Source organism: Diadema setosum, chromosome 19 (genome assembly GCF_964275005.1).
Source record: "Diadema setosum chromosome 19, eeDiaSeto1, whole genome shotgun sequence".
NCBI classification, from domain to species: Eukaryota; Metazoa; Echinodermata; class Echinoidea; order Diadematoida; family Diadematidae; genus Diadema; species Diadema setosum.
The window spans coordinates 30,889,789-31,178,146 of record NC_092703.1 but is presented as its reverse complement, the minus strand read 5'-3'; the positions used below and the strand labels follow the sequence as shown (position 1 = coordinate 31,178,146).

The following is a 288,358-nucleotide window of genomic DNA, read 5'->3' as shown; positions in this document are numbered from 1 at the left end:
ATAATTTCAAGCGATGCTTGCATCTCAGTATGGAGAGTAGTTAATTCTGAACAATGACAATTCCTTTGCTCAGAGAGTCTGGAGTGCCAAACAAAATTCCCCGCATAGCAATGTGTGTGAACCTCTTGCAATTCAGAACGGTCTTGAAGCCCTGTGTGGCTCGTGTACAAAAAATGTGCTTATTCATAATTCGGTCAGACATTTCTACAGCTAGTAGCATACCTGACCCGAACGAATTCACGGCCAACATTGGAATTGGTGTCTAGCAATTGGATATCAGCTTCACATTCAACAGATGTAGATAATTCTGAAGTTTTCTGCTTGTCTCGCAGAGACATGAACAACTAATTACTATTTTACAGGTTTTTCACCACACAATCCACAAACTCTACATATGGATTAGCAACACTCCTCATGTCAAATGGAAGCCAAGTTTTATTGCCCTGAATTTTGATGCCCTTTTCCTTACCCTAGAACGTTTTCAGTCCTCCACAAGCTTCAACTGAACAAGGTGACCTGAACAATCCTCACTGCCCCAATGGTGGCGGCAGCCATGGGTCTCATTATCGCTCAAAATGCGAATAGCCCCACCTCTATATTACTCCAAGAGAAAATTCTTGCCCCACACCCTCACCCACCGACGAGCCTCCAGCTCACACTAGCCGCCTGCATGGGTGCTCTCTGCTAGCGATGACAAGTGGCAGACACATCGCAGCACATTGCAAAGCTCCTTTCATCATCATGGCGAGACAATACCAATAAACAAAACAAATGAGGGTGCTTGAAGACAGTAGCAATGTCTGTATTCTGAACAATCTTGTGATCCCTTTTAACCCGTCTACAGAACACGTTGTCAACATCTAAGCCTATAGCATAGCTTTTCAACAAAGCCCACTCCACGATTTTCTTTACTCATAGACCTGCTCGGTCTTCCATATTACCTGAAACCGAGAGCTATGACATAGGCAAACAGCCCCTATAGTCAGACTTATGAAGGGCGTATCTAAATTGAACGATGTTTCAATTGTTTTGAATCACTTTTTATCGTTTCAAGATAGCTATGAACTATAGATTCCTTCAGTGCCTTGAGCCAAAAACAATTTTCCTAGCTCGTTTCGGCAAAACATACACAAATGCTGAGACATCTACTTCTTATGACATTACCGGAAGATGATGCCACGTTATACTTTGCACATTAGAGATATGGAAGGTATATCTCTAACCAGGTAATTAAAGTGCCTTCTTTTACCTCCAACCCTAAACTCTGTGTTCCGATCAACTCTTCATGAGTATATTAAATGCACAGAACATCTCCAACGAGCAAGTTCAGAAAGCAAACTCATAATTTCTCCGAAACATCCCAACAAATCGGTGACGATAAGCATCTTGGAGCGGAGGCTGCAGCCAGTCCCTCGCAGCTGCTTGTATAAACACTTAAAATATAACTAATATACTGTCAATACCTGGATGTATACATCCCTGTACACTGTACTGACTGCTGCATACAATTAGGTATGAATGTATTGTTGCTATGGGAACATGTACCGAGTTTGTTCTGTCTTCGAGATCAGTATGAAAGGGTACCACAGGACGTACCTCGTGTTCATATACATAAGGATTTGGGAGCACAGTCATCCCGCGTTCATCCCAGACTCTGGTCTGGTAAGACATCCACGGATGCTAATATGAAAGTTGTATCACATTCTCAGCTCATAGCTACAGAAGGGCCGCAACTTCTAAACTTTCGTGCATGAAGTATAAAGGTCATAATGAAATCTTGTCCACAACTGACTGGACGAACGCTGGTACATTTTGAACCTTCTACCTTCTAACAATTGATTCCACATTATAGTTCAACAATCCTCAGTTCTGCTGAGTTAGAAAGATACATGTAAATTGTGATATTATGTGTATACCTGTATATTAGTATCTCAGTTAAGAACAATGTCATAATACGAGTCAGATAAGACACTTAAAGACCATAAATCACGTTACGTTGTGCATTGGAAAATGGCGACACATTATTCGGCCACTCGTTTAGGAGATTCGGTCCACCAAACTGATGAATTTAAACTCTAATATCAACCCAAAATGCAATGGACTTGCCTCTAATTATTGCTGCAATATTACTATGCCGAGTATGAACTGGATAATGTCTAATTCTTCCTTCAAATGTACATGAATATTAAGGAACATGATTAGGATTATGTCTTGATTGGAAAATCGGTACAAGAGGTCCATTGTATGTGATTACTTTGTCTGTGCGCTATCATGCTTAATCCTGCTCCAGTTAAAGCACGCAAGGTATCAAAATGATATCATACTCAAAACCTATGCCTTGCACCTAGGACCCCGTTTACAGTGCGAGGCTCGGCCGCGGCCGAGCCGCGGCCGAGCCCAGCCCCGCTTCAGTGTAAACGCGCAAAAGGCCAAATGCGAGGCCAAAATTGGCCTCGCATTTGGCCTCGCTCTGGAGGTGGTCTCGGCCGCGGCCGAGCCGCGGCCGAGCCCGGCCTCTTCTTGGTGTAAACGCAAACTGGGCCAAATGCGCGGCCAATTGCGCGGCCAATTTTAGTCTGGCTTCCAAACCCTCTGCCTGTATCTTTCGCTATTCAGGATATTAACCCCCTCAACGTCGAAAACTAGTATAGTTTAAGGTGGTTTTGTCCTGCAAAGGATTTTTTCCTTCGGCAAAGGCCTTTGCCCGAACGGCGACTTCGTCGCCGCGGAATTCATTTGGCAAAGGGTCTGAAAACCAGACAATACCAAATTGCGTTTGTTTACAAGCAGAGCGCCACTACGACAAAATATTGAAAGGTTTGAATCAAAAGCGCGGCCGAGCCCAGCAGTGTAAACGGACAAAATTGCGAGGCTCGGCCGCGCAATTGAGGCCGGACTCGGCCGCGCAATTGAGGCCGGACTCGGCCGCGGCCGAGCCGCGGCCGAGCCCGGCCCCGCACTGTAAACGGGGTCTTATACTAGTAGGTTCTCAAGCAAACTTTGCTCGAGTTCTTCTCTTGTTTGCGACAATGTGTGTCACCATCGATAGACATTCTCTATGCATGAGGAGTCATGACCAAAGTTTCAACCTTGTTGTGAAAACTGCCCATCATCCTTCTTGTCCTCTTGCCCTCAATCATGCCACTAGACTGACTTCTGTACGAAACTTTGAACATGCTAACCTCTGAAGACTTATACGAGTATTACGTAATAGAATTCCTAAATTATACAAGTAATAAGAAGTATAATTTGAATTCTATTAGTAATAATGAAGTATAAGTCGAAGAGGTTCCCACCCAGCATCTCATTGATCGATACCCTTCAGATCTGAACCCTCCCCTTACAACACTGTACAGAAGTCAAAACTGGTGGGCCCTTATACTGTATGCTGATGTTCTGCTTAATTGCTTGACTTGAGATGTCCATACGTATAAGAATGCTCCGTGCCTTTGGAACAGCAATGATTGTGCTTTATTTATTGCTTGTCTGTATGATGAGAAGGACCAGTGGGCTAATTGTCTGCATTGCACCCAATACTGCATGGTGTTGCTGGGCTGTCTATTTAAAGCCGTATTCTCTTTGAAAAGATGCTTACTGCTCACTGACACGGGTATTTATAGCCAACTGGGACTGCCTGGAATTTTTACCTACTTTGAATTTCATTATGTGACTTCACTGCCTTAAACACCTGGGAAATGCTAACCTCTTCGACTTATACTTCATTATTACTAATAGAATTCTAATTATACTTCTTATTACTTGTATAATTTAGGAATTATACTCTCGAGTGCATTTCCACTATCCAACACACTCGCACCAGTGCATCATTTGTATACAGAGGCGGAGGGGGGGGGGGCGTAAGAGGTGCACGCCCCCCCCCCCCTTTATATATATATATAGCAAAATATATAACAAAAGAAATAAAAAGAAAAAATTAAATGAAACCCGGAAGTGGCACCAGAAATATTAATTGCGCCCCCTCCCCCCCTTTACAGAATTCCTGGATCCGCCCCTGGTATATCAGTATATTAGACGGCACTGCACATTCTGGGATGGCTAGTAACTGATCAGTGGGAATCAGAGGGAATGCTGGAGGATGATTGTTCCAATCCTTGTGGGATTCATTTAAGAGTACATTATATATCTATTGTTTTGTGAAAATTATTTGATTCAGTATGGTCTCATATTCAAGTAATAGTGTAGTTTAATGTTTCCAGGTTAGCGTGCCTGGTCAGTGACGGGGCATTAATTACATTATTCATTATAGTATCGCCTACTGACTACATCAGACTTTATTACTTTAAAAAAAGTAACATTTTTTATACGAAAGAGAAATAAATGTGCCTTAAATCTGTAAGTGTAACCTATTACACAACATCCATAATAAACATATTTTTGACAGACATCAATGTATGTTGATGTTTTTCAAAACAGAGCTGACTACTAGCGTCCTCGAGATGTCATAAACTAGTCAAGTCTGTGGCACATTAAAGGGGATGGCTATAGTAACAGATCAGTGGGAATCAGTGGGAATGCTGCATGATTGTTCCAATCCTTAAAATTGAATACATCTCAATGTGATTTGCGATGAAAAACCTTTAAGTGCCTTGGTGTTTTGATTACAGTTCTAAAAACTATCATACAGTTGTAAAAATTAAAAAATAATTTCCACACGACAGTAGATATAAGTACTCTTAAATGAATCCCACAAGGATTGGAACAATCAAAGACTTGACTAGTTTATGACATCTTTAAAAATTCATAACTTTTGCATCGATTGCCCGATTTTCCTCAAACTTTCACTGATGTGTTCTACCAATGTTGCTGCTTTCACTCAATCCACATTGCTCTTTGGGTTTACGTTCCCTTTAATGGTAAGGTTAGAGTAAAGATTAGGGTTAGGGTTAGGAGTTTGGGTTAGGATTAGGATTAGGTTCAGGATTAGGAATAGGATTAAGGCCAGGGGGGAGGGTCCGGGGTAATTGCCCCATGGGGAAAGTCTTCATCATTTTCATCATGTTTTGGAAATAGTGATATACTGTTATGTATTAGCGCTGGGCGCCATGTGGGATCGTTGAAGTTTTTATTTCATTTCATTTCAATTTTATTTTCATATTTCTCACATATATCACAATAAAGCATATAAATACGAAAATTATACAAAACATAATTTAGATGAGACTTCATCAGAATGTACAGAAGTTTGATTTGGTATAAACACGAGGTCTGTATGCATGCCAATTTAAACTGTGGTCATAATGCGAAAAAAATATGATGGGGCCTGCGTAAAAGCATTAGCTTGTACAGCCGCAGGTCCCGTGAGTAATCAGATTAGGGAAGTTTAAAGTACGGATGTTTTTTAAGACCAACTATATCTGGGGAAACCGATTAAAACAAACAAAACAAAAAATCCAATTAAATATATGTCACTAAATAAAAATACAGTAAACAGAAAGGTCACATGTTGCAGCAGTGAACAACAACTGCAGAGATTCAAGGGGTGTGTTGCAGAGTATAGAAAATGGCGTAACTGTATGTCATAAATACATAAGTAGAAGGTGGGATAATGAGATTTGTCGTGAATGTAAACAATACCGAAAGCTCAGGAGTAACATTCCAGCATGGGTCCTAAAACCAAGCATTCCGTGTGACCATAGTAACCGACAGCTGTCACGCGCGAGAATTTCGATAACCGAGTGGAACAATAGGTGCATGAACAGCGCAACAGACAGACTGTTCAAAAATAGTGTTCATGGTTAGGATCCCGCCGGACTAAGGTGGGATAGCCAAGGGGTAACATGTAAAGAGCAACAAGAACTATACACTATGCATGCCGTACAATGTAGCTGCTAAGAAGATATTGCTTCAGTTTTCGTTTGAATGAGGTTACAGTGGTGCAACTTACAAGTTCCATAGGGAGTTCGTTCCAATATTTGGGTCCAGCGAACATAATGGGTTTTTTTTTTCGCGAAAATTGTTCGGGTACGTGGAAGGTGATATGCGTAACGTTGACGAGTTGGATAATCATGAACTGTATAATTTCTTGTAAACATTTGGGAAAATACGTCTGGTAATTGGCCAGTTGAAAATTGAAACATAAACAGGCCGACGTTGTAATAAAATAACTCAGGAATTTTCAAAATTTTATTACTAACGAAAACTTCGTTCGTGTGGGATAAATATCCAGTGTGGTTAACAATTCTAACAGCTCGTTTTTGTACACGAAATAACGAATCGATAAGGTTTTTAGAAGCATTTCCCCACGCCAGAATCCCATAGTTGAGATAGGGAGATATCAAAGTTGAATATATGCTCTGTAGAATATTACTTGGAAAATAATAGCTAAGTTTGTTAAGAACCCCGGTATTTCTAGCAATAATTCTGCTTACATAATTAACATGGGTTCTCCAAGATAAATCACTATCGATATGAAGACCCAAAAATTTTGTATTGTTGACCTGTGACAGATCAATGTTGTTTATCTTGACAGAGAGAGGTAACACAGGTAGCGAATTACTGAATAACATATACTGAGTTTTATCAATGTTTAAGGATAATTTGTTCGCAAAAATCCAAGATTGGACAGAAACAAGTTCTTTATTTATTATGTTTATAAGCGCATCAGGATTTTGATGAGAGAAGAACAAATTTGTATCATCTGCAAAGCAAACGAAGGAGAGAATCTTAGAGGAGTTCTGGATATCATTAATATATAGAATAAAGAGAAGTGGGCCTAACAAGGAACCCTGTGGAACACCACAAGAAATCAGTTTTGGTTGGGAATCGTGACCGTGAATACTTACAAATTGTTTTCTATTCGTTAAATAATCAGTGAACCATTCTAGCGCCCTTCCCCGAATTCCGTAATGATTTAACTTATAAAGTAATATGTCATGGTCTATGTATCAAACGCCTTGGAGAAGTCAAGGAAAACACCGACAGTGTGAGAAACATCATCTATAACATGAGCTATCTTATCGATAAACTTGAGTAATGCGTGAGTTGTACTATGTTTTTTCCGAAATCCAAATTGAGATTCAGTAAATATTTTAGACTGAAGAAAAGAATTAAGGGTGCGTTTGTACACAAGTCTTTCGAGTATCTTTGAAAAAGAAGTTAAAAGAGAAATGGGGCGATAATTATTGACAAGGTCTTTTCGCCCTTTTTTAAAAATGGGAACAACTCTGGCTACTTTCATTTTTTGAGGAACTTTACCAGTAGATAAAGATTGATTGAAAATATAAGTAAGAGGCGAAATTATTTCATGAATCACATTTTTTACCAAGAAGTTTGTGATTCCATCATATCCCGAACTTTTTTTATTATTTAACTTGTCAACAATCCTTATTATTTCATCTTCGACAATTGGGACAAAAAATAAAGATTCCATATTCCTACTACCCAGGAAAGAGTGAAATTCTCGCTGCGCTTCAGGAATTTTATCAGCCAGATTTGGCCCAATGTTTACAAAAAAAAATCATTAAAAACTTCAGCTATATCTATGGGGTCATCAATACGAACATCATCCTCTTGAATATAACTAGGCACGTTATTATCAGTATTACGTTTCAATGCTCGGTTTATCACCCTCCACGTACCCTTCACATCAAATTTACATTTGTCGAATTGATTCATAAAATACATCCTTTTGGCTGACCGTAATGCAGAAGTGAGGATATTACGATACTGAGTATTTGTTGATATCTGGACTTGTTTGAATCTGTGGGTACTTTGCGATGTTTATGATAAAGTTTATTTTTCTTATTAATTGATTTTAAAAGTGATTTTGTAACCCATGGCTGCCGGGGTACTTTTTTATGATTTGAGTTAGAGAATTTACAAGGGATAGCAATATTAAGCTGAGTTACCAAAATATCTATGAAAATATCAAAAGATAGATTTACGTCATTTTGATTATATACAATCGACCAATCAACGAGTTTCAACCTTTCTCTAAAACTATTCAGGTTCGAGTCTGACATAACACGAAAACCGGAATTTTTTGCACACTGTCAGCAAGAGGGTGGATACTACCAATAAGTGCATACACAGGAAAATGATCAGAGATATCCGTAACAACAATACCAGATGAAATATCAGAAAATGACTTGTTAACAAATATATTATCTATTAAAGTAGAAGAGAGGTCGGTGATTCTTGTAGGTCTTCTTATGAGAGGAATAAAAGACTTAGACAACAGTTGATTAAGAAACTCTTGGCAATTATGATTATCATAATTTAAAAGATTTAAATTAAAATCATCCATAAGAAAACATAATTTATTCTTGAAATAGTTATTCGACAAAATACCGTGGATTAATTCACCGGATTCAGTAAAATTAGAGTTTGGTGGCCTATAAACTTCTCCAACAATTACATTTCCTTTATTTGGTACTTTTATCTCAATGAAAATACTTTCAAAAAATTCTGTCATAAAACTGAACTCTTCTAATAACCGATGGTTTAAATTTTCTGTTACATAAAAACCAACTCCACCTCCTTTCTTGCACGGTCTATTGTTTGTAATCAGTTTGAATCTATCAATATGAAACAATGAAGAAGGAGACACCTCCTGTAACCATGTTTCGCTGAGGCCGATGACACCAAATGTGAATCGTAATTCATCAATGAATAAGCGAAGTTGATCAAAATGTTGGTTTAAACTCCTGATATTAAAATGAGAAACAAAGATTTGATTTGGGTCCGAAATGGATAATGTAATGACATCTTTTTCTAAGTAGTAACTTTTAGAAAACATGTGAGGTGGAATATCATTAGGATCAAAATCAAGTTTTAATTCATCGGTTTCTGTGGTTGAAAAAAAATTTAAGTCAGAATTATCACCGTTCTCATTATTTGTAATGGTTGCAGAACTTTCACCTTCCAATGACCGAACATCTACAGAAGCATTACTCATATTCATTGCGATAAAACTCAAAGCAATTCATCCTATTTTCGTTGGGAAATGTAACAGAATGTACAGCAATGTTGGACAAGCCATATTGCCGTTTACCTGGACACAAAATGGTAGAAGACACGTAAACATGTTTGTCTTTGAGACATACATGCACCTGGACAGTTGATGCCGACATTGGAAAAACATGTTTATGCAAGAAGGAGGAAAAATACACCAGCGTGAATGCATGGAATTCGGAAATGCGAATAACAAGTGAACAATTAAGAAGTACCGGGGCACTGCAAATGCGAATGGAATGTGACACTAGGTGGGATAATGTATGAAACAATTTTCGATAGGTAAATATGAGAACATAGGGATGCATAGGTTCAACCTGTGTTGGTGACACTTCGGTACGTTCAATTAAAAATTGTAAACATGTGACCTTCCTTAAGAGCAAATGTGCACATTTGGCGTTGCCAATGAATACAAGGATGAAACATTTAAACATCAATGCAGAGACAAACGAAAAAATAAGCATGTACATCACTAGCTCTACCTTAGAGCACATCACTAATGATAGTAGAGTGACAAAAAATATCAAACTACACATTTCTTTCGAAGATATCGACAGCCAACCCACCCTCCTCTCCCTCGTGCGATTTACAATCGCAGAATTAGGTTTTAATCCATTATATAAAATAAATTATTAAAATCTAATGATCACAGTTTATGGTAAGATTCATTATGTAGTACATAGTGGTATCAAAAAGAAATATCACAACCCCCTCCAAAAGAGGGACTAATGTGAATACATTATACCTTGTGCATGTCACATGAGTTTAAAACATGGAGGGAATATATATAAAGTTGACATGTGTTGTGACATTGTGTATAGCGGTGAGAGGCACAGATTCAAACATAAGTTACGCTGGAGTCATCAACGAAATAAAGAAGTTGTGGAGTCCAAATACTGTCGAAGTCTGTTTATTACTGAGTTCCGAAACTCAGACAGCAAAATAGTAAAAGTGTAACATAGGAGTTACAAGAGTTACAAATATCTCCAATGCCGGTAACACAGATAAAATCACAACATGTTCAAAGAGCAGATGAAATGCTACATTCTCATCTGGCTGAAGCGTGGAGTAGAAGTGTCTCGATTTTACTTTCAGAAACCATCTTTAAAACTTGTAAAAAATCTCATCCTGAAAAGCACATGGTCCATACACAATATGATTGGTCAATTCAACGTGGGCATGGAAACGTATAGGGTGTGGTCTTACTCATTTGGGGGCCTGAAACAAAGGAATAGTGTTGTGGATAATGGGAGATGAATTTGTGGCAGGAAGGGAACTGGATAAGGGGTGATAAGTTTCTGACCACAATGGGAGTGGATACTTTGATGTGGGGTTGTTGGGAGGAAACTAACCTGGGGAAAGCCTTGGTAGTCTACATAAAGACTCCTATTGACATGAGGGGTAATGGACAGGTGTTGGGGTTACTGTGCTATGGGTTATTGAACTATCAAGGAAGGGACTATAAAACAGAAATGGAAACAGTATTACAATACATATATAGTTAGGGAATGGAGAATTGCCTAACTCTATGTAACAATACGTCCCGCTACAACAAAAGCATCCGAAAGTCGAGGGAGGTCGATTTTCTGAAATTGACATGACATTATTCCCTTATTTCTCCGCTTTAATTTCAAACTTATATAACACGACTCGCAAAAGTACTCTTGTGGGTATATCAATTCATTCGCACTGTCATCCCTGACGAAGGGGGAGGACCATTGGTGATTTTATGAGACCATAATGAGTGGTCTAGGAAATCAGTGTTTCGAGAAAACGGCCTTCAAAGTTTCCTTTCCAACGCAGTCGTGATCACCTCTTGACAATTAGAAGGTCTGTTTAGCAACCGTCATGATGTTAATTCATGCTTAGCGCCAGCGGTCTCAGCATGACCAATCAGTAACCACGGAATGCGACGCACTGACCAATAAGGTTCATCACTCGTTAATGCTATAGGGGCAGAGTCTATATCTGCGGCGCTAAATCCGAATCTTCGGACACCAATTTTCCATTTGTAAAGATTATATCTATAAGGTAAAATACAATGTAATGTCTTGAAGTAGCATTGCTCAACTTTGTTGTTCCTTAGCTTTCGAAATTTTTGTTTCAAAACAGTATTCAAATCAAATCTATCTTTCCAATATAACAGTATATAGTTAGATCACTTTTCTTACTCTCACATAACAAATTATGAAATTGTTTCAATGTTGTTTTAAATAATCTGATATAATCATTGTCCTTTATTACATGTAAATCAATATCACAATCTTTTTGAGCGTTTTCACATTTATCTACTTCTGACATACGTTCCACCCATATCTTTGGAATTGCCTTTTTGAGTTTTGAATACTTAAAGTCCACTAATAAATCATCAGAATTAAGAGCACAACAAATTGACACACGAGATTTAAAACCTCCATTTTCCACTACATCATTAAGTGTCAAGATACCTTTCTTTTGCCATTCTTCAAAAAACAAAGTTTTCCATTAAAACATATATTACTGTGAATTATACCACAATACTTCATCTATGTTATTCACATGAAGAAAATCAGTTTATCTCAGTTTATCACACCACGAAAGTAAACAATGAGTGTAGAAACGAGTTAGTCTATGCTTCTTGCACATATAGTGCTAACATATCTTAACATGAACAGTTCGTTTTCATTATCAGTGGACTTGGACCGATTTTCTCTACCCAAGATATGAACATAAACTTCCATGGCGAGTCTGGATGACAATTTTGATAATTTGCGAACCACGACAAATACAACGATTGAAATCGAGCATGTAAATCAAACATATTCAAACCGCCTTTTTCAGTAGGATTTAGTAAAATAGATCGCTTCATTTTTTCTCTCCTAGAATTTCAAAGAAAATTATACATCAATTTATTCAATTTCATAATGAACTTCTCTGGAAATGGTAATACTAAAGCTACATACACAAATTGTGAAATTATCAATGATTTAATAATAACCACTTTACCATACAATGTTATATTTCTCATTCTCCAGAACTTTAAAATAGCTTTGACTTTTCTAATTTTGAAAACCAATTTAATTGTTCAGATTCGTTTCTGTTCTTTGTTAAAAATACACCCAAATATTTCACAGGCTCACTGGTCAAATTCAGATCATTTACACTATTTTCTTGAAATTTCATTGTTACTGCTTTTGTTTTTATGACATTCAAAACTGGTCCAGCAATTTGCCCAAAACGTTTAACTTCCCCGAGGGCTATATTAACAGACTCTATCGAAGTAACAAAAATAACAGTATCATCAGCCAGTAGTGACATTTTGAATTCTTTTTGTTGGGCCGCGTTGCCGGAAATAATAGTACCCTTTTGACTGTTCTGCTTAATTCTCAAGGCCATTACTTCAACTACACGTATGAATAATAAAGCGGAAAGTGGGCAGCTCTGCCTTATTCCCCGTTTTATTCCAAACATCTCTGATACCCATCCACTATTTACAACACTCCCTTTAACATCAAAATATAATGCTTTAATCCAACCAATAAAACATTCTTTGAAATTCATTTTACGCAATAAATGAAAAACAAATTCATGACGAACACAATCAAAGGCCTTTCGAAAATCAATGAATAATAAGATACCTGACAAATCACAGTAATCACAGTATTCAATAACGTCTTGAACTAAACGTAAATTCTGCAAAGCCGAACGACGTTTGATGTAACCTGTCTGATCAAAGGAAACCAACTTTTCTACTACTTTCTTCAGTCTTTTGCACAATACCTTTGCTATAATCTTATAATTTATGTTTAATAAGGATATTGGTCTCCAATTGATTATCCAAACATTGTTTGTCCTCCTTCTTTTACAATAATGTAAAAATAGCAAGCTTCTGAGATTCAGATAATTCTTGTATCCGAAAACCTTCATTCACACTTTCGATTAATAAGGACTTGACATCATCCCCAAAACTCATAAAACTCAGCCGACAGTCCATCACTACCTGGCGACTTATTATTTTTCATAGTTAAAAGGGCTTCGAGACATTCTTTTTCAGTAATCAGCCCTTCACATAACATTGCCTCTTCATCATTAAGAATGGGGATTTCGACTGAGGGATACTCATCACATTCATCAACATCAAATTCTGACTTCTGAGAGTACAGCTCTTTATAATAAGGAGATATTTCCTTGAGTATACGTTCTTGATTCGTTACATACTTTCCATCTCTTTTTATACCGTCTATTTGTTTGTTTGTTTTCTGAGCATTCCTTTTTTTCAACTTGGAGGAAATATTTAGTGGATTTTTCACCATTTCCGTCCATTGCTGTCTTGACCTTATAAACGCGCCTTTACATTTTTGTGTTAAAACATCATCATATCTCTTCTGAATTTCTGTTCATTTCCTTACATTTTCCTCAGACGGATTTTCATCAGTCTTCACAAAAAATCCTCATATTTATTTTGTAATTTTCTCCACATTTCATCTACTTCTCTATATTTTTGTTTCGCATACTTAATCGTGTATTCTTTAATTCGTATTTTACACATATCCCATTTAACCTGTGCATTCATTTGAATATTTTCTAATCTAAATTTGGCAATTACACGCTTTACATTTTCTTTATAGTCATCATCTTTCAACAAAGAGTTGTTCATCTTCCATACTCCACATCCTCTCTGATTATGCGAAGTTGTTATTCGTAAGGTCATGTTTTTATTTTTGTTGCCTGAACAAAAGGTAAAAGAAAGTTTGATGTTAGTCAATAATCTAATCGCGAAGAAACATTCAGCGTTAATTGGCATCCAACGTTTGATTCCTTGAGGACTATAATGAAACAATATTAGAGTAGAAGCCTTCCGGGAATTTATGAGAAAACACTAAAAAGATCAAATTTCAAAATGGCCGACACTAAACTGTCAAAATCCTCACTTTTCATGTCATAAATATGGGCCATATGATGACAATATACATGTATTACATATTTTTTTATGTTTGATTTGGTTTAGAGCCTTGATATGAACATTGGGCCGAATGCATAAAACAAGCAATTGCTTGTAAGCAATTGCTTCAAGCAAAAGCACAAGCTCGTCTGGTAAAAGGTGTAGCTCAAGCAATTGCTTAAATACATATGCATAATCTTTTGCTTGTGCACATACCTTTTGCTTGCATTCAGCAAGCAATTGCTTAGGGTTCGAACAATAGCGTCACGCCTGTGCGAACACAAGAACAAAGGCGAGTGTGGCAGCATGCATTTGAAAGGGCATGTGACGTGTGCGGAAACATTTCCTGACATAGCAGAAGAGCTATGAAATGACACTCATAAATGCACACACAGACGCACACACACACAACTATAAACACACTCGTATTACTGGCTGATTCCCACCACTGCTTACAATAGCCCGCATCTGCCAGATCGCACGTGGAGAGACGTCTCCTTGCTCTCCACCAAAGTGAGACATCCTACCTGTTTTTCATCAAATTTTGCGTGCTAACCACTGGACATTCCCGTTGTTGAAATGAAAAATTTCTTACTCTACTTAAGAGTAATTTCTTGTAGATTTATACCACTCCTTCACAATTGTTGTCTTTCTTCCATGAATATGAAAATGATACTTAAAAGGGAACGTCCCAGATAAGAAAAAGCTCAAGCTCATTTTACAGAGCTTGGAAAATCGTAAGCAATTGCTAGCAAGAACTAGCAAAAGGTATGTTTTATGCATACGTTTTTAAGCAAATGCTTGGTCTCTAAGCAATTGCTTGCGGACAGCAAGCAATTGCTTGTACTTGCTAGCAAGAGCTTCTGCTCGCAAGCAATTGCTTGTTTTTATGCATACGGATTCGAGTAAAAGGCTAGCACAAGCAATTGCTAGCGTTTATGCATCCGGCCCAATCAGTAGGAGCAATGTTTAATACTTGCGTAAGTATTTAAACTGCTGGGGGAGGGGTAGGGCGGAGCGCACCCCCTCCCCTCCTAAAAAGATAGTTGTTCACTTGTTCTTTTGCGTGTTTTTTCTTTTCGTTTTGCTCTATACACCGCGGATAAAAGCATCAGATTTGGCGCACGGATTACTTGAGGACCATCAAACAATATCAGAGTGGGAGCCCCCCCCCCCCCCCCCTGGAATTCTTAAGGAAAACACACAAACACACACACAATCAAATTTCAAAATGGTCGACACGTCATACCCCTCACTTTTCATGTCATTTATGGGTGATACGATGTTATTCTAATTTTGGTTTGGTTTACAACTGAAGTTGGATATTGCGGTCGGAGCATCATTTCTATCATATTCTTGCGCAATGTAAAGTCTCAGAAATGCTGGGGGTAGGGCAAAAGAGGCGGGACCCCCTTAAAAAATGGTTGGCTTGTTCTTTTGCGCGCTTTTTTTTTCGTTTTGCTTGTATACACGGCAGATAAAAGCATCAAATTTGGCGCAGGGATTCATTTGAGGACTATTAAACAATACATTAGAGTAGGAGCCCTCCTGGAATTTTTGACAAAAACACACTTACACGTGTATACACACACAAATCAAATTTCAAAATGGCCGACACTTATGGCAAATTCCCCGCTTTTATGCCATATGGGTGATTCGATGACAGTATTTGTATTTCTTTATTTTCGGCTTGGCTATACGTTAAAGAACCTTCATTTAGACATTGTGGTAGAAGCATTGTTTACATTTTTTTGCGAAATACTATAAATAAGTGTCTGAACTCGGGGGGAGGGGGGAGGGCAAAAGGGTAGGATTCCCCCCCCCCCCCCCCATGGTTGCTTGCTGATTTTTGGCGTGCTTTTTTTTTTTCGTTGTGCTTGTATACAAAGGCGGATAAAAGCATCAAATTTGGGGCACGCATTCCTTGAGGGATATTAAGCAATATTATACAGTAGGAGCTCTCCTAATATTTCTAAGGAAAACACAAACACACAAATAAAATTTCAAAATGGCCGACACTTTTTGGCAAACTCCCCACTTCTTTTTATATTTGATTTGATGACAAGATAATTTGCATATTTTTATTTTTTTGTTTGGTTAAGAACCCTAATTTGGACATTGTGGCCGATGCATTGTTTACATGTTTGCGTATCAAAGCTAGGGGCGGTAGGCATAGGGCAAAGGGACGGGGACCCCTTAAAAAGTGTTGCTTGCTTGTTCTTTTGAGTGCTTTCTTTTTCGTTTTTGCTGTTACACTGCCGATAAAAGGTTTAAATTTGGCACGCTGATTCCTTAAGGACCATGAAACAATGTTAGAGTCGGAACCCTTTCATCTATACAGTGAAACCCCGTTATAACGAGGAACCGCTTTCAACGAGATGATCACGTCGGTCCCATTTTTCTTTGAGTGTAAACCTATTGTGATAAAACGGATCGGTTACGAGTTCGGTTATAATGAGATTTCGGTCGTAACTAGGACATCTTCGGTGAGTCATGATAAAGAAACACATAAGCAATTTGATCGGATACAACGAGGTTCCATTTCTTGACCTGCCTCTTTGAAACACACGCGACAGACGAAACACTGAAAACCAAATTCATGCTTCAAATTCATGAAATTCTTCCGTCGAGATGTTTTCATTGCAACTGATTGACAAATTGCCCTACTTCGACGTAAATAAGCACTGAATTGATCAGTGTTTTAGTAGTAGCCATGATAAAAATCATGGGCGTACATACTCGAGCAGGATTCGAACATCAGGAGGTCGTAGGTTCGAATCCTGCTCGAGTATGTACGCCCATGATTTTTATCATGGCTACTACTAAAACACTGATCAATTCAGTGCTTATTTACGTCGAAGTAGGGCAATTTGTCAATCAGTTGCAATCAAATTCATGCTATCCTTCTGTTCTCTTTCCCGTTCTGCAGAGTCATTCGGAACACACTAGCGTGCGCGTGTATGTATGTGCATAACACGTGAGCCGTATTGTAGCGATCCCCATGCCGTCTCTCCATATTAAAGGAGACCGCCGGACGATTTTTTTGATTTTTACATTTGAACAACTATAAATTAGTTATATCGAGGACAAAGTTTCAGATATATGGTAATTGCGATGAAGAATAAGAATATTTTCAACATTTAGAACAAATTGCAATAAACAAGGATCCGATGATGACATGGCAGAGTCACCATAAGAATGCATGAGTTGGGGCTCAAGGAGGCAGAACAAAAGAAGAAGGCATGCATAGATTATACACAGGTGAACTCGCATGCAAGTGGTATTGTAATGGAATTACACTGCTACTTTCTGAAATATATGAACCTTCTATGTCATCATCCTTGTCCACTGTACTTTCTTTAATGTTTTTCAAAGTATCGTTTCTCTGTTCAAGAACCAAAATAAATTCCAGAAATCAACACATGGAGTTGTTGATTTATTCACTATTCATGATGTGAAATTATGAAAATCGTCTTGAATGTCCTTTTAATGAATGATCTGAGGCGGGAAGAGGAAACTAATGTGCTGGGCTCGGTCGTCCCGCCGTTATCCCTCTTGATATCCTCCATTATCAGTGACAAATGCCGAGTACCGTTCTTTGCACGTTTTCTTATAAACCACGCGATAAGACACACGGATACCGTCTGATGTTCTTCAGTCTTTGAACATAATAATTTGATTTTTTTTTTCGAGATACGCGTAATCAGCCTACTTGATATTAGCTCAAACCAGTCCGTGATGTGAAAAAAAAACTCATTCAAAAATGTTTCATCCAGTAAAACAAACTGGTGACAGAACATTAAGAAATATATTTTTGGAATGCATGTGCAGCTTATCATAATCCTTTCAATATTAGTTCCGACTTCCAGTTGTTTTGCTGGTTGGGAAACATTGATGTGTACACTATACGTAAACGATTACAGCCGAAACAATTAATGAAATCATCGTGATGTTCATTATTATTTTACACTGTATCTTACAAATGAATAATTTCATTCTTTCTGAATGGTCCGTTTAAATGAGGAAGAGATAGGCGTACGAGGATCATGAATTCAACCATGTCGTGTACCTTTCAAGAACGCATGTATAAAATGCGAAGAGATTTGGGGGAGAAAAATACAAAATGCATTTTCAACCCCTGGTGGTGCAGACATGGAATACAGCCTAAATAATTAATGTAATCATCACGATCCCGCTGGGTGCACACAGCGTGAAATAATTTTGAATAATGCATGTTACTCTGCTTGCACCCATGTTCAGAAAAAAAAGTAACAAACGTTTTTAATACAATATGACTTTGTCTATTGAAATTTTATACTGTGTTTCACAAACGATATTTTATTCTTTCAGAATGGTTAAAAACACGAGGAAGAGATAGGTGTTGAAAGGATTACGAATTCAACCCTGCCGTGCAATTTTCAAGAATGCATGCACAACACACGCGAAGAGATTTTTCGGAAGAAAAAAAAAAGAACGCGTTTTCAATCCATTCTTTTTTTTTTAAATTCTTTTGCTATCAACGCGCAAATGATTCCTCTTTATTCTTTCTCAATAATAATGATACATTTACTTGTGTAATGTAATAACGCAAAGTGCAGACATGGAATACAGCCTAAATAATTAATGTAATCATCACGATCCCGCTGGGCGCACACAGCGTGAAATAATTTTGAATAATGCATGTTACTCTGCTTGCACCCATGTTCAGAAAAAAAAGTAACAAACGTTTTTAATACAATATGATTTTTTCTATTGAAATTTTATACTGTGTTTCACAAACGATATTTTATTCTTTCAGAATGGTTAAAAACACGAGGAAGAGATAGGTGTTGAAAGGATTACGAATTCAACCCTGCCGTGCAATTTTCAAGAACGCATGCACAACACACGCGAAGAGATTTTTCGGAAGAAAAAAGAAAAGAACGCGTTTTCAACCCATTCTTTTTTTTTTTTTATTCTTTTGGTATCAACGCGCAAATGATTCCTCTTTATTCTTTCTCAATAATAATGATACATCTACTTGTGTAATGTAATAACGCAAAGTGCAGACATGGAATACAGCCTAAATAATTAATGTAATCATCGCGGTCCCGCTGGGCGCACACAGCGTAAAATAAGTTTGAATAATGCATGTTACTCTGCTTGCGCCCATGTTCAGAAAAAAAAGTAACAAATATTTTTAATACAATATGATTTTGTTTATTAAAATTTTATACTGTGTTTCACAAACGATATTTTTATTCTTTCAGAATGGTTCAAAACACGAGGAAGAGATAGGTGTAGAAAGGATTACGAATTCAACCCTGCCGTGCACTTTTCAAGAAGGCATGCACAACACACGCGAAGAGATTTTTCGGAAGAAAAACAAAGAACGCGTTTTCAACCCCTTCTTTTTTTAATTCTTTTGACTACGGTATCAACTCACAAATGATTCCTTTTTATTCTTTCTCAATAATAATGACACATTAACTTTTGTAATGTAATAACGCAAAGACTGCTCATAAGTTTGATCTTCCTTGGTATGCGACTCCGCGCTTATGTTTTTCTTTGTTTTTAGTACGTACGTTAATAACGAGGAACCAGTTATAATTCGGCGGTCCCGCGGACCTCGTTATAACGGGGTTTCACTGTATATGTTTCTGGCGACTGGCCTGTCTTGCGAGTGTGACTGTGATATTGATTTCTAAGCTTGAGGAGACAGGTCAAATGATGATTTGCTTCCATTGTAATGACATCTTCTCCGACTATTCTGGCCATTAGTAAGGGTGGGATTTCACGGAGCACGCGAATGTTTTGCGAAGGAAGCGAATGACAAAATCCAGCATTCGTATTTTATTCTGCAAACGATCGCAAAAGCAACGTGAGGGTTCGGAAGCGTCGTCATTTGTTCGCGGATGTCGTTTTTACTTCGGCGAGAATTTCAAAAAAGTTTGAAATTTTCTGCGAACCTTTTCCGCACACTTGGTCGTGATTTGCTCGTGAATTGTTCTCGAAAGTGTCTTTAAAGCCTCGTCATATGCGCAAGACCTTCGCAAGACACGCGCGATGTTCGCAAAATGTTCGTGAAACCCCAAACAGACTCCGAAACTTTGGAGAATGTCTCGCGTATGTTACGCGAAATCTGCGAAGTTTTTCCGATCATTTTACGACGTAATCGCAAACTGTTCGCGTACCTTTTGAGACATTCTCGCGAACGTTTAGCGCACGTTTGGGGGATGTATGACCTATACGTTTTCTACAAATAAAAATCGTAGCATACACCTAAACATCAAACAATTATTAACAACCATAGTAACAAAAGAAATTAAAGACTAGCAAAGAGAAAGAAATGTTTGATATACAAAAAAAAATCTCAGAATACAGTTAAAATTAATCTAAAGTATGTAAAATTTCATTTGAAGTATAGAGATTAAGTGTTGGAGGAACTGCAAAAAAAAAAGATCATATGCTTTACTAGTGGAGATACGTCCTAGGAAAAAAAAAATGTAGGCAAGCACACAATAGAAAAATGAGAGAAAAAGAAAGGAGAAAAAGAGGAAAGAAAAAAATTCAACTCAAGACAGCTTCCACCTCTCCTTGGGTACATTTTCTCCCATGATTATTGAAAATTTTTCGTTGTTCGCATTTCCGTCGCGTGTTCTTCGTGTATGTAACATGCTGTACTTTAGCAATGATACACACGACATTCGCACATACGTCGCGGAAACTTCGCACAAATTGCGCAAGAATAGTTTTCGGCTTCATTGTCGGAAAACATCCGGAGAAAAACTTTTCCGAATGCTGGATTTTGTCATTCGCGTCCTTCGCAAATTGTTCGCGTGCTCCGTGAAATCCCACCCTAAGGTGTCATTGAGCTCTGTGATCATGTCAATGATATTTTTATCAGCGACACTTCATGGAGGACATCCTCCACCCTCTGCTCCTTTCTCACAGAAGAAACATTTTTGAATATCTCTGCGCTTAGTGAGCCTTTTTTGGTCTTTATTTGGGGTGTGAACTCTCTTTTTTATGGCTTCTCCACTTTAGATTTATTGAATTGCAAATGGTAGGATCTGTGCCATTGAGCAGAGTTTGCAACAAAGCTTTCAACACTTTCTTCGTTCCAAAACAGAGTTAAACTGGAACAGCATTAATGACTCGGAACTGTTCGACATTCGACAGGAAAGACTTGTAGGGATCTGTCCTGTCACCACTTGCCTTTGAACTCTTCAAGGGACACTTCAAGGGTTCATCGGTGTCTTGCTGGCAAATCACGCAACGATCCCACTTAATTACCATGATGGATTACATTCTGAAAAGCAAAAGTATTGAAATTTAATCCAATTATCGTATAAACCTTTGAATTCCATTCAATCCTTTCACTTAAGGTGGATTGGAGTAACATTGTCATGTATTTGGCAGCAAATACATTTTCTGGTGAAAAATGATTTCTAGGTATGTACATTTATGATGCCTTGGGCTGTTACAGCAGAAAACACGTGTACATGATAAAGGTAATCCTGGGGGGGGGGGGGGAACAAAGCGACTATGCCAGTCAGCAAGTTTCTTTCGTCTGATGAAACATTCTGCAAAACAAACCTCCCTCATCCCACAAAACTTCAAACATCTGAAAACACAAATATAGATTATGGCAAGCACAACTATGACAAGACATCGTGTATATTTTTCTGTCCTCATTTTGGTATGATTATCTGATTCAGTGAAATTCCTGGTAAAAGATAAAGTTCACCCATAATCTGAGAAGGGAAATTTTCGGTTGCTGAGACACGTTTCGGTGGCACAAGAAGACTAATGCAGTAGCTGAATGTAGTCAAACATCCTCACCAGTGGTTTCTAAGATATTTATCTTTGGCTGTTTTTAGATGAACAAAACTTATCTTAGCATGACCTTCCATACCACAACAGGAGGTTGTTCGTGGTTTAAGTAATTAATTAATCGATGACCATTCAATTTCATGCAATTTAGACCTTGCTAGATTTACGATGGGAGTCAAAATAATGTTTTCCAAAAGACTGCATTACAATGCACCCCCATTATAACAAACGTCGTCGGGACCGACAGTGTTTTTTTTTTCCCGTAATATCGAAATTTCGTTATAACCGAACAGTATAGTATAGAAAGATATGATGATAGCTTTGGGACCTGTTTTTTAACTTTAAACGAAAACGTTTAAACGCAAATTATTACCGCGTTCGTTATTACAAGGGTGCACTGTGTATACCTACAAACAGTTCAAAATCTTGCTGCAAAATAATTTATTAATTAATAATGGGAGAAGCAGGGACAGATGCAGGAATTCCATAATGGGGAGGGGCGCCTTTGCAAAATCAAAGGGGGGGGGGTACGTGCTCCCCCGCTATATTTTTTTCTTTTTATTTCTTTATTTCAGCAAAGAAGGGGGGCCGGTGTGCCCCCACCTGGATCCACTATTGAGCATAGGAAAACCGCTTATGTCGGAAACTATTTTCTTTTTAAACTGTATACATATATTTGATTGGTATGTAATATAATTATGTATATCATATTTGATCGGTAATTAATTCCACCAACTCCATGTTTCATATGGTTTGATGTTGATCATGGTCTCAAGTTTACGTTTAATATTTTCAATCCATGAAAACATAAATCAATTCACAACAGATCTGAACCTATATGTCACCATTCCCCTATATATTACGCAAATACGGTACAATATCTATCATAAATAGAGAAACATTGAAATTCAGCATTTTCACCCTAAAAATCAACAAATTCCAGAGGGCTCCTACTCTAATATCAATAAGTAGGTCCTAGGGGATCACCTCTCCAAATTTGGTGCTTTTATCCGCCCTGTAACGGTAAGCCCAAATTTTGACATTAAGCGACCTGACTATATATGTAGGGCCCGTCTGAACTTGTGAGTTTCTTTTGTTTCCACATTCCTGGTTGTTTGTTTGTCTGGAAGAGGAGTCGCGAGCTGTCATCAGGGCATCGTTAATGACATCATTCCATTGTTGCGAAGCATGTGTGTCATTCGCGTCGGTTGCTGCCGCAGTTTGGTCATGTGACTTCGATGGATTCCTCACACTGTCACGTGAGCTACGGTCAGCTGGGAAGTTACGCGACGATGTACTGGGCGTGGCAGTGTTTGTATTTTCCACACAGCTTGTCCTTTTGTGGCCAGTTTTGTCGCAGATTTTGCATTTGATACTGTTCGAGCACGGTGCCCCCTCTCTAGACATCTTGAACATGTTATCACACGCTCAGGTTAACCATTATGAAACACACGAGCTCGAAACAAATTTGCCACCATAAGGCTGCGTTCACATAGAAGTATACTATTCGGGTATTCGGGCTCGTTTTTCGAGGGCACGCGAATAGCTTGAATCGAACGATAGGATTTCCTCACACCGGTTCACATAAGAGGGCACTATTCGAAAGTACGAATAGCTGCGAAAAGTATAGCAAAGTGGGAATCGAGCTTGTTCGATTTTCTTGCAGCGTATACCGTCTCTCGTTTATGAAATAATGACACTTTTGGTCTGGATTTGCCCTTTAGCAAAAATAAGCATGCAGACTGACATTCTGATGCAGTTTAGAAATTGTTAATAAGATTCGCTGGGATGTAGGAGGAAGAAATCCTCACTGCATGGGATGGTGAGTTGACGGTGCGGGTGATGGTGTATTCGGTGCTCGAATAGCGAATAGCGAATAGCGAATACCGAATACATGTACTTCTATGTGAACGCAGCCTTATGGACCGAGGGAGGGGCCGAGATGGTGGATCTATGTAGCACACTCTGTCCCCATTCAAGCAATCAATCAGTATACCATTCACTCGAAGTTTTTGCCGAATGATTTCACCTCTCACTTGACATTTCATTTTTTCCAGAGTAGATTTGATCAGTTCATCACCCACAGACAGAGGGACATCTTTGATCAGCACACGTTTTAAGTGTTCATTTTCTGCTTTCGTGTACGGATTTGTGTCATAGACGGGAATTGTGGTACTTCTCAGTAGTAGGCCATTGGTAACGAGGCCTGCTCTAGCTTCATGACTGTTTACATAGACTCTCCATAGAGAACCGATGCGTTGTACACCGGTGACATACCGGCGGTCTACCGAACGGATCAACGCAAGGTACAATTTCTCACCTGTAAGGGTATTGGTGGCGTCTCGCCGTGGGACATCTCTTGCCTGTATGAAGACTGGCTTCGGTCCCTTGGGTACATACGCTTCGGACGAAGGAGTAGCCATGTCAGAGTACATCTCAAAATATGACAAAATATACACTGGTATTCATTCAAACAGATGTGTAAATGTCCACATGCATCACACACGTTGAAACACTTCAATATTTAGAGTTCCGCTAAAAAAACGAGTACAACTTTGCTTGAATTATCTGGAGCTGTCCGGGTAAACGTCGTAACGCTTTCACAGACATGCGCATATAAAAAGGATATAAAACTTCATTCATAAACTGTCGACAAATTGTTGGTTTTTTTTTTTTGCCTCAAATGCAAGCTGTAAAAACGACGCCATAGTTGTAACATCACAATTAAACGTTATTAATTCCTTTTGATAAGAAAAGAAAATAGACGCCATTTTGACGTCTCCAACTGACGTCAAAATCTCGCATTTTTTGCTCAAATGGAATTAAGACATCCAAAAAGATGTCAAATTTGTGACGTTCCTCTGACGTCTTGGTGGTCATACAAAGACGTCATAAAGACTTGTATATAGATGATTGACTTAAAGGCAAGATCTGACGTCAAAATAATGTCTCAACTGGCGTCAAAATGTGGTAGTTATTCTCAAATGGAAATTTTCCAAACGACATGGTATTTGGTGGTCATATAGAGACATGATAATGACTTGTAAATTACTATTTTCAAGACAAGCTGTTTCGCCAGAATGTCGTCATAAGCACGTCATTTCAAAATTCATGAATCGTTCGAGCGCTTTAGATAAAGCGAACCAAAGCGAACTGAACCAAAGCGTACCGTAACGAACTGTGCCAGTTTTGGAGCGTTCGAGCGCTCTGTGGAGAAAGCGTACCTCACGAGTTACTAGTATTTTTAGAAAAGGTCACGCTTGTTTGTAGCAAGAATGTCATTCACCTGGCGCTTGAACTACTTACAGCTGTTCCGAACAAAGAAAATGATGTATTTGCATTGTGACGTATGCGTATGATACGCGCATACTTTTCAACGAACTTTTGGTACGCTTTTGGTACGCTTTTGGAGCACATCGGGAAGTGGTCCACTTTTGGCTCTGTACAGTACGGTACGGTACACTTTAGGAGCGTTCGAACGCTCCTCTGGCGCGGGTACGGTACGGTACAGTTCGCTTTAGGAGAGCGCTCGAACGCACCCAAACGTATGTTGGTACAGAAAACAAGAAATACGTCTTAAAGACGCCCTTTCAACGAAAACAAACAAAAGAAATGGACGCTATTTTGACGTCATTTTTTAGTCGTAACAGCTAGGTTAAGTAGTATTTCATTACTTTCAGAATAAATCTGGATTTATTTTTTTTTAACGTAGCATGCACAAGACTTTTGCAAGTAACGATATGTAACTGCACAACCACCACACCCACATAAACACACAAACACATAAACACACAACACACACACAAACAAGTACGAAGTGCATGGAACGTACAATCATTGCGCTGTCAGACACCAGCCGTCGAGTTTCCGGTACAAAGAAAATACAAAGAAAATACAACAAACAAACTGCAACATTGCTCATGATAGATTCCGTGTTTTTGTCTAGGCTTAGTATGGAGCTAGAACACCATATTATGGCTATAATATCATTAAATCGTGAAGTGATGTGTCAGTTTCCTATGAATGCATATCATAAGAACTCGTCAGTAGCGCTTGCGACTCTGATGTGATGCCCAAAGATCTTAAATTTGGCTAATATCAATTTTTTTTCAACTATATAATTATATTAAAAAAATGAAATTATCTTGCGCCAAATGACAACAAATAATAAAACGATCATTTCAAGTCGCTTCCACAATTGTGTATTACTAGAGAATTTAGAGATGTGGGTTGCATATTTTTTCTCTCTCGTAGTAGGCTGGGGGTGATGGGAAGGGGGCGTTGATTCGAATCCCTTCACCTACATTCATTTGCATTTTACCACATCTTTGTCCAAAAATTCTATTTGAGGGAAGGGAAAGGGGCAAGTGCCCCCTCCGCCTCCGCGCCCCTGATACGCAGTTTACTCTCGAGAGTTTTATTGAAGGGGAGAGAACACACACACACACACACACACACATGCACAAACACAGACACAGAAAAAGAATGAAGCCGTACTTTTCTAATCTAATGACGTTCGAATATTCATTGACCTGATGCATTCTCCCTCCATCTTTTATTCATGTGCTCTCTATATGAAATATCATTCTCCAATCAACGTCAAGAGAATCTAAAAGCAATTTTATTCCATCTGTAAACCTTTCTCACTTTTATCAAAAATTACTATTAGAATCTTATTTATTTTTGTTTGATGTTGAAAGGAATGGTGATCGAGACTCTAGCCGAGATTAATTGTGAAGGCATAATTATTGTTAATCAATTTATACCATTTTGTGTTATTTTATGCTACCCTGGAAGGACTCATTGCGGACGAATTGACTGAATGAAGTACAGCGTTTGCTTCGACTGACTGGACTGGACTTCCTCTCCGTGCACGCCAGGCTGATGACAGTATAACCTCGATTCAAGGATTTTTTAGGCATTAAAACCTGATTTTTTTCCCTTCCCTGATCTGTGTTCCCCCTGAAACATTCCATCATTATTATATGCATATCACGTGAGATATGAAATTTATGTTTGTAAAATAAGAAAAATAATACCTCGTTTTGATTTAAGTAAATATAGTATAAGGGAATATCATTGCAAGAAATAATCATAAGTTGCAAGTGTTTCAGAAAAAAATGGTGTCTCTTTAGACATCTTTTTTCTTGATGTATATTGTATTGAATTCGAAAAAAGTATGATGTTATTTGAAATAATGTTGAAATACGTGTACAGATGAAAGAGAATAATAAATATCCCAGTGAGGGAGAAAAAAATAAAAAAAAATTATTATTATTTTTTTTAATGTGTGATTTCGTGTAATTCTTTGTCTTCTTCTTTGAAAGTTCTTGCTGTTTGTTCAGTTCAGTGGCCTTTCCCTCTTTTCGTTGATGTTGTTGTTTAGTGTCTCTGTAGTTCTCAATGGCCAATGAGAACAATAAAAAGAGAAAGGGCAAATAACACAGAAAACCCGACAATAGCTCCGTTGAAACACATGTTTCATTTTCTCCTCTCAAGCCTCCTCTCCCTCTCACTCTCTCTTCTTCAAGGTATACGATTGAAACATTGTGCATCGATGTGCCTCTTTCACAGAAGTTTCAGCATCTATACAAGGATAGATCACAATTATGATTATTTTATTGTGATAAAGAGAACTAAAAGTTCAAAGGTTAATAACTCATAATCTACTGATGCTTTAGCTAGTAAGACGAAATAAGAATAAACTTTTAAGTGTCTTTGATTGACTCCATTGCAATCCTACAATATGATCATAAAGGTCATGTGGGCGGGGGGGGGGGATCAGTCTGCAATTAGCTGGTTTCGTTTGTGTATTTTATACTATGACAGTTATCTTAAATTTTGTATAATTTTTGATGTTTGTTTTGTACATATTTGTAGGTTTTAAGTTTTGTACTTTTGTTACCTCATGTTACCTCATGTTATTTGTTAACTTTTGCTATGCTGATTTGTTTTGTTTTGTTTTGTTTTGTTTTCTTACTCATTTTCAGTTATGTAACTTTTGTACTGTACAATTCATTGTGTAACGTGTATTTTTAATTCACGGACTGGCTGAAAAACAGCCTCCGGCTGAGTCCGGTACCGTGACAAAATAAAATGAATGAATGAATGAATGAATGAATAGTCTATCATTTCTCAATTTCACTTAACCGTATTCATGAGAATGAGAACATTTCTATAATCGAATCAGAAGTGGATGTATTCATTTTAACAGAACACAAAACGCGCTAAAAAAAACGTACACTGCATTTCCTACTAGAGAAAGCTTTATATAAAAGAGTTTAAGAATGACTGTCCATGGTGATATTGGCACTCTACGGGATGGTGACATTCTAAGAGGTGTATTGTTTTGATGACAAAACGCTGTCTACACAGAAAAATATGATAATGTTGCTTTTTCTAACAAAATCAATGTTACAACCACTGGAAGGCGCAATGCAAGACAATGTTTGGCAGTATAAGTGAACCATTCCAACATATGGAATTTTAATAATTGTACTTGACCTTTGACCTTTGACTTCACGGTATGAAACTCTACAGAATTTTCATTAGGCGTTTTCACATCAGCCCGATATTTCGAAATAGCGCGCTATCATTTTCTGACTTGGGAAGTTAAAAAATATCTCGAGCTTGGATTTTTATCGGGCTGATGTGAAAACGCCTATTGTGTAGTACACGTATAGATATTACGTTTCAGGAAAATACCTTCAGGCATTGCTTAGATATTGGCGAAATAGTTAACATTAGAGTATTTAATCTCGACATCTGACCTTTGACTTTGAGCATGTGTGCGTAAAAGTTGATAGGCACATCTTCGCCAACTCATACGTGCCAAGTTTCATTTTTGTTACGCTGTCTACAAAATTGACTACTGAATTTGAGAATCTGTGGCTTTATTGACGACAAGTGTGATGAACACGAAGATATACGCACCCACACAGGCACAAAAGAACGTGCAAATCGTGTAGCTTTCTGCATGGCTTGTCATAGGCTACGGTCACAGCCTCCAAAATGACGGTCGCCGATTTTTAGCTAATATCGGCCGGTCACTCGGTCGCTCGCTCGTACTGTACCGCAGAGTTTAAATTTCGGCGACGACCGCCTGCTTTTCACACTCCGCCCAAAATACGTACGCTTGGTGTCCAATGCCGAACGGCATGGGCATCGACGTGTACGAGCGATAGCCGTCGAGCGATTTAGGGGGAAAAGAACTGTAAAAGATAAAATGACTAAAGAATGGCAGGAAAGCCAAGGGACTACCTGAGGGTCTTGAGGAACCAGGGCTATCTAGAAGAGGCAGGCAAGGGACGGAGGAAACTCCACCACCTTGCCCTGCTAAAAACACACACACAAAAAAAAAACAAGCAAGCAAGCAAACAAACAAACAAACAAACAACAAAGAACAAAAACAGATACAAAAAATAAAAAAGACAAAACAAAACAAAACACTAAAAACAAACACACATACACACACACACATACACACACACACACTCAAACAAACAAACAAACAAACAAACAAACAACAGGTAGCTGCAGTTCCTCCGTAGAAGACTTGGCTACCAACATTGCGGACAGACAGGGACACCTACTTTGTGGCGGATGAGATAAAAACTAAAACTTTGAGTTTTTATGCTGACATGATATTATATAACAGGTTTCGTTACTAGTATTTGCTTTGGATTAATTTAGGCCTACTTAATTGAGACATAAGAATGAGTGAAAAGAAATATGGATAATAAATGAATAAAATTAGAGAGGAAATGTACAGTAGAAATATATTATTCTGTTGAGAGTGAGGTCGAAAACTGTTGATGGCTGAAGTGTCAAGACACATTACTGTTGCTATGATATTATAGGCAAGGAATGGAGGAAACTCCACCACCTTGCCCAGCTAAAAACACAATCAAACAAACAAACAAACAAACAAAAGAAAAAAACATAAACAAAAAGAAACACCCCCAAAAAAACAACAAAACAAAACAAAAACAGATACTAGTACACTTTTGTATATGTAGTTCTTACGCAGAAGACTAGGCTACCAACACTGCGGTCAGACCTACTGGTGGCGGATGAGATGAAACCTAAAACTTTGACGATGATAATGAAGAAGATGATGATAAATTGTCTTTGTAGTGAGTGGCGGTAGAGTTGGTGATTATAATCCTGGGTATGGGGTTAAAGTGCAGTCCTAAGAAACGTATAGTAACTCATCTGTGCCTGGAAAGTAAGACTAATTACGCCCTCATCGTTCAGAAACAGGATAACTGCAAGCGCGCGGGGATAATCGGGGATTTCCCTCTAGTACTGCACTAGTATGTCGTCGTCGGCACTCAGCATACGCTTGCCAACGCGCGTGGATGCCCAGATATCTATAATGCATGGCCTGGATTACTAAAACTAAAATAGCCCGCGTCGTTTGAACCCATTTTTTGTATTAAACCTTCTCAAAGATTGCGGTTGCAGAGAAAAGTTGACGTTCAAAGACGGCTGTTTTGGTAAGTGCATGCTATATAAAAATTAAACACACCACGGGCACAGGTTCTAGCTTAGAAACACAAACAGTGCCTCAGGCTCAAGCAATTATATTATAATAATAATATGAATCAAGTTGGTATACATGCATGTACATGACAATTAGGACTCTACTGTATGGAACCAACATGCTCCAAATTCTTCGAAAATGTACAAGGCATTCGTGGCATAATATCGATATTGCTCGAGACCCTAGTGTGCAAATGAGGGCCATCATCTACATACCAGTATACATGCCATTTACTCCTAGTGGTACATAAAGTCGAAGTATTTACTCCTAGTACATAAAGTCGAAGTATTAAATACACATTGTAAATGAACATTGTCAGTACCCATCAGCGGATATATTTTATTAAAGTAACTTTTGTGAAGATAGAATCACAACTGGAATGGAACTTCGTTTGTTATACAACTTACAAGTGTACAATGATTATTCTATCGCTCTGCAAAGACAAGAAGTGGAATAGAAAGTGTGATAATTCATGTAGGTTAGGCGTACTCGTCAGTGTCAATATTCATTTGTGAATATGTTACAGCTTATGAAGAAATCCTAACAAAAAAATTATTTGCGTAAGTAGGCCTGTCATTTCAGCATATCAGTGCATGTGTGCATGCTTGTGTGTGTAAGGGGGAGGGATGCTGTTTTCTTTATGAAATCGTTCAATGTACGAAATATTTGTATTTATTTATTTATAATTATTCATTATTATCATTTAATATTTATGATATATAGATCAGTGCCTAGAAATCTTCCTCCTTTTTATGTGATGCTTCATTAGATTGGCTTTAGGTTTCTAAGACTATATACCTGTCTTGTGTTTGGTTTAAGGTAGTTCAGCAACATGGGGCCCATCGTTCTTCTTGGTGTGGTGCTAGTAGCAGTGGTTGGAGTGATAATATACCAGATATCACCTGCAGTACAGGACACTGTGATGTCGGCGATCACTTGGCTTGGTGCGGTTCCTTTCCTCGGCTATATCGGCGAGTGCCTGGGTAGCGTTTGGACCTATTTTGCTGCCATCGTCAGTGGAGATTCATCGAGTGTCATGGCTTTACTCACAGAGAGTGACATTTATTTCTCCATCACCATTCTGCTTCTGGGCGGGGCCCTTGCTTTGATTGTCATGCGCTTCGTGTCCAGCGCATTCAAGTGCCTCACATCACTCATCATGACTATCATGCTCGTCGTATTGATGGCCTGGCTGCTATTTCTACGTATTCAGAAAGATTCCTCTTGATCTGCCAACCAGTATCTCAGATAACTGTGAGACACTGTCACATTTCTCTAAGATATATCGTGAATATTGTGCAGATTACTCATATTCATATCTAATAAGGGCACTCATTAATACACTAAAACTTCCTGACTGTGCCATATAATTTATGACCATATCTTGCAAATCAAGACTTGTGAGGCAATTTCAAGTGAATGAACTTGTGAGCAAGAACCACAGAGACAATTTGAGAAAAGAGTACACTGTATTTTGCACTTGTCAAGAGAAAAGTTAGAGTGACTTTCCACTTTTGAGACGATCTATTCATCACATTTTACTCATGGGAGGCTATCTTTCAGCATCTCATTAATTTCTCGGAGATGGAAACACTGCTGAACCAAATAAAGCAGATTGCTTTGATTAGCAGAGATCTTGCATGCTGTACAGAGTATCTGTGTAGCTGAGAGTACCTGGATCAAAGGCTAGACAGCTGCTATCATACCATCTTCCATCAAAGTCTTTGGATTCAGATTGTTATTCCATTGAATTGTAATCTTTTCTTAAAAAGTATGATAAATTGAAATGACAGGGCACTCATTAATACACTAAAACTTCCTGACTGTGCCATATAATTTATGACCATATCTTGCAAATCAAGACTTGTGAGGCAATTTCAAGTGAATGAACTTGTGAGCAAGAACCACAGAGACAATTTGAGAAAAGAGTACACTGTATTTTGCACTTGTCAAGAGAAAAGTTAGAGTGACTTTCCACTTTTGAGACGATCTATTCATCACATTTTACTCATGGGAGGCTATCTTTCAGCATGTCATTAATTTCTTAGAAATAGAAACACTGCTGAACCAAATAAAGCAGATTGCTTTGATTAGCAGAGATCTTGCATGCTCTACAGAGTATCTGTGTAGCTGAGAGTGCCTGGATCAAAGGCTAGACAGCTGCTATCATACCATCTTCCATCAAAGTCTTTGGATTCAGATTGTTATTCCATTGAATTGTAATCTTTTCTTAAAAAGTATGATAAATTGAAATGACAGTGAGCAGATGAGATGCTCCAATCAATGATCACAGGTTTTATTTTTTTCTTCCCGAAAGATTTTATCATGTTTTTATTCTTAATGTTGAGGCAGATTTGTACAGTACAGTTATCAAATGGAAAACTCAAGAGTCAGTGAATTGTTCTGGAAATGTCCTAAAAATTTCACTGTTTTCTATCAAGTATGAAATATATATGAGGCAATATCTTGCTAACATTCTAGGTGGGCGTCACATAACTTTTTCCCATATTCTGTGAAATAACTTTCAGTGTGCAATGCTTAGTTTCCCCACATGCCAAAATTTATGATATGGAACTTCTTGTTGTGGAAGTAAAAGGGATCTTCACTGGATGTAGATTTTTGCAGCGTACATGACTAATAGTGTTTCTTTTGTCTTGAAGGCCCCACAGAGGATACTGTACAACCAGAATTTTTTTCATTTATTTTTATTGTATGAAACTTTCACAAATTTCGTAAGAGGCCACATTTCACAGTTAGTAAAATGCATGCAAAAGTTGTTGCATGTATACACAATCCAGTACATATCATACTCATAATGTTTTCATCGTCAGCAATTCATGAAAGTTTACTGCTAAAAGGCCGTCGACTCCAATTCGCCAAAGTTTCATGCCATGAATGTTTCTGGTTTAATTACAGTATTAAGTCTGTACTGAATTGATTTTAGTGTATTCATTATCTCATGCCTTACAGAGGATATGATGTTTGTACACCTGTATTAAATTGATTTTAGTGTTATATTCATAACCTCAGGCCTAACAGAGGCAATGTGATCTTATTGAACTGCATTTGAGTACATTCATAATCTAAGGCCTGACAGAGGCTCTGCATTTGTCTTGGACTAATTTGAGTACATTGAAAACTGCAGGCTGCACAAAGGCTATATGATCACATTGAACTGACTCGAGTGCATTTATAATCTCGGACCTCACAGAATCTATAATGTCTGTATTCAACTGATAATTATGTATTGATAATGTGAGGACCCAAAGCGGCAATTGTATTGAATGAATGTGAGTACATGTAAATCATTCATAATCTCAGGATTTGAGAAGTAAAGTGTAGATCTAAATATGTGTAGCACTGTATCATAAAGTTCTTATTGATTGAGCTGTACAGGCAGAGACCCATGAAAATTCTGGGTTTTGTTGGTTTATCAGGTTTTTATGTGTATAGTTGTGTGTGTGTGTGTGTGTGTTCAGATATGATTGTTTTTGTTTCTTTTCGGTACCTATACAGTGGTGCATTAGATCACATCACTTATGAACCTCATGGCATAACTTCTTTTCCTATTTCCATCAGAATATATAATTATACATGTACATATATTGAATGTGTGTGTAGAGAGAGAATAGAGAAATAAAGCAATTTGATATGTATGTATGAGAAATTGTCAGTCATTACATTATTTGAACTACAGTGTACAGTATAATTTTTCTGTATAAAGCCTCAGTAACAATCACCTCCATTGTAGTGAAATATTGATCTATAGGCCAACTACAAGGCTGCCAATGTTTTCCACATCAACATCCAAGAGATTCCAAACAGCAATCAGAAAGATACTGTTCAAAGCATTACATGCAAGATTGCAACTCAATAGGCCAAAATAAGACCCAATCAGGAAGGCTTTTGTATTCTACTGTCAAGAAAAGAAGAGAAATTGGAATTTTAACCCTAACTAGGCCAGGGAAGGGGGGTGGGGGCCTCCGAGGCCCCCCCCCCCCTTTGACGTTCCACGCGATGTATCGCTATCGTGAAAAGCTATCGCTGCGACGTTTCATGACTTTTTTTCTTTCGAGTCTCCTGCATCTTTTGACACCAAATTAACGATGCCCAGGCACGCGGTTCCGAAGTTGCGCATGAATATGTACGTGCATGTCAGACCAAAAATTTCTCAAAATCGTGAATTTGTGTACAATTTCAATGCAAACTGTGCTGACAGAGAAATCTTATAAAAGCATGATTATTTGGGGGTTTTATTGATTAAAATCAATTAATAAAATATATTCTTGCTCGGAACAATGTCGCGGACAAATTTCATCGAAAAAACAATGGAAAACATAAAGTCGAAAAAACAAAGAAATACATAAATAAAAAAACAATAAAAAACTTTAAAAATTTTTCTGAAAAAAACTGTTTTCTCTTACATTTGCTAAGGACACTAAAAATAATATTCACACAAAAAATGTGCCTGTTTTGAGCTTTATTTAGTGATTTATATCAAATTGTCTGATTTCATGCATCGTTATGCATAAATTAGCGTAATTTAGCATAAATGATATTTTTTTTTTAAAAATTAACTTCATGGTACTTTAGGTTACATCATAGGCAATGTGTGTGCCAATTTTCGTCACAATCGCGCAGTTGAAGGTCGAGATCAGGCCCCCCCGGCTCTATCATCTACTTAAATAGCCCGGCATAGTTAGGGTTAAGAGAGCACATCATCTCAGATACTTGGCAGCTAGTTGAACCAAGGTAACAGTTTCAACAGGCCTTTCTATTAATTACATATGTATTCATGATTTTTTTTTTTCCTATCGTCGCTGGGGTGACAAGACCTTGTATCTGCAATATTGGTGAAAATGACTTTTTGGGATTAATGGTCAGGTAATCAGTTACATGATGTCCTGTCCAAATCCTAGATGTCAAACCGCAAAAATAGAGCCACCACGGCATGTCAAAGGAATGTCTATCCCATTGGATAAAGTGCTTTGCCCGCCATGTTTTTTTGTTCTCCTGAACATTTGGCATTTTGTAGATACGAGGTCTCGTCGCCCCAGCGACGCTATATGTGTGCATATGTTCAGTAAATGTACTATAAGTTACCAGATTCATTGAGGATTATTTTTACTGTGTAGATATCAATAGAGTTGTTGATATTATTATTGAAGACCACTGTGTGGCTGGAGCAACAGTTGTTGGAATAAAGTGTTGTCCAACAGGCAAAAAAAAAAAAAGAGAACAAAATGGAATAAAACATGATTACAAGAATGAAAAATAGACTCAAGCTGTTGTATTTATATGTAAGAGTAAATTTACTACAAAATGGTTCATCTTTGGCACAAGATGTACAAACTTACAGTAATTCATATCTGATTCTCATCTAACTTTATTCAGAGAATATGGCATTCATACATATAACACTATCATCTGATACATACATCAATTTGCTACACTTCTTTAAAAACACCTGCTAACAAATTTGATAGTGATCTACAGTTGAAAGACATTGTTACTGACCTGTCAGTACAAGGATGAATTGTGGCATGGTGAAGTAAACTCTACCTGTGAGTAATTAGAACTACAATTACATGCAAGTCAGACAGATGATGAATTCACTAATATCCAATGAGAATTCAAGTAAAGTTGTAGAATTTCAGACTTTGCAGGTTCTACTGAAAGTGATCACAAAGCTAAAAGCAAATGTTATGTAGCAGGGCTCCTACTCTCTTGCACACGACTTAGATTGAAAAGAACAATTTAACCTTGTTATAAAAGAGGTCGGATGTACTAGTATATAACAAATCCCTCTTACAAGGCGACTTAACGTGTCCCAACTCTTTATATTTCTTTGCTTGTGTACTCTGACATAGAGAGAAACCTAATATAACAAGAGACCCGCGGGTCTAGCGCTCACCTGAGTATTGCAAGTTCACCTTTCATGCAGTCACTAATCTAAATTATTCACAGCTCTACTAAAATTTGACCAGGCATTCTCAAGTAGAAGATGAAAATGTACAATAAGGGCCCAAATTTTTTAAGATTCCTTAATTTGGGAGGATTGGGGCCCCCTGGGACCCTCTGGGTGGGGCATGGTGCCCATTTTGATAAATTGAGATCCTGACCCCCAAGGGATGCTACCTGCCAAGTTTGACGAAAATCCATCATGGGGTTTTCAGAAGAAGATGAAAATGTACAATTCAGGCCCCCATTTGGACCTTCCCAACCCCTCCCCCCCCCCACCCCCAAGAGGGGCACCCCTGGATCTGCTATGAACGAACTTGAAACTACAGTCATTAATGTACTCACTCATAGTATTATCTTAGCTCTATAACTTCTGATTCTAGAGGAGATTTTTAAAGATTCCTTCATTTTTTTTTTTTTTTTTTTTGGGGGGGGGGGTTTGGGCCCCCCTGGGTGCCCCCTGGGTGGGGCATAGTGCCCATTTTAACAAATTGAGATCCTAACCCCCTAGGGATGCTACCTGCCATGTTTGGTGAAAATGGGTCATGGGGTTCTCAAGAAGAAGATGAAAATGTACAATTTAGGCCCCATTAGGAGTCGGCTGAGAAGGACCCCTCCCCACCCCCCTCCCCTGGGTCCCAAGGGGGGCACCCCTGATTCTGTCATGAACAAACTTGAAACTACAGTCATCAATGTACTGTCTCACAGTATTAACTTAGCTCTATCACTTCTGGTTCGAGAGAAGAAGATTTTTACAGATTCCTTAATTTTGGGGGGTTTGGGGCCCCCTGGGGGGCCCCTGGGTGGGGCATGGTGCCCATTTTAACAAATTGAGTTCCTAACCCCCTAGGGATGCTATCTGCCAAGTTTGATGAAAATTGGTCTTGGGGTTTTCAAGAAGAAGATGAAAATGTAAAAAGTTTACGCACGACGGACGCCGGACAAAGGGCGATCGCAATAGCTCACTTGAGCCTTTGGCTCAGGTGAGCTAACAGTCAGTCCGCAGCACGTATGCTAATGAGCCGATCCGGCAAGATTTATTCAGCACTCTCGTTGACGATCTTTGCGTTCGAAAGGTGTCTCGTCGTGCGAGATTTTGCGAGACTTTGATAGGGCTATGGTTTTCACAGTGTAGCGACTTGTACATACATTTGTCATGGCTACAAGTCACGGTAAATTGTTCTTCAGACTTTGATCTTTATTTTGATACTAAATTTGCGTATAACATCGGATCTTATCATGACTATATAATCAGTTGAATTTGCGTAAATTTTACCTGCTTTTCACGGAAGATTTTGTCGTCTAAAGTTCTTTTTTGGTTCCTGACCGGATTAAGAAAATGTTGTTTCTGATTTTGGCTTTTTAGTAGAGAGGAAACTTAGATGCTCATCATATATTGGAGTCAAGGAGACGCAAGCATGATTTATACTAGTTTTTCCGTTTTGAAATGTCTGTAAAATTCACTCCTAAGCCGGAAGTATGCTCCACACAAAGTGTACAGTGGCGCGAAAGAGCTCTCTCATTGGACAGTGCTTGCATTCAGCGCTTGAACTACACGCGTGCCAAGAAACCGCAAGTGGCATGAAACCGTTATGTAGCAGCGTAATGACGTAATGCAAGCGCTGAATGCAAGCGCTGTCCAATGAGAGAGCTTACTCTTGAGATTACACGGTTTCAAGCTGATCAGCACTGACATCGATGTATATCTTACTGGTTCCTGACCGGATTAAGCAACAAATTGTCAAGATATTTACATGGATACAAAGATTAGGAGATGGACTACCAAATAAAGCATTTTCATTGAGAGGCAAGGTGAATTTGATATTTTTTTGACGTCTTGAACGTGTACTGAACGAATCACTTTTTTCATCACTTTTCAAGCTCAAATTACGCTATGATATTTTTCATTTACAATAATTTGAGTAACATGTGACGATAGTTTACATATTTTCCTTGAATTTGATACCAAATTTGTGAACATTAGCCGAAAGCCCAAGGACAAAATCCCCTTACGCAGCTCATTACGTATGCAAGCCTAGAGCGGGCTTGCATACGAGTTGAATAAATACGAGCGAATTATCGGGTGCTGCGGACTGACTGCTAACAAGGTAATTTTCATGGTTTTTAGGTCCTTTCTATACTGTGGTTCCCTTTTATATCACTTGAGTCAACAACTGCAACTATTTAGCAAATGATGACTTGTAAAGCAAAGGGTAATAGTGTGGTGTTGATAGCACCTAGTCTTATTACATATAACTACCCAGGTATGACCCAAAGCAGCACTCCTTTGACAAAAGATGTAACTACAAACTTTTGTAACTTCATCTTTTGTCCAACCTGGAAATAACTTTCATTGATGTTTGTTCATTGTAGTCTAATCATTAAAGTCAGCCAGTACAAAGATTGGAGTTACCTCTATCATACCACTAAATTCAGTTTGTCGAGAGCAGAAACTGTACCTATCTATTCAATTACACTGCAAGAGACCTTAATGCTACTTTGCTACACTGATCTGAATATCATGGAATATTTTGATGTTGAACAGTGATGTAACAAGCTAATTCATATCAGTACTCTTTTTCTCACCCCATAGTTTGAAATTTCTTTCTAGTCAATATTTTCAAGCCCTAGTATAACAACATTTCAATATAACAAAGTGATGTAACTAGTCTCAAGAAGTTTGTTATAATGAGAGTCCATTGTACAGTCCACTCCAGTTATAACAAACATGGTAATAATTAAAATCTTTCAAATTCATGAAATTCTTCAGTCGAGATGTTTTTCATTGCAACTGATTGACAAATTGCCCTACATCGACGTAAATAAGCACTGAATTGATCAGCGTTTAGTAGCAGCCATGATAAAAAATCATAGGTGTACATAAACGCTGATCAATTCAGTGCTTATTTATGTCAATGTAGGGCAATTTGTCAATCAGTTGCAATGAAAATCTTGTTACAACCAAGTAAAAATTCCTGACCCAATATCATCATCTGTATATCTTTTCATACTTTGCCATTTGGCTATGTGTAATGAAATTTTGATATACTGTAAAACGAAAGAAAACTGCCAGTCCCAAGGACTTGGCTATAACAGGAGTCACTTTTACGGTCATTATGCTAGGAAAACAAGAGTGTGAACAAAAAACACATAATTTGACTGGAATATTTCGCATTACAACTGTAGTGCGTGAAATAAAGAGTGATTATTTGCTTGCTTGTTTGGTTTGTCTGACTTTTGCTTCGTCCATGAAAAGTGGCACCTTTGTCATGTACTTGAACATAACAACAAACCAGATTTTTCTCTCAGAAAGGTACACTTGTACTCTGTTTCATATGCAACGCCAATCATGTACACCTGTAGCAGATATTATTTGCTTTTAACATTATGCATGATTCAAGTATACCCTTGAAGAATATTCTTTGCCCTTAAACATTATTCATGATTCATGTACACATGAGATTATCAAACTCAAACTAACTGTGACAAAGCTTCAAAATGCACATCACATATAAATGCCTGACACATGGGTGTTAGGTAGAGAAGACTTCATTGTACTACCCATAAAAGACAACACACGTAACGTGAATCAAACATGGCAAATTCATCCAGCATACGCATACTGTCAGAGAAATGATAAATGTATGTAGAGCACAAAAATGCTGGCCAATTACATGTACAGGCAAGCTTATGCACTCAGATGCAATGTTACAAATACCCATCTGAAAGTAAAGGGTAATAAGTGTACGTGAGAAGATACTTAAGATGACAGGTATCACATGTACAAAATAAATTTCAGTTCTTCAAGAGTCAAGAGTATGCTGGCACACTTGAGGAAGACATAGCTTAAATCCTGAATAAATTGCAATTAGCCATTCAGTAAAATCACCTCAATTGACATAAACAAGAAGACACCATTATCAGTGTGTTTCCAGAGAGAATCCGATAGACCCAGAATTTGTAAACCCGCAATTAAATACAGCGCTAATGCAGACCCGGATTGTTTCCACAGAAAGCGTATAATCAGTTAGAATCTGATTCTACGCCTGTACGCAGTTGTGACCGGATGTCTGGACAGTTGGCTTAGTGCATTGTGGGTAAATAAGCATCCATCATGATGGCTGGTACGATTTGCCAATCGATGCATTCAATTGCGTTTTGGATGGTGTTTTTGCAGTCTAGTTTGGCACTGTCTGATGAAATATGGTCTAGTCACTGGTGATTGATTTTCAAAGATAATACTTCCGGGTCATACCGCCACCTCATATCAGCTGTATCGGGTTATTGAACCCAGCATGTTTCCACAGCACTGAAACGGGGAACTAACCCGGAAAGAACTACCTCAGGGGACAGTTACGATAATCAGAATTTTTGTGGCTATTGGAATCTGAAAAATCCAATACTGGTGCGTTTCCACAGGCTGTTCTATCGGATAGAATAGACCCGGAACTTGGGATTCTGTAGAAACATGCCGCAAGGTGCAACAGCATGAGAGCAACACACACATTGACATCTTTGGGTTGATCATAGGTCCTGCAGCGTACAGAGTACCACATATTATAGCATAGATCGTAAAGTTTGATTTGGCACTGTTGGGACACTTTCCAGTGTCCTTTGATTCAAGGCCTCACTTAAGAGTATGTAAACTACACTTCAGATATGAAATATATATGACCAGAGCTTTGTTGTTCAAGGAAAGAGCAAATTGTTAAGTATCAATGGATTTCACTTTTGTGTCCAAAATCTTTGACCTTTTATCTCAGAGTGCAAATTATATTAAGTTCTTGGTTTCATAAAAAATACCCCAGTGTACACAGTTTGAACACAATACACATATGTAGTTCATGTTTTTGTTCAGTTAATGACATGAAATAACACAAGTAGCAATACAGAAAACAAAAATTATCTGTAATACATGCATAACTCCAGGGCCCAGTTTTATCAAAAGTTATAATCGATTACAAATTTCCTCATCACACAGGCTGCCATAGACTTACCATGGAAATCAACTATATAATCAATTGTAACTCTTCATAAAACAGGGCCCTGCCCAAATAGGAGACAGAAAAAGAAATTGTGTATTATCCACCATACAGATTGTATATCTGCCACATTTATTGCGCAGAAGTCTGATAATGCTCCAAACCTGACAGGAATAGAAATTGCTTCCATCCTTTTGTAGAAAACCCGTGTGGTAGCCATAAAAACATGGCAAGTAATGTCTTTGCATAGAAACCATTTTCTATGCGCAGCATAGGGTGTAATTCGTTCATGCAATTTCATTGGCTTTGTGCACTGATGTTATTACATACTGTACCGCCTTCTGGATCTGCATTAAACAGATACTGCAAAGCTAGAAATTAGACAAATAGAATGTTTTCTCTTTCTGCTGTGTCTCTTTCACTACATTTGAGAAGAATGAAATATTGAACTAGCAAAAGCAAACTCATATATTAACCTCTGATGTGTGTTATTACAGCCATTGCTTGTTCATAAGTGTATAAATACTATAAATATATAGAGTATGTTATACACATCAATATAGGAAACATAAAGCAAGAGATATTTTGCAATTCCACACAGATATTTCTTTCATATATAATCTCTGATCATCACAAAAATAAATTCATGGCTGGTGGCAAAGAAAGAGTAAGTGATTGACAGATTCAAAATTGTGGTCACATCATACACAAAAACATCACTTTTTCCCTGCATGTATAATGGCTAACCCTCTTACGATAATTGCAGAGGGTATCCTGAGGCATGATGGCACTACATGAATATTTAAATTGGTTTCCTGTCCACCAGGTACACTTCTTTGACAACACCTTATACCAGTTTACCCACGACAGGTGAATTCCAGACGATCAAGGTCATGATGTTATCCATAAGACTGTTCTGAAAGTAGTACAGTGCACTCGCATAATAAAGCCTGACAAACACGGTATATCACAATTGTCCATACAATGAAGTGAAAATTTAAGTCTGAAAATTATCATCTACATGTCTTTATGTACTTTGTTGTGTGGCTACAATGAAAGTTTAATATGGGGAAAGAAACCCACTTGTCCCGGGGACTTTGTTAAAATGGTAGTTGCCTGTACCCCTTCTTCCCTATGTACAATCTACAGCCAACCTGAGCTAATATTGTTAAACAAACAATAATTGGGATTATGCATACCTTTTTACCTATTTTCAGTTGTATGTCATTAAAGGGATCAATTTTGAATAAATCAGAAAATGTATAACCATTAATATCTGTAAAGAACTGGAATGCAATATTGGTACAGTATTCATCGCATAATCGGGCATCTGATAATCGGGAACCTCGCTTAAATGACATACGCTTCCCAGAAACATTTCCAACGCACGTTATTTTCACTGGATAATCGGGCGGGGACCTCTGATAAACGAGACAATTTTTCTTCAAGCACTCTTCGATTTTGTTGATATTTTACACAAAAAATCTACCAAAATACCACAACAATATTTCAAAGATTCCCTATCAGTTTTTGTTTACATCGAACTTACAAAGCAAGCTTCGGACTGGTGTGTTTTGACCTCCGTCCATCCAGTACACGTACATTTCAGCTTGCTGCCCGCCTTCGCTTTTCTGTACATGTGTATATATGGCGAGCTAGATCGCTACATAATTGACAACACATGTACAGTGCAGTGATCGCGGTAAGTAAACAATCAAGCCGTGATGATTGAATGATTGAAGGACTTTTCATTGACGTTCCCACATTAGTTCTGGGTAATCATTTCCCATGGTTGTGGATATGTATTTATACGGAACGCCCTACGTGTCCAAGAATTCTACAAATGTTTGAGAAAGTGCTAGCTTCTAATCCACATATTTTGTGTTCAAAGAGAGGTGACAGAAGAAGAACCCGGTTGCGATTACTCTACATCATTGCCAGAACGCAGGGAGAGCTAGAGGGTCGCACTGAGGGGTAGCGTGGTTGTGTATTCATGTACATGTACAGTACGTCAGTATGAATGTGTGTGTGTGTGTGTGTGTGTGTGTGTGTGTGTGTGTGTGTGTGTGTGTGTGTGTGTGTGCACTACATGTACATGTCGTATGCCGTTAGTGCATGGTGAGTGCTCATCGCGAAATCGGGCACCCCGCTTAAAGGGGACGTGTTTGCTACTCCCAACCTGTCCCAATTATGCGATGAATACTGTATCACTTTCAGCTCATTGCACTAATAACAAATCTCTTCCTCCATAATCATAGCTTGACAAAGTATGATGTCATAGCGATTCACCACCATGGAAACTGGCCAGAATATCTGTGAACACCATGGCTGCTCACCATGCTTGCACCTAGTTCCGACCTAAGCTTTAACAAAAGATTGTGACGACATCATTTCGATAGTCTATATGAGAAATCCTGCCACAATGTTTATATTGCCACAGGCATATCAAAGTGTTAATCATTATTGAGTTGTAAATACCATATCCCAAAGCTGGCAAGGTGTTTGGAATTATGAGTTAAAAACCAACAACAACAAACATCACACTTTTATAATAAACTTTCAAATGGAGTTAGCATTACTGTTTTGCATGACTGTTGAGAGAAAAATGGCTCCATGGGCTCACTCATTATTAAGCACATGACAAGGTTTCGTGTTGCTGCAGCTCTTCAAAATGAATTCAAATCCTTCATGTATAATAAACTGTTTGTTATAAAAGTTCTATTTTCTATTTTCAGTGTAAAGCAACTTGCATTTCTGTATCACAGAAAAACAACAAAGGCATACTTCAAACAAATAAATATGTTGTGCTATTTAACTTTGAGCAGTGAATATGCTTATATGAAAGGAACATAGGAAAGCTACAACTCTGGTATGTTAACAATAATATGCCCAAAATAACAAACCCTGTCTCGTCAATAATATCTCCAACTGCACAGATCTGACAGATATTCTTACTCATGATATATGCGTATGCGTATGTATGTCTGTATGTGTTTCCAGATATCTTACTATGTCTCCAATGTACTGTGTTAATGCTGCAACAAAATAGCTGCATATGTAACTAATGCTTCAAAGAGTTTAAAACTTACATCAAAAACAGCAATCCCTTTGGCAGATAAATTTAGAAAAATAGATGACTAAAAGGGCAGTCAGCAGTCATCAGATGGGTCCTTCTATCTCCCTGAACAGTCCTCCTCTGATGGCCACAGAAACAGGGGTATCATTCCCTTCAAAGAATGAGGTGCTATGATGAAACACTCCCAATTTAACGAAAGGAGGCATTCATTTTTAAATCTACTGATAAAGTTATAGTGAATCCTGTTCATCCTACATTTCTTGGTTTCTGCTATAAACACAAATATTTATAGGCAAAGAGTGTATTATCAAATATCAAGGCAAAGGATAAGTAGTGATCTACAACTTTGTGTTGTCTCAATGGAAGACAAACATACATGGAAGACAATCACAATAAGATATGCTAGAAGTCTGTTTTCATATATCACATAATTTAATATCTACTGAAAGACAGAGATTAAGGTGACTTCCAATCGATGTATCAAGGCAACATCCCAATTTTAGCTTCATCTTGAAGCATTCTCTTACAAGCTTGTTGATAAGTAGACTTTTGCATTTTGCAGAGATGCATGTCATCGGCACAAACATGACGTGTTGGTTTTGAGATCCTGTTGAAGTCGAGACTCATTGTATAATGGTACGGACTTTGATGGTCCAAGCGCCAGATAGAGATGATATGAGCTGTAGAAAAAGGACATTTCATGCCCAAATTTGAAAAGTAATGTCCATCAGGACAGGGAGCGTCACCTGTGTCAAGGGATCCGGTGTGATGATAGCAGTTTGCTCCTCTGTAGACAAAGAGAATGAATTTGTAAATGAGACAAAATGAACATCTCTGTCAGATTTTAAAATGATAGAGCTGCGACAGTTTTACACTTGTACATTATTGTACATTACATATGTAATGAATCATCAGCTGTACGTTTTGTTGAAGACTTGGCTTTATGATATTCAAGGCTCATCTGAAAGAGAGTATAATATGTTGCTGTAAGACTACATTTTATGATACCCATTCTTTTCTGGGGCAACAAGACCTCGTATCTACAAAATGTCAAATGTTCAGGAGAGCAATAAAACATGGCAGCCAAAGCACTATATCAAATGGGACAGACTTTCCTTCGACGTGCCATGGTTGTTTCATTTTTTAGGTATTACAGAAAAAGACGGCTACATGTGGGATTTGGACAGGGCATCATTTAACTGATTATCTGATCATTACCAAAAAAGTAATTTTCACCAAATTTGAGATACAAGCTCTTGTCAACCCAGCAACAATATATTTTGGACATATCTCTGACATATCAATAATGTACAAGTGTTTTAAACTCCTTAATGCATTGGCAGCATTTAATCAGCATGGTTTTGGGAAATTTGGTACTTTGCATTAAATGATCTCTTTCCACATGTCAAACAACAGATGAGAACTCTGCAATCAATCCATCACAACAAATTCATCCACCATTCATCCTAATATTGATAATGATGAAAATAACAATGATAATCATTATCATCATAAATATGGCATAATAGTACAACACATCAATAGTTGTTGCCTAAAACAACAACATACTCTGTCTTTCTAAATACCCTGTTTTTATAAACATTGTACAGAGTATTCACTTGGTCTTGTGCCGCTGTCAGTTGAACTGCTGTGTACTATGAATACACATTGGTAATTTATTCTTGAAGACAGTTTATATGCATGGCAAAATCTTTGCTTTTCAACAACCAATCTCCACAGATAACACAAAATTACATAAATTGTAACTACTTTCTCAGTTTGTATAACATGTCTAAATAACACTGAAGTTTGAAATTTAATCCAAAATAAAAAAAAAAAACCAAAAAACAAAACAGAGACCAAGTTTGCCAGTGAGGGCTTCTGGCCTACATGCAAACAGTAACATCATTGGCTATATAGAGGACAACAATGAGGTGGTCTGGGACTACGGCCCATGACGGGAGTCCAGCATACCTCATACTCTTGATCCTTGGTCATCAGCCCTTCAATGCTGACCACTTGGTACTGTTTGGCCTTCATTTGACCGAGGGTCTTCCTCACTGGCTTCAGGGTGTGACCAGTTATCTCACCCCGTCTGCATTTGAACACAACATGCCAGGACGTGCATCAGTATAGTGATTTTTAATACTACCAACTTGAAATTTTATCTTTTGGAGCAAAGCTTGTTCCTGAAGGTAAGAAACCTTATGTCAGGCTTGCTGGACAGAGCAAAGACTTACATATGCACACTGGATCTCATATAAGAAGTGTATTCAATAGGATCAGATGAATGTAACACCTTGCAAATACATTATGACAAATTTCTTTTACTATGTGCCTATATATTTGGAACAGTTATTTAAAATACATTGCCAATAATCTTTCTCCATTAGTTGCTATATGAACAGTGGTGATGCTATTGTTGTCCACAAATTTTCCTGAAGTATATTATATATATCACAGTCACTACTTGATGTCAATGTCAAACCCTGAAGGGTGGCAGCATTGAGACTATTGGTCACAATTAAATAATATTTTCTGCTCCCAAAATAGCTGCAGCCATAAATACCAATGCCAACTTAGCCATGTATGAGTGTGTTAGGAAAAATAGTTTTCTTGCAGCTTTAATACTTATCAACAGGGAAAGACAGTGGTGGCATGGAGGACACATTAAAGGACAAGTCCACCTTCATAGACATGTGGGTTGAGTGAATGCAGCAATATTAGTAGAACACATCAGTGAGAGTTTGAGGAAAATCGGACAATCCGTTCAAAAGTTATGAATTTTTTAAGTTTCTGCTCAGTCACGGCTGGATGAGAAGACTACTATAGCTTGTGATGTCACATGAGTACAACGATATAAAGACAGCATAAAGAAAATTCAACATATTTTCACTTTCCTCGCATAACAAAAGAACAGCCGACTTCTCTCTTTCAGAAGGCAAGGGGAATAAGTCAAAGTCAAAGAAATGTGCACTTTATTCAAAAAACAAAGTTTTGTGAAATTCTCTTTTTATTTTCCATATACCATTGTATGCATGGGACATCATACACTGTAGTAGTCTCCTCATTCAGCAGTGATTGCGCAGATGCTTTAAAAATTCATAACTTCTGAACGGATTGTTGGATTTTATCCCAAACTTTCAATAATGTGTTCTACTAATATTGTTGCGTTCACTCAATCCATATGTATATGAAGGTGGACTTGTCCTTTAAAATGATCTCTGCACAAACTCTTCTGAACGATTTGCTACAAACTAGCTAATGCTGCTGTGTCAAACATGAGGTCTTCATTAAGTTTTGGCTAACTGTTGCTGTTTGAGTAGTGTGATACTGTGTGGGTGTGTTTAGTTGTTGTTTATTTACTCCTCTATCGTATTACACATATGCGACTTCCTCACCTGAGAGCTTTGGCATTGGATAGCTCCATGCTGGGATCGAAGATGAGCAGTCTGGTGGACTTATCCTTCATGATGTCACAACCCACCACCGTTCTGCTGTGACCTGCAGAAGGGAAGGAAAATCAGAATACCACATCAATAGAACCTGTCATCCAGTAGATCTCATTCATTGGTATATGACTCTCACGTCTTTGACAGAACAGTGGTCAAGTCTTCAGTGTATTTATGTGGTACTTAAAGGACAAGTTCACCTTCATAGACATGTGGGTTGAGTGAATGCAGCAATATTAGTAGAAAACATCAGTGAGAGTTTGAGGAATATCGGACAATCCGTTCAAAAGTTATGAATTTTTTAAGTTTCTGCTCAGTCACGGCTGGATGAAAAGACTAAGTAAGTTTGTGATGTCACATGAGTACAGAGATATAAAGAAAGAATAAAGAAAATTCAACATAGTTCCATTTTTCTCGCAAAACAAAATAACACGCGACTTCTCTCTTTCAGAGGGTAGAGGGAAAAATATTACCCTTAACATATACGTCAGTAGCAAGTCAAAGAAATGTGCACTTTATTCAAAAAGTAAAGTTTTGTGAAATTCTCTTTTTATTTTCCCTAACTGTTGTACGCATGTGACATCATACACTGTAGTAGTCTTCTCATCCAGCAGTGACTGCGCAGATACTTAAAATATTCATAACTTTTGAACGGATTGTCCGATTTACCTCAAACTTACACTGATGTGTTCAACTAATATTGCTGCATTCTCTCAATCCTAATGTATATGAAGGTGGACTTGTCCTTTAATTAGAAGTAGTTCAAGAGCTATCTCTAGGGTGAGCTTGTATCACGATTCTTTCAAATGAATGTGAGAGTTGTTCCCACTTTACAAAGCAAAATATTACTTATATATTCAATATCTTACATAAACTGGACTTTACAGATAGTACACAATATATCAAAGGGATATTCAATAATCTTGTAAACTTCCTCACTTGCAAAGTAAAAGTCTTGTTCATACAAGAATTTCATTAGTCGTACTTTGATATCAAATCACTCATTCTGATGAAATTTGGTACAGAAAAGGAGGCTCAACAGAAGAGGACTGCTGTCGGTGCAGAAAACTTTCATCAGTTGGAGAGGTTGTACAATAGGAGTGGACGAAAGCTAGCCAGCAAGTCACTAAAAGTTGGTAGAAGCCCAAATCTCCTATTGTAGAACTACTGCCTTTTCAACTCTTGGGAACCTGATGCTGTGCAGGACCTACATGTACCTTCATGCTGGAGGTAGAGTGGTAACTTATTGGATCTCCCAGAGCCATCCATGCTGAGCAGTGGTGGCCTGCCAAAGTAGTCCCTGATCCATGCAAAGAGACGTGGATGGGTACCATTCGGGCCACTGGGGGCGTGGAAGTCGTACAGCTTGCACCTGTTGGACAAAGCACTTGCTGGTGAATTATTTGAACAATGAATTAAACACACACACACACACACAATAATACTAATACTAATAATAATAATAATAATAATAATAATAATAATAATAATAATAATAATAATAATAATAATAATAATAATAATAATAATAATAATAATAATAATAATAATAATAATAATAATAATAATAATAATAATAATAATAATAATAATAATAATAATAATAATAATAATAATAATAATAATAATAATAATAATAAAAATAATAATAACAATAATAATAATAATAATTATAATAATCACATGGGCAAACAGGAGTTTACAATAATAGCCATCTTTTACATTGCATGATACAATGGCAGGGTTACATTGTTCATGATGTTGGAGTGACACAGGATGTACAACATACATTTGTTACATGAATAGCGCACAATGAACAGGTTCCATATAAATTTCAAGCGAGTATAAGAAAAGTGCTGTATAGCATATATACAGGTCTGCACAAACATGAGACTACTAAATCTTGGTATGGCAGGTCAAATTCAGAGACACTTTGCAGGGCTGTCTACTCTTGGCAATGTGTAATAAGAGTGTCGGCTGAATGCAAGATCGATGATAGTCATATCTGAATACCCTGAACCTTGCTTTTAAACATCTAAAATCAGTTGCTGCTTTTATGAAATATAGGGGCGAGGCTCGCAGGGTAGGATAGCATATAGACATGTGATTGTGGCAGTCATGATCCACTCACCTGATTCGAAGTGCTGAGAGCATCGCCACAACCTCCGTCGCTCCTATCCACTTCCTGGTGTTATGAACTTTGCCCTGCAGCTGACCCCGTCCCTGGACATCAAACCCCTTGCTCCACGCATCCTCGATCAGGAGTTGAATCCGCGGTATGGATGGAATATCCTTTCTCCCTGTAAAAGCCAGCATGGGGGAATGTCACAGCTAACAATTGATAAAGATATCAAATGGAATGTGAATTTTCTTTAATCTATGATTATCATCAGCATCCTGTTTGCATACAATATCAATGGCACTTTAAAGGACAAGTTCACCTTCATAAACATAAGGACTGAGAGAATGCAGCAATATTAGTAGAACACATCAGTGAAAGTTTGAGGAAAATTGGACAATCGATGTAAAAGTTATGAATTTTTAACATTTTTGTGTTGGAACCGCTGGATGAGGAGGCTACTAAGGCTCGTGATGTCATATGAGTACAACAGTATAAAGAAAATGTAAAGAAAATTCAACATATTTTCACTTTTTTCACATAATAAAAGAGCACTTGACTTGCCTCTTTCTAAAGGCAATCGATGGGAATAATATTACCCATAACATATGTCAGTAACGAGTCAAGGGAATGTGTACTTTTTTTTAAAAGATGAAATTTTGTGAAATTCTCTTTATATTTTCCTTATATTGTTGTACGCATGTGACATCATACACTGCAGTAGTCTTCTCATCCAGCGGTGACTGCACAAAAACTTCAAAAATTCATAACTTTTGAACGGATTGTCTTATTTTCCTCAAACTTTCAATGATGTGTTCTACTAATATTGCTACATTCTCTCAATCCTTATGTTAATGAAGGTGAACTTGTCCTTTGAGGTGGTGGTCTCGAGAGGATTACATAACCCAAACCCAAGGACTGTTATAGATTATTTCCTACAATCATAATTCAGTTTTAATTCTTGTGTTATAAATAATCATCAATAGGAAGCTTCTAAACATGTAACATAACATAAAAGCAAGTAAAATGAAGTGAGTATTAATTATTTTCATGCTTGCAAACAACAAGAGCCTTAAAAAAAAAACCCACAGAAAATGTGAAGCAATTTGACTTGCAATATGGTTATTAAAATATTTGATCAAGCAATGCACATCTGTCAGTTCTAGCAACCCATTCATGCTAAAAGTTAAATTCCTGCTATGCTCTGCAAGTTGAGAAACACAGCTTCAATCTCGGGTTGTCAACATTTGCGGATCAAAATCAGGATGGTTTCACAGAGCAATCAGGTCAATACTTTCACTGCAACAGGCAATTACAGTTCCCAAATCAGGGAGAACTTAACATTCTCTTATCGGGACCTGAAGAGATATGCTTTTTAAATGCCTCATGTAGAACTATGGAGAGGTGTTAGACTTGGAAATCTGAATTCAAAAGCAAAATATCAAAACAAAAACCAACAAACTACCGAAAACACAAATAAATAGAAAACACGGTAAAACAAGGAATTATGTTTCCATACCATTAAATACAACTTGTCTGAACTGTGGGTCCTCTACCATGGCAGATAGCAGCATCTGGATGTTGCGGTATCCACATCCCCAACCAACATCACCTGCTGCTGAGGAGAAGTGGTCCAGGTTGAGAGACAAGCGCGCAAATGAGACTCCGTGTACCTTGCTGTTATAATACTCCATCAATTTAGGAACGATACCTGCATAAGGTGTGTCACAGCATCAAAGGGCAAAGAGAAGGAAAAAAAGTATGGTTGTATAATTATGTACAGTGGACTCCCGTTATAACGAAGTCCTCGGGACCGGCAGTTTTCTTTCGTTATAACGAAATTTCGTTATAACCGAATGAATAAACAATAAAAATACATAGAGTTGATAATGTTGCGGCCCTAAATTTTATTTCGTTGTAACCGGAATTTCGTTATAACCGTGTTCGTTATAACGGGAGTGCACTGTACAGAATTCTGCTTTCAGCAGGGACAATATAATTCTAATGCAGAAACCATTTGTGTAGACCTGCATGGGTCATTGAAAAAATGATGTACATGTATTCTCACAGAGTGTTTCTTGCATTTGGACATTGTCATACACGTAAACACGAACACATACACACACATGCACTTTGCAAAATTATTTGAACATGATGAAAATCTGAATAAATAAAAGAAAAAATATTAAAAAATTGTTTTTAGCCTCAGCTCAAGAAGTGGTAACCTGGAACTTAACTGGCACTCAACCATCATCAAAATCTTATACGGTAATTGACAATTCTGATTATTAGAGATGTACAGAATAACTGATGATAAAGAGCAAGGGCTTTGCCTGTTAATACAAGCACAGAACTTGACAGAACTCTTTGACTGTGAAGACAGATTTAAGAGAATATATTTCTGCAATTACGTGAGATTTACCCGTCGTCCGAGTTTGTCCACTGTCAATCCCGGTTGCCATGGACTCTGCCAGCTCAGCCCTCTGGGCGTGGTACTCAAACGGTGTCAGCTGACCCTGCCACACTTGGCGTGATGTATTTCTTTCTGACTGACCTCTGAAACTACCCCTTCCATCAGTTCCATACTTCTCCTTTAAAAGACGAGTAAGAAAGTTTGGCAATTTAATTCTATACCTCAGATAACCCAGAAAATTTCTGTGTTCAGAATTAAGAGATGATATATTATAAACAATTTCAAATAATATCCTTCCTGAATAACTGTTTCAACAATTTGTAAAACCATAATGAATTCCAAATAGTCTGTTCATCCTGAGTACTAAGTAGAGACAGTTACTACTGAGTAATAGTGGTGGAAATAGTTCAAAGTCTGGACTAACATTTACACATGGGTACTACAATCATGTCATCACGACATTGCTGAGCATGAATAAAAATGTACTGTGATCTTTTAAGAAACCTGTCACTGACCTGCAGCTTTCTGAATTCCTCTTCCTCTCTCGCCCTCTGTTCTTTCCTCTCCTCTTGTAGTAACTGCTGAGCCAGCTGCCGGTCAGCCTTCTCCATCTCACTGATCCTGTCACGACTATGTCCTTGTCGGCTTCCTACTTCCTTTCCCCCGTCTGTCAGCTGGTCGGTGAAATGCCTCTCCACGTGGGCATTCATTTCTTGAGGACCCAGCCCGGAGAGTCCACACACAGGGCAGCTAATCTCCTCCCCTCTATCGGCTCCACCACTTCCAGGTCCCTTCACAGACTCAGTAGCCCCACCCACTGCCCCCTCTGGATGCTCATTGTTGATGTGCGTACTCAGAAAATTGGGATCGTAGCTCCCAAGACCACACAGCGGACAGAGAATTGGGCTGTCCACATTCTTTGCACTCATGCTCAGGCTGAGTAACGTTGGCTTCTTAGGGCTGCCTTTTGTCTTTTGTGGCAGTGGATGTGACTTGGAAGGGGTGGACGTGGCAGAGGGATTTATGCCACTGGTGCTGGGAATGTCATCAAATTCAACCTCATCAGCTGCTAGGGCATCTTCAATCATCACGTCCGCATCATCCCCAATAATGTCAGGTTCTGAGTCATTCGTGAGACGCTCAACCCATATCCCGCTCTCTTCTCGCTTGGTTTCTTTCTCCTCCTCCTCGGGAGCACTTCCTGTTAATGTTCTCAGCAGCTTCTTGAATGGGCTGCTGGTTTCACTCCTGACACTCCCACTCTCGCTCCTCAACGAGTTGTTCGTATCCACCGACTGTTGGCTGCTCCGCCGCTCAGGAGGAGGTCTTTGGGTGTCCTTGGGGCGGACATCCGGCTCCTTCCTTCCCCGCTTCCTGTCAGTCTGCTTCCCCTCCTGGGAGGCGCTCCTCTCCTTTGAACTCTGGCACTCCTTGAAGCCATCACCCTGTTGAGGAGCTGCCCTTCCCGCCTCCAGCCTTATCACCTTCCTCTCCTGCAGGTCCTCCCTGGCTTCATCCACCAGACGACATTTGGGTTCCTGTGCACTCTCCTTACAGGAGTCCTCCTGTGATCTTGTCTCATCAAAGAGATCACCTGAAGCCTCGCTCACTCCCGCAGATTCGTGAACATCAACACTGCCCTCTTCAGAAGATGCGACTTTGCCCACTTCACTCGCACTACCATTTTCAGCAGCCACGTCAGCATCTTCAACACTATCAATACAGTCCATACTAGTCCTGTTGGCTGTTCCCAACTCCGACAGATTTCCGTTCTGATGCTTCACCGACTCTGACTCCCCAAAGTAGTCCTCGATATAGATCAGAGAGTCTCCCTCACACACCTCTTCCCCCACTACTACCACTGTATCACTAGAGGCAAAGGGAGCATCACTTATGCAACGCTGACTAGTCTGCATGGCACCGCGATTTTGTGACTCCTTTGAAACATAAGGACTGAGGATACTCCTGTGGGCAGTATTTATATGAAGAGCCAACTCCTCCACTGTCACCTGGCCGAGGTCGCAGAGAGGGCAGGAGCCGCCATTCTCCTCATGGTCCAGCAGCATGTGAGTTCTTACCTCAGCCTCGCCTACAAAACCTTCCTGGCCGCATATCTCACATGTCTCTGGTCCATGGCTTGAGCTCATTGTCATTCAGACACATGAACACAGTGCAGTTGAGCTTATGTTGAAAGAATGAACATTAAAAAAAAAATGAAATGAGTTGAGGAGAGACTTTTAAACATACATTACCAATACATATTAGAAAAATAACTGCAAATAAAATTGTTCTTTTAAAGTTAAAGGAAAAATATTCAAAATAGATACAGTTAACAACAATATTATTCATACCCCTGGGACATTTTTAGTTTTGAGCAGATTTCTTACAAATGAAGGATGGAGTGATGGTGATTGGATGTTAACTTTTTACTCTTATTTGTCCTCTATAAATTGACACTAATTCCAGTTTCACCTCATTTGCATAACAATAGAAATGTTGATATATTTGGATTTGAGCCTTTACAAAATTATTCATACCCTAATGAAACACTCTTAATATCATTGAATATCATTGAATTTTCAGAGGACAGTCATGAAAGTGTTCTTGTGTTTGGTCACTAAGTTTGTATAGGTCTCTACCAATGCATTTGTTGTTCTTTCTGCCAAGAGGACCTCCATTAGCTATAGATTTTTAGAGTGTCCATGGCAACATGTGATATCTATTATATTCCCAACTCAGATTAATGATTGCTTCAAGAATGTAGAAATTACTTATACATTGGAGCACATTTACTGTATAAAATGCCCCAAAACATTAGTTGCAACATCAAACCCACATATTCTGCACCTGGGTTGGGCCAAGTAACTCTGAACTGACTGTTCTTCTTGAAGACATTGCTGTAATAACAGTCTTTTGGAAGTCTTCTGCCGATAGTCTGACTCTATTATTCTTGAGATTGTTCTGGATAGCTTTGATGGTGATCTTTGGGATGGCATTGTTCCAATGCTCTGGGTCTTGTTGCCATAAAGCTTTACCCTTGAGCTCTAGACACAGCCAAAGAGATTCGTCACAATGTGAAACTGTCCATTCTTGAAACTGTACATAGTTGATACTGAAACTACAGACACTTATGACAAAGAGCATTCACATTCCTTTCTCAGTGAACAGGCTAATTGGTTAGCAGTAGTACACTGAAAGACCTTTAAAGACATGTCTGTAGTGATCTGAGGTGGTCAAGAGTCAAGAACGCCTTTAACAGCATACATCCCAGGTGTGCATTTTGTTTAGTACAGAGCAGAATCCTTTGAGGTGTGTCCAGACGTCAAATTTGTCACCTTATTTGCCATGGAGAGATTGCTAAAGAGTGACAATGACCTGAATGTCTCATCAGAGACATTCCAAGAGCATCTTGAGCAGGAATAGATCCAGCTTATGTTGAGACAAACTCTTTAAAGCAATATATTCAGTGTCCAGGATTCCATGAACAACTACCAGAAAAGAGTCTCTCCTCTGGCAGAGACACAATTATGTAGTCTGGTATGGTATTTACAAGTAAAGGTCTCAGGACATTACTGTTGATGTTTTTGGGTAGACAAACTATTTCCAAGGTATTGAATTATATGCATTGTAGCTATAGGGATCACATGTACACAACATGGACACTCTGAAACCCAAAGTTACTTCAAAATACTGGAGGTCCCCTTTGACAGAGCGTAGACCAATGTCTTCTGAAGACCTGCACAAACCCAGCTGCCAAGCAAAAGGACTCTTCCATGTTGCTCTAATAAATAAATCAATGAAAAAATGACAGTGTTTTCATAAGGGTATGAATAATTCTGTAAAGGCCCAAGTTCAAATATCTCAACATTTCTTTTGTTATGCAAATGAGGTGAAACTGGAATTAACATCAATTTATAGAGGACAACTATGAATATAAAGTTAACACCCAATCACCATCACTCCATCCTTCTATTGTAAGAAATCTGCTCAAAACTAATAATTTCTTAGGGGTATGAATAATTCTGTTGTTAACTGTATGTGTACTACTGTACATGAAATTGCCAATATGTTTCATTTGGCTTTATTTGTACACTGCATCAGGTATCTTATTGAACAATGTGTTACAGAATCATCTCCTAGTTTAGCCAAACTCCAATTTTTCAACAAAACAGGACAAAAATATTCATATGTGACCCGCTACAACAAAAGGATCCTAAAGTCGCTGACGGGTGAGCCGAGAAAATCGAGTTTGAAGTCAGATCATCAATATCCGTCAAAACGTTCGGATTTCTGTTTTTCATATAATTTTGTAGTCTAATGTATCTTCTATCATCTGCCGAAATTTTGAAGCTAAATGATCGACGGAAAGGCAAGAAAATAGCATTTTTCTGAGCCATGATTTTCCGACTTTCACCGGAACAATGACGTGTCCAAAGATTTGGATTTAGCGCCGCAGCTAGACTCCGCCCCTAGCAACGAGGGAGTGATCTCATTGATCAGTGCGTGGCATCCTGGTTACTGATTGGTCGTGCGTAGACCGCTGGCGCTAAGCTTGAATGAACATCGTGGAGGTTGCTAGGAGTGTACATTCTTTTGTCAAACGGTGAAAACTGTCTTGCTTCCCTTGATCATGATAGCGTCGGAAGGAAAACTTTGAAGGCGGTTTTCTTGAAACGCTGATTTTTTAAACCACTCGGCATGTACTAATAAAATCATCATTATCTCCACAACCAAGTACTTTTATGAGTCGTGTTATATGACATTAAAGTGGAAGAGTAAGAGAATAGCGTCATATCATTTTCAGAAAATTGTCCTCCCCCGACTTTCGGATCCTTTTGTTGCAGCGGGTCACATATGATTTACCCTGACATGGAGTGGACTTTCATTTGTGAAGTTACAGTAACTTACTAATACTACATCCATACACATACGTAACACAATTCAAATGGCACATTTGTATAAATATTTTTTTTTTAATGTATGATAGGCCCAAGAAAGTAATGTACTCATAGTTATCATTTAATATACAATGTACTTTAGTTTTACATCCACAACAGGTTCATTACATGTATGATGTTGTAGAGTACAACCCCCCCCCCCCCCATCTTAACATTGATTTGCCATTGTGGATGGATGGAGATGAGATGAGGTTACATAATTCAGAAAATTAACTCTTAACTGCTTATTTTTTTTCCCTTCTTCTGCATAGACTCTATATTGTGCAGACAGCCCTCTTTGACTTTACCGAGTATTAATGGCAAATAATGCTATTGTCAGCCATAGACCTACATCATATATTTTTCAAGAACAAGGCCACCACACTTTCTGATCAAATTGCTGTATTACAATTGACACTTTATCATCCGGTGCCAGACAATGCTGTGCTGCGAGTTGTGGTCCCGAGCTGAGCATGCATGTGTTGATAAGTGGCCTGTCCTTAACTGCGACCAGCAGCCCCAACGTACAACGTACAGTGTTGGGGCTGCGCCGTTTTGGCCTCGATATCTTAATGTTGTACCAAACGGGTGCCGTTCCGGCGCTGTATTTCCTTAATTTTTCAACAAAAACTACTGGGAATACTTACATGGGTGGACTAAACCTAAATGATTGACATCGGCGACTGTTTGATGCATTTCATTGCTTATGATGCAGAAAATGCTGTCTTATAAGGCAAATATCTTCAGCTCACCGATGCTCACTAAAACTCACAATCACTTGCACATGCGCACACAATGCATTCAGTGCAGTGCATTGACAGCTGTAGTACTCGCTGCATGATGCATATTCACCGTGCGATGATACATTATTCATATCCTTTTTGCGTCCGTAACGTTGACGTCATTATTTACGCATGCGTAGATGCGTACTGATGGATATACACGTTCAAAATAGCAGCAAAGCTCTCCACTAGGGCAGACCGCCTACTCCTAAAAAATGTGGAAAATTATGCAGTTTCCAGATAAATTGGTGAGAAGGACCAAGGCAATGGGGTAGTGTATATTTCATTTTATATTGTCACTGTGTTTATGATGGACATTTAGGCATGGTTTATTTGTGAAGTTGCCGTATATGTGGCAATAGGGAGTTGTTCATGATTCTCACTTGAACGAAACTGCGGGGTAGCCGCCAGGACCCCGCCGCAGGCGGCGGGTCTCCGGGGCTAGCCTGTCCTGTGCTGTACTGTACAGTAAAAGTTAACCTTTTTAGATAAATTAGAACCAAGTCCAAGTACTGGAACCCTATTCATAGAAAGTACTATTAACTAGAGCTAGAGATCTACATGTACTAAGTTGAACAATGCCTACCTAGCCTAGAAATCGTAGACGATTGATAATTTAATGATAGAACGAAAGATAAATTATAACTAGGTCTATAGACTCTACTCTAGTCTAAGTCTGTAAATTTATTAATAGTCGGGATCCCCGCGGCCCCGCCCGGTTCCGGATTAATTTACCGCGGATATGATGTTCTGCACTCTGCAGAGACTAACTTTTACGTAGTTTTAGTTAGGACCTATTTAACGTTAGTTTTACTTTTTTTAATTTACACTAACGTTACTGTACTAGACTAGTAAATACTAGTACTACGTCACCGAGCACTTTTTAACTGTCTCTGGCTTCATGGAGTCCCTCCAACGAAAACCATAACCGATTTTTCTGTCTAGATTTCTAGGCCTAGACTGGGTCTATATTTCTAACAATTAGAACAGTTGGATAGCAGCAGACGTGGAGAGCCAACAAATTCACCACCATAAAATCAAGCACGTGGGACTACAGTAACGACCCGAATCCTAACCAACAGCTACAGCTCACAGACGGATCGATGCACCACAGCACTGCACTGCCCACTGGCATACATTGACCATGGAGCTAGCTCCATGCATTGACTTTGCACTACTGCACTGGGTGGTTAGGACAGGGGGGTTGGAGGGACAGAGCATTTCTAGACCTAAATGTAATGTACATGTATTTGCCACAGTCCGAGTTTCAGAAAACGTGTGTATGGTTGAAGCATGGACCTGCAGCTCCATGGTTGAAGATATCACTACTTACCACATTAGTAGATATGAAAGTAGGAGTATTCATTCAACCACATTCAACCCAATGGCAAGGTGCAAACGAAAGCATAAGAGCAGCATCAGCGCTAAGCAGCAGCAGGTGCGTATAAAAGAGCTAGAGAACGTCGCGTACTAGTACTACGTACACACCGTTGTGTTCACACGGCATCCATAATATCGGCATGCAGAATCTTTTCTATCGAGGCATATTAGGGTAAACGCCCTCTACTGAGTAAAGCTATGTCATTATTTTGGCCTCAATCACATACATGTACTAGAGTACTCGGTATTCATCGTTCGTCACAGATTAGTTGTAATAATGAATTTTAGTAGTACATAATAATTACTGTACATGTATCCTCTATTTCACGTTATTAACTATACTGTATTTGAGATTGAATGCGAGGTTTTAAGGTTTTTCGCAATCTTTTTTCATCAGTTAGTATTAATAGCTCCATGGAATTCTTGATTTTGATTGGCTGTTGAGTATTTTTGCCATGGAAGTTACCATTGGATGGCAAAGTTACCATAATAGTAACTTTTATGCAACGGACTCCAGGGCTTAAAATGATATGTTACACCAAAAGAGCATAATGAGTAGCATAGTGAGAAAATTTTCTTTGGTTAGGCCTACATCTAAGATCGTATCTACTGTAATTCATTTTACAATCCTCATGTGATTATTATGTTTTACCGATATTTCATGTAATTATCGCAACGTTGTACAACATTATACTTCCAGACCTTTTTTTTTAATCTGACTTTATTCCCGATCTTTTTTCCCCTTTTTGCATCAATTCATTTTCTATTGACATTCTGTACCTGAGGGGCCCACATTCTACAAGCATTACCTTTTTAGTGGGTCCCTCCATTTTTCGATATTTTGTGTAATGTTATATCGTCTAAATCACTTCAGTCAATTTTCATTACAACATTATTTGTTACCCCAAGGTTCCACAATTATGTTCTCTTTTCAATTTTACTTTGTTTTAATTATGTAACCTTATTCTCTGTTACCAATGAAAGTGAAATGTTTATGTTCTTTTCGAAAAATGAAATAAAGATTGAATTGAATTGAACTGAATTGAATACTAACAATTTTGTTAATTCATAAAATGCACTCTACTTCTGGAAGGTGTATATGACTATCTTGATCATACGTCATTGGTTTCATGTTACTCATCTGGGCTACCAATCATTACTGTGCAATGACATCTACCTCACGCCAGTTTGATGTGCGGATTATAAGTAACTTTCAAACCGTTCCTAAAGCACATTAGTTCACTCCTTTTTTCAATCAAAATTTCCACTGAAAACCCAAGCTTTTGGTGCGTATTTTGGATTCAACTTAAAAATGCAACAACAGAAGTCGAATGGCTGTCGGAAATCGATAAAGAATTTAAAGTTACAATTCTGAGCTCTCACTTTTTTCTTTTTTACAAAATGGTAGGCTATTGACCACCACCATTATAATACGCGTAAAGCAACCCCACTACCTTGTTCTTCTTCTTCCAATCCATTGCTGGATACACTGCCTGCATAGCACAGCCACCAAATCTTGAATCATGTGGGGAGACGAAGTCACATGCATCCTGTCACTTCACAACTCTCTCATTGCTGGTTACACACACGCATGCAAGCACACACATACACACATACATACACACACAAACACACACAAACACACACAGACACACGCGCGCGCGCACGCACACACACACGCACACACACACACACACACACACATACGCACAATTATTAGAATCGTGGTTTTTGGTGACTTACTGAGCAAATACAATCTCATTCCCGACATGTTTGCCCGAGAGAAATAATGGTTTGTACGTTGTAGTCATTAAAACACAACAACTTTATAGTTTGATATGAAGAAAATAGCTTTTTATTTAATCGAAAACAAAACAAACAAACAAACAAGAATGCCGAAAGGATTAACTATGTGCAGGTCAACAAAAGCTTTTAGGGGTGGCATCATCACATTTATACTTTGAATATCACATGTGGTGGTCAAAACATATAGATATTACATAACATCTCTGTTTCGAGAAACATGCACGCGTGAACTCCCAGATCCCAATAACGTTAACGTTTTATGTCTGATCTTACCTTTGATGATACCGTCTACATCAATATAATTATTTGATAAAAGGGATGGTACAGTAGTGGTTGGAGTGAGGATTCACCCTTTAACTTAAAAAAAAAAAACACTTTATGAAATGTTAAAGAGCGTACAATTGTAGAGAAATTCAAACTTATTTGATGAAAATCGGTTTTGAAATGACTGAGATAACTTTTTTTTTAACCCCAAAAAGTGATGTCTATAATATGTTCTTGTCGAAAAATGAAATAAAACATTGAACATTGAATTGAATATCCAAAAACAAAGTAAAAGAAAGCGATCCTAATAAAAGGTACTATGTTTCACTTTTGATTAGAATCGCTCTGTTTGGGATATCTCATCCATTTCGAAACCAATTTTCATCAAATGAACTTTGAAGCCTTTAGAATTATATGCTCTTTCATATTTCATAACAGGTTTCTCATTATCTCAAAAGAGAAAAAAAAAAAATCATCATAAAAAACGTTGAAAAACCTGAAGCCCCATCTCAACCGAAACTGTACCATCCCTTTAAAATTGACCTATAGTTATACGTACAGTATCATAATTTAAAGTGCACACTGTATGAAGTCAAACCTACTGTAAACCATCTTCCATGTGGAATCATGAATTGCCATTATCTTAACAAAATAAGTTTACACGTATTATATTATGCTTTTATAGGTATAGGAATTATTGATATGTGACAAAGTTCAGTGATTTATTGCCGACATCGTATTTTATTGCAGTTTATAAAAGACTTCCCGGCAAACTGGAAAGCAAAGTCGGGGAAATAAACGCTCAAAACGATAAAGAGTAAAATAAAGTGAATACAAGAGCCTGTCCCTGCACTCATAACACACACACACACACACACACACACACACACACACACACACATACACACAATACATCAAGGTATTCCTGCAAGGAGAAAATACGTCGTATTATAATCTATACGGTTTCTCCTTTCTGTATCTTATGGGATGTCATATTTGTGTGTTGCATTCTGGAGCATGTAAATATTTTGTCACCAAACCCTATAACACAGTGAATCTTATGAAATATGCAATCATCATGTATGTGTTGGTTAGGTCTACATATTTTGACTCCAGGGTAACATGCGCACAATACATTTCGTTGCAATGATGATCTCATAATAGGATTTTATTTATATAGTCTTATGTACTTATTATATACAAATGTACTTATTTTCTGTTATTAGTGGAGAAATAAGGTGACTTACTAAAACTGAAAACTGAAACTGAAATATAATATCAGTATTGTGTAACATAATATAATATGATATAATATAATATAATATAATATAATATAATATAATATAATATAATATAATATAATCTAACATATATATATATTATGTCATATAATAACTCAGTAACAGAACCGGGCACAAAATGCAAGGTATATACACATTCCCTTCTCCATCTAGGCCTATAATGGTCCAATCCCCTCTCCTCTGTGTTATGTGCATCACTCTCTGCGTTGATGTCTGCCTATATACCTCGCCTGTGTATATTGGGTCAGTTTAGCTGATTAGGAGCTGGTGATGGGTGTGTTCAATCAAGGAGGTATACACACCGTCCCATGCACTTTTTTCCCTTCCCTTCTGGCCGTCCTACATCCCTTCCCTGAATACAATGTGAAACATTATCCCTCAGCACCATGGACCAGTACTATGCACACTGTGCTGGGAGCTGTACCAGTATACATTATAGCTCAGATTTGTCGCGCTGGTATACCGAAACATTATTGATCGTGTAGTTTTCCCCGTTGGAATGCGATGTTGCATCACAAAGCAAAGATAAATCACTACCAACACACTTTGTAGGGCAGCCGTAATTTCGCCCGCTGACGTTCTAATTTCCATAATCGACCGGTTCTAATTTGAACTCCTGATGAAACAATGCATATCATCAGCTGAGTTTGAATTGAACACGTTTACTCAATACTGCTGATTTTACTGTCATTTTATTGATATCTCCACCGGGTTATGTTTAGCTGGTCTATGAACAGTAGTTGAATAGGCTGCATACTTTGGGCTGGGTTAAACAGAACGTTATTATATCGCTCTGGCGCTGCTTGATGTATAAAACGGCGACATGAATTGGCGGAGTGAGGAATTTGCATGGGACAGCCCTGCAGTTGGAGGCTGTACGTAAATAGTCAACTACTTTTCAAGACTCCAATTTTGCGGTGGAAATTAGCAATGGCATGATCTTGCACCAACCTCGCGAGTCGATAATGCAGCGAAATACTGTCTGTGATGTGAAGTCAGTATACACCAGGACTCCGCACAGCACCGATAGGTTAATATCTTCACCAGATGACAACGGTGGGTCATTGCTAACTTGAAGTGGGCCTCCTAAAGCACATGCCAACTTTGCTATACTTCGTCGGGGAAGACTAAGAGGGATGCACAGAGTTACCTTTGCGCCTATTACACGATTTGGATTGGAGTGTTTCAGCATTCTTCATTGAGAGCGGTTGGCCTAACTCATGGAATACATGGAAACTACGTAACATTGGATCATGTTTATAATTTGACGATTTTAGAGAATTAAAACTGCAAAGATTACTAAGTCAGTTTCATTGACTGATTGAGAAACTACCAAAGAAGAATGATTTACCTCCACATCAGTATACTCACCTTTTAATGCGGTGGAGCTTTATAGCTATCTATGATTGACTATCCAACCATAGTCCATTCCCTGTCATGTTTGATATAATATTGTTGGAACACGGATTGTTTCAGGGAGAATTTCCTTTATAATCATTGCCCTGTATGATTCTTCATTGTGGACAGATTTTTTTTTCAGAATCTTTGGGTTCTAAAACCAGTGGGATTGTACCTATTGACTTCTTTTACTTAATAGAACCTGCTCTGATCAAGAATCCGAGCTCCCCATTTTTTTCATCTGATGGGGCATCTGCTTATAAAGAAGTTTTCTAGGAAGTCTCAATTTCTATTTCCGTTCACATTGGCTATACTCTTCTGTTGGTGCTGATCTGCAAAAGGTGATTTTTACGAAGAGGATCTATTCCTAATTGCAACGTACGGCTTCCCTATAAGCCTCCGAAGTTCTTCACCGGTCACAGTATACAAAGGGGAAGGATATTAACGCTGACAATGGATAAATCGAAACAAGCCGTGCAATACACAGTCGAGGCGATGCAGTACCTAGTTGGAGGAAGAACTCGTTACCCGCTGAGGTAATGTGATGAATCATGTTAAGTGTTACTTCTGTTAGATCTATACCGCCTGCATCTTATTAACACTGCTTAAGGTTTTTGGTTCATGTCGACTTTTCAATGTATAAGTAGACCTATTGCATTGTTATACGGGCCGACATAACTATGTTATCACAGACCCATGTGTAGAGACGAAGAGTAGTATATCATAGAATATATTGCACACGGTCAAAACAAAAGTTTGGGGGAACTTGACTGGTATATACTTGTCTTTTATGAAGTGATGACATCGTTCCTAAAAATGATTGGCCGAGACCAAGAGCTATAGTTCGTGACCAGTCTAATTTTACCAACCCCTCCCCCTTCCCATTTACACTTTTCAGCAGGCGTTACGCCCGGTGCGTGACTGCTCGCCTGCATTAATTGCCTTTGTATTACCACGGAGGTATCAAGAACTATAGGCGAGCTAATACCTCCTTGGTATACGGCATTGCAATAAACAGCGTATGTGTGCGTTTCAGTTATCTCAGAGCTAGTAAGGGCCTGGGAATTTTACATATAAATTGCTGCCGCGTAATTGAAAACGTGTCACCATTTTGATAAAACAAATAATGCACATTACCTGGTCGGACGTTTGTAAAGTGCACACTAGTTTCGTAAATATTTGGTAAGATTATTTCCACTCCGTAATATTTAGATACACAGGATTCCACCTCGTCTATTGCGAATCGTTAAAAAGTTGCTAACAGACAAATAATTCTTACCAATGCCCTGTGATGTATAATGTGCATAATTTGAATTGAATAGAATATATATATATATATATATATATATATATATATATATATACAATAATTAGGAGGAACAATGCATATACATTGTATACTTCGTGGGCGTGCGGAAAGTAAATTCGATTATGGAAAATAGTGATCCACTAAAAAGCAAAGCTTGTGGGACGTGGATCACTACATAAATAATGAGTAAACAATATATTATTCAAATCTTTTTTTAGCTATTGTATTTTACATAGATTATTTAAGTCATTTGTAAAGATATATACATGTAGTTATTTTGAGATCCGCAGGTCGGGAAAAAATAAAATAATTTGTATTCTAATGACTCACTGAATTGTTTGAATTGCTCTTCACGTATACTCTGAAAAATATTATAAAGTAAAGAGTAGCGTATATGACATATATGATAATCATAATAACATCACGTGCTGGAATTATGGACTGGAAGAGTTTTTGATGTTTTGATCAGGCAAAAAAAAAAAGACATTGTCTGAATATAATATAGAATAATAAATTCCACTGCAATGTTAGGAAAAGTTTTGTTTGTGTGTGTTTTTTTCTAATTGTATTTTGTTAATCATTGCATACAGCATACATTAAGATTGGTCCTCTTCGGTCGTTGAGAGAAACTCACAATATATTGTTGTGTAATTGTTACTGTATTCTCGATTACACGAATACTGGTCATTGAATATCAATATAATAGGGCTATACGTGTAAGCTACTCAGTAAATCTTGTAGGCCCCTTATGACGGCCAGATGTCTACTTTATCTAAGCTTTCCTATAAAAATGATGAATGCTGAATAACAGCATGACCGAAGTGAAAACAGTGTCGGATATAGGCCCTACATGTTGTATTGGTGTCATCGAGGGCTATTGTATCATTGTTGGGAGAAAAGTGAACGATGTTTGCAATATTTCCTCGAATGAGGTACAACTGAACTCAAGCTAATAAAGTAATGTAATGTTAACGATTCGGAGCAATGCTAAGAATCGCGTATTCTATCTACATTGATTGACAAACTTTGTAACTGTGGACTCAGTGTGGAGCATGTCCGCTGTTCGTGGCGCACCGACGGAAACAGGTGCATGCACTCAGTCAATGTGAAAAGTGGGCGGTCCCATACATCATGGTGCGAAACCACATCCGAGGTATTATGACGTCCGCTTGACCTCTCGATTAACTGCAGTTCTACAGTCTGTATGATTATCAGCATGGAGGTACAAAGTTTTTTTTTACCTCCATGCATATTATTAAAGAGCTTTAGATCTGCGACGCAAACGCTACGACGCGCAATGATGTTACGGAGACGTATAGCACTTAAACGCACACACACACACACACACACACACAAACAAACACACACACGTACAGGCACACACACACACACTCGGTGTATTGGTTCATGCTTACAAGTGAATAACTAATAGTAATTTAGCAGTTAGCACTCTCTCACTAATCAAAATGAAAAAAAAAATGATAATGAGGGGATATATGAAAATGATGTCTATAATGAAAGCAGTATCAATATCGATCGATAATCATGCAATAATAATTTCGATTATATAGTGTCAGTCAGTGACTATAATGAAAAAGGAAGGTTGATGATGACCAATCAATATGTCTACCATATTAAATCAATCTATCTGTTATTCATTCCGATCAAAACATGCTTAACTGCAATGGGATGTGGGTTTATATGACTGAGGAAGGTGTAAAAGGATCAATCATACTATAGTTGGCCTGCGTTATTACATTTTGCATTAAAAAAATATCCTCTATAGTGATTGGTTGATAGAGCTTAAGTCAGATTAAATTACCATTACACGGAGGATAAAAGCACCAAATTTGGAGAGATGATCCCTCAGGACGGCTCATTGATAGTTGAGTAGGAGCTCTCTAGATTGTTTAACAATTATTTTCATGGTATAAAATGTTGAATTTCATTTTGCAGAAAATTTCGCGTGCATGAAACTTTCGCAAATTTCACGAGGAGGCAAGATTCGCGAAAGCAAAATGCGCGCGATTCTGAATGCCAGTGGCAATTCTAAGTTTCATGCAACGAAAAAGACCGTCGGCTCCAATTCGCGTAAGTTGCATGTCGCGAAAATAACACTGTATCTGAAGGAGTGTAGTAACATGCAAAAACGAGGTTTATTCTTTTTTTTTCAATTTTCGTTGAGCTGGAAAACATAAACCCAGTCTTTTTGAATTCCATGATCAGCAAAGCATTTGAAACATAGAGGTGGCTGAATTAATTACCAGAAGAAAGGTAGGGTCCTACATGCGGAGGCCTATATAGGGGCCTACTCGGTATGAGGTTTTTCCAAACTTTTTTTTTTCTTTACTTTAAGATGGATTCCGGATCTTGATCGAATTGAATTACATTTAAAGAGTCCTCAGGAGAAATGCACACGTTGCCCGTATCATGCTGCATCTTGCCAATAGACTAATGAAAACGTCGAATTACTTTAGAAAATAAAATCCTTATTCAATCAGGAATGTTTTCAATTTAGTGCGTCTGATTGTTCAAGCCATTCACTACATTGTCTTACGGGCTCATTTCAAGTGTTCTATCAAAGACAATAATATTGATATCAGGGTTCCATTTTATAAAAGTTGATACATGTATAACAACGTCCTCTTACTGGAATGGCAACTTCCCATAACAACAGCCAATCAGGAAGCCGGATTCTTATCATTACCATGACAATTGCCATTCCAGCAAGAGTTGTTATCATATCAACTTTTTATGAAAGAGGGCCAAGATTTGATTTACTCGATTTCATCGGGTGTTTTTGAAATGACACCAGAACAGCTATTGCAAAAATTTCTGGATTAAGGGTACCGCGGTGGGTGATAAAATTCATTCAATTTCGCACTCTGTAAATCTGTAGTGTAAGTGGGGGCGTTTCGTGTGCATTGTACACTGCACATAGGTCTACTACTGTAATAATGATAATGTAAGAGTGCTGGTTTTTATGTGTCGGTAGCGTGGTGTGCACTCTTAACTGTAGTATATGATGTCAAGCCACAATCGAACATTAGTCCATGCAGGAGACAAGGTGATGGTTTCAAGATATACAGTTTAATTTATTAGATATAATAATCAGGAATTCCAGAATGGTGCATAATATTGACAAGGGAATATTGTCGGTAGTATATATAAAGAATACTGTTCCACTCCTTGGCACATGACCGAACAGAGTCGGGGCCGGAGTAAGATTGATTCCTCAACTCCAGAAGCGTAAGATATATAGGGACATGAATAGAAGTTAAGAGATTAATAGGAGAGGGTCTATGATGTGGGGATTATAGGTTCGTTGAACAGTACTGTGTAAGGGACTGGTGGTGGGAATTGTAAACACAGTTGGTCTGAATTTACTTTTAACTATTAACTATTGAGTAGAGATTAACCAAAGTAATAACAAAGATGGTTGGGTTCTGAATGGAAGTTTCATTGGAGGTTTGATGGTCTTGTTAATAAAAGGATATGAGACTATAAAGCTGGGAAGTGTTCATAGGGTTTGGATTGGACTGGTCGTATATCTAGACAGTATAATTGGGGCAGGAAATGGGGATAAATTCTTAACTTGGTCAATCAAGAGACACTTATTAATTACATGAGGTTTGTTCTGTTTTAAGGTATAAACTCCCTATTTCTCCATCTTACAATAATAATAATAATTGCATTTATATGGCGCTTCATACTGACGTTTCTAAGCGCACTTTTGCTACCGAGTCATACAAATAGACTAGAAAGCACAATAGCATTAACAATATCAGCGTTAACAGTAACAAAAGAAGAAGAAAGAAAAGAAAAATACATGTGATGCAATGGTACAATAATTGATAACAGTGTGCGCCTCCAGAAAAAAAAAATACTGTACCTGTTCATTTGTTGACCTGTTGAGATCAAACATACAAGTCAGAAAATGATACATGTCATGTACTACTAGTAGTCAAACATAAGTCAGGTGTAAGCCAATCAGAATTGAGTATTCAGAGACTTTATCATTATGCTTGATATTCTGACGTATGTTTGATCTCAACTTTCATGCAACAGGGCCCATGAGCTGGACAGGTTGTTGTGGAATCCTTGCAGTTTTGCAGGTAAATAATATTCTGAGTAGTAGACACACACAAAAAAAAAATAATGAAAGGGGATAACCCCCCCCCCCCCCCCAATAAAAAAACAACAACAACAAAAAACAGTATCTAGTAAAGTACCGATACACGACATACTGGTTGAACGTGTCGCCGTGGCCTGCGCCGTGCACGGGATGCAGCGCAGTGTGGTGCGAAATCCTTACGTCCCGTGTGTACTGCAACTATAGGTTCGTACGTACGAAAACACACAACTATACACACACACACATACACACACACACACACACACACACATACACGAGTGCACTCACTCACATTGGAAGCGCAGCCAGACAGACAAGGCACGGCGCTGCAAGGACGGACGCACGTACGTACACGTACACTCGTCATCAACCATCGTACCTTGCCTAGCCTTTACGTAGTAGCTAGCTGACGTTTTTCGTATAACTACTATGTGTGTTTTGTACGGTTCGGCCCCCTTTACATGCTGGTGAGAGAAGCCATTGGGAAAGAGACTTCACCTGTGGACTTCTTCGGATACTGGATTGTTTTGGATATATTTGCGAATACCGCCCCAGTCTAAAACTCAAGGAGTGTTCACCTAATCATCTTCTCTCGTTTTGACTGATTTTCTTCCAGCATGTCTGGACGACAGAGTGTTGTTGATCGAATGCAGGCGGCCCGCCACACCATCGCGGGAGCCGATCTGGCTAAATCGGTATGCAAAGCCACAACGGAGGAGATGATGGGACCGAAGAAAAAGCACTTGGATTGTAAGTAAACTAAAATGTAACGATACAACTATTGCTGTTGTATGAGCCTTACAGCTTTTCAAGAAAATTATGCATGCCTCATCTTGATTATGCAGTGTGTTGTTTTGCTAGATTCTCTATCTGCCGATGTCATGTAAGGGCGTGTACATTCCCTCGTGTGCTTCGGCTTGGTTTATCGTGCAGCTCTATACTATCCAATAGTTGATTTCACGAAAGTATGGCCGCAGCATCACTGCAGCTGCACGTCGCGGCTCGACCCTTGACTTTGCAGTGTGTGTATACATGTAATTGGTATGATATAAATCTACTTCATGTATACTTCTACATAGGTTTTACAATTACAGCGTGATTAACAGATGAAAAAAACAGGTGATAGTGAAAACAGGTGATAGTGCTCAACCATGTCAACATTTATGTTGTACAGTTGGCATGCAATTCACTTTTTTTCAAGGTGTAACGTTAGGTTCTGTACTTCAGTTTTTAATATCAGTATTGCAGTAACTGTCAGTCATGGGCAGGGAGGGAACAGGTCTAAACAATACAAGTTTTTACGATGCAATATTTCCTAACCTGAGCTGCAGTATGACAGTGACATACAGAGTGACACAGCAGACCATGACTGTAGACCATAAATTCAGATTAGAATCCATAGTCAGAGGTCAAACGTGACACTAGCCTGACCAGACACTGTGCTGCGCACAGGGTCTGACTAACTATACACAGCCCAGTCGCCGCTGTACATACGTAGCGCGACAGGGCTGTACCAACGAAGCTCCAAACACGAAGAGGGTCCAACGATCGCATGCGATCGGATTGAATTTTGATACTTTAGATCATTTTTTTGTCACTTCAAACTCATCTGAAGAACAAAATGATAATGAGATTTCATATCTATGCTATGAATATTGAAATTTAGATTTAATAACTTACCTAAAATGATGGTTATATGCAGCATGTGTGAACGGTTCACGAACGGTACATCGTCTTTCACGCCAGGCCATTTCCAATATCCGGGAGGTCACATGATCTGAATGCCCTTTCAAAAAGGTCGCACTGTCGACCGTGCTGCTACTCCAACACTCAAGCAGCGCATCGCACACACGCAAAAGATTTCCGCAGAGATCAAGGCGCCATTTTGAATTCTGCAACGATGAACCCTGACGGTGTTAGGGAATCCGCCAGAAAGTATCATTTTTTGGTTCCACGGACTTATCACACTGCAGTCTTATCACGAGGGCTCTCAATGGACTTACGAACCTTCTGTAATACAAGCATGCACTTAAGGTGAGTAACGTTTGGTAACGTGTACATTGTTTATAAAGTTACAGCTGTATAAAGTTTTGTAGTTGTGTTGTGGTTCCCCACTTTGTAGGTGCCCGCTCGTTGGTCAGACGCTGTATTCGCGTAGCGTATTAACAGCGTCTGGTCGGGCTAAGGGTCTGACATGTGTTAGTGTTTCAACGTTGTAAACGACCGTCACTATTGACGGCAAAATCACATAAAATACCTTTTATTTTGTATGATTTTAAGAGTAATATAATTGCAACACTTACCTACAGCATATTTTCCTGATTGTTGAGTTGAATTCGGCGTTTTGTTGGTATCCAGACCTTATTGTTGAATTTTTCGGAGTATAGATCGTGCGGTGGCATCTTTTCCTTCGAGAGCTTCAAAAAATCAACAAACTACCACGCATGCGCATTCAGAAGTGGTTGCTTTTTACCTACGCCCGTGCGCCCGTGCGTTTCATGTGTTACGTAAAACTTGTAGTAGATCCGCGCGTGCTGCACCGGCAATGATTTGACCTTTTTTAGTCGGGGTCACCCGACTATCTCCGACTACCTACGTTGTAGTATACGAGAGTGAATGCCATTCATATAACACGCAGATGAGGAGTGAAGCAGTAAGGACGTTTACAGACCTGATTTCAGCCATAGATTTCGGTAAGTTTTAGACGTAATTAAACAAAAAATCGCATACCGGTTATTGAATGATGGTCATAGATTACGATAGTTCCTTATATTTTAGTTTTCCACGATAAATAAAGATATTCATGAAGGAAACAGTGAACGATAACAACGTCCGCGAAGGAAAAGAGGTGCAGCGCTGTCGCGATTCGCGACAGCGCTGCGTGTAGTTAACGTGACACTAGACTATAGTGGATGAGGCAGTGGCAATGATGTGGTAATGATATGTGTATGTTGTTATATCTCAGTATGTAATGGCAATTGTATTTTTATGTTTTGCAATCAAATTTTGAAGGTGGTAGAAAGCTTCATTTGCAGCTGCGTACAAGTAAAACATTTGCAGGTTGCTGACGATAATTTTCAAACACTTATAACTAATGTTCAACGATGTGCACTGTGGTAGGTAAATAGATATATTACAAGGAAGATATTGCAGAAGTCATAGCATCTTCGACAGCAGAGCAGGCCCATTGGTTGAGAAGCCCCATGTATAGCACCCAAGACAGAAAACTCGGTCTGTGCAGAGGAGTTTTATGATTAAAAAAAAAAAAAACTTTTACAGTCCTCCGACGTCAATAAATACAGACTGATCTTTCAGTCAATCAGTATCCATACTTGCTACAATGTACTAGATGCTAGCTACATTGTACATTTCATGGACATGTCTCATTAAATTTACCTTTCAGCAGTGCTTGTATGATGCCCTGGCTTCATGTGTGTTACGTATGTACAGGTGTATGTGTACACTTGTAGTCCCTAAATTCAATGTTGTGTTGGTAGCTACACATCCATTTATGCACCATTTACATACTATGAATATTTAGCTTCAACCATTGTTTCCTCATCTGCATGTTTTGTTATGATGATTTGGTGTATGAATATTTATAAATGTTATAATTTGAATTTGCATATAAACCTACAATGTGTATGCCAAATAATCTGACCATTAAACTGGCTACAAGGCAGTTAGCCAGTAGACTTCATCAAAGCAACATGTGTGCTGCCCTGTCTGTTTCTGTTTGAGTCGTTAGAGAGCTGAAAGAACCTGAGCCCTATACATGCATTCTCCCCTCATTGAGCATTCTTTGAGCCCATACAGTGCTCTTGTAAAACTGAACCTATCTTTATCTCTGTCTACCAAATAAAGAACATTGTCTGCAGAGTGGTAGCTCTTCCTCCTACATCTTTGGTGTGCCTTGTGATTATTCAGTCAACTCCTAGAATGTTTGCAGTAACAATGCTTGACATTTTTCATTACAGCACAGATATCCAAGAGCTTTACATTATTTCTTCCAAAGAAGTCATATACAAGGTGTAAATGAAGAACATCTAGATGATCAAGTAAATTTAAGATGTAGGACTTTAACCACCATCAGTGGTGTTAGGGTACGTTTAGTCAAAACTATTCTGAGTAATTTTAAGATTAGGAGTACAACATGATCTTTTAGATATATTAGCCATGGAGCTTCAAGCTCCTTGCTATAGCCAAATAATGTATTATACATTGGCTCGGCTTAGGTGCATTTCACTGTCTTTGAAGTTACAGTCAAGTGCCACTTTGATCAACTGCCATGATTAGGATCAGTGTTGAAGTGATACTGATTGATCTATTATATAAACCAAGATTCATATTAACTTATAGATGCGACTAATGTGAGAGTACAATTTAACCCAATGAGGAGGAGTCCCAGGTATACTCGGGCAGGTGTCTATGGGAAATGCATGTTGTAGCAAAATCAGCCCGTCCCTTCATCGGGTGATAAAGGAAAGCAATGATTTGAGAAAACTATAGGTACTTAGGTCACATCCAGGTCGTGTGATATTCACAGCTGGAAATGTCATTTTCAGAAGAGGAAGTGCACCTGATTGGAATTGGTGGGGGGGGGGGGGGAGGGATTGGGTGGAAGAATGGGGTGGAAAAAGGGATAACCTTGCATGGAATGTAGCCCTATCAATGTCAATGCTACATGTATTTAACTTTACATGTATAAATACAGTTGTAGCTCACCACAGCCCGGGAGTTCAGTGTTGAGGCTTGGATTAAGTTTTGATGAACTACGGTAGGTTCTTTGTGAAATTTTGTGAGACTGAATGAAGGACATGTACTTACACTGTATATTTTCGTTAAGAGGGCTTTCTGCCAGTGATATTTTTCTTCCACTTGCCCAAGTACCTATTTGGAAAGTGCCCTAAAGATACATTCGAAATATGTGGTTTACTTATGTCCAAGTGCAAGTTTAATAGTTACCAGGGGCAAGCTGGAATTTGGTCTACATGTATAATCTATTGTAGCACCCTGGGCAGGATGTAGTGATTTTTTTTCCTTTAGGGTTTTACTAGTGGATGTGTAAGTTGTTGCTATTATCATTATTATTATTGCCATGACATAGTCATCATCACTATACTTTAATAGTCATTATTAGCATTGAAATTGTTCTATCAATATGCCAAATTGTCTTTTGTTATTTTCATTCTAATTTTCCATAAAAGTAACAGGTCGGTTTCAATACAGGTCTGTTATGTCATGACAATGTTGCATTGATTGTAATATGAATTACAGTTTAAGGACTTGTAAATACTTTCATTGGTAAATTCAATGTGTACTCTATCTATGATCTAGATAACATACTTATAACGATATACAAACGTAACTATACACTGTAAATGCTGTGTTATTAACCCTAATAGCGGTTCTGTATAATTTACTTTCCCATTAAATACAAACTTGGATTTAACACATTTTTACATCTATGTGATAGTGTTCCATTACTTGATAATATACTTACTGTACCATCACCTTTCATTAAAAAAAAAAAAATCATATTCATGTTTTGTACAAGAAGGGATTTATTCTTCATTTTTATCATTCAGTTTGTGATAGATGATATGTGAATCCACAAGCACTAAAGCTGGCGGATGAAATGTCACGTGTCGACCCAAGAATAGGATGGCGTCATATCCCCTGATTTTGCTTGTATTTAGAATGTGTTGATGGAGGGTATTATGCCTCTTGCTGTATATCCAAATCGCACACATCCCAGCGAAGTTCTATGAATCCCCAGAGAAGCTGTGACGTAGACTTGCTGACATGAATGCTGAAAAGGGGTCCAGCCATGAATATTGGAAATGGAATATGGCTGTTTGAAACAATTTGGATTCAGAATTGGGCATTAGGTACATTTGTAGCAGTGTGCCTGTATTTTGCAAAGTTGTGTGCCCCATACGTACATTGTATGTAACTTGTTTCTAAAATGGTCATATTCTCAAAACTCTCTACATACAGTACAAACTTGTACATACACGTGTACCTTGATATTTTCTCAATATATGGTGATATGCACAGATGTTGTAAACTCACAATTTGACACAGTCTCCAAGTATTGCAAGTAAAATGCAGAATCAAGTGAAACCAACGCTCTGAGCAGCATTGTCAGGGTACAGTGCTATACCTCGAGTTCACGCACTATGAAAGATCTCCGCCTTTCAAAATCAAGGTTTTTATATCATCTTACCCTGCAGAAAGATATACAGTATGAGCTTTAATATACAATGTATGAGAGTTTGAGCAAGAACTCCCTTTTCCACTAGAAATAAGATTTAAGCGTTACAGTCTGTAAATGGATCACATTACAGTTCATGTAATTTGCCATTATCACAGTTTGTGCATAATTTTGTGTTTACTATACATTAACGATGTATAAAGCTCTATTACATTTATGAGAATAGCACAATATAACAGCAAATTTTACAAAAGGTTTTGCCCTCAATAATTTTGTTCAATTTGCCATGATGTAGTTTTTATAATATCCAATTTTGATGTTGTTGTTGTGGTATATCTCGATGGTTTGAGAAATATAGTGTGGCTTTACTAAAGGATACAGGGGTTCCGTTCTATAATTTGTGTACCCCACGGGTGACGATGGTGTCTGACGCTAGCACACGTGACTCACTCCATTCAAGACAGACGCCGACCTGACCCGCGTGCCCGACGTCACTGGAGGATGTGTAGAGAGGAACTTGATCTTTAAGTGATTAATTAGGATGACACGGTAGCACAGGACTACTCTACGCCATCTTCCCTACCATCCAGTGTGCTATTTATATGGTGTGTTTACAGTTTGGTACTACCATGTTCAGTGTCGCAATGTGTGCTGCGGCAGGCGCTGAGCCTGAATCAGTGTACACTGTATAGAGGGTACAAGTGGGTACTGTGTTTGTTGAAAAATAAAAATGCTTAGGATTTGATTTATTCTGATATGCCAGAAGGGAATATGTTACTGCTTCTGACTTGCATAATGACTTATACAAATATTCCCAGCAGCTACAGTACATGCCAGTATCAGAATTTATGTAGAATGGTACCATATGCGGATAGGGTACTTGCTTACCAGGATGCTCTAAATGTTCACATCCATGGCGGTTTCTTTATTTCTAGATGTGTGTGGTAATGAAACATTGATAGCAGAAGTGAGACAAATGTGCAATGTAGGACTACATGTACATGTAGTTTTAATAATAAAGGACTTACAAGTGTACACGTATGTACATTATGTACCAGGGAGGTCCCACATTAGGCCAAAAAAAAAAAATTGTTGCATTGGCGTAACATGAGATTTTCAAATAGGGTCGGTCGGGCAGATTTTTTTTTTTTTTTTTTTTTTTTTTTTTTTTTTTTTTTTTTGCTACCTACCTGCATTTTACGTGTAAAACTCGTGCTCAGCTCAGTAAACAGTTACAACTGCTGCACCAAATGTGCTGTGTTCATCTATTCTACAAATCATTTATGAGGCCGATATTACTGGAATTATACCCCTTCACAGAATTTAAAGATGTTGAAATCCCTATCCTGAATGTTTTCACTTCATATTTTACTATTTTGACTTAGATAAGATAGATGCAAATTGACCCATATGTACGATCTTTTCATCGCACACAGCGATCTCTATTACAGTCCCACATATACAGATTCGTGTAAGTTCTCCACACAAGAAACCTATGGCAAAACTGTGCACAATACATCGCAGTCTGACTGCTACGTATACACTGAATAAATCACTCTTGTTAGAGTATGTGTCCGTGTTGGAAACAGATGACGTACTGATCAAGGAAGGCTTATGCGAGGCGCTAGATCTCTCCCTCGTACATCCGATATCCCCAGAGCCGTTTCCACTTCCGGGTTTGTGCGATCGCGATCGCAATCAACAAGATATTTGATATCGATAGCAAAAAAAAAAATGATAAAAAAACATGGGGTCGGCAGAATTTTTAGGGTCGGGCGGGTTACGCCAATGCAACAATTTTTTTTTTTGGCCTTAGATGTGTGGAAACAAGTGGATGTAGTGATTAATACGAAAGTGTCATTCACCATAGCCCTCTGCTGTAGTTTCCTGCGTGCACCGTACAATATGTATTCAATTTTTTTCTTCAACTCTTTAGCGAAGCGCAATGTGACTATGAAATGCAACTGAATCTAGTTTTACAAGGTCATGCTGGTAAGCAGTTTCAGAGTAAATGAGATGCATAAATTGTAAGCTTTTCTATACTATATTTAAGCTCATCTTTGAACTTATACACATTGTATTGCTGAAAATTCACAAACATTCTGTGAGTAGAACACCCAATAGTTTGTCAATCGTTGTACAATAATGTACATTGTGTGTAAAGCTGTAAAATGCATTTTGTGGTTGATATTGAGCATACATTTACCTAGGCTTCCATTGTTCAATTGGCTTTGATTTGTGTGCAGTTGTTAATGGGTCTACATTCTGCTAGGGTAGAGGATAATAGGCCCAATCTCTAGGGTGTCTGGCTAGCTTTGCTTGTGAATGGATGGCCTGTGAAATAACTTGCGTAGGGGAGCGATGCAGGGTAGTATGCAGACGTCAATTTCACGCCACATAAATAGCAGCAAGCAGGCAGCATTGATGTGCCAGAGAAACGTTGGTTGAGGTGAGATCATCAGCCCAAAGGGGGAGAGACGTGGGGGGGGGGGGGGGGGTCTAGGGGAGGGGGAAGAGGAGGAAGGGCTGAGGCCACCGATTACATGTTCACAAGAATCAAGCATACACTGCACAGCCATTGCACTGTGCATACAGAGGGGTTACAGAAAACACTGCATTGCTCACCAAATCTACAATCTTGCCTCTGGTCATAGTTGAATGCCGTGAAGCTCATGTGCCAATTGTGGTAATCAGGAGTACTTAACTGTGTCATTGCCAATGATAGTTTGTCAATGTACAATGTTATCGGCGTCTGTACATTTCAGATCCCAGAGGGTGAATATTACAATGTGTATGACGCCAATGAGGATGACGGCCCATGCTCATTGATACAGACGCAAAGGTCAAAATATTGAGTCAACTCCAGATGAGGTCATTGAATGAACAATTGTGATTTTCTTTGCCCCCCCCCCCCCCCTTATTCATGATAATTGATATTTTGAATAGGTACATGTACCGTAGAATGTTCCACTTTGGTCGCATTGGAAGATGTACAATGTACTGAAGAATTATTCACTGGTTACTCTTTTGCCCATATCACAGTCCTGAATACTGTAAGTGTCTGTTGTTCTTAGCTTCCAAGAAAGCCGGGAAAACAGAGAAAGCACTTACTTCGTTATGTTATTTAACTGTCTGTAAAACCAGAAATTTTTGCAGGCATGAAACTTTTGCGAATTTTGTGATGAGCCAAGATTCTGGAAAGTTATATGCAAAAGTGTTTGTCTACAACAAAGCACTGAATGGTAATGGCAATTTGCGAAAATTTCATATCGCGAAAGAGGCCGTCGGATCCAATTCGCGAAAATCTTCATGCTGTAAATTTTTCTGGTGTTATAGTACTTGTGATTGCTCTCCTTTTTGTTCAAAATATACTCAAAAAGGTTTGTAGATCTTTTTTTTCTGTGGATTTTGTAAATGACTATTTGGAAAAATAGACAGACATCGGGAATTCTGTGTGTTTTAATACTGCCCCAAAAGAAGTAACATCCTCGGTGGCAATATGTGAACCATTTTGCCCAAGCCCCAACACACCATGTCACTGTCTGTACAGCGAATCGTTGTTCCATGGGAAGTCATTCAATTAAAATCCACCGGAGGAGCTGAGGGGGTTCCTTGTTCAAATAGGCTTGTCCATCAGCGGTGACTCACAGCTTCTTTCTGGCTTTCTGCCCACCATGATCAATATGTTATTCAATCCTGGTAATATTCAGATGGATGAGGGCAAAAAAGAAAGAAACAAAGATATTCTTAAAGACTGTACCTACCTAGTAATTTGTAGAGGTTGTGTAGTCTGCCAGAACATTATACCATGAGACCCATACTCCTGTATGAAAAAGGATTGGTAGTAAATGAATACAGTACATCTTACATACATTGTATACCTACAGTACATGTACTTACATTTGTATGTACTGTGTACCTGTACTAATGGATAATATTGGAGAGGATGAATTTCAATGTGATCGGTACACTTCATGTGTCTACACATTGTAGTTCTGGGTTGGCCAGTGCGCTGGTTGGCATGCTAAAGCCACCATGATGACCTGGGCAAAGCATTTCAAATATATTATCATTTATTCCACTTCACCATGTGGACATTTGAACAAAGCATTACAAATGATATTACAGTATTTCTTCCACTTCACCAAGTGGACATTTGGTCAAGGGCCCTCATACATTGTACAACACTTCAAACAGGCAAGTGCCCATTCATTTTCCTTTTTCTACCCAAATGTGAGTTGTAGTTGTCCAGGCTGGCAAGCAAGCAAGTTGGTTTTAATAGCACCTTTCCTCAGAGGTACAGTATATTGATAATAAAATCAGGGCTTGTCACTACATTTTATTCTCTGGTGGCCTGTTCAGGACACTTAAATCTTTAAAGGACAAGTTCACCTTCATTAATATAAGGATTGAGAGAAAGTAGCAATATTAGTAGAACGCATCATTGAAAAATTGAGGAAAATCGTTCAAAAGTTATGAATTTTTGAAGTTTTTGTGCAGCCACCGCTGGATGAGAAGACTACTGCAGTATGATGTCACATGCGTACAACAATATAAGGGACATATAAAGAGAATTTCACAAAATTTCATCTTTTGAAAAAAGTACACATTCCCATGACTCGTTACTGACATATGTTATGGCTAATATTATTCCCATTGCCTTTAGAAAGAGGCAAGTCAAGTGCTCTTTTATTATGTGAAAAAAGTGAAAATATGTTGAATTTTCTTTACATTTTCTTTATACATTGTACTCATATGACATCACGAGCCCTAGTGTTCTCCTCATCCAGCGGTCCCAACACAAAAATTTTAAAAATTCATAACTTTTGCATCGATTGTCCAATTTTCCTCAAACTTTCACTGATGCGTTCTACTAATATTGCTACATTTTCTCAATCCTTATGTTTATGAAGGTGAACTTGTCCTTTAAATCTAAAATTGTAGTGACCCCAAAAAAGAAATGTAGTGGCCCATGGTAAACTGCAAAATAACAAACCATTTTGAATCTTAGGTGCCATTTGGACCAAGAAATGATAGCCGTTTTTTAGATTTGGTGGCTGGGCATAAAGTTTTAGTGGCCCTGGGCCACTTGGCTGCCGCTAATGTGGAGTCCTGTTGAAATTTAGCAGAAAAAGGCTACATGTGCATGTGGATGCGTGGTAGGCATTACCGGCAGACCAGTGCTGTCAAACTTTTACCATTGTTCCTGAGACACAAATTTTTGTGAATATTGTGCATTTTTGGCCTGTATTATGTGTAGTTCAAATGTCAATGGAGCTTTTATGTCCGACGGATAGATAGGCCCAATAATATACCCCCCCCCCTTAAAAAAAAAAAAAAATGATTAGGCCTAATAGTTTTCATTGATTACTAAATAAAATGCATTTCTCTTTTATGGAGAGTGGTTGGACCCTGATAGAACATAGGAAGGAGAGGCTAAAGAATAGGTTTGGTATGGACTTTTTTTTTTTTTTTATCCAAGAGATTAGTTTTAATGCCCCCCCCCCCCACACACACACACACTCCTGCTGTGTGGTACATGTATTGCAAGGGTACACATGCACGTGTCTGCTATTCATCTTCTCTCCATCCTCAGCATGCCTTCTCTGCATGTGTGGTGGGGTAAGCTTGTGCTTTGTGTGTGTGTGTGTGTGTGTGTGTGTGTGTGTGTGTGTGATGTGTGTGTCTAGAGGCACTAAGGAATGCATACCAACCTTGTTTACTTGATGCATATGTGCACCTGTCTGATGATGTCACTATTGTTCAGTACACCTATTGCAGAAATGTACCACATGCAAACTTCTCTTTTACATATTTTGTGTCTGTAACAGGCATTTCAGGACAGATGTTTTCGTTCACATTTAGCTGGCATCTATGGAAAGTGTGGAAAATACAGTGGATGAACATTTTTGCCATCCGGAAGTTACATAAAAGTAGAGTCATTGCTATAATAGCCGGGTTCACACGTACACCAATTAGCGGGATACAAATCTCGAGATTTGCATCGCGATCGTCATCCCGAGTTTTTTGCACGTGTGGACAGAAAAAACCCGAAAATTAGCGGGATAAGCATCGCGATGCTAATCCCAAGAAATCTTGCGCGGGTTCCTCAATTAGCGGGATAATTGGCGCCGCGCTGGTACGTGTGAACGGTCGGGATTAGAATCTCGAGTTTTTACATCCCATCATGCAATACGCACATCACAACAGCGAGGCCTCTGCGAAGAGGTCCTTCACCTCTTTGGAGTACAACAACAACAGCGCGCGAACCACACCACTGACGCGTAAAAGACAATGGACAAAGGTAAGTGCGCGCAGGCAGTGATAGAGAAGGGCGCTATGTGACCCAGTTTGCAGGCTTTGCTGTTATCTCTATCGGCAATTAGCGGGATAATTCGGTACGTGTGGACGCTCGCCAAATTAGCGGGATACCGATCGCGATCGCTATCCCGCTAATTTGGTACGTGTGGACGCTCGCAAGAAAACTCTGGATGAGCATCGCGATCGTCATCCCGCTAATTTGTACGTGTGAACCCGGCTAATGTCATTTCCTCTGTGTGAGAGTAAATAAAAACTATATTGAGCATCAATACTGAAATATGCTTACAGTGCTTAAAAGAAGATTTACCAAGGTATGTCATGTCCAGATTACTCAATGCATTTAAGACACCAAAGTTGTAGGCCTACAGTTAGAAGAATAAAGATTGTTGAATGACTAATATGACACAAACTGGCTGATTGTGATGTCATAATCAATGGGGATATGCAGCAGCAGGAAAAAAAATGTGGCTTTGCAGTACAACCTCTGAGTCATATTGCGTACCTCCCAAGGTATGGCAGCTTTGAAAACAGTCCCTTGTACCCTCTTCCTTCTACTCCATCTCCACCCCCATGCAATACATGCATCAGGTGCCACGAGGTTGATGAGGAAAACGCTAACTGCAGAGCTTCAAGTATACAAAACCCTGTAGTGACAAGGCTGTGTATATTTGTCAGAAGTCACCCCCCCCCCAAAAAAAAAAAAATAAATAAATAAAACAGAGGAATTGTAAGACTGTGCCTTATGTTGCAGAGCAGCTTTCAAGTAGTTAATTTAGGGCCTATGCGATGTTATTTACAAACTTTTATATTATTGCTATCTAGGACCTCGGGAAGAAGTATTTAAGAATTTCAAGCAGACTTCATGGTATGAATTTCAAGAAAATCTAAGGTCATGTCGAAAATGTATTTTGGACTTGATTGAGCAGATAACACAACAAGAGCAAAATGTATTAGAATTGTGAGTATGATGGGTATCCAGGCTGTCAAGTAGACTATTTTGACACTGTCACATACAAGTTGTAATCGTAGTCAAGTCTTAACTAGTCTTGATTCACCACAGACTTTAAAGTGGGGAATGTAAACTTGATCTTGTATTCATGGAGAAAATAAGTGAATAGTTTGAAAGCCAGACTACAAGGAGGTCATGGTAAGGCTATTTGCGGCATAGCTGACCTCACTGAGAGTTCATGGGAAGGCGCAGTGCACCACCATGAGGGGCACGTCTAGGCCATGTGGCTAATTTGAGTTTGGTAGAGACATGGGGCGTGAAAACGGGTCAGATTGTGGAGGAGGGTGGTGAAGGTGTATCTCTGCCAAGCATTTTGGTGGCAATAGGTGAACGTAAGTTTGAATTGTTCAACATCTGTCCTGACAGAGGGGTTTTCTTTTCTTTCTTTCTCGAGCCTAACCCTGGAATCAGAGAGAGAAATGTGATATTACTGTACAGGAAAGAGATTGAAAGTATCACTTTCAGTCATGCAAACAACTCAGTTATTCCAACTGCATACGAGTACTTGCACAATGTATTTCTTGTTCAAATAATGACAAGTAATCATAAACATTTCCTACTCCTATTTCTTTGCAAGTAGGCCGTATGTAATGCAGATGGTATGTTAATGTAAACAATGAAAGGGTAGAATTTGTAGAGAATAGTTTCAATATACCATAACAAGAATTGTCTCCCTGTTTCATTTCAGTTGTTTCGTATGGAATGAATACATAACATTCTGTACAGGAGCACATGAACTGTGGGTAACAAGTTATTCTTGAACTGGTGTTTTTCACAGATATCTTTTCTCCTATGAATACTGTGTACAAGTTATTTAACATCGCCAGTTTGCAAACTTCAAGAATTAGTTTGATGCAAGTTTTTAAAATTTGGACACTTATTAGTTTCTATAGGTTGTCTACTTGTGAGCTTCTGGTGGTTGTCATTGCACAGAGCAAGCTTGGGATGTAGAGGGAGAGTGAGTCATTTGCCAAAGTGCAGTGAGTGCCCAATATACAGCTGAGATTATAGGGCAGGAGTAAGCACAGCAGGATTTTGATCTTAAGTGTGAACGGAAAAGTGAAATCTTGCGAGTTTGATTCTCGCAGTGTTTGTAAAAGAGAGAATGGCCTCATATCGGTTGCTTTTATCAACCTCACCTTTGCTAGCCGAGAAGAATAACATCACGTCGTGAGTCAGATCCCAACAAATCTGACTTGGTTGGTCGCCTGTGTGACAAGTGTGAGTGGCAGACGTGATTGATGACATTTGAACCATGGACATTCTTGCCTTGATCTCTGTCTAGACAACATGTGTGTGTTTGGTCCTGAGAGTGTCAAAACATTATGGGCCACAGCTATTTTCTGCCCAAGGAGTTCTTTACCTGTTTATTGTGAATAGAGGTGTAAAGGAATCCAAAATACTATCTGGGAAGCATTCATGACATGTTTGTCACTATCGAGATTCACTTTCTGCTGTGTATGAGATGTACATGTACATCTGAAAAAAAAAAGCTCTTGTGCTTTGCTTACTGTTTCTGATTAGCGGTTGGTCATTATTTAATGACTGTGCGAAAACTAGAGTTCTTTCTCATTGAAAGCCTAATTGGATTTGCCTTTTCATTTAATAATAATTAATTCTTTTTTACCACCCGATACTTTGGGCTGGGACACTTGATTCTCTTTGTTACAAATTAAAAATAAGAAGTCGTGCACTCTCGTCTTTAAACAATATGACCTGAACAGGTTAAAAAAATTTTTTATTGTATCTTTAGGATACCGTTTTGATGAACAAGCAGTGAGATTGCCATTATCTCTCTCTCTATGTGTGCCTGATTTTGCTCATCTTCTATGCGATAATCCTTCGGTATGATTTCACCAGTTACAATGTACTTTCTAAACATTCCTTTCAATGTTGTCAGTGCTGTAGACTAGAAACAGACTCTTGCCTGTACAATTGTATTTCTAGATGAGGTCTACACTGCAGACCAAGTGATACTTATGTGGCCACGGTAGGCTGGCTCTGTGGAGTGTTTGTGTACTTGAGCAAGGTTGCCCTTGTGAAGTTGGAGACAAGAGGCTGCCTCGCTTAGATAGTGGTGCTTTGGTATGCCATGTGAGCTTATACATCATTGCTACATTGTACATTGTACAATTGTATATTGGCAACTCTGTCAAACTCCATGGAAAAAGTGTAATTCTTGTAGGATGACATGTTTGCTCTTTTTACCATAAGTTTTCTGGTTGTATGACTCCTGGATGTAGCAATGATACCCCAGGACATAAATAAAAGAACAACAACATTTATGATGGCATTTATAATGCCACAATATCCTAATCAGGTCTAGCAACCTGTGAAGGAGCACCTACATGCATGTTTTCTATGTTGACCAGGGGTCGCACTTAACTTTTTTTTTAACTAGCCAGGCGGACTACTTAGAATCAATTTTAACACTGAAGCAATATTTTGGCTAGCCAGATGGACTAGTAACTTCAGAATGTTATGATTTTTAGCTAGTCCGACGTGATTTTGGGTGGCCAATGGCCGGCGGACCATCGCCAATTTCGAACCCTGTTGACATGAAACAACAATTGTGATGATTTGCACTTTGTTTTCCACAAAAATTTGATTTTGGCAATTTGCGATGAAAAAGTGGATGTATTGTAAAAAGTATAAATTCATGGAATAGCATTTATTAGACTTTAAAGTCATGATTATCCATCTTCTAAAGCTCTCCCCATTCATGATGATGGTGTTTATCTAACTTGAGAGAGGGAATCACATTTCAAAACATGTTTGGAATGGCATTTATGAACTGTATGGTTTGAAACATGACTCTCGGAATGCCGCATTGATCTAAACATATACAGCTGTAATGGCGATTCGAGTGTAGTCACTCCAGAGAGCTCTGCTTTCTGCTGTTTGACCAGGGAAGTAGAGGTCAACTGAGGCGCGTGCTTTTTTTGTAAACGACGGCGTGTATCAGTGTACTGGAAGTTGACCCTGGCAGCTCAGAGATTATGTGTTTGAAAATGGCATTGCGTTTATATCTACTCGCAGAAAGGCAGTCGTGGTCTCAATCGCGTTTCAAAACACCTTTGACTGACATTTCAAATTGGTGTTTCTAAAATGCATGTGGAAATATGGTTGCATGTACAGCTGTATCTATCACCTAAAAATGCCTCAAATGCATTTATAGGTTCTTGATTCTGCCTCAGAACACTTTCAGATACATGTTGTACATGCACCCGACGTCCAATTCTGACGTACACATAGCAGGCTCAGCAAATGGACTGGTAGTAAAGTGATGAGACTTTGCAGGTGATAACTTCCTCCACCCCAGGTTTGCCCTAGTGGAAGAAGTGTTGGGAGGAAGCCACATGACCAGGGCCATAAATCCAGGAAGCCACACCGGACTTCCGCAGGCTAAGGTCCCTTGCTTTCTCTCTCCTTGCGTGAATTATTCATCTCTCTCCCTATCTCTCCCTCCCCCTCTATTCTCTCCATAGAATTTTTCAGTATTTTCCTGTTCTCTCTCTCACTCTCTCCCTTTTGAGTTTCTTTCAGTAATGGCAGTGATGGTGGTAGAGGCAGACCCCCTGTTCAGACGCAAGCCAGTTTATACCAAAACTTGATACAGGAACGACATATAAAAGAATCATCATAAAGCCGACAGACCGTTCAGACGCTAATATCGACCGTTCTGGAAAACGTCGTATAAATGTGCAGTTTCCCATTGCGCATGCTGTTATGGTCATGGGTGACAGCTATGGGGTCACCTTTCATGTGCGCTCCCATTAAGCCCTGCCCAGTTATACCGTTCTGTGGTCGCCATACGTTTGAGACGCACAATGGACAATATGGAATGCTGATTTGTTATTGAGTTTTTGTAGTTCGAAACGATGCTCTGACCGTCGTTTTGCTAGACGTCATTTCATTAGCGTTCAGACGTATAAATTCATTGTATAGCTATACTGTTTTAGTATAGCTTATAGCCATACCGTTCTAGTGTAAATTTTTTTGCGTCTGAACACCTGAGAGTATAGCATTTGTCACATGGTGCAGTATGGACTTGGGGACATTGATCAAATCAGGGAGGTGGAAAGAGAATGAATGAAGAGCAGGTGGGCATGATGGAGGGGGGGGGGGGGAGGGTGGTGGGGAAGTGGAGTACTTCCATACCGCAGAGTCCATGTCTCGCCTGCGGTCATGTACAATGTATCAAAGCCTCTCACAGTGTGAATGCATAGCAGATTGATCACTGCTTGAAATGATACGCCGTGTTCGATAGCAAGAGGCAATTTCTATGTTTCTATATACAATATGCTGTGGAAAGCATTCAGGTTATTTCTTCTGTCTCTTGTCAAATTCTCCTTCCTTCCCTCGCTCTCTCTCTCTCTCTCTTTCTCTCTTTCTCGTTCTGTCTCAGGTCAAGGTCACTTTTTGATCTAAACCAATTTGAATAAAGAGAAGGTAGTGTGTTTCTCAGAATATTTAGACCAAACTTTTGCACAGCTAAAAAATTGTCAGCATGTAGGCCTACAGTATAATAAATTAATGGAACTTGTGCAACTTATTTCAGTCAGATATTTTTATTTACAGAGATATTCTGCAATTTTTCATAAATATGTGATATATGATTTCTTCCAAATATATGAAGGTAAATTGAAGTTTTTATTGTTTTGGTTAACTGGTATTTTCTCCAAAGTGTTTCCAAATCAGCCCTACAAAATTGTGTACTGCCTACTCGCATGTCTGTGGTATGTTATCAGCCAAGCAGTTGGCACTTGTACTTGTATTTCACTTCTACTTGTAGGACTTTGAGAATTTTAAGAACTTCATGGCCCATTCCCAGCTGTCATTTTATATGCAAATCCAGGGATCTGATTTGTTAATTACTTGGATTAGAAGTTGATTACTTTTGTTATGCAGTGAGCAGACCAATTTCATGTTAGTGCTGAAATATATGTTTGTAAAAAAGTATTTCTATGGTACGTACCTGCTTCGTACAACTTGATCAATTCAAATATTCTTAAACTAGTGGGGTATATTGTTTTGACTGAACATTTGACATTTCAAGGGTAATAATAACAGTACCTTAATACAAGTCCAGGTTCAAATTATTTTTCCCCCCTCACTTTCTGAAACCCTCTGGGAATTGCTCACAAGTGGGCGGTGTGATAAATCAACGTCAGAGGCCGGGGTCTATACCATAATTCATCTTGAAAGGAAACGTGGTCACCAGATGTTATTGCTATGGGGGAACTGTAGTCAGGAGTGTGAGGGCGGTTAAAGGTTAAGTATGGCTATTTCCCTCATTAGATGATGACTATCAGCATCCTCTGCAGTAGAATTCGGACTAATCATATGTGTACGTAAAGTCATGTCACATGACATCTTTATAACACTGTATCCATGGCCACAGCCTGATATCTACAGTATTATTTTTTATCAAAAACTCTGAGATATTCTTCAAAACTGCAAAGTAGATTTGGTAAAAACAAGTCCCTTTATATCCATAAATGTCAATATGTAATTGAACAGTGTCAAATTGTAGTCCAGATTGTTTTCATTTTTTTTTTTTCAGGGGGGGGGGGGGGACGGGGCGGGCGGGGGTGGCCTTTGCTGTGTTTCTGTTTTCTCTACATTCTTATACCCCTTTCATAAACTCAATAATGCGGATAATATCCGCAACATTTGGTCGTAAAATCGGAGCGGGGATAGAATAATGCGCATTATTTTGACCCTTCTATTATCCGCATAATAGCAGCGTCGGGACCAGATTTTGAGTTTATGAACGCAAACCCAAATAATGCGGATAATTGCCGGGGTGCGGTCAAACGTCACCTGTCTTTCCCGCAGGAGGGACGTGTGCAGTCACCATGACGATTATCCGCCTTTTTCAGGACGGGTGCTCGTAAAAATAATGCGGATTATTTTCAGAGTTTGTGAATGCATTTTTTATTGAATTGTCCGCATTATTCTTATGCGGATAATAGGAGGATGAGTTTATGAAAGGGGTATTAGAGATTTTATCATTCATGATGGGTGTAGTGCAAACCTGGAGTACCAAAGGGAATGAATGGGAGATATACCCAAGAGAGAGAAAGTCATGCAAAGCGGAAGTCATGAAACCAAAGTGCTGGAGCAGTGACAAGTTAAACAAAATTGGACATAAATTATGAAAGTAATGGCCATGTGAATGTGAAGTCATCCAACATGGCCTCCAATGGGAGCCATTAACGACCCTGTCTCCCAAAAAGGTTTCCTGTTTGTGCCAATAAAGAAATTCACTGATGTTATTTTGTTGTTGTTGTTGTTGTTGTTGTTGTTGTTGTTGTTGTTGTTGTTGTTGTTGTTGTTGTTGGAAAAAAAAATTAACGCTGTCTTCATGATTCTGGTGAATAAATACATCCAGAGCATATAGCGTGTATGTTCTTAAGCATAATCCAATAAAAATAAGGGGAAAATATTAATGAAATTTTATTTAATGTCAGTTCAATGATTTTTATGGACAGCTCTATGCTAAGTGACTGATTATCATACCGGTATTTGATTTTGAGAGTTTTAAAAGTACTGTATAATGTCATTCAATAGACATATTACAAGATGTCAAACCACCACAACATTGTAATCACTTGACTTCACTTAAAACTTTCTGTGATAACTTGTATTGAAACCACTTTTTCTGCAGAATGAAGAGTAGTGCAGTATCAATTTCAAAAGTGGGTTTTGTTTATCATGGCAAGAACTTGCTGGTATTATTACCAACAGTGTGAATGACATTTATGCTGATTTAATGTACAGAATTTTTAGTCTAATATCTAGGTATGTCTGAAACCTCATGGAATTTGAGAAAACTTAGTGGAGAGGGGTGTTAAATTGTCAATTTTATGCTTATGTTCTAACTACTGTAACCTCAGAGTGACTGTTGTTATGCCTACTGGAGGGTTATTGCTCATTTTCAGATACGTGTACTGGTTTGTATACTGTACATGTCTGGTGTGGAGCTACATGATGTACTCCCTTTTACTGCAGTGAGGCACTGGAGAATACCACCGGTACTTGTAAATCAAACCTAGAACATTTCATGTGTCTGCAGCATTTCCAGACCTCCAGAAGTTAAGAGAAGGGGTCTGCAGTTCCTCCCTCGGATAGCAACATTAATCTGTGAAAGGGATTCAACACAGTAAATCAGAATGAACACATGTGATGTAAACATGTTGGTTGTGCAGTTTTAAAGGCGCTGATCATCCTACAAAATGTATGCAAGTCTTTTCCATTGCTGCCAGTAGCTTCCAGTAGTACATTGTATGTAGATGGTGTTTGGTTTCCATATCTGCTGTATGACTTAAATGCTTTAGCTAAAGTATTGTCAACAAATTCAGCATTAAGACAAACTATTCCTTTAGTTCAGTAATATCATTTATAATTGAAATTATTACATTGGTTTTTGAAATAGTTTATACCGGTATGTACAGTATGAAGTATTTTCTGGTGTAATCCAGCTTGAAGATAGAGTATGTTGTAGGGCACACACATTACATCATTGCAATAAATGGATGTACTAATAACTACCAGGGAAGCCAAAGTTTTGGGATGTAAAAACAATCACCATTGTATTAACACCTCTCCAATAATATGCAAATGAGACTTACAATTGTACCTGTTCATACCCATGGGAGCATGGATATGCATAATTACACAGTGCAAACATTCACAAATAGTGGACGTGTCACACATCGCCTTTGTGCATTTTTCGGTGATGTGAATACATCCTCATGCAACTGTTGAATTTCCCTCATTGGAGGAAGTGGCTTTACTTCTGGAGGGTGTACAACTTTTCAGCTGTACAAGATTATCCCCTATACAAACTTGTGTGTGGGTGTTGCACAAATGGTTGGACCTTGTGTCTGCTCCTCATCTTCATATTCTTTCCCTCAAGGTTTTGTTGAAAGAGGAAAGCACTCCCCATGAGATGGCAGGGTTCTCTTCCTACCATGGCTGTCAAATGCATTTATTATAATGATGATAATGGCCTCATTTTAGTACCCAGGCTGGCTTTACCAGTATGAGTAGTGATCCTCTAGAAAACCATGCCATTATTGTTGCCCCAGCTTTGCCCTGTACTGTTTCCTCCTTTTTTTTGGTTTTTTTGTTTACCTGGGCCAAGAGGGACATATTAGGGAGTTTTCGATTGGGTGAACGAGAAGGACGTGCCGCCGAGCGCAACCGTAGGTCAAGGCGTCACGTCTGTACGTTGACCCGCTGCTAAAACATGTTTCGATTTCAGGCGCCGGCGTCACGTCTCGTGGCGTGTGCTGGCCCTGTGCCTTGCATGCATATAAGCGGAATTTGTGACTCGTTTCTGTACTTGTCATATTTATTTTGTCTTTGACTAGATGCGTATCCTGGGAGGAATTATGTGGATTTTAAAACATGATGCATGGTAAGACTACTAGGCAAATGCACTGCTGCACTAGCTAGGCCAAGCACCAAAATCTGTTTGCGTACAGCATTACGTGTAAATGCATGTGTTGGACTACGGTAGGCAGTTGCACAGTGCGAAACAGTGAAAACGGGCAAATAAAGTAGGTACCAGAGGCTGTAGTTTGTATGTCAGCGCTGCTGCTGTGACGTATCAAGATCATAAGCTTTCATGCAATTAGAATACAGTCAACTCCGGATACCTCGAATTCGTCGGGACTGAAGAAAATGGTTCGAGGTACGTGAAATTCGAGGTACGCGAAATTCGAGGTACGCGTACGTACGTCGAATTTTCTTCGACTTATCCGACGTTTATCGATTTTCAACATGGTATCTGGTGACTATCTGTTATAGTGCCTACCGATTGTTTGCATGCTTATCAATTGGAATTGAATCGATATGTTATATGAATGAATTGAATGAAAATCGGGATTGAAATCAGAATATCAGAAATTAAGATTTTGGTGGCCCTATCGCGCCACCAAAAAAGTCGGATGTTTGCCTTTACTTTTGAAAATGAATAGCGGTAACAATCGGCTCCGTAAGATACTAAAATAAATGTCGGATGTTTGCTCATACTTTTGGAAATGAAAAACGATAAGACTCAGCACCGTATGGTGCTAAAACTAATGTCAGATATTTGATTTTGCGTTCGGAAATGATTATGGACAACATTCGGCTCCGGAAGACGCTGAAATAAATGTCGAATATTTGCTTTGACGTTCGGAAATGAAAAACAATATTCAACTCCGTACGATGGTTAGATATTAGTGTCGGATGTTTCCTTATACTTTCGAAAGGAAATAGCAATAACATTCGGCTCCGGAAGATGCTGAAATAAATGTCAGATGATCGCTTTTATGTTCGGAAGTTCCAATAACATTCTGCTCCATACGATGCTAAAATAACTGTCTGATGTTTGCTTTTAAATTTCGAAATGAATAACAGTAACATTCAGCTGCGTTCAATGGTAAATTAATGTTTGATGTTTGCTTTGACGTTCGGAAATGAGTAACAATAACATTCAACTCCTTACGATGATAAAATAAATGCTGGATGTTTGCTTTTACGATCGAAAGTAAATGGCAATAACATTCAGCTCCGGAAGATGCTAAAATACATCTCGAATGATTGCTTTTACGTTTGGCACGTTTGAAAGTGAATAGCAGTAATATTCTGCCCCATATGATGCTAAAAAAAAGTATTGGGATATTTGCTATTACATTTCGAAATGAATAACAGTAATATTCAGCTACGTTTGATGGTAAAATAAACGTCTGATGTCAGCTTCGACGTTCAAAAATGAAAAACAGTAACATTCGGCTCCGTACGATGATAAAATAATATTGTCAGATGATTCATTTCACTTTCGGAAGTGGACAGCAGTAAAATTCGGCTCCGTACGATGATAAAACAAATGTCGTATATGTTTGAAATGAATCACGGTAATATTCTGCTTCGTACGATGCAAAAATAAATGACAGATTGTTGCTTTTACATTTGGAAATGATTAACGGTATTAATCCGCTCAGTTAGATGCTGAAACAAATAGCGGATGTTTGCTTTCACGTTTGGAAATGGATAAGGATAGCATTCAGCTCCGTAAGATGCTAAAATGAATGTCTGTTGTTTGCTTTTACATTTAAAAATGATTAACGGTAATATTCGGCTCCGTAAGGTGCTAACAGACTAATAAATGTTGGATGATTGCTTTTACAATAAGAAATGAATAACGGTAACTTTCGGTTCTTTACAATGCTAAAACAAATGTCGGATGCTAACAGATGTCGGCAAATGCTCCCACTTTTTCATTTCAAATGTAAGTTTTGACCTCCTAAATTTTTAGGCATCAACTTTTATAATAATCTATACGCCTATTTGCTAAATCTTAAAACACAAAATAAGATGATTGGATTTTCTAATTTTAATTTCGAGTAAATTCGATCACCAAAAAATAAAGATCAGTGATACTGGTGGCCCGATAAAAGTTAGTGTGGAGCCCTGTCTATTCTATTCTTTATCATGCTCGGCCTATACTTCCACATCATGTTCCACAATATTTTCATAATCGCATTGCTGAAAAAAAAAAAAAAAAAAAATCAGTGCTTGCGTTCTCGGGGAAGAATAAATGAAACATACTTCGTGAAAGGCAAAAAAAAAAAAAATTAAAAAATGGCACTACGCAGGAGATTGATGTTTGGACAGTGGACCGTGATCAATGCCAAAGATATAACTGTCAACACCCAACACCTACGCAGGTGCGCCACGACGGTTTAGAAATCTACGCGCGCGGTATGACTATCATGATCAAGAATTAAAACACAGTGGTTAAAGAAAAGAAGATGATGGGCAGAGCGTAGTGCTATCGTAAGCACTCCATTGGCAAGGGTGCTATGTGCATACCGTGTACGTGTGTAGGTAGGTGTTTGGGATTTTTCTTGTCAGCTGTGTATCGGGTATTTCTTTGGGCGCGCGATTGTTCTGGTCGGGAATATTTACATTCGAGTGTGAAAAGATTTGTGACATGTCTTCTTCGCTGTCCACGCGCGCTTAATCGGAGATGCTGAGTGATGTTGCAATTCGATTCGAGCTACATGCTGGGAAAAACAATAAGTTAATTAAGATCGGGACAGTAGATTTCACTTCGAGGTAACCGAACTTCGAGTTATTTCTTCGAGCTACGCGAATTTTAATACACGGAAACTCCATAGGAACAATCGGGACTTTCATTTTGCCCCCGAGGTAAGTGATATTCGGCTTATCCGACGTCGAGGTATCCGAAGTTGACTGTATAAATATTCTCTCGAAAGAAAAAGGAAAACAGGTGAACTGAGCACGGATTTCCCGAGAGTCATCGTGCTCTTTCGCACGATGCACGATACCCGAGAGGAGTGTGACGTCATAGCAAGGGTGGGTTGAGCGCGGCGCAACCGATTTGGGTGGACGGTGATAACCGGGGTTAACGCGTTCGAAATTTGTGCGATGAGCCGAGGGTCGACACTCGCGCATGCGCAGTACGTAAAAACTACGTCATAACAGGGTGACGCCTGGCTCAACGTGCAAATCGAAAAGTCCCTATTGAAGTGGGTTCAACATCTTACCCCTGTTCAGACGTATGCCAGTTTATACCAAAACTTGATAAAGAAATGGCATATTAAGAACCATCGTAGGGCAGACAGACTGTTCAGATGCTAATCTCGACCATTTTGGAAAACGTCTTTAGATGCGCAGTTTCCCACTGTGCGTGTTTTTATGGTCATGACGTGGCAGCTAGTGAGAGAAATAGGGTCACCTTTCGTGTGTGCCCACATTAAGCCCCGCCCAATTATACCGTTCTCTGGTCGTCATACGTTCGGACACATATATACATGTACGGACATGGTGGAATGCTGATTTGTTATCAAGTTCTAGCTCAAAATGATGCTCTGACCGTCGTTTTGATATGTTGTTTCATTAGTCAGCGTTCAGACATATGAATTCATTGTAAAGCTGTACCAATATAGTATAAATTTCTTTTTTGTGTGTGTGTGTCTGAACAACATCTTCCTTGGGCTAAAGACAGTTTGTCATAAGTCTAGATTTGATTCTGGAGATAATGCAATGGGCTCTTGCAATGTGATTTGGAAGAGCTGAAAAACCAGAAATCTTTGCATTGAAACTTTTACAATTTTTTTTTTCTTTATGAGGAGCCAAGATTCAGGAACACAGAATGCATCTACCGGTATATGAAAATGTTTATTCTACACAATGCAGTAAGTGCTAGTGGCGATTTGCAGAAGTTTCATGCTGCAAAAAAGGTTGTCAGTTCTGATTCGTAAATGTTTCTGGTTTTACAGTATGTAACAAACACCCAACAGCCATACACTGTCCAATGCACCTGCTACACTGTAAAGGTTACATTATGTGAGCTTGCTAGTACACTGTAGGTTAAAGGGATCGTATAGTTTTGGTTGAGACCTAATTTCAGGTTTCTAACATTTTTTTGGTGAGATAATGAGAAACCTCTTAAGAAATATGAAAGAGCATGTAATTCTATGAGGAATTCAACTTTTATTTGATGAAAATTGGTTTTGAAATGGCTGAGATATCCCAAAAGAGCGATTCTCATGAAGTGTGGGACCCAAACTTTGTTACGATTGCTTTGTTTTACTTTGTTTTTGGATATTTCAGTCATTCCAAACCCGATTTTCATCAAATAAATTTTGAATTCCTCTTAAAATGGTATGCTCTGTACTATATCATAATTTTTTTCTTGGTATCTCGCAAAAAGTTCAAAGCCCAATTCTCATCTCCACCAATACTGTACCATCCCTTCAATACTCAAGTCCATTGCCCTGACCACTCTCAATTGTAGACTGGTCAGTCCTTCATTTTTCATTGATTAGGGAGTTTTCTATCAGGTCAGCTGCACCTGTAGCAAGTGTCATCTCTCCCTTGACCGTAATCACTTCTGTCCTCTGATGCCCTTTGTTTAACCTTTTTTTATCAGTCGATGCTGGGATTATGGACGATAGCAGTGCTCTTTTTGGATCATGATGAAGCTTACTCTTCTTCATTTTTGTTTTGTTTTGTTTTGTTTTGCTTTTGTTTCGATTTTTTTAGGGGGGTGGTTTTTAGGGGGATTCAGTTTACATGTAAATGCATTGAATTACGGTACGTACATATCAAAGCTGTGTCTTTATGTGGAAACCATTTTGATACATCTGCCACAGTTTCATCAGAACAGCTTGGTAAGTACTGTAGTATGACGTCTGCTCCCAGTTAAAGCAACTGCCAGATCAAAACAAGACTTAGATTGAGTCATTGTTCAATGTAGAGATCTGCACATCACTTTGTTTCAACTGGCACTCCCTTGAATGATCAGTGATAAGCTCAAACTGTGTGTGTACCAGTGTGCATTCAGACAAGATTTTATACAAAATTTGATGCCAATTTTGTTTGATTTTACTTTTTATAGCAGAGATTGTATCAATCTTTATGCTAACTTTGTTTAACTTTACTTTTTACATACAACTGTTTGTTGTTGCACAGAACTGTAAGTAGCAGCCCCCACCCAAAGCTGCAAATAAAGCGTCTTGGTTCATCATTCATTCTGTCAGTTTCAAACGTGTCAATACACATGACATGCTAAATCTCAGTAATGCATCATAATTTGGCCAGTTTTTTTCCCCTCAATATAGCCACTGTACTAGTGCTCTTTGGAGTAGTACAAACCGTGAAATGGCTGATCAGAGTAGGAATGTGGTCATGGACTAAGCTAAGTGATGCGTTGCTTGGCAATAAATCCTCACTGAGCCGCTGTTGAATATTCCTTCTGTCCATATTAATTTCACAGCATCTGGTGAACGGTCTGTGCACACCTGTAGCCAAAAAAATGTTACGGTACGCAACCTTCATGCAGCAAAGTGAATTCTATGCAAAGTTCAATTTTGTGTGAAAGTTGAATGTCAAATATGTCACCTGTAAACTGTGCCTTGTCTAGTGTATGTATTGAATATTTAACAGGCCTGTGTGTTTTGGATATTGTCCTTGTTTGAAGGTTTTTCTCTTCATTCGAGTCCTGATTAAACAGTGACGACTATAAGATTGTAGAATTGAGGTGTCACAGCACTATCTGCTCCTAAATTACGGCTACAGGTACTTATGTGTGATACATGTATGTGTATATACATTGTATGATTTGAAGCTGAGATGCACATGTATGTAATAATACAAGTTGCTATTGGTACAGTGGTGGACACAACTGGGTGGACAGACATTTTCCACAAAAGGGCTTTTTACACCTGTGTTTCTTAACCCCGGACTTTCTCTGACCCAGGACTATCGTTAGTCCCGTACCAATTTTTTCAGCTTTTTACACTCGCCAATTAGTCCCGTACTATCTCTTGTCCGGGGCTAAGGAGAAAACTGACCTTTTTACACTCGTATTTCTTAGCCCCGGACTTTCCAAACCACATGAATATTCATAATTACGCTGTGTACTGTACACGTACACGCACGCACCGGCAGCACTTGATTACCTCGTTTCTGATTGGTCAGTGAGGGTCGGACTTCGTCTCCGTCGCTTAGCCCAGGATTATTTTTTCGTTCTGTTTACACTCACTTGCTTGGCACCGCAATTGCGGTGCTAGCACCGCAATTGCGGTGCTAACTCCTGCTATTTTGCAGGGCCAGATAGTACCGTACTATCGGTGGGGCTAGCCCACTTTGGCAAAAACGAGTGTAAACAGAAAGTGGGCTAAGGATAGTCCCGTACCAACGGTGGGGCTAAGGCCCCCCCTTAGCCCCACCGTTGGTCCGGGGCTAAGCAAAAATTTACAAGTGTAAAAAGCCCTAAAGTTGATGTCAATGTATGTGGACCGTAGGGGAGTTTAACAGTGACATTTTGAGACAGGTGGAGAAAAAGAGGGGAGAAGGAAGTTTCAGCTGCAAATTTAGGTCTGGTATTAAACACAACAAAATCATCAACAGCAGCGACAAAGACTGAGTGATATGCATGATACACAGTATCTACAATATGTAGAATACTAACAGCAGACTGCTGGGGGAATGTCACTTTATATGTCACCAGCTTTTCTCCAGTTCAATGTCACTGCACAGTCTGAATGTCTGGACAAGCCAGGAAGTTGAGTATTAATCTCGTAGATGGCATGTGCAGTAAAAGACGTGCAGAGCGAGTGTGTGGGCTTGTTGTGTTTAGTGAGTGCCAGGTATCGCGTACGTTTAGTCAATGTTCAAGACTGCTTTTTTGGTAGTTTTCAAGATTGAATTTTAGTGCCAGGTGAGCGATTCTTGAAAGGGAAGTCACTGTGTCCTCAAAGTTCAACGCTAGAGTATCTTTTTCTATTTAACCACTTGTTCCATTTGCAGGAGAGTTCATAAAGTGATAGTGGAGAGCTCTCAAGGCTTAAATCAATGTCACAGTTGAGCCTGAAACATAGGCTAGCTGATCCTCATGTAAAGCACTTGTCTCAAGGACACAAAATATCAATGTGCTGGATTGCCACTTGCATAGTACAGTGGAAAGGAAGATCGGTCTGTGCTACTATGTATGTCTCTTACGGTGTATGGATACAATGAGTAGACTGTGAATATTGGCGTGTATTTGAAAGTGCCCCATTCACACATTATTAAGATTTAGTCAGTTGTATTCCACCTACTGAAGTCTTTGTACAGTGATAGATTTTTTTATTCATTCATGCTGCCTGAAAGAGGCCTCACAGGGGTACTATTTCTGTTAAAGTAAAAGTATACACTTGTGTGATATGCTCTAATGATATTATTTTTTGCTTGAAAATGATCTAAACATTCTTGAAGAAGATAATCTAAAGATATCTTTTTAAGGATATAGATTTTTACGGAATATTTCTATTCAGTACCAACAGGAGATTTTTTTTTTCTCTCTCTGTTTTGGAGAATAGATTAAATTTACCAAATCTGATCTGGGCCCCGTTTCATAAAACTTGTTATCAGTGACAAGTTGTCATACAATTGTAGTTGTTAAAAGCTACTGAAATCCTTGATTCTGATTGGCTAAGAGCAAATTTGTCTCAGAAATGAGGCAGTTGTCACTGATAAAGTTTTATGAAACGGGACCCTGATGTACAGTAGAAATAGAGGTACACATGACAGGTTACTACAGGTCATCCACAAGTGAATAGTAGCATTTGAATATGTAGGACTTGTGATTTCATGGATTTCATTTGGTTCGGTAATATTGATTGAAATCATCTTCTTGATACTGGCTGCATCTTGGACTGTGTGGAACTGCCAAAGTTAACTTCTACGTGGAAATTTGAAGGAACTGTACGATGTTATTCTTGTATGAATACAACTGCTTAATTCAGTTCTTGTACAAGTAACATTCTTTGAAAAAAAATTTGCTGAGACACAGTAGTCACGTTTTTTTTTTTCCCCCTTTAAAGGCCAAGTACCACCACCTGATCTAGGATAATATAAATATGAAAGAAGCAGAACAAAAGAAATCTGCAAACCATGATAAGTAGAGTAGGCATGAGAGCACTGTGATAGATATCTCATGCAATTCTTATTCATTACATGCTCTATCTCTCATGTTTGGTTCATCTGTTATCAGATTCACATGACAGCTACGTTATTATACAAATAATGACTGCTGTGAGGAGCACAGTTAAAATTATGGGCCCAAGGTGATGTCAAAACCATAACTATGCCCGAAGCGAAGCTGAGGGCATAGTTCTGGTTTTCACATCACCGAGGGCCTACATAATTTTAACTCTGCCCCGAATATCAAGCTGTCATTATTTGTTTTATATACCGAAAATATAGATTCCGAAATATAGATACCGAAAATATAGATTCTAGTCTCTTTTACAGCACTCGTAATCAGCGCTGATCGACAGCGCGGTGGTCGTATCATTGGTGCGTACATATGAGTGATCTATTTGTACGGGGTTGCGACTGTCTCCAAACCTATTTACAGGGCACAGTTGATTCTATGCCCCGAGTACAGTAAATCATGACGTCATTTTGATAAAAAATGGGGCACAGCTATTTTCATGACTCCACTTTTAACCAATCAGATGAGAGGAATCTATATATGAGGTACAATGTACGTATGTATAATACTATCTATTGCACACTGATGTGTGGCACTGTGTGGCTGAGCCAAAATCAGTCAGCTCAGATCCATTATGCATGTGAGTTTTGTTCTCTGCGTCAGCCATGATAAAGTGTGAAGAACTGGATCAGTCTTGACACATTTCTAGTGTTTAAATCTTTGCAGTGCATTAAAAGTATGAAGAGGTGAAATTGCTTCTCAATAATTCATACTGTTCAGGAAGTTGAATTTGATATGTCTTGGAGTAATATTCACAGACATGATTTGCAGCATTTATAACAATATAACAAACTTGTAGGTTCCTATACATGTACATTGAAGATGTATCCAAGTATAAAATTGCTGATAGAGCTTCAGAGGGCTATGGAAACAGGGTGGACGTGATATAAAGTTTTCAACTATTAAGGCTGTCTGCTTTCCTGAGCCATGGACAATTTCATGAGTATACACTGTACATGACTGCTACTACAATGTAGTCTCTTTACAAGACTTTGTATCAATATTTTGTTCTTATCACTCCACCATTTTTGTATGTGTTTTTTGTTTCATTTTTATTTTTTAAGTTTGGGTGGGGGTGAGGGGATAGGGATGGAGATAAAAAGGCTTAGAAGTTTGTTTGTTGGTGTTGTTTTTTAATATCCATCCCTCATATTCTTCCACTTTTCTTTTCTTAGGCAGAAAATTACGCCCTCTTTCTACTGTAATGTGCAGACTCAAATAACGGCATTTGAATGAGCATTTTTATCACTTGTAAAATCCTTCAACTCATAAAATCTTTATCCCACAGTGCATCACCAATGGAAGCAAAACATTCATCTCTCATCATTAAAGTAGTGTTCAGTTCTACACACAAATTTGTTTATTTTTGTATATTTTGCTGGCAAAAGAACAAAGGTCCTTTGTTCTTATAAAGCACTGTTGACCATGAATACAGTCTCTTCATATTGTACAGTCTGTGTTCTTCTTATTTGCCTGGCTAACTATTGGTATCCCATTCATGTAAACAACCAACCAGTTGCCACCTTGAATGAACTAAGAACAGTGGGGGTGTGTGGTGTGCAGGGGTTGGCCCTCTTTGGTATGTGGTGGGCGGTGGGCAAGTTTGAGGGGTTTCAGACTTGATAATTTCTCATTTGTAGTCATGTTTCTGAAACAGTGTCCAATCATGTTCAGATGAAAGAGATGTTCAGACACTGAAATGACTTTCACACTGCTAATGACATTCTGAATAAAGGCTGTTTCTCTAGTAGTTAGATTTCCCATACCCAGTCAATCAAACATGTAGGGTAATTCTCCAACAAATTTCATCCATGACTATGTTTGTATTTTATTTATGTGCATGCACCATGGTGGAAGAAAGAACACACAAGGTGAAGGTATTCAAAGCTACAAGCACTAAAAGCTAAGCTCAAAGTACAGAGGTCAGGCCATTCAGATGACAAATGTGTATCCAGAATCATGCAAAATTGATAAGTTTGTTAACACTTTAGCAGGAAGACATGATGAACATATACATTGGGGGTTTGGGATGTAGTAAAATGAACTGGATAGCTTGAAATGTGTCTAAAACTTCATGACTTGGTAACTTTTTGTAAATCTGAAACGTCTCTTTGGTCGCTCAGCATAGTGGTGACTCACTGCCTCTCAGAGGGAGGTGTAGGTCAAGTTTTGAATGATATTCACAGCCTTCCAGCCTGCCATAGAGTTGATAATTAACATTTGTTGGCGTTTTAAATATGTTTCACATATTGTAGATGGAGCCACTGTTTGTACCTGCCTCACTATTGTAGTTTATTAAGCATTACATTTGCGAGCAGTACTGTAAAACACTATATTTTTGCCGTATGAAATATTCGCGAGTTGCCTCTAACATTCAATGCATGGTAATGTGTAGATAGTGTAGACAAGAACTTTCATGTGCATTATATAATTTTGCGAATCTTGGCTCTCGCGAAATTAAAATGCGTGCGAACATTCCTCGTTTTACAGTTTATTCTACAAATTCGGCCTTCTACATGTAGTCTGCAGTTTCATGAGTGGCTGAATTCAACACTCAAGAGCCACAGTGATGAAGTGGAAAACAAGTATCTCATTCCCGGAATTACAATTACCAAATTCCTATTAAAGTGTGTCGGTAATATTTAGATATAGGCCTACATGTAAACGTTTGATCATCATTATATTTATAATCGTTTTTTATTTTACCAATGGGGACACACCTGTTTTATAGTAATTTCCCCTTCTGTGTGATATTAAAGAGTAGGTATTGCATTAAGTTTTTATGTAAATATGAAATACCTTTCACCCTGCATTTTATGTGGGAGATTGTGGAACATCATCACCAATCATAACGTAAGTTGTATGAGTGGAATGAAATGGCAATGATCCCAGACATAGAGCAGTAAAATTAAAACATCAAATGGTCATAAATGGATGGAGATGTGGCAAAACAGACAATAAAAAGCAATTGTTCATCATGAAATTGTGTAAAAACGACTTTGTTGGCCCCACAAGACAACTGTTCTCAAGTATCAGCAATGCTTCTTGGTCTTTAGTTTGTTATTCACAGAAATACATACAAACGGAAAGCAGTTAAACATCCTTTGTTGCCTTTGTCATTCTCATCGAATGGGAAGACTTTACCTTTATCATGTGTCTTAAGTTGATTTTGCTGCCAATTTTATCTATCGCAGCGACATGGAAAATAATGAAGTGCTTTGCTGTATCCCTTACATGCCCCTAAAATGATTGATTGATTTTTCACAGTGTGGATGAATTTTCACTGCTAGCTTGTACGTGTACCTTCAGTTTTGCCAAGAGGCTTCCTATCAAATATGCAGTGTAATGATATGATAATTATCTTGTTGTTCTTTCTCCATTTCCATGAAATGTGTGATACCACTGTACCTGAGAAGTGTGCCATACAGGATTGTATTTCTCCAAATGTGTGCTAATGTAGCATTTGACAGATTGTCCGCAGTGTACCATTTTCTGAGAAGCTGGCTCACTACCCTCTGCAGTCTCCGGTTTGGCTCTCTTTCCGTTGAAATACGATCATATTGCTGTGGAGGGGTAACGGTGCCAGCTGAGGAAAAATAACATCGGCGGCTCGCGAGTCAACATGTGTGCAAACATGTGCCGCGTGGAAATGTAAAATGCGCACGCTTGTTATCACTCTGCTGTCATCGGCAGTGTTTGCTATGTATCCGACCCGCTCCCCAAATTGTGAATTCATACAAGAGGTCTATCAACCAAGCTCCAGTACAGCAGATATGTGGAAGCTGCCCAAAAGCTTTTTTGTCCACTAGAGTTGTGAAGAAAAGACAATAAGATATATTTTAAAAGAAATTGACTATTTTTCATAGGGAAATAATCAATTATGCTACAAAAGTATAGATTCTATAGAATATGTGACATGTGAGTAGGCAAAATTTAGCATTATTAGGAAACTTTTGGTGTCTTAAAGACTAGCTATGAATGTTCCTATTGGTTTTCTGCATCTTGCCTTTAAGCACTCAGATCGTACATGTATTTGACTATTATTGGTACGGTATATGCTCATGTATTTGATGTTATGATAATAATGTAACTTATATTGCACCAGATCCACTCTGCTGAGTGTTCAAGGCACATGCATACCCCGTCACTGGATATGTTATTTCCAACCAGCACTGACAATGCTCACTCTCCACTCCCTGGAGAGCATTCCAGCCAGTCACCATTTTACAGGCGCATACATGCTGATCAGCAAGAATCCTCATCCCACTGGGTACCCATTTACTCCTGTGTGGAGAGTGAGCCCCCCCCCCCCCCCTTGCGGTTATAATCCTATCAACTCAATTGAGTTCAATGTTGTCACTTTCATAGAAGCCCTAAAGCTTCTTGTATGTGTGTAATTGTAAATGATAATTTGAAATCACACAAAAACAAAGCACTTGGGTATTTATAAGGATCATGAAACCTTTTCAACAGATTGTTCTTATCCTGACTGTGCTATTCACTCTCTGCAGCTCAGGCCATGAATGTACACTATGGACTTGGGGTTTTTGTGTGAGCATGCAGTGATGAATGTTAGGTACTTGTAGGCATGTATCACATTTTAAACATGATGTAGGATGTACACAATTTGACACACTTGTGCACATGGGGATGTTTCTGGCATGTAATATTGAGCTTCCTCTGTATAGGCTACAGCTGAGTGAGAAGTGTGGTTTTCCTTAATAGTTTGAGGACTGAAATGTTCGGTGAAATTTGTCATCCATGTCACGTTCACCCTCTTGTAGCCCTGGGTGGACAACAGCTAATTTTGCGGCTTGGCTTGCAGTGTGATGTGTTGGTATTGTGTACAATTGTATATGATTGTGTGTGTGTGTGTTTGTGTTTACGGATATGTTTGTAAGTGAAGTGCATTGTCAAAGATACAATATGCGTGTAGGCAGCATTGGCCGCTGAAGTTTCACAGATTGTATGATATCATATTTCAGATAGGGTTTCCTTGATCTCGATCATTATTGTTGCTTGTCATGGATACATTTATGTAAGTGGGAATGAGAAATTAATTCCTGCCACACCTAATTTTTTCCTTTGTATTCTCTTTTTATATTTTCATTTCACACAGATCTACTTCAGTGCACAAATGCGGAACACATTAACATTCCAGATCTGGCAGATCAGCTCGGTCATAGGTCAACAAACTCAAATTGGGTCGTCGTCTTCAAAACATTAATAACCACTCATCATTTAATGGTTTACGGTCATGAGGTGAGACCTTTGCTCATCAAATATAGAATAATGATAATAATTCACATTTTGTAGGGCATATTAATAATCTAGAACATTCTCTGTTTGCTTTACATAATTACCTCCACCAAGAGAGGAGGTTATGTTTTCATTACCGTTGGTTTGTTTGTCAGTGTGCAAAATAACTCAAAAAGTTGCAAACGGATTTGGATGAAACTTTCAGAAAAGACTGAGAATGACACAAGGAACAGATGATTAAATTTTGGAAGTGATCTGGAAATTTTTATGGATTTTATGAAGGATTTTCGATATTTGGGCCGGTAGGGTCAATGAACTTGGGAGTTCAAGCTGCGTATTTTTTAGGTTTTCATACGCGCACTAGAGTGCGTGCTATAGTTTCTGGTCCAGGGCGAGGCGCGCTGCGCAGCTGGCATTGATGACGTAACAAAAGGTTTCTACTTTGGGAAATCAGGCGATTCTCAGCATGCATACATGTATATACTTTTATATGTATGGGTAGAAATCACTGATCTCTATGGAAGGACAAGATCAGTGGTTGAAATGAGCTGCTTGGCGGAGGTCTGCGCTCTCAGAGTGCTTCTCTAGTTTCCGCCTTTAGATACCAGAATAAAGATGAGTTTGAAGGATTTTTAATTTACTTTAGCAGTGTCTGTCTCAGCCTCAAATCTGTCTGGCAACTTATTCTACAAAGTAGGTGCTGTAGTAGGGTTAGAATTAACACAGAATTTTTCATCTTTTTGGTGGTGGTCTTATTGTTTTAATTATTATTTGGCCAAGCCTTGCTTGCAAAAAATAATGATTTCTCTCTTGCAAAAGTGAGGTGGAAGTAAAAGCCTCGTCATCTGCTCTCTGGTGTAATACGTCAAATCTATCATGGAGTGCTTAAAGGGACATTCCAGACGATTTTCATAATTTCACATCATGTAATACATAAATCAACAACTCCACGTATAGATTTGTTGAATTTATTGTGGTTCTTGAGCAGAGAAACAATACTTTGAAAAACCTTGAACAAATTACACTGAACAAGGATGATGACATAGGAGGCTCACATATTTCAGAAATGTAGCAGTGTAATTCCCATTACAATACCGCTTGCTTGCAAGTTCACCTGTGTATAATCTATGCATGCCTTCTTCTTTTGTTCTACTTCCTTGAGCCCCAACTCATGCATTCTTATGGTGACTCTGCCATGTCATCATCCTTGTTCATTGCAATTTGTTCTAAATTTTGAAAATAGTCTTATTTTTCATCTGGATTATCTTAAATTCTGAAACTCTGTCCTCAGTATAACTAATTTATAGTTGTTTAAATGTAAAAATCTGAAAATCATCCGGAGGTTTCCTTTAATCACAGAGCTATGACACAAATGTAAAATCGAAAGTAGGAAACATTGTCCCTGAAGGAGATGGTCTGGAGACCTGCTTGACAGTGGTGGAGACCACTCCTTTCAACCTGTGTGCGGTAAAAGATGCCCAAGGATTCAGTTCTGAAACCAATCTCAAACTGGAGAGTCGACTGACAGTTTTTATTGCCTTGAATTATCGGATGGCCTGGTGACTAGGGAAGTACGTGTAGGTGTGTGGGGGTGTAGAAACTGGCGTGATTGTCTTTTTGAAAATCCCTCAAAATGATCCCCGTATTCTGCCAAATGCAAATAGGTTCTTTGGCCGATAGATAGCATCAAAAACAAAAGAAGAAAAGTGAAAAGTAGGATAAAACGCACAGCTTAAGTGTTTGATTTACAGTGAAGCTTACTTCTCTACGACTGCCATCCCCGTTGATTCCAAATCTAAAGCCCTTCTGCTTATGGAATGAATAAGAAATCATATCATGTGCATATTCTTTTCTTAACAGTTTGGACAAGAGATTGGACAAGAGAGATGTCAACACTGTTGTTGATAATGCAATGTTTTCATCTCTTTGCAATCTTTCCTCTTTGTGTTGCTGATGGGATTTAAGGGTACATTGCTTGTAATAATTGAATAGCAGTGTGTGCCTGATATGAAGAATATGGTTAAAAATTTACCCATATGGGAAACCTAACATATTCTTTGTCCGGTAACAGTGCTGTGACCTATTTCTGTATGGGAATTTGGATTAAAAAAAGAGGAATATATGTATGTTTTATGATACTTATAAATGTTCAGAGCAAAGAAAAGTAAGAAAATTGTTGTAGTTGCTGCTTATTTTGTTCAAAGTTTTAAGGCAAACTTGAGACTACTGTATGTAGTGTATGTTGACATATTAACTGAGACTTGCTAGAATAGATGCAACGGGCAAAAACTCACTTCATAAAATTGCACCACCATTTTTGGCTGAAAACATGAAAGCATCCTTCATAATCTCATATGATTTTTTTTTTTTTTTCTGTCTTTCTCATCCTTACATTCACAGCGCTTCATGTGGTGTCTGGCAACCAGACCAAATGTGTTTTCCCTAGATGACTTTACCGACAAGGCAAATGTGCAAGGTGAGTACCGAATGGCCCTACACTAATGTACATTCATTACAAGCCACTGTGTACACAGTACCATCCTGCGAGATGAATAAGAATCGTAATGCACGTGGGACTGAAGGCTCAGCGTACTGAATGCATTGTAAATTATGGCGATGCGTGTGTGAATGGTGATTTGAATTGCATCCCTAACCCAACAGTGGGGAGCGTCTATCTAGGCAATGGTGGTTGGTCAAATACATACCAGTGATTGGATGAACTTGATCATGTGACAGTGGATAATTCGTTATGAGCTCCCGTGGGCAGAACATTGTTGAAAAGATGCCAGCCAATCATAAGAAGGTTGTACAGTCTCGATAGATATATTGGAATTTTTTTTTTTTTATTAGGCATCTGAAGCAAATTTAGAATGCAATATCTTCCCCACTGATTGATAAGAGTCTGTATGGTAAACACGTGTATGGCGGTGAGCAGCATGAGATCTGCAGAGGTAATTGGAAATGGCAACTCCTTTGCCCGAATGAAAGGTTTGAAGATTTTTTTTTTTCCTCTCTGATGGAAGCATATGATTGTGAAAAGAGAAAAAAGAAGAAGAATTAATATTTTGAAGAATAGATTCACTGCTAAATGTGTATTTTGTAGACACATAATGTACAAACATTAATTTATCCATGTCATGAATTTAAAGCAATGATCACATACCATGCATTGAGGGTTGGATGGTAACAGACTGAAAATAGCAATGCAGTTGTTTTTCTGAAGTTTTAACTTCGTAGCAGTCTGAACTAAAGTGGAGAAAAAAAAATTACCCCCAAAATCCTTCAGATATAATAAGATTAAATTGCAACAGTAGGCCAAAGTTTTTGATGTTTTTCTATTATTGCAGAAACAGTTTAGTACTTGTCTGTGATGAGCACGGGGCAAGTGCGTGAAAGTCATGCAAAGAGTAAAGGTCCACTCCAGTCAGTCTTATGCTGTGGATTCAATTCGGCCAGTGGGCAGTTAAAAGGGGGTGAATTATGAGATTGTGATCTATTTGCAGGTGTTGGCCGTAGCCTCCACGCATAATCAAGCAATCAATTAGAAGCCTTTTTTTGTGTCCCGCGGCCTCACCCCCGGCTCGTTTAGAATGAAGGCAGGTACTGGGAAGCAAATTAAAGATTCTGGCATAAATTCTCCCTGGTCAGGGAGCTATGCTTCACATCCTGGCATGCAGTACTGGTATAGGAAACCTTTTGCATGATTTTTGCATGATTGAATTCACTTTAGCTCTTTTAAGTGAAGGAGCAATGTTATTTTCAGTGGTCAAAGTGTGTATTGTAAAACCAGAAATTTTTGTGTGCGTAAAACTTTCATGAATTGTGCAAGGAGCCTAGATATGCATATTAAGTGAAATGCACTTGAAAGTGTTTGTGTACACAATGCATTGAATGCTAGTAGGTTGGCAATTTGTGAAAAGCTGCAAATGTTTGTTTTTTTTTAATGTTATTTTGTTGTTGTTGTTGTTGTTTTGTTTTTTTTACAGTATTGCATGATACCTCCTCCCCCTCCAAGAAACAGCAACTATTGCTATTGATAATCATTGATATGTATGCTTATAGTGCATTCATTTGCCAAAAATGACAACCGTCAATCACACTGAAGATGCATTTTATAATCTTCGTATGGAAAATTACCTAATAATAGACAGTAGAAAATCTGGAAAATATACTAAACATGGATGAATAATTTACTGATACCCATCAAAGTGTGCTCTATCTGTCCGGCACACTTCAGTGCTCGACTGGAATTTGACCGTAGTTGAATGTCCTTTCATTTCAGCTAGAGAGGTCTTTTTTATCGTCCTAGTGCGATCTTATTGTGCTGTCGTCGTAAAAAAGAGTTGAGTATTTTGTTTCCTATGGGTATCCCAGAATTTTGGGCTATGGAGAGCCGTGCACTGTACATGAAATGCCTGGTCGTGTTAAAAGCGTGTTGGGACAAGCTCTTCTCAATCTGGAGTCCCCTGAATCATATGGGTTAGTCAAATGCCAATGGGAGGTCTGATAACCATGATGATGTGATGCCCGACCATCAAGTTGTATTCTCTATGGGAAGAATAGTATTATTCAAAGATATTCTACCATATCAGGATAGTTTTATATTAACATACTGGCATATGATTCCAGATGGTGATATTTTAAATGCAATTATTAAAATGAATTTATTGTATTCTGTGCAATGCTAAAACCTGAGTAAATTATTTTCGATGCATTCGGAAATGTGATTTTGGGAAGCAGTTCATTAGGAAATCAGTTTTACATTTCATGTGTGAGATGCAAAGTCTTTTGCTGTTGCTGTGGGCTTGGTTATGATGCTGGGGAAATGGCTACCATGGAAAGTTTAAGTGGAACGTAAATGTATGTGCATGACTCTCAGAATACTTTGACCAACAAATATGATATGCATAGAAGCATGTTCTTCTTTCACAATCACGAAAATTATTTTGTACCTTAGTGAGTACTTTCGCCTCCTACTGGTGGCTTCTTCTATTAAAGGTTATACATCCCTTTTGCATGGTTGAAGAATAATGCCTCCCAACATTGTGTATGGAATTTTGTGGTAATACATTTCAAAGGTTTTTTTTTTTTTTTTTTTTTTAAATTTAAGAAATGAAAGAAGACTAACTTGAGAATACACTCCCCTTTTGTACCAAGAATAATGTTTGGAAATTTACGGAGGTCTGATTTGAATCACTGGAAATCTATGATACGTTTTTATGCCTCCGCCACGAAGTGGTGCCGGAGGCATTATGTTTTCGGGTTGTTCTTCTCTATTATAAGGAAGTTTTTAGTTTTATTATTTTGAGGTTTGAATTATCTACCTCTACGATATATGTACCAGCTTCTGAAAGGAATCTAATTTTCTGAGTTGCAAAAGGGACACACAAACTTTAGATCTCTCAGTAGCACATTTCAGGCCCATCAAATGAAACATTTTTCATGTTCCCTCTCATACCAGTTGATAGCACACGGCCAATTGAAGCCTTTGCCTTGCCTCCCCTTTGCGATGAATAGGGATTCTGATGTACAGATCTCTCCGGCATGCATTCTGTTTCATTACAATAAGCCGCGCAGGGTAGGTCACTAACTGAGCCTTACGCGTGCAGTGCCATGGATCACTGTGCCACTTATTCTCATAGAGGAGTCCCCTCCCCCCCCCCCCCCACCCAGAGGATACTTGTACATTTGTACTTGGGGGGGGGGGGTAGGGTGTTTGGTATAGGTAGCTTTGTGTGGGTTCATATTCTTGTGCTATGCCTGAGTGAAGAAGTTTTCCCCCTTTGTACATTTGTACATCTGCTTGACATTTGCAAAGATATCAAACAGAATTGGACTAGATGATGGGCCAGTTTGTTGGCGGTGCATGCAGTGTAAAGCCTCAAACATCCAGAGATATTTCAAGCAAGGGATGGCTGCAAGACATTGTTCCGAGTTTGTTGCATTCATTCTCATTCTCAAGGCTGTGACAGTTATCTAAAGAGAGGCATTTGTAACTCTTCTTTGAAAAAGAAAAGCTTCTCAGTGAATTTTCAGTATTTGCTCTTGCTACATGGCAAGACAGGTGGTTGGACTGAAGAGGTTTTATGATTTCAGTGGATCTTGGGTACACATTACCCGTTGAAAACCACAAGGGTATGAATGCTGAACAAAGTACAGTGGGGTGAATGCCCTTTTCTTTCTCAGGTGATGGGACAACCTTTTTCTGCCTCAGTAGGATCTTTTAGTTACTGCAGAGGATATGGGGGAAGGGGGGAGGAGGAGGAGGAGGGAGGGAGGTTGAAAAGATATAGCTAAGGGGGGGGGGTAGGATAGAGCTAAGTTGGAGTATAATAGAGCTAAAGAGGGTTAGGGTAGGTGTGAGGCTGATTAGAGGAAAGGTGAGATGGGGGAGGGGAGGGGAGGGATAGGGATAGGAAAAAAAATGAGATGGGATATGTGAGGGTGAGGTGGATTGAGTCTTGAGAAGGAACCCTACATTTGGCAGCCATTGCAGTGGGTAGGACACACAACCTGAGTAAGACATCTAGCTCCAACTTCTAAGCCATCGCCAGACAGTCCCTAAAAAGACCACAATTTATCGCCATTCGTATCACTGCGTTAGGGTAGGTGAACACACACAGTAATGCAAGCGGCAAACATGAAGAGCAACTTTGTGAGATTAAGAACGCTCAAAGGACTTGGCCTATTGAGTCGCTGCTTCTTGCCCAGCATGAAAAGGTTATTTGGGAGCCTGTTTGACTTCAGATCAGCTTACCACTCTTGAAGGAAAGGGGGGAGGGGGGTGGGATAGCATTACATCATGTATTGTCTATCTTGGCTGATGATAAAGGACAGATCTCCAGCTGTCCAGGTTATTCTGATTTTCTCAGAAAAGCCACCATGGTTGAAAGGTCAGACTGAAAAGATACAGTTTTTTCAATGTTGTTGTTGTTGTTGTTTGTTGTTTTTTTTTTGCATACATACTAAGAATGGCATGTTAGTTAGTATTTGATACAAATCATTTACATGATGATAGGAATTACCATTGTGGATGCCAGTCTTATTATGAATGATAATAATGACAGTGAGAACTTCAGGTGAAATGACTTCTTTGAGTTGGATGTTTTAGGGTACAGAATGATACACTCATATGTATGCCAGCACAGTGTCATGTGCTGCAAACCTGCATACCTGCTGTACCAGGGCAAGTGAAATGAAGGACACTTGACTACCAAGTTTATTGCACTTTCTTAGAAAAAATGCCCTTTTAGCATGTTGGTATTTTTGTTTGTTTATAAATGCTTTCATGCAGAAATGTAATGTGCTGCTTCATTTCATATATTGCATTGTACAATGTACCTACAAGTACAATATCTTGTTCCTAATCTCTAACTTTGCCCCTAGTACCATAAACAGTCCAAACGAACAATGGGTATCGATCACAATAACGATGATAGTTGAAGTGATATACACACTGATTATGATGATATCGAATGGCTTCAATAGTTTGAAAAAAAAAAGAAGAAACCAAACAAATATTTCATTGCTATAGACCTGTTCTGGAGATAGGATCACCAGTAGTGTTTGGTATTATGTGCAGCATGAGTGAGTGCTTGTTTTTGATGAAAAATTCCAGCATGCATTGTTAGTATACAGGGATTATGTGTCCAAAAGACTACAGCAAAGCCTTTGTTATTGAGTTAATAATAACCTAGCCAAGTCTACCCTACTATTCTGCTTGAGGAGGTAGATGTGGACTTTGCCTTGTGGGTGGTGGTTGTACCATTTTTTTTTTTTTTTTTTTTTTTTGCCTTCTGTTTCTAATTAATTCCCATTTTTGTTCGGTGAGCCTTATCTGCCCTGTTTCCCACTCAGAAAACATTTTCATGTTCATATCGATCACTCATAATTATAACTCTTTGATCAACCTTTGAATGCTTTGAGTGCCAATTGGTGCAGAAAACCTCATAGCATTATATACACTGTCCAAAGTCCCCGGCACAGAAAGGGTTAGCGGTATGTACAGTTGAACCTCTCGTATCCGGACAAGTCGGGACCGGGGCTCATCCGGATAAAGGGATTTGGCCGGATACGGGAGACTCAATGCTTTATACATGTACATATACATACACATGTACTGATGTAGCCCATTGTAGTACCACATGTAGTAATGTATATACTGCAACCTTTTCATTGTTACACTCAGTAACAGACCCCAAAATAGAGGTGTATGTTAATGTTGGAAATAATATGTAATTCATGTGTGTTTGTGTAGGAGTTCTCAAGGAGTTGGGAATCCCCCGTTCCTCCCGTAATTATAAAAAAAAAAAAAAATCACGGCGAGATTGTGTCCGTATAATAGAGAGATCCGGATAAAGGGAGGCCGGATAAGAGAGGTTCAACTGTAATAGGAATCCAGTGAGCTATACAGACTGCTTCCCTTGTATCTGCTGTCTGTTGCTGCGGTTTGCTGTGGAGACATTTTGGGCAATATTTTAGTGTGCTTTCTGCATCTATATTTTGTTCATTTATTTTTAATGTGAATGCAAAGTTGTTGTTTTTTCTCTCTAAAAGATAAAAAAACAGAGAGGGAACTAGAAAGGGATTATTTGATTGATGAAAAATGGAAACATTAGTGTATAGTAAAATATTGAGCAAAACCAACTTCAAATGCAATGGTATCAGCCTTTTAAATGCCATTGGAGTTGGTAGTGAAGAGTGCATAAAGGGTTTTTAAGAAATGAGAAGGGACCTTCAAGACAAAGCTGGATTTAATCACACCATTCGAGCAAAAGGTGTTCTCGAAAAACTGCGAAAGAAAAAAGAAGACAATTCCCCATTCATTTCATGGTCCCAAACTGCGGTAGTATTGCTCTTTCAGAAACTGTGAAAAATAGAAATGGACTATTTTGACCCACTTTAGGTATTGTGAGTCATGCAAGTGTTTATTGGTTTTGTGACACATGTTCGTTCAATGTGTGGATTGAGTGAATGCAGCAATGAGGAAAATTGTGCAATCCATTTAAAAGCTATGAATTTATAAACTTTTGATGCAGCCATTGCTTTTGTAAGAAAACTGCAGTGATCAGTTATTGTCACAGTGTCACAATGTCACAGTGGGACAATGGTAGTAAAGAAATATGATCTTTAAAAATCCCATAAACTTTCATTTTTTTAAATGAAAGTGCACATTCCATTTATTTGTTAGCAATTATGTTAAAAGTTATATCGTTCCCCCTACATTCTGATACAGGTAATAGTCAAGTGCTCTTTCATTATGCTTGAAAAAATAAAAACATTTTGAATTCTCTTTATATTTTCTTTAACAAATTTTTGTAGTGTTCTTGAAATACCTAGCTATGATGGCACGTGGATTTACGCAAAACTTCAAAAATTCTGAACATTTGAACAAATTATTCAATTTTCCTCAAACTTCACCGACATGTGGTAGTAATATTTTGGCATTAGTTGAATCCATTATACATTGAGGTAAATTTCCCTTTAATGTTTGATGTGTTTATTCAAGGTTTATCTACCTAATGTGTATGTTGCAGTGTTAATGATTAGTAATTTCACTCTCAATTGTTAATGAGTGTCATTATTCATGTGTTCTGTGCCACAAGCATAAAAAGCTATATTATGTCATTTGTATAGATTATCACTGTGAAAGTGAAATTCTATTCACTAATTGAGAATTGTTATTTCCTTTGTCAAAACAAAGATAACACTAGGCAAATGTTTTGTATGAAAATTCAGAGCCATTCACTTCTTGGAAAGCTCCGTGTAGATTGCATCAGCACCCCTCCCCGTAACCTCTCTGACTGAAATGGTGCAAGGAAACATCTACCCCTTAATATACATCTTCCTTTTAAAAAATATGAATGTAGGTGATGTACAAAAAACGTATCATTCAAAATTTGAACACAATTAAACTGGTATCAGAATGTTGATGTCTGTTTTAATGCTAATAGTGAATCTAATCTGCTTTTGTTCTGCATGTTGCTACTTTAAAATAAAGTCTTTGTCATGCAATTGCTTGCTTCTACAGTAGTTGCCCGATGGACAGAATGTTTTGGATTTCATAAATTGTTTTGAAGACTTGCTGTGTTTGTGACTCAGTGCAAAATACATTGTAAATTGCAGAAATTTAGATGTATCCTCAAAGACAAATGAAGTCACTCCTGTGCAGATTTGAGAATAATCATACTTTTAGTATATTACGATAAAAATGCACCAATTAGATCCCATGACAGTCATTAAAATATATACGACTTGATAAAAACCTAAAATGACATTAGACTTTTATTAAGTCATATGTTTCTAGATGTCAAGAAAAACCAGACAGTTAGATGGTCGCAACTTTTTATATCCGGTGTCACATGTCACTTTACCAAGTGTGATTCTACTGCCATTATGCTACCGCTCACATGTATGAAAGCAGCCCCCACTTTTGGTGAGATTCCATTTCAAGTCGTTGTGGATGTGACAGCCGAGAAGGCAAGGTGATAACCATGTTGATTCTGCCAACACTGTAGTACAATTGTAGGTTGCATAAATTTGCATTCGAGAGGACATTGTGCAAATGCTGCATTTCTAATGTGTAGTCTTCTCCAAGGTGTTCTTTTTTTCTTAAACATTGTATTCCGTCCAAATATCCACCTTTGCTCATAGTAAACTGCAAAGGAAAATGTAGTGTATATGGTCATTGTAGTATCAGGAAATTCACCTACAGGGATAAAGTAAGGGCACTCTAAGGTCTTCCATGGTCTGTGTCACAGCAGCTGATCTGATGTTTGTTGTTGTTGTTGTTGTTAATTTGATTTTAAGGCATGTGTCACTCATTTGTGAATATTTACGCCTAAATACCTACTGTGATTTGTACTAATATCTTGTTTTCCTTTTAAGGAAACGAATTCAAATCAATAAAGGAGAAAAATATATGCTGCATTATTGCCGCAATTTTGGAGATTCTAAAACCGACTGTCATCACTCATCATGGGCCATTTTTTGCTTATTTTTTGGAAATGTTTATGCAGTAGTCTTTCTCAAGACTTTACAGAATTATCTGAAATTATGCTTGCACTTTTAATACTGGAAAAGGACAGAAACGGAATGTAGTGTGCAGAATGCTGATGTTTGAACATACTTGCTTTTAGATATTTCTCTGATTTTCCTTCCCTTTAAAATGTAAAATGTTCATCTTGCTAATGAGCACAAAATGTGAGAAAACAGCATGGGAGGTCACTATGGCATGGCGAAGATTTCTCTAGACTCAAATCAAACGGGCTTGAGTGTATTTATTCTGGCTTTTTCTGTACATCCTTGGATATGACAGTATTCTCATAGTGCCTTTATACTGTATCTGTGCGTTCTAGTAACAGTCTTACACTGTTTGGATACAGGCAATGCCAGGGCTCAATGGGCGAGCAGTACTTTCATGTCGAAGCTACCCAGGGCGAAAGATAAAAAAGTACATCGTATGTTCTTACAGTCATTTTTTTTTTGTCCATACTACATTTGAACTTCCCTGTTCTGCAACTTCTCCATGCTTGCAGAATCTGGTCTCCAGACGTTTTTCTCATTTAGATATGTTATATTCCCTCTTTGATATCCAGAATATTTCCTTCCTGATTTTTATTAATCTAATATCAGGGCCTACATAGATGGTAGTGTACCGTACACAACATTGTAGGTCATGTAGTCTTATTCCAAGACTAGATTTTTTAAATGCACTCTGCTCTCTTGCATGGGTAGAAATGCAGGTTGTTGGTAAGTGTGGATAGACATAATTTTGCTTGCCTGCCCCACACTTTTTTACCCTTCAGCTGAATCCTTCAGAGGAATTTAGTTTCTCCTTGATAGAGTTGAGCAGCTCATTCTAAGAGGATAGGCAGATATTACGTGGGCATTCCATCATCATGATCTGTGAAAAGGAGCAGGTGTGTTGGAACGATGTGTGACACTTTCCACTCCTCCTTCCTCCGTTGCCATGGCAACGAAGTCCAGTTTCCTGGATGAGGACCAAGTGAATGAGAATTTTGTATTCAATTATTGAAAGCGTATGCCAGAACTGTAAATTGATGTACCATGGAGCAATTAACATATCCAACCTGTGTCAGAAGGACTGAATAGTATGACAGTATACACACTATGCTGCATTGATTTTTTTTTTTTCTTCTCTCCCTTCGCTCCATACGGATGGCTATCTTTCTAGACAGTCAACATTACAAGGGTGACAGACAATCAATGTTTGAATAATAATTAACCCTACAGTTTGGCTCATTAGTAGTCTATGCGTGGCAGACCCATTTTCTGCTCTCCTATTACACACACACAACTTGCTCTGTGTTACCTGATCCAGTAGAATGTTCTCAGCAGTTTACAGTCATTCCAAAACCACCAGATATGTACAGTTATATCCATGCATGATACAGTTCAAGGAGAGTTGAAGGGGAAAAAAAAAATGTTGACTGCTTTCTACTTTGGAGAGACAAGTGTATCTGGCATTAAACCCTATGTGTGCCTAGAGTGCCTGTTGGCACAGAAAACCACATAGCGTTGTACACAGTGTACAAAGTCCCTGGCTCAGAAAGGGTTAATAAAGCATTGCAGTGTGTAGTAACAAGTTCATTCCTGTTGTGTTTAGGCAGGAGATGAAATAACAGTAATCCTTAAAGGCATAATTTACCATTTGCAGATGAAACAAAAACCCAACACTAGTGCTTTAAAATAGTTCTAAAATGTGAGTTAGGGATAGAAACAACCACTGTAAAAATTTGAATCCATATAATCGATGTTAAGTACTGTTAAATACACAAAATGTGGACAATAGTTATAATAAGAATGCTTCCAGACTAAACCATATACAGTTATGGTTTATTGAGAAAAATGCTGATATCTCCTCATATTTTAGGCTTTATTGCAAAAATTTTATATGGTAGGATGTTTTGTGATACAACAGACCTACACATATGCATCAAATGTGATATCTTGAACACTTTTGAAATCACTGCTCCCAAAGGTAAACTGGACCTTTAACAAGCACTCAGAGAAATATTCAAAGCAATTACATCAAGTCCCACTACATGGTCATATGGTTTTAGAGATGTTATGATTTACGGCAAATCAAAGTCTGTTGAGATTGCTTGAGAGAAATTGAAAGTGTAACTGATCATAGAACTGGTACTAGAATCAGTGGTTCTGGATGATTTGGTCATTTGTTATTATTGGGAACTGCTAGCGTTTATCTTTGAAGCAAAAAGTGATGATCTATACCGTCTTTGCGTCTATTACACTTTATCGCTCTTGTCATCATAAACTTCATTTTGTCTGTCGGTCTGTGGTTCGGTTATAAACTATGTTATCTCAGTGGCAACTAGAAAGCAACTGGTCGTAACTTGATAAAAGTGTCATGTATGTGACTATATACTGGTAGATATGGCCATACACTGTATGTGATTAAAGAAAAAGAAGCTGATGGGATTTTAGTCCTAAGGTCAAAGAATAAATGTTACTGAAGTCCCAAGACCATAGTTCTCTCAACGTAAAAAGTAAGAGGCAGTCCCACCCTAGGTACATTGACAGGTTGAGCAGAGATCACTCATTTGTATGATTTTGGACAATTTTTAGCCGTCAGTTTTTGTAGACTTTGTTATTAAAGGACAAAGATCGGGCTGAATTCCTAGATTCTTCTCAAAAGTAGAATGCAGTGTGTTCTTTGATGAAATAATTTTGCTTTAAACTGATGAAAATTTTGCCATGAATTTTAAATCTTGGTTTTCTCAGTTATGTAAACCAGAAATGTGGCATGAGATGTGAATTTGGTTGCCCGGGACAACAGAGCAGAATGCTTTATCCTCAACCTTACTCCTAATGTCATTCTTTCCCACTTGCTGGATTTTCTAAAGTGTTGTTTGGTCGTCTTTACGCAGTGAAAAAAAAAAGTGAATCGTCCTTTAACATGTTATTCCTTCTTTTCGTATGTGTCTGTGTTTTTTCATTGCTTAGGATACGACATGTCCACATACATCAGGCGGTACGCCAAATATATCAACTGCAAAGCCGTGGCATTCAGACAGATGGCGTTTGACTTCTGTCGGGCCAAGAGAGGGTAAGTCATCTCCCCGGAGAAGGGGGGGGGGGGCGAATGACGTCCTTGTCGTCATAATGATCCAATTCGAGCAGAGCAAAGTGACGCTTTTAGCAGAAGACTCCTCGGAATGTGGCTGCGAAGCAAACGTAGCAGCAAGCTCAAAAGTGCATTGCAAATGAAGCAAACAACACTTTGGATATTAATGTTGAGAAATGCACAGGAACAGTGTAATGAATATGTTACTTGAATCGTAGACTCTCAGTTATCAGACATGATTCTGAATGTTAATTAAGTGTCTGGAAGTCTTTCAAGTGTTGATAAAGCAAGTGTGTAAGACATCTAAGTCAAAATGCACTGTTTGTATCTATAGGAGATTTGTAACTACTGAAAAAAAAAGAAAAAATTTGAATTCCATTTTAGCATTGGAACTTCCTTCAAAGGCTGTTAAAGTATGTGATGAGGACTCGGTGAGTTTCGATGTCTGTGTGGGCGATTTTTGGTAAAGATGAAACCAGACGCCAGAAATAAAGAGAAATGACTGTATGTACGACAGAGTGATAAAGTTTCTCTACTCTCAATTCTTTGTCAAACGAGTTGTGAAGAAAACATGGTTATTGAGTGCATTATATCTTGCTACAGGGACAGCTAGCTATGACTGATGTTATGGTATTTTTTTTTTTTTTAATGAAAGAAGGGAATTTTCAACCTTGAAATGTGAAGAGAAAGTTATTGAATGTAAAGACAATTATGATTTTAAAAAAAAATATTTCAACAAAACAAATGAGGAGGAGTTGTTGTGGTTCCGTGGATAAGGCCACAGACTCTCAATTGTAAGGTCCCTAGGTTCAAGCCCCTCAGCAGTAGCAGTTGTTCCTTAAGTAAAGACACTTCATCCTCATTGCCTAGTCCTTACGAGGGGACTTAAAAGATGTCGGTCCCGCGGTAACTCGCTCGCTCGCTTTTAAGTGATTCCTTAAATAGTGGCCACATAGAATGAATCCAAACACGAAAGCCAATGAATGATAGTACAAGCAATGGATTCACCTACTCATTCTTTACAGTGTAGGGTGACTTGATGAGACAATACCAATGTTCTAGTGATATGTTTAGTTACAGTGCTTCAAGGCAACACCATTCTCTGTCTCACATTCCATGAAATGTTTTCCTTCTTTGTTTGACCCATGCAGGAAAGAAGAAGGCGTCTTAAGAACAATGTGTGCTGAGAAGGTGAGTGGACCAAAGGGAGGGATGGCGTGTCAATTTTTCTGAGAGAGAAACAAACATTACACCTTAGAGAGCAGCACTCTTTCCTTAAATTAAGCGCCACTATGTAAACCCTCTGTGTGCCACATTCTGAGACTACATCATTGGCATGCTTTGGGAAAACATTCTGTTTTTCTGATCCATAAACTTTTTAAAGGTTGTTGTTATGCTGCACATGCAGTGAGCAAAGTTGTAGAGAAAATGCCAAGCTTTTCTGTGATGTTAAAGGCATAATTTACCATTTGCAGATGAAACAAAAACCCAGCATTAGTGCTTTAAAATGATTCTAAAATGTGAGTTAGGGTTAGAAACAACCACTGTAAAAATTTGAATCCGTATAATCGATGTTAAGTATTGTTAAATACACAAAATGTGAACAATAGTTATAATAAAAATGTTCCCAGGCTAAACCGTCTACAGTTACGGTTTATTAAGCAAAACAACTATATCTTCTTATATTTTAGGCTTCATTGCGAAAATGTTATATAGTAGGATGTTTTGTGATACAACAGACCTACACATAAGCATCAAATGTGATATTTTGAACATTTTTAAATCACTGCTCCCAAAGGTAAACTGGACCTTTAATGGTATGACAAATCTATGATTATTTTTCTTTCAAATTACCAATAACTACTGTATTGTAAAGGCATGCCTTTTGCACGGCAAAACAGTGATAGAAACTTAGAACTTACTCAAAAGTCCAATAGAGAACACCACTTGATATTCAGTCACCACACAATGCAAGCTACATGTGACAGGAATGGAATCCCAAGTTTTGTTTTTTCTCCTAGAAAGGATCTCAGTGTGTGTATACAAGCTACGTACCGAATATAAATAAATATTGTATCAAGTTCTGCAACTGAATTCCCAGTAGAGTCATTTGTCCTCCATTATGAAGGCTTGTATTGCAGGTGATACACCTGTAACCTCTGAAAGACAATTAGCAGGAAATGGGATCCGGTCATTCCATTACACAAACAAGCATACACACACTCACGTGCAGGATCTCACAAGCGCACACTTGTTTATTCAGAGCATGTCAGAATCTAGTAATATTTTCATCGCAAATTCTAGGTGCTATTTGTATTTTTTTTTGTTCCTGAGTGTTGCAATGGGAATAAGAGAATGTATGATTTGATATGATGAACTTTTGGAATTTTACTAATTTTTTTCCCCTACAATCTTGAAGAAATTCCTTGATAATTTAGATAGTAATCGTGATAAGAGAATGTATGATTCAATATGATGAAGAACTGTTTGAATTTTACTTATTTTTTTCTACAATCTTGAAGAAATTCCTTGATAATTTAAATAGTAATTTTTCTCATAAACATAATTTTTATGTCAACAAAACAACAACAGAAGTCTGATATAATTTGCAATTGGAAATGGCTATAGTTGTCTCAAATATAAGTTTCAGATTAGATAAAACTGCAAGTAGTCTGGCAATATTTACTCCCCTTTTTTTCAAACTAAGAATTATGATGGATTCATTAATGTAGCAGAAATGAAAGTGAAGTATGTGTAATAATAATAATAATAATATAATAATAATAATAATAATAATAATAATAATAATAATAATAATAATAATAATAATAATGATAATGATAATGATAATGATAATGATAATGATGATAATGCTGCTGATGATGATGATAATAATGATAATGCTGATGATGGTGATGATAATGATAATGATAATAATAATAATAATAATAATAAAAATAGTAATTGCATTTATAGAGCACTTTGTACAGGTGTTTCAAAGCATACTGATGCTTTTTATACAAGATAACTAGAAGACACAATAACATAAGGACAATGCAAGACCAAAATAACAGTGACGAAAAGAATAAACCTAATGTTTATCCCCTGACTGATCTCTCCATTTTTGCTCATATTTCCACAGCTCCTCAAGGCCATTCCCTGTCTGCAGGATCAGATGGATGCACTCTTAGACTTTGAGGTAAGATGATCACTCAGGGTGCATTCAAGCGCTCTAAAGCAAACCAAAGTGAACTGAACTAAAGCGTATCATACTGAACTGTGCCGGATTTGGAACATTTGAGTGCTCTGTTGAGAAAGCGTACCTCCTGAGTTATTTTCAGAGGAGGTCACACATTTTGTAGCAAAAGGGTTATTCACCTGGCATGCTTACTTTACCTTGATGTCCAGAACAAAGAAAATTAACACTTTGCATTATGACGAATGTGCATGATACGCACATTCTTCACATGGGAACTTTTGGTATGCTTTTGGTACCCTTTTGGAGCACATCGGGAAGTGGTGCACTTTTGGCTCGCTTCAGTACAGTGCGGTACACTTTAGGAGCATTTAAGCGCTCCTCAGGCATGGGTATGGTATGGTACAGTTCGCCTTTAATAGGAGAGCTCCTGGACGCACCTTCAGCTTTGAATTGGATGCCACTTTCAGAAGTTCTTCAACCCTTCAGCAACTGAAGATTCTGTATAGAATGGCCTATGGTTCCGTAGAAGGTACAGCAATTGCTCTCATTTGGACAACTTTCTAAATGATGTAAAATAGCTCACTGCAAGTTTATTTTTGTCTACTATAAGTTATGTTTATTTGAAAGCATATGAAGAGAATCACCATCCTTTGCATTCTTTTTTGTTATGTTGTCTGTCCATTTATCTTTCTTTCTGCTATCTATCTGTTCATGTATCATCTGTTCATCCATCATCTATCATCCATCCATCCAAGTATATACCCATCACTCCATACATCTTTGAAGTGTTGATTTGTCTGTCCAGATATATGTGTGCTCTACCGGCTGACATAATGTTCGACCGATACAATCTGTACATCATTGCTCGAGCTTGACATTCTCAGCTTTCCGTGCTCTGAATTGTTGTTTTGGGAAATGAGGATGTCAGCAGCTTTATGGCATCTTCATTCCATTGCCTAAAAGTGACATTTATTCCTAGAAGAAGCTTTAAGCATATGCAGTAACAAAGCAGCAACAGGTCTGTGGGTATTAATATGATGTGATTGATGACATTGTGACTGCTTGAGTATCAGTCAGAATTCCAAATAGCCATAGTAGTCATGGGACTGTCATATCTCTTACATCATAATCCTGATTTGACTTGTGAGTAGAGGTATTTAAATCTGAGTTTAGAAGAATTGCTGTTTAAAAAAAGAAAGAAAAAGGTGCGAGTTTTTATGTGATGGGAGCTATATATCTAGCAAGCAGAATCATGGACAATCTATCCATAGGGAATTAGTGAAGTCAGCAACATTTCCATGCACTGGGCTTTAATAGCTGTCTATGTGCTTTAAGTGCCGATTGACACAGAATACCCTGTAGCGTTGAACATACTACCAGAAGTTCATTGCACAGAAAGGGTTCGGAAGCGGCTCCTGCGAGTGATGTCACACTCACGAATCCGAGACAGCTCTTTTATCATTCTCGATGGGAACCATGGTATCACCAGCATTCAAGAAGCTTGAGCTTTTTCCTGCAGTTGTCTTGAGTCTGCTCGCATTTATTCGAGGGTATTTGCATTTCTTTGATTTTTTCCACGATCATTTGCCATGTGAGGTTGCTTCTTCCTTCATGGAGTCTGTGCTCTTTTTGAAAGGCAAATCACATGCTATCATGATGAGCTTATCAATGATGATTGTGTGATGATGATGGCTGGCATGTACTGAAGTAATGACATCAATTCATTCAATGAAAGCTCTCATCTCCTCCTTGCCTCTCCCCCTCTTCTACTGTATATGCCATGTATTTAGCAGGTCTAATTTTTCGTGATTCGGGACTTCACAACAATTTCATGAGTGGTTAAATTCACAATTGTGGAGTACAATACTGAACAGAGAAATGTCTGCATGCACATCACATTCATGTCGGGATCAGAATTACCATTTTTGCGTGTTTTGAAATTGGCAAGAATAAAAACCTCATGAAGTATTCGGCGTATACAGTATTTTCCTTCTCGTTAGATGCATTCTAGATAGTCAAACTGATCAACGTGACTGAAGTAATGTTTGCATTGAAATTGAACACTGTATTGATTTTAAGTTCAAGTACAGCTGAGATGAATAAAATCTTGGCTCTACCTCTCTCTCTCTCTCTCTCTCTCTCTCTCTCTCTCTCTCTCGTACTGCGATATATGCAACTATTTGGCATTTTTATGCTCTACTTTTTGCACAGTTGCATTTTGCAGCAGCATACATTTGCTGTGTTGCCCTGACTTCCTGATGTAACGAGTCACAAATTGTAGCTAAATTTATATCCTCAAATCAAGTGATGGATAACCTCCAGAGGGCTCACCCTTTCGCAAATTATGATCATAAGGATTCTTGGGATACGTCATTGCATTTGACCTTACAATTGTATATGAATTTGACTGTGGAGAAGACATTACTGAGAGGTTAATTTATCAATTTTATTTTGCTCTTATCACTGCCCTAGTGGGAGGTCTGTATCCTTCAGTGCAGTTGATCTAGATTTGACGGTGCATTAATGGTCTACTTCTCTATTACCCTGCACCCATTTCGCCGGGTATGTGACTCAGGGACACGTTTTGCATCGGCGACGAAGCAAAGAGCCGGGAGTAGGCACGTAAAATGTTTGCTCACTTGCTAGATTAATGGGGGCTTCGTTTGTCCCCACAAACTCTTCCTGTCAGTGATGGTAGGTAGGTAAGCGGGGGTTGTCCCGCAGCTTTCTCTGTGGCGTCTCCATCACCTCCCCGTGTCTATTTCTATCCCTCCTTAAAGGGAATATCTACTCTCTGTTCCAGTTGACTTTAATATGACACAGGCAGACCAGTAAAAGGTTTACTAGAAGTGGGAAAATGAATCGGAGTTTGAAGTTATAGATATTTGCTGGAAAGAAATAGATTTTGATATTCAGTCATGTTTGTTGTGAAGTTATGGCAGCATCGCTTCATCTAATTTGCATAATGTTGTTACTGTTTAATCACCAGTCTGGGAAAACATGGGAAACTTTGAGACTCCATGTTTAGGGGGGCATTTTTTAAATTGAATCATTTTATCTTAAGTTGAACATGGAAATAGGTTTTCACTTTAACTCGTAGGCTTCCTGCACCGAGGGTAACGAATGAGGGCTGGGCTCGGAAAGCCCTATGGCTGCCTTTTGGAAAAGGTCATATGAAACCAGCTGCGATGATAAACTGGATACGCATCTCCCGCAAATTGACAGCTTTCCTATCATCCATGTTTTCAATCCTTTGCTGTTTAAATGCAGACACTTGGGCGGTAGCATGTGTAGGTGGAGAAGGGGCCTGGTCTGATAAACCCCTCATGTGCACTTCAAGTGCAGATTGGCACAGAAGAGCCCCATACCAATGTATACACTGTTCCAAAGTCCCTGGCAGAGAAAGGGCTAAGTCAAAGATTTTATATTCTCTCTCCCTCTCTCCCTCTCTCACATGAGTTTGGTGTTATCTCTCCCTCTCTCTTTCCTGTGTGTTCCTCTTTCTCTCTTTAATTTTTCTCTTCCTTTCTTTCCTTTTTCTTTCTCCTCTCTCTCTTCTTTCCCCATCACTCTTCCTCTTGTGGCAATGAAAATGATGAAGTCGAAATTGAGAATTATGTGTAAATATTTGCCAGTGCTGCCAGGCCGAATAATGGCTTAATGTACTCACTCATCACACCCGTTGTAGATTGTGCCAAAATAAATTGTTATGAATGGTACCGGCAGCTTTTGTGATTAGAAGAAATAAGAAAGAAAAAAAAAATAAATGGAGAACTACATGTATTTGAGTGGTTTTATCCACAGCCCTGTAGATTTCTTCCCTGAAAAGCTGTGCAGAGCCTTCAATCAAGTTAGCAATGGACAACCAAGCAGTTGAAAATGTCAGAATGCAGAACATTATTACTTTACTCAAGGCATGCAATAGGAGTTTGAATGAAACTAAAAGGGGGGACACTTGTCACTTTTATCTTTATTGTGATGTGTGGGGGTTTTAGAAGGGGGGGGGGGCACTTGTTGCTTTTATCTTTATTGTGATGCTTGGGGTTTATAGAAGTGGAATGAAACCAAAGTGTGAATCATGAAGACCAAACAGGATGGGGCCCATTTGAAGACGAGGTGGTCAGAGTCTGGGCACTTTGAGGGTCTTGCAGCCAGAACAGACAGACCAGAGTCTTCCACGGTGGCGAGAGAAGAACGCAAGCAAGATCTCGCCTGCTGACTCGCTCCCAATGTGAGATGTGTCTGTGCCCAGTATGCATGGCTCCTGAAGCCTCAAAGTGCCAGACAGCTAGACAGCCTTGATAGGGGGGCACATTAGCAACAGGGGGAGATGGTTGGGTGTTTTCTTTTTTGGGGGGTGGGGGAGGGGCTGTGACAGGATGATCTGATTTTAGAGGTCACTTTAGATATTGATGATAACAGAAAATGATAATGATTATTTGATAGTAATGATAGTGACTATTGATGACAGTAGTGGTAGTAATGTTGATATCAATGCTTATAAAGGAACAGAAATGGCTTGCTCTACTCCTTGCACAAGTACTTGAATGTTAGAGCCCTGGCTACATGAGAGTTTGCAAATTATGACATTGGGCATGTAATCTAAGGGAATGAGGAAAAGTGGGTAATATTGTGAGCAATATTTCCCCATCCTTGCATTATATGCTAATGTAGCCCAGATAAGGTTCGCTAGTGCTTCATGCAAAGAGTGTAATGTCAACTAAACTCCTCCCGTGGCTCTCATCATGTCCTCCCGTATCCATGGAGATGAAAAGCTTTAAGGGGCAGAAGCAAATATGAAAGCCAGCATTACCCTTTGAAATATGCGATATAAAATGGCAGAATGGGAGGGGGTGGGAATTTATTGCACAGTGCAATTTATTTGCAACATATACAGCAAGGCTGTGTAATTGACATCATTTATATGCCCTGTATGGCTAAGAGTAAGAAAGGATGTTGGAATTGGCTGATGCATGCTCATCTGTCCAGCTGTTGTTATGACTATAAATAACATACGGAGAAAGAAATTAAACATGAAAACTATATACTAAAAATAGATAATTGCCTTTACAATTGTGTTCGTATCACATTTCGTGGCAAAAATTTGCAGCAAAGGGATGTAAAGGCGCAAGATCATGTTTCCCTTGTTTAGATACAAAGTACTAGGAATCATTTTAATACCACATTTATTGTTGAGAATAAAAATATGGAAGAACTGTTTGCCAATTGGTAGTCGAAACAATTTTAGAATAACACCCAGGAGCAACAGTGGTGACAATGTCATGCTAAACTGAAAAACAGTCTCATAGAGCAGGGAGTATGGGAAGAAAAACAGGAAGCCAGGATTTGAGGTGTATATAAACAGAGCAAAGACGGGAAGAGCGGGGTTACTGTTTCATCTTCTTCCTTCTTCCCCCCCCCCCCCCCCCTTCTCCTTTTTGTAGTGAGACAGACATAAGGAGTACAGCACGGTTTTGATGATGAGGCTTGAATAAAGTCCAGCAGGTCTGGGAGCCAGGCCCCAGGCTTTCTACCCTCTCTCTATCCTTCTTTCACTCTCTCTTCTAACACCCCCCCCCCCCCCCCCACTTGCGTAATGACGTCAAGACAATCACTGACCAGATTTACGTTGATTGTTAGCTGATGATATGCCCGCTTAAGGATATTGCTTCCCTCCATGAGCTCCCCCTCTTTCTCAAGTTTCCAGGAAATTTCATCTCCGAATAGCCGGTGTGTATCTGTAAGATTCTCATTTTTTGGTTTGTTTTTTGGGGGGATCAAGTTCCTCTCTCACTTTTAGTGTGAGGATCAAAGCAATGCTTTGGGATGTATTCCTCATTTTCTCCGAGGGCTTAAGCTGTGCCCCTCTCAGCATCGTTGAGTTGAAACTATGATTGATTTTCCCATCCTCGATGTTTCATGTTGCACGATGACCCATAAGAGTTGAATGTACTGATGTGTATGCAATGCAAGTCAGTGTGATTGGTGGGGGGGGGGGGGGGCAGACAAATTGACACATCCATTGATATGATGTCCTCTGGGTCCCATGGTAGTGTGAGTGTGACTGCTACTGTGCTTTAAACCCCTAAAGACTACCACTGTGCAGTGCTGTTGACATTAAACATTTTGCCAGTGGCATTGATGGCACTTTCTTCAGACACACCGAGTTATTGTATATTCATACGACGTATGGATATACAACATTTCGATATGAGAGCATTCAGACATAGCACCCCCTTATGTGATAATAGTATCAGTGCATTCAGACCTAGCACACAAGCGATATTTCTTGAGTAGACGTGATTCTCTTCCATGCGCAGTACGTAATTTATGCAGGCTTTGCGCATATTGTTTATACTTTGCCTTGGATTCATCTAGTAGTTCGCTAGTTCACGCCAGATCATTATTACGTCACAATCAATCTGTCAACCACCCATTATAAGTCTGCACCGTGGATATGTGAGCTCGGCGCACGCTGCGAATACGCCCCACCTACTCATACGACATATGGATATGAGAGCGTTCAGACACAAATATACGTCGTATGGATATAGGATAATGACTTGAAACAACGCTCAAATCATTGTTTCGATATACGACGGATGTTAATACGACGTTTCAATATTAGAGCATTCAGACACATAAAAACGTCCTATATCCATACGTTGTATATCCATACGTCATATATCCATATGAGAACTTTCTAGTCTGAATGGGGGGTGAGAGAGTTAAATAAGGGAAACTTACATATGTAGTTTGAGGTGACACCTGTCAAAGCAAACAGGTGTTTGTCACACTCTAGTGCTCTTCCCCTTTCCATTGCTGTGTGATACACTCATCTAGTTGTTTCTTTTTTGTTCTTTGTGTACATTTTACTTCTCGTTACTTCCTCGCCCCATCTCTAACCCACAATTTTTGGTTGCCATAGTCTCTGTCATCGTGGGTCTCATCTTCACCTAGCTGTCATGCCTTCTTTTCCTCATTTTTCTTTTCCTTTTTTTCACATCATCAATACAGTCTATCCCTTTAAAAAAGGAAAGCAGAGAAGGATGGTTCTTGATTGCCATCCTAATCTAATAGATGGTGCAATTTGATCCATTCCCAGGTAACTGCAGGCCTGGGATTCATCCATCTTATGAGCTGGAATAAGAAGTTTTGAGCTGAAATTGGAAGTTTGAAGAAAGGAATGATGGATTTTTTTTTTTCTTTTATGTTGCAGCTTAATTACCTTGAAAGTTATGCAGATATTTTTATCCTTACTTAAATCCCTTTGACTGTCATACTGTATAATTGATAAAACAGTCAGTATTTAAAGGTATGGTCTAAATGTAAAGATGCATTGCCTTACATTAATAAAGATTTCTCAAGATTAACAGAGACTTCAAGAATGAAATTGGTCCAACTCTTGTGCTTGTCTTATTTTTAATACCTTATACATTATGGAAATCTGCATTTTGTGTCTGAAACCTTTATAAGGCACATGGCAAAAAAAAAAAAAAGAAAAAGAAGAAGAAAAAAAAAAGAAGAACAGATATTGCCCTATGGCAATGTAACTACCCCACAAAAACAAAATGTTCCAGGCAACAATAGTCAGAAGCTTAATATGCTTTTGTTTGATATTGATATTTCTTTTCGTATCTGCTCTGTCTTTATCATATTTGCTAACAATATCAACATATTTATTGTTTTGGTTGTTTTTGTTTTATGATAATTTGTGTGGGCATGGTGCATTATTGAATAAGTAATGACTACACAATGTGATGATATCTCTCTACTTCCTTTCACAGCAGTATAATATGTGACTGTTCATTTGTTAACATCTTGTGCCCTGTCTTATCTCCGTGCCATCAATGCCCTTTTACAGGTGTCATCCACCAATCTGTCCAACGGTGTAATAAACAGTGCATTCATGCTCCTCTTCAAGGACAGCATACGACTCTTTGCCTGCTACAACGATGGAATCATCAATCTCTTAGGTAAGACCTTGAGTAGCATCCCCAAGGTCTCTCGATTGTTGCAGAATCAGTTTTAGTTTAAAGGGATCATACAGTTTGGGTTGAAACCTAATTTCGAGTTTCTAACATTTTTTGGTGAAATAATGAGAAACCTCTTATGAAATATGAAAGAGCATGTAATTCTATGAGGAATTCAATGTTTATTTGATGAAAATTGGTTTTGAAATGGCTGAGATATCCGAAACCGAGCTATTCTAATAAAGTGTGGGACCCACACTTTATTACCATCGTTTTGTTTTACTTTGTTTTTGGATGTTTCAGGCATTCCAAACCCGATTTTCATCAAACAAACTTTGAATTCTTCTTCAAATGGTATGCTCTGTACTATATCATAAGTGTTTTCTTGGTATCTCGCAAAAGGTTAAAAGCCCAATTCTCGTCTATACCAATACTGTACCATCCCTTTAACTGAGTTACCTCTGTAGCCCATCCACCTTCAAAATATTGAGACTCTTTGGGCCTGTTGCAAAAAAGAAAAAAAAATAATAAAGAATAAGATGCAATCAAATATGAGTCAGGTATCAGCCAATCAGGATTGAGTATTCAAAGACTTATGCATGATTTTCTGACTTACGTCTGATCTTAAAGGGAAGACAAACCCAAAGAGCAATGTGGATTGAGTAAAAGCAGTAACATTAGTAGAACACATCAGTGAAAGTTTGAGGAAAATTGGACAATCGATGCAAGAGTTATGAATTTTTAAAGTTTTGGTGTTGGAACCGCTGGATGAGGAGACTACTAGAGGTTATGACGTATGAGAGGACCACAATATAAAGGAAATATAAAAGGAATTCCACAAAAATTCACTTTTCTAGCAAAATGAAAGAGTTCTTGACTAACCGCTTTCAGAAAGCAGGGGAAATAAGTGCTACCCCTAACATATGTCAGTATCAAGTTGATGGAATATGTACTTTTCATGAAAAATGAATTTTCATTGAATTCCCTTTTTATTTTCTTTATATTGTAGTCCACTCATACGTCATAACCTCTAGTAGTCTCCTTACCCCGCAGTTGCAACACCAAAACTTTAAACATTCATAACTTTTGCATCGATTGCCCGATTTTCCTCAAATTTTCACTGATGTGCTCTATTAATATTACTGCTTTCACTCAATCCACATTGCTCTTTGGGTTTACTTTCCCTTTAAAGGGTGTGTAGAGTTCTGGTCGAGGTGAGGATTTAGCTTTTAACGTTTGGGAGATATTCAGAAACCACTCTATGAGATGTCAAAGAGCATGCAGTTCTAAGGGGTATCAAAAGTTTATTCGTTGAAAATCAGTTTTGAAATGGCTGAGATATCCAAAAACAAGGTGAAACAAAGAGATCCTAATAAAGTTGTGGCTTGTCGCCTTTTATTATTAGCACGTTTTTTGATATCTCAGCCATTTGAAAACCAATTTTCATCAAATAAACATTGAATCCTTCTTAAAATTACATGCTCTTTCATATTTCATAGGAGGCTTTTCACTATCTCTCTTAGGAATGTTCAAAACATGAATCCCCACCTCAACCAGTACTGTACAGTCCCTTTAACTTGTATAAAACAGGGCCCATTGAAAAGATATAAGTTGTCTTGGTTGATCCAAGGAAGCAGGGAGCTATTTAAATACAAAACATTGAGAAGCATGCTCGCAGTTGTCAGTGAAATGACAATGGTCAAAAATTTATCTTTCATAGCAGCAGCTTAAATGCTCACTGCTGATTGGTTATAACTGCAGTATCCATAGCAACAACTTCAATTCTCACCGCTGATTGGTTATAATGGCAGTATCCCTAGCAACAACGTCAGTGTTCAATGCTCATTGTTGTTTTCCAGCTGATACCTCAGCAATGAAAAATGTTTTGATTGCAGCTTATAGTGATACAGACCTCTGCATGAGATAGGCCTTTAACGAAAGATATTTGTTGAAATTTAGAAAATATGATTATTTTTCAGATAATTGTATTTCTTTCGTCTCGCATTATGAACAAATATTGAGTATATTTACTGGCCCACATTCATCAGGAAATTGTAGCAGTTGTCCAGCCTATGAAGGGATGAATATGGATGGATATTGTTACAGTGTATATCACAGTCTGGAATGTAGAGTCATTGATGCTATATTTCAATTTCATTGAAGTAATAAATGCTGTATAATGCTTTACCAGAACTAACAAGGAAAAAAGAGAGTTGCATTTTCTTATTTTCATTATGTCCATGTTGCCTGACTACCAGCTAATCAAAGCATAAATTTTCTTGAGATGTGTAATACAGATAGATATTTAACTGAATGAACCACCATTAAACAAATACCAGAGGTTGTTGTAGTAACCGGAGACTGATTGATGAATATTTTATCAAGCAATTCACTGCCATTTAGCAGGCTGACATCGGAATGTCAGGTGAATTACGGGTGTGTCCTTAGGACGGGATCTCCACCAAGATGGAGGACAGCATCCCAGAGATGCAAATCTGGTTATCCCGGGGAGAAGAAATGGGGTCAATAGATGGCTCAGTATTGCCAGGAAATGTGTATCATGTCAAAAGGTTGTTTCTTGAGTAGTATTTGTTAGACTTGGTATGTGCATCATCAAAAAAAAAAAAAAAATGAATAATAGAAGAAGAAGAAGAAAAAAAAAGGACAACATTCTGGAGCCATTGGAGATAGAATTTGATGAAAATGATTTTAGATTTTTTTATTCCTTTTAATATGCAGCTTACAGTAATGTGTGTCTCCTTTATGCCATTTTGTCCTAAATTTGAGACTTGTCGTGTGCTTACGATGTCAGATAAGCGTCAAATGAGATCTCCTGTGAAATGCCATGTTGTCATCTAATGTGATGTGGTGTGGAGATTGCATACTTCGATGCCCCCCTCCTCTATCTAGTATGATTGTTTTCTGGCAAAATGTCACGAACTGTGTTCAGAGTGCTGCGGCGGCCCAGAGGCATAGGGTCTTAAACCTCACGGCGCGAAAAAGAAAATTGTCTGGTGGCAGATAGCATCTCGTGCCGTCTGTTGCGAAACTGATAGTGTGTCTTGTTGTGCAGCGATGGAGCGTAATATTCCTTTGAGTTGTATGTGTGATGAATAATGCAGCGCAGCACACTAGTTTGTTGTGATGGATATTTGGGGTTGAGGTTAAAAACATTAGTCCCTCAGAGGAAGAGATAAAGGTGTAATTTCCTTCCATATGTTCTCCTCCTCTAATCCCTCTCTTTATTCATAGCTTTTGGTATTAATCTGTTCACATTTACACACATAAAAAACATGCAGGAAGATTTTTTCTCTCTGTCTCTCTGTCTCTCTCTCTCTCCTCTATCTCTATAAATATCTATGTAGATATGTCAAATCAGTTTAATATTGTATATAAATATGCATCTCTCTCTCTCTCTTGTTATATGTATATCGTGTGTATATCATGGATAGATAGGTGTAGATAATAATAGAATAATAGATAGATGGATAGATGGATAGATAAATAGATTAGAGATAGATACATAGATTAGAGATAGATAGATAGATAGATAGATTAGAGATAGATAGATGATAGATAGATATATAGATTAGAGATAGATAGATAGATTAGAGATAGATAGATGCTAGATAGATATATAGATTAGAGATAGATAGATAGATATGTAGTATACCTGCATTCAAACATATTTGACACTAGATGTCTACCTTTTTTAAGGTCAGGACCTCTTTCCACTATTTTTTTTTTCAATCTTGTCCAAAGATCGCATCATGTACATGTGGCATCTCAACATTAATGTGTCTCAACTTTAAACACTCCCTGCATGATGAAGACAGTTCTTGTCATTCATTTTCTTTTTCTGACTGCCCAAATAGTATGGTCAACTTTTTTTCTTTTTTTTTTCTTGAAAAGGGACTTCTTCTATCTGTTGTTCTCATCATTCTTAAATCCTTTTCTTGCTGTTTTCCTGCACTCTGCAGAGAAGTACTTTGACATGAACAAGAAGGACTGTCGCACAGCATTGGACATCTATAAGAAATTCTTGATTCGAATGGAGAGGATCGGCGAGTTCCTGAAAGTGGCAGAGGTAAGGAGGAAGTGGCACACGTGCCCATCAGCTGGTTGCCATGGCGACAAATGATGCCTTCAAGGCTCTTGCTGGAGTGGGGCCCCTTTAATTCCTTTTGTGCTCGTTTATTGCTCCATCTCCTCATTTTACTTTCTTCTTACTTCATTCTAAAACCAGCACATTTTTTTTTTTAACTAGGCAGAGGAGAATTGAAAAGTAAAGCAACTTTTTTTTTTCATACAAAAAGACGCTCATATAAGTGAAAGTAACATCAATATTAAAACACTTTGTGCACTCTCAAACACTTTGATGTTGTTTACTTTGACATTTTGTCGTTCACATACTGTACAACTTAGATGGTGATATTTCTGTTTAGTTGAATATGTTGTATTTATTTAAAATGAGGAATCAAAGCTGCAAGGCATGTATATTTGAAACTCATCAATGTTTTTGAAGTATCTCCCCAAATGATTTGCTATGATTTTCACTAGACTTCAAACATTTTATAGTGTCTTCCAAGACAAATTACTCAGAAAATTTTGGGGTTAATTTGGTTGGGTTGTGGTCAATATATGCTTCAACATGCAAGAGGTAGTGCCAAAGTGACTATTCAAGAAGAGTATCAATTAATATAATGATGTCAAATAGTATTATAAGCTCTGTAAAGTCAACTTATCGGTATAAGAAGGGAAGAAGCAAGAGGAGAAAGAAAAAAAAAAGATGTGATAGAGATTTTTACTCTGCAAGTGCCTCGTCTTGCGAATGGATACTTGGAGTCTGAAACAGAGACTAGTAGACTAAAGCTCATATGAACTGTTAATCAGACTTCATGCTTTCCAATCTGTGTTCAGACACCCACAGTGTATGGGGGTTAATTATTTAGATCCTGAAAGCTGTTGCAAGAAAGGCTGAGAATGTAGTAGGCCTACCCAGTTGAAAAGGTCAACTTCATCGTCCATGAGCTTTAGCTCGATTATCTATGAATTTCCCGTGCGTGATTTAAAACAGTTACCATACCTTTTTGTCAAGGAGTTTTCACATGAATGAAAACATGCAGCCTCATGGGCTTGATTTATATGTAATCCTATGTATTGGATTTTTTTTTTTAATGTGCAATTTTAGGTTTATGTCTGGGCTCTATACAAAATTAAAATCTTCAATTCTCAGAAAATAATTTAGCTTGTAAAACTGACTGAAATGTATAAGACAGAATTGCAATTGAGTTTTAATGACAAAACTGTTGTACTTGCAGCTAACTTGCCTGTGCCAATGTGAAATAATAGTCTCGAGGAAAGGTTGATGCCAATGCAGGGGGATGGGGGACCTTTGCTTCATAAAATCTTGCGGTCATTTTTTAGACCCATTCTTTATTGAACTATATGACTCCATTCTTTTTATACTTTGTGCCTGTATTTCCAAGATTCTCCCAGGAATGTCTCTCTCAAAAATTGCTTTGGTATACCGATACATGCTGCTTTGTGGATGTGGTTTTATTAAATTAATATGAAAAAATGTATGCTTCCTCTCTGTATTTTTAGATTTTGTGCCCAATATCATGAGTCTATTCTAGTCATATATATCAAAAAACGAAAATATGAAAGCAATGAGGCAGATGATGACATTCAGTGCATAGAGTCCACATATTATTGGCTCCTTATGAATTCTTGAGTATTTCTCTTTTATTTCATCTTCTACTGACTACAGTAGGTTCTTGACGAATGAAAAATTAGATAAAAAGCAATTTTCATCTGTCATTATAAGGGCTATCCAGTACGAGTTATGTTTGCAGTTATTTTTTGTTTTGTTTTTGTTTTGTTTTGTTTTCTTTTCTTTTTACTGTTTGTATATGTGTCCAATGCAAGATTTCTAATACCAGATGTTACGTTGCATATTATGGCGTGGAGGTAGGGGTGTTTAAAGGGGTTGATAACAACCTAAGGAAGTTTATTTCTGCACTGGACTCCATAGTGCCAAGCTGTAAACCTTTCTCACTGCTGAAAATGTCTGGATTCTAGAAAATGATCCTGAGATGATTTCAAGCTGAGTGGGGTTGTTGATTTCATGCAGTAGATTTCTTTGTGCACCCATCAGTTCGATACAAGATGTGTCACTATGTTTATAGGAAGATAGCGGACAGCTATACTCCTTTTATTCCTCCGCCCCTAAGGATGATGGAGGCAGTATGATTTTAGGATATCCATCATTCTGTCCACTTCATGTCTTATTATTGTGCTGCAAGAAAACTGGTTCAATGAATTCTTGTGGCATCTGGCCCATGATATAGCTATGAGTGACGATTGAATAGAAACATCATCGTGCATTTAATGCAAAATTTGCCCTTGTGAGACAGCTATAGTTGCCAGAGGTAAAGCCTAGGGTAATGATCTTGCTATTAGCAGTAAGGCAGGAAAGCTGTATAAGACATTTTACCACATGAATGGCAGAATTGGGCCAGCATTTTGACTCTGCAGCGAAAAAGTCTTTTTTGCATCAAATTGCTCTTGGTTTATAAAACAAAGAAATTCCCATGTCTTACTGTGTGATGAGAGTGTTCATGTGTAAAAAAAAAAAAAAGAAAGAAAAAAAAGTATAGCATGCTTGTATTATGTTGTATCTAATACAAGCATGAGAGAAAGCTGTAACGTGTGGAGGAATGGGCATAGAAAAAGAAGGAAAATATAGTCAATTTTCCTTGTTTTATATAAACACATGCACAAGTAACAGGGACTGTTGTTAAATAGTTGTATTTGATAAACATATTAGCCATGTTTAGATCTCTCTTTTTCTCTCTCTCTCTGTGTAATATGTATTGCAAACACAAATATATGTTTACATGTACATACAAAGTAGGGTCAAGCTCTTTTCTTTTTCTGAATGAATTCATTGTGATATATCAATCTAGTCACGTTTTGTTCAAAATATCTGCAGTCTACCACACCTCTCCCCCCCCCCCCTTTCTTTGTATTGTTTATCGGGAGCTTTATATCTCAAGCATCTCATCACTTGGGTTTTGTTCTCCTTCAATGTTTGTGTCAATCCTAGTGGTTTTTTTTTTTTTTTCATCCTTTCCTTCCTTACTTCTTCCCAAGATATCAGTCATACCATCCCCCATCCCTTCCCCACTCACATACGTTAAGAAAGCACCCTCCCGAGGTGTTAGAGCGATCGCAGTTATAGATCGCGGGGAGATGCGGATTCATTTCACAGGCCCCGCAGCTAGCGACACATTACGTATTCCTCGGTGGTGCGAGAGCAGAGGATAAGGGCGATTACAGCCGCCTAGCATACGTAAACTGAAATGCAGACCCCGGTGCCTCTAAGGAGCATTCGGCGTTTTGAGTTAACCCTACCTTTCTCAGAACCCTGCCTTCATGCAGAATGCCTCACAAGAACTTGCCTTAATGCCTCCAGGTGGTTAAACTTGTATCAAGGCTAGTTGATGGGATTACTGGGGAGAGGGGAGGATGTCTAATGTATGGCATTTTGAGTCATACTTTATCAGATATCATCATTTCTTCACTTTTATGCAGGAATTATATGTAGTGTTAAATGTGAAGAATCCTTAAGTCAAGTAACTTAGGTTGAATGATGGCACAAATTTTACCAAGCTATCTTTCATCTTTTATTTTTGCTTCTTTCCTTTGCAGCAAGTGGGAATCGACAAGGGTGAAATTCCAGATTTAGCCAAGGTAAGCATTGAGGTTGCTCTCATCTCGTTTTGTGTGTTTTCATAGTTTTTACTTGATATAGCATATTGATATACTGTATATTATGATTGCAGCAAGCATTTGAGAAAAAATGAATATCCTAAAAAATGAGTCAAATTTGTGGCATGCTAGTGGAGAGATCTCACACACACTGTCTTTGAAGTGGGTCAAGTTTGGATTGCGCTGCAGGTTTCAGTTCAAAAGTCTGTCATGCATGGGTACCATACTGTCTGTCTGTGACACAGAGACTGACGAATGCAGCCTTGCTCAAGTTATGAATGATGATTTAATGAATAAGTGAATGAATGATTGAATGAGTGAGTGAGTGGGTGAGTCAGTGAATGAATGAGCGAATGAATGAGTGCCTGACTGACTGACTGAATGACCGAATGAATGAGTGGATGAGTGAGTGAATGAATGACTGAATGAATGAGTGAGTGAGTGAATGAATGAATGAATGAATGAATGAATGAATGAATGAATGAATGAATGAATGAATGCACGAGTATGAATTTGGATCATGCTGTAATGGAAATATGGACATTTATCATAATAAGAAGGCATTTTTGAAACAAAACTGAGATTTCTTCAAATTGTCTGATCTATGCTGCCTGTGTCCAATAGAGCATTAGGTGAATTATATCATCTATCAATAAAGCCATAAATACAGATATTGGGACAACAAAACAGTATTGTATCTTGATCAATGTATGCAGGTAGCTAGCAAGTGTATTATTTTACATAAGATATTATAATGATAGCATAAGATACTCATATACAGCTGTATATATTTCATATATGATATGGCATATGAATATACTATCTTAAAGTATTTGATCTACATCTTCTCAATCAGAAGTTTTGGTGATGTAATTTTTCAGATCATATACATTCAGAGTTTTTTTTTTTTTCATTTCTTTTTGTAAGGTATTTTAGCCATTATCATAAAGACACCTTGTGATTTCAATAAGAGCTGGGTGTGTTGTAGTAGCCTACACTGATTAGTCATATAGGGGACATATTGTAGCATTCAGTATGTGGTTATCAACTCACATCACCCTTCCAACTAGACCCTGGTATTCCACACCAAGAGCTAGTCAAAAATTCATTTGACCCGTTCCGTACGGGAACCTGGTGATCTGTGTATTAAGTCTATGGGAATTTCAGAATTCAGTACGGAACGGGTTAAGTACTTGTAGAATTTTTTTTTTTTTCCAGAAGAAATCTAGAAATATTATCATCCCTGAATTCTATTTCTAGGCACCTTCAATATGAACAGTCTTAATCGAAATGTGAGACAAACTGTTCTGCTAAATGTTATTTTCAAAACACAAAAATTTGAATTCAAACTAGGAAGTTTTCAGCCACACAAGAAGATGGGAATTTAGAGATGATATTCATGTCCTCATAGATATCTCATCTAGCTATACCAGATGGGATTTCTCAAGAGTGCATTCTTCCCGTTCAGCTAACTCTATGTATGCATGTGTGTATGTCAATGTTTTGACAGTGACGTGGAACGTGCTTCTTGTGGTTATGGTTAGTTTTTAAAGCAGGCAAGGAGTAGGTTGTGGAGTATTTGCATTGTATAGATTACATTGCATGCTGTCAGTGATGGACAGCTAGTCTTGTTCCAAGGCAGCGGCAAAGTGAATTGGGAGATATCAGAGGATATTTAAAATAACAGTCCAACGACAAAACAGATATTGGTGTACCATATATACTGGAGAGGCAGACTTATCAACATTCATGTTTTTGCTATCAAAGGACCAACCAATATGTTGAGTTTTAGGTAAGAGGAAAAGAAGGAAAGAATGTATTCACAGAATATTTCGTATCAGGTTTTATATATCTTAGCAGGTGTTGTCTGTATTGGATTAAATGCCTTTTGAATTACAAGAACCATCATGTCATAGAATATTCAGTGAAGAAATTGGGAAGAAATTCTATGGCTGTTATTCACATATCCACATTAGAGTTTCTATACAGTGGGGCGCAGCACACTGTAATTCTTGTTCAATTTTTTTTTTCCACTTGACCTTGCAAGAAATTTGAGATTTTGGTTCAGTTAAATGGCGCAATACATCAGTTGTTAGGAATGTGCAGCTAACTCTTACCGAGTCTTAATACCGTTTGACTTGTTTGCATGTGACAACTTGCAGTTTGGTGATGTTCCCCCTGAATACAAGAAAGTGAGTTACGCATGTCCAGTTTCTTTCTCTCACAGAGTGAGCTCCGATTCTAGACAAGAGAAAATAAAAAATCCCCATCAATGATAATAACTAACACTCCACCCTCAGGTCCTGAAGAGAAGACTAACATCCATCATACGGCAGCTCTTATGAGTATCTCTTATCCACCTGTCATTATATTACATTTTTACTTCTTTTTTGTTGTTTTGAGTTGCTGTGCTTTGAAACACACCCTTGATGTGTAACCATGGGGGTATATAGCCTTGGACATGGGTTAGGACATGTTAAGATAAGCTGATGGACTTTTGAACAGAAACACTGCATGCTCTGGTGATGATTTGAAAATTCAGGATTGGTTTTTGGACATTCATTTTCTGATCATTGATATATCTTCTTCTTTTTTTTAATGATACAATTGTTTGATTTCCAAATTTGTTGAAGTACTTCCCATTTCCCTAATTACCAGCATGTTGCCAGCAATCTTTTCCTTTTCATTTTTGCAATGCCGTATACCTTTCTGCCATATATTTCTATACACAGTAACCACACATATTTTTCCCCTAACAATCATACTCTTCTGGCATTAATTACACTTTGAGACTTCAATAATTCATATCACAGTATTTTATGGAGGCATTGTATAAAGGTGCTAAAACCTGTTTTTACATTAGAAAGTGTTAATTTGATAGTTGTTCAGCAAGTTTTAAATTGATCTTTAGAGAACACCCACAAAAGGAAACTCATCTGTGTAGCATTGTATGAAAAAAAAAAGTTGAATTATTTTCATTGTTATCAGTGATGGATTTAATGAAAATGGATACACATTTACCTGTGGGAATAAATTTGTAATCTGAGGGAATGGAAGCATTTAAGCATTCAGTCACTGGATTTGTGCTGTGCTATACATTAATTTGTGTCTCCTAACTCATCAAGACTATTCTTTTTTATCATCCATGCTATTCCCAGTAGTTCTTAGAATTCGCTCCATAAGTCAAGCTAATGGGATCTGGCAGCTAGTCTCGGCTTCTCATGTTTTAACATCCTCATTCAGCTCCAATTCTGGCCTTTCCCTAATCCATAGCATTTACATTAATATACCACATCTTAAAGGGACTGTACAGTACTGGTTGAGGTGGGGATTCATGTTTTGAACATTCCTAAGTGAGATAATGAAAAGCCTCTTATGAAATATGAAAGAGCATGTCATTTTAAGAAGGATTCAACGTTTATTTGATGAAAATTAGTTTTCAAATGGCTAAAAGTGCTAATAATAAAAGGCGACATGCCACAACTTTCTTAGGATCTCTTTGTTTCACCTTGTTTTTGGATATCTCAGCCATTTCAAAACCGATTTTCATTGAATAAACTTTTGATACCCCTTAGAACTGCATGCTCTTTGACATCTCATAGAGTGGTTTCTGAATATCCCGCAAAACGTTAAAAGCTAAATCCTCACCTCGACCAGAACTGTACACACTCTTTAAGCGGTGCTGAACCTTGCATCGTGGTCAGTTTTAGGAGATTTTGTTCGGAACTATGCAATGATTCTATGACGTGTCTCATTGTACTTGACGAAGCTCAGCAGTAGCGAGCAAAATGTACTTCTTACCTTCGATTTCTTTGCGAGACAAACAATTATCTTTACTCCAGCTTCATAGAATTCTCCGCGATGGTCAATGTTTTTGGAAGCGATATTACGTTTGATTCAAAGGCTTTGAGAAACAGGTCTTGGAGGAAAAAGAAAACATTTTCCTTTCTCATCTCTCTGTGTTTTCTTCTTGTTTTTGTCTGTGTCTGTTGAACTGTGTGTGTAGGGACAGAGTGATGGAGGAAGGGTAAAAAATCACGTCTTTTGGAAATTTCGAAGTTACTGACATGCTGTCATCAGAGATATTAAGAGCAGTGCACCAGAAAAGTGGCTAATCAGCATGCTCTAGAAGAATTTAGTTTGTTGGAGGATGAAACATTTATTTATTAGAAGATGAAGCAATATACACATTTCAGTATAGTTTGATATTATTTTGTGTCTGCACTGGCTTTAATATGATTTATTCACATCCTCAGTCCTCAATTGATATTTCCCAGCTAAAACTGTCTGATTAATATTAAGTGCATCGATTCTAAGTTTTTCGTGGAATAGAGTTTAAAGGATTTTTAACTTATATACTCTTGGTCTGTATTAAGGCATTTGATTGAAACAAAGTGGAAGCAAGTTACATACTTCTATCTTTTTTGAAAGCAAAATTTAGCCCCGCCCCCGACCAAAAAAAAAAAAAAAAAAGAGAGAAAGAAACAACAACAAAACAAAAGTTTAGCACTACAGTTGAACCTCTCTTCTCCGGCCTCCCTTTATCCGGATCTCTCTATTATACGGACGCAATCTCGCCGTGATTTTTTTTTTTAATAATTACGGGAGGAAAGGGGGATTCCCAACTCCTTGAGAACTCCTACACAAACACACATGAATTACATATTACTTCCAACATTAACATACACCTCTATTTTGGGGTCTGTTACTGAGTGTAACAATGAAAAGGTTGCAGTATACACATTACTACATGTGGTACTACAATGGGCTACATCAGTGGGCTACATCAGTAGGACCTACATGTGTATGTATATGTACATGTATAAAGCATTGAGTCTCCCGTATCCGACCAAATCCCTTATCCGGATGAGCCCCGGTCCCGACTTGTCCGTATACGAGAGGTTCAACTGTATTTGCTGTTTAGGTTTCAGAGATGCAGGTGCTATTGCTATCTCTTATACATACTTATCAAGAAGAATGATCTTTGTATGATGTTTGGTGTGAGAAAATGTCTAGATATGATAGTCTTTGTTGGTTTGGCAGTGAAAAAAACAAAAACATTTCTTCCAATGTCATGACTCTGAAGACATCTCTCATTCACTGTGACATAATAGAATTTGAAATTTCATATGCCAGCATCATATTATAGCCAGTACTTGCAAGGCCTTTGTCGTGTTCAAAGAATGTTCATATCAAGATGAGCTTATTAAACTTCCAGCAATAATGTTCAGATTAGAAGCTATTGCGTACCGTTTTGTTGTTGTTGTTGTAATTTCAATGTTCCAATTTTTGGGCAAAGAAGAAAATAAAGCAGAGCAACAAAGTCTCTGTGGTTCTGTAGGAGGTTCCCCGAAGACTTCAATATCTCTCCAAATGCTGGCAAGAGAAAGTACAGCATTCAATCTTCTCTGATTTGGGAGTCAATATTGCCTGTTGGGTTGCATGTAACTCAAAAGTGTCCCCCTGGTTTATGTTGTGGAACCTCCCTGATGTCGATGTATTCATATTGGTAGCCCTTAACAATAAAATACTAATATGGTAAAGTTGCATGGTAATAAAAGATAGGCATATTTCTATCCCCATTCAGTGTAGGCCTACCGATAGTATCTGGCAATGTATTTTATTTTGTAACATATTGGTAGCCCTGAACAATAAAACACGTAAGTGGTTCAAACTTGCATGGCAAAAAAAAAAGATAGGCCTACACTGCTGTACATCTGTAGTCCTATCCCCATTTGGTATATCGGTAGTATCTGGCAATAGACTCTATTCTGTTAAAAAAGAATAAAACAGCAGCAGAAATTATGCCCGGAGTTGCAGATAAACGTCCATGATTTCTTGATGTTAGCCTAAAGCTTAGTAGGCCGTACAGCTTACTGCTGCCCAAGAAATCAGGCAATGCAGTATCAACATTACCCTCTGAGAAACAGACAAATCCTTTTCATTTTGGTTCTTACTCTGAAACAGGAGCAAATGGTGTTATGTATTACCCTTTCAATCCTAACCCATGTCCAGGCTTCCTCTTAAAAGGAAGTGCTCTTAAGCTCTGCGCTGCATTAATATGTCTTCCCATGTCCTCATCCACTTTTGGCACCATCTATGTCACCACGCAGAATTGTCATAAAAATGTGTAGCCGGGGGGAAGAGGGGCATTTTATGCAACTAAACATGGGCCTGGAAAGAATTAAATGTGCATGTATGGAAAAATGGATTTTGGCAGAGGAGGGTGATGCAGGGATGATACGGGGACTAGGCGGAGGAAGATATTTTCACACTCCATATCATTGTGCACAGAAACACACACAGACATGCAGTGGTGGTCGTGGGTTGTTTTTTCAAAGGGGGTAGCTGTAAGTGGTTTGGGGCTACCAGAGGGCAAATCCATGTAGATGTCTGTCCTTACTATCATTCACCTCTTACGCATCCTCCTCATCCATCCAGCAAAAAAAAAAAAAAAAAAAAGTCAGACTTCAGGCATGAGAGTAGAAGTAGGATATACATGATCAAGTTATTTTTTGAAATCGTTGGTACCGCCAATGGACATAATACTGTACGAGCTGAAATTTTCGCGTACAGATATTTTCGCGAATTGCTACTTCTACTTGGAGGACATTTTCGCGTGTTGTTAATTTCGCGGTTGCGAGGGTCTGACTGAACTTAGTTATTTGCGCGTTGTTATTTTCGGGTGTTGTTATTTTCGCGATTCAAAGGCGATTCGCGAAATTAATAAAACCACCGCGAAAATTTCAGCTCATACAGTAGTACTGCGCACCCTCCTTGTAAATGTTCATTTGAATGTTTACAGACATACAAACCAGTTAGATGCTCAAAGGGGATGGGGTGGCATTTGTCCCTATTTTTTCCCCCAATTGCATACTTAGTTAAATCTTGACAACTATTATGAGTGATTTTTTTGACATGTTTTGGTACACAATTTCCACCCTCTGCTGAATGATTACTTGTGATTGAAAGCACCGATAGGCAGGCCATGTTACAGTTACATTCGAATTTATGAATATGAAGAATTTTATCCCCGAGTGCCGAGAAACAGGCCATATCATTCTACTGTTCCAGTTGAATACATTATAAAATGTGTAGTCCTGCTTCTTTGTTTTGCAAACCTCGGGCAAGGTTTATCATCATCCATTAATCATCCTTGGAGCCTTTGCCTAAAAAACACATCAAATCTATTTTTAAAATGTAAACTGGTCCATTTAAACATCTGTAGATGCACTTTAGGCTCGTTTTGCAGTTGGAATTGCTTTTGTTACATGGCTTAATGGGTGTGTTTGCCAAAATTATGGATATTATGCCATGACATATTTTTTTACTTTGTTTAATGGCTAACTGCATAATATCTGCATAATCCTGTGCATCGCTCATCACATTAACTGATATTCCTTTCACAATTATATTCACAGAAATAAATCATATGGCTGTTGAGTATTGACACACTTGCTACAAGCTGAAGAATTAAAGCATTTCAAGCTTTGCTTGCTTTTTGACAGCATGTTGGTTAAAGCTTCAGATTAACACAGAAAATAGTCACATATGTACTCATTCCGTGATCTGACCTTCATTCAGCTGTTTATTCTTCCATCAACATGAGCAAGTGCTGCAAAGCAAATAAATTTCCTGTTTCACTCAGCTTTAATAGTACCTAGTAAATCAAATCATTTTTGTAGACAGATTATGAATTAAATGATTGAAGTAGCCCACAGTTGGATACAGATGCCAGTGATTAAGGGTACAAGTATGTGATAAGAAAAGCAAATGGTCCATGGTAGACAAGTAGGTAAATGCTTTTTGATGAGATTTGCTGGTTTGATTAATTTTGGTTGTTTAGATACGCAAACACACTTTAATACCATATGTCCCCCCAAAAAAAAATATTAAAAAAATTAAAAATGAAATGGGACCCTACGCAATGAAAACTTTAAATATAGTGAATCAATTCAAATACAATTTCAGGGTATGAAACGATAACTTCTTACCCACGGCTTGGGGAAAACCCTGTCTGATTTGCTTCAGTGGTCAAAGAGAAATGAGGATGTTTGTAGAGCATGTCAGGAATCCCTTCCCTCCAAGTTCTGTCTATTGTGTTCACACATTAATATGAACATCCAAGTGCTCAACTTGGAAGAATCACATCCACGACATGCTTCACAACGATTCACATTTTTCTGTGACCACTTAAACAAATTGAATGGGGTTTTCTGCAAAATGTAGGTAAGATGTTATATCTTTAGACCCTGAAATGGCATTCAGACAGTTATGTTGGAAGTTATCAATGCAAAAATCCGATTGTAATTTTGTTGGGACATACTGTACATAGGAGTAATCTGTTGGCTGATAGTGCTCATGCATGAATAGATCAGGAATCATCAATAATGTAATCATTGCGAAGGTGTACTCCTCATTCAATATGTTTGCCATTGTATAATTTTGATTCATCTTTTTGAGGCGGATGTACTTTCTCAACAAATTTCTCTGCAGTTGCATGCCCTCATTGCAATCTGTACTAGTTACATTCTTTGTGTTTCCAAGACAAACTTGGCTCTCAATTATATGTAACTACAGTTCGACCTCGATTATCCGGCCTCCTTTTATCCGGAAATCCCTATTATCCGGACGCGTTCACGCAGTGAAGGACTTTTTTTTTTCATCCAAAAATTGAGAGAAAAACAGTGACTTTAAACTCCATTAAAATTTCTACAAAACTCACACGATTTACCTCCAATATTCCCGACAGAACTAACATAAATTCACACCACATTATCATCGTAAAAGTAAGGGACTACAATTTTGCGCAGGCTGGCAAAGATTACACCGCCGTTGCGGAGTACGCTACCTGCTTAGCTGCCAGTGCACTGGGACGGCAGCTTGGACGGCAGCTATATACATTAACATTGTGTCTCCCATATCCGGCCAATTCGCTTATCCGGATGAGCGCCGGTCCCGACATGGCCGGATAATCGAGGTCGAATTGTATTCAATTAAAGTAACGCCATGTGTTCATTACATCAGCAGTGCTTATACCATCATATTTTACCCCAGTTCATGGATTCTTCAACTTCCCAAGTTATACAAGAGTAATATGTATATTGTCCTTAGAAAACAGTTGTAAGGAATATATTCACAAACCATCTATCATTTTGCTAAAAAAGAAAACAAAACAGCTGTGTGGACTGTACCAGCTTATTTTGAAAAAGGTGGAAGAGACTCTTCTGCATACGTGTTTGAGAGGAATCCTCAGCAATTTCAAGTGGTTGATATTTGATTGATGATGGTGGAAAAACAAATAAAAGGATTGTGATGTCTATGCCATTACCGTAACTGCAAATGCATTCTTTTAATCCCGCATGTTTGTTTGAAGAGAGTAGAGTTATTACGTAAATGTTAGGATGCCTTGAGCATAAGGGCTCAGCATCGCACATGCTGTTGTCAGGGAACAAACACATAATTCATGCTCATTCTGTTCTTTACTATTTCTATCACATACTTTTGAAGCTTCAGAGTGAAAAATCAGGATTTTTATTATTATTATTTAGAGTGTGTGCACATTGAGCATACTAACATGAAATGAATCAAATTATTTGCTGTGCAGTTTGTAGATTGTTAGATTGTTGACTTTAGGGGGCAGATATAACAGCTTGCATGCAGCAGAGTTTCGTTGTGAAATAATATAATTTAAAGGGGTGAGATTTGTGTAAGCTATCGCTGGAGAAATGAATATATGATTAGTTTCAAAGTTCAGCTGTGATGAATATACTCCATATTCTGACTTTGAAATGAAACTCTGCGGTTGAAAGAAGCAAAGCCTTAAAAAAACAACAAAAATAAAACGAATGTGATCTTGCAGTCGCCTTGATAAGCAGCGTTATTTGATAATTTATGTGAATACCCTTTATTATTCTCTGGAGAGTAGTGTTAATGATTAATTAGCAATTTCGTAATGGTTCTTGCTGTGCCGTGGACAATAATAGTAAATGTTTTCTTTATTGTTCTGTTGTCTTTCCTTGATTTACAGGCCCCAAGCAGTCTGTTGGAGGCTCTGGAGCAGCACCTGGCATCCATCGAAAGCAGCAAGAAATCAAATTGGAATAAGTAAGTTTGTTCATCATCATGCTGAGTTCACTTTTTGATATCAAGTATCAAATTTAATGTGAAATTTAGTGAAATTATTATTTTTTTTATAACCTTTCATTAATGCGACTTACTTTGGATGATTGCCTGCTTCATGCAAACATATATGTATTTTCATTATCTGTACACCTTTAATTTTGTGATGTGAATTTGGATTAAACACTATAAATTAAACTGAGAAGCAAATAAGATCTATTTTACACAAAATCAGTTGTTTTACCATACATGCAGCTTGAAAAGTTTCAGAGTTGGTCTTATCTGTTTATTTTGACCATTCTTTGAATATCATATATGCATTGATACAAGTATTGATACAAGTAGCACAGTAAAAAAAAAAAAAAAAAAAAGGAGAAGAGGAGAAGAATGTCAAAAAAAAAGGAAAAGAGGTGAAGAATGTCTTAATGTCCGATGACACATTCTCAAGCCACTACTGGACAATGTTGCTTCTGTCTTGTAGGGCAAACACAGTCCAGACAGCCGTCAACGCGTTCTCGACGTCGCTGGCCGCCGTGGACCATGATGAGAAGAAGAAGGCATTGGAGGACGAGAAGGCAAGACTTGCAGCGATCAAGGCATGAATATTATTTCCATTTGCTTTCGTAGTACCAGCCCCTTTCCTCCCCTCCCGCTCTTCGCCTTTTAACATACTTTATACACCATATATTAAAGGCATAATGTACCGTTTGCAGATGAAACAAAAACCCAGCATTAGTGCTTTATAATAGTTTCAAAATGTGAGCTTGGGATAGAAACAACCACTGTAAAAATTTGAATCCGTGTAATGAATGTTAAGTGTTGTTAAATAGACAAAATGTGAGCAATAGTTATGATAAAAATGCCACCAGACTAAACCGTCTACAGCTGTGGTTTAATGAGAAAAATACTGATATCTCCTTATATTTTAGGCTTTAGTGCGAAAATTTTGTACGGTGGAATGTTTTGTGATACAACAGACCTTACACATAGGCATCAAATGTGATATCTTGAACATTTTTTAAATCACTGTTCCCAAAGGTAAACAAGACCTTTAATAGCGAGTTTAAATATTTGGCAAGTAGGGACTTCCTGACAATTTTGTGAGTGGTTAAATTTGCAGTCATGGAGTTCAGTATACTGAATGGAGGAATGTATGCATGCACGTCACATTCATGTCGGGATCAGAGTCAATATTTTTGGCATGTCTCCAGATTTGTGAACAGCACATTACTTGCAAAATTTGCGAAAATAAAAACCTCGCAAGATATTTGGCATATACATTAATCACTCCTCAAGAAACAATAGGAAAAGAAAGTTGCAGGTAAGAAAAAAAAAAAAAAACCACCAAATTATTATGCATAATTCATATACAAAGGATAGGTCAGATGTTAATATCTTAATACGTACAATTTGTATGTTAAGTATCCAAATGGTCATCTGCACTGTGATAGGGTAATAAATAATGTCTGTTTGTAAATGTATAATGAAGCTGCTGTCATCTATTGAAACCTTGGGGAGTATGTATCCTTCTTGTATGATCTTAATGTGATATTTAGCAGAATGATAACAATAATCAATATTTATATAATGCCTTTTCAAAATAGACTCCAAGCGCTCACAAAATTACAACAGATTACAAGCAATCTACAATATATCTACCAAACTTTCACATTCAGCACATTCAATACTCCGCCAGTTTATGGAATTAGATATGTGTAATTCCTTGCTGCATTCCTTCTTTGATAGAAATCTGCAGTATATTTGACAATATTACTGATAGTTCTATATATTACTCTTTCTTGACCAGTCACGTAGTGTACTTGAATGGCAATCAACCTCTTGAGGTCAGTTCATGGATAGTGACTGTGTAGACCAACGGTTGTCCTCAATTGAACAGGGTCAGTTCACGGACAGAGGAAGAGAGAGTAATCAAATTCTGCCCATCTGCAGTCTGACCCACATGTAGATTCAGAAACACTACAAAAGGTCACAAATTGGACAGATAAACAAATAATGAATGAGAACTGTATTATCTGTGTATATGTGTGTGTGGGGGGGGGGGGTAGGGTCAGATGGGGAGGATGAACTGAAAAGTTTAACATGTGGAAAGAACAGAGCGGATCAGTGTTATTAACTCTCATATACATACAGTGTGACAAGGGCTGTTACTGACAACTGTAGAGCTCCAGTAAGGCTTGCCTAACATAACAACAAGTACTGTAATAGCTTAAAGTAGTAATACCAACAAGTGAATGGATTTTAGGTATGAAAATGAATTCAGTAGTAACAGGTTAACTGAGCGATTTGTAATTAGGTTTGGGGATATTCATTGATTAAAATGTATGATAGTAAACCAACCTGGCACTGCAGTGTTATAGAAAGTATAATGCTCTTTAGGTACATCTTCTCTGTGAGATACTAGATAGAATTAACTGATGGATAATTATTCCAGTAAGAACAAGTATACTGTAGTACCTGTAATTTCCTCCTGATGAGCAATTATGTTCCAGAAAGACTTTCAACACACTCCCAAAGTAGACAGATATTTCCTCAAATATCAGAAGTTTTGTTTTATCTGATATGTTTTACATTTGATGCAGAGGATGTCCATTTTTATTATTATTATTATCATTATTATCATTATCATTATTATTATTATCATTATCATTATTATTATTATTATTATTATCATTATCATTATTATTATTATCATTATCATTATTATTATTATTATTATTATTATTATTATTATTATTATCATTATTATTATTATTATTATTATTATTATCATTATTATTATTATTATCATTATCATTATTATTATTATTATTATTATCATTATTATTATTATTATCATTATCATTATTATTATCATTATTATTATTATCGTTATCATCATCATCATTAGGGCAATTCCGCAGTTAGGTGGACATGACATGGATAAAAGAAATGTGCCTCTTTATCTTACCCTGTGATCTAGGTATCAACTAATGCCATGGATGTTCACCAATCATTAGGGTCTTTCAAATTCAGTAAATTTTATTTTTCGTACTTATTGATTTTGCGAGATCTAAAACCATCATTTAAAATGTACATGTGGGACTGGGGACGTTGAAATTCACTTAAATGCAAATTACAGTGGGTTCCTTTGAAATTTTTTCCTCAAAGTTTTGCTAAAGGGTAAAAGATGAATACATTTAAACACTCCTGAAGTCATGTGACATTTTGTCAATTACAAAAGGGTGAAATGACCTGCGGAATTACTCCGGACAAATGTAACGTTACTAACCGTAACGTTACTAACCATGCTTTTGGGGGTCTAGCTAAAAAATTATCGGTCGAACTGCTAAAAGAATTTGCATGAACATTTGTCATGATGCAATAATTGAAATTAATGCAACACTTTGTTTGAAGTTACTTGAATTTTTGCACACTTTTTGTTACAAGACATTGATTTTTTTGTCATGTCCTTTTTTCGTAACGTTACTAACCAGCCCTTTAAGTTGCTATAGCAATTCTAATATTTCTTGGATTGTGTTCATTCTTTTCTGTATCATAAACCTGGGAAGGATGAATATGTTTTTGACATAATTTTGACTTGAAATGAATAAATGGTAATTTAGTGGTAAAAACAAATATCTAAATTTGTTCAAATGTAACGTTACTAACCGCGGAATTGCCCATTATCATTATTACTATTACTATTGTTTGCATTAGCTATGTATATTGTGAGGATTTGATGTATAACTGGTAAATGTTTTAGTAGGTATTGTCATGATTTGCTGTTTCAATTTATCCATTGATTTTTCCTATTTGATCATACCTCAACTTAATACCTCAGCATGATTGACGGCCCTAGAGAGCATGTTTTTAGTGTTCCCCTATCCCAGCTGAAAATTGGAACTGAAGCCAAATGTGGAAATGTAACCCCCTACTACCACCACCACCCTGCACTTATAGCATCTTTACCCTCTGTGCACGTACCCTGTTATATGCCGGAGACAAATGTTTGTAATAATGATGAATTATACAGAACATCCAACAAAGTCTGTATATCAGCTATGCTGTCATTTGTGCACTGGCTACCCCTCTTGGAGATACTGAGCATGTGGAGTTCAGCCCGTTGTTTGATATTGCAACACGAGGCACAATTTCTCCTGTAGGATGTCGACCCTTATGTGTAATGTGCATTCCAGCTGTGGCAGATTTTAATATGTTGACAGTAGTAAGACCAATCTGAATCTGGAATCAGGCATGGTGCATTTAAAAGTGTCTGTGGAAGGAAATTACTTCTTAATGTATGTTGGTGTCAAGAGGTTTTATCCTCATTGACAGAAGTATGTGTATGTCATCGGTCCAACAGAGTCGAAAAAGGGATGAAGATTCAATATTAGATTTCTGATAAAAGATTCTTGTTTACGTTATCAAAGGGTAACACAACATTTGCTGCTGAGACATTTGCTCCATTTTTATATTTTCCAAGGACTTATGGTGAGGGTTAGGGTTGTGATAGGGTTTTAGGTTTAGTCTGATGTGAGGATTAGGATTAGGGTTATGGTTATGTTTGTGGTTAGAATTTGTGTTTTGCTTAGTGTGCAGATATTTCATTGGAGCAAATATTGCAGGAACAAATATCATGGGACCCAGGCAGAGTAAGAATTGTCATTGCAAGGAGAAACATATGTATACTGCTCAGTAACAGTGCAATAATGACAGTGCTTCCTTTCCTCTTATGTTGTGAAGGAGAGCTCTGAATTTTCTTGCATGGCATGGATTGCACTTAAAAAAATTATTAACTATTTCAAACCGTTGAAGAATGTCTCCCAACATTTTGTATGAAATCTTACTGTAACTTACCTCAGAGTTTCTTCTTGTTTTTTTTTTTTTATAAAGAAATGAAAAACTAACCCCATGTCACTCAAGAATGGGCTCTCAATTTGCACCAAAAGTTAGCTTTTTTGGGGGAGGGGTCCAAATAATTGACTTGAAATCTCTAGTATTTATTCCCCCTCCGTCATAAAGAAGTTTCCTGTTTTATTGTTGTGAGAAAAGGTCTGAATTACCCACCTTATGAAAGGAATCTAATTTTCAGGGTTGCAAAAGAGACACATGAATTTTTGAATAAGAATGTTATGCTGTTCGTAGGCTTGAAGTGGCTCTGTCAGGAAAACAAAAAATGAAGGCATGAATGGTCAACAGGTTTTTGTTCAGTGACATCAAAGTAGACGTATGGAACCAGTTATCTCATCTTGACTTGTTTATTCATTCATTATTATCAGTTCTGTCTATTCATTTGTTATTCATTACCAATTAGTTTATATTTAGCTGCTGCTGCCTTCGGAAAAAGTAAATCTATCGATGTGGTATACAGTTTACAGAAAAGCTGTCCCCATGAGATAGGACAGTACACCAGTGCAGTCAGTGGCGCAAAAATCCTGTCAAGTCACGAGGGTTTTCCAGAACAAGCCACAAGTTTTTTCACAAACAGGTGAAATATGCCAGCTGACTGTTTGTGGGCATTTATTTTAGAAAACATAGTAGGTGCCATGGCATTTGAAACAAGGGTAATCCAGTCTGTTACTAGTACAATGTCTGCTGCTCATCTTTGACAAGCTGTCTAGATCAGGTAATTTCAGGCACGATTCGTCAGTTGTAGCAATAGTAGAGAGGGGGACGAATAAACCGGAGGGACAGTTATTGCTGTAACAGGAAGCAATCAATATCATTATCAGTCATTAAAATGAAACTCAAGTGCACTTCACTACATGCTGAGTTGATGAGGTTGATGACATACAACATGGGAGGATGCCTTCTGGCAGATACCTGTCCTGGAATCCGTTTCATGAAAGTCTTATGAGAGACTTTTTGCTCACAAGACACACTTATGAGAGACTTCATAAAATAAAATTTTATTTCTCTAAATAGATTGTAGCTACACATGAGTGACTTTGGCCATTCTGAGATTTATGTAAAGACTTTTATGCAATGACTTCATGAAACGGAACCCCTGGCGTTGGAACATCATGGATTATTATATTGTAGGTTATTTCTAGTAAAAAAATGTTGTCTGTAGACAGTGACTGCTTAAAGGTAGGGAATCCCATTTGCACGCCTTAAATGAAGAGTTGTATAAATACAGTGGTATGTTGAAGAGAGTATCATTTTAGAAACTCCCATAAAGTATTGAAAGTGTAAGGTAACATTTAATTTAGTACATTTTTTTGACCGTTAGATTTTGAATTGAATTGTTTTCGGGGCTCACTGTAAATTCCAGTACATTACTAGGCTACCTTTGCAGACCCATGTACTGCATGTGTGTCCATCATGTTTATTTTGTGAAGAAAGTTCATCAACACTTACAAACATTTCTATATACATTCTTGCCACACACTCTATATGTTATTACATTAGCTCTTGTACTTTTAGATTTGTGTTTATAGATCACAAATACAGAAGAATGCAACAAAAAGGTGTAAGTGTGGCTGACACACAGAACTACTGAGTAGTTGAGTTTTGTGTATTATTCAAATTTTAGATAAATGTTGACTTCCAAATTTCTAAGCAGTGGCCTAAGCAAGTCCCCTGAGGTTCATATTTAATGTTTTGCTGCATTTTGGGAGGTCTGTAAAAGGTATCCGCTACCTTTAAGGTGTTTTTGACAGGTTTGATGCAAATGTATCAGCAACTTGTCTTTGTTTTGATAGAGTAATATATAGAAATTGAATTGATTGGTAGTGTGCAATGATCAGTGTGGACTTTAAGGCCAGCTTATGTAACACGGGTCCATTTAATAGAAAGTTGCTGTGATAACAAGTCTAGCTATAATGACAAGCATCATGGTATTAACACAAGAATCCTGCTTCCTGATTGGCTATTGCTACAAGAATTTGCTATTCTAGCAAGAATTTCTATCCTATAATGTCTTTTCTGAAATGAGACCCTAGTCGCTGCATTCAACTGATCGGTCTTAGGGTTTAAGCACTTGCAGTGGAATGAAAGAAGACCTATAGAGAGAGTATCGACCTGTGTTGATTTGATTAGGAATACCAGCCAGGAAATAAAGGTCGGAGCATGCTGAATCAAAAATTAGGAGTCAGCGAATTCACCCAAGTATTAGTCGTGTATAAAACCTGCTGCAGGGACCTCCTCCATATGATTGTTGTGGAATTGAATTTACTTGCAGCAATTTGATGTAAATGGGCATTGTTGACGTCAGGGAGGCCACGAGACCTGAGTGGTCACTTTTGTCTTCCCATGGATGGCAGTGACCGTTGGTCAGCTGTGCCTGTATATACCATTGTATATACAGTATGTCCCCCCAAAGAAAATTACAATCAGATTTTCGCATTGATAACACCCAATATGATTAAATTGTCTTAATGCTACTCAGGGTCTTAAAACATAACATCTTAGCTCTATTTTGCAGATATTGCCATTCAATTTAATTAAGCAGTCACAGAGAAATGTGAAAAGTTGTAAAGCATGTCACGAGTTAGCCTTTTGTCAAGGCCCTCTCGCTGTAATGTGCGAGGGCCTTGTGAGATCTGCTTCACACATTATTATTCATGACACGTAAACCCTTCTGAATACTCATTTTAATGGCTTCCGGTCAACCAATGGAATGGCGCGCTCCCCGCATCCTCAGCCTTGGTATTGTCATGCCTGTTTGCATGCATCACTGACCACCCGAGGAGGTCTACCACGGAACTCTACACACTCTGTATGTAGAGTTCTGTTAGGTCTGCGGCAATGGCGTGCATTCGCTCTATTCAAATCGGGTTCAAGCAGACAGACACGCTGATTGGTCGACTTTTGCTCCCGAAATTGGGGAGCAAAAGTTGGTAATTCAAAGGGCTAACAAAAGGATGCGAAGCAGATCTCAAAAGGCCCTCGCGCAACCCCTCTCAGCTGGGCTCTCTTCACCATACAGCGAGAGGGCCTTGACAAAAGGCTAGTCACGAGTCTGATTCTTCCAAGTTTTAATAGCACTTGGATGCTTTTGTGTGTGAATGCAATAGACAGAACTTGGAGGGAAGAGATTCTTGACATCCTCAACATACACCCGTAACTTCATATTTCTCTTTGGCCACTGAAGCAAATCAAATGGGGGTTTCTGTAAGATGTGGGCAATGAGCTATAGTTTCATACCCTGAATATGTATTTCGATTGATTCACTCTTTTTAAAGATATCATTGCAGAGGGTCCCGTTGTAATTTTTTTTTTTTTTGACAAACGGTAATGCACTCTGTGAAAAACTTCATGGATCCTTCCAGTCCATTCAAGTTGATTCAGTTAATCAAATATTTCTCATAATTGGTTACATTGTAAATAATGTGAGCACAAATTGTCATACTTTCTCACTTGTAAACAGACCAACAACAACAATAAATGCATACACCATGAACAGTGTATATACATCTGTACACATGATAGTCATGTAATGGTAATTGGTTACTATCAAAATTACTCTACAGGTTGTAGTAATGTTAGAGGGATATGGCAGGACCGATATAGAAAGAAGCTTGTGTAACTGTAAGCTTCAAATAATTGTGGTTATGGAACAAGGAGAGCGCATTTAAAAAAGAAAAAAGTTAAGATCGGACTGAATAAAAATACTGAATACAGAAAATGAAGTGTAAGTCTAAAATAAGGTAGAGAGTAAAGATGATGTCACAGGAAGTTGACAAGTAGGCTCTTCATTTACGTTGGTCTCATTAATCTGAACCCCCTCTCCCTCGTCCCGCTTGCAGGAGCAGAGACTGCGAGAATCCCAGGAGATAATCACTGCTGCTCCAGCACCAGTCGCCCACAGCACACCACCACCCGCCCCAGTGCCAGCCCCAGCGCCGGTAGCAGCAACCTCCCCACCGAGCTTCTTTGCACCGGCACCAGCGGTCGCCGCGGTACCCGCCTCCTCATCTGGTCAAGATCTGTTCTCATCTCCAGGAGCAGGTAAGCCATTAACGGTGATTACCCTCCCCCTTCCCACTTACATCCTTTCAAGTTAAACAAGGATTTATGATGCACTGCTCTTATGGATTGGTACAATAATCACCCTCTATACTTATCAAGATCGCAACTGCTGATATAAACGCAAAAATTTGAACTGTAGATTAATTTTCATGTATTTCACACTAATTCTGGCTAACCGAATTCTAAAACCCACGAAAATGTCTTCATAATTTTCTCTGCACGTTGTGATTGGGTTGACAGTTGCGCAGCGTGAATTCAAGAACCCAAGAATATGGTTTTAAGTCGAAAGGTCAAATACTGTATAAGCTGTTATTTTTGTGAAGGTTTAATTTTTGCAAATTTCGCAAATCACTGTTGGACCGCAAATTTAACAACACATGAAAATGTTGCCATGTGCTAGGGTGATAGTGCACTTATGATAGCCTTGGTGTCAATTCGCTGAAACAGCATCTCGCGAAAATGCCTGTGACCCCCTCATTTGCGAAAGTACCTTCACGCCAAAATAACAGGTTATACAGTATCAAGGTGAAATCGTTACATCATGCCAAGTTCCATTGTTGTTTTGAGGGACAGAGTGATGAATGTCGTCTATATCTTCAGGCGAAATCCTACCCCTAGAGTCTCTGTGTATTTATCAGTGTATTTGTCACTATTTATTGCCATGTCTTTCTCCATCCTATACTCTCTCTTTCTTCCTCCTTTTATTTGCATCTTTTGATCTTTTCTTATCTCTTTTTATCTCCTCTGCCTCTTGTATTGACGATGTCGTGACTTCTTGCTCCATGGATCTTTGTCTATCCCTCTCATGGACACTCCTCTCCCCCATCCCATGTCCCTGTCATTTCCCCTCCCCCCCCCCCCCCCATCCCATATCCATCTCATCCCCCCCCCCATCCCATATCCATCTCATCCCCCCCCCATCCCATATCCATCTCATCCCCCCCCCATCCCATATCCATCTCATTTCCCCCTCCCCCCACCATCCCATGTCCCTCTCATTCCCCGCCCCCCCCCCCCCCCCACTCTTCTTTCTCTCCGTCACTGCTCCACTGTATCCAGTCAACAACAACCAGCCCGCTGGGAAGCCATCCCAGGATCTGATTGGTCTGGACACCAACCCGATGACTGCTATCCTTCAGGCCCAGATGGCCAGCCAAACAATGACCACCCCACCTCCGGCCTCATGGGGCTCTCCAAATGGTGAGAAAGCTCTCAAAAGGACCAGCTTTACTATAGAATTTCACTTATCTGTTTACTTTCTTTTTTGCCCTTTTGTTTGTTGTTTCTTGCTTTATGTTGTGTAATGTCTCTTATGATATTGGAGAGTTGGATCGCAAAATGGCTTAAGTGTCATTTTTAAACTTTTTGGACTAAGCCTATCATCGGAGGATGCAAAATGAAACCTTTCCAATGATATCTCACTTGTTGCATAACAAGAAATGTTCAAGTTATGATGAAAAAAATCCCATATTTTCTTATTATTTTCTGTGTTTTTTTTAAAGCAGATTTAATCACAAATATCTCAAATTGACAAGAACAGAGTTAGCTCATTTTGTGATCATACTCTTCAGCTGTTCCAGTTATTGTAAGCACATTTGCATTTCACTCTGATACATTTGACACACATCCTGCTCAACAATGCATTGATATATGACCGAGATGATTATAACAGTCATGGCCAGACATTGTATACAAACCGCCACACTCATGTCTGGCTTCGCCTCCTTATTGATATGGATTCCTGTTTACGTTCATGTGTTGCAGCGCCCCCGTTTGTTTATCTCATGACAGGCCACAGAGTAATGACTCCTGTTATCATCATTGCCCGTCATGCCCCACACACTTGATGTAAACGTCTGCCGTAATCTCTGTCTCAAAATCATGACAGTGACGGCAAAACTATCTTTATAGCGTGAATTCCACATTATCTGATAAACGCGACAGAATTATGGCTAGAATGGCATTTGCTATCTCATTTATCATGCATACAAACCACTCCGTGTGATTGTCATACCAGAATATTCCGCATCGCAGACATCTAAATCACTTGCTTACCTCAATTACAGAAGTTCTATTTGACAACCGGAAGACTAGCTGGAGACTTGCCTGTCGTAGCAATAAATAAAGTGTGCAAAAATAGATTATAGATATGTAAATGTTCTGTATTTAGGATAGAGTCGAAAGGGGCCTGAGCTTTCAATCCTAGCAGAATCTTTGTCAGAGGCAAAATGACCCCGTTCTGTATTTAGCAAGAGCTTTTACATTGAATAGCTCGCTATCAGGTCATTAAGGGAAAGTGTATGCTTTACACAATCCATGACTGAATAATTCTGTGTGATCATGATTATCATGCTATTTCTTCATTGAAAACAGCAGCCATAGCACTTGAACAATGTGTCAGTGGATGTGTAGGTCACTGGGGAACCAAGTTAGCTGGGGAACCAAGTTAACTGCATGCTGTAACGGAATTGTGAAATCATGTGTACATTCTTGCCATGCAATTGCTGTATTCATATCCTTATCAAGGCACAAAAGATTGATTACTGTTACCTTCAAAATGCCTTTATCATTTGCGCCATAAGAGATCATGAAAGTTGTTTTGATGTCGGTTGCACATTTATGATTTATGTCCTGAGCTGTACCAGGATTACGTGCTATTCATTTTTCTCCTATAATTGGTTTTCATCAGTATATCTTTCCTGTGTGATTACTAGTATGAGCTGCTTGGCCGGAATGCTACCAAATCTGACTTTATTTATGAAGATCTTGAGTGAACTCAGAGAGGCTAGACATGTGGCAAATATTTCTAACATTACACTTGCATTTACCATGTGACATTTTATGTGCAAAAAACCAAAACGAAACTAAACAATATTTGCCCATTATCAAATGGAAGGAACTCTGAGTAATGAAAGAAAATGAAAGGGCAGTCTGTAATTACTTCACTTGGCGATGGTGGTAATGAGAGGGTTCTTTCAACTGATATGTTATACATTTATTGTGATATCATCTGTCACCTACAAATGATCTCCTAGGCAGGTGGGGATGGGGGGGGGGATGGAGAGTACAGAGAGGCTTGCAAAGGTGACCATGGTAGAAGAATGATAGTAATGATCTTTTTCCCCCCTTTTTTTAGGGGGTGGGGGTGGGAGGTAGCTTTGTATTTTGTATGTTGTCTCTCTGCAGGGATTTTTGTTGTTGTAGTCTTGAAGAGGTGGTATATGGCACAGGGTGGGCCTGCTCAATATTTAGAGAGGATTGATTTACAGAAGCTACAGGGGCAGATGATGCCATTTCTCTGCTGATTTTTGATCAGTTGTTGTTTTTTTAATATTTACTTGCGCATTTTTATATTTACTTTGTACTAATTAGGCTGAAAACGTAAGAATCACTTTGATTGAGAGAGAGGGGGGGGGGGGAATATCATGTTTGAAAACTGGAAAACACCTTAATGCTTTTATACATCTAATTTGGATAGAATAAATGGTCAGTTTTGTCAGGAACTAACCTAAAACTTGCACACCTGACCCAGAATGCATATCTTCAGGCCTATTGAAAAGTCTCCTCCTGGACATTTGTGATGCATGGTCTTATTCAGTCATCAAATCAATGGGTGGAATATTAATGAGGGTATAAGATATCTTGCAAAAATTTGTTGGAGGAGAAAGTGTCTGCATAACAGGTAGAATTTTTGCAATGTTGATGTAAGACTAATTCGCCAATAGAAGACTGAGTGTGTCTGGTAAGAAGCAAATCTATTCTTAGGCATTATTTATTTCAGACGCAAGTTAAATTGGCTTTGAGCCAGTTAAACTGGTGTCTTCAATGGAGTGGAGATTTTAGTTTGCACGGGCCTTTAATTCTATGATATATTTAAACTCTACAGTGATTTATGATGTACTAGCTCATCGTGCTCATCAGTTAAATATCGCAAAGTATTTGATGATTGATTGGATTTGGTAATTAAACCTCAGTTTTCCTTTTTTTTTGTGCAAAGTTCATTTTACTTCATATACTGAAATGAGATCAGGTAGTTTCAGAGGAATTTCATTTCTTCTGTCAATCATTTAGCATAAGAAAAATTGGAAAGTGGAATTTATGATAAAATTGATGATTAGTAGGAACTCCAAGATATGTCAAATATAATATATAAGACAGAGTTTTAATGGCAGCAGTTATTTTAGGATAAATAAATAAATAAATATATTTGAAATATGTTTATTTGCATATATTTATACAACACTTATTTTAAAAAGAAAAAAAAATAACACTGGCTGATGGCTTGTGTTATTAAAAAAAAAAAGGAGATGTCAAGAATAACAATGACAATAATAACTTGAAGGACAGTTTTCCCTTTTTTTTTTTACAAGTTGAGGTATATAGTGTGTCACAGTATGTAAGATAAGCTGAGTTCCATCATAAAGTGGCTGTGCATGGCTGGAGGGGACCATGCCTCCAAATGACTTACTCCATTTTGTCCTTCTGACCACCATGCCAATTACGACCGTCGGAGCAGTCATGCGTAAACCGGTGTCCATCGACATCCCCGCTCCAGCCGTGGAGGCGAGCCGTTCGGCCCCAGCCAGTTTCGTCGACTCTTTCCAGCCTCTTGCTCCGGCAGCACTCCCAGCCAGTACTGCATTCTCACCATTGCTTGCTGTGACAAAAAGTTTGCTGTGTCGCGTAGTCCCGCTTGTAGAGATCTGTGTTGGGTTACTGCCTAAGAATTGTGTCCCATGCATAGAGATTGGTGTTGGTCTTACAGTCTAGAGTTGTCCTTCTATTCTTCCTTGTAGAATGGTGATTGATATTCTTTTGTGCAGGTACTGTCAGACAAACGTTTCCATTTTGTTTTAGTTCTCCCGTGGTCCTGATTCAAAAGAAGGAAACCTCATTCCTCCCCCATGAAAAAAAAAAGAAAGAAAGAAAAATATGCAAAACCAAAGCATGGCAGTTCAATATATCTCAATGTCCTGAAGTTTACATTATGAGCCCAAGCTCAAAGTGTAGGGTTGTGTGATTGGTTTAGTATGGATTCCAATATCCCATTATATAACATCTGTCAGTTATATGACTTGTCATCTAAGTAGTGCAATTTGCCTGATTGCTTTCTCCAAAGGCTTACCTTTATCCAAATGTATGGTGGTGTACACCCTTTTAATAGTGTAGTGTACATTGTATATTTGTACTCTGTGTATGCATTATGTTGGTGTTTCCAAGCCTGCCTTTCCTGAGGTGTTAATTAGACTCCTCTCCAGCCTCCTCAGTGTATTTCCTGTCCCCTGCTTGGATGAATGATGAGGTTTTTACCCCCTTCCAAGGAATGCTCGCTGTGAAGCTGTGAATTGTGAGAACGAGTTTCATCCTTTTTTCATTCCAATAGTGAAGAAGATGTTGTCTTCCAACGCGCCATGCCTTCCTGTATGTACGTGATTAGTAATTAGAATCTCCCCGGTGGCTTGAGTGAAATTGGCAGATAATTCCAGTTCCTTTCAACTCTCTGAAGTGAAGTGGTGCCGAATGTCTGGAGTAGCGTTATCCTGTCTCACCTCAAGACAGAGAACAAAGTGACTTGAACTTCTACATCAGTATGCATCAGCACAAATATCCAGTTGTGAACCTAGTTTGTTGGGGATTGTGGGGAGGGGGGTTAGATATGTAAAATGATCTGCAAAATGATGCACTCCTCTTCATGAAAGGACAAGTCCACCTTCATATGCATAAGGATTGAGTGAATGCAACAATATTAGTAGAACACATCAGTGAAAGTTTGGCGAAAATCCGACAATCCGTTCAAAAGTTATGAATTTTTAAAGCATCTGCACAATCACTGCTGAATGAGGAGACTACTACAGTGTATGATGTCACATGCGTACAACGGTATAAGGAAAATAAAAAGAGAATTTCACAAAACTTTGTTTTTTTAATGAAGTGCACATTTCTTCGACTCGTTACTGCCTATGTTAAAGGGTGTGTACACTTCTGGTCGAAGTGAAGATTTAGCTTTTAACGTTTTGTGAGATATTCAGAAACCACTCTATGAGATGTCAAAGAGCATGCAGTTCTAAGGGGTATCAAAATTTTATTCGATGAAAATCGGTTTTGAAATGGCTGAGATATCAAAAAACAAGGTGAAACAAAGAGATACTAATAAAGTTGGGGCATGTCGCCTTTAATTATTAGCACTTTTTTGGATATCTCAGCCATTTGAAAACCAATTTTCATCAAATAAACGTTGAATCCTTCTTAAAATTACATGCTCTTTCATTTTTCATAAGAGACTTTTCATTATCTCACGTAGGAATGTTCAAAACATGAATCCCTACCTCAACCAGTACTGTACAGTCCCTTTAAGGGAAATATTATTCCCCTTGCCTTCTGAAAGAGAGAAGTCAAGTGTTCTTTTGTTATGCGAGAAAAGTGAAAATATGTTGATTTTTCTTTATACTTTCTTTATATCGTTGTACTCGTGTGACATCACAAGCTATAGTAGTCTTCTCATCCAGCCTTGAGTGAGCAGAAACTTTAAAAATTCATAACTTTTGAACGGATTGTCCGATTTTCCTCAAACTCTCAATGATGTGCTCTACTAATATTGCTGCATTCACTCAACCATGTCTATGAAGGTGAACTTGTCCTTTAAGTACCATTACTGCTTTTCTGCTTGTTTAAGTTGACACAGCCACCTGGATAATTAATTTGGACCTTATTTTCCAAATACTATAGATTTATTAATGAAACAGTTGTCTGTACATATTGAAAGTATGTGTTGCATATTCATAATTTATACTCAAATTGTAAAAATTGTTTACCCTAACGGGGACTATAGCTGGGACTATAGCACAAGCTATATTTCTTGCAGTCATCAAATGAATGTTATGAATTACACAAAAGGTTTTAGAAATTATGTTATTAAATGCTTGTTAAGTTATTATCAAGGCAATCTAGTTTCAAGGTGTAATACACAGAAAACACAAGACAAAACAACACCTTATGTCTTCCCATTTCTAGTGAACTTACCACTTTTCTCTTTCTTCCTGTTTTCTCTCATTCCTTGTCCACGTATCACATATCAAAACACTGACATTTGTGGAATTGATTTTCCCTTTTTTTTTTCGTGAAATATGCTCCAAATACATTTTCCAAACGATGTATATCCCTCTTTGAGCCCACTTACTATATGTTCTCATTAATATGATTAAACCATTGGTTTTGTATTCTGTACTCCTTTCTTTTTTTTCTGTGTGATTACAATGGTTATTCCAAGTAGATGTTTCAGACTTCCCTGAACCATTGAACCCATTTGCCACCACCCAACCCACCAACCAAGCCCCTCTCGATGGTACCCAACCCTTGTTCGTTGCCTCATTTGACGCACACCCCGAAAATGCCGGTAGTAAAGCTGACAACATGCCCCCAGAGAGCACTGGGGCTAAGAAGGCCGATCCGTTTGCAGGCATTGGGGATAAGCAGCACCTGCTGTCTATTGTTTCCGGTGGTAGTTCTACCGGTAGACAGGGAGAGCAGGGGGCCCTGCCCCTCTCCCCTTCCTCCGCTCCCAAGAAATTGACTCCTAATCAGTTGGACCCTATGTCTCCAGCCATCCATGATGCTAATGCCTCCCTCCTAACCAGTCAGTCCCAGGCTCCCAACTACACCCTGTCACTTGACCCAAGCTTGTCCTCCACACTTGACCCCATGACCCAATCGTGCCGCCCCGTTAGCCCGAGTTATCCCCAGACTGTGGGATCGGTTAGCCCCAGCTTTTCCTCCGCCCTGGACGCAGCCCTCCAGCGCTCACCAACTCGTGGCTCCGTGACCCAAACCTACTCCCAGTCTGTCAGCCATGCCAGCCCCGGCCTGTCCCCTGCCCTGGACTCCACCTCCCCCTGGTGCCCCTCTCCGGGTTCCGTTAGCCCCACCTACTCCCCCTCCCATGGCGCCGTGGCTCCCACCCCACACACCCACCCCTCCTCCCCACAGCCTCCTCGTCAGAGTGCCCACCAGTCACCCCTCGTGATTAACTCCAACTTTGCCCCCACCCACGCTGCAGAGGAGACGGGCCTTGAGCGCCCCTGGGACCTCGACAAGTCTGCGGAGATCGAGTCCATCTTCGGAGCGCGCCCCATGACCCCAACTCTCTCGCTCAATACCCAAGCGAGGGCACAGGCTCAAGGCACTGAAAGTAATTCACAGATTTGTGCTTAGTTCTTTAAATAGTCATATAGATGTCTGTAGATGTGGATTCACCCAAACTCACCGTCATAAGATCAGATGAGATATTATCCCCCTTCAGGCCCTCTTGTCCAAAACATTTCTTGTAGTCATAAATTTTATACTTTCAGTGTTGGAGTATTTTCCCCTAACAAGTTTTAATAGTCTCCCTGTCTCTGTATTGTCAGTCCGTGAAATGTGTGCAAAGTGGCAGCTCTCATCTCATGGTATGTAACATGGTGCCCATATTTTGCCATGGTATTAGTCAGAGTATGTGTTAGGGGTACACAGAGGTAATTATAGTCTAGAAATGCGTCGAACAGATCATTAGCTTTTGAATTAAGGAAACCAATGTATTAGATGAAAATTTTCTTTAATCACTTTTGCAGTGTATTTTGTTTTTATGCCTCCGCCACGAAGTGGTGCCGGAGGCATTATGTTTTCGGGTTGTCCGTCCGTCCGTCCGTCCGTCCGTCCGTCCTTCCGTCCGTCCGTAATGAATTTTGTGGACAAGGTAACTATCGAAACTTGTTGAGGTATTCTAATGAAACTGGGCATGTATGTGTATTAGGGGGTGAAGTTGTGCCTATCAACTTTTGGGTGCACATGCTCAAGGTCAAAGGTCAAAAGGTCAAGGTCAAATACATAAAATTTCACTATTTCCACCATATCTATTGAATGCCTGAAGATATTTTCTTGAAACTTAGTGTATACATGTATTACCCAATTAAGATTCTCTGGTGAAAGTTTGGGTCATGAGGTCAAAGGTCAAAAGGTCAAGTAAAAAACTTTTTTTCTGTGTACCTTGGAAAATTGTTCAAGGTATCTTCATGGAACATAGTATATACATGTACTGACTGGAAGTGAATGTAGGGTTCATGGGGTCAAAGGTCAGGGGTCAAAGGTCAAGTGCAAGACTTCAAAATTTTACTATTACCCTCATATTTATGCAATGCCAGCAGGGTTATTTTTTTACATTTGGTGTATGCGTGTGTAACCTAATAGAAATTCTCTGGAAGGTTTTTTTCTTTTCTTTTTTTGCCTCAAAGGTCAAAAGGTCAAAGATCAAGTGAAAGTGCTGAACTAACTTTTTCCTCCATATCTCGGAAGTGGCTCAAGTTACCTTGAAACTTTGAGTACATATTATGCATGTTCTACCTGAAAGTAATTATCTTATGAATTTTAGGGTCAAGGGCCAGATAAAAATGGTAACAATTTACTATTCAATTCAGAAATTGCACTTTTTCTCCACACCTGTACCTTGAAAATTACTCAATGCCTAAATGTATGAATGGGTCAAAGTCAAGTTAAAGTCCTTAAATCCCTAGATACATGCTCTCCTATTCATCTAATTAAACCTAGGTCAAGGAAGGTGAACATTCAACACATTTGTGACAAACTTGTCATTTCAATATTTTGCCAATTTTGTGAAAATATAATCACACAGTGTCCACATGTACTATCTAGACCTATTGGGAAAATCATGCATTATGGCGGAGGCATACCAGTCGCCAAAGCGACATTTCTAGTTGTTTTTGTTTTTGTTTTCTTTAAATAGGGATTTACAAAGCCTGTACAGACAAATTTGATTTGCACTAAACTTTCACAAAATAACAGAAAATGATACATCAGTAAGGAAGGTTTCAATATATTCTAAAATACTTTAGTGGTATAGGGGGAAAAATGTTTTCTTGGTGTACCATATCATTCTGTTCTTATATTGAGTCATCATTCAAAACTAATATTTTAACCTCATGCAGTATTCCCAAACTCTGAATTATTATTCCTTCCCTTGTATATCTTAAGTATTGTCCTGTAATTTGTTCCAAGTTACCAATATTGAATGGTTCCCCCTTTGCAGCATACTGTTTCTTTTTCTTATACACCCAGTGTTCAATACCCATGCAGATTCCATAAACAGTTATGACTTATGTTAGTCTTGTCATAATGTTCATTTATTAAGTATACCATGTGAAGAGCTGAGTGAGCATAATGCATTGTTTTGATTTCTGTCCAATGTGTTAGGTTCTTCCATGGACATCACTTAAGGTTATATCGTCGCTGGGGTGATAAGACCTTGTATCTGCAATTTTGGTGAAAATGAGTTTTTTGGATTAATGGTCAAATAATGGGTTAGATGATGTCCTGTCCAAATCCCAACTGTCTTACTCCAAAAATGAAGCCACCACGGCATGTCAAAGGAAAGGCTATCCCGTTCTCCACAGTGCTTTGGCCGCCATGTTTTTTGGCTCTCCTGAACATTTGACATTTTATAGATATGAGGTCTTATTGCCCCAGCGACGATATGGTAGTTGGTAGTGGGTACATTAATAATGATATTAATTATAAAAATTACATCTATATAGTATTTAATACTGGCATTTTAGGTGCATTAATATGGAAAAAATATCAAATTGAAATGCAGTAGTGTCATAGGTTTGAAAATTTGTTTTTGTCCCATAGGTGTATGCTGAGTTTCTTATAGAAATTCATACCAGGCAAAATTAATCAAGTGAAGTCAGCTGATTTAATACTACTGTGAGGAAAAAAAATCAACATATTGTTGTGAATCTAGAAAGTGCAGGACCACAAACCTTTGATGCTGTAAATCTCAAGCTTATTTTTTTTTTATTAAAGGTAGCATATTTGAATAATTACAAATTTTTCAAAAAGTTGATTTTTGCTCTTATATCAAAATAAACAGGAGCACATTCACATTTCTTTAACTGACATTTCCTAACTGTTATGGTGTATCTTGAAACTTATGTGTACAAGTCTTTACATTTTGTTTTCAAGGACAGTGAAACCCTTGTTTTCCTTAAATGGTCCCATTTCCTCATCTATCAGTATTTTACTACCAGTTGTAACTTTACCATTGTCATTCTGGTCACCACTAGTGCTCATATCTCCAAATTATGACATTGTCCATATTTCTGTACGTCTACACCAAAGCAAGTAGTTCATCCATACCCGTATATGTTGTTGTAATATATGTGACATTTTCTTACCATAGTTTGTACACTGGTCTAATATGCCCTTTGATCTTACAAAGCCTTTTCCTGTGAATGTCCTTCAAAGTCTTCTTCGGTGACTGGCGTATTTTTACATTTCATTGATTATGAGTTGGTTTCATTTTTCTTGCTGCCCTCATACTGTACTAACATTTGTACTGTAGCAGAGCGTTTCCATGGTGACGCTTTCAGTGGTAGCACGCAGAAGATGCAAAGATGCAATGTGTATCGCTTGATGTAAAAACGATACTGCTTTTTTAAAATAATGAATGCAGAATTCATTGCTGCAAAGAGTGATGGCAAACATTTCTTAAGAGACAAAGAACCAAAGTCTTGTTGGAACGATCATGAGAATAGCATCTCACCAAGATAAATATATAACGATGATTTACTTGACTTTAAAAGTATCCATTATTTCAGAGTCACATAAAGAAGTGAAATTGAAATCATTGTGAAGTGAAATCAGTCGTTACTAAAATTTCCAGGTGCCTAGTGAATATGGTACATGTCATTTCTTGACGTCATTAAATGCAAACCAAGCAGCTTCAAGGAAAAATCAATATTATTTCAGTTGTTCAAATCAGTTTCTCGCTACAAACAAATGTATTTTGCGTGTTTGAAGCCAAGAGAACTTGGAGAGAAAGAGCCGGCAATCATCTGCTTTTCATATGAAAGATTTGTTCTGCAAACTAGCATGTCATAAGTTTGAAAAGTATGCCAAATTGATCAGGTATACTTCAAAGGGATGTCCCTATCACCATGGAAACGCAATGCCCCTGCCTCTTTGTGAAAAGATGCAGAGAAGTGACTGACCTCATGATTAAAAGCCTTGCTGACCCGTCTATCCAATCTCTCACAGCCCACGCTCAGCCAATTCTATCGTCTATGATTTCATCACCAGGTACCTTTGTGGGCGTGGTGTGCTCTGCCCGAGTGTTTGCTTTCATGATGCTAGTCGGTGTTAAGTGTTTCATTTGCCCCTTCTTTCCTTTCTCTTCCTTCTTATATCCCCCCCCGCCCCCCCTCCCCCCCCCCCCCCCGCCCCCCTTCCTCCACCACCACCAACTTTGGACAGTCAAAACAGGGTCACAGTTTCTCAGTGAGCTTTGCAATTGATCTATCATCGCCATCAACCCTGCGATAGATCTATCATTACCTTGAGCTTGTTACTACCTCACCGGCTTCCTAATGAGAAACCATGAAAATGTGATGCATGCCATGCGCGTGTAAATCTGTCTCTGATTTGATTGGCTAATTGCAGTGGGCGTGTATATGAGACCAATCACTGATTGGCTGGTGTGTGGCGGTCCTTGGAGGATGAACACAAACTTGGCAATAGTTTTTACTTCTATCCTCTTCTATAACTGGATGCTACTATGGACTCATCTATGGCTCGTATCAGAATGAAGAAAATACACACACACACGCACACACACAACCCTTCTCCCTCCCTCCCCATTGACCAATCAGAGAACAGTACTCAAGCTGATTACAAATTTGAAATTGCAAAGCTCATTGACTCTAGAACCCTTTGATAGCTTACCATGTAACCCTTATTGTTCTTATAACACCTATCTGTTGTGGTGCTAATCATGTAGAGAACTTGTGTAGGCATTTTTGATGTACAGCTGTATCACTGGGACTGTTATGTTTGAATGGTTTGTATTGTACTGTATATCGAATACTAGAAAATATAATGTTATAAAAAAAGTTGCTGGCTTCATATCATTTTTTTAAAAAGTATCTTTACAAATGAAAGTTTTGGCATAAAAAAAAACAACTTTCTACTCCCCGTCCCCCCCCCCCCCCAAAAAAAAAAAATAAATAACAGACGTATAAACTGAACCTCAGCTATATTTGGATATTTTGAATAGTTATAGCATCAGCAACAAGTGGTATGACAAGTTTTTAGGATTTGATTTTAATCCTTTTGTAAGAGCATGTACATTATATGGACTTGCTTATTGGGAGATACTCTCATCGACTATTTGTCGGTTGAGAATGAGAAGGGCGTTAAGTTGCCTCAAGCACTATGTGTTTAGTGGCAACTTTAATCTACCTTATCATTCTCACCTGATGAATGATACAAAGCTATTGTTTGGTGGGTTATTTGATTTCCCCCCCCCCCTATTGGATACAGTTTCCATGTTGTTCAGTACTTTGCACAAGTTTTGCACAAGGAACGCCCAGAAAATAGTACATTAGAATAATCTAAAACACTACATGTAGGTTAGAATTTTAATAGCACCAACAAAGCTTAGCTGTGGTGTATGTATAGTTTGTGTCGGAAGAGTCTTGGTTCCCAGTCTGCGTATCAATCGCAATCATGAAATCCGTAATACATGAGTTAGTTCAGTTGTGAATAATCATCTTGAAACGTTTATTGTGAAACTAAGTAGCGTAAATATGAATGCGTCACAACTAGGAGGATTAATTTCCAAAAGTCTATGCAGCAGAACTAGCTATAAAGTGCTCAAAAATCTTAGAAATCATTGTCTTTTGATCACAGTGGAAACAGTTTGAGTTGTGGCATGAATGTGGCATGTTTTGCACTCTGCAGCTTACAGAGATGTTCAGCTTATTCCAGGTAGAGATTTTAGTCACTTTCCTTGGATTTTGCACCTTAAAGGAAACCCAAACCCAAAGAGAAATATAGATTGAGTGAAAGCAGCAACATTAGTAGAACACATCAGTGAAAGTTTGAGGGAAATCAGACAGTCGATGCAAAAGTTATGAATATTTAAAGTTTTGATGTTGGAACCGCTGGATGAGGAGACTACTAGAGGTTATAGCATCATGTGTGGACAACAATGTAAAGAAAATATAAAAGGAATTCCACAAAAATTCATTTTTCATGAAAATTACACTTCCCATCAACTTGATACTGACATATGTTAAGGGTAGCAATTATTCCCCCTGCTTTCTGAGAGTGGTTAATCAAGTGCTCTTTCATAATGCTAGAAAAGTGAATTTCTCCTCATAGGAGACACTTTTCATATAAATTTTCCTTGTATTGTGTGTAACTAGTTAGACTCTCTCATTTCAGACAAATGAATATGAATGATTAATGTATTTACAGCGTAATGATTTATAATGCAATGAATTGATTATGGGCACAATTGATTAATGGGCACAATGCACTAATCTAATTCAAAGTGTTTGAACTGACAGTCCTTTTCCTACAGACTTTCGATCTATTTCTTTAGTTCATCTTCTGACACAACCGAGAGATAGGGAACTAGGACTTTAAGGACAAAGATAGGTTGCTTCAGACTTAGTGTAAGATCAGAAATGGAAATGGATCATTGCTAGTGCGATTGTGAAAATGCTTTAAAGTATGCCTATTCCTGTCTAGCCCTTATTCATACTCTTTTCTCATGTTCTGATATGTCAATGCAGTCATCCATTCTTCCCAAAGCTCACAACTGATCCTCACTAGCTACAAATGACAAAAATCGTCCTTGTGTATTCTCAGGTTAACCAGCCACATACTGACAAAATTGGCAGCCTCGAATACTTGCCCAATCTTATGAAGCTTATACTAAACCGCAAGCCATTGTGGTTAGGCAATTCTTCCAAGATATCTGTAACTACCAAAGACAGCGGCAACCTAATAGCCCAACATTAGCCATTGTGAAAGCATGCATTGCTTTCATAGCTCATGGTTTTGTATATATTGTGCAACAGCAAACAATAGCTTAAGTAAGGTGTCCCTGCATAGCAGAGTTCCAGAGTAAGCTAGTCAAGTGGTTCGCTGCTGCTCAGAAGATAAAATCCAGAGAAGCGTAGCAAAAAAGAAACGAACAGCAAAATGAGAGGAAATTGTTCTGAGCATTATTGTTCCTGCATTGTAGAGGCAGTGGAAGGGAGAATTTGTTTTCTTTTTGTTTTTGTTTTTGTTTTGTTTTTTGTCAATGATGTAGGTCAAGTAATTGGAGCTGGTCCATTGCATAACTGCTAAAATGGTTTACTTTATTTGCAAGGACTGAAAAACACCAATCTGCTCTGTAGCTAGTGTTGGCTCTCCATTTCACATTAGTGGACTACTGGTAATAAACCAGTGAGATCACATACAGTTGGTGGGTGCCTTGCGTTAGAAGTGACTAGAAACTTTAGAGGGTGCTTTGCAGTTGCCTGGGCTCTCATGTTCATTATTGAATCATACAGAACTGTGTCTTGTGTGAAAGTTCAAACCTCATATGGCACAGGGAAATGTTAAACATTTGAAGAGACACTCTTCATTGTTTACTCTGTGATGGCCATCCATGTCGTTGTCGTGTTTATACACCATCATTAGCCTTGAATATATCTCAGGTCGTCGTCGTAACATAGTGTTGAGTAGCCGTGGCTCAAACCGGTTGTGATGGTACTGCTTGTTTCCATATTCTGTAATTACCTCTGTATCCCTTGTATATCATTTTACTGTCCATCATTAGAGTTTGAGTAGACAGAGCTTAGTTTGTGGAGTCTTTATGGAGGTGCTACAGGTTCATCTTTGTGGCTGCTTTCACAGGTTCTTATGATGCATATTTCCCCCTTCTTTTCTTTTTCCTGTTTAATCTTAGAATGCAGCAGACTTCGCTGTGTGTATTTTTGGTGTCCAGTTGATATTGATGTCACATAGTACAGTTGCTGTACATTGTACCCTACTTCTCCTGTGTCAAGGTCTTTTGTTGTTTTTTGGTTATTGTTGTATGACATTGATTATTGTGTTTCTATTTGAACTGTTCTCAACCCCTGTTGTAAGCCCTTGTTCTGCATCTTAGTAAATATTTGACTTTAAATCTATGCGGTTTCCATGCATATTTGTGGCTCCCCCTGATATTCATAGCTTTTCTTCTCTCCCCCCCCCCATCAGTCTTGTCATGAAAAAAAAAATGTATGTATATATATATATATATATACATATATATATATATATATATATATATATGCATACAGATATATATATATGATGTTCTTCTGATGCAGTTTTTATTTACAGGAGTGATGAAGAATTGATGTATAGGAACATCCTGACAAACAAACAAGCAAACAAACAAACAAATTAACAAACACATACTGTGATACATAAATGAAGATTTAAACAGCGCCCTCAATGTTGAGTTCTCATTCATGACACTTCTTGGCAGAGAGCTTTACGTTACTGCACTTAGCATATGTCAGCTGTTGACATGGGTTTCCCTATTGGTGTATTTTTAGATTTTTTTAAATCTTATTTGTAATTTTTTTTTTTTTTTTTTTTTTTTTTTGCGAGCCAGTATTTGTGTGCCATGAAATGTACAATGTATATGTACTGTATGTCCTTCCACATCTTGTTCATGTCTCCAAAAAGCTTTTTCACTTCATGTTTTTCCTAAAAAGCCAATGTGTGCCCGCAAAATTTCTGAGGCCCTTTTGACCTCATTAGCAAGTCTTCTCCTGATGAGTTTGAAAATCACTGAAGACTACTTTCATGCAAAAAACACACAAAAAAAAAAACTAACTAACTAACAAAATATGTGTGAAATTTGGGGTAGAGGGAAAAGCTGTCTGTCATACATAATTTTGCCGCAATAATCAGATTGAAGGATTGAAAAAAAGTCGTCTTATATGCCAGAAATGTACCAACATTGCTTTCAAATAGATTTACATTCTGTGTAGATAATACAAATCTGTAGAACTTTAAATGGCTCGAATGGATTTATCATGTCTGGTAAGTAAGTTTGAGACATGTGCAGTCGTGAGGACAGGGAGGAAAAGTTTTGGATGGGTTGATATGACAGTGGTACTTCATCAAAGTCAGCTTGACATGATCGCTCCTGTGTAAAAGGTTTGGAAGTGAGCCATGGCAACCGAAAGGGGCTTCCCCCCATTTTCCCAAAGGGGGGAATCCCCCCAGTTTCCATCTCACCTCATCTCATGCCATTCATTATCTCCCCTGCATCTCATTCCCCCCATCTCACAGGCTTTGCAAATAATAATGATATCGGTGCAAACTTTGACAAGGCGTTCGGGAGTGGCATCTGCGGCGGCATGCTACCAGCAGGTAAACACCCAAAATTGGGTGTGGTTGCATGTTGTAATTTCTTTCTTCTTTGTTTTGTTTTCTTTTCTATTTCTTTTTCTTTGTTCTTCCTTCTCTTTGTTGCCTCTTTACTCTCATAGTCTGTCTTAAAAAAAAAAAAAAAAATCTTGTGTGTGTATTTTCGAGGGGTTAGCGATAGGCTTTTAATGGCATATAGGAACAAATTTTGCCAACATCTCTTTTGCATTTGCCACTGTTCCTTGAAGTTTATTCCATTTGTTGTAATTTGTTGTGGTATCACTCAATCTTATTGTGTGTTGTTGTTGTTGTTGTTGTTTTATATGGGCCCTAAAGGGAACCTCATCGGGTTGATGCTACACATGTCAGACATTGTGACGTCAAAATTTTGTTTACTTTCATCAGTGCTCTTGTGAAAAATATTACTCAAAATGCAGCCAAGAAAGAATTTTGCCCTAGTCATCCATGCATTTTGAATAGCAAGACTCTGTGTGTGTGTGTATGTTTGATTGTGCATGTGAATGAAAGTGTGTATTTTTAACTGATATCTGTACTTAAAAGGCTCGATGTTGCCAAAGCTTTATATTCATACTCTACAGATATCTCTGGTCTCTTGGTCATAAATTATGTAATGTCCGTCGGTGATTCTACCAATATGTTAAGTTGTCTTCCAGTTTCTCTTTCTAAAATCTCTACCAATATTTCTTCCAAATGTTCTCTTGAGCATATCGCTCTGTGTTCATGCAGATCTGGCAAATATTTTCCCAAGAACTAAATGCTGCGGCACTTTCTCTTTCTCCTCATCTAAATGGATACTTTTACCAAGATCTCATTAATCTATCTCAATATGCTACTACTCAGCCTTGCCCTAAATTCCTACCAAAAATCTTCCATTGTTCGCCATGATATCGTACCCAGTATTTTGTACATCCTACCAGTGTTCATGTTCCGTAGCCGCACCCTCTACCATATCTCTCTCTTGCATCTCTTTGTGGGCGTGGCCCCAGTAGCCCAGCCCAATGCCGCGGGTCTGGGGGACATTCTCCAGCCCATGAACCAGCAAGCCCCGCCCCCGTCGCAGAGGGAGGTCATGGCGTCCAACGGCAGCAATGACCTGAACTCCACACTCGTCAAATTGGCAACAAATCTGGACATCAAGGGTTCAGCATCACCCAAGAAGTAAGACTCCAATGTTTGAGATACTGTAATGTGAAAGCAGAGGTTAGAGAATAAGAGAATTAAAAAATGATAAAATGCAGTAAATCAAATAAATTATTTTGAGGACAGAAAGTGAAGTTCACTTGCAGTGCACGTCTTGTTGAAAATATGTAGTATTCAGCTATTGAGCATGTGCAGTGATTGATCTGATGGGTCTTTGAGCGTAAAAAAACAACAACAACAACAAAAAATATCAGGAAAAAAATGTTGCTGCCTTTTTGCTGCTTTGTCTGTCAATATGGTGTCCGTTCCAAACATTCGCGTCGTCTTTTATTGATTCCATTGATGCACTTAAAGCATTGCGTGCAGCTGCAACTGTAGATAGAAAGCATATTAGGTGAAATAGATGTGCATGAGGGCTGGAATGCATCTGGAGTTTATGTAGACTAGGTTGATGTGTGTGACAGAGTGTGTGTGGATAGTTAAATGAAGTGTATTCATAACATTCACTCCCCATGCACATATTTGATGGGTTTAGTGCCCACCCGTGCACTATAATGAAATTATTGACTGTCACATGATGGAAGTTCAACCAATCACAAATCATGTTATGAGTACACCACAAACCTCAATGATGCTGTAACCTTCTGCAAGTAATGGTAGGAAACATTGATGACTGCTATTATATTCATTTTAAGCTGGAAATGGCATGATTTGTATATGTGCCTTTTTATTCCTCCAATATATGCAGTTGTGTGATGCAGTGAGCATTGGTGTTATATTTCTACTTTTTGGACTCAAATTGAAGTTTGCAGACGATGTTTGGCTGTAGTATTGAAGTATATCTATCCTCCTGCATGCATGTTGTGGAAAAAAAAATGAAGATATTTTATGGCTGTCACATATTTATGCGTGTTTTCATAGCAGTGCATCAATTTTGATATATATTTTCTTATATCATCCTGAATGAAACTGATGATTTCTCCATGCATTTTTGTAGAATACTCTCAGGAATGTTTCCTGTATTGAGTCCATATTGTCTCGTTGTCTATCTCTACTGTTTGTTTTGACTTGAATGTCAGACCAGACTGTATGTGTCGTGTGATTAAGTTTTGTATAAGTGATTGATAGAATAAAAAGAATATCTCTATACAGAGATTGTGATTGCAGAACTAACATGCTGCAATTGTTTACCACAAAACACTACGTAGAAACTTATTTCTGAAACCCAGACCACTACAACTGCAGACATTATAAGAAATAGTACTCACTATTTTTGATAATATTTGCTATTAAAAATATATATATATAACAGTTTACCTTCTGACTAAAAACTTGGTTGTGCTAAATTTTGAACAGTGCAAGTGAATCAAAAATTGAAGATTCTGTATTGTCTCATAAAATCTGTCTTAATCAAATGCCACAAGGGTTAAGTCGATAGCATGGTTGCATTTTTTTTTTTTTTTTTGTAACTCCCGTGATGTGGTTTGGTCTCCCAACACAGTAGTAGAGTCAAAGTGAAGCAACTCTGTTCTTGAGAGTGTCTTTTGTTTTGCTATCGCCTCCTCACTGCTTTCAGTGCGGTCCAGTCAGAGGCATCTTGCATGTGCTCTGTCAGTAGAACTTACTTGGACACCCAATAATAAATAATAATTGACTTTGTTTATCACGGCTATTGTAGCTAGCACAAAAACAAAAACAAAAATGGTTCATCATCATGTGCAGTAGATTCTGTCAGACTCCATAATAAAGTCCTGATTTCCATTTTGTCATCATTTGCACATTTTGCTAGCTTAGAAATATACTTTTCACATGAATTCACTTCCTGATTTTTTTTTTTAACTCTCATTTTCCAGCGTGGGTTGCACATGACATGTTTATCTCTCTTGGTTTTAATCCCTGTGGGTACCATAGCGCATAGTCTGTTTACTGTCACTATTAACTTTCCATGAATTTTACAAAGTTATGGGGATTTTCCAGACTGGCATCACACTTTTTTGTTTTGTTTACTTTGTTTTTGTGTGTGTGTGTTTACTGTTTTGCATATTAATTGGCATTGAAATGCTTCAAATTTTCATCCAGAATCACCAACATAATCCTTTCATTTCTCTCTGTCTTTCCTTATTCACGTCACCTTTCATTTGTTGGCATATATTTGTGCTTGGTCTTATATGTTTGGCTTCTGTTTTACTGGCAATGTTCTCTTCTTTTTTTTTTCTTTCCTTTCATATCCATTGGTACATTTGTACATTCATTTCACCCATCTCCTCTACAACATTTTTCATCTTCCTTGTTTTCATTTTTGCCATTGTGCCATATTTCTTGTTTCCAACAAAATCCAAATGTCATTTTCTGTACATTTTTTGGGGAAAAATTTCCCTTCATTCCAATTACCTTCAACATGATCATTGTTATCACAATCGCCACCATCATCATCACCATACCCACCACCACATCCACCACCACATCCACCACCACATCCACCACCACATCCACCACCACCACCACCACCACCATCACCACCACCATCATCACCACCACCATCATCACCATCATCACCACATCCACCACTGTCACCACCTCCACTTCCATCATCATCATCATCACCACATCCACCACCACCACTGTCACCACCACCATCATCATCATCGTCATCATCATCACCTCCATCATCACTGTTCATCATCATCATCGTCATAATCACTGTCTGTATGCTTGTTCTTGTCATTTAATTTGCATATCCCATCCCATCTGCTCAATCTACGATACATCGATCTATCCTTTCCCTCTACATTTTTGCACCTTTTCCGTCTAAAAACTCCCTCCTTCATCTTTGTGTGCTTTCATACTCAAAACACCTGCATCATTATTTTTTTATTCCTTTTATCTTGCTTCCATTCCTTGAGTGATTTTTTTTTCTCATCATTTTTTCTCTGTTGTCATGTGATCACTTTCCTCACCCTGCACCATTACCCCTTTATGTTCCTCTTCTCCATTTCCCAACCTTTGACCCCATCTCCCAACCTTTGACCTTACCTCTCATCCCTTCTCGCTTTGCCCTCTGCCATGTCAATCGTACAAAAATCATCTACCCATCTCATCCCATTTCCCCTCCCTAAATTTCTCACCCATCTTCTGTGGCATCCAAAACCGGTATCCCTGCCCCGCCCACTCCCCCCCCCCCCCTCCCCTCCTCCCCCCACTTGCCCCCGTTTTGCTGCTGTGCTGTCATTGCTCTTACTCACCCTACCACTAATGCAGAACGGCTGGAACAGGGAGTGGCAGTGGTGCACTTGATTTTGACCTTCATGGAATGGGCCGTTTGAAGTAGGTGCTCAGTGGCAAACAACACATCAAGAGTAGTGACAAGTGCTTGTGCTCTAGTCGGGCCTTGTGGTTCACGATCTGTTCGTTATCATTTGATTTTTGCTCTAACTAACAACTAATTCATTATCAAGCCTTGGACTACAAATCTGACATGCCTGTCTAAATAATTAACTATCTGTAATCTGAACTAACTACTAACAATATTAAGTGTTATGTACCATTTCATAGCTTGTCAGCTAGACTAACACAGGTGTATTACTGCTTAATTGGCTTGAATATCTTACATGGTCTCTCAGAACATCCCCCCCCCCCCCACCAGCTACCTGGTAGTTGGGATAGGAAGTATGTCATAAGATTACTAGTGACTTTTTCATATTTGTACTGATGGTCACCATCTTTCTAGCGGGTCCTTTTTCTTTGGAAGTAAATCCCTCTTTAAATGGTCCTCTCTATACACATAATATACAGAGAAGTGTAATATTATGTAAGTTTGTCATTTTAAGTACTTGTAAGTAGGCCAAGATTTTGTGCTGTCTTTTTTGTGAGCAATTGTTCCATCCTCCGTATGTATTAGAAGGTGTTGTTTATTTAGTATCTTCCATAATAAGACAAAGATAAAAGAAGAGTAGGAGATGAAATAGAAGGAAAAGAAGATGCTGAGGTAGAAGAAAAGAAAGAAGATGACAATGAAGAACAAAAAAGAAGGAAGAAAGAAAGAATACACTTATGATGAAGAAGAAGAACTAGGGGGGAAAAAAACTGCTTACTTTTCACTTCACAGACATTAGTTTCACAAGCATAGTGTCTTTATGATGAAAGTGTACATACTGCTCAAGTCTATAAACAAAGATGACTTTCGATTCAATAGATGCAATCTTCTTTTCGTGGATTTTTTTTTTTCCTGAAAGAAAATGCTAGTTGGAATGCTCAGATCTGTCCCGTGGAATGTTGCATAAATTTGCAAGTGCATGACCAAACTTCTATTATGATTGGGACTGTCGTCTTTTTCTACTTGGTATGGAATGTCTCTCCTTTTTTGTACACATTTGTTGGTGTTGCTGCATGCAAGCAAAGAATATCTTGGTTCTATGGAATGCTAAGGCCCCCTTTGATTGAATGTATGGAATGCTGCTCTGCATTGAGACTAGTGATATGATCTACAGATTTTTTTTTAATTTTTTTTTTTTGGGGGGGGGGTAGGGGTGGAGGGGAGGAACCGTAATCAAAAGAAATATGTAAAATTGAAAATGTTTGTTGATTTGTGTGACTGCGCAAATTTTTGTGAACACAGGGAGATACTTTTAATACCCAAAGTCAGCTTACTATATGGATGTGATGATATTTGTGCACAATTATTAGATTATGGTACTTAAAGATCGTGATGAAACATACTTACCCATGGTTGTAATAGATTGGTATTCGTGCATTCTGGTTACGTAGAGGTCTACCACAGTGTATGGTCTTTGTAGAGCTGCCAACTAGTATGTCTTTTGATATATCAACAAATATATTTTTTATTTCATCCAAAATAAGAACGGAGTCAAAAGAGGCCTGAGCTTTTGATCCTAGGAGAATCTTCGTCGGAGGCAAAAGTGTCATTTTGCCTCTGACAAAGATTCTGCTAGGATCGAAAGCTCAGGCCTCTTTTGACTCCATTTTACTCCATTGGCTCACCACTATTGGGTAAGCAGTTTTCAGCAGCCTTTTTTGCTACCCAAAATAAGAATAACGGTTTTGAAACAACAAAAAAGTAAGAGTCTTTTTTTCCTGAAATTTGATAGATATGATCGGTTTTTGAATTCTTTAACCAGATATGCTTTCTGCCTTGAGAATATATTTTACTAATGTCCGTCAGTATGTCGTTGTCTTTTCTTCTTCTTCTTTTTTTTTTTTTTTTTTTTTTTTTTTTTGGAGTGGGGGGGGGGTGACCTGCAGAAGTTGGCAGCTCTGTAACTGACTTATAAGATTAATTTTATACAGTACTGAAGAGTAATTACTTGAAGGGGATATCATTCAAATTCCTGTCATTTATCATTTTGTCAGTGATGTCGTCACAAGATAAACCCCATTTCATCCAAGTTCTGAGTAGTTATACCGCCCCCATAGTCAGCAAGACAGAGAGGGTGGGAGTTGATCGGTTTTGGAGTCATACTACAACAATAATGGAACTTGCAAGATATATTAATTGAGATCCCCTTCTCATCTTAAGATTCCAAGTCTCTTTGAGTCACTTGTTATTTTACTGAGCATGTGATCGAAACAAAACCATGTTGGAGAGACCACGCTTTGATCCAAAATTCACTTCCTCTCACTGGCATCATCAACAGAAATGTCATTGTCTGTATATATGATTTATTTTTGTGTAAATGTGGTCTTGTTCATAACATTGTAGGGACCAAACAATTAGACAAGGACAATAGTGGATCATATGTTTCTCATCTACATGTATTTGATGTATTTTACATACATGTTACCAGGAACTTCATTGTAGTTTAAGTCATAGTTTGATGATTTATGCTCAAACTAAAAAAAAATACCATTGATTTGAATATAACTCCTGGGGAAAAAACTAAGAAACATAATACAAATCTGTTTGACTTGCCCTTTTTGATGAACAAGATTTTTTTCCCCGTTTTTAATCCTCAAACAAGTCCAGTTCTCAATAGAATGCAATATCGTACTTGCAACTGATTGACAAATTGTCCTACATTGACATGAATGTGCAATAAAAGGGCAAAATGTCCATCAATTGCAACACGTAAAACAACTTGATGGAACAATTCATTAATTTGAATAAGGTTGTACTTGTAATGTTTTCCATGAATGTGTTTTTGTTTTGAGTTGCAACATTTGACATCTTTTTTTTTATTTGTTTCCCAGAAGGGAACCTGTTCTTTGTATGTTATGAAAACATGCCGTACAGAAATGTACGATGACAATCTGCCCCAATATAGAAAGAGATAACATATGTATTACTTTGTTTATAATTTTGTGTATAACTCTCTTGTATGATTTTAGACAATTTTAGCTGTATTGGTATGTGTTGCTTTTTGTTACCATGAAGGTTTCAAACTTTGTTGTAATATAGCTATTTTTGTTATACTTGTGTTATAATAATAGGGGGATAAATTTTTATTTATTGAGAAGTTATAAAGAAAGCCAAGTATACCTTCAAAGGGGGGGGGGGAATCATTTCAGGTTGCCATTTTCTTTAAAAAGTTTCACTTTCTTTAGAGGAGCTACAATCTAGCAACAATATTCTGTCAACCACTTTACACTGTCGTCACATGTGATATTGTTTTTGTTTACGTCATCACAGAATTGCCAAGTTTAAAGCAAGAATGAAAATGAAGCTTCGTATCGCTTTTCCGTGTTCCAATTCAGATGTAGATATGATCAATTGAGAATTGAAATGTTGGTCATCCAGTCTAGAGTCAGTTGAGCATTGAGTATTTTCCCAAGTTTTTGTTTGTTTGTTTAAAAAATAGTTCGTTTTGTTTGATTTTCTTCCAGCCTTTTAAGTCATCTGTGCTGGAAATAACCATTATCTTGATTTGAACACCAGAGGCACTGTGTAACATCTTGTCACATTGTCATGTCTGTGTTTGTAGGACTGAACACCAGTGGACTAAGAATCAGCCCTCCCAGAGAACGGGAGGGGCGGGCTGGTCACCCCAGAAGGTAACTACCAGCGGCTCAGCAGCACCCGCCTGGGGTGGAGCTCCACCTATGGGTGGCTACATGGTAAGTTCCGCTGGTTGGAAGATAACTTGCGGTGATGGTTTCAAAACTCCTTACACTTCAAACTTAGGTACACACATTTTGCTTGAGTCATCAAAACTCGCATTTCTTCATGAAAACAAGTTAAAGCATACCAGCACGAACATATTCGGAGAAGCTTACATTTTTTCATGTACATGATTGCTTGCATATGATCATGAAACACACACAATTTGTTTTTGCTATGTAGTGTGACATCTAGATTTAGAGGGATTAACTTTATGGACTAGTAGAGGTCTAGATGAATCATAGAACTTTAATGCAAGGAAGACCTAACCCCAGAACTTTTGGTACCAGGTAGTCACCTACATGATGCCAATGTACGCACAACTCTACAGCATGTCATAAGGCATGATGAGATCTCGGTAGCTGTTCTTGAGAATCGGATATCACAAAAGAAGAAATCAAGTGATCAATGAATTCCAATGCAGATGATAGGTCCTGTTAGTTGATGGTCCATTTGTCTGTATGTTTGACTATCCACCTGGATGCAGACATTTTCGTAAACTCGAGATTCTTGAAGAAGTATCGACCAGAATTTCTTCAAACTTGTTGCCATATACTGTGGGTGTACTAAAAAAAAATATTGTCAGGCATTTATCTGTCAATGTTCTTGAAATAATGAAGTGACCAAAAAAAGAAGTAGTGGCTGAAATTTGATGTATGACTCTTTGGACATTACTCTGAGAAGTCTTTGCCATGATTCATCTAGATTGTCATGTGGCTGTAAATGTATACCAGAGACTTAACAGATTGGGTTTGGGATCATGGGATAATTCTTGAGGAACTCGGGAGGTTAAAGGTCAAAAGATCAAGACATGAAACGGTACCCTATGAATGTTAAAGCGATGTAGAGCAAGAGGCATTGTTGGCATAAATCCATCAAACTTAACTATACATCCAAACAGTGTGACTGGGCAGAAATCAAATGATTAAACTTCTGTGATGAATAATGACGAGGAAAGGTCAAAGGTCAAGTTGAAAATAGCATTTTTTGACTCCTCTTTTTGCACAATATCTCATGTAATGGTGCGGGCGTTGTTTTTTGATGTTGTTAATTCATTGAATGTTTAGATTTAACAGTATTATTGGGCAGTTACTTGGTCAGATTTTGGACGGTGTATTGAATGATGGTGGGGTACATAATCATGCCACACGCATGGACTAAATCCAGCTTGTGCTGTGCCATATACACATTTGTAAGTGTACATGTAATTTGGGATGTTAAGGTAAACTTTGTTTGATTGTTTGTTTGTTTTTCTGGGGACTTTCTTGAAAGAAGTACAGGGGATGTGGCATGGTTGTGAGTGTAGAGTCTAGAGTTGTATGTATGTCAGTCGTTCAGTAGGAATTTCTTGGTGTCGCAGTGGTCAGTAGTGATGGGGAACAGGAATGGGATGGTATTGGTGTCCTGGTGTGTGGTTTCATATCTCTTAAAGGACAGTGAATGTGTAGAAGATGTATATCTAGTTGACTGGAATAGAGATAGTGAGAGAAAGTGCATCATAGAACTGCCCATTTGTCATTCTCATCCTTGTTGGTATTGTCATTGTCGCTCTAAGCTTCACTTTCCCCAGTGAGTGTGAAGTGTGCAAGAGAGGTTCAGATTTTGTGGGGCACTTTTCATCAGGAAGTTGGGATCACTCTCCTTAACCCGTTGAGGACAGACTGATTTTGCTACAACACGCATTTCCCATAGACACCTGCCCATGTATACTCAGGACTCGTCCTCAACGGGTTAAAGGGAAATGAAATCCAGATATAAGTGTGGATTGAGTGGATACAGCAATGTTATTTAGTAGCACACATCAGTGAAGTTTGAGCAAAATTGGACAATCTTTTGAGAAGTTACGAATTTGTAAAATTTTAGGTGTAGCCATGCTGGATGAAAAGACTACTTTAGTGTGTGACCTCACATATGTATTTGAAGAAACATTATAGAGAGAATTTCACAAAATGTCACCTTTTTTTTTAAACGAAAAGCACCTTTTCCTTTGACTTGTTACTGACAAATGTTAAGTGAAATCTCATTCTCCTTGTTTTCTGAAAGAGATAAATCAAGTGCTGTTTCATTATCCAGGAAAAGTGAAAAATATATTAAGTTTTTTTTAAGTCGTTTTCCATATGCGACGTCACAAGAAGTTGTAGTCTTCTTGTCTTGCGATGGCGGCACTGAAGCTTTTAAGATTTGTAACTTTTGAGTGGGTTGTCCAATTTCCCTTAAACTTTACATCTGATGTATTCTATTAATATTGCTACATTCTCTTAATTCACATTTATGCATATTTGGGATTCATTCTCTTCGAAGACCTCACTCTTCACTACATCAATGTGCAAATACTGAGAATAGAAGAACATAGTGTTCAATGTGCAGAGCAAGAACAACAAAAAAGAAAAAAAAAAAAACCACCAGCCTTCCTGCACATGTTCTTGCAGCAGGTAAAATTCTTCTGCCCTGCAAGGCACTACTCCTTGTAGGATTGCGATAGTCACATCCCCTTTAGTCCCACCCATTTGTTGCTCTGTCTGTGTTCGCTCTGTTCTTTTCTCTGTGCTTTAGTTTTGTTATGCATGAGTTACTGAACATTTCATTTTTATTATAATCATTATTATTTTGCAGTCATATGTCTGTCAGTTGTACACGTGACCACTTTACTTTATACCGATATACAACCCTTCCCTTCTATACAAAGTCATACTTTTTACGGACACATCTTCATCACATATTTCTTGATCTGATTAATGTGAAGGCATATTTAGGAGAGATTAGTATATTAGTATGTATGTTTGGGGGGGTATTTTTGTTTTGCACGTAAAAACAGACTTCATTGTATATGCCTGGGAGATTTCATGATTATTTTAATATGCTTCTTTTTTTTTTCCTTCCAAATGTGGTCCCATATTCATATGCCGTGTCCTCAGTGATTATGAGCTCCACCAAACTATCCTAACCCTCAATTTCTGTTACCACATACAAAATTACAAGTGTGTTAATGCCATGTAAGGGCATACTGTCATAAAATTTGCATGTTCCAAGGCTCTTTTCACTAGGAAAAAATGGGTGAATGGTTATATAGAAAAAACAAATCTCTCCTGGTAATGATGAAATAAGTCCCACTTGTTGAGACCTGTGATGGGATATAATTTGCTCACATTTTACTCTCCGTTATTGGCATCTGTGCATTGACAGGGACAGGGACATTGAGTTTTTGGTTTATTCTTCTTTATGCTCATGAACCTTCTAGCTGTAATCATACACATATATTTTAATGTCACTGGCCAGTAGTATATCCTTTCCATAGAGGTGTACCTGGATCATTTTGTATATTTTGTGCTTGGAAACTGGTATTTTTCGTACTACAAAATTAGACATATCATGTGGAATAAAATGAGTGGTAGTAGTAATCGGCACCAATGCCAGTGATAAGTGACTAAAAGTTATTAGAATTTTATGGCTGTGATGCTTGCGTTTGAGGATTTTATTCTCATACACAGCCACAGATTTCTTTCTCTCTCCCCTCCCCCTAGCACTTTCTTTGTCTCATGTATTTTCTTTTGACAAACTTACAAACATCAATGGCTGAAATATCCTTCCTTTGGGGTACAACATGATTCCAAGAACATAATGAAGGGTTTTTGAAATCTGATAAGGGGATTTGTCAGTTCTCAACAAGCCAAGCAAAACCCATGACATTTTCACTTTGATATTCAAATACTTTGCATACATGTGTATTCATGGTGCATTTCTCATCTTGTTTGATGGGTAATGAAAAGTCTTCATCAAAAGATTCAATTCCTCACATCAAAAAACATAAAATAAAAAGCATGATGTATTCTATGTATACCACTTTGTCAAAAGTCTGTAAGTTTTCCTTTGCAAAGACGAGTCTTGAAATCACTGTAAGAGATGCCGGAGAAATGTGGGAGGTATCATTTAAAGTTCGATCATCTAATCTTCAAATCATCTTTGATACCAGTCACCAAAGCAATCACATATGCCTTGATTTTGATTTTGATTTGGTTTTTATGTTTTTCTTTGTACCCGGGGTGGCAGAGTTAGTATCACCATTCAGTTTCCTGGCCACTTTCATTCCTGAGACCCACAAACCCTTGGAATGTTGTTTAATGTAGCCATCATCAAGTTTTAGTTGTTGTAGTTGCACCCTTTGATGTGATCCATGTTTTTACGTTCAGTGTTTCATTTCATTTGTTCTTCGTCTAACTTGTAACTTTACTCATTTTCTGCTAATAATGATTTGTTTTTCACTTACTTGTCCTTCATGCCGTCCCATTAAAAAAAAAAACGACCAAAAAAAAAATAATAAATTTACAAAAACAAAGGAGCTTGAGTCTGCACCAACACCACCAACTCCTCCTCCTCCGCAAAACACATCCATGGTGAGTTCTGAAAACACCCCTCTCCACCAAATGGAATCTCCTGCAATGTGTCGCTAACATGTGCTTGTGAATTACGGGCTTCAACCATTGTGCCAGAGACGGAGGTTTATCTCATGTTTATTTATCTGTCTAAGTTACAGTCGTTGCTTTTTCCTCTCTTAACTAACTTCTTAAACCACATGTAAACATTAACATTTGTTTATATTTTCTTCCATTTCTCATTGATTATTAAGGTGTAGGAGGTCACGTACATGTAGTGCATCATACCATTGTAGCTTTAATAGAATTTGAATTATTTATGAGATCTGTTTAGTGCACAGGAACAAAGAGAAATAATGTTTGCCTTTTCTCAGATGCACACCTACTACCATTTTAACTTTTAGTTATATTCCATTCCAGCATTTGGGGGGAGACCACTCATTACACATGTTTAAAGAAATGATTATTGGTATGTCAAATGTGTGTGAATTGACCTTTACCCCTCCTTGCTCTTTTGTAAGGATAGTAAAGGAGTCATGACAAAGAGAAGTAAAAATGTACATTCTGTGCCTCAATGCCCCCCCCCCCCCCCAGGCAAATACTCACATGGGGAGTGTTGCTGGAATGGTACTATGCACCAAGTTTGACATTTGTGGACATATCTTTCAAGGAAGTCCACACCACCACAAAAAAAAATGAATGTGCTTGTACCAAATTAGGTTAGATTGATTAGGTTGAAACCTGATTAGGTTGATTTTGTTTTTGTTTTTGTTTTTGTTTTTGTTGAAAAGTTAGAAACGTAGGAAGGCCCTGTGACATTTAAACATTCTCACCAGTCCTGTATGTCTCTATGAAAAGTTGTTGCAGGGTCAAGAAACAGTTGTTAGTGGTCCCTTCTCTCCCCTTCACCCCCCCCCCCCCCATCCCCACCCCATGCTTCCTCAGTTGACCACCACTGGGGTGTTGGTCAAATAAAATTCAGAAACCGGGCAAGTAAGAGTGACTTCGTCTTCTCTCTCCTCAGGTTGGTCAGTCAGCGGATTGGAGGGGGCAGGCTTTCTCAGGGCAGTTTGGTGGTCAGCCCAATATGATGGGTGGTCAGCCGATGATGGTAAGACTCACTGTGAAACTCAGCCTGCATTCACTCACTATGCAGTATTATATTACAGTGTACTCCCATTATAACGAACACAGTTATATGATAATTTTGTTTCAATAAAGTGAAATTCAGGTCCCAAATTTATAAGTTATGTTTCTTTGCGGATTTTTTTTTTTTTTTTTTGGGGGGGGGGGTTCGGCTACAATGAAATTTGATTTAACAAAAGAAGACTGCCAGTCCCAAGGACTATGTTGTAACGGGAGTCGCCTGTACTGATATATTGTTCTCCGTGCAATGATCGCAACTCCACCATTGTGTATTAATTCTCTGGTAGCAGACACAGATGTCATAAACCTAAAATGTGAATGGATTGGGAACACATGGTGTTTGTATCACAATGGCTTTTTGTGAGATGTTTGCATTGTCTTACCAAAGGAGGATCATCTGACATCGTAGTTTCGTTTGTCCTGGTGAGGAATGAATTATGCCTGTGAAATAGCTCGGTTACTACAACAGAGTGTGGGTGCATTTAGGATTTATGTGAAGACAATTGAAGGTGTGACACTCGCAGTATAAAGTTAAGTAAGAGAAGCACCTAAAGGATTTTAATGATATCTGAAGGCAACAGTATATGAAGAGAATGATGATTTGAATATGAAATTCTACACAACCTGATTTCTTTTGAAATATTGTTTGTTGGGTTCATGAGATTTATATCTGACTCTAGACATTTCTAATTATGGTTGCAGAATAACTTTAAACATTCCCATCTGTCTTCTCTCTATCTCTCTCTCCTTTTTCTTCCATCCCTCTCTCTTATAACTCTTTACCTCCTCCTTTTCTTATTCCTTTCTCCATCACCTCCCCCCGTCTATACACCCCCCTCCCCCCCCCCCCCCCCCCCGCAGGGTATGGGTGTAAGGCCCATGGGAATGGCCCCAATGGGAGGCATGTACGGTCAGCCAGCGGCGGTAGGAATGGGTCAGCCCATGTACCAGCAGGCCAGGCCGCCCACCCAGACGCAAGCTCCCGCAGATCCATTCGTAAGTTGCCGAGCTATAGAGTGGTAATAGATGTGGCCACACTCTGACAGACTATTGAGCATCTTAAACATGACATTAGGATTGCCTTCAAACTGCTGAAGGCTCAATAAACCAGAGCATATGATTTACAAAGCTAGCATTACATTTTTAAAATGACAATATCATGTCAGTCATATATCAAAAGCTGCAATGTTATTTTTGTTGTTGTTGTATTGCAAAGACGTCTTGTTCACTCACTGTGACTAGAAGAAAGATCTGTAAATATTAAGATTTCAAGATTTATAGTAAATTCAACAAATTTTAATAGATTTCTTATAAAATTGTATACTCTTGTGCTTGTTTGATACTTCTGGCTGATGAAGTATAATGAAAATGTGAAAAAAAAAGCTAAATAGCACGAGCAGTGTAGACTTCATAGTGTAGACTTCAAGCTAATCAATTTGTTCTTTATTGATATATGCATTATATTATGTCACGACTTGCATGTAGTACAGAAAAACCTTTTATAATGAGCTAGCTTACAATGAGGTGCCGCTTTTAACAAGATGAATTGGGTGGTCCTGATTTCCCTCACTGTATTTAGCTGGTCATTTTGATTACTGTAAAAACATATTTTATTCGCAACTTGGAGCCGGCAGCCTTTTAAGCGGCATGAAATTTTCGCGAACTGCCACTGGAATTCAATGCGTATAGTGTAGATAAGAACATTCGCATGCATTCTAATTTCATGAATCTTGGCGCTCGCGAAATTCACGAAATTAAAATGCACGTGAACATTCCTCGTTTTACAGTACATTTACGATGAGGTAGTGATTATAATGAGATAAAATCAGCAGTTGGCAACCGTTGTATAACAGAGTTTCCCTGTACCACGATAGTACAGAGAAAAAAAAAGCATTTCTAAAGAGTAAAATCCTCCTAACCTTTCTCCCCGTTTTCTCTTTTCTCTTGCATCGTCCCACCCACAGGGGAGTCTCTGAGACCATGAGCGCCACCGTCGACATGGGAGAAAATCGCGCTGGCGTCACAGATATTATGAGTTTATGAATATATATACATAGATTTATAGATATAACTATGTGAATACATTTTTCAAGTTGATGATGAGATGAAGGAGACTTGTCAGGAGGGGAGAGTGCACATCGGGGGGAAACATGCACATCGGGGTCTGAGGGGGGGAAGGCATCGCACTGTGGAATCCCGTCATCCATGCCAGCCCTGAAGAGCTTTCTGGAAACATCCAGATCTGATGATTCTTTTGTGGGTTTCTAGAAACGTCCAGACTTGATGATACTATTGTGGGGTTTTCGGTTTTTTCCATCCATTTCATTATCTGTCTTCTGTTCTACCAGAAGCCAGCTGCAGATCAATATGACTGTGAACCAAGGGGCTCTACATGTCTGCAACTGCGTAAAACTGTTCCCTAAAGCCATGAGGGCGCCCTTTTTAAAACATTTGGAAATCAGGTCACAATTCATATCATGTTCGTGTCAAAAGTAGACAAAATGCAAAGAGTGAGAGTGAGAGAAAGAGAGCGAGTTAGACCAGGAGATAGACATCAGGGAAAGGGGATTATGAATTCTTATAAGTTCACTTATACAAGTATAAGTAATACTTATATTGTAAGTTCACTTATACAAGTATTAATTTCCAAGGTAAATATTGGCAGAATTCCATCATATAGCAGTCAACAGGAGTACACTGGTCATATCTTTACGTAAAAGGTAGTTTTTAAGAAATCACTGTGGCCATATTACCTCGGCCTTTTGTCCTTGTTTTTTTTTTTTTTCTGCTCATATTTGCATCAGCCGAAAATCTTTTTTTTTTTAGTTGATGACTATCAGGCAAAGCCCGGATTCTACTGAATTGATGTCCATCCGTCCATCCTGCCTTCATGTAGACAAATGTAAAAGAGAAAAAAAAAAAGAAAGCCTGAAAACATAAACAAGTAAGAATGTGTAGAAAAAGGAGGAAAAAAAGTGGTATGTGATGATTAACGTATTTGGCCAATCAAGAGCTTGTCAACACTTGAAAGTGTTTGTTGACTCATCCAGGAGCTAATTTTGCAGGGGGACTTTATACAATTACTGCATTGTAAAATGAGTGGAGTGTAGTTGCCATGACAACTACATCTAGCTTGCTCTCGGCCTTTGGTTGCTTGTCTTGCAGTCTTGCATCCCATTCTGCCAAGCCAGAGAAGTTTTCTCAAATGGAGCGTCTGCTCGAATGGATAAACAGATTGATTTTGCAAATTAGTTCATATATAAAGTGAGTGATTACAGAAGAATATTGATTTGTAAATTTACAGACAAGTGAATAATTATTATATGAAGAGAGAAATGCAGCAATCACTTAATACAGAAAACAAGTAGGTTGATGGACAGATGAATTGACATAATAACCAAACAATTGCGCTTCTTTATTTTTGTCACGAAGGCATCTATACACTAAATCTACTGGGTCTCTTGCAGAAACAACGGAAACCTGTCGAATGTGAAATCTTTCTTGCAGTATCCAAGTCTTCAAGTGTATAAATTATGTCGGGCCACGTACAAACAGAGTCAAAGATCAGTGTATGCCAGTTTTTGTGATCACTACTGTCGTCCCATGAGTGCATTTTTATTACACGATAGCTCTGCATAGTAAGTGAAGATATATGTGTACAAATTCATGTGAAATATGTTGTAAATTACAGAAGTTTCCTTTTAAAAAGGACATGAGTCCAAAAACTACTGGCATTGGCACATAGTGTTAATGTTATCCTTACTATCGATATCATGCATTATTTCTCCTCCAGTGTGTTTTCTATGGGGTGCAGTTGGCACTCAGTTGCATGAGACATGATCATTTGCCTTTGCAAACAAGGATAGGAAAAGATTTCAGAGCAAAAAACTGCCAGATTATGTAATTATTGACCTGATTCCTATTTGCAAAATATTGGAAAAATTGACGAATCATGAGGCATTTGTAGTTGACAGAATTTGTACACGTGTACATTGTATGTATGATTTTTGGAACATTCCTTTACACAGGCTAATGGTTTCATACGATGTAAATTTTGTTGAGGTCTTCTTTTGTTTTTCCCCTATTTGTAAAGAGTTGAACTACAAGAAACTTCTAAAGATAGTTGTATGTACATTTGTAATACTTGCTTGAGCGGCACTTGGTCACATTACAGGGAGAGAAAGTTGATGTATCCCACTGAATATTATTCTGGTTGCATTTTACCTTTTTTTTTAAATGCGTTTGTGCCAAATTGCATATAAATCAGTTGTCCAGAGATCCACAATTGTTTGCAAGGTTGTGGCGCAAATGTTCCTAATCGGCCAAAGTTTACACCACTGTTTTGTTGTGGTTTGGAACACGCCAACGAAGAAAGAAAGGTTGTTATCAATGCTGGGCATCACAATATCTTGCAGCAGTCGGCTGTTCGCAACTTGTTGAGGAAATCTTCTGACCAGTTGATTTGAGTGACAAGGAAATTTTCAAATTTTCTGTCCATAAAGGGCACAGTTGCATTGTAAACTGTTATATGTGTGCCAAACATTCATAGATGAACTTGATTGTGCACAGCTTTTTGTACTTTCTTGAGGGGCAGAATTTGTTTTCAAAATTCTGGCCTTTTTTTTTTTTTTGGCCATTTCAGCATATCAAGCAATCTCAAATCGTTGAACAAAAAAGAAAAGGAAGAAAATAATCAAGAAAAAAATGGGACCAGAAAAATATGTTAGCAGCAATCCTGTCTTAAACGGCAGAGCTGTTTGTAATTGTAAATAATTTTGTTGATACTTCGAACCCTAGTGTGTGTTAAGCAAACACTTCCTCGTCTCAAGCAAAGTAAATTGATGATGGTGGTAACCGCCTGTGTGTGCAACCACCTGCATTAAGGTGCAGTTTGTAGAAAGCAATAAATAGATGAAGACCGAGAGAGACAAACATGCACTGCCCTTATCCAGTAGATGGGGTAGGTGTTGGCATCATGTACCTCGAGACGAATCAATTTTACTCTCTCTCTCTACATGTTGGTGTAAACTTCTGAATTTCATTGTGTACGATACTGTCACTTAGCTGTACTGTATATTATTACTGTTACAGCCATGATATATTTCCCTTTCTGAGTGAAAGTTATTCTTTTCTTGTTTTTGTAAGATAAGAATATAGATTCTATGAGTTAACCATACTCTGCATCACATCAATTGTGAAGTGTGTTTCTGTTGTAAGAATGGCAGGAGAAGCAATTGCTTAGTATAAAGGGTTATCAACGAGTCGTCTAAGTATTAGTTTCTACCTGTAAGCTGTTAATATGGAATGACATTATCAACCCTGTCTGCAAAACTTATATGAGGATTTAATGTCGGGTGTGATTGACCTATTTTGTGTTGTCAAGGTCAATTATGTTTACATGTTGTGGATGAACTGTGTCTGCATGTTTCCAAGGACCCCCCCCCCCCTTGCACATTTTAAAGATAATATTACAAAGTGACACCAGGTGAACATCATCATGCAAGCAATTATATAAATGTAACAGAAGTAGCTGAAAACCCGGTAACTGTGGAACCCCCATTTTTCCAGTAGGTAATGGATTTTTTGTGGATACTAACTTTGATGTTTGTGATGTGTACTTTGAAACTCATGTTGTAATATACTAATTTTTAAAAGATTTACCTCGCAGTGATACAGTTGCATATGACAGACGACGAAGGAAAATCAAACATATCCGAACTTTCTTATGTTTGATATTTTGTATACAGATTTTGAAGTCCATTTCAGAAATGGATAGAGTACAGCATCAGCAGGAAAAACAAAAAATAGTTGATAATGATTGCAATGATTAAGATTTTGATATTCACTTGTTTTGTGTGAAATACAAGATATTCATGTGTATAGTAGATCCTCTTTTCCCCTTTTGATATTGCATAAGGAGGGGGAGAAGAGAGAAGTCATGTGGTTTATATACGTTTCATCCCATGTTAGACTTTGTGCAAAGACAGCAGGCGGACGTCGGACTCTGTTACCAACAGATGAGCGGTATAAGCAATTCGAACCAAAGTGACAAAACGGGGAAAGACAAAAAGACACATATGAAAAGAACTTTGTGTCAAAAAATCTTAACGAAAAGAGAAAACGATAACTGGTAATGGACACTGTTAGTCTAGCTTATGTTGGAGGATGGGAAGACATGAGCTTGATATGTTATACCTGTGATAGTTTTGGAATATATTTGAGTTTTTTTGTTTTTGTTTTTAAATGATACAGTGAAACATTCACACTTTGCTATTATTTCAAAGCTATAAAACGTGGAAGAGATGAGAATTATTGTCACAGTCATATGTATAGAGGATTTCATATTGTTTATTTAGATTTAATTGTGGTTAAAGTTATAGAATGTGTATATTGGTAGAATTTACGTGCGATTGGATTGGGTGAGAAAAAGATAGGGCTTATTTGTGTGTATGAAAATGAGAAAGTGATAGAGAAAGAGAGAGAGGGAAAGAGAATGGGAGAAAATGAATCCTTCAGTGTGTGTGTGTGTGTGTGTGTGTGTGCCTGTGTGTGTGTAAAGTATATAATATCTGTTTGTATGAATCAAGAATCCACACATTAAACTCTGTGAGATTTATTAAACTGATATGTGATGCTTAGTCTCCATCGGAGCATTCACCCAACAACTTTATAAAGTCCGAGTCATTTCAAAGATCTTTACACCACCATAAAATCTGTAAAATTTGTAACATCAAATTTTGTGTTAAATGTCAACCTTAAAACTCCCTATTGTATTCTTCCTGTAAAATGCCATTGATGGTACATTTTATGATATTAGCCCATAGGTTTTTGTGAACACACCCATATAATACCAACTTCAGAGAATGTGTTCACCCTAGTCTGTCACACACTATATGATTTAAAAAAAAATGAGAGTTCTTTCTTGGACTAAACTGTGTATGAGTTTAAAAAGCTCTATTGACATTTGTAGAAAATAATGTTTTCAAGAGAAACTATCAATATTTGATCGCTGTGAAATTAATATAGAATCACAAAAGTAAACACCATGTTCAGTAGGGAGGGGCTTTTGTTTGTTTGTGTTTGGGAATAGCTGCTCATGAATTAAAACCACACAATTACTGACCATATACTGTGAAAGGTAATTAAGGCCCCCAGTGGTATGGTTATGAACTTCACATGACATTTATTCTTGGAAAAAAATATAATTATATGAGTTTGTAGGTTATGGAAAATGTTTCTTGAGCAGTTGCCAATCAAGATTTTTTCCTGTTCACATATTATGTGCTATTATTTTGTCGTCTATTTGTCAAAATATCATGAAAGCAAAATGAAATTTGCAATATTTTCCAGAGGTTTTCTAAAACTGCACCATTTCAACAGAGAAGTGCATGTACGTGTGTCACTGGTTTCAATACGCCAGTTCATCAGAGACCCCAAAACTGTATCGCATCATCCATTACTGCCTTTGGCATTCCTTCAACCACAACGGTATGAATACAAGAGCAAGTTGCCATGGTAATGGGAACTATCCAAAGTTGCATTTTTGACCAAGTCTTTGATTGGCCCATTACACACAACAACCACTAAAACCACCAAATGTCATGTGTACAAAGAGGTTGCTGATGTTTGTGACTGATGCAAACATATCCCTATAGTCCGGGAAGAGCACGTGTATTCCTGTTGGGCCCTATCAGGCAGCAATTTTTTTTTTTTTTTTTAGTAACCAGATTTGAAAATTCACGCAATTTTTTTACATTTGAAGTCACCATAGACTTCCTCGGGATAGAACCAATGGTTGCGATTTGTTTATTAACCACCATGTAGATATACTTCCGTAATCCCCATCTATGGAAATTATCTAGTGTTACAATGTTGTCTTTCTTCAGCTGTGATTGGCTGTGATCCTGTCGAATGCCAATGACCAAAACCACCTCTTCTCCATATTTTGTCTAATCGTGTCAGATCGTCGTCCTCTCTGCAGTAATATTATAGTGATTATCATACATTATTTCATTGTTCCTGTTTATCTTTTTTTTTTATGTCGTGAAAATGCAATGGTAACATCACCACGTTTGTATGTGGTGTTGAACTTTGTGAGGTTACACCCTTACACGAAGGAATGGTCTGTGGATATCTCGATATGGTGTGGAAGAGCCGTGAAAAGTGACAAATAATACTGAAAATGAATACAACATTACCAGAAAAGCATACACTGATATATGCAGGGATTGATGTCTTAACGATTTGTTCATTTCATTGTTTTTTTGTGGGGGATTTTTTGTGGATCATGTGACCCTTTGAATGATAATAAAAGATGAAAGAAATTATATCAATGCTAGTTCTTTTCATAATTGTGTCTAATGTTCTTTTTGTTCTGCATTAAAATAGTTATACATATGGTATATAAATACATCAAAGAGATTTTATAAAATCTATTTGATGTATAATATACAATGTGTGTCTGTGTGTGTGTGCACTCGAGTGTGTTTGTGTGTAGAATTTTATTTGATTTCATCTGAATTACAAATATTATCTTTAGGAAACACTTTAGTAGAACTTCAAAAGACAAAGGAAGCACTGTAATCTGTTGATAGATTGCCAGCTGTAATTAAGTTTATCAAATTAATATTTTATTGGACTTTTCCCAAATCAAAGGCAAGAAGATAATCATCACACACACACACATATATATATATATATATATATATATATATATATATATATATATATATATATATATATATATATATACATATACATATACAGTGATGCACATTAATGTGCTGTTCGTTCGTACATCTAGTGGTGAAAAATAGTGTTTAGAATAAAGTAGTCCTTCAAAAGTGAATACATGGGGCTCACCAAATAGGTACCAAATAGAAAATTAGTATTGATTATTAAATTTAGAATTGACTTATCAAAGAAGGTATGTTTTTTTAAAGGTTTCAAGGCATTGTTGCATTACTGGACATACCCAAAACAAATTCAAAACATTCTGACACTGTATCAGAACGAATATAGGTTCAACAGAACTGGATATAGCAATCCCATTCAAGTAGGATGTGACCCCAAGAATGCAGCGTATGATTCTGAATTGAAAATAGCGAAACTTTATGTTGATAAAAAGGAATAACACACAATCTGTTTATTGCAATCAGTGTTAGGCTCATTTATAATAGATTCCTATTCAATACACGACTGTTTTTTTTTTCTTCTTCCTTTTTACAAATGCCATGAATTTGCATTTACAAGCCCTCGACACCTTTCTTACATTGTTTATAGATTCCTAGTGAGAATTTAGGCCTACATTTGCCTTTTACAACATTTTCTCATCGTAATGGAAAGGCTAACATGATAAAATATAGAAAATTGCACTGAGTCTAACATAAATTATATTCGTTTATTCCGTGTAGGCTTAGAAGTGAATTTTTTGTTTAAAAAAACATGAATACGAATGACACCATACAAATCTGACCTATTATCTAATATTGATAAGTTAATCTCACAACCATTAAATAATCAGCCCATTTTACTATGAGATGTGTCCCGATTCACAACCGGGATTTTGACAAGAGCTACGTCACCATACGTCACAATACGGTGAAGAAGAGGGTAGTGAAGGCAGCAAGGAAAATGGCGAGGCTCATCATTACGTAGATGAAAATCTTCACCCGCGGCTTCTGCTCCATAGCCGCCATGACCTCTGGTAGGCTCTTGCCCTCATGAAAGCCGCTGGTCGGTGGCGAGTCTTCCCCACTCCGCCAGTCATCACAACCGCAGCACCGCTGGAGTGTACGTCGGAAGACACCCCTGTCGTCTGCGTCCGTATTTACTGTGGTGGTGGTCAAAAGGAAAGGTAAGGATAAAAATATAATGGTGTAAATGGTGTAATAAAAGTGTAACATTCCTTTGACGATCTTAGTTTGTGTGTGAGCGTGTGTGTGTATGTGTGAGGGTGTGTGTGAGTGTATGTGTGTGCGCGCGCACCGTCAACATATTTATGTCAACATATTAATCAAAAACGGAAATATTTTACCAGACAGATCAGTTACAGTGTACTTTTGAACGGGGTGATTATAGAACGCAGGAAGGGGGTAAAATAATCATGACCAGTCAAACAATTTATTCTTTTTGATCAAGGACGGTGTAAGGATAGGCCCTACACTTAAAGGTCATAGTGTAGCTCAAAATAATAAGAGCGAGTAAAACAAACCAACAGAAAAATAGTATACAGTATTAATATAAAAACCAGATCGTTTTGGTGCGCTTTTTTTCGCAAGGGAACGACTGAGAGCATTTGCATGTATATCTACGACATCTAGCTCTGACTGATTGTATAACTGTATATGTCTATGCTTGCACGCGTATAAGTTTACATAGCTTCAGAAAACACGAAAAAAGTATGGTAGGCAACGAACATGGACATAAAATCTTCTTTCAAAATGAATTAATATATTGCATTGACGAAAATCAATGGACACGTGATTATCTACAACTTCCTTAAAATCTAAAAGCAGCATACTCACAGTTTTCAGTGATTCGAGCAGTCTTCGATTTCTCCCTGACATTTAGTGGTCGATGCTCGCTATCTTCCTCCCCGTCATCGTCTACCAGCTCGTCGTAGTCGTCTCGACAACGCCGTTCGTCCGATCGCTTCGCTTGACTAAATCGATCCCAATACGTCGTTCGAATGAGCTGCAAAATTAACAAATGACAGTCAATATACAAAAAAAAAAAAAAACTTAAATAAAAGTTACACACATTATTACAAATATACAGTTTTCACATTTCAGTTTCAAAATTAATGACTATCATAGATGAGAATCATAAGCAATATGGGCAGTAAATAAATTTTGGCAAGTATGACAAGATTACATAACATGCGCACTGTTCAGATGAAAAGTCAATTTCAAAGTGTGTATAGGCTTATACTCTCAAATTGCCAGTTGTGACCACGTAGCCAGTCCGATTTGATATTAGTACTCAAGTTCTACTCCATCCATTAGATTGGACAACCCAAAGACGACATGCCTCCTGCCACACTTCTTGGCGGCAGCATTAAAAAAAAAAAAAAGACTCGAGCTCTTAAGGCAAAAACAATAGCAAACGCAAAGAAGAATACATTATTTCAAAGACGAACTAAATAGAATCGGGCACATATTATACACGCTCTCTCTCTCTTCTCTGCACTGACACAAGACAACGCAGAAGTTGATTTCAAAGCATGTTATTCGATATTGAACTTGCATTATCATTCAAGTGTTTTGCATAGATATGAAATCGAGACTGGGGAAAAAAAGAAAGCATGTTGAGCACATTTTCTGAGGACACTTACCATTTCAGGAGGGGGAGGCTCGGTAAGAAGACTAACGACAATGTCGACAGTGAAGACAACGGTGAAGAGAATCATGTTAAAATAGAAATAGTGCATCTTTAGGATGTAAGGCCGGTTATCCTCTTCCCAGCAAACCGGCGATGGCCAGATGAAGTCAAGGATAATCCGGGTGAAACCGGTAAGCGCGCCGGCGACCAGTCCCCAGAACGTACCCTGTGATTGTAGAACATACTTATAGTTGAGATGAGAATGAATAGTGTAAAATTTGCTGCTGATGTATTTGTTGTTGTTGTTGCTGCTGCTGCTGCTGTTACTGCTGCTGATGTGTTCATTTAGGCCTGCGACTGGGCCAGTTATAGGTTGTATTTGACATAACTATAAACACATTAACAGTTTCAGAAGCATCATCGGAAATCGTTAACACTTTAATTTGTAAGAAACAATGTGTGACAGACCATAGCTGTTTTTTTAATTTTAAAACGAAGTAGTGTGACGATGATAATGGCAGGTGTAAAGCATTGAAAAAAATAAACAGTTAGTTATTAGCTTTCCTGTAGACAAAACATATACCTACCTGAGCACAGTAGGCCTGCCATTCTGTGATTAAAATGCAAAACTAGATTTTACTCAGCAGAACACTTTTTTCTCTCTCTCTCACATAAGTTTAATCTCAAAATGTGATTCTAATAGGCCTCATATGCTTTCAATATTATATGCAAATATCTTTCTGCATGTTAAATTGTTTAGGCTATGACAACAGAACGATCTAAACTCTAATTGGAAATCCAACGCCTTTGAAAAGTAAAGATGTCTGTCTAACAGTCGCTAGCTACTCACCATTTCGTTCGCTCTTGGCCAGAGTATGGCAAGCAGGTAGACAGCGCATAAACCTGGCAAGATCCGCCCGGCTATCCGGGTGAAATAACGGTTCAAGCCGTCACCACCCTGCAGCAGTTCGATTGCAGGTACCCACAGTATGCTGATGAAAACCATGACAACAACAATCACTCTGGAAATGGAGAAGTAGATCACCCAAGAGTTAGACTTTGTGTAGGCCTATAGTTTCGTCAACGTACCACAGTTTGTCAGTTAAGATTTTAAATGCTATGCGCTGATTTAAATCCTATGGCAATAATCCCCGGACGAAACAGCAAGTTATGGGATTCAATCTAGATATGACTTAAATTGCATCTATACGATCTATAATTATTGCCCCAAACCCTTGATAGCATGCTCCTTCTAAAGCCTTATAATGTAATGATTTATGTGATCAATGTAATTATTGAAGTCGAACCAGTTCCTTCGAGTTAAATTTGTCGTCTTCGTCCGCATATTTTCCATCCTATGAAAAATGATCAGCAGAAAAAAAAAGTACAACTCAAATTAAAGCAAAATAGAACGTAACAGTGGCAGCGAATGGGTGGGTTTCACTTTCGATACTACCGTTGAGATAGCACAAACAGGAAAAGAAGCCTTAAACTCAAACTTGACATCACCCAGTAGGCGCGGTCAGACCGCGGTAGATCAGACCGGCAAAAGATCGAGAAATTTTAAGATGGCGATCTCTAAGAGGTCGAAGTTTTGCCAGTACACACACCTGCCCACAATCATGAGTTCCTTGACCGATGGTTGATGACCATACTTCTGTCGGAAGTAGACCCAGATGTCGACGGTAAAGAGAGTGCTGATGCTGTTGAAGAAAGACATTAGGCTGCAGATAATAGCTGCGAGCATGACGGCGAACATTAATCCACGGAGCCCTATCAGACCAGAGATATAGACAGGTGCAGACAGAGAAAAAGACAGACGTAATGGTTACAGATAGTTTTTCCAGAAAGTTTGTTAATCCGAAAATGAATAAAGATTCGTTATTCCAAAAGTCCTTGAATCCAAAAAACAAAGTGAGGTTCGTTAATCCTAAAAAGAAATATGGTTCGGCATTTCGAAGGTTCGTTATTCCAAACTTAAATAAGGTTCGTTGTTCCGAAAATGAAATAAGGTGCGTTCATTCATCCGTTCATTTTCTACATGATTATTCATTTTTCGGTAAGATCAAAGGAATTCTGTCTCATCTTTATTCTCTCTCCCTTCATTCTCTGTTTTTCCGCTATCGTGGTCTTGTATAATTGCGACAGGAAGCTAGTAATTTTTAATGTCAATCTCAATTTAGATATCAATTTGTGTTTCATACTTTTCATTGAAGTCTAGGCGCTTGATTGCTATACTAATTCTAATATTGTAAAATGTTACCTAGACCGAGGATTGACATGATGATGATTATAATATAGTGATTATGATATCAATACTATTACAAAATCAGTGTGCTCCTAATTGTATCATCTTACAAACATTACAAAATGGACAATGATATATAGTTATCCAAACAAAACAAAATAGATTAGCATTTTATTAGATTATATTGTGTCGACATTCTGATAAATGAATTTGTCTGGGTTTACCAGGTGGCATGACTCCGAGGACGAGACTAGGGAAGGCGGTGTTGGTGCATCCATTGGGGTTCCCACAGGCGGCTTGGCAGGTCTCGGCGGAGGCACAGGCCACGGTATCTATGCGTGATATGGTAGCCCAAGCAACACCAGACAACTAATTCAGTCTTGATCACTGCAAAATATTACTGCGGTATCTTATTCAAATCATGTATGGTAATTATTCTGATGATAATTGTTTTCCGTCCATTTTAAACTTTGTACATGAGATGAAAAATAAATGATAGTGATAACAAATCTAAGATGGTCCCGAGAAGCGAAAGGAGCACAAATGTTGGATTCAATCAGGGAGTGATTTTTTCTATACCCAACTGTCATTCTCATTCTTAATTTGGCAGTCAATTGTCAATGAACATGCGTCTCCGCCGCTGAGTGACTGCGAAATATGGAGGATCAATTCGTCTTCTCTAAAAACAAATGGCATTGTAACCCTATATTCACGGCCGATCGAGTGACCTACTTTTAGTTTCGAGATTTGTATCGTCAACATTATTCTACACACACGACTTTGCAGTATATACATGCACACAACACGAAAGTGCTTGTTATACGAGAACAGTCACAAAAGGACTCTTTAATCGCGTCTTAAGAAAACACACACAACAAAACAAAAACAGAAATAAGATATACTGCCTTGGAGGGGGAAAACCAAACTGGGATGTGATAACTGATCTCGGAAAGAACTGATCAGGAAGGGAGAACTGACCTATGGAGAGATCAGGACTGACCTTGGAAGGGAAATTTGACCTGGTAACAGAGGACTGGCATGGGAAGAGAGGACTGACCTGGGAAGGGAGAACTGTCCTGGGAAGAGAGGACTGACCTGGGAAGGGAGAACTGTCCTGGGAAGAGGACTGACCTGGGAAGGGAGAACTGTCCTGGGAAGAGAGGACTGACCTGGGAAGGGAGAACTGTCCTGGGAAGAGAGGACTGACCTGGGAAGGGAGAACTGCCCTGGAATGAGAGGACTGACCTGGGAAGGGAGAACTGCCCTGGAATGAGAGGACTGACCTGGGAAGGGAGAACTGTCCTGGGAAGAGATGGCTGACCTGGGAAGGGAGAACTGTCCTGGGAAGAGAGAATTAACCTGGGAAGTGAGAACTGTCCTGGGAAAAGAGAACTGACCTGGGAAGGGAGTACTGACCTGGAAAGAGAACCCTGGCAATCATCCCTGGGAGGACGATCATAAAGAGAGGTAAGAGTTTGAGAAAACCAGCAAGGACACACCCTCCCTGGGCGTGGGACAGATTCTTCGCCGATAGAGGTCGCTGCACCATCACCTGTGAGTAAAATGAAAAAAAAAAAAAATATCCTTTTAACATGGTTCCGTATAAATCATATAAAGTTATAAATCATTAAACTTTCGGTGCACTGCAACCATTGCTAGACGAGAAGAGGTCAACACTAGGCCCGAATTCACGAAGCTGGTATAATTGAAACCATGGTTTAAACCATGGACAAAGACCGTAGTTTTTATGGGGCGCCAAGTGTCACAGTTTCTATTTCGTTACGAAATCAGTAATTTCGTTGACGAAATGACTGATTTAGGAACGAAATGGGCCATGTGACACTTGGCGCCCCAGAAAAACACACGGTCTTTGTCCATGGTTTAAACCATGGTTTCATTTATACCAGCTTCGTGAACTCGGGCCTTGGTGATGTCGCGACTGGAAAACCGTATGAAGAAAACAGAAAATTCCACAAAAGTACATTTTCTATGATTCTCTTTATCAAAAATAATTACGTTCCACTGACTTGTTAGGGACATATGTTAAGAGTCGCTGAATGTTCTATTGATATTGCCAAACATCTTCAATTAATAAAAAATCTGAATTCGGGGTATAACGTTGTCTATAGGGGATAAATGCCTTAGAACCCTGTAAGGAATGTATCTGATTAACACGACACCGTCCACAAAGTCTGTCGATACCTGATCGGCGCAGAAGTACGTCATCGATGTCATTGACTGTCCAATGATAAACCCAAGCCATGGGAAGTCGGAGGTGAAAGGGTTGGCTTCGTGTAACATCTTGAAGGCATTGGGAAGTGGGTAGCCGCAGGTGTAGTTTGGCGTGGAGAGCGTGTAGTTTGGAATAGCCTGGAAATACCGCTCTTTTAGTCCGCCAAATCCGCCTATTTTTACGTAACCTGATGTCAGTGAAGAAAGTGGGATAATAAAGCAAAAATATGAGACATGAAATTTGTTGCCAGTGTAGTATGTCCGCGTCAAAGTTAAGTCACACGTGCAGTGATATGGTAACTTTAATATCCACAAAAGCAATATCAAATTATGTCCACGTGTATATCCTACTATTTCGTGGTCTTTCATGCAGTTCGATAAATTGTCATTCAAAATCACACAGGTCAATGTTGTCTGCACACCTGCAGAATGGTCTTGGTATTTCGTTTGCCCTTCAACTTACTTAAGATCATCAGCACAACCCCGCCAGTAACCATGATAAACACTTGGACGGTCTCTGTATACATGACAGCCGCGAGGCCACCTATTAAAGTGAAAAAAAAAAATAAGAAAGGATAGAATTTAAAATTAGAATAGAATTCAAAATAAGACGAAAATCATCTTACATACACACACACGCACACAAGAAAAGATGCATTGAAAATAATTCTCCACTTCTTTCATTACGAGGAAAATAAAGAGATTTATATTTACATTTCCCATGTATTGCAATCTGGTGATGGAGAAGGAATTTCTTGCATTGAACTAGGGGACTTTAAGAGCTAGCTCTCCTCTTAACATTACGATCCCAAACAAACAAACAAAAAGATTTGGCGCTACTACAACAAACTACATCAGACATACAAATCAGTCCTTGTGTAAATCGATTGGCAAGTACCTCTTATACGACAGGACCATACATCTTGTATTCGTAAAGTGATTTCACGGTATTAGATGCTCTCAAATAGACTCTCTCTCTAAAAATTTACCCCCCCCCCCCCGCCATAATCATAATCGAGTGGTATTTACGAAATAGTTGTGTAACCTGTCAATGTGAAGAGTCCAACGAACACCAGGATAGCAATGATGGCGACATACTGGTTCCACTGTAGAGCTTGTTGGATGAACAGAGCCCCGGAATAGAGATCAACCTTATGGATAAAAAACAGGTGAGCTTAAAAGATACTTTCGTTTCCTTGCAATACCCAAAACAACAATGATAACAAAGAGGACCATTTGATCTAAAGCTCTGCAGCTCTAATGCAGTACACTGCATCTGAGAAGTAAGAAAACAGCCCTAACGGGATTGACGAGGACATCGATTAGACGGAAACAGTTTTCATCAGATATTCGTTCGAAGCAAAAACCGTAAAGGTCATTCTATATTGAAAGAAGACAATTTAAGCATGATTGTAGGAGGACAAATGAAGCCGTGTGGGTATTATAATAATGATAATGATAATACCATGCCATTTAAAGCTTAAGATTGTGCGTGTCACAAACAAACACATATAAAAGGGTTAAAGAGCTTTGGGTCTCGTATTTAACTGTAAAAGATATTGAATAATTTGTATTAAAAAAAATTTGAATTGAATTGACAAGAAAGTATTTAAGCGTTATAACGTTAATTCATTCCACGAATGATAAGTCATCACTATCTCGGAATAACTGTGTTTTTACACATAAGGCACATCCTATGTCAGAGCATTCAAGAGCTTGGATGGGAAAGTACCAAATTACCAATATCAACATGTGTCAAGAATACTGTTAAAGACCACTCCCTTCCAGTAACACCAAAGAAATGAGTAAGGCGATTTCTAGCATACTTTCACTGCATCGGCACACCATCTTGAATCTTTGAAAAAAGAAGAAGAAATAAAGTTGTCAATGTATTTACCGAGATCCTCGCAACAATGTAGACAAAAATGGACATGCAGGCCAGGTAGACTCGAATCCGATTACCGCCAAAACGTTTCATCATATACTCTGGTAGAGTACAAACCTGGTTTGAAAAAAAAAAAAGAAAAAAAAATATGCGTTCAACCGTCTCAATACTTATTTTAAACACAAAAGGCGGTTTGTGAAAACACGGTGGATTCAGTGTCTACGGCTCATACACTGTGGGTAGGGTGACTCTAAAGAATAGCAGAAAGTTTGGAATTCTCGAAGTCTTCAAAAAAAAGGAGACCATTTTGCTCTCTGCATAGATGTTTCTCCTCTGAACAGTAATCCAGCCTCTTATTCACAGCTTAAGAATACAATTTCACTGCTCGTTACACACCGTGCCATAAATTAGTTGCAAACCAGGGTCCATTTTTCGATAAATCAGCAGACAAATAATAAAGAGAAGAAAGTGGAGTGCTAATCGATTACCGTGATATCAAACACATCCTGGTTTGCTGATTTGCTGGGTAATATTCTTGTTTCAGCCCGCTTAACACTAATAATTAGTTACATCTTAATGCTTCATGTGGATGCGATTTCTTATGATGGCGTACTTACACTCGATATTTCAAATTTAAACTGTTGTTCGAACTCCTTATTTAGGCTCTCCTTGTTTTACGTTAAAAAAAATGGCGAAACTTACTCCTGACGCCATGTAGACTGGAACGAAGAGAAACCCCATCAGCTGTAGTAGGCAAATCCCCTGTAAAATCATGATTTGATATCATAGAATTTTTTTTTTGTTTGGTATTAATCTTGATTCCTTGGAGGAACAGTGTCAATATAATGACGACCCTCGGCGCGGTCATTCCATAAGAGCCTGACAGACACGAGTCATACGACTCATGAGCTCGACATTGGAAAAAGGTCCAAGAGTCTACAACCCACGAGTCACATAATAGCCCATGAGCTCGATACTAGGCAAATAAGGCCCATGAGTCCGACACTACTCAAAAATAGGAGCACGAGTCCGACACAATAGGGAAAAAATGCATATATTGAATCAGTGTCGGACTCGTGGGCCTTGTTTGCCGAGTGTCGGACTCATATGGGCTCTCATATGGGTTCTTTCTCAATTCATTCATTCTCTTCTAATGGATGGGAATCACGTCGCATTCAGGGAAATCAATCATGCATTACCACCACTAACCGCGGTAAGGATAATCACAGATTAAATGAATAGATGAGGACAATTCTCTCCTCATGTCCCCTTCTATCAGTGTATTGTTATTGACAGACGCGGCATTTTCTTTTTACTTCTTTGGTTCTAGGTAACGATCACATGACTGAATAAAAATAATGGTTCCAACGAGGTGACATAACCGTCAAAAGGTACAGCTCTGACATATCATGCACGGTGACACGACATTTGCTCCTGCAGCAATTGCTCCCGTCTTAATTTCTCCAAGGACTTAGGGTTAGGGTGAGGGTTGTGATAGGGTTTTAGGTTTAGTTTGATGTGAGGATTAGGATTATAGGGTTAGTGCTATGTTTGTGGGTAGAATTTATGCTTGGCTTGGCGTGTGATATTTCATTTCAGAGCAATCTATTGTCGTATGAGCAAATGTTATGGAGCCATTATGCACACATTTTTGTCTTGCGTGGGATCTGGAATACTGCATTCGCGTCTGTGCAGTTATTTACCTGGTGCTTTCTGATTACCGTACTATTACGATCATGAATCACGCACTATTCCATGCAAAAATTAACAAGATTGCCATGTTTAACGCTGAACATGTTTAAGTATTTCAGTTGGTCTCATATTAATAATTTGATGGGTCTGTTTATATAAACCACAGGTGGTATATGCTCCGCTATAGTTTCGACTCACATTCAGCTCAAAGGCCCCTGTTGATATTCCTAAGGCAGCTGCATCACCGGCCAGGCCGACGAAATGTTCGCTGCCAATATTGCTGCCGAAAATGGAAGCGCCAACCTGCGGGACAAGAGATTAATGGAAATCAAACGATTTCAGTACAATAGAATTGGGCATATCTGAATACAACTTAGCAAGCGTATATATATCACTTATGAAAATCCCAGAAACATTTCGTACTGCAAAACCATAACTGTGGGTGGATCAAGTGGCAATTCACGAGCATATTATGGAGCGTCCAGAAAGCGGAATTGTGCAGGTAAAGTGTCAAAAAAACTGCAAGAACAACTGACAGTTGTGGATGCCGGCAATAATCAAATAAAAAACAATAAGGACATTTGAAAAGGGACTGAGCAGGTTGATGGTGTGAAGTTTTGCAAAGGCGCTGTATATGCTCCTTGACATTTTTTTTTAATTTCTTTCCTTTGTTTCTCATTCCCTCTTTTTCTTTCTCAGAAATGAATCAGTATTCCGAACAAAAGTCTGCATTTATCATGCCTTTATGTTTTGTTTTGTTTGTGATAGTGTTTCAAATTGACTTGATTGTTAACTTACCGGAAGCCATGTCATACTTTGCCCGGCTAGGAAGTAGCCCCTGACAGTACCCCGATTTGTCACGAAATTTGCCTGATAAGAAAGGTATGTATACAATAACTTTAAGTGCATTTCCACCGCATGCAGTCTTGTCCTTGATAAACAGAATAAAATTAGATGAGTAGAGAAATAGATTTATCAAAGTCGGAAAACAAAACAAAAACCCAGTGGAATTTTAGAGTTTCCTATATGTTTTGCACCGAATTGGTTGCAACAACATAATAATGTGAATGGCAGACGTACTAATTTCATCAGCTCACATCAGGCGATCGGTTTGTGCATCATAAACTCGTGTGTAGGGTATAATAATTCAGCAGCTATATTTCTAAAAGCAGTTTGAATTCTGAAAGTTGTAAAGGTATGTGAAAAAAAAAATCGTTTTGATTTCATGTTGAAGAGGAGAGGAGATTAAATAACGATTTACTGTGTGTCGACTGGAGACTGTTGAGGCCATGATTGACTTTATCATCTATTGTTATCAGCGGGTGCTGTTCGTTATTCCGAAGGTTCGATATTCCGAAGGTTCGTTATTCCGAAGGTTCGTTAATCCAAAACACGCAAATTCCCTATACCTAGAGGTTCGTTAATCCGAAAATGAAAAAGGGTTCGTTAATCCGAACATTTGTGGCGTTATTCCGCAGGTTCGTCATTCCGAAGATTTGTTCATCCGAAAGTGAAATTCGGAAAAACGAACCTTCGGAATAAGGAATCTTCGGACTGAACAGCCTTCGGAATAAGGAGCTGTAACCGTTATCAGCGTATGTGGTGGCTCCTAATATCACAGATGAAATGAAATGAAATGAAATGAAATGAAATGAAATGAAATGGAATTTCAACTTACAGAGCCAACAAAAGCCACTGGATGAGTCCCACTTTCATTTGCATGTTTTTTCAAATGTCTTTTGAGAGTTTTACAAGTATTCTTTGACATATAATAGGGTGTAAGAAGTGTTTCCTAACTTAAAATGCTGAATCCAAATGCATTGCTAATATCGATATTTTTATGTGATAATCGATAATACATTAATTTCTATTCGATATTTGCCGCTTTACAATAGTCTCAATACTCGATAATTGATAATTGAAATACTGTTGTGTTTTGTATGTTTTCTATTTATCAACCATGAAACACCCCTCTCACAAACAAACTTATACACACAATGTCTCATTCGACTCTCTGGCGTGGAGTTTCAATAATGAATATGATGTAGATAGATATAGAAACAGACGACGGTAATGATAATAGTTATGATAGTTCTGAGAAAACTTGATAATAGTGATGAGTGATGACAATGATTGTAAAATCAGAGAATATAACGGTGCCATCGCTCATGGTCAAATATCCTGTTGATCAGAGAAATAGGTGCTAGTTCAACAATGTTCAGGATTTGAAGGCTTTATTACTTACATAGTTTTTGTATCGAATATGAGTGAAAATTATTGAATACTTACGTAAATTGCGGCGGAAATAACGACGAGGAAATATACGCCCAGTGTGAGGTAGTCCCAGGATACCAGACCGGCTCTCTTCCCTTCCTCTATTACCCCTTCATCCATTTGGACTGGTGAGGTATTAAGGTTTCCGGGAGTTTGCAAGGACAAGTGAATGAGCACTGAATTTCACTCAGTGATTTCCGAGGCTGTGGCGTTTCGAGGAATCATCATTCATATTGTCACTGAAATGGATCCCGATTTCAGGCTGACAGCTGCAACAGAACAAGCGCAAGTAGAATTGTAAAAATCACTATGATAGATTTGAGTATACTACATGCACATTGTAACAGCACTATTTCCATGATTATAGTGATAAATAGACCATGGAGCTACTGTTAGTAGCTCCATGAGTAGACATTGCTTGCATTCTGTACACTCTAAGAAAAATAGGTTCAACTTTGCATTTTTACGTGTGACACAAAGCACCTTTGTGGGTGCAACTCTGCACCTTTCAGACCAGTGAGTACCAGTTATGTCATACAATATACTTTTTTGTTTGTGACAAAGTACGTTGTCTTTAAAGTCAAGGTCACACGGTGAATTTCCTACCCACGTGGACATGGTTCAATGATAGTAGGATGAGGAAATTAGGCAAAAGTCACACAAATGTTGATTTAGGTGGGATGGTACTGAAATACAATGCCTTGATTTGGCCTTGATTATAATTTTTTTTTTTTGCTCTATTCAATTTGAGTAGTCAACGGGTAACTTCATCATTGTGTATTTTCTGTGGAATGCATGCACTAGAAGATGGATCCTGATATCACAACTGAACCGTTATTATGAACTACTGCAAATACATTAAAATATAGACAATGACTCTTCTCCCTTTCGACTTCAATGGAGATAAAGAAAATTTTGTCGGTGACTATTGTCTTTGCACTGAGCCCCTTGTGTATGGGTGGGTAGAGAGGGTGTGTGTACAGTTTGCGGGTAAAGGGGAAAAAATATACGATTAGACCAGGCCCCCATTTTATGAAAGATGTTGGGACAGCAACTCTTAGTGAAATGACAAATTTACATAGCTACAGCCAAACAAGCCGCAGCTGGATTCTTGGCGTTACCATGACGACTATTGTCATTCCAGCAAGAGTTGACCAACTTTTTATAAAACGGGGCCCAGTACTAGGGAGTAAGACGGGGGGGGGGGGGATGGGTAGGAGGATGGCATATGTTGCCCAGAGAGAAATTGATTGTACATAAAAGAAAAGGAGTTATTTGTTTTATGACATTGATTCTTATATAGTTCACCTTGCTTATTATTGCAACTGATGACAAATTACCCTACATTGATGTAAATAAGCACTGAATTGCTCTTTTTTTTTTTAGTGCCATGATAAAAGAATCATGGTCGTACTATACTCGAGCAGGATTCGAACCTATACGACCTCCTGATCTCCGTCATTTCGCGTCATCTCCACTAGACCACCGACCTTCCGCCTGACAACAAGTGTTGGTTGTAATCCTTAGTATGCAGTGGGTACTGCGTAATTATTCAAAGTACATTGTTTATTATTGCTTGCATGAAAATGAATATCTGATTCATCTTAATTATTCTAATCGATGAAATAATACATTCAGCATTATGATTGCAAAATGATGAATAAAATCTTATAGTATATGCAAACTTTGGCTGGGGGAAAAAAGTAATGGTTGTATCAAAAATTTCGTTCTCATTGTGATTATCATATTCTTTGACAGGAGATGTTGTGCTTTCTAAATTTGTTTTGAAAATTCATACATTTCACTAAAAGGTATATCAAAGAACAAAATGAAACTAAGAAAGATATACGGAAAGAAAGGTATATACGTGCTCGTCAGGGTTCGTTCCTTTGGACGGTATAAAGGCGTGCATGGAGGTACCTTCTCAAAACCGGCTAGACGCTTTGATGAGGACGAGAAGACGTGAAGGCGACTTGTTAAAATTCGAAACGGAAACGATGCTTATATACGGTATATAGGCAACTTTCTGCTTAACATGCTAGGGTCCTATGCAGTGTTCAACAGTAGAGGTGGCCCGTGGTCCGCGGCCGTGATCTGGCAAAACTACGTATTTCGTTTGAAGGGATTTTGAGATATTCACGTGTAAAGTTTAAACGCCTGCCGTTTTACATAGAGTGATTTATATAACTTTGAATAGTTTTCTAACAGAAAGGAAACTTTTATGTTTTATCTAACTCAAAATACATGCTCATTGCCACATATTAAGATAAATCTTAGAGTTTTTAAAATATACGTAGCTCTACCTGACCATAAGAATCCCATATACGTGTACAACGACACACGGGTATACGGATCGGAACTTGAGATACGTGTATAGCTCTGCCAGCCTCTCAAGCTGCATGCCTCAATGTAGATGTAGGAGGAGTACGATCAGGCAAAACTACGTAACTATAGCAGTTACCTGCTACGTATATCAAGTTACGTAGTTTTGCAAGCTCAATTACGTCATTTTTACCCCAAAACCAGAATATTATTATACAAATTACGAAGAGTTATAACATCATATTGTAACATACTAAGCATTATGTTACGAAAAACTCAATAAGCCGAAAAAAAAAAAAAATCGAGATAGTTCTACTAAATCACAGCCGTCCGGGGCCCGGGGCCACTAGAATACATACCGGGCCGCCAAATTTAGTGTTAGTGTCGAGCCCTCCTATACAACGGGTGTATTTTGAGAAGTCTCCTACATTCTCGCTGTCGTCATACACAGTCATTACGGGGTCAGAGAAAGAAGAGATTGAGCGAGTCCCTCACGCGCCTGGATCAGGCGCCTGCTCTAAACGAAGCACCTTTTACGGTACCTACTGGCTCCTGTCGTGTACCTCACAACTTCTCTGCTCCACCACTCTCCCATCAGAGATCCACACATACTCACCATGTTTGTTCGGTAATTGTTCCAGATCAGATTTCAGCACAATTCTCAAGCTAAGGTCGTTTTGGATACATTCAGCGTGCGACCAGACAATGAAATAGTGTCGGTGTCAACATTAGTTAAAAGATACTGAACAGATGATAGTTTCACGGATGGGAACTTATCTGAATATAGTAGTAGTAGTATACCAGTAGTAGTAGTAGTTGTAGTATTAGTAGTGTAGTAGTAGTAGTAGTAGTAGTAGTAGTAGTAGTAGTAGTAGTAGTAGTAGTAGTAGTGATTATGTTTTTATAAACAATGATAATGGCAATACATACAAAAACCCCAAACAAACAAACAAACAAACAAACCGACGAAGAAGCAAAATAATCTAAAACCACCTTTAGTCATGAGACCCGCTAACGACCTACTTTCTATTATTTCCTGTCACAGGATGTTCTACAGGGTAGAAGTAGGGTTATCCATAGCAAACTTTTTTTTTTTTTTTTTTTTACTGTTCTTGACATTATTTTGACTTAAAAGAATGGAAAACATGGCAAGTATGTGCATCGGTAGAAAGTCGACTTGTGTCCGAAAGTCGACACATGTGTCCGAAAAAAAAAGAAGAAGATTATGCCAGCCGTACCTTATTTTTGAGACAATCATGCCTACCTTTCTCATGCACCCCCCTTTTTGACGGGTAGAGTTTCGAAATTATAGACTACTAACAGGAAGTGACTTCGGTCCACTTGCTGTATTATTTTGAGATGACAGGGTCAGTGTTTTTCAAATGATTGTTGCACCTGAGACACACATTGCGTGGTTCCCAACGATGTTACAACGGTTACAGTTCGTCATTCCGAAGGTTCGTTAACCCGGAAAAGAGTTAAGATCCGCCATTTTCCGAATGTTCCTTATTCCGGAGGTTTGTTGATCCGAAAATGAGATAAAGTTCGTCATTCGCAAAGTTCGTTGTTCCGAAGGTTCGTTTATCTGCAAACGAATCGAGGATCGTTGATGGGCACCTTCTTTTGATTTTCATATTAACGAACCTTTAGTAAATCTAAGCAGTTGGAAATAGTCGGTACTTCAAAATAGATATTCACTCACTTCTGAGGAGCAACGACGACGAAACAATAACTTCAGAACCAAATTCCCATAGCACTTGACGATTATGATGTTTATTCTTTACGGCAGATAACAAAAAGTAGTTTTTCATTACTTGTGATGAAACGATTAAAGGCATTATTTACCATTTGCAGATGAAACAAAAACCCAGCTTCAGTGCTTTAAAATAGTTCTAGAATGTGAGATAGGGAGAGAAACAACCAGTGTAAAAAAAAAAAAAAAAGTTTATCAGTATAATCAATGTTAACAATTGTGAAATGTAGAACTTATGAACAATATACTTAAAATAAATCTGTTTCTTGACTAAACCGTCTACAGTTATAGTTTAGTGAAAACAATTAGCAAATGTCCTTATATTTCAGGCTTTATTGCAAAATTTATATATTGTAGGATGTTTTGTGATCCAACTGACCTACAATATGCATCAAATGTGATAACTTGAATATTTGTTTAAATCACTGCTCCCTTTGGTAAACAGTAACTTTGAATAACTTGTCTACTCCAGGCACTCCTACAATGTAAGTTATCATTGGTGTGAATCATAAAAAACAAGGAATCAAAAATTATTTCAGTAACATGTTTCCATATAAAGGTGAGAAATGGCCAACTATTTTCAGATCTACTGTACGCCTTTACACGTATATTGTTAATCTCAGGCCTGTATGTCTTTATGTCTAACAGAATGAATTTTGATGTATGGATTGTTAACTTGAGTACTTTGTGGTATGCATCCATGCATTGAATTCCGTTTTTCAAACCATGGAAGATCTTCCTCTCGACGGAAGAAAAACTGTTGTCGATACAATAATTCTGTTTGGTTATTTGTGTGTTTGTTTGTTGTTTGTTGTTTTTGTTGTTTTTGTTGTTTTTGTTGTTTTTGTTGTTTTTGTTGTTTTTGTTGTTTTTGTTGTTGTTGTTGTTGTTGTTGTTGTTGTTCTTGTTGTTGTTCTTGTTGTTGTTTTTGTTGTTGTTTTTGTTGTTGTTGTTGTTGTTGTTGTTGTTGTTGTTGTTGTTGTTGTTGTTGTTGTTGTTGTTGTTTTGTATTGGGCACAGTGAGCTCTCATAAGTATCACAGATATATCAAAATGTGGATTAAGGAACCCAGTCAATCTGTCACGTAGTTCTCTGTTTCAGTATTTGCATCCTTGGCTGCACTAAAAGAATGTGAATTGATCTAGGAAGGTACGGAGGATTTACTTTTGTTCAAACTCGCCTGACGTGCCGTCTTTATTGGCAGAGCTAAAAGGCGACTTCTCCAAACGCTTTCTGGCACTTTGCTTTAGGTTGAGGACAATAAGGTGAGTAGGGGTTGGGTGAGGATCAGCTCTGAGGGATTGTGTAGAGGTGAGCGACTTGTTGAGAGTCACCTTGTTCGTGACAAGAAGCCCTTTTAATGTCTGATAAAAAAAAAAATACAACACCTCGATGTCTTTCCAGGTTTCAATAAGTCGCAGTCATGTCGGTGAGTTTCAACAAGCCGCTATCAGGGCTCACACCTGTACATAAAATGGAATGTCCCAGACCTCTTCACAAATTCGTACCAAAGATACCAAAATAAATGAAGAAAAGAGAATTATTAAATAAATCAATCAATAGATAAAATCAAAATAATGCAGTTTGGCATAAAAATGAATAGCTGCAGATATTGAGTATGAATTCCTCTACAAACTGCACTTTGGTTTGGAGATGAAAGCTTTTCTCATGGAATTTGAAGGAACTATTTTGGGTGCATGTACAGAAAACAGGTGATTTTTTTTTTTTTTGTTTTTGTTTTTGTTTTTTGTTTTGTTTTTTTAAAGAAAAGAACTCAATGTCTGGCTTTGCGGAGCCTTGGACAGAGTTTGAGCTGAAGAACCCGCCTTGGAAATTTGATGGATGAAAAGGCATATCTCACTTATCGAGGTTAGTGAAGATGAAACACCTCATTTCTCCCACCTATTTTAGAGAATTCTTTGAATTTTGAATTTTAACACACGTCTCTATGGGGAATTATTTACCCGTGTGAGCCCTATATCACCGGCACGGTGGAGCTACCGTATACCTTCCTGTGACGTACACGCGTCCCCCTTCCTCCAAACAAAACATGTTTTATATTCCTGTTAAAAAAAATTACGTTTACGCACAGAGTTTGTTTACGACAATAACCAAAATGGGCAGGCAGTTGCGCTGTCTTCGTTATCGTGTCTTTGTTATTCATTCTTAATTGATAAACAAGTTGACTAATATGCTATGTAAATCAAGTCATATTAGGATACAGTTGGACAATGAATGATCAGCATGTTATACCAATACTAAAAATACTATCAAAATGCTTAAAATGATGAAATCAGCAAGAGCACATGCATAATGAAGATGGTAAATACAATGTAATTTTGCATCATACATTGAATATTAGTTATTACTACAACTACTTTATCATCACAAAAGTTACACATATCGCACATACGGATATTGTTGACATTGCGTATACACAATCGAGTAAGCACTGCACGGCACAATTCGATATTCGTTTTCATTTACCTTCAGACACAGTAGCTGTTTCATGCAAGCACAAGTTTTCCACACAAAGCTCGAGTGGAGGCCTGTGCAATACCGGCTCACACACTGCAGTCAACCAGCGGACTGGAGTTCAGTTTGCTTTATAGGCCTAGACAGTCGAATAACACTGCTAAAAAAACACACACAGGTGCGTGCGTCACGCCACAACAAACACTTTGTTACGGGACATGAATGGGACACGAATCAAAAGACAGTGTACCGTGGATTTTCGAGGTCGCGGAATCCATAACTCAAATTGACAAGATGTCGGAAGATCACCAAGGTTGTTGTGAGTATGTTTCCTAAAGAGTTTGCTTCACATGTGTACTTTCTCCGTAGCCTCTAAACACCGATGGAATGAGTTACTGCAAACGAGAATCCCGACTGTATCTCACTCTTTGAGCACAAGTCTCTACTCAAATATTGCTATATCAAACGCGTCTACTAACTGGCACTTACACATCACCAAAAATACATGACCCAAACATTACTAACTTTTATGCACGTGAAGGTTCCTTCCGCTGTTAATCAAAGCACAGTTTCTGCAGCAATAGTTCGGACAGTTTAGGAAGTAACCTGTTTTCATTACGTGTATCTGAATGATAATAATGATAATGATAATAATAATAAGAATGATATGAAATATTTATATAGCGCTTAATACAACATGTTTCGAAGTGTTTTACAATTATCAAATCAAACGAACAAACATATAAATCAGCTTCGAATACAAGTAATCAACTACACATAATCATTTGCAGCTAGAAATTTAAGCGCAGCTATAAAGTCAACGCATAGACGTACCTTGTAGACTACTGAACTTGATGATTATTTATCGAATCAACTCAAATTTGAGCTTCTCGGTTAGCGTAAAATGTTGCTATAAACTCTTTACTTATAGGATGAGATATCAAGCCATGAAACAGAAAACGAATCATGGTAAGCGACAGAGCATACTTACATCGCATGAGAATTATCTTCATGTAAAAACAAATTTTAGCTATACAAAATCAGTACAGTCCAAACTGGCGTCCGAAACCTCAAAAAATGATCCCTTAATGGCGTATTACGTCACGTCAAATTAATTTTGTACCTCTAAATGGCGTCACACCTGTCACACGTACCCCAAAATGGCGCCACCAGGAGCGTCACTGGTTATTACTAGGGGCGGATCGAGGGATTTCGTAAAAGGGGGGGGGGGCAAGCAGTTTAATATTACTGGTGTCACTTCCAGGTTTAATGAAGTGACAAGCAACAAAAAATAAATAAATAAATTTGAAAAAAGCTTATGTGCAAATTTTCTCGTTTCTCATGGCACTTCCGGGTTTCATCAGCTGACAAGCAAAAAAAAAAAAAGAAAAAAGAAAAAAAGAAACTTAACCCTTAAGCGCAATTTTCTGGTGCCATTACAATTGGTTGACGAGGATCAAAAAGTTAAAGGTGGCGCACACACCCCCTTTCATTTTTTTTTTTCATTTCTTTTATCAAAAAAAGGAGACGCGCGCCCGGTTCGCCTCCCCTCGATCCGCCACTGCATACCCTTATGGCTTATTTCGTTATGGTATCAAATATAGCTTAAATGGCAATATGGAATAAATGCTTCTTACACTAGTTAGAAAGTGACAACAAAATAACTAATCAATTTCATCATGGTCATATTTAGGTAAACAAACGTTAGATTTAATTGTATTCGATCGTCAAACACTTAAAAAAAAAAAAAATCCGGGTCAGAGTGAATACTAGGGGCCTACATGAAGTGATTCATGTCGAAAACCTATTTTGTGAATTAGGACCTCTGTAATACACAATGACGATCAAAAGAAAACAAATACCTCTTTTTGTGAAACAGGACCTCCAAATGGCAATATATACAACAACAAAAAATCCCTTCTAAATAGGGAAAACATCGACGCCACCTTATATCTAAAAACCAGACCTCTCTTGACGCTTTTCTGGGTGCACAGAAAGTCATAGGGAGACCCTCCTTTGCAATAAGCAACAAGCCCACAAATCTCTCTCGTCATGTGCGCCACTGACCAACAACATAATACGTGGATGCATTTCTTTTGTTATTGTGCTGAGATGCTAGTAGACAACTATGTCAACCCCGGTCATCAATTTAGATCCAGTCAGTGGAAAAGAATGTGTAGAGAAAGACACTGACTCCTAGCAGGATCGCCATGTTGACGTAAATAAACGTCTTTGCTCTCGGATCCTGCTCAATCGACGTAGTGATTTTGCGGATTCGTTTCTCCTGCTGCCTCGCCTTGCGTTGGCTGTCTTCGCTATCCGCCTCGTACCCACAGAACCAAGAGAGGGCGCGATACAGTTGTCCTTTTTCAGCTGCAACTGCACCATCTATGAGATGAAAAACACACACAGAATGTAAAATGGACATTGAGAATGTAATGCAGAAACTAGTTAGCTATTTACAACTTGTGCTGTAGTCAAGAGAAATGTCGATTTCGGTTCGAATTGTACCTGACGTAACATTATGTTTGTTTTGTTTTGTTTTTGTGTGCCTTCTTCTACTCAGAAACCACTCTATGAAATATTTAAGAATATACAATTCTAGGAGGAATTCTAAGAGAAATTTATTTGATGAAAATCGGTTTTGAAATGGCTGAGACTGCCAATAACAAAGTAAAACAAAGCGACAATAAAATGTGGATCCCGCCTTCTATTGGGATCGCTTTGTTTTGAATATCTCAGCCATTTCAAAACCAATTTTCATCAAACAAAACTTGAATTCCTCTTCGAATTATATACCCTTCCATATTTCATAAGTGGTATTACATTATCTCAAAAATCACCATCAAAAACGTTTGGAAACTTGAAGTCACATCTCGACCGAAACTCCGTTTACAAATGCAAGTAAAGTTCGTTTCCACTTTATTATCTTTTGTATCCAGACTTCTTCCACTTTGTTATCTTTTGTATCTACGATGATTCGATTCCATCAATGTTCTTTTCCAGAGGGGCCCACACACTACAAGCTCTGTCTTTTTAGTGGGTCCCTCCATTTTTCGCACGGTATACATGTACTTCACTTCGATCACTTCTGTTGCTTTTTTACTATACAATGTATGATTACTTTAGGTCCTCAATTATTGTACAGTCTATTCATTTCACTATGTTCTATTTACCTTGTTCTCTGTTATCAAAAGAAGTGAAACATATGTTATGTCGAAAAATGAAATAAACTTTGAATTTGAATTTGAATTTGAATTTTATTTTTTTTTAATCATCAATCTAGTTCTGCCTATATGCACTGTCAGTCACAAGGTTCTATACGACGTGTATCAACCAGGTCAGGCAATTTGTCGCTTTGCTTGAAGGAATATTAGTCCATTGAACCTTAATCACAGGTAGATAATTATAGTATCTCGATGGATGCACTGTAATATCAGGCGTGGTCGTACCTCCGTCCGTGGGTGTAGTCGCCGTATCTACCTTCTTCGTCCCCAGCTCCGTCGGCTCCTTCATTTCGATTGTCTGCACGTTGTCTTTCTCATCCCCAGAATCGTCGTCGTCTTCGAATTCCTGTTCGTCTGATCTCTTTGCCTTGCTGAATCGAGTCCAAAACGTTGTTCGAATCAGCTTCAACACAAGAAAGAACAAATAAGAAGGAAAACATCTCAAAATTAACCTTTCTGTAGATGCAATATCTGAAACGAAAACCCATCTATACACTTCATGACTGCATTCTTTAACCAGATGTGATCTTTTATTATGACACAATGTGTCGTGTTCATACAGTTTGCTGACATTTATGCAAGTCATCTTGAGAAACTATTAAAGGGGAAATTCAGTCCAAATATAAGTTAGTCTGATAAGAGAAGAGTAAAATATCACGAGTGCAACGGTAAAATTTTTACCGAAATCGGGTAAAAAATAAGGAAGTTATAACATTTTGAAGTTTTGCTAATTTTTCAGGAAACAGTTCTTGAACGGTCAATATGAATATGCAAATGGCAAAGCGAGCATGTCATACCCTCACAGCTTGCCATATAGTTTGCACATAAAATTTTGAAATTTCCATTTTTTCATTCCAACGCAATTATGCCCAAGGCTCAAATCCTGATATATCTGACTGATAACTACTCAGAAGTTATTCAACCAGAAATAACATCATATTTTAGACTTCAATGACAGAAACATTGAATTTTCATCATTTTTAGTACACAATCAATGGAAAATTGTGAGGGTATGACATAGTCAGCTCACTCATTTACATAATCATATCAACTGTACAAGACCTGTTTTCCAGAAATAAACAAAACCTAAAAATTTCACAACTTCCTTATTTTTCATCCGATTTCAGTCAAATTTTTACCATTGAATTCGTAAGACTTTACTCTTTTTTATCAGACTAACTTATTTTTCGACTGGATTTCCCCTTTAAGAGTGATCATCATTCTCCCTGTTTCATCAATATGGATATTGACCATGAGATATAAAGTTCCAAAATTATAGGGGAAATCCTGCCAAGATATCCTTTCAGTTGTAATTGTATTCTTTTTCTCTTTTACTTGTTGTTTGAAGATGGATGCACAATTAATCATCCCTTTCGTTTTGAGGTTGTTCACTTACCCTTTCAGGAGGAGGCGGCTCAGTAAGAAGACTAACGACAATGTCGACAGTGAAGACAACGGTGAAGAGAATCATGTTGAAGTAGAAGTAGTGCATCTTTAGGATGTAAGGCCGGTTATCCTCTTCCCAGCAAACCGGCGCTGGCCAGATGAAATCCAGAATTAACCGAGTGAAACCGGTAAAGGCGCCGGCGATCAGTCCCCAGAACGTGCCCTGTGAATGACATTTCAATATCATTATATCAATCTGACCCATCAGTCGCCATGGATACACACATGACCTCTTTATTTCTCATATTGAATGACTATGACATAGTTGCTACATTGCTTCGACTGATTAATATAACAATCATCCTTCTATATTGTAAATAATTATTGTGTGTCACAACTTACTCTGCTCGCATAAAATTTGTCGTGCCAATCACATCAATAAGTCAAGCAGAAACCGCAGTCCACAAATGAAAAGACATTCTCAAATATCTGCATTTAGATCAATAACTTGGCATTTTGACAAGTGACAAGTGTTTGATGTATTTTTGTGCCTGTACTACGAAATTCTAGGGTTTCTACTCTTTATATTGGCAAAGGAAATGAAAATTAAAAATCGCTAATGTGGATGCTTCGCACACCATAGTGCGTGGGTTACACGGTGTCTTTATAGTTCTATAATAAGTGTCACAGTGTAAGGAAGTGCACGCAGGTTATTCGCATAATAATAGATAGTTCACGTAACCATGTTTGTTGAACAATGTAAATGCACAGTTTTAGAATCATTAACTCCCAGTGGAGAGGAAGTCCAACACTACGTCCACCTCACGATTTTCTGTGAGGGTTTGCTCCCTTGGTCTTTGACTATTTTATTTTTTTTTTAAACCTGGTCCCATGGAAGACGAAGAGTGACGATCACTGTTACTACTGATGATGGACTTCCAGCCGTAAAGCCCTATACAAGGATCCTCGAAATTTCTCCGTGAAGTATATATCTTACTGTATTGAATGATTAATCTTTATTTTTTATGTATGGAAGTAAAAAAACAACAACATTTAACAGCAGCAGCAGCACTAACAACTCAAACGAGATATGAAACTCGTCACTTGAAGACGAGTTGGGGGTCATCGGTCACGTCTGATCGACAACGACAAGATGTGATATAACGACTTTAAGTTTGATGGAGATAATCAGAGGGAGCAATCCTATGAAAAATAACTGGAAACTTAGCAGCGTAATGCTGCGAAAAACAATCACAATCACACACACAAAAAAAAACCATCAATCACAATAAAACTCCCTACCATTTCGTTTGCCCTGGGCCAGAGTATGGCTAGCAGGTAGACAGCACAAACACTCGGTGTGATTCGACCGGCTATCCGGGTGAAATAGCGGTTCAAACCGTCACCACCCTGGAGCAATTCGATGGCGGGTATCCAACAGATGCTGAGACCGACCATCACGACAACGATCACTCTGGAGAGCAAAAAGAGAAATTATGATTACGAAGTGATCACATCTAGTCCTGTTGTTTCACACAATAATGATGATACCTTAGCATTAAAGCAATGCAAATCGCAAATGATATGAATGTTCACTTGAGTTCACTTCAATGCGTAACATGATGACTTTGATAGTGAAGACGGTAGGCTTATAAGCAAAAAGTCACTATCAACACGTCATAGAACACCTATGAATCAGATTCTATTGTGTGACTTCTCTTTTTCTGGTTGATGATAGCCCCACCCTCAGCCCGTCCCTCTTAGATCGATGATTTTGAAGGAGAGGCTACTTGAAGCTGTCTAAATCGGCACGAACCTTCCAACGATCATGAGTTCTCTGACCGAAGGCTCTTTCCCGGCGAACTTTTGTCTGAAGTAGAGCCAGATGTCGACCGTGAAGAGAGTGCTGATGCTGTTGAAGAACGACGTCAGGCTGCTGACAATGGCGGCGAGCATGACGGCCAACATCATCCCTCGAAGACCTGTCGAAACATGACACGATCACGACTTGAGTCTTCTTAGTTTGAGTGGATTACAGAAGTAAAGCCACGGGAAATTCTAGATGACTCAAAGCTATAATGTGAGTTCACTAAATTCTTTCACGCCTAGTCATTAAAAGAAACATGTCCATACTAGTATGTAGACATTCATAATCTTTATACAGTACCCTTTGGGCCGAATTGCCATGAGAAACTATGTTGCAACTAAATTTGACTGATCATGAATAACGTTTTGGCATTATTTCCTCCCCCCCCCCTCTCTCTCTCTCTCTTTCATAATATATTATTTATAATTTTGATTTCTCTCGACGCTGCGCGCTTCGGGAAAATATGATCTCTTGAAGAAATTTTGACTCCTGTGTTCCGTGTCCCGTGTTTTATATAACACATTCCTTATACAGTACAAAGGCAATATATGTATGATATTCAGATATGTATGATATTCAGATATTCAGATATTGATATTCAGATATTGATATTATATGGTACCTGATGGCATGACTCCAAGGACGAGACTAGGGAAGGCGGTGTTGGTGCATCCTTTGGGGTTCCCGCAGGCGGCCAGGCAGGACTCGGCTGAGGCACAAGCCACCGTATCTGACCAGACAAGTAAGAGAAACCATGAGAGTGTTCGGTAGTCATGCTGACAAAGTATGTTACTGATATCTGTTAACTGACAGCACACCATCACTGTAATATTTTGATTTGATTCAACAAGATACGATAATACTGCTACGTTCGAGAATAATTACCCGGAAATATTGCTCAAAAACGCTGAAAGAATAGCACAGAAATGTGGAAATTGAAGGTTACAATCTAATATCCCCAGAATCTACACCCGAATCGAATCGTGAACAATCCTTTTCTCATGGCAACTACGATGGACATCATTACCATGTCTACTGAACGAAAAGATGTCTCGTAGGAACAGAACAAAATTACTGAAAATGCAATATTAGGAAATGCTAATATTGGCGCACGAGTCCATGGGCGCTCAATTATTTACTTTGCTATTAAAGAAAAATATTCTTTTCGGACCATTCAGAAAAGAACTGCAAAATATCCGAGGAAATAATGTTCTGATCCGCCGGAACCGTTCTGTCATCTGTCTCAATTTTCTCGGATATAATTATTATGCGGGAGGTAGTAGTCCCCTACAATGGATGGAGTCTTATACCTGCATAGAGAACCCTAGCGATCATGCCCGGAATGACGATCATAAAGAGAGGTAGAATCTTGATGTAACCAGCGAAGATGCAGCCTCCCTGGGCGTGGGACAGGCTCTTGGCAGACAGTGTTCGCTGAACCATCACCTGGACAGAATTTGGGATGATCGTGCAAGTGATGAGTTCTGACATCCTATCTTGTGTGCTCTTAAATTTATCGCGTAGTATTTAAACACTGAAATAGACAAAGAGTCTGACCAGGCATCCGAATACGCACGTGTTGCAATCTCTCTTTTCGAATCTAAAATCAGATGTATATTTTTCACGAAAATTCATCTTCAAACATCAAATCAGAGTACTTCTAAACGGCCAATAACAATTCAAGAATAGCTTGAATCCTGCTATAGCAAGAGTCCTGCTTTAAATTTAGTATAGTGCACATTGCATCATCCTTTCTGAGGTATCTCCAGGTGGTGGTTACATTGTACAGGTATCTCACGAAATAAATGGTCAATACAACGTATCTAACAGATTGGCATAGGGGTGAAATGATCAATCGATCTCGAAACAATAGCAAACAAGGTGACTGTTTTCCATTAAAATCTTCTCTCTCTTTCTCTAAACTTAAAGTTTATCAAAGTAAACCCAGTGTGATGGCCAAAGACTGACTGCTGAAAGCTACGACATCATTGTGATATAGATAGTACGACGACCTTTGACTTGATTGCCCACCTGTTCTGCGCAGAAGTAAGTGATTGACGTCATAGTCTGTCCGATGACGAAACCGACCCATGGGAAGTCGGAATTGAAAGGGTGAGGGTCACGGAGCATCTGGAATGCTTTCGGGTTGGGGTAGCCACAGGTGTAGTTTGGAGTGTTAAGTGTTTCGTTGGAAATGGCTTGAAAGTACTTGACCTTAAGGGATTGGAAACCGCCGATCTCTATGAAACCTGGATATGGGAATGAGGGCAAGAAAACCCAAACGAGACAAATTTGATATCATCACGGTAAAAATCTACAACCTACAGGGATATTCAATTGTGTTTCCTCGTAGGCCTATAGGGCCTATTGTCTGCATTCAAACATTTGCGTTGCTATCTCTGGTAGAAACGTGGAATATGTTCACAACAAAGGGTAGCCGTTTTGGCAGGCTCACGTAGCTTCTAACACGTGCTTTTTTATATGCATAAACATACATACCGTATATTACGCATCAGCAAAAACTAGACATTTTCATTGCCACCTTGATTGTTCATTAAAAAAAAAGAAAAAAAAATACAGCAACACCACTGTGCTTACTGGGTATATCGGCATGCGCTCATGGTGTGCATCACCAGTGATTACGCGCAGTTTTCACTGTGACGCAGCGTGTATTTTCAAATATCCTGGCAACAAGCAGGACTATATACTGGGACATACCTTATCGTCTTCTCACTATCATATCAAATGCAATAACGTACAGTGTTATAGCTGTGTTTCTGTTATTTCAAGACGATTTGAGGATATTATTATAATCTTGGATTATCTTGAGGACACGGAGGGATGAAAGCCAAAAGGTTGCAACAATGTAAGTGATTGATTTTTCATAAGACTATACATCAGAGAGATAACTTTGTTGACAGTGTGGAGCAGGCGTCCATTCATTGTGGAATCGTTTGATAAGATTCATGTGACCATGAACGTGAATGGTTGAATTTTATTTGAGAATGTTAGAAAGCGTCGATCACACTCAGTAAACTTAAGATTCCTTTTACTGTTAACTCGTTTTTTTATATATATTTTTTTCTTTTTCACTATCAGCCAGGGGGCTGATAGTGAGTCCAAGGGTAAATATAATTATTGTTATTATACGGATTAACATATTTTACAATAACACGTAGGCCTACCCAAAGGAGGAACTCTATATGAACAACGGGATTCTACTTACTCAGTATCATAAGGATGAATCCGCCTATCAGCATGATAAACACCTGCACTGTGTCCGTGTACATAACAGCGGCTAGACCACCTGCGAAAATAAAGTACAAAGATGGAGATACTATAAATCTCGGCTTATATGAACATAATCATGATTGACTACAGTGTTATAGTGATCTCTATTTATTCAGTATACCCACGAAATTGGTGATTTACATTGTTAAGGTGCAGTCCCATACCATCTTTAAGTTTATTTTGGTAAATACTGAGTCATATCATACTCAAACACAATGGAAGGGGATTTACAAAAATCAGACCTGAAGTAGGCCTAGGGTAGTTATGGAATTTAAAAGTTTAAAATAGTGACATTAGTACAAGGTGTATCTAATCGCCACCGCAGAATATGGAAATTAGAGTATAGATAATAATGTCATATCCTGACAAGCCTTTCGTTGAGACTTGAGATAGACAAAAATCACATCTGATCTAATCTTATTTACTTTCTGACATGAAATATAAAAAGACAAACTTGTATCTTTCTCATGATTCTTTTTTAATAATATATATAAACAACGTATAGTAATGAACACTTCAATGGGGAGAAAGGATTAAAGTTAGTAAGTGACTGGCCTGAAGCGTGATACTTTCTTAGCTTAAAACTAAATAAGATACCCTCTTTATAAGAATTCCGCCCTGTGTGGAATTGCGCTTCTTTAATGAAAGAAGGAAGAACTATGTAGGCATTAAAATAGCAATGATGAGAACATGTAATTATATGATTGCAATAAACATAATCATACCATAGGCAAGTATTGAACATCAGAAACACAAAATGCTAACATCATCGCCGTTGCATTAATTTGTCCCTTTGGGGACTCGACGATGAAGTATTCTTCGGTGATTTCATAAAGATTGGAGTGACGACGTAACTTTTGATTTGGAAGTTGCATAATAATGGTATAATAATAACTGATATTTTGTTACCGAGGACACTTCACTTACCAGTAAGGGTAAAAATTCCAACAAACACCAAGATCAATACGATTGACAAGTATTGATTCCACCCCAAGGCCTGCTGGATAAAGAGGGCTCCGGAATAGAGATCCACCTGCAATTTTGATAGAAAACGAAGGTAATGTTGTTGATGACTGAATGACGGAAAAACATTGGCTGTGTTGAGTGAAAAGAAGAAGGAAAATAAAAAAAATGATGATGCCGTAATATACCAACACATTAAAATCCGCCACGTGTCCGTATAGCTCTTAAATTAAACAAAATGGAAAATATTACCAACGTAATATCTAGTATCACTGTCCACGTGTAAATTACATGTTTGACAGTTTGACGTTGAATACACAACAAGCAGATACTGCGCAGTCCATTTGCCATTACGGTTGCACACGATATGCTTTACATTATACTCGCTTCTGTTGTTGTTGTTGTTGTTGTTGTCGTTTTGGTTTTAATGGCGTGTATCTCTCAGAACTGAGTATTTTGGACATAAAGTAGGTTTCGGCAAAGCCGCGGGGATCATTATTTTAAATTCGTACCGAGATCCTTGCTACGATGTAAACAAAGATTGACATGCAGGCCAGGTAAACTCGGATCCTCCGACCTCCAAATCTCTTCATCATAAACTCCGGTAAAGTGCATACCTGGTGACAGCGAAGAAAACAGAGCCAAAGGATATAAAGTACTTCACAGCATTGAAATACAGTATGTAATGAAATGTCGGAACACACAATAATATACCTGTCCTTCCAAAGTTTAATCCTGTTCAAAGAAATTAAGAATGTTGACGCTAGAAGAGTGATCGAGGAGAAACAAAAGTAAGCAATCGGTCACTGCAAACTTGGACGAAATGCAGACTTAATAAATTGCTGAAATTTCCTTTATTACATCCTGGGTATTGTACAAGCTTTGTCCGAGATGAATTTTGGCAATGCGGTATAGTGGCGGCCATTATCTCCCGGGTTATCTCCTTACCTGAGAACCTCTGTTTTGCCCAAAACAAAACTGAAGGGTTACTTCATTACTATACAGTGCTAGATCACTTTTTTAAAGACAAATGGAACTTGGCTTTCATCCATAATACTCTTTCATAACTTATTACCGGATCAGATGAGAAATTTTAGTGCAGGTCCTTATGCAGAAAGTTATAGTTGAAAAAAAAAAATGCTCAGAACATTGTAAAGCATAGCACTAAATGTGTATATGTTAATTGTGTTTTTGCCAATCATTACAATCATCAATGTTATCTTGATTATCATAAAGAATGTCCTATTATAAACAACGTATTATTTAGTATGGCTACAGTCAAACCTCCTATACATAGCGGCCCCCGAGGGTGACGAAAAAAGTGGCCGTTAGAGACGGATGGCCGTTACAGACAGAGTCTTTAAAACTGCATTTGTCTCAGATATGGGATTGTTTTTAGTAGCCATATGCGGCAAGTGGCCGTTATAGTCAGGCGGCCGCTGAAATATGTTTGACTCTACATGTCTTACCCCTGAAGCGATGTAGACGGGAATAAAAAGGAACCCCATGAGTTGAAGAAGACCAAGTGCCTGAGGATAAAAGAAAGGCAGTAATCAAACACTGTCATAAATCGAGGTCAAACATTCGTGTCATGTAGACCTATTTTCTTTCATCCCTTCATCCTCTTCTTATCTCTTCTTCTCTTCCTTCCCTCTCTCTCTTTCTCTCTCTCTCGGTTTTTTTTTTTTTTTTTTTTTTTTTGCCAGTCATATTGTAATGGCTGTATCTATACGTGTTTCGCTTTCGCAACCAAATGACTAATTATGAAAATACTGCATGATTTGCTGTATGATTTTGCAAGTCCAAATTACTTTTTGAATTTCTCCTCATAAAATGCACTTGAAGAAGTTTTAAAAGTTTAATATAACAGCACAAACGGACGTATTATCATGACAGAGTCAATGACAACGATTGAAATGATAATGATGATGATGATGATGACGATGGTTTATTTTCATTCGGATTATATAGCAGATTATTCTGGCGTTGACATAGCCACTGATACTGCTAAATATTCATGTAATTTTATTTTATCCATTTATCTGTTTCATTTTTATTGGAAAGAAGATTCAAGAGAGACATTGTGAGTTCACAATGTCATGTCATTTCATTTCATTTCATTTCATTTCATTTCATTTCATTTCATTTATTTCATTCTTTCTTTCTTTTTCGTCAAACATAACACGAAATGAATCAGAAGATATGACATAGGCATGTATTCAACTTTACATGGTAGATAATGTTTAACAAATACGAAATTATACATGCATACCGGCAAAATACAAAGTTATGGTTGGAGGGAAAAAAAAAAGAAAGAACTGAGAGGTTCACTGAAAAGCATGCTTGTAAATTGTGAACCACTCAAAGGATTCTTGTGAATACATTAAACTTTTTTTTATTTTATTTTTTTTTACAAAGACAGGAGAGAACAAGACAGGACAGAACAAGACAGTAGAAACACAACGACATTACATGACCTTACAGTAGGGTATACCATGACAGTAATAAAACACAAAAGAATAATGGAAAGAAAGGAGAGAAAGAAAAAGGAAATGAAAGGAAAAGCCAACACGCTGAACATCGGGATCAGAAGAGGGAATTGAGGTGTTTCAGCTCGATCAGCCGAGCAAAGTTTATACAAATAAGATAATGTAAAAAGTACACAATGATGAAATCAACGATTGACGATGAAGTCGCTGGAAGTTGTGAGCTCTAGCACGACTCCTTCTCAACATATGTCAAAAAAGAGTGTGGGTTGTTATCTTTCTTGGTCGTTTCAAGGTCAGAGTGAACAATAGTTTCATATTTGTTGGTGGCTTTGTTATATCCTATCAAATACATATTTTTGTGAAGGGGAGTGCTTTACTTGTGTCATCTCTTTCCGCTACGCTCATGCAAGGTGAAGGTAATGACGGTTTCGTCAACTGTAAATGCATTACACGTTGTTGTGGTGAACAATTTCATCATAAAACTTAAAAATTAATGTTAAAAGGTAGTTGCCAAATACAGAGCTTTAAAGAGTCGCGAACCTGTTGCAAATTTCATGTCTAAAAATGAAAACTAGTACGAATCGCTCGCCCCCTATTACAATCTTTAACACAAGATACGATTCGCACTATATTTACAGGACAGTAAAACTCTCGATATGTTTATCAACAAACACGTAAAGATGTCCTTTGATCAGACACGATGAACAAATTTGTCGCGCGGTGACAATACATGTCATATAAACGACACTTATCTGAACGTAAATTTAGACAATAAGGGAGGCTGTTCTTTAATCTCGCGAAACCAAGGTTTCATTCTGTTTATCATAGTATAAAAACGAATCTAGAATTTTTATAGAACCGATATTTGTGCCACGATGAACTGATGGGATTATTTCGGTATTTACCAAGGAGTACGCTGTATTACTCTCGGAGTAAATTTAGTAAGGCGTTTTTATCCTTTACTTTGTCTTTTGAGCACAATAGTGTACCAGATTATGATATTCATAGTGTTGTTTACGTTTATGTTTACGCTTGACATTCAAGTTAATTCCAACACATTATTCCTCGCACCCTTTTGACCTTTTGTTTTTCGTTCAGTTTCCTTTCAGCTGGAAACAGAAAATGTGAGATTAAATAATTTCACAGAAGAAGAGTACAGTGTCGCACACAGAAAACAAATAATAGCTAAAGCTGAATAACTTGACGCTGGTAACATTCATGTATCATTATGTTAGAAATGAAAATAACGGATTTTATGATGAAATATATATATATAGGAGTAAAATTAATGCACCCCTACTGATAAATCCTGATCACAATTCGTTAGCATAACTGCTATATAGATGGAAAAAAGTGACTAATTGATTTCGATATCCAGTTGTATATCATTTCATAAGTTGTTGTTTACATCAAATCAGCATAATGAATGTCATCAGGGACAGAAAGCGTGCATATCAAAATGGAGTAATAGTTATCTCGACGTTGAAACTTACGTTTAGCTCAAAGGCACCGGGAGTCAGTCCTCCTGCGGCTGCATCCCCGGCAAGTCCAACGAAATGTTCGCTGCCAATGTTGCTGCCAAATATCGACGCACCGACCTATACAAAAGCAAATTAACAAACAGCAAACATAGGACGTTCTGATAACTCTGAGAAAAAACAACAACAACCGTGAAAGAATATTAGGCATGCAGAAGCCGTTGCATCAATATCCCAACATGAATTTAAGTACATCATGATATCAACATATCTCATTTTCCACTTCCAGCAGTTTGGTATACATGTCCTTCATGGGTGTGAAATAGGTACGAGTTTGTTGCCTTCATACTGGCTGACTTTTTATCATAAATTCGTAAACTTTTAAAATCCCTACCTCAATTTACATCGACAACTAAAAGGTGATATTATACATGATAACCAAAGTCTTAATAACAAGATGGGCTAAAAGCAAGACAAAATACCGGTAGCCATGTCATGAATCTCCCTGCGAGAAAGTAGCCACTGACAGTCCCTCGATTAGTGGTGAAGAGCGCCTGAGGAGTTAAGTGACAATAAAGAATTTCATCAACATATTGACACGCAGCAAAACATTTTTTTAGATTCATGGATATTTCATTTTATGATAAAACTGTTATGCCCTATGATGAAAAAACGTGGCTTAACAAGGAGCTATTTTTTAAGAGCGCTACATTACGAACACTTGCACAGCCAATTCTAATTACGTTGTATTGATTTTAAGCACGCTCGCTTTGAAGATGTGAATGGACTACAGAACATTTTCTAAAGCTACTTTATACTGCTACTATAGTTTTATCTACAGAGATTTTACGACAATATAGGACAGTTTTGCATTCCCACAACTGATCAAAGAAAATTTTTTGAAAAAAAAAATGAAAACCAAATGGAAATGAAACCTTGGTCTAACACTGAATAGCATTTCCTACAGGAAAAATAACTAGTGATTGTATTTTCATTATCATAATATTATATTACTATTATTGTTATAACAACTTCTGTTCGACTTTGTCATCAATATACTATAGGGCCTAATCGTAAACCTGTTATGTAAGTCCAGTATATTGAATTACTCACTAAGCAGTTACCTTGCAATGGCTAAACAATTATTTTGCATCCTGTAAACTAAGCATCTTATCTTATCATAGAAAGAAAGGGAAGTTTCAAATCTTAGCCCCATTTGTACATGTTCAGTCAAATCTTAGACAGTTAAATTTTTTTTTTTTTTAATATCAAATTGGAACTCGATTTGAGGAAAATATCGTACGTAAACAGCTGCTCCAACGACGATGATGAAGTAGATAACGATCGCCACATAATCCCACGTCGTCAAGACAGCCGTGTCCGTATCGTCATCCATGTCTGAGTATCAGGCAATATCAGCCACAAAATCTGTCGTAAGCAATAATTGAGGTGTCGTAAAAGCATAGTAAAAATTTATCACTGTAGGTGCTCTATATACTTGAGGATATTGACATCAGGATGTTATCACCTTCGACCTATTTTACCACTCTTAATCGTCTCTGATGGGACTAATGACTACGCGATGATGATTTTGTATCATTATCACGTAGCACTTTATTCCCTTGATGAACTATGTGTTCCAGAGTACTATTTTCCTTGACATGATGGCTTCTGTTACAGGGAAAGAAAATTTGTTTTAATGACAACACGGGTGTTGTACTCTGACACGCCTATCCTTTTATATCAGATTAGAATCATATCATGATTATATAAAAGGAAGGTAAGTAGTTCCATAATTATCAACCCGTCTTGTCACTCAATAATTTAGGTATTATGTGGTGGATATTTATGGAACAAATTAGCGTTTACTTCTTCAAGTATAATCGTTCTGGAACATTTGATATTCAGACGACACCTAATTTTGACGGCATTCGTTTGAATAACAAGACACGGGAGAAGTGATATCATTATTCATGGAATGTATACAAAGGCCCTTACCGTAAACGTGCAAAAGTAAATCGTATGATGTCAGACAAAATGTTTAAAGTAACATAAAGTTTCTGTTTACTTAAATGTCACGATACACAATATTGCCAGCAACGCGCGGGCGGTTAGAATGAGACTAATGTACATTCCGTAAACTTTATAATATTCTCGATATTTTGTAATTTTGCATGTTACGTCACTTTTGACATTGATATACTGTACTAAAAGCCTATATTATATTTTTGGAACCCACATCCTACAAGCTTTGCTTTTTAGTGGGTTCCTCATATTACACGTCAATTATACGTCCTTATACATGTGCGGAATTTTGGTTAAACTGACCATTGTTTTAAAAACATTTCTTTTTCAAAATCAAGTGGAATATAAAACTTGTATGAAATGTGGAATATGGAACATGAATTAAAAAAAAAATGTTGTTAGATTTCCAACTTTCGTTCAATGATAATAACACTCGCCATGTATAGTTACATGTTTTATGTGTACTGCTCTTCCATATACGGAGTAATCAATTAGGAATTGTAAGTTTCGTATGCACCTTCCCTCCATTGTTTTGATGGTTTTGAGACTTATTCGAAAGTACATAGCTTATTGTCAATTGAAACCAAAATATATATCGTATTCAAGATGTGACTATAATGGATATGCAGGCCTATTACGTAAAAAAAGAATAACATCCAAATATTTCACATTCATTATGCATATTATGACAATATATTACATGCATATAGTTAGTGTTTATATGAAAACTTATCGTTTATCATTAACTTCCAGTAACATTGTTACAGGGTAGTCCTGTTAGCATCAAAATTGCTCTACCAAACACAAATATACACGCATCATGCAAATAAGAACTATTATAACAGAAAATATTATTCGAATATACATTGGAATTCTTATGAAATGGCACGATGAAAATAATACTACAAACCCAGTTTGACGAAAACATACAGACAGTAGTGACACTACAATGACAAAAATAATCGGTAGATGGCAGTCATTGCAACATGTATTCATTTTGAATACTGATAGTAAAGGTATTAATGGACGATGACCTGCTGATTATTGTTCGACAGATCCAGCTCTGCGGATATTGGAATTACGTGTTATAACCCTCCCTTCTAGAAGGATGTTTATCTATCTTTATCTGTATATATCTATATCTCCGGTCTATCTAATTATCCAGATCTCTATTGATCGATCCATCTATCTCTATCTTTCTATCTATCTATATCTATCTATTTATTTACAGTATCTATCTATGTCTATCTATCTATCTATCTATCTACCTGTCTATCCATCTATCTATCTGTCTGTCTATCCATCTATCTAGTACACGTATATATATCTATCTCTTTCAATGTCTTCCTTGCAAAAGTATATGACAGTGTTGTTCTGCAAGAAGCACGACAGCGAAAAGAGAGATGAGGCAGAACTTGGCAGAAAAAAATGGGTATACCCATACAAATCACGTTGGTAAAATAATTTGTTCCATTGATATTGTAGACGTTTTGGGGATTTTGCATGCTCGTTATAATGTACCGATGCTATGAAAAGAGAAGAGAGAAATAAAACAGGCACAGAGGAAAAAAATAGAACACATAGGATTTTTTTCCTTCCTGTATAGCATGGGTCGGTTAAATTGCCATTACGTATCACAAATTATTTTCTAACGGCTGAAAGGAATGAAGAAAAATTGAATTTGCGTATAGAGCTATATTGATATATGTATCATCGTATTACCAATGTCCTATAATGTAGTAATTCTACAGTAAGCATGGTAAACAGTATAAGTGTGAAAGCCACCGGGAAAGTATGAGCGTCATAACAAGAAAACACTGAGTGCTGCATCGGAGATTATCGGGTATTTCGGGATTGTTTCTGTACTTGCCTGCCGTAATGAATCCGAAGAGACGTGATGTAAATGAGGTCTTCTTCTGCTGTAACAGGATCAAAATGATAATGGTGTCCGATGCTAAATAGGCGAATATTTAGGCATTTCTAGAAAGTTGCGGAGAAGATCAAGGAACCGCGTAGCTAACGAGACGCAAGCAGCCTCATCCGTTGCCTGTTTAGGTGGAGAAGGGTTTGTCTATAGTCTTGCGATCAATAATTCCGCGTACCCTGAGGTCGTGGGGCATGACAAAATATGGCTACTCTGTTAGCGATAACTCTAGTCCGTGATTTAAGATGACCCTGGTTTACGACCGTGGGAAGAATAAAGTTTCAAACGTTAATGCCTTTATTCACAGAGTCATCACACGGGATGGTATTTGTACATTCCGTGGAAGGGGCGTGGCGGTATATATATATATATATATATATATATATATATATATATATATATATATATATATTTCTGATCCATATTAGATTATCTCTCTTATGAAAGATTAAATGAATTACTAGACGATTTTAAAAGAAAATTAAGCGTTAAGCTCTTTCCGTAAAGTTCATTTATGTAGAGAAATCTCGAAGTCATACCAACGTCTTCAGAGGGGTTGCGTAACTAAAGAGTTGTGATTATAATGTACGAAAGGCATCGTACTCATATCGATGAACAGAGCTATTGCAGAAGATATACTGTGATTAGGTGATTTATGAAACTACTGATAAACAAAGATTTGCCAAACTTACACTTAACAGCCAATCGCAGGGTGTTGCACGAACTCTTTTAACGCTATATAGGTTGTTGGTTTTTTTTATGAACCGTAACAAAAATGATATTGTCCAAGGTAACCACACGCTACTTAAACGATTTGCTTACGCGAGAATTTCAGTATTGATTCATTTACATACATGTTGTTGTTGTTTTTATTTCATTGTCACTGTTACCACTATCATAATCGCCTATGTGATTCTAAGCCGTGCTCATTGTACTCGATGCTACACACCCTAATACATTTGAGTCAGCGAGTGTCGTTCGAAGCATCAGTATAATTTCATGCTCTCAGACATTATTGCCGTCGGGCTTGTAAGTATTTCTATCCAACAGTAAGTATCTTCCTGTAAGGAAATCGCATCCCAACAGGGCGAGAGGTCGAAAATATGATATACCCTGATGGTCCAAGTTCAAGTCCAGGGTTCACCGGGTCACTGGTGGCATTCCAGTTGTCTGTGGTACGCACAACGACGAGAGAGGGCGTACGCTGACGACATCTCTCATACTCCACACATAACACATGTAATATATATTATAAAATGATTACATCTGGCTCCCATTATATATATACACACACATATATATATATATATATATATATATATATATATATATATATATATATACGCACTCACACACACACACACACACACATATATATATATATGGTCAATAGCACAATCAGGGTATGCAATTGTGTAACAGGGCAAAAATGAAAAAACTTGGTGAAAATGCTTTTTTTGTTGTTTGTTGTAGCTGAGTGTTCAAATTTTCATTTCATGTAAAGAAAGAGTCTAAATTTTGCATTAAACTGCGCATAAATTAGCATTTAAATTAGGGGTGTCGAATTACATTGAAATGACTAATATATTGGAAAAATTCATAAAAAAAAGGAGAATGTTTTTTTCATCTGATATTGCTGTTAGATATTCCTGATAAATATCCCTTTCATTCACCACCAGTACATAGCCATGACATATCACAAAATGTGAATGAATTTCATATTTTCACTTCTCGAAATGGATGATCAATTTTGTAGGCATTATTTGGAATTCAAATAAAACCACTTTTACATATTTTATCATATTTCACTTTTGCCAAAGAGTGAAGAGGTGAAACTTTCAGGAATAGGTAACAGACATATAGTGGCCATTATTACAAATTTTTATGAAATTAGGGCTGGTACTTTGGAAGATATATTTTTCATTAAAAAATTATCTGTACAGTTTGACCTTGAATGTGCGCACAGTGTTTGGATCAATTCTCATATTTGTAAACACAGATAGAAGAATGAACGTGAGATTTATGATGACTTGAGTTGATATCCAAGCTGTGACACTCAAACAATGACATATTCAGCCAAAACACTATGTTTTTGCTTATGATATCTTTAGAAATTGAACAAGCATTGAAATATGAACACTGAACACTTATCATATGACCTTCATGCAGTATAACATGGGCGTGTATCACACTTTTTTATGCTCAGCAATTTGTAAAAATATAAAAAAATAAGTTCCTATTGCTCAAATTTGCTAAAATTTTCACACAATAGATTTCTACATATGTACAATTCATGGTTAAAAAACAAGGATATTCAATAAGGGGAAAGATTCTTTAAAGTAGTCAAATTAGGATATACCTCACTGAAAATACTGAAAAACGGCTGCACTTATTTTACTCAGCATTTGAAAATGGCTCAAAACTCAAAACTGGCTGAACATTTATTGGCAAACAGCGCACCATATTGTAGTGTGTCTTCAGTACTGTCAGGAAAAGCAGAAGAATAAGCTGTTTCTCCATGTATAGCTGTACAGCATGGGTTAAAAGGTCACAATGTCACAAAAATAAGCCAGCATTACACTCCTACCAGGATGGGACTTCAGACCTTATAACTTTCTCCAGCTGAGAGAGCCACTGTTTTTTATTGCATGCAAGCAATGCCAGGAAAAAATCAATTAATTTGATACCAAACACATAGGGGTAGACTTAAAATATGGACCTCAAATCTTGATTTTACGTAAGTTGTAAAACGCTTTTTTTTTACGCATTACGTGGGTTTTGGGGGACTTTTTGGTAATTAATCGTAAATAATTAACAGTAAATGAGAAGAAATTAGCTATTGTCTTACCACATGTGATTACTGATGTCTTAGCATGCTGCATGTGAATTTTTAAGTCAGTTGGTGCATTCTTTTAGAAGTTACAATTTTTTAAAGTGAGAAAGTCATGATTGCATACCCTGATTGTGCTTATCACCATATACATATATATATATATATATATATATATATATATATATATATATATATATAGATATAGATAAACAGATACATTTGATACCAAATTATAGATCTACGGATAATCAGATCAATCATTATCAGATCACGTTTATTAAACCCCACATAAGAAGTAACAAGGAACATGCATCAAACCTAGGTAAATGAGGAATATACAGTGTACATAAATTATGACCCTCTGTCATGGACTAGTACTACAGTTGTAGTAGGTACTTTAGAGTGGGGTAACGTTAAAGGACAAGTCCACCTTCATAGACAAAGATTGAGTGAATGCAGCAATATTAGTAGAACACATCAGTGAGAGTTTGAGGAAAATCGGATAATCTGTTCAAAAATTATGAATTTTTAAAGTTTCTGCTCAGTCACGACTGGATGAAAAGACTACTACTATAGCTTGTGATGTCAATGTACAACGATATAAAGAAAGTATAAAGAAAATTCAACATTTTTGTTTTCACTTTTCTCGCATAACGAAAGAACACTCATTTTGGCTCTTTCAGAAGGCAAGGGAAATAATATCACCCCTAACATACGTCAGTAACAAGTCGAAGAAAATACAATGTGCACTTTGTTCAAAAAGTAAAGTTTTGTGAAATTCTGTTTTTATTTTCCTTATATCGTTGTACGCATCTAACATCATACACTGTAGCAGTCTTCTCTTCCGGCAGTGATTGCGCAGATACTTTAAAAAATTAATAACTTTTGAACGGATTGTCGGAAATAACTTTTGAAGGGATTGTCGGATTTTCCTAAAAACTTTCACTGATATGTTCTGCTATATAAATATATATATATATATATATATATATATATATATATGCATTTACTCAATCCACATGACAGTCATTGTATATGAAGGTGGACTTGTCCTTTAAGGACAATCAGGGGTCAGGATAACAGCGGTCTACACAATGATATTGTGTTACCGCGAAATATCTATAATGAAAATGTGAACCAACTTTACAAAGATGTGCACACAGTACGCGTACAAGAACTTTGCAATTTCCAATATAACAAAATATTTCTGTGGACTTGTTTTAATGTACAATATCACATTTCCTGTGATTCAGTGCTATCCGTGAAGTATGTACTATAGTAACTGCTATACCGTATAAAGTCAATAAAACAAACACATCCATACAACTAGGCCTATCCCAAAACTATTTAATTATATACGTCTAAATGATTTCGATATCATAACCATTCATACAAAATGATGATCTTATAATTATACAGACATTGATGCTAATGTATTATTCTACATCACAAAGCTATAATCGTTACTCCCTTTATAATATGTACCAAGGATTGACATAAGTTTAATTATGTGAGTATGTGAATTATTATGTGTAAACGACGGTGGGGACCCCTTTTGAACTTGATCATGACAATGATCAAAGAATTGAATGCCAATTTAGGTCAACACTGACTGAGTCTTTTGCCAACAAATAATTCAACTTTTGCAAGCTGAGTGTCACGTGATCGCTTACATGCGCAGTAGCCATTGGTAGCTACAAACTGCATTTCGAAAGTCTATGTATATTTATAGTGTAATACGCTGTACACAATAATCACAACAATTCCTATACGGGGCTTATTACATTAGATAACAAAGCTTTTTTATTCGAGCACGCAATATTTCTACCATTCGTTTCAAGAAAAAAAAATCTTGAACGTCATATTATTTCTTTCTATACTTAACTTCTTAAAGCACCAAGTAACATTCTTTCATCACTTTATTAAATCTTATTTCCGAGGCAACTCAATTAGCAACTGCACTGCATTCATCTACTTCTTATACTGACATCAGTAATGCTTTCCATTATCACATTCTGCTGTTTGGACTCCTTTTAGTTTTACTTATACAAATGAAGCAAACACATACCCCTGACAATATTTTGCCTGATGACAGTTTTAAAACGCTGCAGTGTCGAAAGTGAAGAGCATATCCGTCCCCATACCTCTATTCTCGCCAAATGGTATCACATGGAATGAAATCTCTTTTGTTTACGAAAGCAATGACATTTCTTTTCTTTCTTCTTTTCTTGTTTTTGTTTTTTTGGGACGCCAAAACCAAACATAAACTTCCTGTGTTGCCCTTCATCCAAGAAAATGTTTATTTGTCATGAATACATCATGCATGCCCAAGGATTAGATACTGCAGTGTATAGACTGAGGAACACGAATAGTATACACACGAAGTTCGTTCAACCTTGACTGACATACTCATAGTACTGTATGTCCCCCCCCCCAAAAAAAAAAAAAAAATAAATAAATAAATAAATAAATAAATAAATAATATATATATATATATATATATATATATATATATATGTATATATACAATCAGATTTTTACATTGATAACTTCCAATATGACTAAACTGTTCGAATGCTATTTCAGGGTCTAAAAATATAACACCTTACCTATATTTTGCAGAAAACCCCATTCGAGTTAGTTAAGTGGTCACAGAGAAATGTGAATCGTTGTGAAGCATGTCGTTTAATGTGATTCTTCCACGAACGATCAGCACTTGGATGCTCTTGGAACTGCATATCAGTGTGTGAACACAATGGACAGAACTTGGAAGGAAGGAATTCCTGACATGCTCTACAAAAATCCTCATTACTCTTTGACCACTGAAGCAAATCGGATGTGGTTTTCTGCAAGACGAGGGTAATAAGTTATAGTTTCGTACCTGAAATTGTATTTGGATTGATTCACTATTTTTAAAGTTATGATTGCGTAGGTTCCCGTTGTATTTATTTTTTTTAACATAACGGTACATGGCACATAAACAGTACTGTTGCAGTTAATGTAATAATTGCATTTGTATAGCGCTCTTACGGACCAGTTGTTTCACGGCACTTTACGTCACATTAGTCTATAGTGCAACTGATAATATATGATGTACAATACATATATATTTTTTCTCTGTATTTATTTGATTTCTCTTTAATTGTATACACACACAAAAAACCAGTTTCAAATCTGAAATAAAAAACAACTTTAATAAAAATTGATACACCATTACAAAAACACAGACTGTACTAAAGAGACAAAGGGAAATAAGAACCCCCTATCAGCATTCGTACCAAAGTGCGGGAACACGTCTAAATATTCTGTTGACATGAGGACATTGCATATCATCAACGTCAGTGAAGTCAGAGTCTCTGTACAGTCTTTTCTTTGGTACATATCGCATTACAATTCAATTATATATGTATATATTATATATAATTTATATATACACCTATGAGAGAGAGAGGTGAGGTGGGGAAAAACCAAGCAGTATATTTTTTTCCTTCCCTTATTTCCCTGATAGAGAATGAAAACAATACATAAATATAAACTTGAAAAAAAGAACGATTCAACAGTTTACTGAATGTGCGTACCCTCTAAAAACACGAAAGATTGTTTCGGAAGTTACAAAGACAAAATGCAAAACGAGCGAAATAACACAGAATGTTTACGAAAGGTGGTAATGGGATACGTAAAGTGAATGTTATTGAATAATATTTCTTAATTTACCCAAATAAGCCCTGTAATCTATTAACAAAGGGGGTTGACTATGTACACGACAGGAATCCTTCCTCTATAATTAAAATGCTCAAGGAAAACAAAATTGTACAAAAGATATTGCTCTATGTGCATAATGTCAAATTTTGAATAACCGTTTTGGCAGATAACAACAGCTTCAATTCTATTATCAAAATGACGTTTACTCAAATCCTAAATTGTGGGTTTGGAAAAGCAACGTATCTTAATGCATTTGATACATGATACTATTTCTATTTCAAAATGATTTGAGAGCATGTGTTTTACATGAATTGTGACCTCTTTTATTGTCATTTTCATTTTGTTTTATTTATACAATGCTACATTTGCATCAAGCTGTCTTCATCAAACTAAAACAACGGAAATAGAAGCGACAAACTATTTGACAATTGAAACGACAGAGTGAACACTGTAATGCACTTAGATATACAAACAAACCTGTCTTAACGGTCATCTATCTATAGCGACTACCTGCTTATAGCGGCCACTGAAAAAAAAATCCCTAAATTCTACCGAGTCCTATCAAAAGAACAGGAGTAGAATAAAAGAACATATTATTGGTCCTAATGCAAACTTATTTGCTGTTTTTATAACATGCGATATTTTATGTCATAATACAATGCAAGACAAGTGTTGACATTCCAAATTGTCACTGACCTGTCCATAGCGGCTACCTGTCCATAGTGGTCACTTTTGTCTTTTCCCTTGGGACGTGAAGGTTACAGACGGATTTGGTTGTCATGGTTGTATAATCATGTAGGCTTATGTAATAAATATTTGATAGACATGTTCACAACTAAACTGTAATATTACAGCAATGATATTTTTATGGTTCTATAATTATACAGAAGATACACTTGCCTCAAATTCGCATTTGTTCAATCTCGAAATATCATTGTTCATTCCTAATTGCAACCTCTATGGACATGCAGGCTTGTATCCGCTCAAATACAAGATTTGACTTTGATACCACTAATTGACAAATTTCTCAGGCCAATGGATAAGCTGTTCCAAAAGGGTTTGTTCAATGAACAGCCAGGCATCTACTTCTGATGTCTCGTATATTCCACCTGATTTTGGGTCAAAAGTGCCAGAGAGACTGGTCGTTTCAAGAATACAGGACACACTCCACGCTCTATACCAGAATGCTCCCATATCCTGGTAATTTTTGAATGTAATAATTGGTTTGAGCTGACATTTGAAATTTTTCAAGCAGCTTCAAAGAGAGAAAGAAAGACCCTAAACACAGAAGTGTAAATGTGTGATGGTACAATCGGCTTTCAACGGCGTTAAAACGGCGTTAATCCATGAATTCTACGTACACCACACAGCCAGTCCAGGACACCACAGGAGCCATGGACAGTTTTTTTTTTTTTTTTTCCTGGGAGTCATCATAAGATTTAGTCATCAGAAAGTAATTTTGTGTTCTCAGAATCCGAACTTGTGTCATCGTCTTCCTCCTCCTCCTCCTTCTCCTTTTCTTCTTCCTCCTCCTCCTCCTTCTCTTCCTCCTCCTTCTCCTTCTCCTTCTCCTCGAAATGTATGGTACAAAAGCTTTTGACGCCATTACCAATTTTGTCTTGGTCTTCCTGTGGTTCGTCGCCGATCATCGGTCCGCTAGTGGTGCAATTTCTCATTTCTTGCATCTCCATTGCGCTATCGCTGTATGGTTCTTGCGGTGGTTCCAATACTGCTGCATTCTCGTCTGACACTTCTGCTTGTCGCATTTCCTCTAGTTTCTGCTTCAAAAATGCGATCAAATTATTTTCCCACGCCATCTCCTGACATTCCTGTTGTTCTTGCGACATGAGGCAAGATTTTAAAAGTGGCACAAGGCGGGCGACAACGAAAATTAGAATGAAGTAGCCTATGGCAGGTAGAACGCTGAGGCCCGCAACGGTATGCAGCGTCGCAACAGCAAACCACAGTACCAGAATCATAAACATGAATGTCAAAATGGCTCGGAGTACTTCTCTATGTATTGGCTTATATTTCCTGACGGTTTCCTGGAAAAGGCGTAAAGATACGTGGGGCTGACCATCCTCATCTGTTATGAATAGAGCGCTATCTTCAGCATCTTGTCCACATTTTTTTGCAGCTTTGAACATATCGATTAGAAGGCGACGATAGCTGTTATAGAACGTAGCGTTGATATTTGCAACGTATAATACCAAGATACACAAGACAATAAACCGTTGACCCACGGCATCATAGTTGAGGAGGATACCAATAAACGTGTAAGCCAACATTTCCGTGATTGCCATTAATAGAACATAAGCACTAACAGACATAATACATATAACACAGATAACTGTGCTTTGAAAAAATCCAAAGACAAAAAACTTGTTTAATGATGCATGTATCTTCTTTCTTTTACAGCTCTTGCGGATATTGCTCAGAATCAATTCCGTAGGAAAAATGAATATTACATACACAAGAGGTATTGAGTGAAACAAGCAATGTCCGAACAGCAAAAGATACAATTTGGGTTTACGTAAGAATTTTGGGCCACCGAAATCATGACTAGTTTTCCAGAAACCGGGATCAACTGCAAGGAGAGTTTTGAACCGTATTTTCATCAGAAAATCATGAAAAAGTCTATTAGTATATTTCGGGAGATTGAGCGGAGAGTCGAGTTTTACCAGGCCAAAACATATGTTATCCAGGTGTGCCAAGTCATTTTCTCTTACTCTAAGTACTATCTTGATGTATTTGTCGGTGACAGAGGGATCATGGATGTACTTCAGTAGCAAGATTAAGAATGAGACGACCAGTAAACCGCTTCCAACCACTGGAATCCATGGGAATTGCGCAGAATCAGCCAGCTGCCAGATGCTACCAGTCGGGGAAACAACATACTGGCTTTCGGTTCCTCTAGTGTTGGTGAGAAAGAAGACCAATGTTCGAATCCATACTACGAAAAGAAAGGCGAATATAGTAATGATCCCTCGGAGGACAATAGCCCAGTTCTTTTCCCAATAGCTGTAAAGCAGTGTGTACTTAAACCCCACGGGTAGTTCCGTATCAACTGCGAGAAAAGTGTTCTCTGAGGGGTCATTCCCTCTGGACTGTTCAGTGTGGGGCGTTGTCTTGCGAATTATTAACAGGGGAGCTAGTGGACAAAAGAGAGCAATAATGCAACCTAAAATGCTGATTATGAGCCCATAGCGTAGTGCTATTTCGAAATGAGCAGTAGCATTGATATTGTTCTGGGGTACTGTCCAGCAGCTGTATAAGGTATTGCTCCCTGCTAAACCTAAAAAATCAAGGAAGATATTTTCTCCAACATTCTTGCCGATTCTCCCGATGCAAATGTAGGACTCTTTCCTGGAGTAGAGTTCAGTATTATCCTGCAGTGACTCGTTAGCAGAACAAGCCAAAGCTCCAACATAGCTGACAAATATCTGTTGACGTTGTACATCTAACGCCTTGTAGTAACAGTGGTCAGCGGGAAGATCAACGTCTAGATCCAGATGAGCAATACCGTGATTCAGAGTCCATAAAGACAGCTGCAGGTAGTCCAGCGTAAAAGACAACAGGAGACGCCCCTTACCCTCCAAGGCCCAGACAAAGGTACCCGGATCGAACATGTCGCGCGAATTATCAAATATGTTTGTCATGTTTTTGACTGAAATGTGAACGTAAATGATGTCTACTCCCGACGCCATTACCATCTGAAACTTATTCACAGCCTCGGGTGTAGCGTCTATATTGCAGTTGCTTGCAGTCGAGTCGTTGTTGGGTGGTGTGATGGAACCAATTCCAAGGTCTTGCAGGTTCTGTGTGAAGACGGATGGCGTAGAGGTGTTTGCAGTGTGCGGACGTGATTCCCCAACGTCCATGAGAAAATACAGGACGATCAACAATCTGGCTGCAATGCCAAGACAATTGCTCTGGGTATCACCTCGTCTGGAAGCCATGTTGGTTGCACGCACAGGATGTAGCATCTATACTTTCGTGAACTCTTTAGTCAAAAGATTTGAGGTCTAATTACTTTAGCTTACAGCAATGCAATTGATTCAAGAGCTAAGTCGACTGAGTTTAACTGTGTTACCTGCGCACAGCAGTAGACCAGCCTTTTACAGTAAAATGTGCTGTAAAGCAATGGACCCAACCAGTCAACAATGGCATGCATTGAGGCAATTCGACGCACCGCTATAGAGATGATGAAACAGCCAACACCCTCCCTAAAAATATAATAGCATATTTCCACCTTTGTCAAAAGTCATATATGACCTACTTGCTTTGTTCCTATTTCAATAGAGCAGAAACCGGCGACATAGACTGAATTCAAATAATTTCCACAAACTGCACAGATATAAAAGAAATGTTCACACCCCCTCCGTCTTAGTCCGTTTCCTCATCTCATCACGGTGAACAATTCCATTTTACAGGATTATTAAGCAACGTTTACCCTGTCAGTCATACCTTATACAAGCCCGCCTTTTTCTTTTTGTGGGAGTGGGGGGGGGGGGGGGGGCTAAAAATGCCATCGGTGTCCACAAATCTTGGCGCGCAACATATTTATGTGGTCTATTTCCTTTTCCGCTCCAAGAAAAAGCCCTCCTCTACTAACTTTAGATTTCGCTCTGTTTAGTCAAAATATAGTTTCCACTTATTTTACATTATTCTCTCTCATGCATGGCTGATCAATTTGAAGTGTACGTTTGCTGTACCCCTGGTTTCAGCTTTTATCGTGTTTATGCTCTAATGTTATCACTATACACTATTTATAGTACTCATACTTTGAACTCGTTTGAAACTTGTCGCAGTTGGTCATGCTCGTATACCAGTGTATTTTTATACTATTTTTATCAATCAGTACTTTTTCTCTTTCTTTTATCTCTCTTTTTTCTTCTCTTTTCTTTCACTGTTCTGCTCTTTGTACCTTGCTATTTTAGCTCATAAAATAGTTTCGTCATTAGTATTTCGTGTCCTATCTCCAGCGCTAAACGAATTTACGTCGACACTTTTTTTCCCCTGGAACACGCGGTCACAATCTTTGCTTTTGCTGTTCTTTCGTATTTCATAATAGTTATAGAGAATTATCTTTAATGTACATATGTTGACACACTCTCTTGTAATGACCAACCATGTATTATAATAATATTGTGCTATTGCTTGTTTGTCATTTTGTATCTTTTCTGCTAAGTACATGTACAGATGAGAGGGTGCTGTTCGTTATTCCGAAGGTTCGTTAATCCGAAACAAACAAATTCCCTATACCTAGAGGTAATTGTTAATCCAAAAAAAGAAAAAGGGTTCGTTAATCCGAACATTAATTTGTGGCATTATTCCGAAGGTTCGTTAATCCGAAAATGAAATAGGGTTCGTTATTCCGAAGGTTCGTTAATCCGAAAACGAAATAGGGTTCGTTATTAGGAAGGTTCGTTAATCCGAAACAAACAAATTCCCTATACCTAGAGGTAATCGTTAATCCGAAAAAGAAAAAGGGTTCGTTAATCCGAACATTAATTTGTGGCATTATTCCGAAGATTCGTTAATCCGAAAATGAAATAGGGTTCGTTATTCCGAAGGTTCGTTAATCCGAAAACAAATAGGGTTCGTTATTCCGAAGGTTCGTTGATCCGAAATGATATAGGGTGCGTAACGAACCTTTGGAATAACGAGCTTTGTTTCATTTTCGGATAACGAACCTTCGGAATAACGAACCTTATTTCAATTTTCGGATTAATGAACCATCGGAATAACAAACCTCATCACATTTTCGGATTAACGAACCTTCGGATTAACGAATCTTTGTAATAACGAACCTTCGGACCAAAGAACCTTCGGAAAAACGAACCTTCGGAATAACGAGCTGTAACCCAGATGAGATGCGAAATATGAGAATAAAAAGCTGGAACTGTTCACTGTGTGTCTCGAGTGTAAGACCAGTGCAGTTTCAGCAGTTCAGTTCAACTTTTCACCACAAGCCAGGATAAAATCTATGATTCTTAAAGGCGTACGTATGTAAGTTTCCAAGAAAATGCCACCCTGACTTTTATTGAGAACAGTTTTGAAGCCATGCTGGGCAAACCAGCATGAGTTAGTTCATAGACAGTGAAAACATTCTTTCGAGAACGTAACAAACTTTGAATTTCATGTCATCCACTTTATTCATTCATGTTACTACATAGAGTCTAGTAGCTGACTCTCCGTGTGCTACTTCGGTTCATATATCCCTCTATTTTCTATTCTCTTGTCTTTCTTGTCTTTGTTCAAGGCGTCAAAATTTCGCTTTCCCCAGCAACGATCTTCTGTTTCTCTCGGCATGCTTCTGCCGAAGATCGCTGTTTATGTTTATGTTTATGTTGTTTCTGTTGTTCTGTTACTGTTTCTGTCTCTTGTTTGCGTTCTTGTCTGCTATTTTGTCTTCAGTTCGTCAGTCTTGTCCATCCCGTTTTGTCCTTTACAACCTTTTCTTTAGTAGTTGTCTTGCTGTCTAGTCCTGTTTTATGTTAGTTCGCGTCTATGTAAATGTATTTATTTGTTAATCTAATTTCTAGTGGGCTTCCAGACTTCTTCCACTTTGTTATCTGTTTGTATATACGACGGTTCAATTTAGGATCTTTTCGTTCATGTTCTTCTCCAGAGGGACCCACATACTACAAGCTCTGTCTTTTTAGTGGGTCCCTCCATTTTTCGCATTTAAAACAGCGGTATACATGTATTTCGCTTTGATCACTTATGTTTCTTTCTTGCAATACAATGTATGATTACTTTAGGTCCTCAATTGTTATAATCTTTTTATTTCAATATGTTCTACTTACCTTATTTTCTGTTACAAAATGAAGTGAAACATATGTTTTTTGTTGAAAAATGAAATAAACTTTGAACTTTGAACTTTGAACTTTGAACATCATCAGGAAGGTCTGTTTCTGTTCGCCTTCGTGGCATTTACATCAATGTTTGTAATCGCGTCAAAGACCAGACTTTGTTACATGAATGGCGACTGACATAATAGTTACAACAGCTAAGCCTTCCTTTTCTGTGCCAAGGACGTTAGATATTATGCTATCATGAGGTTTTCTTTGCAAATCGGCACTCAATGCGCAAATGGGTTATGTCTGTCTTTGTCTGTCTGTCTGTCCGTTTCCTCATGTCATCACGGTGCACAATTTCATTTCACAAATTATTGTGCAGCGTAACCATTAGTCAGTCGTACCTAATAAAACTGCGCCTCATTTTCTTTCTTTCTTTCTTTCTTTTTTTTTTTTTGGGGGGGGGGAAGGCTAGAAATAGCGTCGGTTTCGACAAATCTTAGCGCGCAACATACTTCTGTGATTTATTTCCTTTTCTATTTCGAAACAAAGCCTTTCCTCTACTAATTTTAGATTTACGGCTCTGATTAGTCAAAACAGTTTCAACTTTTCGCCACAAGCCCGGATAAAATGTATGATTCCTAGATGTGAAACTTTCCAGGAAAATGCGAGCCTAACTTTTATCGAGAACAGTAAAATAAGTGTATATTTAAACCGAAATCATCTTGCTTGTATAGGAAAAAGCATCATTGCACATTAAATCTTACCCTCTATTTTTCTAACTAGCGTGTGCATTATGTGCGCTTATGTTTTTAGGCATGCCGCATAATTACAGAAATGGACTGCTTTTTGAGGTAGTATTATTGCCCCAAGGGATGACAGATTACATTGTGATTGACGCTCGTAAGAGGGAAAGGAAGGGAGAGGGATGAGCTAGGGGAGAGAGGGGGAGGGGGAAAGAGGGAGGAGCTAGGAGAGAGAGAGAGGGGGGGAGGGGAGAGGGAGGGGGAGAGAGAGAGGGGGAGAGGGGAGGGGAGGGGAGGGGGAGAGAGGGAAGACACAACCCTGTGAGCACTGAAGACAGTTATAATGAATTATAGAAGATGTAATACCTGCTATACATTATATAGACGACGACTGGCGGGGGAGGGAACATACCGAATGTTACACCCGAAAGGTTTGAAATGCTATTGCGGGAGGTTATAAGTCCCGAGACGAGGGACTTATAACCTCCCGCAATAGCATTTCAAACCCTGAGGGTGGAACGTTTGGTATTGTACATGTTCCCGACAACAAAAGTCGTCATCTGTTATATTATATGGATTAGTCAAATACGTCAACGTCAACCGGTTAACCACCAGCACAACGCACTCGATCGCTCGCTCGCGAAGAGCTAAATTCAATGTGCGCGCGCGGTCCTAGGCCTTCTGTCATGTTACGTGAAAATGTTTTCCCACGGGAGAACATTACGAGATAACCGGGGGGCCAAAAGCTAAAAACAGAGGTCGAGTTGCACTCTCTCTACAAACTAAGTAGACCATGCTTATTTTCAAGTTTTTATTGTAACAAACACTATTCCACTGGTCTACCTCAAAAAATTTGTTGCGAAAGCCTCCAAATCCAAGATGGCGTCCAAGATGGCCGCCATATTTACTGAATTTGTTATTTAAATGATAGAATTCGATAGAAACATTAGATTTCAACAAATGAGATGTCATATGAAAGAGAATAAAATTATCTACAAGTTGATACCATTTTTGTGGGTTATTGTTATAACTGGATTGAGATTTTAAGGAAAAAAACACTCATTTTTTGATATTTTTCTGAAAAAAGGAAAATCATAAAAATGCTTGATTCAGCATAAATCAAAGAAAGACTGAAGGATTATCTTGAAACGTTTCAAGAATTTTGTTTGACATATAATTAATATTTGGAGAAAATTACAAGACAGTACCACTTTCAGTTCAGGAGTTATAATGTCTCAAACTTGAAAAGTCACTACGTAAAAATGGCCACTTTAGTTGTGACCAAGACCTTGTTGGTCATAAAAAAGCCTGCGCGCGCCAAGACTACTACACGCACCACTGGCACTGGCGCTTGTAGCAGTGCCAGTGGTGCGCGTAGTAGTCTTGGCAAATGCAGACTTTTTCTTTGACAAACAAGGGTTTGTGCCTGTAAACTAACTTTTCATAACAAGTGGTAGCTCAGGTGATACTGATCGCTATTATTTCAAAGTAGATTGTTCTGAAGCAGATGAGATGAAGCAAAAAAAAAACACAAACATTTCAAATAGAGGTAATAGCTTGAAACTTGGCACCAATCTTGTTGTAGATAGTTTAAGACAGAATTTAGATCAACCGCTGAAAAAAAAAATCAAGATGACAGCCATCAAAGTTGACATAGTGTATTGCGCCAAATTAAATGTATTATTTCGATTTTGGTACAATTTTGTCTGTTGCGCTATCTTAAACCGTCTTAAGTTTTTATGGACATATTTTTAAAACTAGTGATATTCTACTCTCCGAAAAAAACCCCAAATCGAGTGGAAGTTTTTAATTTTGATGTGAGGATTGAATAACAGAAAACGGTGAATTCAGAGTGAAATTGGAGTGACTTTTGAGTGAAAATGTTCATTTTCACTCATTTTAGAGTGACCTTAGGCAGGGCCTCACACTAACTTTTACTTTTGGTGGCCCAAAGGCAAATATCCGACCTTTTTCGTTGGCCCGATCAGGCCACCAAATTCTTCATTTCTGACATTTTGTTGGCCCGACGTGCGTTTTTGGTGGCCCTGGGCCACCGGACCACCGTTAGTGTCGAGCCCTGCCTTAGGGATCACTCGTCACTCTTCGAGTGATCCACGAGGTCACTCTAAAAGGAATGAAAATGAACATTTTCACTGTCGAGAGATCCTTATGTCTAATATGGGAAAGCATCTAGACATACCAATGGCATAAGTTCAGATCAATTGTGACACTATAACCAACATGAAATCAGCCTAAAAACAATGTAAGAAAATCTGATAACAGTAAATACAGTTTCAGCATGCTTATTTGTAAATGTGAATATACAGCACGAATAATAAATTTGGACAATTTTATTCGAACAATATACTGAAAAGTAATTTCGCACAAGACATTTAAGAGCAAAGTTGAGAAATTGCCGCCATGTCGGATTTGTTTTGTTTTGTTTTGTTTTGTTTTGTTTTGTTTTTTGTTTTTTTTTTGGGGGGGGTTCGGATCAGAAGGGCTTTCAAAGACATCTGCGGATCAGACATTATTACACACTGCATATACCATCATCATTCACGTTTCTACAACAGCAGAGTAACATACAAGTAAAAAAGCATATCTTTGATACAGAAGCATATTTTTTTTTTTAATCAAAGATTGGGCCTTACCCAAACACTGGAATGAGCTCCACCCCCCCCCCCCCAAAAAAAAGACCCTCAATATGGTTTACACTACTACAATATCGTTCGGATGTACAGACACATGTAATAGACAGCAATATAAGAAGATTAAAAAATATATCAAATTATAAGTTACAGTGTATAAGTTGAGATTTAACTTTTACGCAACACACTAAAGGTATTGTTTACCATTGGGAGAAAAATCACATTCGATTTATATGTGCAGGTTAGTTGTATCACAAAACATTCTACCATGTAAAAAAAAATATATAATAAAGCCTAAACCATACGGAGATAACACCATTTCTTTTCAAGAAACCATAATCATGATAACTGTTAACAATTTAGTATATAAAACAACATTCTTATCAGATCTATTTAGTATATCTAACAATATTTAGCATTAATTATACTGATTTAAGTTTGTACATTAGTTGTTCTATATATCCCTAAGTCACAGTTTAGAACTAGTTTGAGACATTATAAGTAAAGCTGGGTTTTTGTTTTCCGTGCACTAATGGTAAATAATGCCTTGAACGACAACCTCGATTAATTACCGCCATCTTGAATTTTGTGTGGATACTATGTTTATCGCTAAATATTACACATTGGCAAAATTTGTGTCAAATTCCAAGCTCCTATCTCTTTTGGAAAATACTTCCTGTTCAATATTATCTGCCTCAGAACAATCTACTATGATGAAATGCCACAGTATAGCGACACCTATATACCACTTGGCATGAAAAGTTAGTTTGCAGGTACTTGCAAGTCACTAAATCATAACAATATTGCATGTGACCATGTAAACACATTGTATGCAAAATTTATATTGCATAAATATAATATTTTCAAGTTTTAGATTTTAACTTGTCAACAGTGTATGATATTGCCTATAATTCCAGAAATATGTATTATGTCTCAATCTCAGTAAATCTCAAGCTCAATCGCAGGTTTCAAAACAATTCTTCAGTTTTTCTTTGATAAATATCAAATCATGCATTTTTACATTTCTTCCTTTTTTCAAAACAATATAAAAATATGTATTCCCTCCCCCCCCCCAAAAAAAGAGAAGCAAACAACCCCCCCCCCCCCAATTTATCACAATACACAGCTAAAGTGGTATCAACTTTTATGAAGTTTTGCTCTCCTTCATATGACATCAAATTTGTTGCAATCCAATGTCTCTATCAAATTTTATGTTTGAAATGTTAAATTCAATAAAAATGGCGGCCCTATTGGACCGCATCTGTACTTTGGAGGTTTTTGCAACAAATCTATTGAGGTGTGCTTACGGAACATTGCTTAGTATACTTAATTATTATATGTATGATCTTGTTTATAGAGAGAGTGGAACTCGAAAAGTAAGCACGATCTTGGATTTGACCCTCTGTGACGTCTTTGGGAACAGATGCGTGCAAATATATATTATGTAAAATTGGATTTCAAGTTTGAGACATTATAACTCCTGATCCAAATACAATACTGACCCCTAATTTTCTCCAGATATTGATTATATCATGGCAAAGATGTCAATTTCTGCATGGTTTTCATAAACATTTTTAATTTTATTTGTTTTTTACTTTTTAGAAAAATATTCATGGTGCATTCTGAAAAATGTCTCCATAAAAACCTAAGATGGTTTGAAATACCATTAGAATGTTCAGAATATATAAAAAGCATATAAATAGACAGCAAAACAGACAAAATTGTATCAAAATCAAAATGATACATTTACTTTGGCGCAATACACTATGTCAGCTCTGATGGCCTGCAATATTGAATTTTTTGAGTGATTGATCCAAATTTTGTTTTAAACTTTCTATAGCAAGGTTAGTGTTTGAAGCTTCTACCTCTATTTGAAAGATATTTTTTGCTTCATCTCATCTGCTTCAGAACAATCTACTTTGAAATAATAGCAATCAGCGTCACCTGAGCTACCACTTGGTATGAAAAGTTAGTTTGCAGGCACAAACCCTTGTTTGTCAAAGAAAAAGTCTGCGTTTGCCAAGACTACTACACGCACCACTGGCACTGCTACAAACGCCAGTGCCAGTGGTGCGTGTAGTAGTCTTTGCGCGCGCAGGCTTTTTTCACGACCAACAAGGTCTTGTCACAACTAAAGTGGCCATTTTTGCGTAGTGAGTTTTCAAGTTTGAGACATTATTACTCCTGAACCAAAGATGGTACTGACCCCTAATTTTCTCCAAATATTAATTATATGTCAAACAAAATTTTTGAAATGTTTCAAGATAATCCTTCCGTCTTTCTTTGATTTATGCTGAATCAAGCATTTTTATGATTTTCCTTTTTTCAGAAAAATATCAAAAAATGAGTGTTTTTTCCTTAAAATCTCAATCCAGTTATAACAATAACCCACAAAAATGGTATCAACTTGTAGATAATTTTATTCTCTTTCATATGACATCAAATTTGTTGAAGTTTGATGTTTCAATCAAATTCTATCATGCAAATAACAAATTCAGTAAATATGGCGGCCATCTTGGACGCCATCTTGGATTTGGAGGCTTTCGCAACAAATTTTTTGAGGTAGACCAGTGGAATGTAGTTTGTTACAATAAAAACTTGAAAATAAGCATGGTCTACTTAGTTTGTAGAGAGAGTGCAACTCACTCCTTAAGTAAGCGACTTTTTGGGGTTTGGCCCTCCGGTTAAGAATGTTCTCCCATGGGCGAACATAACGAATGTACCTCCATCACGTGACCGTGTTAAGCCAATCACTAACCGGTATTTGACTAACCCATTTGATATAATGTTATTAGCAGCATGTCACCTCTTAGACAGAAAGATCCGTCTGTCCGGAGGAGTCTTTTATTTATTTATTTATTTATTTTTTTACGTTGGTTATCGCTCTCCTCCGTATAGGAGGGGATCCGTGAAGCCAGACGCAGTCTCCGCGGAACATAATTATCCCCGACAACCAGATACAGACCGATCTTTCGGTCAAGTCACCTCTATACGATGTGATTATGAGAGATATTACAGACGAGCATTTACGTGTTCAGCTGGGGTGGTATTCTGAACACCGTTTTATCTCTGTTGTAACTTCTGTTACCGCTAAAACAGTGGTATAATAATAATAATGTCTTATCTACCCAGGGTAGCCTCCTCAGTGTTGCCACTGCTCTACCAGAGGGCCCTGTCATAATCATTACCCCAGCGTTGTCAGGTACCCATTTATACACCTGGGTCGAGAGGGACATTGTGGGTAAAAACATCTTGTCCAAGGACGCAAGTCGAGAGTCTTATCCACTATGCCACAGCGCCCCCACTAGGTATAGATCTTCCACTCATGTCTGCCATATAATATCGCCTTTGTAGATTTCCTTCATCCCTTCTCACCCACTCTCCCTCATTGCCCCCTCCCCCTCTCCCTCCCCATCTCCCTCTCTCATCTTTTGCATTTGCAATGTTATAACAAATGACTGTTAATGCATATCTCTCCAGTGTATGTTTTGAGAGATTGTGTTTACTTATGTGCTTATTATGTATGTTGTGTTACCACAAAGTATTGTTTCTTGAGAAATATGATAAGCTCGGCTGATACTGAAACTAAAATATCACTTCTTTTTCATTGTTTGTATTCCCAACTTCATTATTTTTCTTCCTCGTCAATTCATTCTTTCTCTCCCTCGCCCTCTCCCTGCCGCTATTTTCTTTTTCCTGGCCGTCCTCATAGTCTTTTCCCGAGCCCTCTCTCCCTCTCTCTTGCTTTCTCACTGTCTGCACACAAGAATAGTCTATAAGAACGTGGTATGTGCGTTATCTGATATGCACTCATGAGTGTGTGTGTGTGTGTGTGAGTGTGCGTGCGCGCGTGTGTGTATGAATGAGAAAAAGACTGAAGCAACGTACTAGTCGGAAATTAAGATTACATCATAATCAAAATATTCAATTACTCCCTCTTTTGATTTACGTTCATCTCATTCCTCCATATTCCTCATTTACATATCACAGAAAATCAGACAATAAGATGACCAGTAACCCGGATAACCATCTCTGTCACGTAGTTTAGAACAAACAAACAAACTAACTAACTAACAAACAAAGATAATATCCATGATATATAAATGAAACTGTTTTATATTCAAACAGAAAAAAAAATCGCGTACTTTCCTTCTAGATATGTATAGACTAACTGCATGCGTAATATTACAGTGACATCACAATCATTGCTGCAACACCGCAGTAATATCGTCTCATGAATAAACAGCTCGGTTATACCTACGCAATAAAGTGAACATGAGACCATCACAGACGCAGCTCGGTGTAACAATACTCGAAAAAAACATTCTATACTGCTGCTGCTGCTACTAGTATACTAGACTACAATACTCCATGTTAGTCTTTAGAATTAAGTAGAACTATCTGACTAATATACCCCGGCCCACCCACAACTGAGAGAATTAGCTCCACCAGGATTTTTTTTTTTTCATGAAAAAAAAAAATACCATGGCAATGCACTGTTCAACAGTGAATAAATATATTGCTCACTGTTAGTCACATGTCCCACATTTCAAGTCAAGTGCTCAAAAACTGAGTGAGCAAGATAGATAAACTGACGATTTCTATGGTTTTTATCAAAAATTGTGTAACCATGGCAAAAATTTTGGACATTAAGAAAAAAAATGAAGTTTGCACAATTATATATCATAGCCGTCACATGTGCCAAATTTCAAGCCAAATGCAAAAAGGATGAGGGGCTTAGTTCATTTCACAATATTAGTGTATCATTTTCATTCAAAATATACTGTTACCATGGCAACACATTTTCCACACTGACAAAAGATTTTTTGCACATCTAGGTAATGTAGAGGTAACATGTGCCAAATTTGAAGCCAAAATGCTCTAGACAGAGAGAGTTAGGAGAATCAAAATGTTTATATGATTTTCATTCAAAATGTACTGTTACCATGGCAACACATTGTTCAACAATGGTGAAACATGAAGTTTGAATATTTCTGTACTATAATGGTTGCATGTGCCAAATTTCAAGCCAAATGCTCAAAGACTGTATGATTTTCATTCAAACTATGCTGTTACCATGGCAACATAACGATCATTATAAAATGGGTTCAAGAATGTAGCCAATTGGAAGCGCTGAAATGAGTCACGTGTGCGTGCATCAAATTCTCACTAACATACACGGCCTGACGTCACAATGTTTACACTAGCAGTGCGCACTCTGAATCAGTTGTTACAAGTGCGTCGCGCGCTACTATATAGTAGAGCAGTTAAGCCCTCAAAATCAAGTGAATTGTGCAAAATTTGACTAAATCATGAAACTTTCACCAGTGCTAGTACATACCAAAAGATTTATTTTAAGATCGGGAGGTAAGTCTGATTTGACCTCTGATGACCTCCAGAGGTCAATGTACTTTAGATATCAGAAAATCGATGTTTTTAGACATTTGCGAATGATATATGTGGTTATGTTGCACTAAACATGCATTTATGCCACAGAGAAATCATTTCCAAATTCAACAGAGCACTGACAGGTTTTTACCTTTGACCTCTGATGACCTGCAGAGGTCAATGAACTTTAAATATCAAAATATCGATGTTTTTAGACATTTGTGAATGATATATGTGGTTATGATTCACTAAACATGCATCTATACTTCAGGGAAACCATTTTCTGATTCCACAGAGCATTGACAGGTTTTAACCTTTGACCTCTGATGACCTTTGGAGGTCAATGACCTCAAAATATTATATTGATCTGTGATGTCATTGGTTAATGGTAACCATTGTTAAGATGTACAAAACAAGCATATCTGTCTTACAATGAAATTGTCTTCATATTCTAAAGAGCAGACAGGTTTCTACCTTTGACCTCTGATGACCTTGAGAGGTCAATGACCTCAGAATATCAGAATATTGAAGTATGACATCATTGGTGAAAGGTCAAACATGGTAAAGATGTACAAAACAAGCATATCTGTGTGCAATGACATCGTCTTCATATTCCAAGGCACACAGACGAGTTTCTGCCTTTGACCTCTGATGATCTCGAGAGGTCAATGACCTCAAAGTATCAGAATAGTTTGGCATCATCAATGGTAAACATAATGATGTTCTAGAGAGCACTCGTAGGCCCTGTTTATTAACGAGCCATTATCGTTCACCTATGAAAATCACACAAGGTCAAATACCTCGAATGAAATGTGAGGATGTTAATATTGATATTGAGATAGTTAATAGTTAATAATTGTTTATAATGTAGGGCTTACAAACCATGCATTTCTGTTACCAAAAAAAAAAAAGTGGCTACTCATTCCGCAGAACTTTTCAGGTAATTATCTAAGTCGGGTATGTGCACAGAGCAAGGGGTGTCGATCTGTTTTCAGGTGGGGGGGGGGAACTTGGAAAATATGTAAAAGCATAAGTTCATGGTGCAAAGGAATGAAGCGGAGGGGGAGGGGGAGGATGTGGGTGGGGGATTGGATTTTTGCAGGTTTAGACCTGAAATCAGTGATTCAGTGTAGCTCTTGTTTAATGTGTGCGTCATCACTTATACGGAAGTTGATGGGGTGTGGGCGCATCTCACCTACCCTCCTCCCAAAGATGAAGTTTTTTTTTGTTTTTTTTTTTTAAGAATCTGATGCATACGTTTTGGGGAATTGGAAAATTATGGATCACCAAGGTGTACCAAGTCTATATGGATGGGAACCCAGCAAGCGCAGCGTTGGCGAGGGTAGGGTATTCCACTCCCATTCGAGAGAGCTCTTGTATTTTGAGAAATGAGATTCAACGACCTGGCACGCAGGCACTTTTGAAGGAATACCTCGAAATTTGTATCAAAAAGGTGTAGTAAGTCAGCCATCTATGGAGGAAGACCAATCGACAGAAGGATGTGGGTGGAGGTATCCCCCTCCCACATTATGGAGCTTTTGCATTCTTTTGTTTGCAATTCAATGATCTCGTGCCACTCTTGGTTGAACTACCATTTTGAAAAAAAAAAAGTCCATACCCAAATGTGTAGCAATGATGAATGCATGGAGATGTTGATACAGCGAGAGGAGGGTATGAAAGGATTTGTCCTCTAATCCTTCCCATGCGAGGGAACCTTTGCAGTAAGAATAGAAATGTAAAAAAAAATCTAGTATACACATTTATGATGGAATATTTGGGAAATTATCAGTAAAAGGAGTGTACCAAATCTAAGGGTAGAAACCGAGGAGGGATTGTTAATTGAAAGATACACTACCCTCTCCAACAAGAGGGATTTTCTTTAATATGTCGGAACTGAAATTAAAGATCTAGTACATACTTTGTGATGATATAGAACAAAAATGGGACAAAAGCACTGAGCGTATATGGAAGGGGACATAACGAAAGATAGGGTGGGGGAGGGGGTATGCAAAGGAGATTCTGCCTTTTAATCTGGTGCATACTATAGCTGAAATGTTCAGTGACAATTCATTTTCTGTCAAAAAAGTGAAGAAAAAAAATCTCCATCTCAGGAAATACTTGGAGGCAAAGTTTTACGTCCCCACCATTCCCCTACCATATTTTCTCGGGAGGCGGGGCAAATGCCTCTTGCCCTCCAAAATGAACAATCGTGCATATATAGGAAAGCCTTTTCATCTTTGGAATTCAAATAAAAATATCTCTTAAAAACATTTTTCATAGAATAAGGGAAATTATCATTCCCCAAAGTATGTTATATCTGTGGAAGGAACCAAGCAGGGGGAAGGAGTCTATCGAAAGGAGATATCCCCTCTCACAGAAGGGAGATTTTGCATTTCACAATTAAATTCTAACAATCCGATGCACACTTAAAGTGAAAAACTTGGGCAGTTTTCTGTCTAAAAAGCAAAAAAAAAAACAAAACAAAACTAACACAACAAAACATAGTCCACATCGGAATTTAATGGGGTGAGGGTCAACTATCCCTGCCACCACCCCACCCCTCCTCCAAACTGATGCCCCGGTATGTGCATGTGTTTTATTCCACTTGTTGAAAAGAAGAGAGAGTTTTAAGAAACAATATTGTTCAGTGGTCGCTATCCCAGTCAAGTAAATTGTTTATCAATAAGGTAATTTCCTTCACCTGTATACCTTAAGATGATGTAGGCCTGGTATTTGCCTTGCACGTTATTACATATATATCTTTTTTAGTATTCTCGTTTATATTTTGATGTGAAAGTTGTTTACTTTGCCACGATTTTATTTGTACATAGAAAAAAAATAATCCAAGACTGAAAATGAAACTGACACATTATTTAATGATTGACATGATGCACATATTGTGTATTTCTATAGCAATAAAAGTGAGCAATTCAAAAGGCGTGTACTCATTTCACATGAACACTAGCGATGATCCTCTGACCTCTGGAGGATATTGAAAGATATGCATCAAAATGTAAGAACTTTGATGTCTGGTCTCATTGGTTTGTAATGGCTAGTTGCTTATGAAATAATAATCATATTTTTAAAAAATGCATTTTCTTTGTGTGTGTGTGTGTGTGTGTGCGTGTGTGTGTGTGTCCACAATTGTATGCAGAGTATTCCACGCACAGTTCAATTTTGACTTCCATCTAGGACAATGAGCGGTTACTTTTTTCTCAACTACACTGTAATATCAGAATCTATTGAAAAAACACGGTGGCGGCTGGGTCTAACACATTGTCACTGCAGCAGTGTACAGTGAGAATTTGGTGTAATTCTGTTTTATAAAATGGGTCTAGGATTGAAAAACTAGTAAGTGTTAAACAGGTCTAAATTTGCAGACTACATGTGTTCAATGAAAGATAAGACCCCTACCCCAGGAGGCTAGTGTAAACATTGAACAATTACCCCCTTGTTTTAGAGAAAGTATTAAGAATCCACCATTCACTTTGTACAGCAATAGGGCTTTGTGTGTTGTACATGTATGCAATATTATGGGTGGACGTGGCAAGCTGTTTAGTGACAGTATTCACAGTTCCAGTGAAAGCTTGCGAAGTTGCAGCAGTCTAACAAGTTTGTTCAAGTTTTGTGGGAAAACAACAGGCCCGAATTTGGTAAGAACTTATCTTCTTTACAATGTTTTATAGCTTATGATGATGTGTGTAACCATGTTAGTGAATGAGAAGAATGTAAGGAATATTTACAGAGCAGGTTTTTTGATTTGCCAAATCTTTGTAGACAAATATGGGAGTACACAAAGAAGAAGCCAGTGATGCCCCATGCACACTGGTCTCTCTCTCTCCTCTCTCTCTCCTCTTTCTCTCCTCTCTCTCCCCTCACACACTCTCTCTCTCTCTTTCTCTCTCATTCTGTGAGCATTATGTGTTTGTGCCTGAGGTTGGATGTATAGCGGAATGGTAGGGATGTATTATACCTTTTTGCTGTTGCTGTAGATAGTTGTGGTTAATGAGTCACATTCTCACAAGTGTTGTTAGAGAAGTACAGAAGTACCGTGTACTGATACCGACAGGCATTATTATGTAACATGATTTCTGTGATATAAGTAGTGGATGTTTTGTAGAAACAAATTTACACACATTAATAATGATTGGAGATGACAATTTAATGTAATCAAATAGTTTTGACATTAGTTGATTAATTGTTAGCTGGCATGTATGTTTTGTAGCTTAGGCTTTTAAATATGACAGTTTTATGAAGTTATAATAGATGTTTTAAGATAATAATTAGTTGTAGTTAATAATTTTGAATTAATAGAATAAGTTTATTTTGTATACTCTGTTATGGTCAGTGATACATAAGGAAAAGTTTGAGAATTTATATTTCCGTGTTGATTTATGCAACAATAATTTTAATAACAAGTTAAAATATGATTGAAATTATGAAAGTTTAAAAGTGAATTAAGTTTTTGGATAATATTGGAATTAGATTTTAATAAAGTATATAAGTAATATAAATAGTTAAGGAATTAGTTGATTATATAACATTTAATTCAGAAAATTATAAAATATGGATAAGTTTGGTTTATGATATGTTTGTGTAAAGTGAAAGATAATTTGTATTTTAAGTTAGTGATATAGATTATTGGTAGATTATGTTATTAGACTTTAAATGAGGTAAAATGGTGTTAAACCATGTAATGTTTCATGAAGCCATTCATGTATATACTTTAAACGTAATTGTATAACTTTGGTTTTGTGTATTATATTTCAGATTGTTATCTGAAGGTCCGTTATGAACTGAAGGTGCATATGAACCGAAGGTCGTTATCTAAAGTGAAGCTCAGTAACTGGAAGTCCATAACTGAAGATTTGACTGGAATTTCATATTGGAAACATCAGTGTGTTAGCGTAATAAACAAGTATTTGTCACGGTAACCGGATGTCACCTTGCTTCATATTTGACCTTGTGAATAACAACTAAGGAGGGTTGTTTGAATTAACAGTGGAAACTCCTCCGTGGTACGAGTTGTCCTGGAGGCAGTCACAATAACAATCAAAGTGGACTGTCGTCCAACAAATAGAGCAGACTGTAATCCAACGAGCGATGAGCATCGCGTCACTGTCATCAATTGGAGCAGTTTCCAATAGTGATGGGATTTGGAAAGTTCTGAATTCCTCTGAATTGTATCATTTGTAGTTTCAACAGAAAAAGTATTGGAGTACTAATACAGTAAGTAACATTATGGCTGCCGCGAATGTTTCCAGTACACTTGATCAGGCCATGGTGGTCAGCAAGGCTGAAAGTTCAGCTGGTCACGATCACTCATCCATGAAGGGTGAAATCTTGTCTAAATCACTGCCGGAAATGAAGATTGGAGATGAGAAAAAGTTAACTTCAGGGAGGAGTGTATCAAGCAAAGGAAAATCAGTCAAGAGTGAAAAGCTAATGAAAGCATTTCAAGCAGAATTCGATGTAATGGACAAAGAGGATCAGATCGAGATTCTACAGAGGGAACATGAACATGCCGTAAAGATGCAAAAGGCCAAGATGGAATTGAAGCGATTGAAGATAAAGAAACAGCTGGAGCAGAAATTATCTGAGTTAGACGAGTCAGATGAAGATGACAATCTTACAGAAACGTCTAGATCCAGCAACATCTTGTTACCACGGGAGAGCAGGGAAGAATCAGTGCAGAGATTCTTTAATTCACAGCCAGTAGATGATGTGGAAGACAAGAGCGTAAATCCCGTAGTTCCTGAAGTTGGTCAAGCAAAACCTGTGACACAGGATAGTGCCACCTCATCTGGAATGGAAAAGGTTGCAGAATCCCTTGCTCGTGTGGCAAACATGATCATACAACAAAACATGACCTCGCAGAGTATCGCTGTTTCAAGTCAGCTTCCGAAGTTGGAAGTACCAGTATTCAGTGGTGACCCCTTGCGCTATCCGCTATGGAACAATGCTTTTTCAAGTTTGGTTGACTCCAAGCCACTAGACGCTGCTATGAAACTCAACTACCTGAACAGCTACGTCACAGGAGAGCCCAGGAAGATGGTAGAGCATTATCTTCTTTTAGGCACAGATGAGGCCTATCATCGTGCAAGAGAGTCGCTGGCAAGGAGATACGGCAGTGGAAGTGTTGTAAGTTCGGCATTTTCAAGGAAGCTGAAAGCTTGGCCACGCATATCTGACAGGGATCCTGCAGGACTTCGCACATTTGCTGACTTCTTAGAGCAGGTGGTGGTGGCAAAGGCAACCGTGGGCTCCTTGGGGATTTTGGACTACCCCCAAGAGAACATAAAAATGTTGGAGAAGCTGCCCTTCTACATGGAACGGCAATGGCGGGATGAAGTTGACAGATGGCAGACCCGCAGGTATGGTGACTACCCCCCGTTCGCAACGTTTGCAGAGTTTGTAAAACGAGCGTCTGACAAGGCAAACCTACCGGAATTAACAGGTATTCAAAGAGGTGAGCCCAAGACACAGCTGTCACGATACCATGGCAAGGGAACCAATCAGCACTTGCAAGGAGGAAGAACTCTTGCAACAAATGCATCTCCTAAGTCACATGGAGTGTATTCATTGTGTCCATGCTGTCGTGGTCCTCATCACTTAGACGACTGTAGTGAATCCAAGAAGAGATCTCATCATGCAAAGAAAGCCTTCTTCTTTCAGAAAAGACTGTGCATGGGATGCGGTGTAGCCGACAACCACAGGGTGAAAGAGTGCACACAGAGGCGGAGCTGCAAAGAGTGTAAGGGCAGTCATCTGACATGTCTTCATCTGTCTACAAAGACTGAGAGCCCTCAGACATCCAATTCGCAGCCATCTGAAGAAGTTTCTTCAAAGTGCACCAATGTTTGCTCATTACCAGACCAGGACGGCCGCGAACACTGCATGATAGTACCAGTTTGGGTTAGGCACAGTGATAACCCTTCCCGAGAGTATCTACAGTACGCCATCCTCGATGATCAGTCTAATGTGGGATTCGTATCGGAAGGATTGTGTGCTAAGTTGCAGCTGCAAGGCCAGGAGACAGAGCTTCAGTTAACTACCATGCACCAGAGTGCACGTGTGAAGAGCAAGAAGATGACGGGTCTACAGGTGATGGATTTCAACAGGGAGCAAGTAATCGATTTACCTGCGTGTTTCTCTAGGAAAGAAGTGCCTGCAAGTAGACATCAAATACCAAAGGCAGAGGTTCTGCGGAAGTGGCCTCATCTGGAGCCAGTAGCCAGTCAGCTGATGCCATACAACAAGTCCATCGAGGTGTCACTGCTCATCGGAAATAACTGCACGAGAGCCATCCGACCAAGAGAAGTCTTAGCTGGCGGAGATGATGACCCCTATGCAATGAGGACCATTCTTGGATGGGGAGTGGTCGGCAGAGTATGCCAAACACCAATCCAGGATGATCATGGCGCCACATGCCACAAGCTGCAAGTGAGTGAGAGTTATCCAAACTTCACCTACGACACTAGAGCAAAAGAGGTCTTCTCGCCAGACCAAGTCCTTAGGATACTGGAGCAGGATTTCCAGGCGACAAATTCGAAGGGGGCACCTCTATCTGTTGAAGAAACAAAGTTCCTGACCATCGTAGAAAATGGTATCCGGAAGAGAGATGACGGTCATCTAGAGATGCCTCTACCGCTGAAGTCGGACCAGGCCAGTTTCCCAGACAATAAGATCCTCGCCTTGAAACGATGGAAACAGTTGGCAGCGAGATTGCACAGGAACCCAAAGTTTCTCAAGGACTACAAGGCATTCATGGCCGATGTCACTCACAACTACGCGGAAAGAGTTCCAGCTAATCGTCTCGCAATCCAAGATGGAAGAGTGAACTATGTGCCCCACACAGGTGTTTACCACCCCAGACAACCGGATAAGATCAGAGTCGTGTTTGACTGTTCCGCAACATACCAAGGTGTGTCTTTGAACAGTCACCTGCTTCAAGGACCTGATCTGATGAATGGACTGCTAGGAGTCCTGTGCCGGTTCCGGAAAGAAGAAGTCGCATTCATGACAGACATAAAGAGTATGTTCCACCAATTCGTTGTCAGAGAAGAGGATAGAGATCTTCTTCGCTTCTTCTGGTATGAAGATGGTGACGAGACAAAGAAGCCGGTCGAGTACAGGATGAAGGTCCACCTCTTTGGAGCAGCAAGTTCTCCAGGATGTTGCAACTTTGGACTGAAGCGAGCAGCAGACGATGGAGAAGAGGAATTTGGATCAGCAGCAGCCACGTTCATTCGCAACGACTTCTATGTAGATGATGGACTGAGTTCTACACCTACTGCAGAAGCTGCTATCAAGTTACTGAAGGACAGCCAATCTATCTGTGCTCAGGCTGGTCTAAAACTACACAAGATTGTGTCAAATAGCCGAGATGTGCTGAAGAGTTTCCCAGCAGAACAGAGAGCTAAGAGCATTCAGGAACTTGACCTAGATGCAGATGAGCTGGCACTTGAGAGAGCTCTCGGGGTTTCATGGAACACTGAAAATGATACGTTCAAGTTCAACATCGAGGTGAAGGACAAGCCGTTCACTTGAAGGGGCGTGCTATCCACTGTCAGTTCCATCTACGATCCAAGTGGCTTCCTGAGTCCAGTGGTGCTAAAAGGAAAGAAGATCCTTCAACAGATGTGCAGACTCAACCTGGACTGGGACACTCTGATGCCCGAAGGTCTGCAGGTGGAATGGAGGAAATGGCTCGAGGAGATTCAGGAAGTACAGAAGCTCGAAATACCACGTTGTTTCAAGCCCAAGTCTTTCGGGGAGATCAAGGAGGTTGAGGTGCACCACTTTTCAGATGCAAGTGAGAGTGGCTATGGACAGTTTTCCTATCTGCGATTAATCAACCAGAGTGATAAACCACATGTCTCTTTCGTAGCTGGAAAGGCCAGGGTCGCACCTCTCAAGCAAGTCAGTATCCCTCGACTAGAACTCACGGCAGCAACAGTTTCCGCTAAGATGAGTGCATTTCTACGAAAGGAGCTCAAATACAGCAACGTGAAGGAATTCTTCTGGACGGATAGCCAGGTCGTGCTAGGCTACATCCACAATGAGGCCAGACGGTTCCACGTGTTTGTAGCCAACCGAGTGCAGATGATCAGAGATCATGCAGACCCAAATCGTTGGTTCTACGTTGAGACCAAAGACAATCCAGCTGATGACGCTTCTAGAGGGTTAAAAGCCAAACATCTCACCAATGACAGCCGGTGGTTAAACGGTCCAGAGTTCCTGTGGACGGATGGTGCCTTCCAACCCAAACAGGCAGATGTCCGTGAAATTGGTGAGGATGATCCAGAAGTGAAGAGGGCGTCTGTGCTAAAGACAGAAGGACAAAAGGTGTTCCCTGATCACCTCGAATCAAGTAGATTCAACAGTTTCTCCGATTGGCATCATGTGAAGAAAGCCGTAGCGCATGGTTTGCAATACATGAAGAGACTGAGATGCAAAGACATTGAACGCAGTATTCGTTCAAACAAGGAAAGAGGACACACAAGTGCAGTCAAATTACCTGCAGTCACCGTGCAGCAGCTAGACGCAGCAGAAAAGATCATCATCAAGGCTGTGCAGAAAGAGAACTTTCCGGAAGAGCTAGATGCACTCCAGAAACCTCAGACAGCAGACCTGAAATGTGATAGATCGAAGAATGCACAATTGAAGAAAGGTAGTGCATTGTACAGACTTGACCCCTATGTGGACGGTGACGGGGTCAACCGAGTAGGAGGACGCATCGATAGAGCCAACATCTCAAGTGAGATTAAGCATCCTATCATCTTGCCCCGCAAGAGTCATATTAGCAAGTTGCTCATACTGCACCATCATCAAAGAACACACCACATGGGTCGAGGGATTACTCATAACGAGCTGCGTCAAGCTGGATACTGGGTCACTGGAGGGTCTTCAGCAGTATCTCAGTGCATCTCTTCCTGCGTGACGTGTAGGAGACGCCGTGGTCCGATGGTGCAGCAGAAGATGGCAGAGCTCCCGGAAGACCGGGTTGAGCCCTCAGCTCCTTTCACGTACTGTGGTGTCGACTACTTCGGCCCTTTCTTGGTCAAAGAAAGACGCAGCCAAGTGAAGCGCTATGGAGTTATCTTCACCTGTATGGCTTCCCGAAGTGTCCACCTGGAGACTGCGAGCAGCTTAACTTCTAGCTCCTTCATAAATGCACTCCGACGTTTTATGAACAGGAGAGGAGCTGTTAGACAACTACGCTCCAACCAAGGTACAATGTTCGTGGGGGCTCGCAGTGAACTGAGGGAAGCTCTAGCTGAAATGGACCAGAGTGAGGTGCAAGAGTACCTACTGCAAAATGGATGCGACTGGATTCCATTCCAGATGAACGTACCACATGCTTCTCATATGGGTGGTGTATGGGAACGACAGATCCAGACAGTTCGCCGTGTCCTAGAGCCGCTGATGAAGTCTGCAGGAAGCCAGTTAGACGATGAGGCCTTTCGTACATTCATGACAGAGGCAGAGGCCATCATCAATTCCAGACCGCTGACCACATCTGGCATAAGTGACCCCGAGACACCGGAGCCGCTGACACCGCTTCATCTTTTAACCATGAAGCCGAAGGTCGCCCTACCCCCTCCAGGACAGTTCCAGCGGGAGGATATGTATGCGCGGAAGTGGTGGAGAAGGGTCCAGTATTTGACCAATCAGTTCTGGCTACGGTGGGGGAGGGAGTATCTTCAGCAACTGCAGAACCGCCGGAAGTGGGTCAGTCCAAGCAGACAACTGGCAGTTGGAGATGTGGTGATAGCGAAGGAGAACGACGATGCTCGTGGCAGGTGGCCCCTCGCGCGTGTCATCGAGGTCTACCCCAGCAAGGATGGCTTGATCAGGAAGGTGAAGGTGCTGATGGCCGACGGCTTGCTGGACAATGAGGGAAAGCGTCAACGCCCCCCTAGTGAACTGGAGAGACCTGTCCACAAGTTGGTACTGTTATTACCAGCAGAACAATAACTGGACTGTCACTAAAGAAGACCAGTTTCGAATCCCCATCAAGGAGCCTTTGAGCTATTTGACAGAATGAATATGTTGTGTTTTCAATTGCATCAGGAGAAAGCGAAAGTGCAAACATTCATTCCTGAATGTTGTATGGTGTTTAATTTTATCTACATGTAACTTTTGTGTGATACTATGTACGTAAGTTAGGATCAGGTGAATATGTTTTTTGTTAATGAAATGGTAAATGGATGGGTCCATTTAAAGGAGCCATGTCACTGCAGCAGTGTGCAGTGAGAATTTGGTGTAATTCTGTTTTATAAAATGGGTCTAGGATTGAAAAACTAGTAAGTGTTAAACAGGTCTAAATTTGCAGACTACATGTGTTCAATGAAAGATAAGACCCCTACCCCAGGAGGCTAGTGTAAACATTGAACAATTACCCCCTTGTTTTAGAGAAAGTATTAAGAATCCACCATTCACTTTGTACAGCAATAGGGCTTTGTGTGTTGTACATGTATGCAGTATTATGGGTGGACGTGGCAAGCTGTTTAGTGACAGTATTCACAGTTCCAGTGAAAGCTTGCGAAGTTGCAGCAGTCTAACAAGTTTGTTCAAGTTTTGTGGGAAAACAACAGGCCCGAATTTGGTAAGAACTTATCTTCTTTACAATGTTTTATAGCTTATGATGATGTGTGTAATCATGTTAGTGAATGAGAAGAATGTAAGGAATATTTACAGAGCAGGTTTTTTGATTTGCCAAATCTTTGTAGACAAATATGGGAGTACACAAAGAAGAAGCCAGTGATGCCCCATGCACACTGGTCTCTCTCTCTCCTCTCTCTCTCCTCTTTCTCTCCTCTCTCTCCCCTCACACAATCTCTCTCTCTTTCTCTCTCATTCTGTGAGCATTATGTGTTTGTGCCTGAGGTTGGATGTATAGCGGAATGGTAGGGATGTATTATACCTTTTTGCTGTTGCTGTAGATAGTTGTGGTTAATGAGTCATATTCTCACAAGTGTTGTTAGAGAAGTACAGAAGTACCGTGTACTGATACCGACAGGCATTATTATGTAACATGATTTCTGTGATATAAGTAGTGGATGTTTTGTAGAAACAAATTTACACACATTAATAATGATTGGAGATGACAATCTAATTTAATCAAATAGTTTTGACATTAGTTGATTAATTGTTAGCTGGCATGTATGTTTTGTAGCTTAGGCTTTTAAATATGACAGTTTTATGAAGTTATAATAGATGTTTTAAGATAATAATTAGTTGTAGTTAATAATTTTGAATTAATAGAATAAGTTTATTTTGTATACTCTGTTATGGTCAGTGATACATAAGGAAAAGTTTGAGAATTTATATTTCCGTGTTGATTTATGCAACAATAATTTTAATAACAAGTTAAAATATGATTGAAATTATGAAAGTTTAAAAGTGAATTAAGTTTTTGGATAATATTGGAATTAGATTTTAATAAAGTATATAAGTAATATAAATAGTTAAGGAATTAGTTGATTATATAACATTTAATTCAGAAAATTATAAAATATGGATAAGTTTGGTTTATGATATGTTTGTGTAAAGTGAAAGATAATTTGTATTTTAAGTTAGTGATATAGATTATTGGTAGATTATGTTATTAGACTTTAAATGAGGTAAAATGGTGTTAAACCATGTAATGTTTCATGAAGCCATTCATGTATATACTTTAAACGTAATTGTATAACTTTGGTTTTGTGTATTATATTTCAGATTGTTATCTGAAGGTCCGTTATGAACTGAAGGTGCATATGAACCGAAGGTCGTTATCTAAAGTGAAGCTCAGTAACTGGAAGTCCATAACTGAAGATTTGACTGGAATTTCATATTGGAAACATCAGTGTGTTAGCGTAATAAACAAGTATTTGTCACGGTAACCGGACGTCACCTTGCTTCATATTTGACCTTGTGAATAACAACTAAGGAGGGTTGTTTGAATTAACGGTGGAAACTCCTCCGTGGTACGAGTTGTCCTGGAGGCAGTCACATACATTATCATTTCTTTTCGTTGGAGATCCATGCGGGATGGTCAAAACAAACATAAAAAACAGATATCTCAGACCTAATTGTTATAACAAAGCATCATATCCTCATATACCCAACCCAACCCTCTATGCCCAGACAATGTAAACCACCCCATGGACTTACTTGGAGCTTTAGAATATCCTTTGTCAAGAGAGAGAGACATCCAAACCTTTGCAGTGCCGACTAAGATCTGCCATGGAACTGATTGGTACATGTATTGGCTCTGCATCAATGACAGCAGATCTCGTTTCCTATTCTCCTTCTTCTTCTTCTTCTTCTTCTTCTTCTTCTTCATTATACTGTGTAATCTTGTAATATTCTGCCATGGAGCCTTTTCTTAATTGGTTAAAGAAGGTATCCAAAGAGCTATATGAAGCAAAAAACAACAAACAAATGCAAAAACAAAAAGAAAGACATACGTATCTTTAATAACAGAGCTGAATATTGAGTGTCTCTCTCCTGAAGTGTTTCAAAGAGATACAAGAGACAGTGGCCGAGAGTAGCCGCCACCTTTTTTGGGAGTAGGCCTACATTGTGTTCTTGCAAAATGATGCCTGACATTTTTGGTCATTTGCCCTTTTTGAAGAATGCAGCAATAGAGCCACAACTTCCTGCGGAGTGGATATTGTGGGGTTCTTGATGCAGAACATCATCGCTGAATTTGCCTGTGCTGTACTTTCTTACAGGGATTGTCATTGTAGTTTTGTTTTGTTTTGCTTTGTTTTGTTTTTCAAGTGTGGCTGTAACACTGCTTGTTTTGCATATGATAGTCATTGCAGCTAAAGAGTGCATATCTTCTCTGGATCATTCCAAACTTCATGATGTTTCACCTGGGTGAATGGATCCCAGATGATGCATGCATATTCCAGGACAGTCCTGAGCGGTATGGAGTAGCGAAACACCTGAACTTTATGATACTCGTGTCTTCGTCTGGAGAGAGTCTTTGGTTGAAGTATAACCTTTTTAAGCTGCTGTGGCGATTTGATTCCAGCTGAGCCTCTTATTGGAACTCCACAATATTTTGCACAATCCGCTTTCTCCATGGTTTGCCATGAATGCTTATCTATTCCCGGGGTAGGTCTCGGATGGCAATAGCTAGTTGCAATAGCAGGATTGCTTCATGTGGAATGCATGTTGGGCCTCACAGTATGTCGAAGTTTTCAAGATGGTCCATGATGTCGCAGCTGTGGACTGTATACTCCAGGACCATGAGTCATTCATCGCAGTCATACTGTAACAACCCACCAGCTTTACACTGGCCAATACAGGCCCACCAGCTGGAAACTATGCAAATATTGCCCATGAGCTTGACACTTAGGCAAACCAGTCCCATAATGAGTCCGACAAATGGGGGAAAAGATCTATGAGACTTACACTGAATAGATTAAACACTCTGTATATCAGTCTCGTGGGCCTTGTTTTCCTCGAGTGTCGAGATAATGGCCATATTTGCCTATATTTGCTAGTCTACATAACTAACCCAAACATAACAGTTATATTTGAGATCACTGCCATCACTCAAGAAACTTAAGCTTTATTTCTGAAGTAATTGACCTCTCACATTTCAGAGACCTGTTACTATAAACCAATGCTCTGTGGAATATGCATATTACATACTTTGATCAAAACGTCAATGCGTGATTTGTACATGATTAAGCATTAGCTTACGATTACACCAATGAAGCCAAACATCAATACAGGTAAGCCTACACATGTGAACTCAGTGACCTCTCATTGTCCTGAGAGGTCAAAGTTGGATATAATGCACAGGCTAATGACCAATGTTCCATTGAATGACATGATTCTTCTATTATAAAATAAATGATTGTACATCGGGTATTACAAAGTTGACCATTGACTATACATAGAATATCAATATTCTGATATTTTGAGGTCATTGACCTGTCACCTTCCTCAGAGGTCAAAGGTAGAGACACGTGAGTAATTTCTCTTGCTCTGTGGAATAGGAAAACAATTCAATTGTAATACAAATGAATATAACATCTAAATCATGTTTGTCATCAACCAATTGCACCAAATATCAATGTTCTGACATTTTGAGGTCATTGGCCTCATCATAGGTCGTCTGAGGTCATCAGAGGTCAAAGGTAGAAATCTGACTCGAAAGGCTCAGTGGAACATTGAGGCAATTCCTCTTACAAAAATTAGTTTCTAGTACATAATCATCGTGTTTCAGTTATGAGTGACGCATTAAAATATCAATTTTCTGACATTTTGAGGTCATTGACCTCTGGAGGTCATCAGAGGTCAAAGATAGAAACCTGTCAGGGCTCTGTGGAATATAAAGACAATTTCACTGTGACAAAAATTAAGTTTTAGTACATCATTACTGTGTTTTATCATTAACCAATGATGCAAAATATCAATTTTCTGACATTTTGAGGTCATTGACCTTTGGAGGTCATCAGAGGTCAAAGGTAGAAACCTGTCAGGGCTCTGTGGAACATAAAGACAATTTCACTGTGACAAAAATTAAGTTTTAGTACATCATTACTTTGTTTATCATTAACCAATGACGCAAAATATCAATTTTCTTAGATTTTGAGGTCATTTACCTCTAGAGGTCATCAGAGGTCAATTCAGGTTTACCTCCCGATCTTAAAATTAATCTTATAGCATGTACTAACAATGGTGAAAGTTTCATGCTTTAGTCAAATTTTGCACAATTTTTCGGCTTATCTGCTCTACTAATACGCGCTGTCAATCCTGTAAACAACTTCTAGTTCGGGCTGCCGGCCTTTCTTGTGTGCATAACATGTGTGGCGTACGTATACTCTTATACGCACAGTACTTACATGTGCGGGATTTGCGAGTGCGACGTGCGTAAATGTTTGGGACGAACATCTTCGGACATCGATTCTTGAGCGAGTGCTACATGTAGCTGACTAGTATTGACCCACAAAGGTACGTGAAAAATGCTGTTAGTTTTCGACCCATTTTATAAAACTAATGATGCACAGGATTATTTCGTGGCTGTCCTGTGCATCATAACAATGACGAAAGGTTAAGTTTGCACTTCTACGTACCATAGTAGTTCAGGTGTGCCAAATTTCAAGCTAAATGCTCAAAGACTGAGGGAGTTGGCTGAATGCACATGCTTTTTGGTGAAAAAATGTTGTTACCATGGCAACGCATTGTTCAACAATAGTGACAGATTAAGTTTGAACATCTATATGCTATAGTGGTCACATGTGCCAAATTTCAAGCCAAACGCTCAAAGACTGAGGGGAGTTAACTGAATCCACAATATTTTTGCATGATTTTCATTAAAAATATACTGTTACCATGGCAACACATTAATCAACAATGACGAAAGACTATGCATGCTCATTTACGTACTATAGTGGTCACATGTGCCAAATTTCAAGCTAAATGCTCAAAGACTGAGGTAGTTACCTGAATCCACAATATTTTTGTATGCATTTTTGTGAAAAGATGCTCTTACCAGGGCAACGCATTGTTCACCACTGACGAAAGACTAACAGTCAGTTCGCAGCGCGAGCGAAAACGCACGTATTATTCGGCCAGTGCTGGCGAATTTGAATGACTGAAGAACACGTGCCAATTTGAATGCCCGTTTAACGAATTCGAAAGGCACATGTGCACACTTCATTGATTGAAATGCTAAATTGAACGACCAACTTGCAATTTTTAATGACAGAATGTGCAGTGACGAGAATTTTCGCTAAATTGAATGAACCTTTTAACAAATGGACTGACAAAAGTGCGAAATTGGCCGGGAAAACCTATATTTAATCACATACGTCTAAATGATTTCGATATTATATAACGGTTAACACAAAATGATGATCTCATATAAGATGCTAATGTATTATTCTTATACATCACAAAGCTATAATCGTTACTCCATTGATAATATGTATGAGGGATTAACATTAATATAAAAAAAAAATATGTGAGTATGTGAATTATTATGTGTAAACGAGGGAGGGGACCACTTTTGAACTTGATTATGACAATGATCAAAGGATTTAATTTAGATTTAGGTAAACACTGACTGAGTCTCTTGCCAAGAAAGAACTTAACTTTTGCAAGTTGAGTGTCACGTGATCGCCTACATGCGCAGTAGCCATTGGTAGCTACAAACTGCATTTCGAAAGTCTATGTATATTCATATTGTTACGCTGTATACACAATAATCACAACAATTCTTATTCTATTTGAATTCGGGGCTTATTGCATTAGATAACAAAGTCTTTTTTTTTTCGAGCACGCAATATTTCTGCCATTAGTTTCAAGAAAAAAAGAATCCCCAAGTAACATTCTTTCATCACTTTATTAAATGTTATTTCCGAGGAAACTCAATTAGCAACTGCAATGCATTCATCTACTTCTTATACTGACATCAGTAATGTTTTCCATTATCGCATTCTGCTGTCTGGACTACTTTTAGTTTTGTTATATAAACGAAGCAAACACATATCCCTGATGAAAGTTTTAAAACGCTGCAAAGTGTCGAAAGTGAAGAGCATATCCGTTCCAATACATCTATTCTCGCCCATAATGGTATAACCAAGGAGGTTCACTCTAAAAACGCAAATGTTGAATCAACATTTAAAAGGGACGAGGAGTGACAGCATTTTTGAAGTGTTGCATCCAACTTTTAAGAGAATCTAGCAGGAAAACCAACACTTTGAAAATGTTGTCACTCCTCAACCCTTTTAAATGTTAATTCAACATTTGTGTTTTTAGAGTGTTCTAGAGAATGGAGTCACAACCGTCTTATTTCCTTTGCTAAATGTTCGAAGCCGCCGCTCAAAAATATTGAAGCATGTGGCAAACTGGATCTGCCGCTCAGATAGGAAGACAATTGACTCGTGTCTCATTGCATAATCACCAGCCACTTTCAAAGGAAGATTATCTTTGTGATGGTAATTACTTTTCGCTATCCCTTCTTATAAAAGGTAGGTAGTACAGACACGAGGATGCCCGAATAGAAATAAATTGAGCAAAAAAATGCTGAAATAAAGATGAAAATTACTCTACTGGGCATACCCGGGCACTAATCTGATATATCTATCAACAAAGAATTATACTTGAAGATTATTCAATATTAGTTTCATTTGTGGAAATTAAGCGGAAAAGTGATAAAAGCAGCTTTCCAGGATGGTACAGTTTTAAACATTTTCACATGATACAGCTCTGATTTACACTTTTGCCCAAATTTCTGGACGGAATTGACTTTTGTTTTACATGCTTTATCATTACGTAAAATTTCATTTCATTTAATAAATAGATAAGCAAAGTATGGCCAATATTATGATAACGTTCAAAATGAATCTTCAGATTGCTCAGCAAGACGGCGGCTTGGAACTTCGATCATCAAAGGCAGAAGTGCACCTGTGGAATTCTTTTGTACATCAATAGAAATCTGACAACTGTTTGAATAATTGCAGCAAGTTGGAACTCCAATGTATTAAACCTCCTTGGTATAACACAGGACGAAATCTCTTTTCTTTACAAGAGCAATGTCATTTCTTTTTCATTTTTGTTTTTTGGCTAGCCCAAACCCAACATAAACTTCCTGTGTCGCCCTTCGTCCAGGAAAATGTTCATTTGTCATGAATCACGACATGCCCAAGGCTTATGTGTTTCAGTGTATGGATTCTAGAACACGAACAGTACACACGATGTTCGTTCAACCTTGACTGACATACTCATAGTAAAGTATGTCCCCCCCCCCCCACACACAAAAAAAAAATGTATATATATATTTATATTATATATATATATATATATTATATATATATATATAATAAGATTTGATAATTCCAATATGATTAAACTGTCTGAATGCTACTTCAGGGTGACAAAGTCTAACACCTTACCTATATTTTGCATGAAACCCCATTCGATTTGTTTAAGTAGTCACAGAGAAATTTGAATCGTTGTGAAGCATGTCGTGGATGTGATTCTTACAAGTTTAGCACTTGACGCTCTTGGAACTGCATAATGTGTAAACACAATGGACAGAACTTGAAAGGAAGGGATTCCAGACATGCTCTACAAAAATCCTCATTTCTCTGTGACCACTGAAGCAAATCGGAAGGGGTTTCGTACAAGACGTGGGTAATAAGTTATAGTTTTATACCCTGAAATTGTATTTGGATTTATTCACTATTTTTAAAAGTTATCATTGCGGAGGGTCCCGTTGAATTTTTTTTTTTTCTTTGGGGGTGGGGGACATACGGTACATGGCACATAAACAGTACTGTAAAAGTCAATGTAAAAATTGCATTTGCACAGCGCTTTTACGGACTACTGATAAGTCGTTTCACGGCACTTTACATCACATTGTCTTCAGCGCAACTGATGTAATATGATATATATATATATATATATATATATATATATATATATATATATCTTTCCTCTATAAATCTTTCCTCTGTATCTATTTGATTTCTCTTTAAAGGGAACACAAACCCAAAGAGCAATGTGGATTGAGTAAAAGCAACAACATTAGTAGAACACATCAGTGAAAGTTTGAGGAAAATCGCGGAATGAGGAGACAACTAGAGGTTATGACGTATGAGTGGACAACAATACAAAGAAAATATAAAGGAAATTCAACTAAGATTCAATTTTCCGGCATTATGAAAGAGCACTTGACTAACCGCTTTCAGAAAGCAGGGGGAATAATTATTGCTACCCTTACCATATGTCAGTATCAAGTTCATGGAATTAGTAAATTGCATGAAAAACGAATCTTTGTGGAATTTTCTTTATACTTTCTTTATATTGTTGTCCATTCTTACGTCACACCCTCTAGTAGTCTCCTCATCCAGCGGTTCCAACACCAAAACATTATAAATTCATTACTTTTTTATCGATTGTCCAACTTTCTTCAAACTTTCACTGATGTGTTCTTCTAATGTTGCTGCTTTCACTCAATCCACATTGCTCTTGGGTTTTCGTTCCCTTTAAATGCATATATTAAAAACAATTTCAAATCTGAAATAAAAAAAAAAACAACTTTTGTAAAAATTGAGACATCATTACAAAAACACAGACTGTACGAAAGTAAACAATAACCCCCTAACAGCACCCGTACCGCTGCGGGGACACGTCTAAATATTCTGTTGACATGAGGACAGGGCATAACGTCAACGTCAGTGAAGTCACAATCTCTTCACAGTCTTTTGTTTGTTACGTATCACATTACTATTCAATTGTATATATATATATATATATATATATATATATATATATGTGTGTGTGTGTGTGTGTGTGTGTGTGTCACCGACGGGACAAATAGGCGTCCACTCGGTATTTAAGTAAACACAAAAGAAATATAAATATTAATGTGGGAGAGCAATTTTGTAAATCCGTTGTTCAAATAAGAAGACTGGGGGAGAAAGAACGACGCATTATTAGCAGTTCTTTTAAATTGAATATTGAATCTATTTATTTTTTTAGAAATTCTGAATAACAATTACAAAATAATATATTTTGGAATACAAGAATACAAAGAATGAAATCGATATTTAAACCTAAAACAACGCAACACTGTGTTCCGTGATCCAGGCTGTGCACATCAGAAGAAACAAAATGATACAACAATAGTTTAGCGAATATCTCATCACATTACAAGAGACAGATCCACGTGATAATAACAACGAAAGTAACAACTATTCTGTTAACAATAATGATAACAATTGTAATAAGAAGAATACACGATAAGATAATCATGATAATGAGAGAGGAAATAAGAAGATGAAGTAAAAAAGAAGAAGAAGAAGAAGAAGAAGAAGTAAAAGAAGACGAAGAAGAAAAAGAGGGAGGAGAAGATAGCGATGAAGTAAAATAATACTTTCACTTATTTTAACAAAAGAAATCAATAATAATATGGATAACATTAATTATTACAATGAAACACATTATGGTACAACTGGTATTACTTCTACGAATACATTCATACGAAAATCATTATTGACCTGCATGAAATACATTTTCATTTGAACTCTAGAAACCAAGCTTTAAATATTATCTTCACTATTCAAAACCTAACGTAATAGTGTGTCGATAATAAGATACATCTAACAAGAAATGAGGAAATACACCAATGAAAGCAAAGACCTGCAAAACCTCTCACATCAGGTGACAAATTATTGGCGACCTATGCAAAACAAGGGTACAAATATTCATAAAAACATATTGGATATAAGCCTCGCCAACGTAGTATTGTATTAAAAATATTTACAATTTACAAAGGTTATAATTACCGTTAAAACAGGAGACAGACAACAAAGTCCTTCTGACAAACTCCGTGATGGCGAGAGTATGCCTCAGCCACCTGCAAAACTATATCCATTTCATCATTACTCACTGTCAAGTAGATGACATGCAAATAATGCAATGTAAACAGAAGGAATTTCATTACACAACATATGCTAATTAGATCATTTTTAACATAATAATAACAGTATTGTTGACGTCATAGTAACACCATTATTTCGTCATATTCCCATCCAGGGTAGTAAGCAGGGGTACGCGCGTGCACCTACAAGGATGCGCGCATCAAGAAAGCGCTACCCCTCGCGTGCCCCAAAAGTAAGCCACATAGCGCATTTGGACACCGGCACACCGCACACGAAAATGGCAAAATCCACAAATTTCTTGTTCTTTACGTTAGATAAATCTACATTTACAACAATTCAATCCCTCGCATTGACAATCAAATAAATCATATCATCAGAGAGGAAGGAAAGATCTGAACAAGATGCACTTACTCAAAGAATGTCAACGAAATTCTTTATCTTAAATTAACTGGCACACATTTAGCCTTGTAAATGAATTCATTACGGCTAGAATTCGACAAAGTGTAATCTATCAATATTCAATGACTCTCCTTTACTTCAGCATCAGAGTGCCTAATAAATTTCAATAAAAATACTTCAAATAACTCTGTAAATAATCAATATTTGCATACATTGTCACAGAATGAATTTACTTAACATTTGTTCAAACTTACCGATATTAACTGGTGTTAAATGTGGTTTATTTATGCACAAAAACAAACGAGAGTGGGTGTCCGGTAACGTTGGACTCGGATCAGCTCAGTGGATGAAAGCGTTCTTTTGTTATGATTTCTTCTATAACAACAACAAACTACTGCGCATGCGCATTTACAAAAATACACAGAAATAAGCAGTAGTAAAGGAGGCACACGTGTTGAAATATTTTGTATCATAACATATATATATATGTATATATACATATACGTGTGTATGTATATATATATTATTCATACATCTATGAGAGAGAGGGGGGAAGTGGGGAAAAAAACCAAGCAGTATATTCTTTCCCTACTCGTATTTCCCTGAGAGAGAATAAAAACATTGTATAAATATAAACTTGAAACAGAGAACGATTCAACTGAATGTGCGTACCCTCTTCAAACACGAAAGATTGTTTCGGAAGTTACAAGGACAAAATGCAAAACGAGCGAAATAACACAGAATGTTTACAAAAGGTGTCAAAGGGATACGTAAAGATATTTCGTAATTTACCCAAATAAGCAGTAGTTATCTATTAATCAGGGGGGTTGACTATGAACACGACAGGAATCCTTCCTCTATCATTCAAATGCTCAAGAAAAACAAGATTGTACAAATAATATTTCTCAATGTGCATAATGTCATATTCGGCATAACCGTTTTGGCAAATAATAACAGCTTCAATTCTATTATAAAAATGACAGTAGCTCAAATCCTAAACTGTGGGTTTGTAAAAGCATCGTATACCTCAACATTTTGATACATGGACTATTTCTATTTCTAAATGATTTAAGAGCATGCGTTTTACATGAATTGTGACCTCTTTTGCAATGCTACATGGCACCGAGCTGTCTATATCATATTAAAACAAAGAAAACAGAAAAGACAAACTACTTGACAATTGAAAAGTTATCATTAAAGGTGCTTAGACGTAACCGCGATAGACAGGTGTGACTGTATATTTGACTTTGATACCACTAACTGACAAATTTCTCAGGCCAATAGATAAGCTGTTCCAAACGCGTTTGTTCAATAAACCGCCAGACATCTACTTCTATTTTTTCGTTACTTTCGTATATTCCACCTGATTTGGGGTCAAAAGTGCCAGAGGGACTGTTTTTTTTTTTTTTCAAGAATACAACAATGCTCCAATATCCCGTTCATTTTTTTTAATCAATCAGTGATTTGCAACATTAGCTGACATTTGAAATTTTCCAAGCAGCTTCAAAAGAGAGAAAGAGAGACCCTAATAACACAGAAATGTAAATGTGTAATAATACAAGCGCCTTTCAACGGAGATAATCCTTGGATTATACACCACCACACAGCCAGTCCAAGACACCACAGGACCATGGACAGTTTATTGTTTTTGTTTTTTTTTTTACATGGGAGTCATCATAAAACTTAGTCATTACAAAGAAATTGTGTATTCTCAGAATCTGAACTTGTATCCCCATCTTCCTCCTCCTTCTCCTCCTCCCCCTCCTCGTGGAAGGTGGGGCAATTTCTCATTTCTTGCATCTCCATTGCGCCATCACTGTATGGTTCTTGCGGGGGTTCCAATACTGCTGCATTCTCGTCTGATACTTCTACTTGTCGCATTTCTTCTAGTTTCTGCTTCAAAAATGCGATCAGGTTATTTTCCTTCGCCATCTCCTGACACTCTTGTTTTTCTTGCGACGTGCGGCAAGATTTTATAAGTGGCACAAGACGGGCAACAACGAAAATCAGAATGAAATAGGTTATGCCAGGTATATTACGGAGGCCTGCAACTGTATGCAACGTCTCAACAGCAAACCACAGTACCAGCATCATAAAGATGAGCGTCAACAAGGCTCCGAGTACTTCTCTATGTATTGGCCTATATTTACTGACGGTTTCCTTGAAGAGGCGTAAAGATACGAGGGGCTGACCGTCCTTTGTTATGAATTGAGCGCTTTCTTCAGCATCTTGACCACATTTCTTGGCAGCTTTGAACAAATCGATTAGAAGGCGACGATAGCCGTTATAGAACGTAGCGTTGATATTGGCAACGTACAATACCAAGATACACAAGGCGATAAACAATTGACCCACGGCATCATAGTTGAGGAGGATACCAATTAATGTGTAAGCAAACATTTCCGTGATTTCCACAAATAGGACATAAGCACCAACAGATAAAACACATATAACTATGATATAAAACATTCCTAAGACAAAAAACTTGTTAAATGATGGTTTCTTCTTTTTCCTATAGCTCTTGCCGATTTTGCTCAGAATCAATTCCGCAGGAAAAATTAATAATACATACACAAGAGGTATTACGTGAAACAGACAATGCCCTAACAACAAAAAATACAGTTTGGTTTCAGATAAGAATTTTGGGCCACCGAAATCATGACTGGTTTTCCAGAAACCGGGATCAACTGCAAGGAGAGTTTTGAACCGTATTTTCATCAGAAAATCATGAAAAGGCCTATTAGTATATTTTGGGAGGTTGAGCGGTTGGTCGAGTTTTACCAGGCCAAAACATATTTTATCCAGGTGTGCCATGTCATTTTTTCTTACTCTAAGTATAATTTGGATGTATCTGTCGCCGACAGAGGGATCATGGATGTACATCAGTAGCAAGATTAAGAATGAGACGACCAGTAAACCACTACAGACCACTGGAATCCATGGGAATTGCGCAGAATCAGCTAGCTGCCAGATGCTACCAGTCGGGGAAACAACATACTGGCTTTCGGTTCCTCTAGTGTTGGTGAGAAAGAAGACCAATGTTCGAACCCATACTACGAGAAGAAAGGCGAATATAGTAATGATCCCTCGGAGGACAATAGCCCAGTTCTTTTCCCAATAGCTGTAAAGCAGTGCGTACTTAAACCCCACTGGTAGTTCCGTATCAACTGCGAGAAAAGTGTTCTCTGACCGATTATTCCCACTGGACTGTTCAAAGTGGGGCGTTGTCTTACGAATTATTAACAGAGGAGCTAGTGGACAAAAGAGAGCGATAATGCAACCTAAGATGCTGATTCTGAGCCCATAGCGTTGTGCTATTTCAAAATGAGCAGTAGCATTAGTATTGTTCTGGTCTACTGTCCAGCAGCTGTATAACGTATTGCTCCCTACTAAACCTAAAAAATCAAGGAAGATATCTTTTCCAACATTCTTGCCGACTCTCCCGATGCAAACGTAGGACTCTTTCCTCGAGTAGAGTTCAGTATTTTCCTGCAGTGACTTGTTGGCAGAACGAGCTAAAGCTCCAACATAGCTGACAAATATCTGTTGACGTTGCACATCTAACGCCTTGTAGTAACAGTGATCAGCGGGAAGATCAACGTCCAGAGCCAGATGAGCGACACCGTGATTCAGAGTCCATAAAGACAGCTGTAGGTAGTCCAGAGTAAAAGACAACAGGAGTCGACCCTTACCCTCCAAGGCCCAGACAAAGGTAACTGGATCAAACATGTCACCAGAATCATCAAATATGTTTGTCATGTTTTTGACTGAAATGTGAACGTAAACGATGTCTACTCCCGACGCCATTACCATCTGAAACTTATTCACAGCCTCGGAAGTAGCGTCTATATTGCAGTTGCTTGCGGTTGAGTCGTTGTAAGATGGTGTGATGGAACCAATTCCAAGGTCTTGTAGGTTCTGTATAAAGACGGATGGCGTAGAGGTGTTTGCAGTGTGCGGACGTGATTCCCCCACCTCCAAGAGAAAACACAGGACGATCCACAATATGGCTGCGATACGAAGACAATTGCCTTGGGTATTACCTCGTTTGGAAGCCATGTTAGTTGCATGCACAGGATGTAACATTAGATACTTCTGTGTACTCTTTAGTCAAATATTTGAGGTCTAGCGACTTTAGCTTACATCAAGGCAATTGATTCAGAACTGAGCCGACTGAGTTTGTTACCTGGGCGCAGCAGTAGACAAGCCTTGGATTTACTGTAAAATGTGGTTTGATGGACCGGATCAGTCAACAGTAACATGCATTGAGGCATATTCGAGATACCGTTATAGGGATGATGATAAAGCCAACACCCTCAGAAAAAAATATAATAGCATATTTTCACCTTATGTCAACAAAGTCATGTGACCTTCTGGCTTTGTCCCTATTTCAATAGGACAGTAACAGTCGACAAGAAAAGAGAAATGTTCAGATCTGTGTCCCATGTAATATAATAATGTAATGGCAACTCATGCTGGAATGACAATTGTCATGGTAATGACAAGAATCCAGCTTCCTGCTTCCTTCCAGCTGTTGCTATTGGAAGTTGACATTCCAGCAAAGAGGTGCTATCCTAACATCTTTTATGAAATGGGGCCCTGGAGTACGGGAAGGGCGACTTCGTTTTCCCATTTCCTTTACAGGGCATATGGAGAATTACATGAACTTGATGCGGAAAAGCAAAGAGCTCGAGGATCTCGCGAGACAACACACATACGGCATACAGTCAATAAGAAGTAATATTCCCCTACTCTATCTATTTACCCCACTTTATCAATCAGTACTTATTCTCTTTCTTTCATCTCTTTTTTTTTCTTTTCTTTCTCTTTTCACAGGACGATCCACAATATGGCTGCGATACGAAGACAATTGCCTTGGGTATCACCTCGTTTGGAAGCCATGTTGGTTGCATGCACAGGATGTAACATTAGATACTTCTGTGTACTCTTTAGTCAAAATATTTGAGGTCTAGCGACTTTAGCTTACATCAAGGCAATTGATTCAGAACTGAGCCGACTGAGTTTGTTACATGGGTGCAGCAGTAGACAAGCCTTGGATTTACTGTAAAATGTGGTTTGATGGACCGGATCAGTCAAGAGTAACATTCATTGAGGCATATTCGAGATACCGTTATAGGGATGATGATTCAGCCAACACCCTCTTCAGAATATAATAGCATATTTTCCCCCTTATGTCAACAAAGTCATGTGACTTACTTGCTTTGTCACTATTTCAATAGGACAGGAACAGCCGACATCGGCTGAACTAAAATCACTTCCTCAAAGCTGTACATACTCAATGAAAAAAAGAAAAAGAAAAGAAAAGAGAAATGTTCAGATCTGGGCCCCATTTCATAAAAAAAGTTGATATAATGGCAACTCATGCTGGAATGATTGTCATGGTAATGACAAGAATCCCGCTTCCTGCTTCCTTCCAGCTGTTGCTATTGGAAGTTGACATTCCAGCAAAGAGGTGCTATCCTAACATCTTTCTGAAATGGGGCCCTGGAGTACGGGAAGGGCGACTTCGTTTTCCCATTTCCTTTACAGGGCACATTTGTTTTATGGAGAATTATATGAACTTGATGTGGGAAAAGCAACAGTAAGCCGGGTGAAAAACGAAAAGCTCGCGGATCTCGCAAGACAACACACTATACACTGTACTACATACAGTGAATGAGAAGTAATGTTCCCCTACTCTTTATTGTATTCTCCGGTTCTTTAATCCATAATCCCGTGTCCCTCTTTATTATAGGGAGTCTGAAATATATCAGTTCAGTTTGTCTTTTGCTAGTTGAATTAAGGGTTCGAATTTGACTTTTTTTTTTCATTGCGGATTAGTTAGCATTCCCACAGTGTTCTCTGGACCAAACATAGCATGACTTCGTTGGTGGTGGCACCAAAGATGTGAGACAAAAAAAAAATATATACTATACATAGCTAACAATCACTTGTAGTATAGTTGCCAAAGTTGTCATGAAAGCCATTTCAATTGATGGACAGTGTCATCGGCAGATACAAGGAATTCGGCAAACCAGCATGAGTTTATCCTTTATATAGACAATCATATGAAAAAAAAAATCTTTCAAGAATGTAACAGATTTTGAATTCCATTTCAAACACTCCATTCATTTATGTTACTGCAACATCAGGAAGGTATGTTTTCAGTTTGCCTTCATGGCATTCACATCATTGTTTGCAATCGCGTCAAAGACCAGTCTTTGCTACATGAAAGGCGACTGGCATATTACAAAAAAAAAAAAATAAAATAAAAATAAGCCTTTCTGTGATGTGCATGCCAGGGACTGTAGACAGTGTGCTGTGGTGTTGTTGTTTATTTGTACCAATCGGCACTCAATGCAAAAATTGGTTAATGTCTATTCTATGCCTGTGTCTGTCTCTGTGTCTGTCTGTCTGTCTGTCTGTCCGCTGACACACATGTTGACACACTTTCTTGTAATGACCAATCTTTTATCGTATTCTGTATTTTGCTATTGCTTGTATTTTTTTTTTTGTCAAGTGCATGAACAGATGAAATTTGAAATGTGAAAATAAACAGCTGGAACTGTTCACTGTGTCTCGAGGGAAAGATCAGTACAGTTTCAGTACTTCAATTCAAGTTTTCACCACAAACCCGGATAAAATCTACGATTCCTAAATGCGAAGATACGTACATAAGTTTCCAAGAAAATGCCACCCTGACTTTTATTGAGAACAGTTTTGAAGCCATGTTGGTTGCATGCACAGGATGTATAGCATTAGATACTTTCGTGTACTCTTTAGTCAAAATATTTGAGGTCTATAACAGCTAGCGACTTTAGCTTTCAGCAAGGCAATTGATTCAGAACTGAGCCGACTGAGTTTGTTACCTGGGTGCAGCAGTATAGACAAGCCTTAATTGGATTTACTGTAAAATGTGGTTTGATGGACCGGATCAGTCAACAGTAACATGCATCGAGGCATATTCGAGGCACCGTTATAGAAATGAAGATACAGCTAACACTTAGCTCCGTAAAATATAATAGCATTATCCCTTATGTCAACAATGTCATGTGACTTACTTGCTTTGTCACTATTTCAATAGGGCTGAAACCGCCGGCATCGGCTGAATTGAAATCACTTCCTCAAAGCTGCACATATTCAATGAAAAAAAAAAGAAAAAAAAAAGAATTGTTCGGATCTGGAGTACTGAAAGAGCGACTTCGTTTTCCCATTAAATTTCCTTTACAGGGCATATTGAGAATTACATGAACTTGATGCGGAAAAGCAACATAGCCGGGTGGAAAGCAAAGAGCTCGCGGATCTCGCAAGACAACACACTACCGCATACAGTCAATGAGAAATACTGTTCCCATACTCTTTATTGTATTTTCCGTTTCCTTAATCCATAATCCCGTGTCCCTCTCTTTTATAGGGGGTCTGAAACATATCAGCGCAAATTGTCTTTCGCTAGTTGAATTAACATGATTAAGGGTTCGAATTTGACCTTTTGATTCCTGATTGGTAGCATCCTATAGTGTTCTCAGGACCAAACATGACTGGTTATGACTTCGTTGGTGGCGGCATCCAAGATGTTAGACAAAAAAAAATAAAAAAATAACGAACTAACAATAATTTGTACGAGTTACCAAAGTTGTCATGAATGCCATTTCAATTGATGAACGGTGTTCTCTGCAGATACAAGGAACTTCAGCAAACCAGCAAGAGTTAGTCCATTGGCAATGAAAATATTCTTTCGAGAACGTAACAGACTTTGAACTGCATGTCATCCACTTAATTCATTTATGTTACTACAACATCAGGAAGGTTTGTGTTCAGTTCACCTTCATCCGCATTCACATCATTGTTTGCAATCGCGTCAAAGACCAGTATTTGCTACATGAAAGGCGACTGGCATATTACCAAAAAAAAAAAAAAAAAATAAGCCTTTCTGTGATGTCCCAGGGCTGTAGACAGTGTGCTATGGGTTTTGGTTTTGTTTTGTTTTTTTACCAACCGGCACTCAATGCACAAATGGGTTAATGTCTATTCTATGTCTGTCTCTGTCTCTGTGTCTGTCTGTCTGTCTGTCTGTCTGTCCGTCTGTATGTCTGTCTGTCTGTCCGCCTGTCTCTAACGGCTGTCCTTCCAGGCACGTCTTTGTCCATTTCCTCATGTCATCACGGTGGACAATTTTATTTGACAGGATCAATTGAGCAACGTATACCCAGTCAGTCATACCCATAGAGTTGGATTATTAATAAAAGCGCGCCTTTTTTTTGGGGGGGGGGGGCTAAAATACTCTCGGTGTCCACAACTCTTGGCGCGCAACATTATGCGGTTTTCCGTTTAAAAAAAAAAAAAAAAAAAAAAAAAAAAAAAAAAAAAAAAAAAAAAAACCTTCCTCTTCTAACTTCAGTTTTACGGCTCTGTTTAGTCAAAATAGTTTCAACTTATTTTACATTATTCTCTCTCAATGCATGGCGATTCAATTTGAAGTGTACGTTTGCTTTACCTCTGGTTTCAGCTTTTATCGTGTTTATGCTCCAATAAAATCACTATAGTACTCATATTTTTAACTCGATATGAAACTGATTGGTCATGTTCGTATACCAGTGTGATTTTATGCTATTTTTATCAATCAGAATTTGTTCTCTTTCTTTCATCCTTTTTTTTTCTTTTCTTTCTCTTTTCTTTTACTTCTGCTCTGTGTATCTTGCTATTTTAGCTTTCAAAATAAACTTTAGTTTCGTCATTAGTATACTTTGTGTCCTATCTCAACTGCTAAACGAATTAACATTGATACTTTTTTTTTTCCTGGAACACGCGATCACAAGCTTTGCTTTTGCTGTTCCTTCGTATTTCACATGATAAAGAGAATTGTCTCTTATGTACATAATTATGCTGACACACTTTCTTGATTAATGACCAGTGCAATCTTTTATATTTTGTATTTTGCTATTGCTTGTATTTTTTTTTTCTTTGTCAAGTGCATGTACAGATGAAATTTGAATAAACAGCACAAGAAATTATATCAAACAGGTAGCCTTTTAACAGCTGGAACTGTTCACTGTGTCTCGAGGGAAGGATCAGTGCAGTTTCAGTACTTCAATTCAAGTTTTTACCACAAACCCGGATAAAATCTACGATTCCTAACATGCCTAAATGCGTAGATACGTATGTAAGTTTCCAAGAAAATGCCACCCTGACTTTTATTGAGAACAGTTTTGAAGCCATGTTGGTTGCATGCACAGGATGTAGCATTAGATACTTTCGTGTACTCTTTGGTCAAACGATTTGAGGTCTAATGATTTTAGTTTACAGCAAGGCAATTGATTCAAGAGCTGAGCCGACTGAGTTATCTGGGCGCAGCAGTAGACAAGCCTTGGATTTACTGTACAATGTGGTGTAATGTAATGGACCGAGTCAGTCAACAGTAGCATGCACTGAGGCATATTCGAGGTACCGTTATA

The 288,358-nt window shown here is 38.2% G+C and overlaps 5 protein-coding genes across 5 annotated transcripts; 2 read left to right on the top strand and 3 right to left on the bottom strand.

The window, feature by feature from the left end:
* Positions 1–45,024: 45,024 nt before the first annotated feature.
* LOC140242425 (uncharacterized) lies at positions 45,025–54,404 on the bottom strand. Its single transcript, XM_072322161.1, has 8 exons — positions 52,773–54,404; positions 52,267–52,435; positions 51,364–51,555; positions 49,857–50,025; positions 48,943–49,097; positions 47,675–47,777; positions 46,248–46,368; positions 45,025–45,060 (listed from the first exon to the last, which is right to left on the bottom strand). Exons 1-8 carry the CDS (start codon positions 54,402–54,404, stop codon positions 45,025–45,027), a joined length of 2,577 nt encoding a protein of 858 aa, XP_072178262.1.
* A 10,174-nt stretch (positions 54,405–64,578) lies between these two features.
* Positions 64,579–190,287, top strand: LOC140242225 (uncharacterized). The gene is made up of 22 exons (XM_072321969.1): positions 64,579–64,661; positions 70,186–70,319; positions 104,800–104,942; positions 107,340–107,415; positions 118,929–119,031; positions 120,201–120,240; positions 122,192–122,248; positions 130,113–130,224; positions 134,202–134,308; positions 137,938–137,979; positions 140,160–140,189; positions 148,028–148,104; positions 148,601–148,715; positions 156,870–157,071; positions 158,152–158,292; positions 174,265–174,345; positions 175,350–175,521; positions 178,762–178,827; positions 182,439–182,571; positions 188,009–188,095; positions 188,992–189,126; positions 190,095–190,287. The coding sequence occupies exons 1-22, from the start codon at positions 64,579–64,581 to the stop codon at positions 190,104–190,106; spliced, it is 2,148 nt and encodes a 715-aa protein (XP_072178070.1). The 3' UTR covers positions 190,107–190,287.
* Positions 190,288–197,720: 7,433 nt separating this feature from the next.
* LOC140242424 (sodium/myo-inositol cotransporter 2-like) lies at positions 197,721–209,903 on the bottom strand. The gene is made up of 15 exons (XM_072322160.1): positions 209,799–209,903; positions 208,308–208,379; positions 207,708–207,812; positions 206,520–206,579; positions 205,830–205,934; positions 204,978–205,083; positions 204,396–204,476; positions 203,903–204,120; positions 203,117–203,252; positions 201,925–202,032; positions 201,061–201,225; positions 200,303–200,472; positions 199,466–199,678; positions 198,657–198,825; positions 197,721–197,962 (listed from the first exon to the last, which is right to left on the bottom strand). Exons 1-15 carry the CDS (start codon positions 209,901–209,903, stop codon positions 197,721–197,723), a joined length of 2,055 nt encoding a protein of 684 aa, XP_072178261.1.
* Positions 209,904–218,348: 8,445 nt separating this feature from the next.
* LOC140242422 (sodium/glucose cotransporter 4-like) lies at positions 218,349–245,477 on the bottom strand. Its single transcript, XM_072322159.1, has 17 exons — positions 244,845–245,477; positions 243,128–243,347; positions 232,338–232,432; positions 231,517–231,588; positions 231,050–231,154; positions 228,537–228,596; positions 227,580–227,684; positions 227,032–227,137; positions 226,040–226,120; positions 224,845–225,062; positions 224,124–224,259; positions 223,436–223,543; positions 222,763–222,928; positions 222,249–222,420; positions 220,957–221,169; positions 219,786–219,963; positions 218,349–218,721 (listed from the first exon to the last, which is right to left on the bottom strand). Exons 1-17 carry the CDS (start codon positions 245,475–245,477, stop codon positions 218,483–218,485), a joined length of 2,907 nt encoding a protein of 968 aa, XP_072178260.1. The 3' UTR covers positions 218,349–218,482.
* A 16,870-nt stretch (positions 245,478–262,347) lies between these two features.
* On the top strand, positions 262,348–268,086 carry LOC140242421 (uncharacterized). The gene is made up of 3 exons (XM_072322158.1): positions 262,348–263,032; positions 263,801–264,863; positions 267,288–268,086. The coding sequence occupies exons 1-3, from the start codon at positions 262,348–262,350 to the stop codon at positions 268,084–268,086; spliced, it is 2,547 nt and encodes an 848-aa protein (XP_072178259.1).
* Positions 268,087–288,358: the final 20,272 nt, after the last annotated feature.

Bases quoted from the DNA above. Each gene is read 5' to 3' on its own strand.
- LOC140242421 (XM_072322158.1), top strand. From the start codon at position 262,348: ATGGCTGCCGCGAATGTTTCCAGTACACTTGATCAGGCCATGGTGGTC. The intron at 263,033-263,800 runs GTGGTGACCCCT...TGTGCATGGGAT, and splicing joins GTTGGAAGTACCAGTATTCA to GCGGTGTAGCCGACAACCAC. The intron at 264,864-267,287 runs CAAGGCATTCAT...CATAAATGCACT, and splicing joins CCAAAGTTTCTCAAGGACTA to CCGACGTTTTATGAACAGGA.
- LOC140242424 (XM_072322160.1), bottom strand. From the start codon at position 209,903: ATGGATGAAGGGGTAATAGAGGAAGGGAAGAGAGCCGGTCTGGTATCC. The intron at 208,380-209,798 runs GTAAGTATTCAA...CTTTCTTATCAG, and splicing joins TTATTTCCGCCGCAATTTAC to GCAAATTTCGTGACAAATCG. The intron at 206,580-207,707 runs GTGAGTCGAAAC...ATGATTTTACAG, and splicing joins CAGGGGCCTTTGAGCTGAAT to GGGATTTGCCTACTACAGCT.
- LOC140242422 (XM_072322159.1), bottom strand. From the start codon at position 245,477: ATGGCTTCCAGACGAGGTGATACCCAGAGCAATTGTCTTGGCATTGCA. The intron at 232,433-243,127 runs GTAATGGCGTCA...CCTGATACTCAG, and splicing joins GGAAGACCAAGACAAAATTG to ACATGGATGACGATACGGAC. The intron at 224,260-224,844 runs GTGGGCAATCAA...AATTCTGTCCAG, and splicing joins CTTACTTCTGCGCAGAACAG to GTGATGGTTCAGCGAACACT.
- LOC140242225 (XM_072321969.1), top strand. From the start codon at position 64,579: ATGGATAAATCGAAACAAGCCGTGCAATACACAGTCGAGGCGATGCAG. The intron at 120,241-122,191 runs GTGAGTGGACCA...ATATTTCCACAG, and splicing joins GAACAATGTGTGCTGAGAAG to CTCCTCAAGGCCATTCCCTG. The intron at 122,249-130,112 runs GTAAGATGATCA...GCCCTTTTACAG, and splicing joins ATGCACTCTTAGACTTTGAG to GTGTCATCCACCAATCTGTC.
- LOC140242425 (XM_072322161.1), bottom strand. From the start codon at position 54,404: ATGAGCTCAAGCCATGGACCAGAGACATGTGAGATATGCGGCCAGGAA. The intron at 51,556-52,266 runs GTAAATCTCACG...CACCTTATGCAG, and splicing joins TGGACAAACTCGGACGACGG to GTATCGTTCCTAAATTGATG. The intron at 46,369-47,674 runs GTGAGGAAGTCG...GTTCAAATGCAG, and splicing joins TCCAATGCCAAAGCTCTCAG to ACGGGGTGAGATAACTGGTC.